At 37.0% G+C, this 288358-nt stretch overlaps 1 protein-coding gene across 5 annotated transcripts; it reads left to right on the plus strand.

Moving 5' to 3' along the window:
* Nucleotides 1-92724: 92724 nt before the first annotated feature.
* LOC119531509 (ubiquitin-protein ligase E3A) lies at nt 92725-214912 on the plus strand. 5 transcript variants are annotated; one of them, XM_037832828.1, is made up of 15 exons: nt 92725-93348; nt 106739-106802; nt 108997-109116; nt 109526-109591; nt 110656-110852; nt 112366-112410; nt 169096-169403; nt 175449-176695; nt 185278-185422; nt 190449-190654; nt 191280-191444; nt 193932-194087; nt 194184-194257; nt 213762-213905; nt 214780-214912. In XM_037832828.1, coding segments are annotated over exons 6-15 (2568 nt in total). In that variant the 5' UTR covers nt 92725-93348; nt 106739-106802; nt 108997-109116; nt 109526-109591; nt 110656-110852; nt 112366-112408; the 3' UTR covers nt 214901-214912. The 5 variants fall into 5 exon arrangements, with proteins under 5 accessions (XP_037688756.1, XP_037688758.1, XP_037688757.1 ...); XM_037832830.1 differs by lacking the exon at nt 110656-110852; XM_037832829.1 differs by lacking the exon at nt 109526-109591.
* Nucleotides 214913-288358: the final 73446 nt, after the last annotated feature.

Here is a 288358-nt window from a genome sequence, read left to right on the forward strand (position 1 = left end):
AACCCAATAATGCCTCTGCCCCATGATTTTCACTAAATTACCTCTCCTCCCAGTCAAGTAAAATGATAAGGGAGCTGCTTCCAGAGAAGATGGCAGAGTAGGGAGCTACAGGACCCACCCCTCCTACAAAACATCTAGTGGACAAGAAGAAACTGTCTAAACCAATGGTTCTGGGGCTCCAGAGGCCAGAAGAGCACTATACAGCATCCAGGAAGGAGCACAATGTGGGTACTGAGAAGCTTCAGCAAAAGCTGTGAGGAAATCAATCCAATAGCAGAGGCAACCACCCAATCACACTCCCTCAAAGCTTACCACAGATAAAGACCATGGCTAGTGCTGACTGCCGACTCACAAGTGAGGCTACATCAAGATCCATTCCCTGGCTGGCTGCTGAAGATGGAGAGGGATGTGGAAGCCCCTTCTTAAAGAACAGCGGTCATGGTCAAGCACTGCTCATGGCTTTTGATTGGTGAATTCAGATCACTGGGTCCCTGCTCTGAGCTGCTGTTTCAGACTGCCCTGTACAAGAATGGCCCATGACCATGCTTAAATCCCACCTCCAAGAAGGGCAGAGGCAGTAGCAGTTTAAAGACACAGAACTTCCTTACCTGCAGGGAACAATTTGCTGAAGGGCACCATCTACTGGATGACCCAGAAAAGCACATCTTCAAGGAGTCATCAAAAAGACTTCTAGCATCTTTCCTGACCCTCACCCCAGGGTTTCTTGGAGCTTGTTTGTGTCCCTTCATGGGCTCCTGACCCTGTTTTGGCTGGGAAATACTGATTTGGGAAAGTCCTTCCCAGGGTGTTCCTTTTCCCAGAATTTATCCTCCAGACAAAAGCAGTGAGAAGCAATAAGATATAGAGACAAAACAAAAACAAACATAGCAAATCAAGATTCCCAGAAAAGAAACAGAGGAAAGAAATCTTTCTCCTGGGGGTGAAACAATTGCACAAATAATGCAATATTAAAAGTTGTACCACATATCCATGGCAAGAATCAGATGATGAAGAGCTGAAAAAAGTCTGATCAAACAGGCAATTCTAAATGTGTACAATAAGTTCAACCATGTGTCAAAGAAGAGTCTTAGTACAAAGCCATTCAACAATAGAACAATAGGTAAGAGAAACTGTTTTAGTTTGCTAATGCTGCAGAATGCAAAACACCAGAGATGGATAGGCTTTTATAAAATGGGGGTTTATTTCACTACACAGTTACAGTCTTAAGGCCACAAAACGTCCAAGGTAACACATCAGTAATCGGGTACCTTCACTGGAGATGGCCAATGGTGTCCGGAAAACCTCTCTTAGCTGGGAAGGCACATGGCTGGCGTCTGCTCCAAAGTTCTGGTTTCAAAATGGCTTTCTCCCAGGACATTCCTCTCTAGCAAGCTTGCTCTTCTTCAAAACGTCACTCACAGCTGCACTCCGTTACAGTTTCTTTGAGTCAGCATGTTTTATATAGCTCCACTGATCAAGGCCCACCCTGAATGGGTGGGGTCACACCTCCATAGGAGTATCCCACCGAAGTCACCACCCACAGCTGGGTGGGGCACATTCCAAGCAAATCTAACCAGCACCAAAACGTCTGTCCCACAAGACCACAAAGATAATGGCATTTGGGGGACACAATACATTCAAACCGGCACAGAAACTGACCTTCAGAATAAACTCATCAAGATAACCAGATGTCTAGATATCAGCAAAAAAAATTGCAAGCCATACTAAGAAACAAGAAGATATGGTCCAGTCAAAGGAACAAATTAACACTTCAGAGGAGAAATGGAGTTTAGAACAACTAATCAAAGATGTTCAAACAAAACTCCTAAATCAATTCAAAGATATGAAGGAAAATGTAGCCAAAGACATAAAGGATATTAAGAAGACATTACGTGTGTATAAAGAAGAATTTGAAAGCATAAAAAGAAACATAACAAAGTATGGGAATGAAAGGCACAACAGAAAAAATTACAAATACACTAGGGGCATAGAAAAGCAGATTTGAAGAATCAGAAGAAACAACCAGCAAGCTAGAAGACAGGAAACATGAAACCTTACAGTCAGAGGAACTGTTAGAAAAAAGTATAGAAAAAATTGAGCAGAGTATCAGGGATTTAAGTGACAACATGAAGTGCACAAACATATACATCATGACTGCCCTAGAAAGAGAGGAAAAAAGAAAAGGGGCAGAAAGAATATTTGAAGAAATAATGGCTGAAAATTTCCCAACTCTTATGGATGACATAAATATACATGTCCCAGAAGTACAATGACCTTCAAACAATAAATATGAAGAGAGCTCCTCAGAGACAAATGCTAGTCAGAATGTCAAATGCCAAAGATGAAGAGAGTCCTAAAAGCAGCAAGAAAAAATGATTTGTCACATACAGGGAATCCTCAATAAGACTAAGTCCCAATTTCTCATCAGAAACCATGGAGACAAGAGGGCTATTATATGATATATTTAAGGTACTGAAAGAAAAAGTTCTAGAGAAGAATTCTTTATCTGGCAAAACTATCCTTCAAAGATGAGGATGGAGAGTTTAAAATGTTCAAAGATAAACATAAACTGAGAGGGTTCATCAACAAGAGATCTACCCTACAAAAAATACTAAAGAGAATTCCACAGGCTGAAAGGAAAAGACAAGAGAGAGAGGCTTGGGGGAGAAGGTAGAAATGAAATTTATCAGTAAGGGTAACTTTACAACAGTAACACTGAATGTTAATGGATTAAACTCCCCAATCAAAAGACACAGATTAGCATAATGGATAACTAAATGTGATCCATATATATGCTGTGTATAAGAGACTTACCTTAGACCCAAAGGAACAAATAGGTTGAAAGTGAAAGGTTGGGAAACATTCCATCAAACAGTAACCAAAAAAGAGCTGGGGTAGCTATACTAATATTGGACAAAATAGATTTTAAATGCAAAATTGTCATAAGAAATAAAGAATGATACTATATATTAATAAAGGGACAATTCACCAAGAAGAAAAAACAATCAAAAAAATTTTGCAGCTAACTAAACATGGTGCTGCAAAATGCATGAGGCAAACACTTGCAAAACTGAAGGAAGCAATAGATGTTTCCACAATAATTACGGGAGACTTCAATACATCACTCTCTTTAATAGATAAGCTATCTAGACAGAGAATCAATAAAGAAAGAGAGAGCTTGAATAATACAATAAAGAAACTAGACCTAAAAGGTAAACACAGAACATTGCACCCCAAAACAACAGGATACAAATTCTTCTCAAGTACACATGGATCATTCTTCAGGATAGAGAAGTATTGGGTCAGAAAACAAGTTTCAATAAATTTTAAATGATTGAAATTATAAAAAGCATTTTCTCTGACCATAATGGAATAAAGTTGGAAATAAAAAACAGGCAGAGAACTGGAAAATTCACAAATATATTGAAGTTGAACAACACACTCTTAAACAATCAGTGGGTCAAAGAAAAAATTGCAAGAGAAGTCAGTAAATATCTCAGAGCTCCCTACTCAATCATCTTCCCCAAAATTTCCCTAGTAACATCATTGTGCATAAAAGCCAGATGTGTTGGTTTCCTGAAGCTAACTGTTGCTGCAACAAGGCTGTCCTTCTAGTACTTGCAGAGAGGTGCCAAGTTGTTCCTTGAGGTTTTTGTGTTTCCTTAATGGGCCCAGTTGCAGCAGTTCTTCGCTGTCAGGCTAGAAAATCAAAGTTGGAGGACCCACAGTTCCTGATTTTAAAACATATTACAAAGCTATAAAGAACAAAACAGCATGGCCCCCACAAAGATGACAAAGTAGGGAGTTCTCAGATTCAATTTGTTTGGAGGTTTCAGAGATCAGAAACACATCATACACCTGCCAGGGATAAGTGGAAGGAAGAGACTGATAAATCATGGTAAAGATCTGTGATTAGATCTCTCCATGCTGTGGATGTTTGTGTCCATTCCCCACTGGTGTGGCAGGCTGCCTCAGGAGCCACTCCCTGGCTGGAAATAGAAGCCCTCTCTTCTAGGAACAGGGGGAGGGGCTTGGCAAGGCACCAGTTGTGGCTTTTGATTAGCTGGGTACCAGCTCCAAGCAGAGCTAAATTTACAACTCAACCAGGACAGATAGAACCCAGCAGGTTCTGTTTCAACCCTGCTCTCAGAAGGGGAGGAAGCAGGATGGATAGACAGACAGGGACTTCTCAGGATGGTGGAGATCAGCTGCTAAAGGATGGCTCTTCCTCAAGAAAGATGAGAGACAGGGCCAGGCACTGACTCCAGCTCTTGACTGATGAATTCAGGGTGCTGGACTCCAACTCTGAGAACAGCTACATTTATAAATAGGTCATTATAGAAAGCAGATGCTAGTCTCTGATTCAAGTCTGCCCCTAATGGGGGAAGAAGCAGAGCTAACAGAGACACAATGACTTCTCAGTGCAGTGGGGAGAAGTTTGTTGAGGTGCAGCTCTTCCCCAAGAAAAGGGGGAGAGGTGGCAGGGCCAGACACTGACTCTGGCTTTTGATCAGAAAATTCAGAATGCTGTACTCCAGCTCTGAGAGAACAGCTACAGTCTGGATCAGCCTAGAGCAGAAAGTAACTAGTAACCTTTGTTTTGACCCTGCCCACATCAGGAGCGGAAGTGGACCAGATGGAGAGACACAGTAAGCTCTTGGGGTAGTGGGGCATGTTGCTAAAGGGAGGCTCTTACCCAAGAAAAAGTGGGGGAAAGTCTCACTGTAATTGGCAGCTGTTGTTTAGAGAACTCAGATCCAAGGGTCTGGGATCCAAGCAACTAAGTTTCAACCTGCAACAGAAAAAAAGTGGCTAGCAACCTCTGTCACAACCACACACCCAGCAGAGGCATATTTGTCTGAGAATTAAAGGCACAGAACTACCTTAGGACTTTAGGAAATGATTGGCTGAAAAGAGTCATCTAATGGTCAGGACAGGAGAGTATAGAATCAGGAGATATCATAGAGAAGATTGGCATCCATCCTGGTCTCCACAGGACACTGTGGTACTGATCTACACCCCCAATGTGGGTCCTGTACCTCTTTTGACTGGGAAAAATTAATTTGGGTAGGCCCTCTCCAGGGAAACTCTCCTCCAAGAATCAGCTCTCCAGGTAAAAGTAGCTAGAGATAATGAAAGGAGTGTTAAAAACATATAGAGGCAAATAAGAAAACAATGGAACAGATAAACATCCCCTGAGGAAGAAGAGGGAAAAAGAAGCTTTTTCCTGGGGGTGAAGCAATTGCACAAATAGTACAATCTCAAAAATCAAACTATATATGCAGGCAAGAATCAGATAAATAAAAGCTGAAAAATTTCTGGTCAGTTAAACATGAGCCATTTGAACAAAGTGTCAAAGAAGAGTTACAGCACAAAGCCAGTCAACAAGAAAACTACAGGTGAGAGAAAATGACCTCCAGAATAAACCAATCAAGAAAATCAGATGCCCAGAAACCAGCAAAAAATCAAAAGCCACACAAAGAAACATGAAAACATGTCCCAGTAAAAGGGATAAACTAAAACTTCAGATTAGATACAGGACTTGAAACAACTGATTAATGATGTTTAACCAAATTTCTTAAATCAATTCAAACAGATGAAGAAAAATGTGGCAAAAGAGATAAAGGATATAAAGAAGACACTGGGTGATCATAAAGAGGAATATCAAAACATGAAAAAAAGAACAGAACTTATGGGAATGAAAGATACAATAGAAAAGTTTTAAAATACACCAGAGGAATGCAACCCCAGATTTGAAGAGGCAGAAAAAAGTATTAGTGAACTAGAAGCTAGACATCCTAAGTCTTATGCACAAAAGAACAGATAAGGAAAAGAAAGAAATTTGAGCATGGTTTTACAGAATTGAATGACAGCAAAAAGCACACCATAAACATGCATGGATGACCCAAGAAGAGAAAATGGGCAGAAAGAATGTTTTAGGAAATAATGGTTGAAAAATTCCCAACTCTTATGAAAGACATCAGTATACAGTTCCAAGAGGTGGAACATACTCCAAATAGAATACGTATGAATAGACTTACCCAAAGAAATTTTCTAATCAGACTGTCAAATGCCAAAGAAAAAGAAAATTCTGAAAGCAGCAAGAAAAAAGCTATCTATCATATACAAGGGAAGCTTGATAAGACTAAGTGATGATTTCTCTTCAGAAACCATGGAGGTGAGAAGGCAGTTGTATGATCTATTTAAGGTACTGAAAGAGAAAAACTGCCACCTAAGATTTATTTACTGTCCTTCAAAAATGAGGGAGAGAGGATGGGCAAGATGGGGGCATAGAGATGTGTGGAATTTAGTTAGTCTCCTGAATCAACTAATAAACAAACAGGAGCAAATAGTAAATGATCTGGAGCAACTGCTGGGGGACAACCATGACTGTCCACACATTGAACACCAACCTGGATTGGGTGAAATGGCTGAGATCACAGCATAAAATCTGTAAGTAAAAACTGTGGACCCACACCAGAAGCCCCTCCCTGCATGGCAGGCTGAACTGCAGGACCTCACTGTGGGAGAAAGCAGCATTTTTGGAGGAAGCAAATGTAGCTCAAACCAGCTCCATCTGGCGGTATTAAGGAACAAATGTGGACTACTGAATACAAGCTACAAACACAGACAAACCCCAGTGAAGAGGAGATGGGACTGATGGAAAAAAACTAGTTAAGAGAAAAAGGAAAAATACAGAGGTTTTTAGAGACTGACCTTAGAGTCAGAAAACATCTGTATCCTAGGAAAGGGAGCCCAGAAGACCAGGTGCTTTATCTGACTGATGGGCAAAACTGGGGGGCCATGGCCTGGACATTCTTTCACTTTTTCTCTCTCTCAACCTGAGTAGCTCAGTGGAGAAAGCCCCAGCCATTTTAGTTCACAGCACTCTGACCCAAACACAGGTGGAGTTAACAGAGTCAGAGAGCCAAAGGAGTTATTCAAATGCAGAAGATAACTACCTAGGAGGTGTATCTTCCCTAAGAGGAAGGAGGTAGGGCCTAGCTCTAAGGCAGAACTCAGACCCCAGGGCCCGGGAGAAAACAGTCAAAACAGAAACAAACTAAGCTAAAAATTAAAGGGGCCACCAGTGGGGAGTGACAGGCTGACAGGTGCCAACTGCTGGACACATTAGGAAAAGAACAATGGCCAGAGGCCTCACAGGAAAGTCTGGCAATCTTCTAAGACACACCCTCAGGGAGCCCCACTCTGAAACCTGAACCTGGTCTGGTCTGGGAAAATCTGATTGGGGTAACCAAGGAAACCAGATGCCTAGAAAACAGGAAACTAAAAATTACAATAGGAAAAATGAAGATGTGGCCCAGTCAAAAGAACAAACTTGCACCTCAATTAAGATAGATTTGAAATATTGTTTCACTTTAATGAAACAAGCAATTAAAGATTTTCAAAGAAATATGTTAAATCATATAAAAAACCAAGTCAATGAGTTCAGGGAAGTTATGGCAAAAGAGAATAAGGGTATAAAGAAAACACTGGGCAAACATAAGGTAGAAATTGAAAGTTTGAAAAAACTACTGGCAGAATCAATGGAAATGAAAGGCACAACAAATGAGATGAAAAACACAATGGAGACATACAACAGCAGAGTTCTAGAGGCAGAAAAAAAAACACTCAGAAATTGGAGAACATACACCCAAATCCTACACATAAAAGAACAGATAGGAAAAAGAATGGAAAAATATGAGCAACATCTCAGGGAATTGGATGACAACATAAAGCACATGAGTGTACGTGTCATGGGTGTCCCACAAGGAGAAGAGGAGGGAAAAGGGGCAGAAGCAATAATAAAGGAAATAATCAAATTCCCTTTCTCTTATGAAAGACATAAAATTACAGATTGATGAAGTGCAGCAGACCCCAAAAAGAATAGATCTGAATAGACCTATGCCAGGACACAATAATCAGTTCATCAAACATCAGAGACAAAGAGAGAATGCTGAAAGCAGCAAGAGAAAAGTGATCCATCACATACAAAGGAAGCTTGATAAGACTGTTTGCATATTTCTCAGTAGAAACCATGGAGGCAAGAAGGAAGTGGTGTGATATATTTAAGATATTGTAAAAGAAAAACCACCAACCAAGAATCCTATATCTGACAAAATTGTCCTTCAAATATGAGTGAGAGTTTAAAATATTCTCTGACAAACAGACAATGACAGAGTTTGTGAACAAGATACCTGCTCTACAGGAAATACTAAAGGGAGCACCATGGACAGATAAGGAAAGAAAGGAGTGAGAGGTTTGGAACACAATTTGGGGTGATGACAGCACAGCAATTTAAGTACACTGAGCAAAGATGACTGTGAGTATGGTTGAAAGAGGAAAGTTAGGAACATGAGGGACATCAGAAGGAAGGAGGAAAGATAAAAGCTGGGAGTGTATAACTCAGTGAAACCTAAAGTGCTCAACAATTGTGATAAAGTGCAAAAACTTTTTACATGAGAGAAAACAAATGAATGTCAACCTTGCAAGCTATGAAAAATGGGTACTATAGGGGAAAAAATACAATCAATGCAAACTAGAGACTAGTTAACAGAAACATTGTATTGTGCTTCCTTTAATGTAACAAAGGCAATATGCCAAAGCTAATTGCCTAAGAGGGTGATATAAGGTATGGGACTCTTGGCATTGGTGATGTCTGACTCTTTTATTGTACTTTAGTTTAATTCTATCTTTCCTTTTGTTGCTTTTTAGCTGTCACATTTTTCTTTCTTTTTCTTCTTTTTTCTCTCTACCTTCTTTGACTCTTCCTCATTCTTTGTAAAAGAAATGTAGATGTCCTTATATAGACAGTGGTAATGGTGAGTGCATAAATACCTGATTATACAGGGAACCATCAATTATTTAGTTAGAATGGAATGCATAGTGGGTTAACAAAACTGTCTTAAAAATAAACAAAAAAATGGGTAGATGTAGAAATTAGAAATCTCTTTCATGATGAAGATATTAGAAATCTCTTTCATGAACTAGAACAAATGTATGACACTATGATTATAATTTAATAATAGAGTGATACATATGGAAAAATATACCTATTGAAAACTATGTACTACAGTTAGTATTTTAACATTTGTTCATCAACAGTAACAAAGGTACTATACCAATACTATGAGTCAGTAATGGAGGAGGGCATGGTTAGGGGTATGGGAGGATTTGAGTTTTCTTTTTTGTTTTTAATTCTTTTCTGGAATAATGAATGTACAGCTGTATAATGGTATCATGGGTAATTGATTATGCACTTTGGATAACTGTATGGTATGTGAATAATCTTTAAAAAATAAAAAAATGAGGGCAAGTTTAAAATACTCAGAGATAAGCAGAAACTGGAAACTGAGAGAGTTAACAAGAGACCTTCACAACAAGAAATACTAAAGTGAGTGTGCTACAGACTGATAGGAAAAGGCAGGAGAAAGGTTTGGAGGACAGTGTAGAAATCAAGACTATCAAAAGAGTAACTAAGAGGGTAAAAAGAGAGACATAAATAAGGTATGACATATATAAGCCAAAGGATAAAAAGGATGAAGGAAGTACTGTTTTTATAGTAATAACATTAATTGTTAATGGATTAAACTCACCAGTCAAAAGACATAGACTGGCAGAGTGGATAAAAAATATATGATCAATCTTTATGCTGCCTACAAGAGATTCACTTTAGACCCAAGGACACACATAGGTTGAAAGTGAAAAGTTGGTAAAAGGCATTTTACACTAACAGTAACCAGAAAACAGCAGGGGTAGTTAAACTAATATTAGTATAGAGTTTAAATGCAAAACTGTTAAAAGAGACAAAGAAGGACACTATGTGTTAATAAAAGGGGCAATCCACCAAGAAGAAATAGCAATCATAAATATTTATGCAGCTAACCAAAATATTATTTGTGCCCAAAATATATGCGGCAAACACTGGCAACACTGAAGGGGGAACAGACCTCTCTACAATAATATTTGGCGACTACAATATACTACTCTCATTAATAGAGAATCAATATGAAAAGAGAGAACTTGAATAGTATGGTAAATGAACTAGACCTAATAGTTACTTACAGAATATTGCACTCCACAATAGCAGGGTATACATTCTTTTCAAGTGCTGATTGATCATTCTCAAAGATATATCACATTTTGGGTCACAAAACAGGTCTGAATAAATTTAAAAAGCATTTTCTCTGATCATAAGGGGTTGAAGTTCGAAATCAATAACAGGCAGAAGACTGGAAAATTCACAACTATATAGAGTATAACAACACACTCTCAATCAGTGGGTCAAAGAAGAAATTACAGAAGAAATCAGTAAATATCTGGAGATGAATGAAAATGAGAGCACACCATATCAAAATTATGGGTGAGAGGGTGGGACAAGATGGCAGAGTGGTGAGATGTGGAATTTAGTTACTTCTCTAGGGAAACTGGTAAATGGCCAGGAACTGAGTGGAACAGCCATTTTGGGGAATTCTGTGACCAGTCATGCATTGTACATCAGTCTGGAACAGGTGAAATGCCAGAGATCATAGCAAAGACCTGTAAGTTTCCCCAGCCAGGGGCCTCATGCCCCTCTGCATGGGCATGGCAGACTGCATTGGAGCTGGTTCCCTGATGGAAAAAGAAACAATCTGTGTTGGGAGCAAGGAGGGGTCTCAACCTGGCCCCAAATGCATAAGGAATTAACAAATTCAGAGTGCTGAATAAAAGCTGCAAGCACAGATAAACCAAGAGAAGGTACAGAAGGAAGCCATCCAGTAGAGAGGAGGCAGGGTTAACAACAGCAAAAACAAAAGAAAAAAAACAGAGACTTTTGGAGTTGGAGGTGTTCAGAATACTGGAAAAGGGCTGGTCTCCAAGAAAAATGGGTACATGGAAATGGGCACCAACTTGGGCTCTTGTTTGCAAACATGGGGTGCTGAGGTCCACCTCTGAAAATGGTTTTATTTTCTTTCTCTCCTTCTGTGTATCTTTTTACTTTTCAATAGCACATCAGAGCTTCTGCTTCAGCACTGCCCTGGGCGAGGGTGGAATTAAAGTTGTCTGAGAGTAACTATTCAGGTGAAAGAGATAATAGCCTAAAAGTGTATCCATAGTCTATACTGGGACTAACAAAATTGGGGTATTGGGAAAGCCTTGGAAAGGGATTTTTTTTAAAATAACTATTCTAAGTACCCATTACAGAAAGCCTCAGATATTTGCAATTGCCTGCTGGACCCAGGCAAGGGTGGAGCTAAGGTAGGTCTGAGAGACAAAGCAATGAGTCTATTAGGGGAGACAATTCCCTAAAGGGCATAATTTCCACAAGAAAAGGATGGGGCCCAGCTCAAGTGGCAGCCCTCCTTCAAAGAACTCAGACCCCAGGGGCTGGAAAACAGAAACCAACTTGAGTTACCCACACCCCTGGCAGGGACAGAATCTGTGGAGAATTAAAGGCACCTGTGGCACCTCTTTACACTGGTGGGGAGTGAGGGCTGACTAATGCCACCTGATGGACAGAGTAGGAAAATCAGAGTCTAGAGGGTTCATAGGAGGGTCTGACAACCCATTGAGTCTAATTGTCAGGGAAACTTCATACAATCCTCCTGAGACCTGGGCCTGTCTAGACTGGGAAAATCTGATTGGAGTTGATATCTGGGAAGACCTTCTCACAAAAAGGTTACATAGAGGCAGGGCAAGAAACAGAAAAACAAGAGGAGAAAAATTCTGATCAACTAAACAGAATTTGTGTTAGAAGTCTAGAAGAATTTGAACAGAACATCAAAGGACAGATAGAGAACAAAGCCAACCAACAAGAAAACCCTAGGTAAAAGAGTGAAAATGAGCTCCAGAATAAACTAATCAAGAAAATCAGATGCCTGGACAGGTAATAATAATGAGCCATAGCAGGAAACACAAAAATATGGACCATCCAAAGGAACAAATTAACACTTCAACTGAGATACAGAAATGAAACAACTAATTAAATATGTTCAAAAACATACTAAATCAGTTCAAAAATCAAATCAATGAGCTGAGGGAAGATATGGCAAAAGAGATGAAGGATATAAAGAAGACATTGGAAAACATAATGAAGAAGTCAAAGTTTGAAAAATAAAATGGCAGAATTTATGGGAATGAAAGGCAAAATAGGAGAGATGAAAAACACAATGGAGACACACGACAGAAGATTTGAAGAGACTCAAGAAAGGATCAGTGAACTGGAAGACATACCATTTAAAATCATACACACAAAAGAACCGAGAGGGAAAAGAATGGAAAAATATGAGCAGGGTCTTAGGGAGCTGAAGAACAATATGAAGCACATGAATATACATGTTGTGGGTATCCCAAAAGGAGGAGAGAAAGCAAAGGTGGCAGAAAGAATAATAGAAGAAAGAAACACTGAAAATTTCCCAGTTCTTATAAAACACATAAAATTATAGATCCAAGAAGTACAGCATACCCCAAACAGAACAGGCCCAAGTAGACATACTCCAAGACACTTACTGATCAGATTGCCAAATGTCAAAGACAAAAAGAAAATTCTGAAAGCAGCAAGGGAAAAGCAATACATCACATACAGGGGAAGCTTGATAAGATTATGTACAGATTTCTCCAAAGAAACCATGGAGGCAAGAAGGCAGTGGTATGATATATTTAAGTTACTGAAAGAGAAAAGCTGCCAGCCAAGAATTCTATATTCAGCAAAACTGCCTCTAAAGAATGAGGGGGTGTTTAAAATATTTTCAAATAGACCCTGAGAGAGTTTGTGAATAAGAGACCTGTACAACAAAAAATACTAAAGGGAATGATATAGGCTGATAGGAAAAGACAGGAGAGAGAGGTTTGGAGAAGAGTGTAGAAATGAAGACTATTAGGAAGGATAAAAGCAGAGAGAAAAAATGTGATATGACATAAAATCCAAAAAACAAAATGGTAGAAGAAAGTACTGCCTTTACAGAAATAACACTAAATGTTAATGGATTAAACTCCTCAATAAAAAGACATAGACTAGCAGAATGGATTAAAAAACAGGACCTGTCTATATATTGTTTAAAAGAAACTCACTTTAAACACAGGACAAAAATAGGCTGAAAGTGAAAGGGTGGGAAAAGATATTTCACGCAAACAACCAGAAAAAAGTGGGAGTAACTATATTAATATCAGACAAATTAGAATTCAAATGTAAAACAAAAGAGGCAAAGAAGGACACCATATATTAAATAAAGGATCAATTCATCAAGAAAACATAACAATCATAAATATTTATGCACCAAGCCAGAGTGCCACAAAATACATGAGGCAAACACTGACAACACTGAAGGGAGAAGTAGATACCTCTACAATAATAGTTGGAGACTTCAATACACCACTCTCATCAATGGATAGAACACCTAGACAGAGGATCAATAAGGAAATAGAGATGTTTAATCGTATGATAAAAGAACTAGACTTGACAGACATTTATATATCACCAAACCCCACAACAGCAGGATACATATTTTCTCAAGTGCTCATGGATCATTCTCTCGGATAGACCACATGTTGGATCACAAAGCAAGTCTCAACCAATTTAAAAATATTGATTTTATACAAAACAGTTTCTCAGATCATAATGGAATGAAGTTAGAAACCAATAAAAGGCAGAAGGTCAGAAAACTCACAAATCTATGGAGGTTGAACAACACATTCTTAGACAACCAGATGGTGAAAGAAGAAATTACAAGAGAAATAAGTAAACACCTCACAGCAATGACAATGAAAAAACAACATATCAAAACTTATGGGATGCAGCAAAGGCAGTGCTGAGAGTAAAATTCATTGCCCTAAATGTCTATTTTAAAAGAGAGGAGAGAGGAAAAATTGAGGAATTAACTGTTCAGCTGGAGGAACTAGAGAAAGAACAGAAAACTAACACCAAAGCAAACAGGAAGAGAGAAATAACAAAGATTAGAGCTGAGATAGATGAAATTGAGAACAGGAAAATCATAGAGAGAGTCAACAAAACCAGAAGTTGATTCTTTGAGAAAATCAATACAATTGATGGAACTTTAGCTAAACTAACAAAAAAAAGAGAGCAGATGCAAGTAAATACTATCAAAAATGGGAAATGGGGCATAACTACTGACCCTGCAGAAATAAAGGAGATAATGGGAAGATACTATGAGCAATTATATGATAATAAACTAGACAACTGAAATGAAATGGACAATTCCTAGAAAAGTAATAACAATGAATATTGACTGAAGAAGGAATAGACAACCTCAAAAAATCAATCACAAGTAAAAAGATTGAGTCATTGAAAAGCTCTGAAAAAAGAAATGCCTAGGACCAGATGGCTTAACATGTGAATTCTACTAAGCATTCAAGAAAGAATTAGTACTAATCATGCTCAAACTCTTGAAAAAAATTAAAGAGGAGGGAAAGCTACCTAACTCATTCTATAAAGCCAACATCACCCTATTACCAAAATTAGATGAAGTTAATACAAAAGAAAAGAAATTTATAGACCAATCTCTTTAGTGAATATACATGCAAAAATCCTCAACAAAATAATTGTAAATTAAATCCAGCAGCACATTAAAAAAATTATACACAACCACGTGGGATTTATTCCAGGTATGCAAGTCTGGTTCAAACAAGAAAATCAATTAATTTAATACACCACATCAACAAATCAAAGAAGAAGTACATGATCACCTTGATTGATGCAAAAAAATGTATTTGACAAAATTCAACAACTTTCCTTGATGAAAACGCTTCAGAGGATAGGAATAGAAGGGAACTTTCTCACTATGATAATGCCAATAATGTCATAATCCATGGGGAAAGATTGAAAGCTTTCCTCTATTATCAGGAATAAGACAGGGATGCCTACTGTCATCGTTGTTATTCAACATTGTTCTGGAAGTTCTAGCTAGAACAATTAGGCAAGAGAAAGAAATAAAAGGCATCCAAATTCAAGAGGAAGGAGTAAAACTTTCACTGTTTGCAGATGACAGGATCCTATATGTAGAAATCCAGAAAAATCTACAGCAAAGCTACTGGAGCTAATCAATGAATATAGCAAAGTGGCAGGCTACAAGATCAACATGCAGAAATCAGTAATATTCCTAGACATGAGTAATGAGCAACAGGAGGAGGAAATCAAGGAAAAACTTCCATTTACAGTAGCAACCAAAAGAATCAAGTTTTTAAGAATAAACTTAACCAAGGCCACAGAAGACCTATACACAGAAAACTACAAGAATCTGTCAAAAGAAATCAAACAGAACCTTAAAAAATGGAAGAACATACCATATTTACAGATTGGAAGACTAAATATAGTTAAGATATCAGTTCTACCTAAACTGATTTATAGATTCAATGCAATACCAATTAAAATACCAAAAACTTACTTTGAAGAAATAGAGAAACTAATAACCAAATTTATTTGGAAAGGCTGGGTGCCCCAAATAGCCAAAAATATCTTGAGAAAGAGGAATGAAGAGGGAGGTTTCAAACTACCTGACTTTAAACATACTACAAAGCTACAGTGGACAAAACAGCATGGTACTGTCACAAAGATAGTTATACCTCAATGGAATCAATTGAGAGTTCAGAAATAGACCCTTGCATCTACACACAATTGATATTTGATAAAGCAGTCAAGCCAATGCAACTAGGACATAGCAGCCTCTTTAATAAATGGTGTTTGGAGAAATGGATATCAATATCCAAAAGAACGGAAGAGGACCCCAGTCTCACACCTTATACAAAAGTGAACTCGAAATGGATCAAAGATCTAAACATTAGCAATAAGACCATAAGACTTTTAGAAGAAAATGTAGGGGAATATCATATAGATCTTGTGATAGGAGGTGGTTTCCTGGTCCTTACACCTAAAGCACAAGCAATCAAAGAAGAAATAGATAAATTTTAGCTCCTCAAAATTAAACACTTTTGTACATCAAAGGACTTTGTCAGAAAAGTAAAAGGCAGCCTACACAATGGGAGACAATATTTGGAAACCTTATATCAGATAAGGGTTTAATATCCAGAATATATAAAGAGATCCTACAACTCAACAACAGAAAGAAAGGCAACCCAATTTAAAAATGGGTAAAAGACATGGATTGACACTTTTCTGAAAAGGAAATAAAAATGGCTCAAAAACATATGAAAGGATGTTCAACTTCATTGGCTAATAGGGAAAAGCAAATTGAAACCACAAGATGTCATCTCACACCTACTAGAATGGCCATTATCAAAATATAAAACAGAAAATTACAAGTGCTGGAGAGGATGTGGAGAAAGAGGCACACTTATTCACTATTGGTGGGAATGTAGAATGTTGCAGCCACTCTGGAAGGCAGTTGTGGAGGTTCCTCAGTAAGCTAAGTATAGAATTGCTATATGATTCAGCAATTCCATTACTGAAGGCTAAGACATGAATGTAAACCCATATTTATAGCAGCATTATTCATGATTGCCAAGAGATGGAAACAGCCCAAATGTCCATCAATGGATGAGTGGATAAAAAAACTGTGATATATACACATGATGGAATATTATGCAGCTGGAAGACAAAACAAAGTATGGAACAGATAACAATGTGGATGAACCTTGAGGAAATTATGTTGAGCAAAGTTAGCCTGAAGCAAAAGGACAAATACTGTATTATTTCACTAATATGAACTAACATTAATGAGCAAACTTTGAGAGTTCAAGCTGAGAACACAGGTTATTAGGTGATAGAGAGTAGAGATCAGGCATTTGATGCTGAAGGAGTTTGGAATGTTCAACAGAATTGATTATATAGATCCAGAAATGGATAGTACAGTACTATGTGATGGTAGAACAATATTGTAAGTACACTGAACAAAGATGTCTGTGAATAAAGGTGAAAGAGGAGGGCTACTGGCATGTATGACACCAGAAGGAAAGATAGACCATAAAGACTGAAACTGGATAACTTAGTGAAACCTAGAGTGGTCAATGATGGTGACTAAATGCACAAATTTAAAAATGTTTTTACATGTGGGAGAACAAATGAATGTCAACCCTGCAAGGTGTTGAAAGAGGGATAGTATTAGGGGAAAATATAAGCAATGCAAACTGGAGTCTATTGTTAACAGTTACATTATAATTTGCTATCATTAAATGTAACAAAGGCAATATACCAAAGCTAAGTATCTATAAGAGGGGGATATAAGGAAGGGATATGGGATTCTTGGTGGTGGTAGTCTTGTCTGACCTTATTATTGAATAATATTGTATTTCATTTTTTCTTTTATCTTTTTTATTATTCTTTTTTTAAAAAAAATTTTTGGAGTAATGAATATGTTCAACTACTGACTGTGGTGATGAATGCACAATTATATGATAATAACGTGAACAATTGATTGTACACTGTGGATGATTGTATGGTATGTGAATATATCCCTATAAATTTGCAGAGAAAGTGTAAACACAGGGATACATATGCTGGAGAAAACATGGAGAGAAGGATGTACCTATTTACTGTTGGTGGGGAAATAGAATGGTGTAGCCTATCTTTAGGACAGTGTGGTGGGTCCACAAGAAGCTAAGCATGTGGGTGCCATAAGGTCCTGCAACTTCAATATGGGGTATATACTTGGAAGATCAGAGAGCAGGGACATGAGTGGACATTTGCATACTGCTGTTTATGGCAGCAGTATTCACAATTTCTAAGGGATGGAGGTAACCTAAGTGTACATTTACTAATGAACAGAATGTTAAACTGGTGTATGCATACAATGGAATATTGAGCAGCTGCAAGAAGGAATGAAGCTGTGAGACACACAACTAGGTAAATGGATCTTGAGGAGAGCATTTTGAGTGATGTGTGTCCGAAACGAAAGAAAAACATTATAATGCCTTATTAGTATGGGCTAACTAAAATGCATAAACTCTGAGAATTGAATCTGAGAGCACAGGTTATCAGGGGAAGGCTTATTGTAATGGTCTCTAGATTGTAAGCTCTTACAGCAGTCATATCAATTCCTGTGTTGTAATGGTTTTCTCCAAATTCTGAGATGCTGAGCTCTTTGTTTATAACCTGGTCAGTCTCTGGAAATTTGGGTATCTGAGTGTATGATACTTGAAACTCAGAGCTAGAGCTTGGAAACTGTGAATGGCTGTATTACTTTATGCAGCAACTGTTTTAAAAATGCTGAAAAAGAGTGCAGACTTCAGTTAGAGATATGAATGAAGCAGATCTGGTTAGAACTAAGGCAAATAAAGCCAAAGGGTAAAGGACATTATTGAACTGTGTTTCAAAATTTCAACCTTTGTGTGAGACCAAGAGAAGAGATGTTTATTTGGTGCAGAATCTATATATTCTGCAGCACACTAAAGAATTTAACTTGTATGGTCAGTTTATTCAAAAACCATAATTACATGGAACTTTGGATAGGAAGTGAGATCTGGTAGGTCTGTATAGGCTAGTGCAAAATCTCAATATATACCAAAGTAATTTGGGCATAGAATAAAAATATATTTGCAGGACTCCCCTGAAGAATTGGGGAAAAATGCAGAAATGTTGGATTTTCCCACCTGGGTTATTACCAATATTCTCACAAACATTGAGGACTAAATTTAGTCATCCAAGCCCTTGATCTTGGGACTTTCCCTTATGAAGCTTGTTACTGAAAAGAAGAGGCTAAGCCTATTTATAATTGTGCCTAAAAGTCTCCCCCAGAGAACCTCACTAAATGAAAAATAGGGTGGGATGAGGGGATGGGATGCTTTGGGTTTCCATTTTTACTATTATTTTTATTCTTTTTGGAGTATGTGTTCAAAAATTGATTGGGATGATGAATGCACAACAATATTATGGTATAGTGAAAGTTGATTGTACTCTGTGGATGATTGTATGGTATGTGACTATATCTCAATAAAAATGAATTTAAAAGAAAAAAACTATGGGAAGCAGCAAAGGCAGTGCTGAGAGGGAAATTTACAGCCCTAAATGTCTACACTAAAAAAGAAGAAAGAGACAAAATCAAAGACCTAACTGCATACCTGGTGGAACCAGAAAAGAACAGCAAAATTACCCCAAATAAACAGAAGGAAAGAAATAACAAAGATTAGAGCAGAAATAAATGAAATTGAGAATAAAAAAATAGAGTAAAAAACAAAAAAAAACAAAAACAAAACAGGTATGGTTCTTTGAGAAAATCAATAAAATTGACAAGCCCTTAGCTAGATTTACAAATAAAAAAAGAGAGAAGATGCAAATAAATAAAATCAGAAGTGAGATGGGGGGCATTACAACTGACCCCACCAAAAGAAAAAGGATTATATGAGGATGTTATGAGCAACTGTATGCCAATGAACTAGACAACTTAGATGCAACTGACAACTTCCCAGAAAAACACGAACAACCTACACTGACTCTGGAAGAAATAGAAGACCTCAACAAACCAATCACAAGGAAACAGATTGAAATGGTCATCAAAAACCTCCTAACAAATAAAAGCCCAGAACCAGATGCCTTCACAGGTAAATTCTACCAAGTATTCCAAGAAGAATTAATAGCAACCCTGCTCAAACTCTTCCAAAAACTTGAAGAGGAGGGAACACTAACTAACTCTTTTTATGAAGTTAACATCACACTAATAGCAAAGCCAGACAAAAATGCTACAAGAAAAGAAAATTACAGACCAATTTCTCTAATAAATATATATGCAAAACTCCTCAGCAAAATTCATGCAAATCAAATCCAACAGCACATTAGAATATTATGCAAGAGTGGTTCAACATAAGAAAATTAAAACCACATGATCATCTCGATTGATAGAAAAGACATTTGACCAAATCCAGCATCTTTTCTTGATAAAAGCACTTCAAAAGGTAGGAATAGAAGGAAATTTTCTTAACATGATAAAAGGTATATATGAAAAGCACACAGCTAACATCATTCTCTATGGAGAAAGACTGAAAGATTTCCCTCCAAGATGGGAAACAAAACAAGGATGCCCACTGTCACCACTATTATTCAACATTATGCTGGAAGTTCTGGCTAGAGCAATTAGGCAAGAAAAAGAAATAAAAGGCATCTGAATCAGAAAAGAAGAAGTAAAACTTTCACTGCTTGTAGATGACATGATCCTATATTTACGAAGTCCCAAAAAATCTACCACAAAGCTACCGGAGCTAATAAACAAGTTTAGTAAAATGGCAGAATACAAGAACAACAGGCAAAATTCAGTAGTGTTTCTATACACTAGTAATGAGAAATCTGAGTAGGAAATCCATTTGAGTAGCAATTAAAAGAATCAAATATCTAGTAATAAATTTAACCAAGGATGTAAAGGACATATACACAGAAAACTACAAAACATTGCTGAAAGAAATCAAGGAAGACCTAAATAGACGGAAGTGCACACCATGTTCATAGATTGGAAGACTAAATATATTTAAGAAATCAATTCTACCCAAATTTATTTACAGATTCAATGCAATGCCAATCAAAATTCCAACAGCTTACTTTGCAGAAATGGAAAAACCAATCATTAAATTTATTTGGAAGCACAGAGTCCTCCAAATAGCCAAAAACATCTTGAGAAGAAAAACAAAGTTGAAGGACTCACACTTTCTTCTTTAAAGCATATTACAAAGACTCACTTCTTCCTGACTTCAAAGCATATTACAAAGCTACAGTGGCCAAAACAGTATGGTATTGGAATAAAGATAGATATACTGACCAATGTAATGGAATTGAGTGTTCAGAAATAGACCCTCACCTTTGACAAGGCAGCCAAGTCAACTCACCTGTGACAGAACAGTCTATTCAACAAATGGTGCCAGGAGAACTGAATATCCATATCCACAAGAATTAAAAGAAGACCCTTAGCTCATACCTTATAAAAATTAACTCAAAATGTATCAAAGACCTAAACATTAGAGGTAGGACCATAAAACTCCTAGAAAAAAGTGTATGGAAGCATCTTAAAAATCTTGCGGTAAGAGGTGGTTTCTTAGATCTTCCACCCAAAGCACAAGCAATGAAAGAACACATGGATAAAACGGATCTCCTCAAAAGTGAATATTTTTGTGCTTCAAAGGACTTTGTCAAGAAAGTAAAAGGCAGCCTACACAATGGGAGAGAATATTTGGAAACCATGTATCTGAAAAGAGTTTAATATCCAGAATACATAAAGATATCCTACAACTCAACAATAAAAAGACAAAGAACCCAATTTAAAAATGGGCAAAAACTTGAATAGATATTTTTCCAAAGAGGAAATACAAATGGCTAAAGAGCACATGAAACGATGCTCAATATCACTACCTATTGGGGAAATGCAATTCATTTCCCACCTGCTAGATATCGTTTCACACCTGCTAGAGTGGCCACTGTTAAAAATAAAAACAGAAAACTAAAAGTGCTGGAAAGGATGTCTAGAAATAACACTCATTCACCGCTGGTGGGAATGTAAAATGGTGCAGCTGCTGTGGAAGACAGTTCATGAGGAAGTTAAGTATAGAATTGCCATATGAACTGGCAAACCTGATACTATTTATATACCCAGAAGAACTGAAAGGAGGGACTTAGACATTTACATACCAGCATTCATAGCAGCATTGTTCATAATTGTCAAAAGATGGAAGCAACCCAAGCGTCTGTCAACCAATGAATGGATAAACAAAATGTGGTGTATACATACAATGGAATATTATTCAGCTGTAAAAAGGAATTCAATCCTGATACATGCAACATGAATGAGCCTTGAAGACATCACATTGAGTGAAATAAGCCAGACACAAAAGGATGATTTGAAGCAATTAGAATAAGCAAACTCATAGAGTCAGAAACCAGGTTACAAAGAGATGGGGCAATGATAGGGCTTAAAATGTGCAGGGTCTTGTTTGGAATGATGTAAATGTTTAGGTGATGGATGGTGGTGATGGTAGCACAACACTGTGAATGAAATTAACAGCACTGAAATATATATATCTGAATATGATTAAAAGGAGAAATGTTAGATTGTATATATGTTAACAGAATAAAATTTTTAAAAAATATCCATGTATCTACACTACATGAACCATGAACCATAAGTTAAACCATGGACTTTAACTAATATTACTATTATAAAAATGTGCTATCATCATTTGTAACAAGTGTTTCACACCAAGGGAAGGTGTTGGTGGTAGAGTGGTGTATGGGCATCCTGTATTTTATGCATGATTGTTCTGTAAACCCTCTAATAAAGAAAGAAAAAGAAGTGTCTGTTACTATAAAAGTTTAAGGAGCACTAGATTAGAACAAAGCTAGGACTTGGCTGGTGCCCAGGTCCACTGCTTCCCTCCCTACTCGTCCAGCCCCTTCTAAGGAGGCACACACCAGACTCAAGTTTTTTGGCCATAGACTGATTCCATATTTAACTTGCTGGTAAAGAGCCTGTTTATACTGGTTTAGGATTGGTTAGGCTTTTCTCAGGTCTCGGACAGGACTAAGTGTAAATTAAAACTCTCAGTTGCTGGAGCTGAAAGAAGCTATGGAAAGCAAGGATTGATCATCATCCATGAAAATTTTCTTTTCAGTGTTTCCTTCCAAGTTTGCATGTACAGTTACAGGTTTTCTATTGGGTAACAAAAAATGGAAATTTATAGGCAATTCTTATGCTGTCAGGATATACCATATTTTTTATTTTTAATTTTTCAGTTGTTTCTAAAAGAAGAACTGAAACAACTTTCTTGTAGTCCCATTTTCTTGAACCTATGATGATCAGACACTCCTTTTCTTCCTGGTTTATTCCAGCACTAAGGATTAGCATTTAAAATGACCAGGGAATAATTAAATGCTTCAAACTAAAGATCACATTGTTTCCTGTTACCTCATATTTAGCATATAAATATTAAGTATTTTATTTTGTATTTGTCATCAGGCAGTCTTTGGTAAATCAGTATTTAGGGGCTTGCTCCTTCGTGAATAACTCATGGGTTGGCTCACCTTATAAATACATGTCAGATGTATTGCAAACATTGAATAGCATATAGCAGTGTGTTTTATCCCGGCAACCTGATTGCAACTTAGAGTGACTGCAGGCATTCTTAAAGTCAAACACAAATGGGTTTGAATGTTTTTTTTTTTCTTTCCTATTACAATTGTGCTCCTGGAAACTGTAATCCTTATCAAGTGCGGAAATGAGCAGTGTTCCCAAGGGTGTTCAGGAGTAAGCTTTAAAAGCCACAAATAGCAGATACATATTTGAAATAAAATGCATGTTTATTTTCTGCCAAAAGTGTTATTCCTTAGCACCATCACTTACAATTATTTTTCCATCCAATTACAAGGCACATTGAGAGGTTGCCTTCTCCATAGACAGCAACAATGTCCATTCATTTTTTTTGCAGATAATTGTACTATTTGAAATGAAAAGAATACATTTTCTCACAGAATATTTCCTCTTTGAGTCATTTGTCATTGGATATTTGGGTGATATATTTCATATATTTCATTTTTAGTAAAATAAGATAGAAAAATTTGGTTTCTAGAGCTTCCTGTCTAATACAGTAGCCCTAGGTATATGTGGCTATTTAAATTAAAATTATTAAAAAAAATAATAATTCAGTTCCTCAGTGCCACCAGCCACATTTCAAGTTCTCAAGCCACACGTGGTCAGTGCTACCACATTAGAAAGCACTACTGGGCAGCTCTGCTCTAGAGACATGGTAGAGCTGGCCTCGGTGCTCTCCCAGGTGTCTTATCAGGAGACGGGGTACAGGTCACATATTAGAGCCTCCACCCTATGATATGTGGCCCTGGTAGCACAATAGAATCACTTGGGGAACGTTTTAGAAGAACAGATGCCCAAATTCCACCCCTAGAAATTCTGGTTTAATTGCTTTAGAATGTGGTCCAGGCATCAGCATCTTTTAGGGCTCCCCAGATCATTCTAACATGCTGTCGAATGTGGTCCAGGCATCAGCATCTTTTAGGGCTCCCCAGATCATTCTAACATGCTGCTCTAGCCATACACGAAATTTGCATATGGTGAAACCAAGTTAAATGAAATATCAAGAGCAATTGTAAAGACGAAAGACCACCAAACAGTTAAAACAAAATGAAGTTTAGAACTACTAGACAGAAAATCATAAGGATATAGAACTGAAAAATGCCATCAAACAATAGGACCTAATAGACATTTATAGAACGTCCCCAAACAACAATTGCAGAAGAGACATTGTTTTCAAGCACCCATGGAACACTCACCAAGATAAACAGTATCCTGGTTCATAAAACAAATTTCAAGAAATTTAAAAGAATTTAAATTGTACAGAGTATGTTCTCTGACCATAAAGGAATCATACTAGAAATCAGTAACAGAAAAGTAAGAGAAAAATTTCAACACATTTGGAAAATAAACAACATACTTCTAAATAATCTATGAGCCAAAGAGGAAGTTCCAAAGGCAATTTAAAAAATACATAGAGTTGAATGAAAAAAATGCAACATATTAAAATTTATGTTTGAAACAAATGCTAACAAACATAATGCTAACAAAAATTTGAAGTGCTGTGTGCTCTCTATAGAAAAGAGGAGAAATCTCAAATCAATAATCTAAGCTTCCTACTCCAGAAATTAGAAAAGAATAAATATAAGCAAACAGAAGAAAGGAAATAATAAAAAAAGCAGAAATTAGTAAAGCCAAAAATAGAAAAGCAATAGAGAAAATCAATTAAACAAAGGCTGGTTCTTTAGAATGATCAATAAAATCAATAAACCTCTAATAAGACTGGCAAAGATAAAAAGAGAGAAGGCACAAATTACCAATATCAGTAACAAGGGAGGGGATATCACTACACAACCTGCAGACATTAAAGGGATAATAAGAGAATATTATGAACAGCTCTACACACAAAAATTTGACACCTAGAAGTAATGGACCAGTTCTCAAAAACACCAACTACCAATACTCACCCAATATGCAATAGATCATCTAAATAGTTCTATAAATCTTTAAGAAGTTTAATTTGTGATTTAAAACCTTCCCAAAGAGAAATCTCAAGGCCCAGATGGTTTCACTGGCTCATTCTACCAAACATTTTAAGAATTAGCACCAATTTGACACAATCTTTTCCAGAAAGCAGAAGGGAAAAAATTTCCCAACTATGAGGTCAACATTATCCTAATAACAACACCAGAAAGACATTACCAAAGAGAAATTGTAGCCCAATCTCTGTCACTACAGTAGATGCAATATTCCTTAACAAAATGTTAGCAAATCAAATCTAGTAATGTATAAAAAGAATTATACACCATGACCAAGTGGGGTTTATTCCAGAATGCTAGGCTCTTTCAGTATTTGACAATCAATCATTGTAATATGCCACATTAATAAAATGAAGGGAGAAAAACACATAGTCATTTCAATTGATGCAGAAAAAGCATTTGACAAAATTCACACCTATTCATGATAAAAACTCTTAGCAAACTAGGGATAGAGGGAATTTTCCTCAACCTGATAAAGAGCTTCTACAAAAAACACCTACATGTAACAACATACTCAATTTCTTCCTAAGATCAGGAACAAAGCAAGGATGTCTATTTTCAGCATTTTTATTCAGACTGGAAGGTCTAGCAACACAAGTTTAAAAAAGGAAATAAAACTGTCCTTATTTGCAGACAACATAATTGTCTTATGTAGAAAATCCCAAGGAATCTACAAAAAAAAAAACACCAAAAAACAAAAACAACTTCCTAAAACCAATATGTGAGTGTAGCAAGGTTGCAGTGTTCATTATCAACACAATAAAATTAATCACATTTCTATACATGAGAAATTCACACATAGAAACAAATTTAAAACATGCCATTTATCAAAGCTCCTCACCAAATGAAATCTTATAATATAAATCTAATAAACATAATATAAATATAATCTAAAATAGTGTAAATCTAATAATAATAAACATGTATGTGATGAAAATTACAAAATGCTAAATAAAGTGCCTTCAACAGGTAAATGGTTAAACTGTGATGCATCCATACCAAGGAATACTATGCTGCAATAAAAAGGAACACACTGACAAACACAATAACTTGGATGGACCTCAAGGGAATTATGCCGAGTGAAGAAAGCCAGTCTCCAAAGATTACATAATATATGAGTCCATTTCTATAGTATCGCTGAAATGAGAGAATTGCAGAGAGGGGGAACCAAGTAGAGTTTGCCAATGACTAAGGACAAGGGGGTGTTACTATAAAAGGGTAGAAGTAGGGATCTTTGGGACAATAGAACCTTTCTGTATCTTGATTGTGTTGGTGTTTACATGAATTGCCACATGTGATACAATTGTATAGACATACACTCCCTTACCCAACCCACACATGCATGCACACAAATAAGTGCATATACCTCTGATGAAATTTTTCAAGGTTCATGGATTATACCAATGTCAATTTTTTTGGTTCTGCTATTGTACTATATTTATGCAAGATGTTACCACTGAGAGAAACTGGGCAAGGGGGGCTCTGTGTATTATTTTTTGCAACTTCTTGTGAGTATATAATTAATTCAAAATTTTAATTTTTATTTCAAAATTATTAAATTTTTGATTAATTTCATTTAATTTTATTTTAAGATTTTTATGAGAATAAATGCTGTAAATAAACATTTACATAATTCAAAAACATTTTTAAAATACCATTAAAAGAAACTGAAAAGCACATTACAAAAAGGGCAAGGTAGATCTACCCAATTTTTCTAGCTGTTTGAAGACAATGACCTATAGATTGATTGTTACCTGAGCCTTGTTTTAATTGACAGCCATACCACCTCCCTTCCCCAGCAGCTCAGTGCCTGATCATTAGCAATGCGGAAATTGAACCCTGAAACACAGATCCCAGAAGCAATTCCATTTCTCCATGCTTGATGGATGACTCGGTCCCAACTGAGCCGGGATTTTCAGGAAAGAGATGTCCCACCCCCTATTTGAACCCCTAAATAGCATAACTACCTGAAAATCATGTGGTAGCTATAGTTTGCCATCTAGCTTATAGTCTAAAAGTGAAACCCCACCCACACCCTCAGAAAGAACAAGGAGCAAGCTTCCTCCCCTGGTCAGTCTTGCAGGTGCACACCTGCAGAGGTGTCCTTCCTGCTATGGAGCCATTCTCTGAGCATTTACCTAAGGACGGGGACACTACCATTTGTCTCAGCCTTTGTGGGCTCCAAGGAGCTTTCCTTCTCCTTGGAGAGACAGACAATCCCATCCCTTAAAGAAAACAGAACTAATTATACACCATGGTAAGCTCAAGAAGGAAATATTAGGTCCATCGTAGAAAACAGTGGGAAAGAGGTACTCAGAATCTCCCAAAAGAAAGCAAAGTGTTACATGTAATCAGGTGTTACAATGGGGTAAAAATCGGCGATCAAATAACTGAGTATTTCTTGTTAGAATTAAAGGAACTTCTTAACCCATGGACTTCTCAGGGGCTTCAAACAAAGTGATGTGCATTGTGAATGTCCAAATGCTGCCAAAGCCAAAGACATGCTTACCGGACTGCAAGACTTTGTCCCCAGAGCAATCCATGAGGCTGGATGTTGCCAGATGACACTTGGGGAAGACTAGAGGCCACCCTCCTGGTCCTACCCGTTGCCGTTCCCTGGCATACGGCCGAGGGGCACTTTCCTCACAACCAGGAGCAGGTGCGAGAGTGGTCATTCCCGCTGCAGGACAGATTCAGTGGCTGTGAGCCCAATGGAAAATCTACCTTCATTGATGGAAAGATAAAGCTTTGCTTTTTTTAACAGCAGCTACATTTTATCTATGTATCATACTGAGAAACCCTGAAATGGGAAACAGATTTTTTTTTAACATGTACATTTTTATGCCCCTCCCAATCCAGATATAATTTAATGGCCCTGGATCCATCTATTTGTTAAACATCAGTTGAATCACTTTCTTTCTGAAATTTTATTGAACATCTCCTAGAAAAAAAAAAATCTGAAAAAATAGCACTCTCCCAGTAAATACCCTCTTTCTCAGCAGTGGGTCTTATGTTGATTTGTCATGGATTTCAGTGTCGATCCTAGATGTAGCAGAAGGGAAGCCTCTTGTATCCATGACCAAGTCAGGGAAGGCCACGTGAGGATAGAACACAACCCTTCCCAGGGCTGATCAAGCCTGTGGGTGTAGCGCTGACCTCTGCCTGGTCTAATTGTAAGCTACAGTTGGGCTTTGTCAGTGATGTCAAACATAAGCACAACCAAATGCTCCAGTCAATCACTGCACTTGAATGCACTTGCACTTGGTTTGCTTGAGCTATAGCAGATGGTTGCTACCTCTCTTTAACATGGAAGGGCAGTCCACCAAGGCTGAAGGCCTGTCTGTCCCAAAGTCCTGGGTGGGCCTGGCAAAGATCTGTCAGTCAGCACATTCATTTCCTTCCACCATAAAGATCCCTGCAACCTCTGTTTAGGGGATTTTTCCTTCCTTTAGTATTATGGTGCTTATTAAGACCACAAAACTGTGCTGAGCTTTGAGCCAAATTCCAAATGGTTATAGAAGTTCTTTCCCTTTTATAAATTTATCCTCTTTGAGGCCTCCATCAGCCTGGTATCACAGAACAAAGGCTACCCTTGCCAGCTGCAAAGTTTTCCCAATTATTCTGACTCCTGAAAGGGGCATCATGCTGACTCACAAGCAAGCTGTGCCTGCCCTGGTCTCCAGTTTCATCTCCCACCTGTAGAGACTGTCTGCACACCTTCCTGAATGGTTCTTGCCCAAGACATTGCCCATGATGAAACAACAATGCCCATGCCCAATGGGAGGTCTTGGGATGCTCTTGGGGTTGCCAGACAGGTGCTTGCTTCTGTGCAAAGGCAAAGAGAATGGGGTCCCCCATCCACTGTCCTGCCACCTTTAGTCATTTGGACCCCCAAAAAGTTCTCTTGGGCCAGAATCATCCAAAGTCTTTATTCAATAGTTCCATCAACTTCTGGCTTCTCACCTCTACTAAGACATCCACAAAGAGTAGTTCTGTCCATTTCTAGGCTCCCTTCCTCTAACTGCAGATACTCAAACCCACTTCATTCAGGAAGAACTCCTTCCCAATGATATAATAAAAGCTCTCACATATAGCAATAAACCCAAATACTTAGAGTACAACAGTTTGGGGCAAGTTAGAGAGACATGGGGATTAGTTTCAGTCACAAATTCTGGGCTCCAGTTCAGGTAGATAAAACTGCCCTGTTAAAAAGTAACACATTTTTATTATAAAAATAGTTTGTATCCATCTTAGAAGAAAAGTCTAAAGAAGGAAATAAACATTGCTAGGCTCCTAATAGGTTGAATAGTGTCCCCTCAAAATTCATATCCACCCAGAACCCCAAAATGTGACCTTAATTGGAAATAGGGTTTTTACATGTGTAATTTGTTAAGGATCTTCAGATGAAATCATACTGGATTTAGAATGGGCCCTGTGGGGGCTTGTAGCTATGTAGTCCAGAAAATCATGTTCTTAAACCTAACCCATTCCTGTAGGTATAAACCCATTGTAAGTAGGACCTTTTGATGGAGTGACTTCAATTAAGGTGGGGCCCAATTCAATCAGGATGGATGAGTCTTAATCCTGTTACTGGAGTCCTTTATAAGCAGAATGAAATTCAGATGGAGAGAGAGAAAGTCACCGAGGAAATGGTCAGAAGCTGAATGTCAGCAAAATCTGGAAGAGAAGATAGAGGCCTGAAGAGGCAGCCATGTGCATTGCCATGTGACAGCGGAGTCTAGGAGCAAGGATCACCAGCAACCAGCCCCAGAACGCCAGTCTTGGGGGAAAAGCATTGCCTTGATGAGGCCTTGATGTGGACTTGATTCAGACCTCTCCCGGCCTCAAAACCACGAGCTAATGAATTCCCATTATTTAAGCCAAACCATTGCCTGATATTTGCTTGAGCAGCCAAGGAAACTAAAACAGACCCTAAATCCAATAACTGGTATCCTTATAAGAAAAGGAGAAGACACAGGATGGCACATCGAAAGACAGAAGGAACACGACTATGTGAAGATGAAGGCAGAGATTGGAGTGATGCAGCCACAAGCCAAGGAACACTTGGGGACAATAGAAGCTGGAGGAAGTGAGGAAGGATTCACCCCAAGAGAACATGGCCATGCCAGCACCTTGACTATGGACTTCTAGCATTCGGAGCTGTGAGAGAATACATCTCTGCTGTCTTTAGCCACCCAGTTTGTGATACTTTGACATGGCAGCCCTAGGAAACTCAGCCAAGAATTGGTACTCTAGTGTGCCTTTCATATATGGACAAAATTAGATTCATCATTTGCTATGGAGGTGTCATTTTACCTAAGCATTGTCACATCAATCTGCGTCAATTTCCTGAGTCTACTCACATGAGCAGGGTGAAATGGACTCCCTCTTTCGCTGAGCAGCTTTTATCATCTCTACCGTAAAAATAACAGCTGAGAATGCAATTGCTCAGACATATGAGTATTTCGCAAAAACTCTGCAATCCTGTTACCCAAAGAAAATGTTTAATAAATGATAGCTATCATTGTCTAGTCACAAAATTGACATGTGATCCATGGAAGAGTTTAAAGAATAGTTATGCCTTAAAATTTGGAGAAAGTATCCAGAACTCCCTCTCCCAGCACTGACTTATTTTCTTATCCTTGGAGCACCCCCCTCCTTTGCAAATGGGACCCCTCCATACCACCTTCTCTCAAGATGACCTAGGTGTGAGGTCCTCTGATGTTCGGCCTGAGGCAGGACAGAGTGCTTAACTGGAATTTTCTTTCCTAAAGTTTCTTTGGTGCAAGGTTGCTAACTTTTGGTGACAATGACACTACCTCGAATGAGGATATCTGGACACAGTTTATGTAGCAGAGGCTACCATAGCTTGGAGAAAATCTTAGAGCAAACCTATGTCCTCTACCTTGGAGGATGGCAGCACTGCTGATCCCGTGTTACCGGTCATACATCATGAAAGTCCTTCAAGCAGTTGAAATCAAGTTCACACCCTTGAGCACACTGGCCAGTCACAAGCTGCCTCCTGATTAACCCCACCCTCATCTTTTGCCAGTATCTGACCTCCAGTCAGTGAAAATGACCTATAGTTTCTTGGACGTGCGGTACTCTCTCACACGCTCAAGGCTTTTTACATGCTGTCCCTTTTACCTGGAGTCTGCTTCCCCACCATTCCCCTCCTTGCCTACCTCTCCTTTGTAATGCCTCTCAAACACTCTCTGGTCCAAGAATCTTTCCTCTAATCTGCTTGCTCCTTTGACTCCCCTCCCCTCCTCTCTGCCCTCCATAGACTCAGCTATCATGGTGCACTGAATTCCATCTGGTGGCTTTTTATTCCATCCTGAATGTGTTCTTCATAGACATATGCTCCTAGGAGATGAGAATGCTGTCTTACACCTTTTCTATCCCCAGCACCAAAGAGTGTCCAGTATATAGTTGAGGATCAACACATATTTTTTGAATGTGTGAATGTGCAAACACAATATTTTCTTCATATTGGTGAGTAGACCTCTTTGAAGAATTATGGGTGACCTTTTCTTCATTTTTCAAAAATTTTCATAATGTCACATATTACTTTAATAATCATAAAAAAATTAAGCAAGTACTCTAATGATTTAACACATTTGCAAAGTGTTACCCTAAGCTGTTTTGACATTTGTGACATTTTCAGCACTTATGTTTCAAAATCTTTTTAAAAAAGATGATAACTAAACACTACCATGTGGAGATTCAAGCAAGCATCCATATAAATTCACCGTTTCTAATCTAAAATTTCCCTCATAGTCTTCACTGAAGATGAATAACTTTGTCTCAGAGGCTTATTTAATTTTTTAAGCACATCATTTTCTATTTACTATTAAATCCCCAAGTCATACCCTGGACAGTTATTTTAAATAAGAAATACACAAAGTTAATGATAGTGCCTTTTGTGCTAATAGAGAGATTAAACTTGACTAACAAAGAATCACAGTTTGCAGAGCAATTTGTAGCTTTCTTAGAGTTTCTTTAAAAAAATTTTGCTACATCAATGTCTTCTCCTAATGTGTTCCAGTAGAATCTTTTGCTTACTCAAGAACAGACACGCATCAGTCAAAATTATCCAGAGAAACCGATCCAACAGGAAATATGTGTGTGTATATAGACCTATCTTAAGGAATTGGTCATGTGATTATGGGGGCTGGGAAATCCCAAAGCTATAGGGCAGGCCAGCAGGTTAGAAATTCCAGTAAGAGTTGATGTTGCAGTCTTACATCTGACATCCATAGGGAAGAACAGCCAGCTGGAACCTCAAAGAGGACTAGACAGTGTAGTCTAGAGGATTCCTCTGGAATCCTGAGTTCTTTGCCCTTAAGGCTTCCAACTGATCAGATGATCCCTCCCACCCACCCACCCCCCATTATCCAGCGTAATCTTCTTTACTCAAAGACACTATCACATCTGCAAAATAGCTCCACATCCACATCTAGACTAGTGTTTGTCTGAACAACTGGACCATAGCCTAGTCAAGCTGACACACAAAATTAACCATCACAAGACACTGGGATTACTTTCAAGAAGATTCTGATGAAAAAGAGCACCAGTTGCTCTGTTCCACAGAAGCAGCCACTGACAGATCTGTTTTCCACAGCAAGACTGTCAGACAAGATCACCTTAACAGGCGATCAGGAAACCATCCCTCTAAGGGCAGTGATGCTTTCAAGGCTGTCTTCTTTCCTCGATGACTTGACTTCCTTCTCTAAGGTCTCTCTAGTCCCAAGCCTATGAGTCAGTGTCATTGATGTACAAAAAAAGGTATGCTCTGTGCTGACCCAACCTTCACCAGCTATAGAAGCTGTGTCATTGGTTGAGTGGGTGCTATTAGTTCGGGTTTTCTCTCAGTTCCATTACTGGTATTAACAGTTGAATCTTAATAAATCACTAATCTTTTGATCTGTATTTTAAAATTTTTAAGTGGCCATGTTGCCAAACTTCTTCCCCATCTAGATGAATGTAAAATCCATCAACAAAATATATCACAGTGGGGAAAGAAGCACTCAGAGAACATGATCAGGGGGAGAGGCTTCCTGCAGACCACTGAAACACTTCCCTTGCCAAGCCTAGAACTGTTGTCTCACCTTAGAGAGAACAATAACAGCCTCCTATATCCCCACACCCCCACTCCTGCTCCCAGCATTCTCTCCCAGTTCCTTCCCTGCACCATGATTTGCAATGCTCTTGGAGAAGACCAGAAGTGTTTCATGCTCTCAGTAAGAGTAAAGAGGAAGACTGGCTAAGGTCCGGGTTTATTCCTTGAGTGCTGCTGTCAGGAACGTGTCAAAGTGCTGACCTCACCTGCTACTACCTAAAATACATGGGGTGGGGAGGGAGTTGAGGAGACAAGGGGAGCTCTGATCTGATTCCACACTAGGGTCAAATACAGTCAAAATGAAACCCCCACATGATGCAAAACCTCCCAAGAATTAGCTGACAATCTAAATTATTTGAAGTAATACTCAATGTGATGCATTTCAAAAACCCAAAAATAATTTGGACAATACTTTGGGCTTCATTGGCTTCCTCAAGACTTCTATTATTAGCCCTAACCTCAACTTTTATTTTATAATATAATTTTTTACTTTTCTTCCCCTCCTCAGGGGAAGCAAATGTTTAAAACACATTATACCTGCTTCTTGACACCCATGCCCCATTCTCTTTCTCAAAATTTTCCACTAGGACATGCAAAGCAACCCACCTGCCCAGGGCTGAGTTCTCATGACCCTCCTCCCCTGTCCCCCACTCCTATCCTGCCTGAGCTCCTCTCCCCTGTGCACACACCCCTCTCCTTTGTGAGCCCACATCCAGACTTCCTTCCACCAGGAGATGCAGTCAGAGAGCCCCAGGTCCGGCCCCCTGCTCACCCCCATCCTTCTGAACTCCAGTGACTTCCTCTGAGGAGTGAACTTACACCCCATGCTCCTGGAATTGTGTTTGCAAAGGGCCTGACCCATAGGATAAATATTGAAATCAATAAATATTGATTTCTCATTCTTATGGCTGTGAAATATGGCTTGGCATTTAACAAACCCTCATTGATTCAACTTTTATTGGCTGAATTTGGAGTTATTTGGACAGGATTTGACATTTATTTGTTCACTATCTCTGGGGATATGGAAGGATATGGTAAATGAATAGTACCAGCTCCTGTTTTATTTTTCTGCTTTTTTAATGCATTTTTTATTGTGAACTTTAACATGTATGCATAACAATGATAACTTTCAAAGTATGATTTAACAAGTAGTTAGAGAACAAATTTCAAAGAATATCATGGGTCACAGTTCCACAACTTCAGCTATTTCCATTACTGTAAAATATAACATGCAGACAGAAAGATGTTAACTTTCAATGTACAGCTCAATAAGCAGTTATGGAGCTAATTTCAAAAATTGTTATGATTTACAGTTCCACAGTTTCAGTTCTTTCCTTATAAAGGGTATATACAGAAAGGAGAAGATGTTCAAAGCACAATTCAAAGAATAGCTATAGAGCAAATTTCAAGGAATGTTATAGATTGCAGTTCCACCATACCATTTACCTCCTTCCAGCTATTCCAACACTCAGCATATAAACTTTCAGTATTCATAGACCTTTGTTAAATCTTATCTTACTTGTTGCTACCCCTTCCTCTCGCTTAATCTCCTTCTCCATCTTCAGGGGTGTCTGGGCAATGACCACTCTAACTTGTTCATATTGAAAGGGGGTGTCGACAGCATGGGGTAGGGGGCTGCATTTGATTGTTGTTCTTAAAGTGGCTGCTGCCCTGGGGTTATTCTGCTTCTTGTATTTTTAAATTTAATTTTTTAAAAATTTGGTTACAAAACACTAAGGGCATCTGCAAAGAGAATAACACAGAGGATAATACAGCAAACACATATAAATCCAGAATCCAAAATTTTAAACTTAACGTTTTGTCATGTTGGTTTCAAATCTTTTTATCTACAAAATAAAAATGTCACTAATTTACTTGAAGCATGAACTGTCCCATTCCCTGTCCTTTCTCCCCGATGGTGGTGCATATCCATCCCAGGCAAATGTTTATACCTTTACTATACATGCATGCATATATAGTATGTAGCATTATTTTGTGGATTAAATACTAATATAAATAGTTATACTGTGAATGCCCTTTTGTGACTCTTCAATTAGCATTTTTGCAGATTTATCCACCTTCCCACATGAACACCTAATTTATTCATTTTTAACTGTTGCCTCTTATCTCATTATGCAGATATACCACCATTCCCATTGGCATACATTTAACTGGCTACTGCACACAAGGCTGCCGAGACCTCTGTGACTGCCAAGCAGATTTTTCAGGATGAAATGCTCATTTAAATAGAGCACATATTTGTGTCAGCCAAGGCCAGTACTACTAGGCCAATAGAATTAACCAATTTCTATTTAAGCAACTTCATAATGAAAGGCCCAGAGTAAATGGTGGTAAGGCCACCCAACTGATTCCAACATTATTATTTGAACTTGAAATAATTAGCACAGGTTTTCTTTTTCACTCTGTATGGAGGGAAAGTTACATAAAAAGTTACATAAGCTGTTACATAAGTCCTCTGTACCAGGGTAGGGACTACACACAAGTGTGGTTCATTCCCTATGTCCCTGTCTCGCTTGCAACCCCAGCATCCACTTGCAAAGTGGGGACAATCCCAGGGCTCATCTCCCAGGCTGCTGCAGGTGTTAAAATGGTTAATATACATAAAGTGCCCAGAACAGCTGGGGCACATGTTGGCACCATATAGAGTTTATCTATGATTTTATATGAAAAGTCTGGCACATAAATAAGTACTTTGTTAGTCAAGCTCAAGTTTCAAGGTGGGTTTGATATTAGTAACACTATTTCTTTAGAAAGTATTTATAATTCAGGTTTTGTTAGAGCCCTCCCCTCAATGCCCAGCAGAGTACCATGTAAAAGAGTGGTATGGAATAGTGGGGGTTTGAATAATAACCCACAGTTTATTACCAATGTGAGCTCACTGAGTACTGTCTGCACAATCTGGGGCTGGGCTAACAGAGTGGAAGAACAGGACATGATCTCTGTGCTTGCCAGCCTGGGCGTCCCATGATCTCAGTCTGGTCCATGTACCCTTCAGTTTCACTGTCAGTCAAGCTCAAAATGTTGACATGGTCTCTGATACACTCTCTCCTTTGTGTCCAATACCTGATAAGTCATCAAATCCTGGCAGTTCTTTCATCAGTGTGCTCTTGGCATCTCCTCTCTTTAGCCTCACAGTTCCCTCCCTAATCCAGAACCACACCATTTTGTTTCAATAATATTCCCTGAGCAGTCCCAACTCCACATTCTCTTTTTAAGCTGCAGTAATTATTGTCGCTTCCCTCACACCAATTTTCCCCTCAAAAATCTTGGCTTCTTAACTTCCACTACTGACACGTAGGTTCCTCTGCTTATACTAAGCCCCACCCTTATCTGATCCAACTACTTAGCCTTCCTTATTTCTACTCCCCAAACATGAACCCTCTGTTTCTACTCCCCAAATGTGCACCTAACATGCACCCTTTGCTCTAATCAGCCTAGCCTCTTCCCATTAACCACTGCTTGGATATAACCCTCCATCTAGACCCAGAGCCAACTGTGCTCCTATCTGGGGAAATAAAAGGACCCCTATTTCTATACCCAGGAGTGTACCCTCGAGTCAGCTCTGCTGTCCTTCCAAATCTCATCTTTCATGCCAGACCCATTTTCTGACCTCATCTCCTGCCTCCAACACTAAGCCACTGCTTTATACTTCAATTCTAACAACCACATCCTTCTCTAATCCTTTCCCAATATTTCAGTTTTATCTTATTCACACTCAATTCCCAAGTCTAGCCCTCAAGAGCTTGGAGCTTTGCTATTGAGGCAACCCCAGAGGGAGGTCCCAGCCCTGCTCCAGGGGGCTTCTAGAATCCTGGACCTCTGTCCTCAACAAGCTGACAACACCCCTGACTACCTGCCCAGCTTCCTGGACCTATCTGTTCTCTCACCCCTGGCCGTGTTCTTTCTGGTATTCTCAAGGCTGCTCTCTTTACCTAGGATGATTTTCCCTTGGCTTCATCCATAACCCAATTGCATCCACTCTTCAAGGCTCAACTCAAGTCATACCTCTCCATGATGCCTATCCTGTCTACTCCAGTCTCCAGACATTCACTCCTTCTCAAAATCACACTCTTTTTAGTCTGTACACTTCATTTATTCAATCTAAAAGCCAACATTCATTATGCATGTACTTGAGATGAGTCACTGGGTAAGCTGCTCAGAAAAAGATCAAAACTGGCCAATAACATCCTCTGCATTGAGAAAGCATTGTCCTGCAGGACAGAATGTGGTCAGAATAGGGTATGAGATGGGTTAAGGGCAGTCTGTGTGTCAGGCAAGTGTTCATACTATGAGTCTTTATCTGAACCAGGATCAGAATCTGGACCTAAAGAATCTGCTCCACCATGCCACAACTCCACCACAGCCCCTTCACTACAAATCTTAAAATTCCTTCTGTCCACCCCAAAATCTAAACTCTTCCCTTTTTATGGCTTCTTCCAATGGTCAAAACCCACCCTCCCTCCTCATCTCCTACACTTCCCCCATTGAACTGCATACATGAGCATTAGGTGACTCTGGACCTTTGCAAATGCCCAGAACAAAATTCCTACTCACCCATCATGATCCACACTAAATATCCCTTTCTTCCTCAAATACTCTAGGAAGAACTAGTTTTCTCTTTCATGTCCCCAACATGACACTTCCCCATTGTACTGCTACTTACCTAAGGAAATATTTCTCTCCTACTGGACTATGAGTTCTTTAGGACCAAAGACATGTCTTAGCACCCTGCTATCTGTGGTGCATATCCCAGTTCCTGGACTATAGATGGAGTTAACTAGATGGGCCGGGTCAGAGAGGAAAAGAACCTGCACATCACATATGCCCCCTCTAGTCACGGTCATTGTTTCACAAAGTATACCTAGAACTATTCAGTGAAAACCATGCTCCCATTTTCAAATAAGTATGGAAACACCACTTATCTTGGATGGTTGCAATACACAAGAATATGTTAAAGGCTCTAGAAAGTCTTATACAAAGAAAATTGCTTAAATATAAACATTTCCTGTATTTACTCTGCCATCCCACTCCTAGAGCTTAGTAACTCTAGACCACACTTTGGGCACACACTTTAAGTGCCCTGGCTTTGGATGACTGAGGACAAGCCTTGGGATCCCAAGGGTCAAACCTCAAAAAGAGGTGGCAGCCCTTGCAGTTGACCTTCCTGTGGAGGATCAAGGACAGTCTTCAAAGGCAGGCAAAGCAGGGACATAAGAGGCTGGGAGCAGGCATTTGTGCAGCTGTTCAGGCAGACACACAAGGCAGCAGTCCTAGCTGCTACCCTGTGGTTCTGGACAAGAATTTCAGGCCCCAAAAGAGCTTCCAAGTGTGGTCCCAGAAGATACCAAGGGGGTGTTAGACCTCAGAACATTGCAAGAGTCCCAGTATCAGACCTAGGGACATGAGGTCAGAGGAGGACACAATAAGGCCCCACCAAGGCATGCAAGGAGCTGGACAGGCCTGGATTTTGAGCCTGAGAAGGTACAGTGGATCCCAGCTGGGCATGCAGTCTGGATTCAGAGTCAGGAAGCCAGGCTTATTACAGTCTTCAAGTACAAACAAATGCCACAAATGGGTGGCTGGTGAACTATACCTCCTGTACTAGTAGTCATTCACCTGGATACTAAGACAAGTTGAGAGATAGAGAACTAAGAGTGAAAAAGTAGGTTGGGGGCCCTCCATGGAAGATCTCAGATTTTTTTCTGTCCACATGAGGTAAGCAGAGGAAGGGCAGGCTCTGAGCTGTGTCTGTGAAGGGTCAACTTTTAACAGTCCCCAAAAGAGGAATGGGGGGTGAAAAAAGACTATGATAACTAGATGATACTCTGGTACTGGCAATAAAAAGGAAGAGGCAAGAAGTTTAGAAATTAGAATTGGCAGAACCTGGCAACTGATTTGATGTGGAATCAAGGTTTTACACTAGGAAAATGGTAGAAGCATTATTGTGGATAGGGAGAACACTGACTTAGGCATCAGAAGAAATTGAGCTACAATCCAGCAACTTCTGCTTATACAATGTCTGTCAAAACCATGTCATGTGGACAACCCTGGTTGCAGAGGAGCCTGGGAAATGTAGATTTTTTAGTTTGGCACAACACTCCCTACTAATCAAAGTTGAAATTTTGATAGCAAGAAAGGGGAAAATTGATAGCGGGTAAGCAACAGGCAGAATATCCCATAATCATTATGCAAGTATATTTCGTTGCCAAACTAAGTATATTCTATGATTACATTTCAAGCTGTAAATTTTCAGTATCATAACACTTGTGCCTCTCAAAAGACAAGAATATTCTAACATCAGATAAAATGGATTCAAATTCCTTACATTCACCAGTCATCCCAGATCATGCTACACTTCAGATTACTTAATAGTTGGAACATAATTCTCTTCTACACTTTTTGTTTTCCTGGAGTTTCTCATTGTTTGTTGTTTTTCTTCTTGCTAAGAGAAGACTTCTAATACCTTCTAATATTTTCCTCATTCCATTTACTTCTCGGAATCAATTCATTCTTTATTTTTTGAAAACATTCCTCCTGGAGTTCATAGCTCATTAACAGCCTGGTGTGGCCTGATAACTTTTCCTCCTCCCTCCCTCCCTCTCTCCCTCTCTTCCTTCCTTCCTTCTTCCTTCCTTCCTTCTGTCCTTTCTCCCTCCCTCCCTCCCTTCCTTCCTTCCTCCATCCCTCCCCTCCTTCCTTTCCCCTTCCCTTCCTGTTTCCTTCCCTCCTCTTTTCTTTTCTTTCTTCCTTCCTTCCTTCCTTCCTTCCTTCCTTCCTTTCTTTCTTTCCTTCTTTCCTTCTTTTTCCTTATAAAGAACATCAGGGACACAGAATTGGTTTATTCATAATCCTTGGTTCATGAAAAACCAAACATATTTATTTATTTAGATAGTTACTTTTAATAATAATGATCTGCAAACCCACAGCACAAAACAAAAGCTAGAATCTTAACAAAGACAATACATATATCCATCTGGATCATCTTCCATCCAAACCTCCTTCTTCTCCCCATGTGAGGTAACAGCCAACCTGAATTCATTACATCTAAATGTATTTTTCAAAAATAAATAAATAAATAAATAAATTTCCAAACAGGCAGAGCTCTATTTCTGTACTCTCCATTTTGTTCCATTGACCTGTGTGTCTATCCCTGCACCAATACCACTGTCTTAATTACACTAGTTTTATAATTAGTACTGATACATGTTAGAAGTCTCCCTTCCCTGCAGAAATGTCTTGGCTATTTTGACCCTTTTCTCTTCCAAACAGAATTAAGTGCTATGGAAAACCAACTTGCGGTTTGATTGGAGCTATTATGAACTTATAGCTCTATTGGGGGGAGATATCCCCATTTACTTTGACATTCTTTAATATCTCCTAGAAGAGTTTTTTTTTTTTTTTATTTTCCTTTAAAGCTGTAGTAATCAGATTTACTATATAACAAACAACTACAAAATTTTAGTATTTTACAACAATAAGTATGTATTTGTAGGTACTTCAAGTTTTCTGAAACTATTACAAAAGGGATTTTCTCTTTAATTACACTTGTTAGTTGTTTGCTGTTGATGAATAGAAATGCAACTGACTTTTATTTTAATCATAGTACTTCAAATAATGTCTGTAGATTATTTTAGTCTGTTTATGTAAATGATAATATCATTTCATCTTCAAATAATAACAATTTAATTTTCTCTTTCCAATCCTTAGACTTCGAGTTACATTTTTCTTGCCTTGTTGCACCAGTAAGGCCCTCCAGTACAATATTAAATAGAAGTGGTGATAATAGACATCCTTGTCTCTTTCCTGAGTATAAATGGATTGCTCTTAATATTTCTCATATAGGATACTTCTTGTTTTATATTTTTATGAGATATTCTTTGTAAGGTTAAGAAATTTTCTTTCCAGTTTACTAGAAAGTCTTTTCAAAAATAATTATAAATGAGTGTTAAATCCAATCAAATGTGTTTTTCTTGGTATAGATTTTGATGATTATATGACTTCTCTCTTTTCATCCATTAATGTGATGAATTATATTTATTGATCTGATAATAAACCATCCTTGCATACCTGGAATAAACCCAAATTGGTCATAGTGTATTATCTTCTTTATAACTTGATAGATTTTATTTGCTCATATTTTTAAGATCATTGCATCTATATTAACAATTAAAATGAACCTATAATTTTCCTTTATTGTTCTTTTGTCAGTTATAAAACTTACTTGTAAAACTGTTTGATCCAGGTGTTTATTTTGTAAGAAAATCATTGAAAATTGTTTTTGGTTTCTTTAATAATTGCAGTACCCTTTTCTTGAGTACCCTCTTCTGTTAAGCTATAATTTTTTGAAATTTTCAAAAGTTATAGTTTTTCTAGTATTATGTTGTTATTTTTCTACAATTTAGTCAATATATTTCCAGCATTTTTACTTTACAGACATACAACAAATATACTCACAAAAAAAGAGTTTTATAGTTTTGTTCTTATGTAATTTTATGCAAAAGCAATTTTTTAGTTTATCACCTATTTATAGAACTTTCAATATATTGTGAACACCTTCTCTGGATTTCTTCAACATTTAAAATAACTCCATATTATGGAGAAAAAAATTTAATATCTAATCAGTTTGGAGAAAGGTATCATTTTTTTCAGGGGCATTCACCCTCTTTAAGGTGGGTTTACTAATTTTATTATCTTATATAAAAAGAGAAGTTCTGTTATAAATATACTGCATCTATTCCTCTATAGTTTTGTGCAGATTATAGAAACTTGCAGTTCAACTGTTTTAATTTCCTGGGCTGCTTAAAGCAGGTAACATGAAATGTGTTGGATTAAACAATGGGAATCGATTAACTTACAACTTGAGGCTTTGGAAACCTCCAAATCAAGGCAACATCAAGGTGATGCTTTCTTCCCCAAGACAGGCTGCCAGAGATCCTTGGCTCCTCTGTCACATGGCAAGGCACATGCTGGCATCTGCTGGTCTTTTCTTTCTGTTGCAAGTTTTGCTTCTGTGGCTTTCTCTTTGTCTGAATTTCATCCATTTATAAAGGACTCCAGTTACAGGATTGAGACCTAATCTGAATGAGCTGGGTCACACCTTAACTGAAGTCACCTCATCATACAATGTGTTTATATCCACAGGAATGGATTAGAATTAAGAACGTTTTTCTGGGGTACATACAGCTTCAAACCACCTCATCAACTTAATTGCTTAATTTGTTATTCCACATTATTTGATAATCAGCTTAAAATTTTGAAGCTATTTTATTAGGTGCATTGATGCTAAAACTGAAATATCAACTTGATGAGTTGAAACTTTTACCTTTACATAGGGATCTTTCCTAACTGCCATCATATGAGAAAGAATAGGATTTAAGACCATAACATTAATGGGGATGGAGAGGGTCACAAATAATGATAAAAGGTTGATGTTTCTCTGACGTCTTTTTCCATCCTTATACTTCCAATTTTTACATGTCTATATGCTTTTAACTGTGGGGTGATTTCATTTACATTTATTGATATTATTGATATATTTGGATCTGTGTAGCAATGTGATGTTCTGCCCAGATCCCGATGGATACTTTTTAATCATATTTGTTCATCCTGCATCTTTAGTATGTTTTCTGCTTTCATCAGCTGACACATGTCACTGGTTTTAAAGCACTGCTTCAGTCTGGTAGCCCAGGTTATTCGCATGCCCTCTGGAGATGCTCAGAAATAGCTCTCATTAATGACTGATGATTGTGAGAGGAACTGCTGATTGTTCATGAGGGTGTACTTTGCTTGGCTTCCTCTCCACACATGCTCTGTATTGACCACTCCTTTACCAGTTTCCCCTGGGATCATATCCTTAGTAGAACACTTGTATAAGAATCTTCATCTTGGAGTGCATTTTTGAGGAATCTGATCTAAGAAACTCCATTTTTACAATCTTAGTTTATTATTTTAGTTCTCTCCTACTGTATCTAATCATTTTTATACAATTTTATTAAGATATATTCACATACCATAAAAATCATCCAAAGTGTTCAATCAGTTGTTCACAGTATCATCATATAGTTGCACAATCATCACCACAATCAGTTTTTTGAAGTTTGTTACTCCAAGAAATAAAAATAAGAATAAAAATAAAAGTTAAAAAGAACACCCAAAGCATCTCATACTCCTTCCCCTCCTGTCTTGTTCATTTACTTTTTCTCCCCCTTTTTTCTACTCATCTGTCCAAGTACCATATAAAGGGAGTGTGGGCCACAGGGTTTTCACAACCACATAGTCCCACCAAAGAAGCCATATAGTTATACAATCATTTTCAAGAATCAAGGATACTGGTTTGCAGTTCAACAGTTTTGGATATTTCCTTCTAGCTATTCCAATACACTAAAAACTAAAAAGAGATATCTGTACAATGCAAAAGATTAACCTCCAGAATGACCTCTCGACTCCATTTGAAATCTCTCAGCCACTGAAACCTTATTTTGTTTCATTTCTCTTTCCCCTTTTGGTCAAGAAAGCTTTCTCAATCCCACTATGCCAAGTAAGTTTCATCCCCAGGAGTCATGTCCTGTGTTGCCAGGAAGATTTACAACTCTAGGAGTCATGTCCCATATAGTGGGGAGGGCAGTGAGTTTACCTGCAGTGTTGGCTTAGAGAGAGAGGCCACATCTGAGCAACTAAAGAGTTTCTCTGGGGGTCTCTCAGGCACCATGATAAGTAGGCTTAGCCTCTCCCTTGCAGTAACAAGCTTTGTAAGAGAAAGCCCCAGGATTGAGGGATTGGCTCACTACAATGGTAGTCCCCAATGCTTACAAGAATCTCAGGAATTCCCCAGGTGGGAAATTTTAATATTTCCAATTTTTCCACACTCCCTCAAGGGGGCTTTGCAAATACTTTTTATTCTCTGCCCAAATTACTCTGGGATGTATTGGGATTTCATGCTAATCTGTACTAACAACCAGATCTCACCTCCTATTCAAGGTTCCATGTAATTACAGTGTTTGAATAAACTGACCATACAAGTTATATTATATAGCATGCTACAGAAAATATAGATTTTCCACCAAATAACACATCTTTTTTCCTTTGGTCTCACATAGAAGTTGAAGTTTTAAAACACAGTCAGTATCATCTTTTTCCCAGTAGTCCGGTTTACCTTAGTCCTAACCAAGTCCATTTGTTCATATCTCTAATTAAAGTCTGATCTCTTTTTTCAGCTTCTTTAACATTGGCTCTATGGAGTAATGTTGACATTAATAGTTACCAAACTCTGGCTCTGAGTCTCAGGTGTCAAACTGATACCCGAAGTTCCAGGGCCCAACCAGATGATACACAAAGAGCTCAGCGTCTCAGAATTTTGAAATAACCATTACAACTCAGGAATAAATGTAACTGCTGTAAGAGTTTACAGTCTAGAAACCTTTACCATAAGCCTTCCCCTGATAACACATGCTCTCAGATTCAATTCTCAGAGTTTGCATATTATAGTTAGTCTATATTAGTAAGGCATTATACTATTTGTCTTTTTGATTCTAGCTTACTTCATTCAACATACTGTCCTCAAGGTCCATTCACCTAGTTGCATACCTCACAACTTCAATTTTCTTGCTGCTATTAATATTCCATTGTATGTATATACCACAGTTCACCATTCCGTTATCAGTCAATGTACCCTTAGGCCACCTCCATCCATTGTGAATCATGAATACTGCCACTATAAACACCAGTGTGCAATGTCCATTCATGTCCCTGCTCTCATTTCTTCCAAGTATATAACCGATAATGGGATTGCAGGACAATATGGCAACCAAATAGATAGCTTCCTGTGGAACCACCACACTGCCTTCCAGATGGGCTGCATGGTTCTGCTGCCCTACCAGCAGTGAATAGGTGCATCCCCCCCCCCACATTTTCTCCAGCACGTGTATCCCTCTGTTGATTTTTAAACAGTTTTATTCAGACACCATACAATCCATTCTAAGTAAACAATCACTGATTTCCAGTATAATCACATAATTATGCACTCACCACCACAATAATAGGGGAGGGGAAGGCATATGAGATGTTTTGGGTGTTCTTTTTTACTTTTATTTTTATTCTTATTTTTATTTCTTGGAGTAATGAACTGTTCAAAAAATTGATTGTGGTGATGATTGCACAATCAATGTTAGTTCATATTAGTGAGTCTGTAGAGTAACCCTTTTGTTTCTGGCTAGTTTCACTCAAAGTAATTTCTACTGTCTACCATTTTGTCTTTTGGATTTTATATGTCATATCTTATTTTTTCACTATTTTTTCTCTTACTGATAGTCTTCATTTCTACTCTCTTCTCCAAACCTCTCTCTTCTGTCTTCTTTCTGTCTGTAGTGCTCCCTTTAGTATTTCTTGTACAGTGGGTCTCTTGTTCACAAACTTGCTCAGTATCTGTCTGTCTGAAAATATTTTATTTTCTCCCTCATTTTTGAAGACAGTTTTGCCAGATATGTAATTCTTGGTTGGCAGTTATTCTCTTTCAGTATCTTAAATATATCATGCCACTGCTTTCTCACCACCATGGTTTCTATTGAGAAATTCACACATGGTCTTAACAAACTTCCTTTTTATGTGATAGATTGTTTTCTCTTGCTGCTTTCAGGATTCTCTCTTTGTCTTTGACCCCTGATAATCTGATTATTATGTCTTAGAGTAGGTCTATTTTGATCTATTCTGTTTGGGGTATGCCGTGCTTCATGGATCTGCAATTTTATTTCTTTCATAAGTACTGTATTATCATTTTTAATAACCTTTCATTTTTGTTGTTGCTGTGTTTATCCTCCTGACCCTCTAAAATAAAGAATTTTACACATTTTCATATATCTCAAACTCCTCACTCTTATAAATCTAGATTTAATTTCAGAGTCATTTGCATATATTTTCTCTTTTCCTTCTATCATTTTGTTATGACAACAATAAATTTTATGAAGATATGGGATCACCTGTTCCCTCATACATCTCCTGCAATATCTCCTGGATGTTTTCCTCCACTTGTATAAAGAGTTCATCCCTAAATGTTTTCAGTGTAGCTCTTTGTGTGATAAGTCTTCTGTTGCCTTGTATGTCTAAGAACATTTTACTGTGACTCCTAATTTGAATGACAGTTTCTTTGGATATAAAATTCTAGATTCTAAGTTATTATTCTTCAATATACTGAAAATACTACTCCATTATCTGTTTTGCTTCCAGAGTTGCTGGTGAAAAAGTTTGATGTCAATTTGATTCTTGCTCTCATTTATGATTCATTTTCTCTTTGAATCCTTATAGTTTTCTCTTTGTCTTTGATATTCTTAACTTTTGCTATAATGTATCTGAGTGTGGGTTTTTCCATCTCTTACCTCATGGGCCTCTTGAAACAGGACTTCCAACTTTATTTAATTATGGGAAATTTATCTCCATTATTTCTTCAAATTTTTATTTTCACTTCTATTTTTCTGTTTCTGGGACCCCCTAAATCTGAATATTAGTATCACCACTTCTCACCTCCATATCCTTTTTCTTGTTTCTATATATTTTTTTGCTTTTTCCTTCCAACAGATTCCTCAATCTGATCATCTAATTTGGTAGTCCATTCCTCATCTACATCCTTTCTGATATTCATTCCAATGATTGTGTTCTTTAAGTATTATTTTATAGCTAATATTCCTGCTTAGTTCTTTTTAGCCTTTTATTGGTCTTGTTTCACATTTACTCACTTTGTCCCTTATCTCTTTAAGTGTGTTTATTAAGCTAAATTAAATTTTCTGTCCTTCTCTTTCAAGATTTCTTCTGCAGAATCTATAATCCAGCATGTTATTTTTAATTTTGAAACAGTCATGCTCCTCAATCAATTTCTTATGTTTATGTAAGCTCATGTTACACTGAAGGTTTGGTTTTTCTGCCAGGTGATGTGGAAGATAACACCTCAAGTGCCCCAGTTACAAGAGTAGGAGGTAGATGAGCTCCAGGGTGGAGATCACTGGGGGCTACAAACTACAGCCACTCCCCACAGTCAGCTCTTCACCCCTTGTCCCCAGCAAGAAGTGCAATTGCTTTCCTTAGACTCTATTTTTTGTCTTATGTTTCACCTCTGTAGTTACACCCCTTGTTTCCCCAGCTGCCATTGCTTATGGACAATGTGTGATCCAAAGAACACCTGCATTGAAGATTCCTTTAAGTACCTGTTAGAAATGCAGATTCCAAGGCTCTACCTCACAGCTTTTTAATCTATACTCTCTGGGTGGGGCCCAGGAAGCTGAATGTTAAAAAACTACCCAGGAGAGTCTTATAGATGTTAACAATTTAAAATCATCACTAGTCCTCATAGTTAATTTTGCTCTTTTTAGCAGCTTCATTGAGGAAGTTGGAGGAGAACTGATAATGTATAACTGAGCAGCATAGCTGAAATGAAATTTTAATGGATTGTTGATGTCACTCATCTCTGCTATGGCTGAGTCCCTTGAGTATAAATAATCAGGGATGGGTCTTGTGCTCTTCTCTCAAGACTCAAAGGACTTCAAGGATCTTAAATCTCATTTATCCCTTAGAGACATGGATGGCTAGAACAATGAAGAAAATGAAGTTAATTTTGTGATGATTAGTAATTCTGTCCAGTGGAAGAATATAGCCAATCAAACAATCAAAGTTCATAAAACTGAACTGTAACAAGGAAGCCTGGAAGCACAAGAGTCCTTCATTCATGAACCAGAAAGAGGCAGGTTGCATTCACTTCCTAATTACACAGGCAATTTTAAAAACACGACCTATACTTAATTCAGTGACTGGGATTAATACACGCTCTTTAGAGCAGGTGAACAGAAGCTTCTTTTCCTAACTAGTCATACAGACTATCAATGTGTGTTCAATAGTAATAGGTGGCCAGAATAAAGTTGCGTGCAAGCAGAGGGCAACCTACAGGCAATGTATCTGAGCAACTTAGACCATTGTGGAAAAGTGAATGAAATCACATTACAGCGCATGCAAAGAAATCATGAGAAAGCTCTGTTTCTCTTTAATGGGACATCCTTCAAGTCTCTGTTTAAGCAGTGATTCCTCAGAGGGATCTCCCCTGGCCTCTAAATATACAAATAATATTGCCCCCACCCACTTTCATTTCTATCTCTTTTCCCACATATATATTTTTCTTGTTCTTACCACTAATTTATACTATATTTTGACTTGCTTTTTACTTTCCACCTCACCTATGAAAGTGCAGAAACTTTGTCCCTCTACTGCTGTATTTTCAGCACCAAGAATACTGCCTGAAGTATAATAGGTACTTGGCATATTGAATCTGTGAATGAATAATGGAGAAGGGCACCCTGTATTAAGTTACGTGCATGAAGAACTACTTGTGATACACATTCAACCAATTCCTCAGAACACATGGCTTTAGATGTGGGACATCATGAGTAAGTTCTGGTAGATCTTTGATGACTCACTTCAAACCAGCTCAGCCTTTAACACAAGAAGGGGAGGACCCAAACTGCCATCCCAGTCAATAGGACACTCATTGAGAATTGTTGATACAGTGCAAACACAGGTTCCCTGATTCCCTTATTGGCATAAACAGGCAAGACCACTGGCCAGGAAGGGCCACTCATGTATCAATGAATGTGCTTAACACAACCCTCTCTTTCTCTTCCCTAAGGAGACATTTATGGAAATAATTTCCTTGCATTTCTCATATTTTTACCTATTAAATATTAACAGCTTGAAATGCCAATAGGTTTAAGGCTGTATTGGGAACAAGGAGCAAGAAGAGTAATATTTGTTTCAAATAAATTTATCAAGTTTATTTCAGTGTAAGGTTGGTTTGTTCAAAATACTCATTGTCATAATTCTTTAGTATATAATTACATAATTGTGGATAATAATTTGAATAAAAATTGGAAAAAAAATTTCCTTGCATTTCTTTATTCTTTTGCCACCTAATTTGAAATTCCTAAGCACCATAGTTTCATTTTCCTTGTGTTTTGCAGTTTATGTAAAAGGAATAATAAGGCATGAATTCTTGTTGCCTGTCTTCTTTCACTCAAAATTATGTTTGTGAAGTTTGTCCTTATTGTGGCATGTATCTGTAGTTAGTTCATTTTCATTGCTATAGAATTCTGATATACTAAAATTTATTAACCTATTTTACTGTTGATGGGCATATTTTCTATTTTTTTGGATATAAAGAATAATGCTGCTAGGAAAATTCTTGAACATGTATTCTTGAACATATATTTCTATGGGTGTATCCAAAACTGGAATTGCTGAGCTATATCTTCAACTTTAGCAGATGATGTCAAACAGTTTTCCAAAATGGCTGTAAAAAATTATTTCCCCATCAGTAGTGAATGATAGTTACTGCTATTCCACATTCTCACCACTGTAATGGCAGTTGTTTTGGTTTGCTAAAGCTGACAAAATACAATATACCAGAAATGGACCAGCATTGAACAATGGGGATTTATTAGCTTACAAGTTTACAATTCTAAGGCTGTGAAAGTGTCAAACTCAAGGCATCAACAGGACAATACCTTTTCTGAAGAGCAGTTACCAGTGAACTTGGGCTCCTCTGTCACATGGTAAGGCACATGGTGAAGTCTGCTCATCCTTCTCTCCTGGGTTTCATTGCTGCCAGCTTCTGTTCTTCAGTGGCTTCCTCTGAGCTTCTCTGGAGCTTTTTCCTGTGAGCATCTCTTAATTTCATCTCTCAGCTTCTATATGTGTTTTATCCTTTTGAAAGGACTCCAGTAAGAGGATCAAGATCCACCCTGAATGAGATGGATCATATGTCAATTGAAATAACGTAATTGATAGGTCCCACCTACAATAGACCTCCAAACTGGATTAAAAGAACATGGTCTTTTCTGGGGTACATAACAGCTTCAAACTCCCCATCATACTATCCTTTCTGGTGGGTATGTAGTAACATTTCCTTGTGGTTTTAATTTGTAATTCCATAAATACCATGAAGTTGATCAACAACTTTTTGATTATCATTGACCATTTCAATATATTATTTTGAGAAGTGTCTGCTAAACTCTATTGCCCATTTTAAAAATTTCAGTTGGGTTTGACTTTTATTCATTTGTAGGAGCTATTTATATGTTCTTTGCATTAGTCCTTTGTCAAATATATGCAATATAAATATCTTCTCCCAATGTGGTTTGCATTTTGCTATCTTAATTTTCTCTCTAGAATAAAATTATTAATTTTAATGAAGTGCAATTTATGAATTTTTTCTTTATGATTTGTGCTTCTAGGTCCTAATTAAGAAATTTGAGCCTATACTATATACTAAGCTCGTGAAAATATTGTCATATATTTTCTTCTAGAAACTATGGTTTTACCTTTCACATTTAAGGCTATGATTCATTTGAATTGATTTTTGTATGTGGCATGAAGTGGGAGTGAGATTAATTTTTATTATTGATTCAGCATTAATTACTGAAAAGACCATCCATTTACATCATCAAAATGTAGTGTAGCCTATGGTGTAAGTCAGGTGCACTCATATATGAGGATCTACTTTTAAATTCTTCTATATCATTGGTTTATTTATCTATCTTTACATTAATTCCACATGGTCTTGATTACTATAGTTTGATAATACATTTGACATCAATAATGTAAATCTTCCAGATGTGGCCTCATAAACAAGGTGAGGAATAGTTTTTCTCTTTGCATTCTCTTGAAAATTTTTTATAATATTATTATAATTTCTTCCTACAGACTTAGAATTGAATGATAAAGACATTTGGGCCTGGAATTTCATTAGGGGGGTTACAACTGAGAATGAAGTTTCTTTAATAATTGTGAAATTACTCACCTCTTCCATTTCTTCTTGAGTCAGTTTTAAGAATGTGTGCATTTCATCTAAATTTCATTTCTTTATTGGCATAAAATTTCCTACAGTATTCAATTATAATCTTTTTTGTCAACAAGCTGTATAGATTTATGGCCTCATTTCTTCCTTGATAATGGTTATTTTTGCTTGTGCCTTTTCTCTTTATGTTTTCTTTGATTAGTTTCTTATGGGTATATTGGTATGCCCATTTTAATGGCCTTTTCAAACATCCTCTACAGCTTCCCTGATACTTTCTATTTTTTTTTTATTTCATTTCTGTCCTTATTTTTCCTGTAAGGAGTAAATCCTTTTACTTTTTTGAGGTTTAATTTGTTATTTTTTCCTAATGTCTTAAGATGGAGGTTTAGTCCATTAATTTTTATCCCTTCTTCTTTTCTTATGCATGCATTTAAGTCTCTGTTTCCTTTGAAGCACCTTTTAACTTTAATTCATTCATTAACCCAACATATTATCAATATTTATAAATGTTATATCATGCTTGAAAAGAATGTGGTTTTTAAACTTGTTGGGGGTAGTATTCCATATATGTCAATAAGATTAAGTTTTTTAGCTTTATTTAAATATTTTATAGTCTTATCAATTTTTGTTGCTTGTTCTATCAATTACTGAGAGAAGCATATTAAAACCTTCCCCTCTGATTGTGAGTTTGTCTATTTTTTTAGTTCTAGTTTTGTTTTTTATAATTTGAGGCTATATTATTAGATACATAAGAATTTAGAACAATTATATCTTTCAGGTGAGTTGAATTTTTTATTGTTATAATGTATACTATTTATCTCCAGATAGGCTTTTGCCTTAAGATTTATTTTTCTTTTGATTAATGTATATAAATGTTCCTCCTTAACTTTCTCCTTCTACTTTCTACTTCTCTGTATCCTTATATTTAAGATAAGAGCATAAATTGAGTTTCATTTTAGTTACTCTGACCATTTTTTCCTTATCTGAAGCATTTAGTCCATTTTCATTTAATGTTTTTACCAGTAAAATAATTTTTCTTCTCCAATTTTATTATGTACCTTTTACTTGTTCCATATTTTCTGTTTCTCTTTTCTGTTTTTCCTTGTACTATATTGAATTGGCTGTTTTCATTTCTACAATTTTCACTCTACAATTTTGGAGTTATGATATTTATTATTCTAAAAATTACCATGAAAATTATATTGCCTCCTTCCCTTATAACTTATTTTTTTAATGTTTGTCACTTTCTTGTTATGTGTAAGGACTGGGAATATTTTGACCCCATTAACCCCCTCCAAACTATAGATAACTATTGCCATGTATTTAACTTCTAAACACACTTTTAACCCACCCACCCCCCACATATTAATATTGCTTTATTCATCTTTCTTTTAGATTTGCTATTTGCATGGCATTTCATTTCTTCCTGAGAGCAACCAGTAATCCCTGGTCACCTGAATTAAATTTCAGGCTTGCAATTTTATGGAAAACCCTGGTTTACTTAAGTTTGCCCTGATTTTGAAGATTAAGTCCTTTAGGGTCTCATCCCAAAGCATGGGGGATTACCAAAGACCCCAACCTTGGTAGGCTCTGGATCCCAACTTTTGTGTTGAAACCCTACAACTTTGTTAACAGTGCTTCTCAAATTTCAGCCACTTCTGGTATCCAGAAATGCCTCCCTGACAAAAAGCAGTTCAATATACCAGGCTAACTTCTCTGGATTTATGTGTTTCCCCAATTAATTCTTAGCCTTCTGGTCCCTTCAAGTATATACTCTTTCACCATAAAAGAGTTTGGAGAGACTGTGAAAATTTTAGACATCTTTGAGGTATTTGGGGAGAGAGTAGCTAGTGGGCTGAGGGGAATGTGGCTTCCCCATTCACCTAAAGTCAAGAGACTTTTTCTTTGGACAATCATTTGGGAAGATTAATGTGTGTCCTGCCATTTCTCAGACTGAACTGGTAGATGATTCACACCTAAAAATCTTAAAAGGAAAGCTGGTTGATTAGCTGCTTTGTGGGCAATAAAGAAATGTGACTAAATTGGACAACCTGCTGTCTCCACATTTGGCAGGGCAAATTGTGCCTGAACATTCCCCAGGGATTAGAGATGAACCATGCCTGAGAAAGAGCTGGTATCTAGTTCTCCTAGATCCTGTCCAATAGGGCCACCAAGGTGTGAGGGGAACTCAACAGCAGGGCAAACTTCTAAAATCTCAGAAGCTCATGAAGTATGCATGATCAGCCATAGAATGTGCATTTGCCTATATCAAGGGAACTGAGAGGAGAGATCCTCGATGATGGGCATAAAGGGTCTCAGCACAATGCACCAAAGTGCCCTTGAGTCACCTTTAAATAGCTTCACATCCCAGGAAGCACTCATGCCACTTCATAAAAGTTTCAGTCAGGCCAGAATTTTCTGCAACTTTCACTCTTTCCCTCAGATCTCCTCTAATTTTGAGAAGTTAAAATCTGAGATTTGCATGATGGAAGGAAGAGGAGTAGAAGGAGGACCATTAGAAGTCCAAAGTGATGAAGACAGAAGAAATAAACCATTTCCCTTTCCCAATGGCCAGTCTGCAACAGATCAAAGGTGGAGGAAGAGGAGAAGTTGTCTCAGTATTAAAGTTTGAAGTTTAGGATTATTACCTGGGATCAGACCCTTTAATTACTGAATTGAGACTGGAGAACTAAGGCAATCAAGAAATATTTCCTCACCACAGAAGGAACAAAAATGTCATTGAATCTTCCATAAATTTCATCCAGGGAAAAGGGAAGTACTGCTCATACATTTAAAAATTAGGAACAAAGAAATAAAAATTCAAACAAACTCACATGCTTTTTGAATATAACAGTTACAGAAAGCAGTCTTCAGTACAAAATATTGAAGTCAGCCTTTGGAGGGAAGCAGGTGAAGGAGGATTGTAGGTTCTTATCATTCCTGTTTCCAAGTTATACTCCCACTCCACTGAATTTAAGGAGAATCAAACTGGCTCAGAAAATCACTCAAGTCATCACAAATAATCCTTATACCACTCCTGTTGGGAAAATAATTCCTCTTCCAACAACTCTATCCATGGGGTCTGAATGGCAGCTACCATTTTCTTATAATCTTACTCTCTTAGCTATAGTCAAATATTAAATATATATGTAACATTAAACCAAGATATGAGATGTGACTCAAGTCAGGACAATCAGAGAAAATTTCTGCAATTTTTCTTCTGGTGCTCAGATAAAGGATCTCTCAAAAATAAGTGTCAGTTCTGTCAGAGAGAGTGGCAGAGAGCAAGGTGCAGTGGAGAGCAGGACATGACCTGTGTTCTGAAGACCTTTAGGGAACTTGAGGGCCCACAAGGCAGGTCATGTAGACTCAAGCTTGGCCCTCTCTTCAAGCCATGGGACAATGTAGATCTGGGACCTGGGGTAACTGCCCCATCCCAACTGAATGAGATGCCATCTCCTCCTGATAACAAAGGACAAAGGCCTTCCCAGGTCTGGAAGGTGAGCAAAACCCTGGATGGTTACAGGTGGAATCGTTAGCAGGTGTAAGGTGGTTAGTCTTCATTTTACCAGAACTTGCTTGGCATTGGAAGAGAGAAATGGTAGACTAACCTGCAACATTTGTCCAATAAGAGGTGCCCACCACCTTTTGGGATGATTTACTGGCCATTTATAGAAGGCCTGTGTATATGATATGAAAAAGCTGCTCTCAACTTTCCCCCCAACCTTTTGAAAGAGAACTTTTGCTACATCTAGGCTTTCTAGATGTGATGAGGTTGCTGACCTATGGCAAAGTAGAGTTAGAAAATCACGTCTTGTAATGCTCATTTGTTAGGGAAAAAACAATCTTAGAAATGTCTTCTGGAAATGACTGAAATGGAATTTAGACTGCCTCTGGAAGCAACAGTGGGAGAGATGTCCATGCTTGTTCTTTGGGTGGAGGCCATGGAGCAGAAGCCTAAGAACAGGAAGAGAAGGTTCTATGCCAGACTGGTCATATTTAGATATTTTCATATTATAACCATTGTTCTGTGTGTGCATTTTATTACTCACTACTGTATATATAATTGACAATGCCAAGTACTTTTTGAAGTATCTCCTCTTCCTAGATGTTCTAAAGCACCTGACATATGTTAAAAGTAGCAGTAGTAGAAGAACACATTTTGTAACTATCTTTTTGTTAAAATTCATATGAAATATTGTGGGGTTTTTTGGAATGGGCAAAACACCTCTCTGAGTGGTACACATTTTTGTACACTAGTTTTGGGGAGGAGAGAGAAGGAAGTGCAAAGGGCTCTATGCCAGTGTGTTTATGATAAGACAGATTAACCACTGTCCCTATATTTGTATAGCCAAAAGTAAAGCTGGCTCTACTTTGCTGTGTATATAGTGTATTTAATGGATGCACATGGCCTAATTTGCATCTACTCTTCTAGATGTTAAGAGGTTGCCAGTGTATGACAAAAATAGCATTAGTAAATTAATACATCTTATAAATTTTGTGTTAAAATTCCTAAGAAAGATTGTCTTCTGAAATTTTGAGCAGTATATGCCCTGGGGTTGGTGGAAGAAGGATAAAAGGGAAGGGTTCTTAATACTTTCTGATTAACTGTTGTTACATGTGTGCAGTTTATTCAAGACTGTTCAGTAATATAGTGGACAAACTAAGTCCTTATTTGAAACATGCAGTTTGTCTAGATGTTTAGAAGTGCCTCACATATGTTGAAAGTAGAAGTAGTAAAATATTACTTTGCAAATATTGTTTTGCTCAAATTCATAGGAAATAGTGACTTTTGTAAATGGGATTGTTAAGCCATCTCTGTGAGCAGCATACTACTCTCTGTATACTTGTTCAGTGGTTTGGAGGAGGTGGGCAGGAAGCAATTGCCAAAGATAATATGCTAGTGTGTTCAGACAAAACTTTTCCTGTATGTTCTGTGCATTTTGTTTGGCTGTATATATAGTGTATATGATGGACAAATGAGTCCTAATTTTGCAGCATCTAGTCTGTAGCTGTTAAAGAGGTTGCCAATGTATGACAAAGTAGAGTTATTAGAATTAGCATGTTTTGTATACTTTGTGTTGAAATTTATTGGAAAACTTGTCTTCTGTAAATGACTTTTGGGTATGAATTTGTTCAACCACCTCTAAGCATTACACTTGCCTGTACTTGTCTACTGAACTGGTGGTGGAGAAAAGGAAGTCAGGAGGGTATGGTTTGAGACCAAGATGGTCATGTTTAGGTGATAACTCCGATTATAGCCATTGTTATGTGTGTACAGTTTTATTTAACAATACTATATATTCAGTGAAAAAGTAAATTCTTATTTGAAATACCTAGACTTTTTAAATGTTTAGAAGTACTTGATGTGTTTAAAAATATAAGTAGTAGGATAACACTGTAGATAGCTCTTAAAAATTGATGAGAAATAATGCCTTTGGGAATAGAGATATTAAACCACCTCTGAACATCGTGCTTGTTCATTGGTTTGAGGGAGGTGGGAGGGAAGAAATTGAAAAATGTATTTTGCTAGTGTGTGCTAGAAAATTTCTGGTCATCCATTGCCCTGTATATTATGTGCATTCATTTAACTTTGCTCTACTGTATATATTGTGTATATACTGGATAAATGAGTCCTAATTTTATAATATCTAGTCTATAGATAGTAAAGTGGTTGCCAACGTATGACAAAAGTAGAGTTAGTAAGCTAACATTTTGTACAACTTGTGCTAAAATTCCTAGAAAGGCTGTCTTCTGAAAATGACTTTTGGAAATGAAATAAAACCCCATCTAAGTGACATATGTGCCCATAATGCATCCACTGAGTTTGTGGTGGAAAGAAGGAATCTGGAGAAATGAAGGATTCTAGACCAGAATGTATCTATTTAGAAGACATTTTCAGATGTAACCATTCTTACGTGTGTGCAGTTTATTCAGCACTATTATGCATATAGTGGACAAATTTAAGTCCTTGTTTGAAACATCTATTCTTTCCAGATGTTTAGTAGTACACAAAGTATGTTAAAAGTAGAGGTAGGGTTTTAGTTACTCCTCCAGGAAAGTGGGTAGAAAGCCAGGAACTGCGTGGACTGGACACCACAGAGCAATTTGACTTTGGGCATACTTCATACAACACTCATGAAAGCGTCGAACTGCTGAGATCCGTGAAATCTGTAAGTTTTTGCGGCCAGGGGACCCGCACCCCTCCCTACCAGGCTCAGTCCCGTGAGGAGGGGCTGTCAGCACTGGGAAGGAGAAGGGAGAACTGCAGTGGCAGCCCTTATCAGAAACTCATTCTACTGATCCAAACTCCAACCATAGATAGACTGAGACCAAACACCAGAGAATCTGAGAGCAGCCAGCCCAGCAGAGAGGAGACAGGCATAGCAAAAAACAGCAAAGAAAAACTCCAAAATAAAAGTGGAGGATTTTTGGAGTTCTGGTGAACACAGAAAGGGGAAGGGCAGAGCTCAGGCCCTGAGGCTCATATGCAAATCCTGAAGAAAAACTGATCTCTCTGCCCCCTGGATCTTTCCTTAATGGCCCTAATTGCTTTGTCTCTTAGCATTTCAATAACCCATTAGATCTGCGAGGAGGGCTTTTCTTTTCTTACCTTTTTTTGTTTCTGTTTCTAAAACAATTACTCTAAGAAGCCCAACACAGACAGCCTCAAAGACTTGCAATTTGGGCAGGTCAAGACAAGAGCAGAACTAAGAGAGCTCTGAGACAAAAGGCAATAATCCAGTGGCTGAGAAAACTCACCAAACACCACAACTTCCCTAGAAAAGGGGGGTATCCACTCACAGCCATCATCCTGGTGGACAGGAAACACTTCTGCCTATTGCCAGCCCCATAGCCCAGAGCTGCCCCAGACAACCCAGTGTGACAGAAGTGCTTCAAATAACATGCACACACCACAAAACTGGGCATGGACATTACCCTTCCCTGCACCCTCAGCTGGTTGTCCCAGAGTTGGGAAGGTGGAGCAGTGTGAATTAACAAAGCCCCATTCAGCCATCATTTCAGCAGACTGGGAGCCTCCCTACACAGCCCAGCAGCCCAGAACCGCCCTGGGGGGATGTCACTCACCTGTGACATAGCACAGTCACCCCTCAACAGAGGACCAGGGGGTGCATGGCCTGGAAGAGGGACCCACTCGCAAGTCTCAGGAGCCATACGCCAAAACCAAGGACTTGTGGGCCAGTGGCAGAGACAAACTGTGGCAGGACTGAACTGAAGGATTAGACTATTGCAGCAGCTTTAAAACTCCAGGAACACCAGGGAGATTTGATTGTTACAGCCACCCCACCTCCCTGACTGCCCAGACACACACCCCTTATACAGGATGGGCAACACCAACTACACACACAAGCTTGGTATACCAATTGGACCCCACAAGACTCACTCCCCCACTCACCACAAAGGCAAAGCAGGGGAGAACTGGCTTGTGGAGAATAGGTGGCTTGTGGACACCACCTGCTGGTTAGTTAGGGAAAGTGTACTCCACGAAGCTGTAGATCTGATAAATTAGAGATAAGGACTTCAATTGGTCTACAAATCCTAAAAGAACCCTATCAAGTTCAGCAAATGCCAAGAGGCCAAAAACAACAGAAAATTATAAAGCATATGAAAAAACCAGACAATATGGATAACCCAAGCCAAAGCACCCAAATCAAAAGATCAGAAGAAACAAAGTACATAGAGCAACTAATCAAAGAACTAAAGATGAACAATGAGACCACAGTACGGGATACAAAGGATATCAAGAAGACCCTAGAAGAGCATAAAGAAGACATTCAAGACTAAATAAAAAAATAGATGATATTATGGAAATTAAAGAAACTGTTGACCAAATTAAAAAGATTCTGGGTACTCATAGTACAAGACTAGGGGAAGCTGAACAATGAATCAGTGACCTGGAAGATGACAGAATGGAAAATGAAAGCACAAAAGAAAGAATGGGGAAAAATTTTTAAAAAAATCAAAATGGGCCTCAGGAATATGATAGATGATATGAAACGTCCGAATATAAGACTCATTGGTGTTCCAGAAGGGGAAGAAAAGGGTAAAGGTCTAGGAGGAGTATCCAAAGAAATTGTTGGGGAAAACTTCCCAAATCTTCTAAACACCATAAATACACAAATCATAAATGCCCAGTGAACTCCAAATAGAATAAATCCAAATAAACCCACTCCGAGACATATTCTGATCACATTGTCAAACACAGAAGAGAAGGAGCAAGTTCTGAAAGCAGCAAGAGAAAAGCAATTCACCACAATCAAAGGAAACAGCATAAGACTAAGTAGTGACTACTCAGCAGCCACCATGGAAGCGAGAAGGCAGTGGCACGATATATTTAAAATTCTGAGTGAGAAAAATTTCCAGCCAAGAATACTTTATCCAGCAAAGCTCTCCTTCAAATTTGAGGGAGAGCTTAAATCTTTCACAGACAAACAAATGCTGAGAGAATTTGCTAACAAGAGACCTGCCCTACTGGAGATACTCAAGGGAGCCCTACAGACAGAGAAACAAAGAAAGGAGAGAGACACATGGAGAAAGGTTCAGTACTAAAGAGATTCAGTATGGGTACATTAAACAATATTAATAGAGGGGGAAAATATATATGACAAACATAAACCAAAGGATAAGATGGCTGATTCAAGAAATGCCTTCATGGTTATAACATTGAATGTAAATGGATTAAACTCCTAAATTAAAAGATATAGATTCGCAGAATGGATTAAAAAAAAAATGAACCATCAATATATTGCATACAAGAGACTCATCTTAGACACAGGGACACAAAGAAATTGAAAGTGAAAGGATGGAAAAAAATATGTCATGCAAGCTACAGCCAAAAGAAAGCAGGTGTAGCAATATTAATCTCAGATAAAATAGACTTTAAATGCAGGGATATTTTGAGAGACAAAGAAGGCCACTACATACTAATAAAAGAGGCAATTCAACAAGAAGAAAGGACAATCATAAATGTTTATGCACCCAATCAAGATGCCACAAAATACATGAGAGAAACACTGGCAAAACTAAAGGAAGCAATTAATGTTTCCACAATAATTGTGGGAGACTTCAACACATCACTCTCTCCTATAGATAGATCAACCAGACAGAAGACCAATAAGGAAACTGAAAACCTAAACAATCTGATAAACGAATTAGATTTAACAGACATATATAAAACATTACATCCCAAATCACCAGGATACACATTCTTCTCTAGTGCTCATGGAACTTTCTCCAGAATAGATCATATGCTGGGACATAAAACAAGGCTCAATAAATTTAAAAAGATTGAAATTATTCAAAGCACATTCTCCGACCACAATGGAATACAATTAGAAGTCAATAACCATCAGAGACTTAGAAAATTCACAAATCCCTGGAGGTTAAACAACAGACTCCTAAACAATCAGTGGGTTAAAGAAGAAATAGCAAGAGAAATTGCTAAATATATAGAGACGAATGAAAATGAGAACACAACATACCAAAACCTATGGGATGCAACAAAAGCAGTACTGAGGGGGAAATTTATAGCACTAAATGCATACATTAAAAAGAAAGAAAGAGCTAAAATCAAAGAACTAATGGAACAACTGAAGAAAGCTATAAAATGAACAGCAAGCTAATCCTAAAGCAAGTAGAAACAAAGAAATAACAAGGATTAAAGTAGAAATAAATGACAGAGAGAACAAAAGAACAATAGAGAGAATAAATAAAGCCAAAGTTTACTTTTTCAGAAGATTAAGATTGACAACCCTTAGCTAGAAAGAGAGAAGACCCAAGTAAACAAAATAATAAATGAGAGGGGGGACACTACTGTGGATCCAAAAGAAATTAAAAAATCATAAGAGGATAATACGAACAACTGTATACCAACAAACTAGACAATTTAGAGGAAATGGATAATTTCCTGGACACACATGAACAAACTAGACTGACCTGAGAAGAAACAGAAGACCTCAACAAACCAGTCACAAGCAAAGAAATCCAATCACTCATCAAAAAGCTTCCTACAAATAAATGCCCAGGGCCAAATGGCTTCATAAGGGAATTCTATCAAACTTTCTAAAAAGAACTGACACCATACTTACTCAAAGTCTTGCAAAAAAATTGAAGAAAACAGAACACTACCTAACTCATTTTATGAAACCAACAACATTCTTATACCAAAACCAGATAAAGATGCTACAAGAAAGGAAAACTACAGGCCAATCTCCATAATGAATATAGATGCAAACATTCTCAACAAAATACTTGCAAATTGAATCCAAAGACACTTAAAAAACCATACACCATGACCAAGTGGTGTTCATTCTAGGCATGCAAAGGTGGTTCAACATAAGCAAATCAATCAGTATAACACAACACATTAAAAAATCAAGAGGTAAAATCAAATGACCATGTCAATAGATGCTGAAAAAAACATTCAAAAACTTCAGCATCCTTTTTTTTTTTTTTTGATAAAAACACTTGAAAAAGTAGGAATTGAAGGAAACTTCCTCAATATGGTAAAGGGTATATATGAAAAATCCACACCTAGCTTAGTACTTGATGGTGATACTGAAAACTTCCCTCTAAGAACAGGAATGAAACAAGGATGCCCACTTTCACCACTATTATTCAACATTGTGCTAGAAGTGCTAGCCAGAGGAATCTGGGAAGACAAAGAAATAAAAGCCATCAAAATTGGAAAGGAGGAAGTAAAACTCTCATTATTTGCAGATGATATGATCATATGTTTGGAAAACCCTGAGAAATTGATGACACAGCTGCTTGATATAATAAACAAATTCAGCAAAGAGGCAGGATACAAGATTAACCCACATAGGTCAGTAAAGTTCTTATTCACTAGGAATGATCTAATTGGAAGAGATACTCAAGAAAAAGATTCCATTCACAATAGCAACTAAAAAACCCAAGTACCTATGAACAAACATAACCAAGAATGTAAAAGATTAGGTGAGAGGAAGGGGTGGCACCAAACAAAAGATTTAACAAAGGTCCATGAATACTGAAACTTTAAACATATAAATATATATATTTAGATGCTGGGGTGTTGGAATAGCTGAAAGAAAGTAAATGACATGATGGAACTGTAATGTATAACATCCTTTGAAATTTGCTCTATAGCTATTCATTGAATTCTGCTTTGAAAGTCCTCACCTTTCTGTATATAACCTATATTTCATAATAAGGAAAGAATTGAAACTGTGGAACTGTAACCCATAACAATTTTTTAATTACCTACATAACTGCTTGTTGAGCTGTACATGAAAAGTTAACACCTTTCTGTATGTTATATTTTACAATAATGGAAATAGTTGAAGTTATGAAAATGTGATCCATGATATTATTTGAAATTTGTTCTCTAACTGCTTGTTAAAGTGTACTTTGAAAGTTATTACTGTTATGTATATATGTTAAAGTTCACAATAAAAAAAAAGCATTAAAAAAGATTGCATTGAATCCATAGATTAATGTGGGGAGAACTGTTATCTTAACAAGACTAAAACGTTCAATCCATGACCATGGTATATCTTTCCTTTTGTTTAATTCTTACTTAATTTCTCTTAGCAATAGCTTATAGCTTCCAGTGTATGTCATGCACTTTTGTTAAATTTATCCATAAATATTTGATTCTATGTGAATGACATTGTCTTCTTAATGTAATTATCAGATTATTCTAGTATATACAAATACAAGTGATTTTTGTATATTGATCTTCTCACCTATTAATTCTACTGGGTCTTTTGTTGATTCCTTAAAATTTTCTACGTATAAGATATATTAACTGCAAACAAAGACAGCTTTACTTCATCCTTTTCAATCTGAATGCACTTTATTTCTTTTTCTTGCTTAATTTTCCTGGCTAGAACCTCCAGGACAATGCTGACTAGAAGTGATCTTGAATAGAAGTGACACACACACACACATACACACACATATATGGTGTTCTCACCTTATTCCTGATCCTAGGGGGAAAGCATTCAGTCTTCAGCATTAGGTATGATGTTACCTATTGGATTTTCACATATGCCCTAAATTGCCATAATTTCCTAGTTTGTTGAGAGGTTTTTGAGTGGGCTATTTTTTCCATGGATGAGGTTAGAGTTTTTCGAATGCTTTTTCAGTGTCTATTGAGATGATAATGTGGCTTATATCCTTAATTCTATTAATATGGTGCATTACATTGATTATTTTAATTTTCAGGCACTAAATCAATCTAGCATTCCTGGAATAAATACCACTTGGTCATGTTTTTAATCTTTTTTTTTAATGGTGGCTATATTCAGTTTGTTAACTTTTACGTCTGTCTCCATGTTAGATATTGGTCTGTAGATTTATTTCCTTGTGATGTCTTTTTCTGGCTTGGTACCAGGGTAATACTGCTCTATTTTCTGAAGTAATTTGTACAGTATTGGCATTATTTCTTTTAAAAATCTTTGATAGAGTTCACCATTGAAGATACTGGAACCTGGGCTTTTCTTTGTGGGAAGACTTTAAATTATTTTTTAATTTATTTAATTTATATAGGTCTATTCCAATTTTCTGACATTTGATAATGTCTGGACACAGTCTTAGTTTTCGCAATTGGAAAGATGCTACTGGCCTCTAGTTGATAGTGATAAGGGATGCTGCTAAATATCCCACAGTACACCAATTAGTCCCCAACAACAAAGAATTATCTGGCCTGAGATGTCAGTAGTACAAAATTTGGGAAAGCTTGCTTTAGCTAAAGGCTTACCAATTTTGTTGATATTTTCAAATAATCAACTTTTGGATCCTTTGATTTTGTCTACTATTTTATGGTTTTCAATTCCAATGATGTCCACTGTTTTTAATCATTTTGTTCCTGTATATTTACTTTGGGTTCTGTGCTGGTTTGGAATTCTTATGTACCCCAGAAAACACCATGTTCTTTTAATCCATTCTTGTGGGTACAGGCCTATTGTTGGGTAGCACCTTTTAATTAGGTAGTTTTCATGGAGATGTGATGCTGCCCATTCAAAATGGGTCTTAATCCTTTACTGGAGTCCTTTAAGAGAACTCATGGAGAGAGGAAGCTTAGAAAGAAAATGCCTCAGGAGAAGCAAGAAGGACCCAGAGAAATGGAGAGAGCCATTTTTAAACCAGGGCTCAGGAGAGAAGGACCAGCAGATGTTACCATGTACCTTCCCATGTGACAGAGGAACCCCAGATGCCAGTAGCCTTTCCTCATAGAAGATATTTTCCTACTGATGCCTTAATTTGGACATTTTCATGGCCTTAGAACTGTAAATTTGTAACCTAATAAAACCCTACTGAGTAAGCCAACTTATTTCTGGTATATTGCATCCTGGCAGCTTTAGCAAACTGAAACAGTTTCATTTTGCTATACTTTCTCTACCTTCTCAAGATACAAGCATAGATTATTGATTTTGGTTCTTCTATACTATTAAGAATTTCAACATATAAATTTCCCCCTATGAACTACTTTCATTGCGTCTCATAAATTTAGATATGGGTGTTTCTGCTTTCATTTAATTCAGATAATTTTGTTTTTTTCTTTGAACTTTGGTTTATTTAGAAGTGTGTTTTTTAATTTCCAAATATTGGAGGACTTCCCATATTTCTTTTTGTTGATATTTCTAATTTAATTCCACTGAGATCAGATAGCATATGTTGAGAAATTACAGTTCTTTTAAATTTATTGAAACTTTTTTGGCCTAGCATATGAGCTAACATATAGACGTTCTATGTGCAATTGGAAAGCATGTATATTTTGCTATTGTTCATTGGAGTACTCTATGTTAGTTAGGTCAAGTTGGATGATAGTGCAGCCCAAGTATTCTATACACTTATTGATTTTCTGTCCAGCTGTTCTATCAATTACTGAGAAAGATGGATTAAATCTCCATCTATAATTATTGAATTGCCTACTTCGTTTTTCAATTATGCCTGCTCATGTACTTTTCAGCTTTGTTATTAGGTGCATATACACTTATAGTTGTTAAATCTTCTTGATGTATTTATCCTTTTATTATTATGAAATATTCTTTTTCCCCTAGTAATTCTTATCTTGAAATCTATTTTGTCTGATATTGATATAGTCCCTCCAGCTCTTATGGTTATTATTTACAGGGCAATCATAGTTTTTTTTCTATGAAATCAGATTATTAAGTCCTGCTTCTTGAGGTTGATTGTTTAAAAAGGGATGAGCAGGAGCTGGTCTGTGTGAAGAGATGGACAAATGTGTCCACAACCTCTGAACCAAATGTCAACATTGGCTTACAAAATATTGTTTACTCTTGCATGAGTGCTTGGGTCCTTAGTCCAGATAGTCCTGTTCCATTCACAGAATAACAACCCTCAGATCATCTCAGGAAGATAAAATTTTGCTGCCCTGATATTAATTTTATACAGCACATTTTTGCCTCCAAAGCAATCTGAATAATGCTGACCAAAGGGACCACAATCCTAGAATGCTAATTTTCCTGATATAGTAAAAATATTTAGAGACTCCTTAGCTTTGAGGGCTACCATTTTGATGCAAATGTTGGAAATGTAAGTTTATATACCTCATATTTTTGGTTCTTTCTTATTTTTACTGAGTGCATTATATACAAAAAGATGCATAAAGTGCTCATGCATTAAATGCTCAGCTTAATGAATGCTTACATATTTATACACCAGTATAAAAATCACCCAGATGAGGTATGGAGTATTGCCAACCAGATAGTTCCCAAATGCCTCTTCTGAGTCAGTATTTTTCCCTAGAGATAACTATTATTCTCACTTTCATCAGCATTAATTAGTTTTTCTTGTTCTTGGACTGTATAATTGATTACATATACCATTCTTTTGTGTCTTTGTTCATTATAACATCATTAAGAATCATACAAATTCCTGCATGTGCTAGTAACTTATTCTTTTCTATTGGTGTGTATCATGCTGTTATGTAAATACCACACAACTTATTTACTCATTCTACTGTCATTTAAGCTGTTTGGGGATCTTTTAATAAAAGCTGCTATGAACACTCTGTGTATGTCTTTGGGTGGACGAAAGCAATCATTTCTCTTAGCCTATACCTAGAAGTGGAATTACTTAGTCATTGTGTATATGCATATGCTTAGCTTCAGTAGATACTGCCAAAATAATATCCAAAGTGGTTGAACAAATTTACATTCCCTTCAGCAAATATGAGTGTTTTAGTACCTCTACATCCTTGCCAAAATTTTGTATTGTTAGTCTTTATAAATTTTAGCCGTTTTGTAGGTGTGGTGGCATCTCATTGTGGTTTTAATTTGCATTTCCTTGAATGGAAATTTGTTCAAGTTTGGCATGGCTATTCCAGGTTCCATAGCTCTTCAATTGTAAATTTAAACATCAACTTGTCCATTTCCACAAAAAACTGCTGGGATTTTTTATTACCACTGCATTGAATCTATACATCTACTTACGGATAATTGACATCTTAAAAGAATGGAGTTAACTATTCTATAAAGATGGTATAACAATCCATTTATTTAGGTCTTTAATTTCTCCCATTAATGTTTTGCAATTTTCCATGTTCAGGACTTGCATATCTTTTATTACATGTATTACTAGGTATTCAAGATTTTTTCAATGTTATTATAAATGTCATTTTAAAATTTCATTTTTCTAGTTTCTGTTAGTAAATTTAGAAAAAAACACTGATTCTTTTGTTTACTTGGTGTGCCAAGTTGTATATACTATGTCCCCCAGAAAAAGCCATATTCTTTGATGCAGTCTTGTGGGGGCAGACATATTAGTGTTGATTAAGTTGGAGCCTTTGGAATAGGTTGTTTTCATGGAGATGTGACCCACCCAATTGTGGGTGATAACTCTGATTAGATAATTTCCACGGAGGCATGACCCCACCCATTCAGTGTGGGCCTTGATTAGTTCACTGGAGTCCTATAAATCTGTTCTGGTTTGCTAATGCTGCCCATTATGAAAAATAACAGAAATGGATTGGCTTTTATAAAGGGGGTTTATTTTGTTACAAAGTTACAGTCTTAAGGCCATAAAAGTGTACAAGCTATGGTGTCAACAAGTATACCTTCATTGAAGGAAGGCCAATGACATCCAGAATATGTCTGTTAGCTGGGAAGGCATGTGGCTGGCATCTGCTGATTCCAGGTTGTGTTCCAGCTACTCTCTTAGCTACTGTGCATTCTTCAAAAGTTTCCCTCTTGGCTATAGCTTTTCTCCAAAATGTTACTCACAGCTGCTCTGAGTTGCTTTGCTGTGAACTCCTTTACATGACTCTATTACTCCTGAATCGGTGGGGTAATACCTCCATGGAAATTATCCAATCAAATGTTGCACTTACAGTTGATTGAGTCACATCTCCATGGAAACACTCAATCAAAGAATTCCGGCCTAATCACACTAACATGCCTGCCCCACAAGATTGCATTAAAGAACATGGTGTTTGGGGGGACATAACACATCCAAACTAGCACACTTGGTATGCAGCAATCTTCATAAATTCCTTAATAATTCTAAAAATTGGCTTGTAGATTCATTTGGATTCTAATATAGTAGAGCTTATAATTTTTCATCTGTGAATAATGATATTTTTACTTCTTTCTAATTGGTATGCTTTCAATCTCTTTGTCTTGCCTTATTACACTGAGTAGGACCTCCAGTAAATGTTGAATAGAAGTAGTGAGAGTGGACATCCTTGTCTTATTCCTAGTCTTGAGGGAATGCTCTCAGGCTGTTACTATATAGTATAATGTTAACTCTAGCTTTTTTATAGGTGTTCTTTATCACATTGAGGAAGCTACCTTCTATTGTTAGTTTACAGAGAGTTTCTATCACGAATGAATGTCAACATTGTTAAATGCTTCTTTTTTGCATCTGTTGTGATATGTTTTTTTCTCTTCTATCAATGTAGTGAATTACATTGATTTTCAAACACTAAATCAACCTTGCATTCTGGGAGTAAACCTCTTTTGATCATGATGTATTATCATGTTTATATGGTAATAACCAGATTCTATTGGCAGCTATTATGTTAATAATTTTTTTTCTGTCTTCATGAGGAATACTGTCCAGACTTTTCTTGGAATATCCTTGTATGGTTCTGGTATCATGGTTATGCTGGCCTCATAAAATCAGTTGGAAAATTTTCCTTCCTTTTCTATTTTCTGAAAGAATTTGTGTAAATTTGGATTATTTCTTCCTTAAATATTTAGTGAATTTTCTTTGTGGGAAGGTTTTTAATTATGGATTCAACTTCTTTAACAGATAAAAGACTATTTAGATTTTCTATTTCTTCTTGTATCCATTATAACAAGCAAACTCTTGGAGCTAAAATCTGGAGTATAGGTAAGCAGGAGATAGAAAGAGGGTAGAGAATGGGTAGCTGTTGCTTAATTTGTGCAGAATTTGTAATCAGGTTGATTGTAAATGCTTGGAAATGGTTAGAGGTGATGGCAGCACATTAGTATATGAGTAAGAGTGATGAATTATGGATGTGATCATGGTTATAGGGGAAGTTCAGGGTGTATCTATCAATAGAAGGAAAGCTAGAAGCTAAAACATGAGATCATATAACAGAGAACCCTGTTGTGGATGATGATTATGGTTAATTTTACAAATATAAGAAAGTTCTTCCATGAACTAGAACAAATATATATATACATACACACACAAATATATATATATTTACTTGTAGTACCAAATAGTCAACTCAAAATTTCTCATTTTAACTACTTTCAAGTATACAATTCATTAGCATTAATTCTATTCACAATATTGTGTTACCATCACTAACATCCATTACCTTAATTTTTCATCAACTCAAACAGAAACTCTGCACCCATAAAGCAATAACTACCCCTTTTCCACACTTTCCACTCCCCCCCCTTCTTGCTACCACAGCTGCTGGTAACCTGTAATCTACTATCTATGTCTCTATGAAGTTTGCTTATAGGTATTCCATATAAATCAGATCATACATCATAAAAATCAAGAAGCAAAAAAAAAAAAAAAAAAAAAATGGCAGGTGTTGAAGAGAATATGGAGAAATAGAAACAATTATACTCCAGATTTTAGCTCAATTATTCACTGCTGGTGGGAGATGGAGAATGGTGCAGTCACTGTGGAAGACTGGTAGTTTCTCAGGAAGCTAAGTGTAGAATTGCCATATGATCTGGCAATCTCACTAATAGGTATATACTCAGAAGGGTTGAAGGCAGGGATGTGAACAGATATTTGCACATTGATGTTAAAAGTGGCACTATTCACAATTGCCAAAAGATGAAAACAACCCAAGTGTCCATCAACTGACGGATAAACAAAATGTGGTATATAGGTGCAATGGAATATTATTCAACTGTAATAAGGAATGAACTCCTGATGCATGTAACAACATGGATGAAACTTGAGGACACTATGTTGCACAAAATAAGCCAGACACAACAGGTCAAATATTTTGTGGTCTCAGTAATGTGAACTAATCATAACAAGCAAACTCTTGGAGCAGATTCTGTTGGCACCCCTCCCACATCCTCCTGTTCTTACCGATATAGTGCATGCCATGTCTACCTGAAATTGCTACCATATGAATTTCTTTGTTTAAGGTTTTCTCTGGCCAGCAGATGTCATGCCCCTATAATAGTAGGACAGCAGTATGAGGAGTCACTTGGGTAGTCAGTGTATAAAATCCTCCTTCCCATCTATAGTAACTGTGAGGTGAGTATTCTACACTGGATCCAAGAATTCCCCAGCAGAATTAAGCTCGAGTTGCCCACAGTAACAACTTTATTGATAATGCACCCTTTATTGCCTGACTTCCTTTCCCTAACTTCCCTGCTCTACTAACAATGTTTCCTGTGATCACCTCCCAAATAAACTATTTGCACTCAAATCACTGTCTTGGGTGTGCTTCTGGGGGAACTCCAAACCAAGGCAATTTCATCCATTTATCCATCCATTCATAAACAATTAATGAGCATTTATTATGTTCCAGATGCTGAGTGAAGTCCTTTGCAATGCATTGTCCCTTTAATCATCACAATATCATCTTCTTTATAGATGCAGAAAATGAGCTTTAAAAAAGTTAAGCAGCTGGCCCAGCACCACATAATTAGGATAGTGGTATTTAAGTCCACATCTAACTTGATTTATAGTTTCCTTGAAGTTGGAGTAAATCCTAACAAAGATATCTATTTTTCCTATACAAATTACAGAAGTCACACAATTATCTTAAAACATTAATCCCACAACAGTTTCAGCACTCACCACATGTCAGGTACTGAACCAATCTTTATAAAGACATTAATACATATAAAAGCCCTCAACTGAGTAAAAAAAGTTAGTAATCAAGCAAATTACAGCTATAATACAATGTTATGTATGATGAAATAGGAAAAAAAGCACAGTCTGTTATGAAAGTATGCAGGAGGGGCAACTAGCCCAAACTCAGGAGGCTAGGATTGGCTACTTGGAGCTGACACCTGATCTGAGTCTTGAAGAGCAAAATTTGGCAGAAGAGAGAGGTGGGGTGGGCAGTCCAGGCAGAGAGACACTTGTGGGCAAAACTATAGATGGCCCTTTCAGGGAAGTGATGGATATTCAACAGCTATGAGGCTGGGAGGGAGTAGTGGAAGACCAGGCTGGCTGAGATTCCTTGAGGCCAAGTTTTGAACTGAACTAGGGACAGGAACATCCTGCTGACATAACAATTTGAAAATATTTTTATGGTATACTATTACAAAACAATGAATATAAAGGTTGATTGAGTAATCAAGAAAACATTTCAATGAAGCATAGTTTCAAAAATCAAAAATATTTGTATTTTGGGAAAGTAGTATGCTACAACAACCATCAGCAGAAGACAGGCACAGGAACACACACACACACGGGAAAACAGACCTGGGTTTATATCCTAGCTCTACTAGTTTTTAGCTGTGAAAAAATGGACAAATTATTTTTTTTGCTTAATTTTCTAATCCATAAAATACAAAATGCCCAACACTGTTACAAGAATTAAATGAAATTTACTTAAGCAACTGACACCTAATTGGTGCTAAATAAATATTTACTTTCCCCTAATTAGTTAATAAAATGAAAAACATAGAGTAATTGTAGGTGGCATAACTTTCTTAAACCTCATACATTCAGTTGTTAAAAATGTACCTGTATTTCATATAACAACTTAAATTTCATCTTGTCCTCAATTTCTGTCTAAGAGTAGAAAACTTAATCTAGACCTTTTGAAGTAGATTTAATAAAGCCTAGTGATTTTTCACTCACTTCTGGAATTTCTCACCCCATTTCCTGGGTTGATGCCCAGGAAATAGAGGGGTGTCTACATTTGGAGAGCAGAGGCCTCTGCTAAGCCATGCAATGGTCCTGCCAGGGTCTTCAGTCTTTGGTTTGTCTCCACAACCACTGAGACGTCCTTGGTCTTGCAGGGTCTTGAATTGCACTGTACAACCTTGTGACTCAGTGTGGTCCACAAACCAGACCAACAACATTGGCATCACCTGCAGAATCTCAGGCCTTACCTCTGCTGAGTTAGAATCTACATTTTAACCACATTCCCAGGTGACTCATACAAATCAGTTTGGGAGCAGTAGTCTGCAACACTCATAGCATGACCATATGTTCCTTTGGGGCTGATCACTTCCTTATCCTGCCTGGGGCACTGAAAAGTCTCTCTGGGATATCACCAAGGCGGTCTTTGCCCTGAAACCTTCTCCATTCCACTGTGCCTTAAGCCATTGTGGTATGGGGCAAATCTGTGGTCTCCAGGTTCTGTCAACCCTCAAATTCCCAAATCTAAAAGGGACTCTACTATCTACCTTACCTCCCTCAAACTTAGTTCTATGACCAGGCTAGACAGCAAGGTGTAGGATGCTTAAACTCCCTCACCCCCACCCACAAGGCAGAAGCTTTTGATTTGTTTCTGGGGAAGGGAGTACATTAATTCAGCCAAGATATTTTCAATATCTTTATTGATTTATACCAGAATCAAAACTTTTGATGTTAGAAATCTAGCATTTGCTTCTCTTGCTCTCTGGTTCACCTTAGGTCAACCTTGGCTTCACTTCTCCAAGCAAATGAAGGGAGGGTCACACTGGGTTAAGGGGCATGGGAGGGTGGCAGCAGGTGGAGAGGCAATAGATAATGCTTTCCATACTATATCAGCAAAGCAAAGAGAAATTATGAACACTGAGATGTAGTTACTGGGTGACATCTTTTTTTAAAAATGTAATAATTTTCTTCCGAGTTAGCCCTAGTGAAACCTAATATCAATAGAGTGATAACATTATGGTAACCTAAATTATCTCAGAATTTTGGTTGGATATCATTCTTTTAATTTCCTATCCTCAACTATCTGTTTCTTCTTCAACAGCTACACTGCTTCTCTCTAGCAATGTATTTTTCACAGTTCTGTGGTTAGTGAAGAGATTTTTCAAGTAAACCATGTGGTCTACTTAGCAAGAAAAAAAAAAACACAAAAAGAGAACCATGTCCAAAATATTAAAGAGGAGGGAAAACTCCCTAATTCCATTCTATGAGGCCAACATCACCCTCCTACCAAAGCCAGATAAAGATACCACAAGAAAAGAAAATTACAGACAATACCTCTTATGAATATATATGATGCAAAAATTGTCAAAAAAATAATAGCAACTGAATCCAACAGCACATGGAAAGAACTATACACCATGATCATGTTGGATTTATCCCTGGTATGCAAGGGTTGTTCAACATAAGAAAATCAATTAATGTTATACACCACTTAACAGAATGAAGGAAAACAACCTTGCAACCATCTTGATTGATGCACAAAAGGCATTTGACAAAATCCAGAACACCTGCTTGATAAAAACACTTGGAACACTGGGAATAGAAGGAAACTTCCTCAACATGACAAAAAGCATAGATGAAAAACCTCAGCTAACATCCTACTTAATGGTGAAAGACCGAAAGCTTTCCCTCTGACATCAGGAACAAGACAAGGATGTCCACTGTCACCATTATTATTCAACATTGTGCTAGAAATTCTAGCCAGAGAATTAAGCAACAAAAAGAAATAAAATTCATTAAAAGTGAAAAGAAAGAAGTAAAACTTTCCCTATTGGCAGATGACATGATACTATAAACAGAAAATCCTAAAAAAAAAAATCCACAACAAAGCTCCAAGAGGGAATAAATGAATTCAGGAAAGTGGCAGGGTTTAAGATCAACACACAAACATAAGAAGTGTTTCTATAAACAAGCAATGAACACTCAGAAGAGTAAATCAATAAAAAAATTCCATTTATAATAGTGATTAAAATAATCAAATTATCTAGGAACAAATTTAACAAAGGATTTACAGGACTTGCACACAGAAAACCATAAAACATTGCTAAAAAATTTCAAAGAAGAGTTAAATAAATGGAGGGCCATTCTGTGTTCATGGATTAGAAGACAATATTGTTAAGATGTCAATCTTACCCAAAGTGATTTACAGAATCAACATGATCCCAAAATTCCCAAAAGAAAATTCAAACAACCTTCTTTGCAGAAATGGAAAAGTCAACCATCAAATTTATATGGAAGGGAGTTTTGGTTTGCTAATATTGCCATTATGCAAAATACCAGAAATGGACTGACTTTTACAAATGGGGTTTATTTGATTACAAGGTTATGGTGTGAAGGCCATGAAAATGTCCAAATGAAGGCATCAACAAAAGTATACCTTCACTGAAAGAAGGCTAATGGCATCTGGGAAACCTTTGTTAATTGGGAAGGCATGTGGCAGGTGTCTGCTCATCTCAGGTTGTGTTACAGCTCCTCTCTCAGCTTTTGTGATTTCTTCAAAGTGTCTCTCTTGGCTGCAGCACCTCTTTCTGTCTGTGAACATTTTATAGGACTCCAGTGATTCAATTAACACCCACCCTGAATGGGTGAGGTAACACCTCCAAGGAAATTATCCAATCAAAGGTCTCGCCTAAGTTGATTGAGTCACATCTCCATGGAAACACTCAATCAAAGGATTCCAACCTAATCAACACTAACACATCTGCCCCTACTAGATTGCATCAAAGAACATGGCATTTTGGGGGACATAATAGATCCAAACAGGCACATTCCACCCCCCTGGACTCCAAAATGACATGATCTTTCCAGATACAAAATACATTCATCCCATCACAATATCACAAAAACTTAAATCATTTCAGTAACAATAGGTAAGAATAGGTAAGTACAAGATCCCATCAAACTCAATCACAGGCATGGTCTTACCCTAAAGCAAAATTCCCCTCTAGCTGTGGACCTGTGAAACTTAGAACAAGTTATCTTCTGCCAATATACAAAGGAGGGACAGTTATATGAAAAACATTCCAATTGCCATAAGTAGAAACTGAAAGGAAAACAGGGTTAACAGGACCAAACAAGTCCTAAAACTCACAGGGCAAACTCCATTAGATTTCAAAATCTGAGAGTCATTTACACAATGATGTTTTATCCTTGGGGCTTGAGAGAGCAGGAGTCCAACCCTTTCCAGAGGCTTATACAGCAGCCCATTTCTCTCCAAATGTTGGGGTGAGTGCTCCAACATATTCATGCACTGGGGAGACCACCTTCTTGGCCCCATTCTCCCTAAACATTGGGGCACCACCTGGACTCTGCCTCTCTGGGGCAAAGGCTTTCCCCTCTCTGAATAGTGTGGGGTGGTGGCCAGGCTCTCCACAATCTCCTGGTAATGTGCTCCACCCTCTCTGAGCCCTGGAGTGGCAGCACCATTGAGGCAAAGGCCCACAGTCTGCCTCCATGGCAAACTCACCCTTTCCACGTGTGTGGGCCACTCTGTTCTCCCTGCCCAAGACCTCTTGACTCCAGACCTCAATCTCCATGGCTCTGTCTTTGAAGAAATTTTTCCTTTAATTTGTTCCTTCTTTATCTCCTCCAGCCCAGAACAACAGTGGTTCCATTTATATAGATTTTGCAAAAATTCTGTAGGCTTGGCATACAGTTTACAGGGGTCAAAACCATCAGACAATAGGACTTTCCACAAATGCTTTCTGGATAACCTCATCTCCAATCCTAGCTTGTACTGAAATGATCAGGTTCCATGTTTAGTTAAATCCTCATGTTGGGCTGTAGCTTCTGGGGTTCTACCCCTGGAAGCCTGGAATTTTCCAAACCATCGGTTTTCGGTTTCTTTGAACCCAAGAGTTCAGTTCTAAGTTTATCTCTCTCCACTCACATTTTACTGTAAGCTGCAAGGAGAAGCCATGCTAAATCCACAACTTTTAGTTCTGAAACCTCATCAGCCAAGTATCCCAGCTTATTGCTCTCAAATTCTTCCTTCTATTTGACACCAGGACTCAATTTTGCAAAATTCTCTGCCACTTTAAAACAAGGATTGCTTTTCTTCCAGTTCACAACAACATATTCATCATTTCTGCTCAAGGCCTCATCAAAACAACCATTAGAGTCTGTATATCCACAAATAGTCTCTTCAAAATAGTTTAGGCCTTTTCTATCAAGCTTCTCACAATTCTTCTAGAATCTTCCCCTCATCCATTTAAACAGCCATTCCAACATGTTTGGTATTTGCAAACTCAGCAGCACCCCACTCCTGGTACCAAATCTGTTCCAGTTTGCTAATGCTGCCATTATGTAAAATATCAAAGGGGGTTTATTTGGTTACAAGGTTATGTTGTGAAGGCCATGAAAATGTCCAAATGAAGGCATCAACACAAGTATACCTTCACTGAAGGAAGGCTAATGGCATCTGGGAAACCTCTGTTAGCTGGGAAGCCAAGTGGCTGGTGTCTGCTCATCCCAGGTTGTGTTCCAGCTCCTTTCTGTGGTTTCTGATGCCATTCCTCACACGGGGCACCAATTGTGGTTTCTGTCCAGCAGTAACCACGGTGATGCAATGAATTACTCGAGACAGAAGTCAAGAGAGGCGAGAGTGAGAACAACTCAAGGGAGAGTGTCCTCCCAAGCAATTCTCATCTCAGTTTTTATTGAGATTTTCAGGGCAGGGATATGTGCTGACATTCAAAGCTGTTTAGAGAGGCAGGAGGGGAGGCAGGATATTTTGACCTTAATAACACAAAGATCAACAGGCAAGTAGACAACAGATAACCCTGGCCTTGGGAGTGGAATGGACTACGTGCAAGAACATAGCATAGCAAAGCAAGACATTTTAGTTTACAATATTTTATCTACAGAATTACCACACCTCTCTCAGATCCTGTGCATTCTTCAAAGTGTCTCTCTTGGCTGCAGCACCTCCTTCTGTCTGTGAACATTTTATAGGACTCCAGTGATTCAATTAAAACCCACCGTGAATGGGTGGGGTAACACCTCCAAGGAAATTATCCAGTTAAAAGTCTCACCCATAGTTGAGTCACATCTCCATGGAAACATTCAATCAAAGGATTCCAACCTAATCAACACTAATACATCTGCCCCCACAAGATGGCATAAAAGAACATGGCATTTTGGGGGACATAATAGATCCAAACTGGCATAAAGTGTATGGGGTCCCAAATAGCCAAAGCCATCTTGAAAAAGAACAATGTTGGAGAACTCACACTTACTGATCTTAAAACTTATTACAGGAAAATCTGATTGGGGTAATCAAGGAAACCAGATGCCTAAGCAACAAAAAATTATATTTACAAAGAAAAATGAAGATATGGCCCAATCAAAGGAAACTTACACTTCAAATGAGATACAGGAGTTCAAACAACTAAATAAAGATGTTCAAACAAATCTTCTAAATCAAATCAATGAGCTGAGGGAAAATGTGGCAAAAGTGATGAAGGATATAAAGAAGACACTGGATGATCACAAAGAACAATTTGTAAGCTTGAAAAAACAAATGGCAGAACTTATGGAAATGGAAGGCAAAATAGAAGAAATGAAAATCACAATGGAGAAATACAACAGCAGATTTCAAGAAGCAGAAGAAAAGATCCATGAACTAGATGACAGGACATCAGAAATCCTACACGCAAAAGAACAGATAGGGAAAAGAATGGGAAAATATGAGCAGGGTCTCAGTGAACTGAAGGACAACCTAAAGTGCATGAATATATCTGTCATGGATGTCCCAGAAGGAGAAGAGAAGCAAAAGGGGACAGAAAGAATAATGGATGAAATATTCATTGAAAATTTCCCACCTCCTATGAAAGATATAAAATTACAGATCCAGGACACACAGTATATATCCCAAACAGAACAGACCCAAATAGACTTACTCCAAGACATTTAGTAATCAGATTGACAGATGTCAAAGACAAAGAGAATTCTGAAAGCAGAAAGAGAAAAGTGATCCATCATATACAAGGGAAGCTTGATAGGACTATATGCAGTTTTCTCACTAGAAACCATGGGGGTGAGAAAGCAGTGTATGATATATTTAAGATACTGGAAGAGAAAAACTACCAACCAAGAATTCTATTTCAAGCAAAACTGTCCTTCAAAAATGAGGGAGAGTTTAAAATATTTTCAGACAGACACTGAGAGAGTTTGTGAACAACATACCTACTCTACAAGAAATACTAAAGGGAGTACTACAGGCAGATAGGAAAATCAAGGAGAGACAGGTTTGGGGAAGAGTGTAGAAATGAAGACTAACAGTAAGGGTAAAAAGAGACAGAGGGGAAAAGAAGAACAAAATAAAATATGACATAATATCCCAAAGACAAAATGGCAGACAGTAACATTATGCTGAGTGAAATTAGCCAGAAACAAAAGGACAAGTACTAATATGAACATTGATAAGAAAATGTGCAGGTTTGAATATTTTATGTGCCTAAAAAAGCCAGGTCCTTTAATCCTATTCTGTGGGGGCAGATTTAATTGTGTTTTTGATTACGGTGGAAACTTTTGTTTGAGTGTTTCCATGGAGATGTGATTCACTCAACTGTGGGTGACAGTTTGGATTAGATTATTTCCATGGAGGTATGGCTCCACCCATTCAGGGTGGGTCTTGATTAGTTCACTGGAGTATTTAAGAGAGAAACTAAGAGCCAACACAGACTCAGATGCTTGCTGATGCTTGGAGATGACTGAAGATGCAGACAGAAGGATGTTTGGAGATGCTAAGCTAAGAGATGAAGCCCAGAGTTTGGCCCAGGAGAACCAAGCAGAAAGCTGAGAGAAGCTAAGACAGACACTGTACCAGTTTGTATATATATTAGGTCTCCCAGAAAAAGCCATATTCTTTAATGCAATCTTGTGTGGGCAGATGTATTGGTGTTGATTAGATTGTAATTCTTTGTTTCCATGGAGATATGACCCACCCAACTGTAGGTGATAACTCTGGATAATTTCCATGAAGGCATGGCCCTGCCCATTCAGCGTGGGCCTTGATTAGTTTACTAGAGCACTATATAAGCTCAGACAGAAGGAGCACTCTTGCTATAGCCAAGAGGGACACTTTGAAGAACGCACAGGAGCTGAGAGAGGAGCTGCAGCTTACAGAGCAACATTTTGTCGATGGCCTTTTAAAGCAGACTTTTGCTCCAGAGAAGCTAAGAGAGGACAAATGCCCCAAGAGCAACTAAGAGTGTCATTTTGTAGGAGCTGAAGCCTAGAGAGGAACATCCTGGGAGAAAGCCATTTTGAACGCAGAACTTTGGAGCAGATGCCAGCCACATGACTTCCCAGCTAACAGAGGTTTTCCAGACACCATTGGCCACCATCCAGTGAAGGTACCCTATTGTTGATGACTTACCTTGGACACTTTATGGCCTTAAGACTGTAACTTTGTAACCAAACCCCCTTTAAAAAAGCCAATACATTTCTGGTATTTTACTTAATGGCAGCATTAACAAACCGTAACAGGCACCAAGAGACTATTTGGAGACAAACATTTTGAAACACAACCTGGGATCAAAAGACTATCAGATGCCAGCCACGTGCCTTTCCAGCTGACAGAGGTGTTCCAGACACCATTAGCCATTCTTCAGTGAAGGTATATTCTTGTTAATGCTTTAGTTTGGACACTTTCATGGCCTTAGGACGGTAAATTTGTAACCAGATAAACCCTCTTTATAAAACAAACAAACAAAAACTTATTATAAAGTCAAAGGAATCAAAACAGTCTTGTACTGGCACAAGGACAGAATATAGAGCAACGGAACCAAATTGACAGCTCAGAAATCAACCCTCATATTTATGGCCAACTTTTGTTTTTTTAATTCAGTTTTATTGAGATACATTCACATACTATACAATCATCCATGGTGTACAATCAATGGTTCACAGTACCATCTTATAGCTGTGCATTCATCACCCCTATCTATTTTTGAACATTTTCCTTACACCACAAAGAATCAGAATAAGAATAAAAAATAAAAATAAAAAAAGAACACCCAAATCACTGCCTCCATCCCACCCTATTTTTCATTTAGGTTTTGTCCCCATTTTTCTATTCATCCATCCATACACTGGATAAAGGGAGTGCGATCCACAAGGTTTTCACAGTCACACTGTCACCCCTTGTAAGCTACATTGTTACACAACCGTCTTCAAGAGTCAAAGCTATTTGGTTGGAGTTTGGTAGTTTCAGGTATTTACTTCTAGCTATTCCAATATATTAGACTCTAAAAAGCGTTATCTATATAGTGTGTAAGAATGTCCACCAGAGTGACCTCTGGACTCCATTTGAAATCTCTCAGCCACTGAAGGTTTATTTTGTTTCATTTTGCATCCCCCTTTTGGTAAAGAATATGTTCTCAATCCAAAAATGCCAGGTCCCGATTCACCCCTGGGAGTCATATCCTGTGTTGCCAGGGAGATTTACACCCCTGGGAGTCAGGTCCCACATAGGGGGAAGGGCAGCAAGATCACCCGCAAAGGTTGGCCAACTGACTTTTAACAAGGGGGCGAAGACCACTCAATTGTGAAATAACAGTCTCTTCAACAAATGATGCTGGGAAAACTGGATCCCCATTGGCCAAAAAAATAACAAAACAAAAAAATGAATGGTGGCTCCTACCTCAGACCCTAAAAAAAAACTAATTCAAAATGGAATAAAGATCTAAATATAAGCTTCAGAATTATCAAATTCCTAGTGAAAACACAGGGAAGCAACTTACCTTGCATTATGCAATGGTTTCTTAGAATATACACCCAAAGCACAAGCAACAAAAAAAAAATATAGACAAATGGGACCTCATCCAAATTAAAAACTTTTGTGCCTCAAAGGACTTTATCGTGAAAGGAAAACAACAACCTACACAATGGGAGAAAATATTTGGAAACCACATGTTCCAGTATGTTAATGCTGCCATTATGCAAAATACCAGAAATAGATTGGCTTTTATATAGGGGATTGTTCTAGTTTGCTAATGCTGCCAGAATGCAAAACACCTGAAATGGATTGGCTTTTATAAAAGGGGGTTTATTTGGTTACAAAATTACAGACTTAAGGACATAAAGTGTCCAAGGTAATGCATCAACAATCGGGCACTTTCACCGGAGGACGGCCAATGGTGTCTGGAAAACCTCTGTTAGATGGGAAGGCAAGTGGCCGGCACCTGCTCCGGGGTTCTGCTTTCAAAATGGCTTTCTCCCAGGATGTTCCTCTCTAGGCTGCAGCTCCTCAAAAATGTCATTCTTAGTTGCTCTTGGGGCACTTTTCCTCTCTTTCCTTCTCCAGAGCAGAAGTCAGCTTTCAAAAGCTGTCTCCAAAATGTCTGTGTAAGCTGAAGCTCCGTTCTCAGTTCTAGTGCATTCTTCAAAAGGAGTGAATTCCTGTGTTTTCACTAGGAATTTGATAATTCTGAAGCTTATATTTAGATCTTTATTCCATTTTGAATTAGTTTTTTTTTAGGGTCTGAGGTAGGAGCCACCATTCATTTTTTTGTTTTGTTATTTTTTTTGGCCAATGGGGATCCAGTTTTCCCAGCATCATTTGTTGAAAAGACTGTTATTTCACAACTGAGTGAGCTGTAGCAAGCTCGCTTCTTCTGTCTGAGCTTATATAGTGCTCAAACTCATCAAGACCCACAATGAATGGGCGGGGCCACACCTCCATAGAAATTATCCAATTAGTCATCACCCATAGTTGGGTGGGGCACATTTCCATGGAAACAACCTAATCCAGTGTTCCAACTTAATCCTCACTAATATGTCTGCCCCCACAAGATTGCATCAAAGAGCACGGCTTTTTCTGGGGGACATAATATATACAAACCAGTACAGGGATTTATTTGGTTACAAATTTACAGTCTGAAGGCCATGAAAATGTCCAAATTAAGGCATCAATACAAGTATACCTTTACTGAAGGTAGGCAAACGGTGTCCAGAAAACCTCTGTTAGCTGGGAATCCATATGGCTGGCATATGCTGATCCCGGTTTGTGTTCCAGCTCCTCTCTCAGCTCCTGTGCTTTCTTCAAAAGGTTGCTCCTGGGGTGGTTTGTCCTCTCTTAGTTTCTCCAGAGCAAACACTAGGCTAGCATCCCCAAAGTGTTATCAAAAGTCTGCTTTCAACAGCTATCTCCAAAATGTCTCTCTGAGATATTCTCTAAAATGTCCCTCTCAGCTGCTCTGAGGTCCTTCTGTTTGTGAGCTCTTTAATAGGGCTCCAGTGATTAAATCAAGATCCATGCCAAATGGGCGGGGCCACACCTGCATGGAAACCATCTAAAGGTATTACCCACAGTTGCGTGGGCCACATCTCCATGGAAACAAGCCAATCCAAAGATTCCAACCTAATCAATACTGATACCTCTGCTCCCACAAGACTGCATCAAAGAACATGGCATTTTGGGGGACATAATACATCCAAACTGGCACACCACATATCCAGTAAAAGTTTAATATCCAGAATAAAAAAAAAATCCTTCAATTTAGCAACAAAAATACAAAGAACCCAATTAAAAAATGGGCAAAAGATCTGACAGACATCTTTCAAAGGAGATATACAAATGACCAGATAGTACATGAAAAGATGCTCAACAACATTAGCCCTTAGAGAAAAGCAATGCAAAACCACAATAAGATACAAGCTGACACCCACTAGAATGGCTCCTATTTAAAAAAAAAAATGGTAAATTACAAGTTTTGGAGAGGATTTGGAGAAGAGGAACACTCATTCATTGCTGATGGTGATGAAAAATAGTGAAGCCACAGGAAGATAGTTTGGCGGTTCCTCATAAAGCTACTTATGGAATTACCATATAACCCAGCAATCCCACTACTGTGTATATACTGAAAAGAACTGAAAGTAGGGACTTAACAGATATTTTCAAACCAATGTTCTTAGCAGCCTTATTCACAGTTGCCAAAACATGAAACCTAACCAGGTGTTCATCAACTGATGAATAGATAAAAAAAATGTGGTATATACATACCATGGAGTATTATTCAGCATAAGAAGAAATGAAGTCTTGCTGCATGTGACAACATGATGAACCTTGAGGACATTATGCTGAATGGAATAAGTCAGACACAGAAGGACAAATATTGTATGACCTCACTAATATGATCTAAATATAACTAGCACACTCATGTTGTTAATATCTAGAATGTCAGTCACCAGAAGATAGAATGAGGGCAGAGAATGGGAACCTGATGCCTAATTTCTGAAGAAGTTGTAAGAAGGTTGACTGTAAATGTTTGGAGGTAGATAGAGGTGATGGCAGCACATTACAGGGAATGTAACTAAAAGTGAAAATATGTGGGTGTGATTGTGGTTGAAATGGAAAGCTTAGGGTTGTGTACATCAGTAGAAAGAAGAGGATGAATAGTGAGACTGTGTAACACAGTGAACTCTCTTATGGATGATGAGTGTGGTCAACAGTACAAATGTAACAATGTTCTTCCATAAATTAGAACAAATGTATGATACAATTACAAGGGTGGCAATGGGTAGAAATACACCTAAAGCAAACTGTGGACTGTAGTGAATAATAATATATGAATAGTCTTCCATCGATTGCAAAAAAAAAAAAAACCCAAAACAAAACAGGGACATTATGCTAAGCATTAGCACAGCTTGGGGGCAGAGAGAAGCATTTGCTTTTCAAGCTCCCACATTTCCAAAGGCAGTAGGGTAGGAAAATAAGGCAGTAGTGGTAAACTGGATTCACACTGGTAGATGCTGCTGTCTCACGAGACTCTAGAGATCCATGATAACAGAACTCACTTGACTGAGGCACAATTTTGAATCACGTGCATTATAACATCTGTGGGACTGAATGAGTCATTTAGCTAAGGAAAAAGGCGAGTCTAACACGTAGCATAAGCAACTCAATGTATGAGTGCTGTTTTCTCTGTTACACACTCAAAAAGTGATTATTTTTTAAATTGCCTTTCTTGTGAAAAACAGTCCAGTAAAGAAAGCTAACTGCTAATGCCAGTAATAGATGAGAAGTCTTCCAAAGTGATGTTTTGTATAAAATTAAAGGTGGAATGTTGAATTTGGTACCAGATCAGACGTGAAATAAACAAGTTCACTTATGTGCAATAAGGAAATTAGAAATTGTAATTAGTAAGTCTTCAAGTCAGTGCAAAAACTGGAATTTGGGAGGGAATTTTCTTTATAATATAGTGATATTCACAAATTGGTGGATTCTCAAAGGTCTTGGGACATATACCTTAAGAATCCCACCAAAATATGAACTCAGGATGGGTGGACTTTGGTGCTTCACAGAGTCTGTGTGTCTAGAGCTGTGTCTGGGACACAGTAGGCTGAGAGGCAGGCAGCAGTCAGGGAACGCAGTATCTCGTTGCTCATAATAAGGAATTCATATACTGATCTAAGTACAATGGGAAGACATTGGGCAGTTTTATACAGGGGAGTGACATGACATGATTTCTGTTTTAAAAAGTTACCCTGGCTGTGAAAATGTTCACAACTCTGTGAATATACTAAAAAGCCTTTAGTTGTCCAAACTAAGTTGGTAAATTGTGTGGTATATGAATTATATCTCAATAAAGCTGTTAGAAAGTAAACAGAATGAAAAGAAAAAGGCATAGAGAGGATAGACACCTCTTAACATACCTTCTGTGGTGGTTTGGAACTGTATGTACCCCAGAAAAACAAGTTCTTAAAGTTAATCCATTCCTGTGGGTGTGAATACATTTTAAGCTGGACCTTTTGAAGAGGCTACTTCAGTTAAGATGTGACTCACCTCAGTCAGCATGCATCTTTCTATCCTCACTGGAGTCTTTATATGAAAGTCAGACAGAGAGAAAGACAGAGCCACAGCTGGAGCAGCCAGAAAGCTTAAATCAACAGAATTCAGAAGAGAAGGGAGAGACTAGATGTCATCACGTGCCTTGCTATGTGACAAGTTAAGGACCAAGTATCACCAGCAGCCAGCCTCAGAAAGGCAGTCTTTGGGGAAAAAATATTACCTTGATGATGCCTTGATTTGGACTTTCTTTTAGCCTCAAAACAGTAAGCTAATAAATTCCTATTGTATAAATCAGAGGGAAAAAAAACAAAGGGAAGAAAGCCATGAAATACATGAAATAATAATGTGTAACATTTATCATGCTTAATTCTTCATATTTTTAATTACACATATAACAATGGACATAATAATCAAGCATGTTCTCATATAGTAAATGAAAATAGTCAGGGAAATTGCTTAGCTGTGCAAATGATAAAAAGAAAACATTTATATTTTTAAACTGTAACTGTGAGATCAGGATTGCAAAAATGTGAAGGACATGATAGATACATAAAGAATCTCTATTTAAGGAGAGAGAATACAACTGCAATTTGTGGAAATATACTGTCATTTCAGTAACTCTGTGTTAATTAATGAAATACAGATGCAATAAGTGCCATGCTTAGCAGGAATTTCAGAAAAGCAGAAATATAAAAAAGTCTTGAATACCTGTATTACTATCCTTAAAAATCTTCATCTTTCTATATTACAAAGCTACTTTAATTGTAAATAAATAAATAAATAAATAAATAAATAAATAAAAAACAAAATAGGGCAAGCTAATCAGTATAAAATTGTTTGAAGCAATTTCCCATAGTAAAAGTTATTTGATAAGAGAATTTTTTATTTTGTATTCTGTGTCAGTGTCAAGCAAGAATAAAATATTGCTTAAATATGGTACAACTATATTCATGATCCTTCCCTATCTAATAGGTATTTTCTTCAGTTAAGATATCCTGAAGAAAAACACTAAGTGTAGCTGTGAATATTCTGCATCATCTTTGAAACCAAGATTTATTTTTTTCAATGCACTTCCTTAGACTCAAAAACTATTTTGTTAGAATTCCTCCTGTCAGAATTGGTATGATATGTATGAAAAATCACATTAGATGTACAGATACAGTGTGAATGATTTCAAACAATGTGAATGATGCACTTGAAAAGAAAAAATTCCTAAGGGATACTTCATTGATTTAGTGGAAATCTTTTATTCAGAAAGGCTTAGATTAGTAGGGGCAGCAGCTGGTGTTCAGTGAAAACATTCTCGTTTCCACCTACTCTACAGCTGGGTTAAGGCAGACCCAAGGAGATGAAATTGCTACGGTTGAAGCATGGTTTGATAGGAATTCCAGATTTCTGCTTGAAAGACTATTGTACGTAGTCTTGGATACAGGTGAAATTAGTGAAAATTAGTGGTTGAACAAGTAATAGTTTCAAGAAGATTTTATAGATCATCCAGTCCAAAATCTTAATTTTAGAGATCATAATACTGTGGTCCTGAAAGATTAAAAGACCTCCTAGTTAATGGATGTCACAATTTTCAGGTAAATGGTATCATGCTCTTTTTGAATGGGTAAGTTAAGATTTCTCACTGTAAATTAATTTGCCTGAATTTTCTGTCCCTATTGAATTGCACAAGCAGGCACCTCTGTACCTTGACATGTTTGAACAGTGGAACATCCAAAGATGTGCTACATTATCAAGCATCAACTCAGTAAAGAAGTCCGCTACTAGACATGCTGTTCTTAGTTCTTAACATTCTCCTTTTCTTTTACCCTTTACACTTGCAAGGGCAAATTCACTCATTCATTCAAACATTTTTTGGAGTTACCAGGTTCCAGTCACTGAGATAGGTACTTGAAACTCAAACAAAGTCAAAGACACTCTAGGCTCTCAAGGAACATAAGGGAAGAGAGAAGTGCAAGGACAAGAGAGCATATAGCAAGTGTTTGAGAGGTGATGTGATGGGGAAGGAGTAACCCAGAGGTGGGAGCAATAACCCTACTTGGGGAGATGAGAAAAGACTTCTCAGAGGAGGTACTTGAACTAGTCTAGAAGGTATAATAAAGGCCACACAAAGGGGTTCCAGACACCCTTAAGATGTTTAAGTATTGCCTGAACAATGGGTTCATGTAGAGTGGAAGAAGATGGAGCCTGAAAGGAGGCACGGGCCATATCCAATAAGCTCTGTTCTTAGAGTTCTGATATTATCCCTGGAGAGCCACTGACATATTTAAGCTTCTTAAAAGAACATTCTGTGATAAGGAGAACAGAGGAAGCAAAAAGAACCAAGGATGATATCCTGGAGAGAATCACAGGCAAAGAGCAGGGAAAGGAAGAGGATTCTGCAAAGGAGACTTGAAGAAGAGTGGTCAGAGACACAGGAAGAGGTAGGAGAATGCAGGGTGTGGAACAAAGAAAGCAGTTTCCAGGAGGAAGTGGTAAGCAGTGTGGAAGTAGTAAGCAGTGTGGAAGTCATTTATAAGCAGAACGGTGAAGCCAATTTTGCATTTGGCCATTATGCCAAATTTGACATTAACACAAGCAAAGTAGAGTAAAACGGGGGCAGATACCAGATTTCAGTAGTTGAAGAGGGACTTGGAAGGAAGTGGCAATCCAAGCACAGAAAATTCTTATAAATAAAAGGGATGGATTTAGTAGAGCAAGAGAGATTATGGACAAAAGAGGGAATGATCAAATCTTGAAGAGACAAAAGAAAAAGGAAGGAAGGAAGGAAGGAAAGAAGGAAGGGAGGGAAAGAAAGAAGGAAGGAAGGAAGGAAGGAAGGAAGGAAAGGAAAGGAAAGGAAAGAAAGGAACGAAAGATATTAACGTTAGAAAGGAAGGCTAGCTTATACTTTCAGGCAGGAGGTAAGGAGATGTCTAGATTTAGACAGGTCTCTAGGAATAAGGGTGGCGGTGTGAAGGTATGAAGTGTGTAATGCTAAATAATGATATAGATAACACTAATATTAAAATACTATGACTACTGGATTCAGGGGCAAGATGGCCGCATAGAGAGGAGTGGAAGCTAAGTAGTCTCCCTGGAACAACTACAAAAAACCAGAAACAACTAGTAAATAATCCAGAGTAACTGCGGGGGGACAAACGAGACCATCCATTCATCATACACCAACCTGAATTGGGAGGAATGCCCGAGAACACAGCATAAAATCTGTAAGTAAAACCTGCGGAACCAGGTCGGGAGACCCCCTCCCCCATAGCCCGAGCTGCGGAGCCTCGTGGTGCCACAGGGAAGCTCTCTCCCAGTAAGCGAATACAGCTCAGCTGAGCTCCAACTGGGGTTTTAAGTAGCGAGTGTGAACTGCTCACTACAGGTACACAGCCCCAAAAAACAGACAGAGGCTTTGGGTGACGACTGACCTGGGAAAGCCGGAGGGTTGCCTTGGACTGGGTCTGAAGGGGACTATCTTTTTCTTTTTTGGCTCAGTGGAGAAAGCCCCAGTCATTTTCAGTTTCCAGGGCTGTGACTCTGGGAAGGGTGGAGACACCACAAGCAGAGAGCGAGACCACTGAAATGCTAATGACCTCCACCTGGGGGCTCTGTCTTCTCTAGGAGGAAAGGGGTGGGGCCCTTTCCATTCAGAACCAGACCTCAGAGCCTGGGGGAACACGGCCATACCTCCTCACACCAGTCAAGAATTATAGGCTAACAGGCGTCACCTGCTGGGCAGAAAAGCACAGGGACCCAAGGCATCAAAGGGTGGAGCAATTTTCTAAGACACACCTGCAGGGAAACCAGATACTGAATATTTCTTCCCTCTGGGACCTGAGCCTGTTCTGGTCTGGGAAAACCCGATTTGGATAACCAAGGAAACCATGCCTAGACAACAGAAAATTACAACCTACACTAAGAAAAAAGTTATGGCCCAGTCAAAGGAACACACGTACACTTCAACTGAGATACAGGAATTTAAACAACTAATGCTAAATCAAATAAAAAAGTTTAGAGAAGATATTGCAAAAGAGATAGAGGCTGTAAAGGAAGAACTGGACATGTATACAGCAGAAATCAAAAGTTCAAAAAACCTACTAGTAGAATCTATGGAAATGAAAGGCACAACACAAGAGATGAAAGACACAATGGAAACATACAACAGCAGATCTCAAGAGGCAGAAGAAAACACTCAGGAACTGGAGAACAGAACACCTGAAAGCCTACACGCAAAGGAGCAGATGGAGAAAAGAATGAAAAAATATGAGCAACGTCTCCGGGAACTCAAGGATGAAACAAAGTACAATAATGTACGTATCATTGGTGTCCCAGAAGGAGAAGAGAAGGGAAAGGGGACAGAAGCAATAATAGAGGAAATACTTAATGAAAATTTCCCATCTCTTGTAAAAGACATAAAATTACAGATCCAAGAAGCGCAGCGTACTCCAAACACAAGAGATATGAATAGGCCTACGCCAAGACACTTAATAATCAGATTATCAAATGTCAAAGACAAAAGAGAGAATCCTGAAAGCAGCAAGAGAAAAGTAATCCATTACATACAAAGGAAGCTTAATAAGACTATGTGCGGATCTCTCAGCAGAAACCATGGAGGCAAGAAGGAAGTGGTGTGATATATTTAAGATACTGAAAGAGAAAAACCACCAACCAAGAATCCTGTATCCAGCAAAGCTGTCCTTCAAATATGAGGGAGAGCTCAAAATATTTTCTGACAGACAATGAGAGACTTTGTGAACAAGACACCTGCCCTGCAGGAAATACTAAAGGGAGCACTACACGGTGATAGAAGACAGGAGTGTGTGGTTTGGAACACAATTTGGGGAGATGGTAGCACAACAATGGAAGTACACTGAACAAAGGTAACTATGAATATGGTTGAGAGAGAAAGACGGGGAGCATATGAGACACCACAAGAAAGGAGGAAAGATAACGATTGGGACTGTGTAACTTGGTGAAATCTAGAGTATTCAACAATTGTGATAAAATGTACAAATATGTTCTTTTACGAGGGAGAACAAGCAAATGTCAACCTTGCAAGGTGTTAAAAATGGGGAGGCATTGGGGGAGGGATGCAATCAGCATAAACTAGAGACTGTAACTAATAGAATCATTGTATTATGCTTCCTTTAATGTAACAAAGGTGACATACCAAGGTGAATACAGATAAGAGGGGGGGATAGGGGAGGCATGTTAGACACTTGACATTGGTGGTATTGTCTGATTCTTTATTCTACTTTGATTTAAGGTTATTTTTCCTTTTGCTGCTTCCTAGCTGTCATTTTTTTTGTTTCCTCTTTCTTTTGCCTCTCTACCTTCTATGACTCTCCCTCCTGCCTTGTGGAAGAAATGTAGATGCTCTTGCTTAGTATGAGCAGAATGTTCAATTAGGATGAACTTAAATGTTTGGAAATGAACAGGGGTGTTGGTAGCAAGATGTGAGAATAACTAACAGCGCCGAATGGTGTGTGAATGAGGTGGAAAGGGGAAGCTCAGAGTCATATATGTCACCAGAAGGAAAGTTGGAGGTCAAAAGATGGAAATGTATAAAACTGAATCCTATGGTGGGCAATGTCCATGATCAACTGTACAAATACTAGAAATCACTTCATGAACCAGAACAAATGTATGACAATACAATTAGAAGTTAATAATAGAGGGGCATATAGGGAAGAACTATATACCTATCACAAACTATATACTACAGTTAGTAGTATTTCAACATTTTTTCATAAACAGTAACAAACGTACTATATCAATACTAGGAGTCAACAATTGAGGGGGATTGGTTAGGGATAGGGGAGGTTTAGTTTCCGTTTCTTTTTTTCTTTTTTCATCTTTCACTTTACTTCTTGTCTGGAGTAATGAAAAGTTTCTAAAAATTGAACAAAAATTAAGTGTGATGGTATGAGGGTACCCAGGGGCAAGTGATCGTACACTCTGGATCTTTGGATAATTGTATGGTATCTGAACAATCTCAATAAAAATGGGGGAAAAAATTGCAAGGAAAAAAAAAAAATACTATGACTACTATTACTGTTACTACTAAGCCACTAACATTTAATGTGCACTTAATAAGCGCCAGGCACTGTTCTACATGGGACTAATTTTCCTTCAAAAGTATTTCTTAAATATTGGGAACAAATCAGACAATGAAAACTTGGTCTAGAAAGGTATGGGATCGTTTTTTCCTCAGAGCCTCCAGAAGCAACCAACCCTACCAACACTTAGAGTTCAGATTTCTGACCTCCCAGAAGAGAGTCAACTTGCTGTTTTAAGCCACCCAGACTGCAGTTATTTGCTAAGGCAGTCCTAGGAAACTAACACAACCAAATATTTAGGGCAAGATGTTTCATTAAAAAAGAAAAACGATTAGTATTAATAAATACTTCCATGATCACTGAAGTGCTGGATTACTCTGAAAAAGTGTCCCTGGTTTTACTATAGCAGGTGTGACTTCCCCTTGGACTATGAGCTCTTAAGGACAGGGATAGGGATTATTGATCTTTTATTATCGGCACAGTTCTGGGTAAATAGTACAAGCTCAAAGTTTGTTTAAGAAATTAATGCATTATGGTAAATGTATTAAATGTCCTGAGTAACATTCTGACACTAGCGTCACACACAAGAACACATATTTAACATTAATGAACTAAAAGGGCTATGAGTAATTTCCTAGATTACAAGGAGGCCCTACTAAAATCAAAATATCTATATAAAGAACTATATAGTCATTCTGACATCTAAGCTTAGATTTATTTCCCTCAGCCTAACCTTTTCAGAACTCAGGGATTTCAGACATATTTTGATATATCAAGCTATAAAATTAAATTTCATTTATGCAAGTTCTACTTAAGAGAAAGCAGAATAGCTAAACGCATCTTCACATGTTAACTATAGTAGTAACATTTTGCTTTTAATTATTCTAAAAAGAAAGCCTTTAATGATTTTCACTCTTCTTGGCCTATGTATCAAAACAAAGATAAATATAAATCCTTAAAAGTTTATGACTCTATTTCCCTCCATTAAATACAACTGCAAGTAGTTTCCAAATGAAGATCTGTAATTGGGGTGAAGGAAAATAAAAGCAGTGAATGAATAAGGAGCTGAGTTAAAATATCATAAAATTGGACATGGCTTAAAACTGCTATTTATCAATCGTTTTGGAATAATTTAAACACCTTTACCTTGTTTTTAATAATTAGTTAAATTTTCTATTATTTTGGAGGGGGTTACATTAATTGTTCCCAGGTATATTAAAAAAGGATACCCTAATAATGCTACTTAGAAAAAAATGTATGACTGTTGCTATAAAAAACCTGAATACTGGTTGAATGGAGTCTCACATGGTATTTCTTTCCTTGACTTTCCTTAATTTTCCATATATTCTATTCTAGGTGTTTTAGAGCAGTTGTGGTTCATGCATAAAATACAGGATTCCCATATATCACCCTTTTAATAACACCTTGCATTGATGTGGAACATTTGTTACAACTAATGATAGTACATTTTAAAATTTGTACTTTTAACTATAGACCACAGTTTAACTTGGGGTTCCCTATTTGTGTAACGGAGCTCCATGGATTTAAAAATATATATTTTTTATAAATATACACACACGTGTTTGTGTATATATATGTACATACATGTACATATATATACACAGTCTAACATTTCCCCTTTTACTTATATTCAGATATGTATTTCAGTGCACTTGATTATGTCCACAATTTTGTGCTACCACTATCACTATACATTACCAAAACATTTCCATCCTTCCAAATAGGAACTTATTTTAAGGGCTTATTGGCAAAATTGAAGGCCTCTAAGAGTATTAACTGTTCGTGATATTACAGCTCTGCTATCAAGTGTTGCAAAGCCATAAATAAACTCTTCAAAAGAAAACGGGGACCCTGCTGCCAAATATGATTTTCATCTACATGGCTTTAAATGGGTTCAGTTGTCATTTGAATCAAAATTAGACTCTACCCAGCAAGTAGGGTCAATCAAGAGGCCACGTCTCTATCGACAACCTACAGAATAGCAACACTGCAACAAAAAGGCTTTTACCTTTTCTTCTTTTGTAAACTAGTGACACATCCTGTAACTGCCAGAACTAAGCAGATGACCTTGGCCTCTGAAACCTGGCCTGCACTCACGGGCCACCCTCGCAATCTTTACACGGGCAGCTCCGGGAGGAAAGAGGTTGGGAGCAAAGACCTAATACGCGGAAGTGGCTTCTGCCCGGCCTCGGGGCCGCCTCTTCTGCCTTTCGGAGTCGACTCGTCCCCGACAAAACAGGAACGAGTAAGTCCCGGCACTTTTCTCGGCTGGGTGGTCAGGGGGCTCCCCAACCCTCCTGTCCAGTCGAGAGGTTTCCGGAGTGTATCCCTTCCCCTTCTTTCTGTCGCGTCATTAACGACGGCGGCTCAGCAGAGGAACTGCCTCTACGGACCAGTACCAAGATGGCGACCGAACGCTGAGAAGTCCGGCGGAGCCGCCGGCTACCTCCCCTTCCCAGCGGTCCCTGCGCCAGCGCCGACGGCAAGCAGGTGGAGCGCGGCGCCCTCCCGCGTGTGTCCTGGCCCCGCCCCACGTCTCCGTCCCAGCGTCCCCGACCGGAGCCTTTTCCCGGCCGTGGCGCGCGCTGCCTGCCGGGATACTCAGCCAGCCCAGTCAGTCCTCCCGGCTTGCGCTGCGGCCGCGAGTTCTGTGTTTCTCCCAAGATGGTGGCGCTGGGCTCGGGGTGACTGCAGGAAACGACAGGGCCCCTACAACCCGCCCTTCGCTCGCTCGCGCATCCCGCCGCCACGTAGCCAGCTGCCTGTCTGGCGCCCGACAGCCGCCGCCGCTGCCGCCTTGTGCTTCGCTTCCGCCGATCCGGCGCTGAAGGCCCCGGGCGGCAGTGCCTCCCTCGGCTTCTCCTGCGGGCCGTCTCTGAACGTCTCGCGGCCTAGCCTCGGGCAGCCGGCCCGCAGCCCCCGGTGTGGACCGGCAGCGGCGCAGCGGCCGCTGGCGACGAGCGTGGGGTCCGCGGCGTCCCTGGCGTTCCCTTTGCCGGCCTCGGCTTCCGGAGAAGAAAGCGCGGGTCCCGCATGAGCCCCGGCGGTGGCGGCGGCAGCGAAGGGGAACGAGGCGGTGGCGGGCGGAGGCGGCGGGCGAGGGCGACGACGACCAGTGAGGCGGCTGCCGCTGCCAGGACTGCGGCCCAAGCGCGGGGGCGACGGCAGGTCAGTGTCTTGGCGGCGGCCTAGCGGGTGGGCCAGGCGGAACGGGCCGCGGCCTTCTTCCCTCTGTCCCCTTGGGCTGATCCCTCCACCCCTCGCCGGGGTAAGGGTTTGGGGGTTTGGGGGCGCGTAGTCTGGAGGAGCTGGTGCCAGAATTAGGCTCCTGGTGCCAGCGCTTGCTGCCGCCGTAACTGTCAGTCCTGGCCGAGCGCAGGACAGAGGGTTTTGTTGCCCGAGGGAACAGGAGAGAGCCCGGGGCGGGGCGTGCAGGGCAGCAAGTGTAGGCCTTGCTCTCCGGAGGCTGGCCGAGCCGGGCCGGGGTCTGGGGAGAGCTGCCCTTTTCCTGCCAAGGGGAGCGCTCTCGATCTTCTTGAGATTTCGGGCTCTCCTGGGGAAGAAATCTTTAGACGGGTGCTTGGTGGATTGGAGTTTTGGGAGGTGAACCGGTGGAAAGGGAGGACGGAGGAATTGATGTGTCAAGCCTAAGGATTGTGTTCACAGACGGCTCATGTGTTCCTCGTCGCCGAGATTCTAAAGTTGTACGCGAGTTAGTGTGTTTGTCAGAGACTGTGTTAAACACGGATTTGCAAGTGGTTGCCCTTTTTATTCTTTTTCCTTTTCAGTTGAGAGAATGGAAAGGGAATTTTCCTCATCTGGGTATAATGGTTTTTATTGGAAAAGCCAAAATCAAATATGGCAAATGCTTTAGGTCATAAAGCTTTTAAAAATAATTTTAGTATAGACATTGGTTACATTTAGGGTCCTAGAAAGAGAATTTGGTCTCTAAATTTTTAAAAACTTCTTATGGGTGTGTTAAAATAGAGACAGTACCGAATGTGATTGGAATTATAATTGTTAACTGACTAGGATGCGGTTAATAAAGTAAACTAATAGCAAATGGGATATACAGTCCAAAGTTAACCCTCAGTCGTGATGGAATATGACTATGACCCACAGTTTTCAGTCGTTCCACTGCCTGCAGTATTTGAGAGAACCAACTTATTATTCCAGACTTTTTGGGGGTGGAGAGGAGTGTGAAGTAGAAATGACCTAAAGTTTAAGAAGTACAAGTGTTAAAATGTTACATGTTAAACACACTGCAGGTACCCAATAAATTTTATTGAATGCTCTGGACAAGTGGAATGAGAAGTGTTCTCACATCTCTTGACGTTTATTTAAATTATTTTGCAAGCCATGAAATAAAACCTACAATTTAGGAGAAAAGGGGAGTTTTGTCATATGTGTAGTGGAAACAGCTTTGAAATTAGACCCCATTTTTTAAGTCTAAGGTATATATCACATTTTTAATGAGGCAAATACAATATTAATGACGCTGTTGATGAGCCCTAAGGCTGACAAGAAGCCCTTTAAATAAACACTAATAAGCATTACCCTCCCAAAAAAAAGCTTCAATGAATAGGAACTGATTATTTACAAAATTAGAATGTAAACTATGAAAGTCTTAATGTGTTAGTATTTATTAACTGTCATTAGTGTGCTATGTAGTATTTACACATTTTCTGGATATTGCCCCATCCCTGAGGAGTCTACTTTTATAGAGATAAAAAATACAGTGTTTTGATTCCTTTTCAGAGATTTTGTAAGTTATTTTTATTTTATCTTTCCTATATTGGAAACGTTTTCATGGCTTAAAAAATTATTTCTTAGGTATCCGTACTTACTAGTCAGAGGTGTGAGAACGCTTCTCATCCCTCTTGCCCAGTCTATTCAACAGAATTTGTTCTGTACCTGCAGTGTGCTAGACATGTAACATTTTAACACATTGTCTTCCCACTTGCCCAGTCCACTTACTACAGTGTCTATGACCTATAATGTTTTAACAGCTGGATTTCTTAAACTTAAGGTTATTTTTATTTCAATCTCCTTCTCCCTTCCCTTTGAAAAAATCTGGAATAATTTGCTGCTGTTTTCGATATTGCAGGCAGTGGAATGTTTCAAAACTGTGGGTCATATTTTAACTTTTCAACCCAAGCACTTGAAATGATGTTTCTAAATGTTTATTTTCTTAAGTCATTACTGGTTATATTCTCCATGTACATTTTTTATAGACCTGTAATGAACATTACATGCATATGTAGTTTTTAAAAAATCAGCTGTTTTTCATGGTGAAGCCAAACTTTCCAAAGTAACTTTTCAAGTAAACTTCTTGGGTAAAGTCTCCAACATATTTTCATAATGGTTCAGGACAGCATGGCTGGTTTTAATAGTTTTCACCCCACTCCTAATCAGAGATATCATAGTATGTATAGTTGGAAGTTAGACCCTGCTTTTAATTCTGACCTTATTCTAGCTGGCTGTCTGACCATTGGCAAGTTACTTAATCTTGGTGAGCCTCAGTTTTGTCATCTGTAAAATGGGATGGCAATAACTACCTCGGGATTATTGTGAGGATTAAAGTCTGTAAAATGCCTAACACACAGGCACCCAATAGATATCCTTAGATGCCTTCCTACTCAGTTTCTGAATGATTTCAAAGCAGCTGTATCATATTATCCTTTTTCTGTCTTTCTTACTAGTTGTGAACTCATTCTTCAAGGGCATGCACTCAAGTGTTTACCAGAGAGTGTGTAACCCAGGGTATGGATTAGTAAGTTGTCAGTAAATGATCAAGTCGCATCTATTAGGTACCTGCTGTGGCTACTGTGAGCTGAGCTAGGTGCAGTAGCTACAAAGTTTTTAATAAATATGTCCACCTTTTGGAAGCTTATTGTCTAGTGACTTTCTCCACATAATACTTTTTTTGTGTGAAATCCTGTCACATAGTAGAGCCACATTCTCCCATGTCCTTCCAATCTTAGGGCACAGATTTTTAAAACATAAAATCTTTATACAACCTTTTGGCATGTGCATTATTTCATGTCTTGGTCCCAGCACACTACCAATCTGGCACATTGTGTGTGTGTGTGTATGTATGTATTATGTATTGTATATAAGATGAATGAATAAACATATGTTATCAGTTGCTTAGAAATATTCTGATATTTTTCTGTAATGATTATCATTTCTTTCTTCTGGTTATAGATTGATAGAAATTTTCTAACTTGAGTGGGCCTATACTTGATCAACTGCTCCTCACTTTGCACATGAGGAAACTGAAGCACAAAGCTTTGAAATGGTTTTCTTAAAGTCACCCGGGTGGCAGAGTTCTTCTAGCTCAGTGCTCTTTGCCTACAGTGGCACGTGTTCTGTCTTACTTATTGGGAACAGTTACACTTGTTTTGTGGTTACCCACCCATTCTTTTGGAGATAAGTGGGTGTTTCCTATACTATTAATAGAGGACAGCCTTCACAAGATGCCACCAAGAGACCTTTTCTGAGCACAGATAGCACTAAGTATAAGGAAAGGGGCTTTTTTCCTAATAAAATAAAGGGAGTAAAATTACAGAAAATATAAACAGACAATAATTTGTGTTAATCTTTAGAAACATATCCTAATATAGTTCATTTATTTAAAATATTTACATTTATTACAAACTTTAATTGAAATTGAGGCCACAACAGTTTAAACCCATATATTCTCATTATGACAGTGAAAATAGTTAAATTATTTATTAACATTTTTTAATGAATGCCTTATTAATAAATAGCAATACATTTCTTTGCCAGCTTCATTTTTTAAAAATTCAGAAATGGTACCAATGGTGCTTTGATCTCAGTTATCTTTAACAAGTAAACATCATCATGAATAATAAGTCAAAAAGAAGATTATTAAGTATTAGTCCTATTGTGTTTACTGGTATTTGTACATGATGTTTAGCTGAAACTCAGTTATTAGTCTTTGATTGTAAGCTTGTGACAGTGAACTCTCTAAAATTATATTTAAAATTTTGAGTGCTTTGGTTCTCAATGAGTTCAGTGAACATAAGCCACCAAAAAACTACTGATGTGGAAGAAGGAGCATAAACTTCAGTGACAGAAGACCTTGGGCTTATCTTTTCTCTGTAGCTCTCTAGCTGGTCATGAGCAGTCCATTTAGCTTTCTAAAACTTTGTTCCTTGTGTCAAATGAAGGTAAATACTTTGCCCACTTCAGAGGATTATGTTTTTCAAATGTAATTGCTTTTGAAAAAGTAGATTGATATCATATAAAGTGATCTTATAACTGATTTAGTGACTTGCCCAAAAAAGTATAATACAGAGATGATTGGAATCTTGGTATATTCTCATGCTTTTCTCCATTAACATTTTGAACCTTTTTTTAGAAACATTATGGTGGGAAATATTTATTATGTAAATTTATTTTAAATTTGACAATTAAATTAGAAATAAATGATGGTTATTTTAATGGTTAGTGTTACATTGTTCAGTATTATTGATCTAAAGTCAAATTCTTTCTGTAATTTGCTCTACTTGAACTGTTGTGTTACTTTGGTAAATGGCAGGCATAAGATTGACCTGAAAGGAAAAACAGTTTTAGGGAACATAGAACCTTAATGGTTAAGATTTTCCTGAAGCTTAATTCCAAGAAATCTGAGCAGGAACCTCTTGTAAGGCATTAACTGTGGTTCATAGAAGAGAGTCATATATAAGACGTTACTACTTAAGGTCAGCAGTTGTGCTACAGATAACAGCATGGAGGTAGCGTAGGAGCCCTGAACACTTACACAGCTAGGATTAAATCTTCCTTAAATGAAACTTTTCTGGTGTCTAATGTTATGATTCTTAACAACTCAGTGTGATCTCCAAGGTGATCTTTCTCTCTTCCTTGGGGTCAATTGAGGTTAGTCTAGCACAGATCCCTTTAAGTTACAGAAACAAAACGTGAACTGTTTTTTTGACCTTTCTCTTTGTGTTATGTAAGCTTATAGCCTTTTTCTGGTTCTTAATGTATTCACATTGTATGTACTTTCATCATTTCAAGGTGTTTCTTTTCACGTTTGAGACAAGTAGTGCTGCACGCAATTTACATGTCTGTGGGCTGAATGAAAACACCATCAGTGCTCTGCTTCCACTCATGTCCTTTCATAAATGATTGCTGTCTCCTTTTATCAAAGGGATGGCTTAGCATTTTCAAACTTGTAATATTTTACCTCAGCAGACTTTCTCTTGAATGTGAGAAGGTAGTCGGAGAATTGCCCTGTGGACTCCATCTACCACGTTAACTCATTTATTTTTATATTCTTTGGGTTGCAGAATGAATTCTTAATTTTCCCCAGATTAAATATACAGAAAAGTACAGAGAATAATGTAACAAAAAACATGTGTTTACCATCCAGAATGGACAAATGTCACATGCTGTCATTTGCTTAATACTCTTTATCATCGTTTTTAAAACTGAGGTTCTTTATTTTCTTCTCAGATGATACCTTTAGCACTGGAAGTAGCACTGCAGGAGTCTTCTTGTCTCAGTACCAACAAATACACTTTCATGTCTCTTATAAGACATAAAGCATCTTGCTGTTTTGGGAAGGAAAAGGATAAAATGCCCAGCAGTGTTTTCTATATAAAGCTGTTGGTTCATAGGGAGAACTACAGGTTGTTTGAAGCTTACTAATTATCTTATTTTTTTTTTTTAAGGAATTCTATGTATTTTACCTATGTGTTTTTTGCACCAATATTGATAATGTTACCATGTGCTATAAATAAGGATGTTAAATATTTACCCTTGTAAATATTCTGAAGTTTTGGTTTGGGAATTAAAGAAAAAAAAAACTGTCTTTAGAGTGCTTACTGTATGTGACATGTATACTTACTGATAAATTCTGTTTCACACACAGATTAATTAACATTTTCTTTTATGGTTTTCTGAAGTGAGCTGACAGTGTGTCATGTCCTATATTAGTAATAGAATATATACTGTTTAAAGTAATCCAAATTCAGAATTTTCTGCATTTCAAACCTCATGTTGTATATTTCTTTAAATTTAATAGCTTTCAGTGTACTATATTTCAGAATATCTTCTATATTTCAGAATATCTTCAAAATGAAAAAGAAAGGTCTTTTTGAAATCTTTAGGATTGCTATTCAGCCTCCCACCAACCACCCCTCACCGGTAATTTGGAATTTCTAAAGAACCTTTAGAGATGACACTGACAACTACATTCAGATGAGATTCTCCCACTTGCTGGAAGCCACATAATAAAAATTTAAATAAACATAACTTGATGGGTGAAAATAACATTCTAATATTGGTGAATCATATAGGTAAATATATATGACTTACTTAGTTTCAAAAAACTTTTGAAGGATCCAAAGAGAGGGGAAGGCTGAGGTTTGCTTTAGAAGGAGATTTCACTTCTTTTCTAATGCACTGTGAATGTTATTCCAAAGTTATTCTCTTACATATGAGTGACCATACTACCTGGGTTTTCTGGCAGTTTCAGTTTTAAGTATTAGATTAAGTTATTCCCTTAAACCATGGAAAGATCCCAGGGATTCTAACATTTTCAGATTCCTAGAGAGTCTCTTGTATTTTGTGGTTGGTTGCCATTCTCCACTCCTCAGATGTTAGTGTATAAAATTAATTATTTTTGAAGGTTAGGAAATACAGAAATATAGAAAAGCAAAAAGCAAAAAAAATATTTTATAAACTTTTATTGTCAAATATAACACATACATAAAACTAAATAAACCGTTAAGTATATAATCACTAAATAATTGCAAAGCTATCTCCTCTGTCAGCTGCTTAGCCAACAGAAATAATAGCAGCACACCCGAAAGCCACCCTCATTGTGTTTTGTTTTATGGGTATGAACCATCAATGAAGCTCCTGCCCTATTCCAAAAATATATTTGTTAAATAGAAAAAGAAGTGAAAGGTTCCTTTTCTATTCCTAGCTAATTCCTAAAATTAATAGTTGTTAACATTTGTATAAATTTAGGGAAAAAATGCCTGGAAGAAAATTATCGAACAGATATAAGATATTTGTAAAGTGCAGACACCTGTAGTATATTTCCTGTTTTTAGGTCTTTAAAAGAATTGGGCCATGCATATGCTACAGTTTTTTTTAACAGCTGAGATGTAACTGAATACCATAAAATTCATCCTATTAAATTGTACATTTCAGTGGTCTTTAGTGTATTCACAGAGTTGTGTAACCATCATCACTATTTACTTTTAGAACATTTTTTTCAACCCCAAAAGAAACCTGTATCCATTATCTGAATTCCCCATTCTCCTGTCTTTCAACCCCTGACAATCACTAATCTACTTTCCGTCTCTATGTATTTGCCTTTTATAGACATTTCATATAATGGAATCATACCATATATGGCCTTTCATGTCTGGCTTCTTTCACTTAATGTTCCTGAGGTTAATCCACCTTGTAGCACGTATCGGCACTTTATTTATGGTTTTATATGGCTGAGTCATTCTATATTGTATGGATACACCACCTTTATGTGTCTGTTAATCATTGGATGGCACACTTGGATTGTTTCCACTTTCGGCTGTTGTGAATAGTGCTTTTATGAATGTATTCATAAAATACTCAAGTATTTGTTTTGAGTACCTGTTTTCAGTTCCTTTGGGTATATATCTCGGAGCAGAATTGCTGGGGCCTGTCATAATTCTATGTTTAACTTTTTGAGTTTCCCAGTGACTGAACCATTTTACGTTCTCACCAGCAGTGTATAAGGGCCCCAGTTTCTCCACATCCTCTCTAATACTTATTTTCATTTGTTTGTTTATTTGTTTTTGTTTTTTTTTATTATAGCCATCCTAGTGGGCTAGTGGGTATGAAATAGTGTTTCATTGTGTTTCCGATTTGTATTTCCCTAATGACATTGAGCATATTTCCATGTGCTTGTGGCCGTTTTTATATCTTTATATGTCTATTCAAGTCCTTTGCCCATTTAAAAAAAAAAAATTGTGTTTTTGGTTGTTGAGGTGTAAGACTTCTTTATTCTGGATGCTACACTCTCATCACATATATGACCTACAGATATTGTCTCCCGTTCTCCAGGGTGTTTTTTCATTTTGATTAAGTCTTGTGTCTCTCATTTCTTTTGTTGCTCGTGCGTTTGGTGTCACATCTAAGAATCCATTGCCAAAACCAGGGTCATGAAGATTTACCCTTATGTTATCTTCTAAGAGTTTCTTATATATACATTTGTATATTTATTTTGTATTCACTACAACTTGTTTTTTCTCTTAATGGTATTTTATTGAAAATTTTCCAGGTGAATGGCTACATGCATATCTATGTCATTCACTTAGAAAATATTTATTGACTATTTTCTGTGTGCCAGGAGTTGCTCTAGATACAGGGGAAACAGCAGTGTACAAAACCAATCAAAATCCCTGCCTTTATGGAGCATATGTTCTAGTGGGGGAAAGAGAAATTAAAAACAAGATTTGTAAAATATGTGTTACATGGTGCTAAGGAGAAAAAATAAGTAAGAGAAGTGTTTAGGGTGCAGGGATGAGTGGAACTTTCAGAATGGGTTGACAGAGAAAAGCTCACCAAGAGGTAACTTCAGTAAAGACCTGAAGGAGATGAGAGAGCTAGCTAGCTATGTGGATCCATGGGAAGACAGTTTCAGGCAAAGGGCATAGTAAGTATGGAAACCCTGAGGTGGGAGAGGGCCTGATATGTTTGAAGAGCAGGGAGGTGACCATTGTGGCTTTGGCAAAGTCAGTGATGGGAAATAGAGTCAGAAAAATAATGGGAGGGTGAAGATCATTTGGAGCCTTACTTGTCATAGAAAGGACTTTGACTTTTACGCTTGAGGGGGATGGGAAGCCATTGGGGGGTTTTGAGCAGAAGAGTGAAGTTGTCTGTGTATGTTTTGCTGCTTTGTTGAGCATATGGACTGAAAGGGGTCAGGGGCAGAATTGAGAGAAACCAGTTAGGAGGCCACTGGAATAATCTAGGTAAGAGATGATGTTGGGTTGGATGGGGTAATACCAATGAAGGTGGTGAAAAGTGGTTGAATTCTTAATATATGTTGAAACTACAGCACATAGGATTTGGTAATAGATCAGCTCTAAGTGTGAAATAAAAGGAGGAATAAAAGATGACACTAAGGTTTTTGGCCTGAGCTGCTGGGAGAAGGGAGCTGAATTTTTTTCAGTTACTGCATTAAATTATGTACCATCTCAGGTGCCCACTTAACTAAAAGACAATTTTACTGTATAAGCTAAGGCCAAAAAAAAAAAGAAAGAAAAGAAAAAAAAGGAAAAGGAAATAACAAGAAAGGAAAAGGGTGATTTATTTAAAATGTGTGGGAAATTAGACATTAAGGAATATTTGTCCTGAAGAGTGAATCTGAGATGGAAGACTGTTTTCCATCAATATTTAGAATTGAACTAGGAATTAACTCTGAGAGTTCATGGTATATTATGAAACCTTTCCCTATTGTGGAATTCAGGTTATTTTCAGTTTTTGCTGTTATAACAATGGTCTGCTATGATTTCTTTTGGTAGATTTCTACATATATGGTTGTTAGGCCATTAGCATTCATGCATTTAAAAATTAACTAGATACTGCCAAGTACCTTTATTTTGTAACGTGTGATTTCATTTATGTAAATTATAAAAATAGGCAAAACAAACTTTAGCTGTTAAAAGTCAGGATAATGGTTACCTTTGGGGTGGAGTAGTGACTGGATGGGACACAAGATAGATTTCTTGTGTTTCTGGGAATGTTCTATTTTTTAAGTTTTTCTTTCTTTCTTTTCTGTTTTTCTTTTTCTATTTTTTTTTTTTGAGGTTTACAGGCATCCGTTTTGTCTATTAATTGATTTCTATCTTGGGTGTTGGTCATATTTTCCTACTTGTTTGCATATGTAGAATTTCTTACTGGATGCTGGTATTGTAATACTACTCTGTAACGGAACTGAAGTTTTTTGTCTTTTAGACGGTTGAGTTTTGTTTTAGCAGGCAGCTGAGTATCTTGTTTGCCAGCTTCATCTCTACAGGGGGATCAAATTTAGATATTAAGGTGTGTCTAGAGAAAGTTTTACCTTAAGGCTACTAGCTGTGACTAAGCCATGACTCTTCTGGGGTCTCTACTAAATGCCCCCAGTGGAGAGAATTTAGGAGTTTCCCAGTTCTGTAAGAACACAGGGAATATTTCAGCTCCCCGGCTTCTCATTTCCCAGCCTCATGAAGTCTCTCACCTTACTCATGCAACTGCGTCAAAAGGCACCTCAAGCAGATTTCTCAGCATAACTCTCCTTTATGGCACTCTGCCTCACAAATTTCTCCCACCTCAACCTCCTGAACTCCGCTCACTTTCTTCTCATCTGAGTGGGACTGCTGTCTTCTGCTTGGGTTCCCCCGCCGGACCGCAGTTTAGGCTTCTCCAGGTAGAAATCCTAGCACTGATAGAGCTCACCTCATCTGATTCCATTCTTTCATGGATCACAGTCCTGAGTTGCCTGTTGTCCACAGTGTCTGAAAACAGCTATTTCATGTATTTTTCCAGTTTATTGTTTTTGACAAGAAGCAATGTCATATGTTTGTGGATATTCTTCTGGACTTAACTCTTTCTATGTCTAATGCCATATCATGCATTTATTTTTTAAAAGTTTTGATTGAAATATACATGCAGAAGAGTTATAGTTGTACAAAGCTTGTTGAATTTTCACACACTGAATACACATGTAGCCAGCATTCAGAGCAAGAAATAAATCAGCAGCACTTTTGAAGCACCTTGTGCTCTCTGTCACTACTGTTTTCCCCCACGAGTTACCACTATCCTGACTTATAATGCATAGATTAAATTTGCCTTTTTAAAATACTTTATATCACTAGACTCTGTACACATTTTGTTGCATCTGGCTTCTTTCACTCAACATTGTATCTGTGAGATTAATTCACTGTTGTAATAGTTGTTTATGCTTGTGGCTACATAGTATTCCATTTTATAAATATGCTGCAGTTTATCCATTCTGCTGTTGATGGACATTTTAGTTGCTTTTGGTTTGGAGTTATTAAGAATATTGCTGCCCTAAATATTCCAGTGAATTTCTCACTTCTGTTTGATGTATACTTGGGAGAGGAGTTTTTAAATCAGAGGGTGTGCAAAGGTTCCATTTTAGTAGATACATGTTAAAGTTTCTTGAAGGAATTGTATTGATGTTAATTATACTATTTAAAGTAAGTATACTATTTAAAGTAGTAGTAATTATGGTATTTAAATTAAAATATACTATTTAAATTAATTACTTTAATATTTGGTAGGTTAAGTTCCCTGGGGAAGGGAATATTATTCTTGTTAGAAATACAGCATTTTCTTGGTTATTCTTAAATATTTACTCTTTGAAATAAACTTTTGTTAAATTGGCATCGGATTAAATTTGTGTTAATTTGAGGAGAAATGATATCCTTGTTTGCTCATCCATAAATTGCATTTGTAACTATCTCAAAATCTTTTGTCAGGCCAAGAGTCCTGATTCCTTTTTGTTTTTCTTGTAGGGGTAGTGTGGTGTTAACATAGGTGTCACCATTACTTTGAGAATAAAAATACTGATATTTCTCAACATCAACCAGCTTACATCTAGAGGCCCTGACCTGACAGATGTACACAGATAGCTATAATATAAGGTAGAAAACAATAAATTCTATTATGGTATTAGAAATGCATAGTAGGATCCAAGGATTGTGGTTATTTAAGAAGAGCTTAAAGAATTCTGTCAGAGGTAGCCTTTAGAGTAAGATTTTTAACAGGGCAGGATAGATGGGTAGGTGTTGGAGAGTGAAGGTTAGTAAAGGTTTGGGGCAGCAAAACATTGAAGTACAAAATATAGATAGCCAGTGTGTGAAAGCCAGTATTCCAGTGATGGGTACCTCATGATGTCATATAGTGGGCAGTAAGGGGTGGGTGCGGGCCGTATGGCGGAAGCCTCAAATGATATGTGAGGGAGTTTGAAATTTATTCTGTGGGCATTGGGAAGCCACAGAAGCTTTTGAACATGGTGTATGGCCAGATTAGAGTTTTAAGAAGGTAGTTCTGGAAGCAAAGTCGAGGATGGACTGGCACAAGGGAAACCCAATTAAGTAATGAGAGTATGTAGTATGATAGTGTTGGTAAGTGTGGGGCAAAAAAGGAAGCAAGAGCTATCTCAAAGATAAAATGTATAGGATTTGAGTATAAATTAAAAGTGACAAGTATGGTATAAGGGAAAGAGCCTGGTCTTGAGAATTCGACAATGTGGGTTTGAATGCTAACTCTGTATTTAGTAGTTAAGTGACCCAAAGTAAGTTACCTAAGGGAAACATGTTCTCTTCTGTAAGATGTTCCTTTATGTATTCTATGAACATTTTCAAGTACTGGAAGTGTAAAAGTGAATGATACATCTGTTCTCTAGAAGTTTGGTGTAGTCTGGGGAGATAGGTTGAGCTAGCAGGTTTGGGCCACGTTGTGTGTAGTCTCACCTAATGCAGTGAATCTGACTCTCTGAGGAGTAGAACCCAAGAACCTGCACTCTTTACAGGCTACCAAGAGAGTCTGGTATAGATGAAAGTTTGAGAATCATCTCACTTAGGTCTTAACCTGGTTATTTTGTTGTTGTTTTTTTTTAATAATTATATGTAGTTTATTCATTTTCTGCTGTCAACCTGTAGAATAATGGGTGGTTTTCTTAATCTTTGGGATTTGGTTTCGTCATGTATGATAATAAAAGACTTCAATTCCTTCCTCACTAAGAAACATTGTGGTTGCATAGAAATGAGCTAAGAACTTACGTGACTATTGGAAGCATGTTTTAAGCTTCAGAATTTGTTTTTTTTTTTTTTTTTTGATGAGTTAAGTTTTGATAGACCTATTAATTGGTAGGTTTAAGAAATAATAATTGCTACTATATATTGACATCCTATTATGTGCCAAGCATTGCTCTACATATATTTGATATATTATCTCTCATACTTGTAACAATCTAAAAGAGTAGGTAGGTATTATCTCCATCTAACAGATAGAGGACTGTAAGGACTGTGGTCGGAGGACTTGCGCCCAGGGCTGTCTTCTGGGAGATAGTGCACAAATGCCCATACTTGAACATAACACAACAGAGTCTCAGAATAGAGAGGTTAATTAAAAGATAAATTGCGGTAGGTGTCTGAAGGGAATAGAGGCATGTGATCAAACAGTTTTCATATATTCTCATGGGGTTTTGACCCTTTTGGAGGGAGGGAAGGGTAAAGAAATGACAAGCAGTAAGCTCTGTGAATGAGAGTGGGAAACGTGGCTTTGACAGCCAAAAATACTCAGGCCACAAGGCCTGCCCAGCCACCCTTCCACACATCCTGACAACAGCAGGAGGATAATTTGCCTATTGATATGTTCTGAGATCTTCATAAATATTATAGAAAATGAGTTTGCTTTTATTTTATAATGAATTTTAGTCAAATATTTTAGTAAAAAATTATTAAATTTTAAAAGTTTATCCAGTTTATGTAAAAAGAATTGAGTGAAGTGTTTTATATTTTAGGTTAAAAATCTGTAAGAACCTGATTTTAGAATTCAGCAGCTCATCAGAAGTTTGGCGAAATATGGTATGTTTCTATTGTATTTTTTAGAATTCATATTGCATGTATATCTTAATGTTTTGACTTGTCTACTTGGGGACTGAATGTTAGAATAATGGCAGGTGTGTTTGGTTGGCCATCATTTTTCAAAGCATTGTGCTAGGTGCTAATAAGAGATGTACAAAATAATACAATTTTAATATATTCCCCACTCTCAAAGTACTTACGTCTAGCGGGGAAACAGAGCTGCCTAAGTAACTATGCTATCAGGTCAACTGTATGAGGGACTCAAGTTGGGTGCTGAAAGAATTTAGAAGAGATTAGTGTGCTAGGAGAGTTAAAATAATGTGCATAAGAAGATTGGGGCTTGGGGGCACAGGTTTGGCCATCAGACTCTAAGTATTAATAATGCCTTGCATTTGCCAAGGTCTTACTCCATGCCAGGCACTGTTCTGAGCACTTTAAATGTTAGCTCATTTGTCCTCATGACAGCCCTCTGAAATAGGTACCACTCTGAAATAGGTACCACTCTTATCTTAATTCTACCTATGGGGAAACTGAGACTCAGAGAGGTTAAGTAACTTGCCCAAGATTTCCCTGCTAGTAAGTCACCAAACTGGTACTTGAATCCAGGCAGTCTGGCTCTGGAGCCTGTCTTTTGCATTGCTGAGCCATGGACCTTATGAAGGAGGAGCAATAGAAGAGGGAACCAGACTCAGTAATTTTCACAATATGCATAGCTATTTAATATTAATTGGCCTTAGTCATTTAAGATAGTTTTGACTACTTATTTTTGTGTTTTCAAGTTGGAAAATTAGACTTGTATAACATTTGCATTTTCTAAATGTACAATACTATTAGCCCATGTAAACCAGGGAGGGGACTATGTCATGAAACATTGTTCATTTCAGGGGCACCATTACCTCCTACCCATATGACCTCAGGAATGAACTAGGTTCTTGTTAGAGACATGCTGTTGCCTGTAGCTATGATATAGAAATCGGTGATTTTGAGTTTGTTATTCCAGGGATTCTAAACATTTACTGGAATCCTTTCTGAGGTTACTTATATATACAGAGACCAACTCTCACCTTCATCTAGACTCAAACATTGATGTTTTGACCATTTTCTTAGACTTTTCAGATACATTGCTATTTTATAATATGTTCTGGATCCATGCTGGTAAACACCTTCTCTGCTTGTCTATGACTAGTTTGAAAGTGTTAGCTACAAAGAATTTTTCTCTTTCACTTCTCACTTTCTCATTTTTCCTTAGTTTGCTTCTCACATTTGGCATGGATATAGAGCTTAATGAGGTGATCATGACTGAAAAAACTAGTTGCATGATATAAGCTATGATCCTGGGGTATTTCAACATGTATGGTATCTCTGCCAGAACTATAATATGATTAGGATGTCTGATAAATTTGAACCATGACAATCAGGAAAGTTATGCTAGGGTCAAGTAAGGGCATCAAAAGATTCTAGGAGGGTATTTTTCATATTTGCTGTATTCTTTCAGGAAATTGAATCTTAGTTTATAGCTAAGAAAGAGTAAACATTTGTTGATGCAGTATCCAAGAGGTTTTAGCTAATGTTAAACCACCCTAGACTTCATTGTATATATTTGTGTGAATGTGTATGTTATCTACTATTCCATTAAGTATTTTCCTATAAAATAGTCCCTTTTAAGCTGTTGAGTCCCCATTTTGGGTTCAAAGTCCATATTCTAAATTTTTGTTCATTTATGTATATTTAAATCATGAAATTCTCTATAGCAAAACTATACACCAGACTGAAAAAATCTCGACCCTGAGTTTTAGTCCTAGCTCCAACATTAATTCTAAAATCTTGGGCAAGTCAGTCACTCTGAGTGAGGCTGGTTAACTTTTTGTTTTTTATTCCTACTGTAGTATCTACTCTGATTAAGTAGAACCAAAGTTGTTGTGAGAATCAAATGAGATAATGTTTATCAAAGTGCTTTGTAAACTATAATACTCCATAAAAGTACAAGAGATTATTAACATATTTTCTTAAATGAATAGATCATGTAAGGAAAATAATGCTGGAAAACAGTCCTTAAAAGCATTTTTATAATTATTCTCCAGATAAGTTTTGAATTGACACTTAATTTGAAGATTTGAAGATTACTTTTTGAACAGTGAATTGGGTTTATAATAGTAACAAAATTTTCTAACTAAAGGTTTGTTTAATTTATTAGAGTTATTAAACCTACGCTCAGATCAAGTTAGCAGCTAGACTGGTGAGACAACCTGTTTTTAATCAGTGACTCAAAGCTGTGATCACCCTGATGTCACCGAATGGCCACAGCTTGTAAAAGGTAATTTTGAACATTATTTTACAGCCTTTAAGAGGCTGTCATTGTAAAGTAATAGGCATGCTGTAAAAATGGGAAAAAAAAAATGTGTAGTTTGCGGGAGTACTGCTAAGAATAGTGGACCTAAGAGTTGACCTCCTTCATTTAATCTCCTTCCTAAAATTCTTAGTGCTTTTTTTTCCCCTTTGAAAATACCAGTAGCCACCACCAAGACCCATCTGTATGAATGAACAGTTGTGTTTCTCAAAAAATTTAAGTTTTTAAATACAAATTTTATTCTGAGTATTATTTTAAAAAGACTTGAAAAGTTTTTTAATATGCATTTTTAAATGTGCCTTTTATGTGATGAAAGTTTAACACTTCTCTAGAAGTTTTACAACTTTAATAAAACTAGTATACTTTTCTCTCCTAGAGAGTTACAGTGGAGGTAAAAGGAGTGGCTTGCAGGATGGAGAAGCTGCACCCAGTATTATTGGAAGTGAGCCACCATTTGAATTTGCTAGCTCATGCTGCAGTATTCAGAATAGTGGGCGTTTGTGATCACATTTTCTGCAATCTAAATCAAGACCTAAAATTGAGACTGTTGCAGGATTTTTTATTTTCTAATTTTACTTGCTTATTGTTACAGTTTTAAATTTTATGTTCTGATTTATTATTCTGACAAATTTTAGGTTATCCTAAGTCAGTACTTTTTTCCCTTTGATTATATGTTCTGAATTTGGCAAAATTATAAGCATGTACTGGATTTTAAAAAAATTCCAGTCACTTGGCAGTAAAGCGTTTTAAGGAGCCAAAATAAAGTTTGAGAACTGTTGCTGTTTGGTAGATATTTCATGGTTTTGAGAGTTTGACTCTTGACTTTAGGATAGTTTTTGGTAACTCTTACTTAGAATATAAATGTGCAGAAATGTACTATAAACAGGATGACTTAGAGATTTCTTTAGACATGTATTATTATTTATTACCCGATGCAAGAAAAGTGTTTCTTATTCTGTGTATATTCACTTTTCTCTTGATTAAAAATGAATATCCAATTTGTGCTAAACATGTTTAAATGACCAAGGATAGGTCTACTTTCGGATAATAATCTTTCAATCCTTTCTTGTGTCCTTTTTCTGAATTGCATTGGTTTAAATTACTTAGTTTGACTTATTGGTTTTTAGTAGCTCACTTTAATGTATGTTAATATTAAGTGATAATCTAGTGTATTTACCAATAATTTGGTGATATTTTGATACTACTGTTCACATTTCTCTTGTTTAGGGAACAGAAATCAGAAAAATAGTATGTACTTAACATTCAATGATTATTTAACCTCTGTCCCATGGCAGAATCTCAAAACTTTGCTATGGTTACAATTATGCTTCTAAGACTTGGATTTGTTTTCCTTGCCTTGTCTTATCTTTTTGCAATATTTTTTTAATTTCCTTGTCATCATGTCCTCATTTTTTCCTTCTCTTTGTGTTTCTCTTTTCCTGTTAATTTAAAAATTTTTGCTGCCTACGTGTTTGAAAGCTTTCTAATCTGCCTCTCTTCCCTTAGTGCCAGCAGGTTTATTTTTTTGTTTTACACGCCTGCTCTGCCTCCTTCCAATATGACATCTGATGCTGGAGGGTCGCACTTTCAAAAATGAGTCAGCTGGTACATGGGGTTATCATCAGTTTTTAGCTCTTCTGTCTGGGAGATACAAGTTTGGAAGCAATCTTGGGGTACTTACCCACAAGGCTGGTGGAGACCAGGTGTGTCACAGAGGTGATTTGCTTGCTCCCTGGGGTAAAGGGTGGAGTGAAATTTTTGCATTCCTGTCACTGCCAAGTCACTGCCACCTCCAGCATGCCTCAATTTTTAGTTCTTATATAATTTTGTACAAAAGTGAAATTCAAATTCACTACCAAGAAGATCTAAACTATATAGTTGAGCTGGAGTCTTTTCTTTTCTTTTTTTTTTTTAATTTATTCAGAATCTGAATAAATTCATAAACCCTGCAGTGAGAGGCAATTTTGAAAGTCTGATAAAGAAGTGAGTTTTTTAAAGCTCAGAAATGTGGAAAACTGATTTTGCCCCCCCTTGGTGGTTCTGATTTTAAGTTTTTTTTAATTGTTAAATTTGTTCAGAGTTTGAAGTCTAAAGTCAGTGATGAATTCAGAAATCAAATCCTTGTTATGCCATTTTGAAAATTTAGCTTAAAGAAAGACTATTTTACTATTTTAGGGATTTAAAAGGATTAGAAATAGGTATTAGTGTCAGCTCACCTTAAAATGCATTGATGGATGATAGGGTAATAGAAATTTATTTTTTTAAAAACATGGTAGGGATAACAAAAATTGGTTCATATCCCGAAAATGAAAATGAAAGTCTTCTTAGTATCTTGGAATTTTGACTGTTTCTACATAAGACACGAACACTCTATTCAGAAATAATAGAAATGACTATTTATAACTGAAATTACATATGCAGGGTGGTATATTTGACAGTTAGTACCTTCTGCCCACTGTCTTTTTAGGGAAGGTTAATTTCATTATTCAGCCAAGACAATTATGATCAGAATGGTAAATCTTTAAATGTCTCAAAATTTGTCAAGCCAGTTAGATTTGTGTTTGAATTGTCCAGATAGGGGTTGGTGAAGTTTTTATTAAAGGACCAGGTAATAAATGTTTTAGACTTTGTGAGCTATCACTTTCTGTCACAGCTTCCTGAACTCTTCTTTTGTAGCATAAAAGCAGCCGTTGACAATACATAAATAAATGATTATGGCTGTGTTTCAATAAAATTTTATTTCTACAAATAGATAGCTAGCCCAGGCCTCAGTTTTCTACTCCAGGCTGTGGTTTGCCAATCCCTTATCTAAAGTTTGGCAATATGGATACCAGTAAAGTCCTTATAGTATTGTGGATAAGCAAAATTTGGCTGTAGAAAGTTTGAGTTATGTGTTTTTATTATAAATATTTGATTTTGTGAATAATTATGTTTTATCATGCTGGTTTACATGTTAGTACCTTAATGAAGGTTTTAGAGTTTCCTTTTCCTTAAAAAATTTGCAGTTTTTCATCAGTTCAGCCCTTATAATAAGTGTGTTGTATGACAATCTGATCTGACTACTTTTTCTTGTATTGCAACCTTTAATTACTTTTAAAACTGTTTTAGTTAGAGCTTAAATCTTGATTTCAAATTTGTTTTCCAAAATAACATGTCTACCTTTTTTGGAGTATACAATATTGTATAATATTAACTTTCCACAATTACATTTTACAGATCACCAGGAGAACCTCAGTCTGACGACATTGAAGCTAGCCGAATGTAAGTGTAACTTGGTTGAGCCTGTGGTGTCTTTTATATTGCCCTAGATTGCTTTAATGTAACACATTTTAAAAGAATTTCTAGTTAAAAGGAATTAATACTTTAACCATCAATTAGGAGAAAAATCCTAATGCAGAGAGGAACTTACCTACTTTTTTCCCTTATCCTACTTCCAGATAGATAATTGCTTACTTCTGGATCTTTGTGCTTTTTTCCTCCACTAGCAGTTTTCAGAAGATAGGGAGATGGCAAAAGAGTTCAGTTTAACAATAATTTATTAAGTGCCTGCTATATGCAAAATTTACAGTCTACTCACAGTGACTGTATCTCACAGAAGTAAATCATCTCAATCATAGTGCTAGAAGGATACCCAGGATGTGATGGGAATGTAAAGGAGCCTGAAGGTACCTGAGGGTGCAGCAGGAATCTACTCTAGATGGCAAGGAGATAGGGGTGACCAGGGAAGGCTAAGTTAAATCCTGAAGTCCATCTGGGAGTTAGGCAGTTGGAAGCAGGCTTGTTCTAGACAGAAACATTAATAGAGTTGTGAAACAGCATGATGAGTGTAAGGAATGGTAAGCCAATGAGGATTTTTATATTTTAGACCAAAAATAAGGAAGGTATGAATTGATAGAAAGGGCTAGGTCATAGAGGGCCTTGCATGCATGCAAAGGACCTTGGCCTGTATCTTGTAGTATTTGGGAACCAGTAAATAATTTGGTAAGTAGGGGAGTAGTAACCATGTTAAACATTTTTAATAACTTTGGCAACAGAGAAACAGGATAGACGAGAAATGTGTGGTAGTAAAGTTACCAGCGCTTCAGTAGTTCATTCAATGAGGACCTTCAAAAGGACAGTAATGTAAAAGGAATTGAAGATATATTTTTCTGGAATTAAGGCAAATATTTATAAAGTAAAGTAAGTAAAACTTCAGGGATTGAGAAGTTTTAAAGTTGGAGAAGTGGTAAGTATTGAAGCAGGATTTTTGAGGCAGTAAGGGTTTGAATGAAGAATATGGAATGAAGAGGATAGGATAGAACTTGAATAAAAGGAAGGACCATCATCTTCTGAAACTGGAAAGAGGTAAATATGGATGTGTAATAGTAAATGTATTTGTAGGTGAGGAGTCAGTGTCTCTTGTGCCAGAACCATCAATTTTCCCAGTATATTAGTTTAGGTCTGTTTCGCCACTGCTTTTGAATTGTTCTACATAGAGCAGTGATCTCCTTTGAGATATTACTGGGTGCTCCTTGATAAAAGGGTTCCATTGTCAAGTAAATTGAGGAAATGCAGACTTAAACAACAGATTTCTGTACTGAAAATAATGAAAATCCATAGCAGTATACATTGTGGATCTCCAAGAAAGGGCCAAGAAATGTAGTATTTCTCAAACTTATGTGACTGTGGAACTGTTCAAGAAATGCTTTTTAATAAGTAGTCTGTAGAACACTGTTAGGGGTTGGGTAGGAGGTTTGAGAACGAGTATGAAAGTTTGGAAAGCCTTTGAGGGTCACCTGCCACTGAGTGGCCAGCTAAGGTTAGAGACTTCATGAAACTCATAATTTGAAGACTTTCCTCAAGTAATCAGAAACTGACAGATTGTAATCGGGGATTAGATACTAGCAGAGCGGATGAGACAGAACTACTGGTGCAGTGTGAGTAGGGTATAAACATTGGAGTGGTTGATGATATATACTGTTGGGGTCAAAGATTGCCTAGGTAGTGGTTTTAAAATAGTTTCTTGTATTGGGTTTTAAAAAACAAGACCAGAGACATAACTCAGTATAAGTGAATCTTTAACACTTATGTGGAGAGTATATAATGATCCATATTATTTTCTGATGATAATGATCAGAGGCTGGGGTTTAATATGCCTAAGGTAAACAAAGAAGTGATTGGTTGAAATAGAGAGGAGGTAAAGGTCCTTCAAGTTGAGAAAGTCAGGTATTTTGGGGGTAGGTTGTTGGGATAGATCATGCACACAAACATTGAAGTCAACCCTGCTGAAATAACTGAGGGTAGAGTAGAGCCTTTATTTTAGAATATAGCATAATTTATCAGAACAGTGCTTAACATGAGGAATTAGAAGAATTTGAGGGAATTTAGGGGTTTTAGGAGTCTGAAAACCCTCACATAAAAGGGTTGCAGGATAACCAACATCCTTGTTTAGTTAAAGGTAAGCAGTTGAGGGACCAGTATATAAAGCAGTTGAAGACGTGGGCAACCTATATCATAAGGAGCTTATGGAGATCTTGGTGGAATAATTAGGAGAAGGTATCAAGATTAACGAGTAGAAGAGGATATATGAAGCTTGTGTTTTCTAGTAGAACCCAAGGATGTAAGAATATGAGGCATGATTAGATACTTGTCTTTTAAGATTTCGGATGGTTAAAGAAGAAATCACAAGGGAAATTTGAAAATACTTAGAGAAAAATAAAAATGACAGTACTACATACTAAAACTTTTGGGATGCAGTGAAGGCAGTGCTCAGAGGGAAATTTATAGACATGAATGTTTATATTGAAAAAGAAGAAATATTTGAAATCAATAACGTAACTTCACATCTTGAGGAACTAGAAAAAAGAAGCAGAAGGAAGGAAATAATTAAGAAAGTGGAGATAGGAGAAAAACGAGGAATCAACTAACCAATAAGTTGGCTTTTTTTAAAAAATTTAATAAATTTGACAAAACTTTTAGCTAGACCAACAAAGCTAAAAAGAGAGAAGACACATGTAACTAAAATCAAAGATAAAAATGGTGACATGGCTACTGACGTTACAGACTTAACAGAAATTTTAAAAGACTACTATAAACAAATGCCAACAAATTAGATAATCTAGGATAAATGGAAAAGTTCTTAGACTAACTCAAATTACCTAAACTGACTCAGAAGAAATAGAAAACCTCAGTGAGACCTATAACAAGAAAGAGTCTGAAACGGTCAAAAACTTTCCACCAAAGAAAATCCCAATATCAGATGACTTCTGTTTCAAATTAATTAAGTTGGCTTTTAAATTTGGATTGGGGTAGGGGTCAGATGCAACACAATGGAAAACCAAGACCATAGTGCATGAGAAAAGGTAGTTTGTTGTAGGTCCCAGAGAGAGAGAGGTGCCGTGAAGAGTCGAAGGGAAGTGACGTTCACTCAGGTGACTAAACCAGTTGGTAGGGAGCACACAAGCAGAATAAGAAGGATTGGTGGGCTTGTGCCTTTATTGTGGTCCTGGGGTGGAGGTTAGATTTCCTGCAGGAGTCAAAGATTGGTTAGTTGAAAGCAAGCGTGCACGGAAAGGGAAAGGGACTGAGGGTTCAAAGGTGGTGGGGTTGGTTAGTGTTCTGATTTGCTAATGCTGCCATTATGCAAAATACCTGATATGGATTGGCTTCTGTAAAGGGGGTTTTATTTGGTTGCAAAGTTACGGTCCTAAGGCCATAAAAGTGTCCAAACTAAGGCATTAGTACCGTCACTGAAGAACAGCCAGTGGCATCTGGAACACCTCTGTCAGTTGGGAAGGCATGTGGCTGGTGTCTTCTTCTTTTGCTCTCAGGTTGTGTTTCAAAATGGCATTTTCCAAAATGTCTCTGGGCTTGTCTCTCTTGGCTTCTCGTGAGCAAACTCTGGGCTAGCATCTCCAAATATCTCCAAGTGCCTCTAAGCGTCAGCTCCCAAGCCTCTTTTCAGAAGTCTCTTTCAGGTGCTCTTGGGGCATTTTGTCCTCTCTTAGCTTCTCCAGAGCAAACTCTGGGCCCGCATTTCAGAAGCATCAGCAAGCGACTGGGTCTTGGCTTAGCATATCCTGGGGTGTTTTCATCTCTCTGCTCTCTGGGTGAGCTCCCTTTAAAGGATTCCAGTAAACTAATCAAGACTTACCCTGAAAAGGTGGGGTCAAATCTCCATGGAAACATTCAATCAAGAAGTCACACCCTAATCCAAAAGATTAATCAATCTGCCCCCACAAAAATTGCATTAAAGAGCATAGCTTTTTCTAGGGGACATAATATATACAAACCAGCAGAGTTAGCTTATCATTTGTGACCACCTGTTGGTTGTGGATGAGGCTTTTGGGTGTGGTAGTAGATGCAGTTGTGAGTTTGAGCTCTGAGGACTCTAGGCTCCAGGGGTGGAAAAGTATTTTTATTAAGTAGGCCAAAGGTCAGTGTTGATGCAAGCGGCTTAGCCAAAGTAAGATGGATGTTGAGGCAGCACACAAAAAGTTTTGATACTTAGACGACAGTTTCACTGGTGAATTCTGTCAAACATTTAAAGAATTAACACCAGTCCTTCTCAGAGTCTTCCAAAGAATTCAAGAGGAGGAAACACTTCCTCATTCATTCTCTGATGCCAGCATTACCCTCATAGCAAAGCCTGATAAAGACATCCCAAGAAAGAAAATTATAGCCCAATTTCCCTTATGAATATAGATGCAAATATCCTTAAGAAAATACTAGCAAACCGAACCCAACAATACGTTAAAAGATGATACACCATTACCAATAGGGATTTATCCCAGGAATGCAGGGGAGGTTCTACAGTCAAAAAATCAATCAATGTAATATATCACATAAATTGAATGAAGGAAAGAAACCACAATTATCTTAATAGATTGAGAAAAGGCATTTGTCAAATTCCATCCAGCACCCTTTCTTGATAAAAAAACCACTCAGAAAACTTGTAATAGAAGGGAACTTTCTCAATTTGATAAAGTCCATTTATGAAAAAGCTACAGCTAACCTCATACTTAATGATGAAAGACTGAAAGCTTTCCCCCTAAGGTCAGGCATAGGACGAGGATGCTTGCTTTCACTAGTGCTGTTTAGTATCGTATTACAAGTTCTTTCCAGAAAAATTAGGCAAGAAATAGAAATAAAAGGTATCCAAATTGGAAAGAAGTAGTAATAACTAGTCTCTGTTTGCAGATGACATTATCTCATATATAGATAATCCAAAGGGATCTCCAAGAAAACTATTAGAGCTAATAAACAAATTCACCAAAGTGGCAGGGTACAAGATGAATATGCAAAAAACAGTGGTGTTTCTATGCATTATCAATGAACAATCCAAAGAGGAAATTAAGAAAACAGTTCCATTCACAGTGGCATCTAAAGGATAAAATACCTAGGAATAAATTTAAGGATATGAAAGACTTGTACACTGAAAACTACAAAACACTGCTGAAAGAAATTAGAGAATAGTTAATATCTTTTAACTTCTAAATGGCAGGACATCTCATGTTCATCTATTAGAAGACTTAATATTATTGAGATGTCAGTAATACCCAAAGCAATCTATTGACTCGATGCAATCCCTATCAAAATTCCAGCAGCCTTTTTTGCAGAAATAGAAAACTGATCCTCAAATTCATATGGAACTGCAGTGGGCCGTGAATAGTCAAAACATTTTTGAAAAATAAGAGCAAAGTTGGAGGACTCACAGTTACGGATTTCAAAATATATGACAAAGCTACATAAGCAAAACAGTGTGTTACTGGTATAAAGAGAAAGATAGACCAGGAGAATTGAAAGGAATGTCCAGAAATAGTCTCACACATCTATGACCATCTGGTTTTAATAAGGGTGCCAAGTACTCAAAATGGATCAAGGGTCTAACCATAAGAGCTAAAACCATAAAACTCTTAGAAGATAACAAAGGGGAAAATAGGGGAGAAAATTACAAAGATTGGTTGAGGTATGTTTTAGTTACTCCTCCAGGAAAGTAGGTAGAAAGCCAGGAACTGTGTGGACTGGACACCACAGAGCAATCTGTCTTTGGGCATACTTCATACAACACTCATGAAAATGTCGAACTGCTGAGATCAGCGAAGTCTGTAAGTTTTTGCGGCCAGGGGACCCGCGCCCCTCCCTGCCAGGCTCAGTCCCGTGGGAGGAGGGGCTGTCAGCTCCGGGAAGGAGAAGGGAGAACTGCACTGGCAGCCCTTATCGGAAACTCACTCTACTGATCCAAACTCCAACCATAGATAGACTGAGACCAGACACCAGAGAATCTGAGAGCAGCCAGCCCAGCAGAGAGGAGACAGACATAGAAAAAAAAAAACAACATGAAAAACTCCAAAATAAAAGCAGAGGATTTTTGGAGTTCTGGTGAACACAGAAAGGGGAAGGGCGGAGATCAGGCCTTGAGGCGCATATGCAAATCCCGAAGAAAAGCTGATCTCTCTGCCCTGTGGACCTTTCCTTAATGGTCCTAATTGCTTTGTCTGTTAGCATTTCAATAACCCATTAGATCTCTGAGGTGGGCCCTTTTTTTTTTTTTTTTTTTTTTTAATCCTTTTTTCTTTTTCTAAAACAATTACTCTAAGAAGCCCAATACAGAAAGCTTCAAAGAATTGCAATTTGGGCACGTCAAGTCAAGAGCAGAACTAAGAGAGCTCTGAGACAAAAGGCAATAATCCAGTGGCTGAGAAAATTCACTAAACACCACAACTTCCCAAGAAAAGGGGGTTGTCCGCTCACAGCCACCATCCTGGTGGACAGGAAACACTCCTGCCCATCGCCAGCCCCATAGCCCAGAGCTGCCCCAGACAACCCAGTGTGACGGAAGTGCTTCAAATAACAGGCACACACCACAAAACTGGGCGTGGACATTAGCCTTCCCTGCAACCTCAGCTGATTGTCCCAGAGTTGGGAAGGTGTAGCAGTGTGAATTAACAAAGCCCCATTCAGCCATCATTTGAGCAGACTGGGAGCCTCCCTAAACAGCCCAGCAGCCCAGAACTGCCCTGGGGGGACGGCACTCACCTGTGACATAGCACAGTCATCCCTCAACAGAAGACCCGGGGTGCACAGCCTGGAAGAGGGGCCCACTTGCAAGTCTCAGGAGCCATACGCCAATACCAAGGACTAGTGGGTCAGTGGCAGAGACAAACTGTGGCAGGACTGAACTGAAGGATTAGACTATTGGAGCAGCTTTAAAACTCTAGGATCACCAGGGAGATTTGATTGTTAGGGCCACCCCCCCCTCCCCGACAGCCCAGAAACACGCCCCACATACAGAGCCGGCAACACCAACTACACACGCAAGCTTGGTACACCAATTGGGCCCCACAAGACTCACTCCCCCACTCACCAAAAAGGCTAAGCAGGGGAGAACTGGCTTGTGGAGAACAGGTGGCTCGTGGACGCCACCTGCTGGTTAGTTAGAGAAAGTGTACTCCACGAAGCTGTAGATCTGATAATTTAGAGATAAGGACTTTAATAGGTCTACAAACCCTAAAAGAACCCTATCAAGTTCAGCAAATGCCACGAGGCCAAAAACAACAGAAAATTATAAAGCATATGAAAAAACCAGACAATATGGATAACCCAAGCCCAAGCACCCAAATCAAAAGACCAGAAGAGACACAGCACCTAGAGCAGCTACTCAAAGAACTAAAGATGAACAATGAGACCATAGTACGGGATATAAAGGAAATCAAGAATACTCCAGAAGAGCATAAAGAAGACATTGCAAGACTAAATAAAAAAATGGATGATCTTATGGAAATTAAAGAAACTGTTGACCAAATTAAAAAGATTCTGGACACTCATAGTACAAGACTAGAGGAAGTTGAACAACGAATCAGTGACCTGGAAGATGACAGAATGGAAAATGAAAGCATAAAAGAAAGAATGGGAAAAAAAATTGAAAAAATCGAAATGGACCTCAGGGATGTGATAGATAATATGAAACGTCCAAATATAAGACTCATTGGTGTCCCAGAAGGGGAAGAAAAGGGTAAAGGTCTAGGAAGAATATTAAAAGAAATTGTTGGGGAAAACATCTCAAATCTTCTAAACAACATAAATACACAAATCATAAATGCTCAGCGAACTCCAAATAGAATAAATCCAAATAAACCCACGCTGAGACATATACTGATCACACTGTCAAACACAGAAGAGAAGGAGCAAGTTCTGAAAGCAGCAAGAGAAAAGCAATTCACCACATACAAAGGAAACAACATAAGACTAAGTAGTGACTACTCAGCAGCCACCATGGAGGCAAGCAGGCAGTGGCACGATATATTTAAAATTCTGAGTGAGAAAAATTTCCAGCCAAGAATACTTTATCCAGCAAAGCTCTCCTTCAAATTTGAGGGAGAGCTTAAATTTTTCACAGACAAACAAATGCTCAGAGAATTTGCTAGCAAGAGACCTGCCCTACTGGAGAAACTAAAGGGAGCCCTACAGACAGAGAAACAAAGACAGGACAGAGAGACTTGGAGAAAGGTTCAGTACTAAAGAGATTTGGTATGGGTACAATAAAGGATATTAATAGAGAGAGGGAAAAATATGGCAAACATAAACCAAAGGATAAGATGGCCGATTCAAGAAATGCCTTCACGGTTGTAACGTTGAATGTAAATGGATTAAACTCCCCAATTAAAAGATATAGATTCGCACAATGGATCAAAAAAAATGAACCATCAATATGATGCATACAAGAGACTCAGACACAGGGACACAAAGGAACTGAAAGTGAAAGGATGGAAAAAAATATTTCATGCAAGCTACAGCCAAAAGAAAGCAGGTGTAGCAATATTAATCTCAGATAAAATAGACTTCAAATGCAGGGATGTTTTGAGAGACAAAGAAGGCCACTACATACTAATAAAAGGGGCAATTCAGCAAGAAGAAATAACAATCGTAAATGTCTATGCACCCAATCAAGGTGCCACAAAATACATGAGAGAAACACTGGCAAAACTAAAGGAAGCAATTGATGTTTCCACAATAATTGTGGGAGACTTCAACACATCACTCTCTCCTATAGATAGATCAACCAGACAGAAGACCAATAAGGAAATTGAAAACCTAAACAATCTGATAAATGAATTAGATTTAACAGACATCTACAGGACATTACATCCCAAATCACCAGGATACACATACTTTTCTAGTGCTCACGGAACTTTCTCCAGAATAGATCATATGCTGGGACATAAAACAAGCCTCAATAAATTTAAAAAGATGGAAATTATTCAAAGCACATTCTCTGACCACAATGGAATACAATTAGAAGTCAATAACCATCAGAGACTTAGAAAATTCACAAATACCTGGAGGTTAAACAACACACTCCTAAACAATCAGTGGGTTAAAGAAGAAATAGCAAGAGAAATTGCTAAATATATAGAGACGAATGAAAATGAGAACACAACATACCAAAACCTATGGGATGCAGCAAAAGCAGTGCTAAGGGGGAAATTTATAGCACTAAACGCATATATTAAAAACGAAGAAAGAGCCAAAATCAAGGAACTAATGGATCAACTGAAGAAGCTAGAAAATGAACAGCAAACCAATCCTAAACCAAGTAGAAGAAAAGAAAGAACAAGGATTAAAGCAGAAATAAATGACATAGAGAACAAAAAAACAATAGAGAGGATAAATATCACCAAAAGTTGGTTCTTTGAGAAGATCAACAAGATTGACAAGCCCCTAGCTAGACTGATAAAATCAAAAAGAGAGAAGACCCATATGAACAAAATGATGAATGAAAAAGGTGCCATAACTGCAGATCCTGAAGAAATTAAAAAAATTATAAGAGGATACTATGAACAACTGTATGGCAACAAACTGGATAATGTAGAAGAAATGGACAATTTCCTGGAAACATATGAACAACCTAGACTGACCAGAGAAGAAATAGAAGACCTCAACCAACCCATCACAAGCAAAGAGATCCAATCAGTCATCAAAAATCTTCCCACAAATAAATGCCCAGGGCCAGATGGCTTCACAGGGGAATTCTACCAAACTTTCCAGAAAGAACTGACACCAATCTTACTCCAACTCTTTCAAAACATTGAAGAAAATGGAACACTACCTAACTCATTTTATGAAGCTAACATCAATCTAATACCAAAAGCAGGCAAAGATGCTACAAAAAAGAACTACCGGCCAGTCTCCCTAATGAATATAGATGCAAAAATCCTCAACAAAATACTTGCAAATCGAATCCAAAGACACATTAAAAAAATCATACACCATGACCAAGTGGGGTTCATTCCAGGCATGCAAGGATGGTTCAACATAAGAAAAGCAATCAATGTATTACAACACATTAAAAACTCGAAAGGGAAAAATCAATTGATCATCTCAATAGATGCTGAAAAAGCATTTGACAAAATCCAACATCCCTTTTTGATAAAAACACTTCAAAAAGTAGGAATTGAAGGAAACTTCCTCAACATGATAAAGAGCATATATGAAAAACCCACAGCCAGCATAGTACCCAATGGTGAGAGACTGAAAGCCTTCCCTCTAAGATCAGGAACAAAAACTCGAAAGGGAAAAATCAATTGATCATCTCAATAGATGCTGAAAAAGCATTTGACAAAATCCAACATCTCTTTTTGATAAAAACACCTCAAAAAGTAGGAATTGAAGGAAACTTCCTCAACATGATAAAGAGCATATATGAAAAACCCACAGCCAGCATAGTACCCAATGGTGAGAGACTGAAAGCCTTCCCTCTAAGATCAGGAACAAGACAAGGATGCCCGCCGTCACCACTGTTATTCAACATTGTGCTGGAAGTGCTAGCCAGGGCAATCCGGCAAGACAAAGAAATAAAAGGCATCCAAATTGGAAAAGAAGAAGTAAAACTGTCATTGTTTGCAGATGATATGATCTTATATCTAGAAAACCCTGAGAAATCGACGATACACCTACTAGAGCTAATAAACAAATTTAGCAAAGTAGCGGGATACAAGATTAATGCACATAAGTCAGTAATGTTTCTATATGCTAGAAATGAACAAACTGAAGAGACACTCAAGAAAAAGATACCATTTTCAATAGCAACTAAAAAAATCAAGTACCTAGGAATAAACTTAACCAAAGATGTAAAAGACCTATACAAAGAAAACTACATAACTCTACTAAAAGAAATAGAAGGGGACCTTAAAAGATGGAAAAATATTCCATGTTCATGGATAGGAAGGCTAAATGTCATTAAGATGTCAATTCTACCCAAACTCATCTACAGATTCAATGCAATCCCAATCAAAATTCCAACAACCTACTTTGCAGACTTGGAAAAGCTAGTTATCAAATTTATTTGGAAAGGGAAGATGCCTCGAATTGCTAAAGACACTCTAAAAAAGAAAAACGAAGTGGGAGGACTTACACTCCCTGACTTTGAAGCTTATTATAAAGCCACAGTTGCCAAAACAGCATGGTACTGGCACAAAGATAGACATATAGATCAATGGAATCGAATTGAGAATTCAGAGATAGACCCTCAGATATATGGCCGACTGATCTTTGATAAGGCCCCCAAAGTCACTGAACTGAGCCATAATGGTCTTTTCAACAAATGGGGCTGGGAGAGTTGGATATCCATATCCAAAAGAATGAAAGAGGACCCCTACCTCACCCCCTACACAAAAATTAACTCAAAATGGACCAAAGATCTCAATATAAAAGAAAGTACCATAAAACTCCTAGAAGATAAAGTAGGAAAACATCTTCAAGACCTTGTATTAGGCGGCCACTTCCTAGACTTTACACCCAAAGCACAAGCAACAAAAGAGAAAATAGATAAATGGGAACTCCTCAAGCTTAGAAGTTTCTGCACCTCAAAGGAATTTCTCAAAAAGGTAAAGAGGCAGCCAACTCAATGGGAAAAAATTTTTGGAAACCATGTATATGACAAAAAGACTGATATCTTGCATATACAAAGAAATCCTACAACTCAATGACAGTAGTACAGACAGCCCAATTATAAAATGGGCAAAAGATATGAAAAGACACTTCTCTGAAGAGGAAATACAAATGGCCAAGAAACACATGAAAAAATGTTCAGCTTCACTAGCTATTAGAGAGATGCAAATTAAGACCACAATGAAATACCATCTCACCACGATTAGAATGGCTGCCATTAAACAAACAGGAAACTACAAATGCTGGAGGGGATGTGGAGAAATTGGAACTCTTATTCATTGTTGGTGGGACTGTATAATGGTTCAGCCACTCTGGAAGTCAGTCTGGCAGTTCCTTAGAAAACTAGATATAGAGCTACCATTCGATCCAGCGATTGCACTTCTCGGTATATACCCGGAAGATCGGAAAGCAGTGACACGAACAGATATCTGCACGCCAGTGTTCATAGCAGCAGTATTCGCAATTGCCAAGAGATGGAAACAACCCAAATGTCCTTCAACAGATGAGTGGATAAATAAAATGTGGTATATACACACGATGGAATACTACGCGGCAGTAAGAAGGAACGATCTCGTGAAACATATGACAACATGGATGAACCTTGAAGACATAATGCTGAGCGAAATAAGCCAGGCACAAAAAGAGAAATATTATATGCTACCACTAATGTGAACTTTGAAAAATGTAAAACAAATGGTTTATAATGTAGAATGTAGGGGAAGTAGCAGTAGAGAGCAATTAAGGAAGGGGGAACAATAATCCAAGAAGAACAGATAAGCTATTTAACGTTCTGGGGATGCCCAGAAATGACTATGGTCTGTTAATTTCTGATGGATATAGTAGGAACAAGTTCACAGAAATGTTGCTATATTATGTAACTTTCTTGGGGTAAAGTAGGAACATGTTGGAAGTTAAGCAGTTATCGTAGGTTAGTTGTCTTTTTCTTGCTCCCTTGTTATGGTCTCTTTGAAATGTTCTTTTATTGTATGTTTGTTTTCTTTTTAACTTTTTTTTTCATACAGTTGATTTAAAAAAGAAGGGAAAGTTAAAAAAAAAAAAAGAAAAAGGAAAACAAGGAAAAAAAAAAAAAAGATGTAGTGCCCCCTTGAGGAGCCTGTGGAGAATGCAGGGGTATTTGCCTACCCCACCTCCATGGTTGCTAACATGACCACAGACATAGGGGACTGGTGGTTTGATGGGTTGAGCCCTCTACCATAAGTTTTACCCTTGGGAAGACGGTTGCTGCAAAGGAGAGGCTAGGCCTCCCTATATTTGTGCCTAAGAGTCTCCTCCTGAATGCCTCTTTGTTGCTCAGATGTGGCCCTCTCTCTCTGGCTAAGCCAACTTGAAAGGTGAAATCACTGCCCTCCCCCCTACGTGGGATCAGACACCCAGGGGAGTGAATCTCCCTGGCAACCTGGAATATGACTCCCAGGGAGGAATGTATACCCGGCATCGTGGGACGGAGAACATCTTCTTGACCAAAAGGGGTATGTGAAAGGAAATGAAATAAGCTTCAGTGGCAGAGAGATTCCAAAAGGAGCCGAGAGGTCACTCTGGTGGGCACTCTTACGCACACTTTAGACAACCCTTTTTAGGTTGTAAAGAATTGGGGTAGCTGGTGGTGGATACCTGAAACTATCAAACTACAACCCAGAACCCATGAATCTCGAAGACAGTTGTGTAAAAGTGTAGCTTATGAGGGGTGGCAGTGGGATTGGGAAAGCCATAAGGACCACACTCCACTTTGTCTAGTTTATGGATGGATGAGTGGAAAAATAGGGGAAGGAAACAAACAGACAAAGGTACCCAGTGTTCTTTTTTACTTCATTTGCTCTTTTTCACTCTAGTTCTTGTTCTTGTTATTTTTGTGTGTGTGCTAATGAAGGTGTCGGGGATTGATTTGGGTGATGAATGTACAGCTGTGTGGTGGTACTGTAAACAATCGAAAGTACGATTTGTTTTGTATGACTGCATGGTATGTGAATATATCTCAATAAAATGATGATAAAAAAAAAAAAGAAGATAACAAAGGGGCAAATCTGCATGACCTTGGATTCAGCAGATTTTTAGATGTGACACCAAAAGCATGAACAATGAAAGAACTAATGGATAAATTGAATTTCATCAAAATTAAAACTTTTGTGCATCGAAAGATATTATCACAAAAGGGAAAAGAAAGCTTACTGAATGGGGGAAAATAGTTGCATACCATGTATCTGATAAGAGCTTAATATCCAGAATATATGTGGAACACAACACAACAAAAAACAACCCAGTTAAAAAATGGGCAAAGGGCTTGACCAGACGTTTTTCCAAATAGGATGAACAAATGGCCAGCAAACATGAAAAAGTGCTCAAAATCATTGCCATGAGGTAAATACAAATCAAAGCCTTGAGTTATGATTTCATACCCACAAGGATGGGTATTATTTAAAAAATGGAAAAATAGGTGTTTCAGAGGATACAGAGAAATTGGAACCTAGTGCACTGTTTGTAGGAGTATAAAATGATATAGCTACTGTGGAAGCAAATGCAGTGGTACCTTAAAAAGTTGAAAATAAAATTACTGTGTGACCTGGCAGTTCCATTCCTGGGTATATACCCAAAGAAGGTGAAAACAGGGATTCAAATACTTGTACACCGCTATTGGTAGTAGCCTTCACAATAGCCAAAAGATGGAAACAACCTGCATTTCCATGAACAAATGAATGGGTAAATAAAATGTGGTACGTGCACACATGGAATATAATGTTACTGTTAGAAGAAATGCAATTCTCAGACATGTTGCAACATGAATGAACCTTGAAAACATTCTGCTAATTGAAATAAGCAAGGCTTATAAGTTATCTCTCTTGTATTATGTCACTTAGATATCTAGAAATGGCAAATTTGCAGAGGTTTCCAGAGTATGAGGAGAGGGAAGAATTTTTGCTTGGTGGGTTTAGAGTATTTTTAAATAAGAATTAATAAAAAATAAAAAAGTAGTTTGTCGTAGGTATTAATAATGTTTTCTACCTATGAATTAAAAAAAGATTCCAATGAGGGGTGACAATGGGATTGGGAAAGCCATAAGGACCACACTCCACTTTGTCTAGTTTATGGATGGATGAGTAGAAAAATAGGGGAAGGAAACAAACAGACAAAGGTACCCAGTGTTCTTTTTTTACTTCAATTGCTCTTTTTCACTCTAATTATTATTATTGTTATTTTTGTATGTGTGCTAATGAAGGTGTCAGGGATTGATTTGGGTGATGAATGTACCACTATGTAATGATACTGTAAACAATCGAAAGTACGATTTATTTTGTATGACTGCGTGGTATGTGAATATATCTCAATAAAATGAAGATTAAAAAAAAAAAAAAAGATTCCAGGTGAATTTCTGTTGTTATGTACTTGTTAAATTAAACAGGGTGTGATAGTGTTTGAATTGATTGGGCTATGGTATAGTAATAGGCAATTTAACCTACCGTAATGTCTGGGCAAAGGCGTCTAAGGGTCTAGCCATTATTGCCATAGCATTCTGGTGCTAAGCCTTCATGTCTGCCACCATTTCTTGAGTTTCCATACCTGTAAAAACCATAACCAAGTAACAGTGTAGCAAGCATTGCAGGTACAGTTTTTCCTACCATAATCATGCAAGACCTGATTTACAAAGTAGTTTATGAAAGTTTCTTAATTTTACTTGAGGATTAAATAGGGTGTTTCATTGTTGACAGTTACCTATTGAAGCATAATTGATGTTTTGCTATGGAGTCCACAGCATTTGCTGATAATTTGAATATATGGGACAACAGAGAAATCAAAGATGACTCCAAGTTTTAACGCATTTTGAATAGTGATTTATATACACTTAAAGAACATTACTCTTTTTAGGAATCTTTATTGTTGCCTTTTTCCTTTGGTGAAGGAAAAGTGTTAAAATTGTTAACATCTAAAGGGTACCATTTGTAGTTTGGCCTAAAAATAGAGCTAATACTATAACCAGATCTTTTTTATTCAATATGTGGATATTCTACCTGGATTTTGTTTATGTATATTAATACATAACCATGGCAGTATAGTCTTTTTCTATTTTAGTCTCTTTAATTTTTCTTAATGATTTTAAAACAATTCTCAGTAATCACAGATATCTCATGTTTGGTAATTGTGTTCCTTGCCTGATCCCTAACACTTAGACTGTATTTTTAGGTATATAACTGATACAGTAAATGAAGGAAGGGTAAATGCATCAAGTTGTTTATGGTTCAGTATTTAGCAAGGCTATTTAAATAAATACTTATTTTTCTTTAAATGTTGGAATGCCTCAGTCCTCTGACCATCTTTATCTTTTCTTTCTAGGTAAGAGCTTTTCCATTTGTACTCTGACAACTCTAATATTTTCATCTCCATCTCCAATTTATCCTCCAAGCTATAGACTCATATATTCAACAGTTGGATATAAATTTATGTCTCAAATCTCAAACCAAAATCTCAAATCTCAAATCCAAAAAAGAGTTCTTGATTTTCATCCTCTCAAATCTGCTTCTCTGTTTATCTTTTGCCATCTCAGACATAGTAACTCTCTTTTTTTCCCCTATTCAGCCAAAAACCTTGGAGGCATCCTTGTTTTTTCTCTGTCTCAGATAATCAGCAAATTGTGTTGGCTGTATCTTTATAATATCCACTATTCAACCACTTTTCTATCCTCCACTGCCACCAACTTGATTAAATCACCTTCTTTTTTTCCCCTTAAAAAAGAAATCAATTCTTAGTTGTCTTGCTGCTTCTGTTCCTGCCTACAACAGTATGGTCTCTCCATAGCAGCCAGAGTGATCTTTTCAAAATCTAGGCAAACCATGTGACTTCTGCTAAAACTGTGTGAGCCTTTCCATCTCTCTCAAAGTAAAATCTAGACATCTACATGGCCCTGGTTCCCTTTCACTTCTGAGACCTTATTTACTACCATCCGTCAACGCTGGTTTTATGTTCTGACTCCAGATTTTTTGTTTTTAAGTCTTGCGCCCATTGCCTTTGACCCTTCTATATGGCTCCCTTACGCACTTGCTTCACATCTCTGCTCACCGCCTCATCAAAGAGTGGTCACGTTTTAGCTTCTCCATACCCACTGCTCTTTGTGGTGGTTCTCTTCATGGTGCTTAATGTCATTTTCCTTGTTTCATATTGATTTCATTGTTGTCTATCTCCTTTACCTCTAGAATGGAGGTCTGATAAAGGTGTCTCGCACAAAGAGGTCATCAGTAAATACTTAATACATGAGAGAACAAAACTTGTTTTACCTGGTCATTAAATTTATGCAAAACATTTGTTTCTGCCTTTTTAATTCCCTTGGAGAAATGTAGGAAGAATTTTATGGGATTTTCTAAGATATGTATATATCCCCTTCCCCGTAGAACTTGGGTAAAAACATCTAACAATCTTGAGTACTTCCATATGACAGGCCACAGTGCTCAGTGTTGTACACGTATGCATTATGTCATTTGATGGGAGAGGTGAACCTTTTCATCACAATAAACTATGGGGATATAGCTTGGATGTCTCTGTTTTCCATGTGTTTTCTAACTTAGTGACACATATGTTTAAAAACAATTATTGACCTAATGACATCTTAAAATATTTTCTGAAATAAAAGGTAGAAATTTTTCAGTCAAACAGAGATGGTTCTCTTTTCAAGATCTCTCCTGTGGGTTTTAATAACATATTCTTGTTTTCCAAGTTGGAGCCATTGCAAGTTCTTTAGTATAATCTTTATTGAGACTCTGTAATTTGCTTTGTCCTGAGGGCAACAGTAGATGAGTAATTGGGTCATGTGCCTCAGGGACCATTTAATAAATCGGCAGTTACAATAAAGTGTTATAATAAGTACAAGAGAGTAAGTACAAGTTGCTATGAGAGTACAGAGGATACTTAATCTTTAAAGTGATATCTAAGCTCAGACCTTAAGGACAATTAGGGATAGGTGGGGATCAGCATGTTCTAGACAGAAGAGTAACTTTTCTGAGACCCAGAGTTAAAAAAGACAACATAGAAAATCCTCTGAATTGTAGGAAGTTCATTATTGCTGGAATATAGAGATAGTTGACAAAGTAGAGATGGAAGGAGATGTGAAAAATGGAAAGTAGAAAGCCAGCACCAGATTGTGTGAAGGCCTAGACACAATATGAAGGCCCTTGGTTTTCTCTCACAGATGTGGCAAGGCAGTGAAAGGTGTTGGACATGAAAATGACATGCCAGAGTCACAGTTGGTCCATTTTTTTTTAACATGTGAAGCATCATCTAAACCAATACTTTCTGTTTCTTTTAAGGCAGTTTTATTGAGATAAATTCACATGCCATACAACCCATCTAAAGTATTCACAGAGAATACTGTAGAATATTCACAGAGTTGTGCATATATCACCATAATCAATTCTAGAACATTTTCACCGTGAAGAGTGGTCATTTTATTATGCAATCCCATGTTTTACCCTCTGGCTTTCCTTCTAGTGGTACACACAGCCCTGAACTTTCCCCTTCAACCGGAATCACACCCATGTCTCACTTACTATAATGTGCTCCCATCACCTCCATCCATTTCAAAACATCTACAGTCAACCTTATTAGATATTCTGCACAATTCAAACATCGGCTTTCCATTCTTGGACCTCATTTTATCTTCAGGTGACCTGTATTCTAGATATTAACACCATGAGTTTGCAGTTTATATTTGGTTCATATTAGTGAGGTCATACAATATTTGTCCTTTTGTGTCTGACTTATTTCAGTCAATGTAATGTCTCAAGGTTCATCCATGTTGTCATATGCGTCGTGACGTCATTAATTCTTATAGCTGCATAATATTCCGTTATACAGATACACCACATTTTCTTGTCCATTCATCGGTAGATGGGCACCTGGGTTGTTATCTCTTTTGGCAATAGTAAATAATGCCACTGTGAACACTGGTGTGCAAATGTCTGGGTCCCTGCTTTCAGTTCTTCTAAGTTTATACCTAGTAGCAGCATTACCAGATCAGATGGTAGTTCTATACTTAGCTTTCTAAGGAACTGCCAAACTGCCTTTCAGAGTGGTTACACCATTCTACATTCCCACCAACCGTGAATAAGTGTTTCTGTTTCTCTCCATCCTCTTCAACACTTGGCAGCCTTCTGTTTTGTCAATAGTGGCCATTCTAGTAGGTGTGAAATGGTTTTGCATTGTAGTTTTAATTTCATTTCCCTAATAACTAGTGATGTTGAACATGTTTTCGTGTGTGTTTTTAGCCCTTTGTATATCCTCTTTGAAAAATGCCCATTTTTAATTGGGTTGTTTGTCTTTTTATCATTGAGTTGTAGACTCTCTTTATATTTCCGGGAAACAAAACCCTTGTAAGATTTGTGCTTTCCAAATATTTTCTCCCATTGAGTAGGTTGCCTTTTCACTCTCTTGACAAAGTACTTAGAAGCACAAAAGTATTCAATTTTGAGGCGGTTCCATTTATCTGTTTTTTCTTTTCTTGGTTGTACTTTGGGTGTAAGGTCTAAGAAGTGACCTCTTAGTACTTAGGTCTTGGAGATGTTTTCCTACATTATCTTCTAGGAGTTTTATGGTATTATCTCTTATACTGAAGTCTTTGATCCACTTTGAATTAATTTTTGTATAGGATGTGAGGTAGGGGTCCTTTTTCATTCTTTTGGATATGGACATCCAGTTCTCCCAACCCCATTTGTTGAGGAGACTGTTCTGTCCCAGTTTCAATGGATTTGGGGGCCTTATAAAAAACCATTTGATTGGTGTCTGTTTCCAAACTGTCTATTTCTGGGTGTCTGTTTCCAAACCCTTATTTCCAAACTGTCGATTCAATTCCATTGATCAGTATGTCTGTGTTTGTGCCAGTACCATGCTGTTTTGACCTCTGTGGCTTTATAGTAGGCTTTAAAGTCAGGAAGTGTAAGCCCTCCCACTTCATTCTTCTTTTTTAGGATGTTTTTGGCAATTCAAGGCCTTTTTCCCTTCCAAATAAATTTAACAGCTATCTTTTCCAACTCTACATAGTAGGTTGTTGTAATTTTGATTGGAATTGCATTGAATTTGTAGATCAATTTGGGTAGAATTGACTTCTTAGCAGCATTAGCCTTCCTATCCATGAGCATGGAATATCTTTCTACCTATTTAGGTCCGCTTTGATTTCTTTTAGTAGAGTTATGTAATTTTCTGTGTAGAGGTCTTTTACATCTTTGGTTAAATTTATTTCGAGATACTTGATTTTTTTAGTTGTCATTGTGAATGGAATTTTTTCTTTATTACCTCTTTAGATAGTTGTTACTAGTGTATAGAAGCATTACTGACTGAATTTGTTTATTAGGTCAAGTAGCTTTGTCATTGATTTTTCAGGATTTTCCAAGTATAAGATCATATCGGAGGTGGATCCAAGATGGTGGATTAGGAACAGAGCAAAATTCTCCTCCATGAAAAACACTTGATAAAAGACAGAAAGTGCTCCAGAGTAGCAGTTTCAGGGTTCCACCAGCTGGGGAGGGACTTCTGCATCCATAGTGACTGTGTACTTGGAGAAACCAAGAGACTGTGTTCAGAATTGTGTGAATGTTCAGACTGGAAAACTGCTGGGGAAACAGCAGGCAGCCAGAGTCATGGTGCAGCGCAGTGGGGAGAAACCGAGAGACTGTTTCTGGAGGCAGGATAGCATAAGACAGCGGCAGCTGCAGTCGAGCACAGTGGGGCGTGCCTTCCATGCCCCAGGCACCCACCTCAGTATGGGGCAAAGGTGATTGCCCTTTGCATCTACAGCTAAGAGGCCCTGAGCTGGGGGCGGGCCACTGCAGCAGGCAGATGATGGCAGAAGTGAGTAGTTTCCGTGCCCCATGCAGGCATCTTTGAAGTGGGCTGGGATATACCCCTTTGTAGCACCACAGCTGAGAGCTTCCTTAAGGGAATTCAGGATTTGGCTGGCTTGTGATAGCACACAGTCCTCCTCTGTTGAAGCTTGCAGTCTGCACAGACTAGAGGCAGTGGTGCCGCACAGAAGAGCCAGGAGCCCTACACCAATCCCAGGGACTTGTGGGCCCAAAGAAGAGAGGGATGGTGGGGAATCTGAGCTGAAGGGTTAGATGCATTCTGCAGCCCCAGGGTATTCAAGCCACAGTCCTGGGTACGGCTGGGAGTACTGGGTCTTAGAGCCCTCTTCCCTGCCAAACTGCACAGGGCATGCCCCCCACCCACAGAGCTGGTCCCCACTACACACAAAAAATTGGTACACTGGTTGGACCTCCATATGATTTGGTACCCTACTTGTTACATAGACAAAGTTGGGGAGAACTGGCTTGAGGGTACGAGGTGGTTCAGGAGTGCCATCTGCTGGTAGGTCAGGGAAAGTGCACTCCACCAAGCTGTAGCTCTGTCAAAATGTAGATAATTGTTTAAATAAGCCTGCATATCCTAAAAGAACCCCATCAATATAAGCAAATGTGAAGAGGCCAAAAACAACAGAAAATTATAAAGCATATGAAGAAATCAGAGATATGGATAACCAAAATGCCCAGATTAAAAAACCAGAGGAGACACATAACTTGGAGCAATTAATCAAAGAAGTAATCACAAACACCAGTATCATGACTCAGGATATAAAAGTCATCAAGAAGGCCCTAGAAGAGCACAAAGAAGAATTTGCAATATTAAATAAAAAAATTAGTGGATCTTATGGAAATAAATGAAAATGGTGATCAAATTAAAAAGATTCTTGAGTCACACAACACCAGAATTGAAGAAAGAGAGAAATGAATAAGCGAACTCAAAGATAATGTGTTGGAAAGTGAAAGCACAAAAGAATGAATGGCAAAAAAAAATTTGAAAAATTTGAAATGGATTTCAGGGAAATGATGGACAACATGAAGGGTGAAAATATGTGAATCATTAGTGTTCTGCAAAGGGAAGAGAAGGGTAAAGGACTAGGAAGAGTATTCAAAGACATTGTTGGGGAAAACGTCCCAACCCTTCTAAGAGATGTAATTATGCAAATCATAGATACCCAGCGAACTCCAGATAGAATAAATCCAAGTAAAACCACTCCAAGATATATTCTGATCAGATTGTCAAATGTTAAAGTGAAGGATAAAATTATGAAAGCAGCAAAAGAGAAGCAATTCGCCACATACAAAGGAAACATCATACGACTAAGTAATGACTATTCAGCGGCCACCGTGAAGGTGAGAAGGCAGTGGCATAACATACTTAAAATTTTGAAAGAGAAAAATTGCCAACAAAGAATTCTTTACCCAGCAAAGCTCTCCTTCAAATTTGAGGGAGAGCTTAAAATTTTCACAAACAAATGCTGAGAGAATTTGCTAACAAGAGACTGCCTTACGAGATATACCAAAGGGAGCCCTACTGGCTGAGAAAAAGTGGAGAGAGAAATCTGGAGTAGGGCACAGAACTAGAGTTTTAGTAAAGGCACATTAAAGGAAATAGAGGAAAAAATACATCTGACAAATAAAAACCAAATGATATGACTGATTCAAAACTGTCTTCATAGTAATAACATTGAATACGAATGGATTAAACTTCACAATCAAAAGATGTAGATTGGCAGAATGGATTAAAAAATATGAACCATCAATATGTTGCATACAAGAGACTCATCTTAGATACAGGGACACAAGTTGAAAGTGAAAGGATGGAAAAAAAAATTTCATGCAAGCGATACAGCCAAAAGAAAGCAGGAGTTGTAATATTAATCTCAGATAAAATAGACTTTAAATGCAAGATGTCATAAGAGACAAAGGTCACTATATACTAATAAAAGGGACAATTCAGCAAGAAGAAATAACAATCATAAATGTCTGTGCACCCAATCAGGGTGCCCCAAAGTACATGAGACAAACACTGGCAAAACTGAACAAAGCAATAGATGTTTCCACAGTAATTGTGGGAGATTTCAATATATCACTCTCTCCTACACATAGGTCAACCAGAGGATCAATAAGTAAACTGAAAACCTAAACAATGTGATAAATGAATTTGATTTAGCAGACATAAATAGAGGATTACAACCCAAATCACCATGGTACACATTCTTCTCTAGTGCTCATGGAAGTTTCTCCAGGATAGATCATAAGCTGGGACATAAAACAAGCCTCAGTAAATTTAAAAAGGTTGAAATTATCCAAAGCACATTCTCTGATCACAGTGGAATACAACTAGAAGTTGATAGCTTTCAGAGATCTAGAACATTCACAAATATCTGAAGGTTAAACAACACATTCCTAAACAATCAGTGGGTTGAAGAAGAAATTGCAAGAGTAATTGTTAAATATCTAGAGACAAATGAATATGAGAGCACAACGTATCAAAACTTATGGGATGCAGCAAAGGCGTTATTGAGGGGGAAATCTCTAGCTCTACATGCATTTATTAAAAAGGAAGAAAGAGCTAAAATCAAAGAACTAATGGAATAATTGAAGAAAGTAGAAAATGAACAACAAACTAATCCTAAACCAAGTAGAGGAAAAGAAATAGCAAGGATTAAAGCAGAAATAAATGATATAGAGAAGAAAAAAAAAGAGAGAATAAATAAATCTAAAAGTTGGTTCTTTGAGAAGATCAATAAGTTTGACAAGTCCTTAGTTAGACTGACAAAGTCAAAATGAGAAAAGACCCCAATAAACAAAATAATAAATGAGAGTGGGGACATTACTGCAGATCCTGAAGAAATTTTAAAAACCGTAAGAGGATACTAAGAAGAGCTGAACGCCAACAAACTGGATAATTTAGAGGAAATGGACAGTTTCCTGGAAACACATGAAGAACCTAGACTGATCAGAGAAGAAATAGAAGACCTCAACCAACCAATCACAAGCAAAGAGATCCAATCAGTCATTAAAAAGCTTCCCACAAATAAAAGCCCAGGGCCAGATGGCTTCACAGAGGAATTCTGCTGAACTTTCCAAAAAAAAACCTGACACCAATCTTAAACTCTTTCAAAAAATTGAAGGAAATGGAATACTACCTAAGTCATTTTATGAAGCTAATATCACTTTAATACCAAAATCAGGTAAAGATACTACAAAAAATGAAAACTACAGGCCAGTCACCCTCATGAATATAGATGCAAAAACTCTCAACAAAATACTTGCAAATTGAATCCAAAGACACATTTAAAAAAACATACACCATGACCAAGTGGGATTCGTTCCTGCCATGCAAGGATGATTCAACACAAAGAAAGTAAGTCAATGATTATATAACATGTTAACAAAACAAAAGGAAAAATCAAATAATCATCTTAATAGTTGCTGAAAAGACACTCAACAAAATTGAGCATCCTTTTTTGATGAAAATGCTTTGGAGGAAACTTAATGTGGTAAGTTAATATGATAAAGGACATATATGAAAAACCCACAGGCAGCATAGTACTCAATGGCGAGAGACTGAAAGCCTTCCCTCTAACATCAGGAACGAGACAAGGATGCCCGCTGTCACCACTGTTATTCAACATTGTGCTAGAAGTGCTAGCCAGAGGAATCTGGGAAGACAAAGAAATAAAAGGCATCCAGATTGGAAAGGAAGAAGTAAAACTGTCATTATTTGCCGGTGATATAATCTTATATTTGGAAAATCCTGAGAAATCTACGACACAGCTAATTAAGCTAATAAATTTAGCAAAGTAGCCGGATACAAGATTAATGCACATAAGTCAGTAATGTGCCTATATACTAGAAATGACCTAATTGAAGAGATACTCAAGATAAAGATTCCATTCTCAATAGCAACTAAAATCAAATGTCTAAGAATAAACTTAACCAAAGATGTGAGGGACCGATACATGGAAAATTACATAACTTTACTAAAAGAAATAGAAGGGGGACCTAACAAGATGGAAAAATATTCCTTATTCATGGATAGGAAGGCTAAACGTCATTAAGATGCCATTTCTACCCAAACTCATCTACATATTCAATGCAATTCCAATCAAAGTTCCAACAACCTATTTTACAGACTTGGAAAAGCTAGTTATCAAATTTATGTGGAATGAAAAGATGCCTCGAATTGCTAAAAGCATTCTAAAAAAGAAAAATGAAGTGGGAGGACATACACTTCCTGACTTTGAAGCTTTTTGTTCTCCAGAGCATTTATCTCTGCTTTAATCCTTCTTATTTCTTTTCTGCTTGGTTTAGGGTTAGTTTGCTGGTCATTCTCTAGCATCTTCAGTTCTTCAGTTAGGTCTTTGGTTATAGATCCTTCTTCCTTTTAATGTATGCATTTAGAGATACAAATTTCCCACTCAATATGCATTTGCTGCATCCCATAGGTTTTGTTATGTTGTGTTCTCGTTTTCATTTGTCTGTAGATATTTACTGATTTGTCTTGCAGTTTCTTCTTTGATCCACTGATTTTTTAGGACTGTGTTGTTTAACCTCCACATATTTGTGAATGTTCTGGTTCTTTGGTGGTTTTTGATTTCTACTTGCATTCCATTATGGTCAGAGAATGTGCTGTGAATAATTTCAATCTTTTAAAATTTGTTGAGACTTGTTCTGTTCTCCAGCATATGATCTATTCTGGAGAATGTTCATGGGTGCTAGAGAAAAATGTGTGTCCTTGTAATTTGATGGAATGCTCCCTATACATTTGTTAAGGCTAATTCATTTATCACATTGTTTAGGTTCCCAGTTTACTTACTGATCCTCTTGTCTTGTTCTATCTGTAGAAGAGGGTGGTGTATTGAAGTCTCCCACTGTTACTGTAGAAATGTCTATTGTTCTTTTCTGTTTTCTCAATGTTTATCTCATCTACTTAGGTGCTCCTTGATTGGTTGCATAAATATTTATGATTTTTATTCTTAAAGAATTGTCACTTTTATTAATATATAGTGTCCTTTTTTGTCTCTTATGATATCTTTGCATTTAAATCTATTTTGTCTGATGTTAGTATTGCTACCACAGCTTTCTGTTGTCTGCAGCTGCATGGAATATTTTTTCTATCCTTTAACTTTAAATCTCTTTGTGTCTCTGGATCTAAGATGAATCTTCTTGTAAACAACATATCAATGGATTATACTTTTTAATCCATTCTGCCAGTCTCTATCTTAATTATGAAGTTTAATCCATTCACATTCAAAGTTATCACTGTGAAGGCTGTTCTTGAACCAACCATCTAATCCATTGGTTTTTATTTGTCAGATCTGCCCCCACCTCTTGCTCTTTTTTTTTCTTCCTATAAATAGCCTGTACTAATACTCTTTAATTTTGTTTTCTTCTCCCACTTCTTAGCCTGTAGAACTCCCCTTTAATGTTTCTTGCAGGGCATGTCTCTTATTAACAAAGTCACTCAGCATTTGTTTGTCTGTGCAAATTTTAAACTCTCTCAAGTTTGAGGAGAGCTTTGCTGGATAAAGAATTCTTCTCTGACAATTTTTCTTTTTCAGAATCCTAAATTTGTCATACCACTGCCTTCTTGCCTTCATCTTGCACACTGAATAGTCAGTACTTAATCTTATGTGGTAAATTGCTTCTCCCTGTTTTCAGGACTTTCTCCTTCTATTCAGCATTTGACAGTCTGTTCAGTATACCTCTTGGAGTGGGTGGGTCTGTTTGGATTTCTTCTATTTGGAGTTCGTTGGGCTTCTTTGATTTGCATATTTATGTCCCTTAGAAGCGTTGCGATGGTTTCTCCAGCTATGTCTCAATTATTCTTTCTAGCCCTTTAATTTTCTCTTCTTCCTCTTGGACCCCAGTGATTTGTGTGCTTCATGTTGCCCATCATTTCCCTGAGATCCTTTTCAAATTTTTTCCTTTTCTTTTCACCCTTTGTTCTTTTGTGCGTATACATTCAGTTCCTCTTGCATCTAGTTTATTCTTTCTTCTGCCTCTTCTAGTCTGCTGTTATGCGTCTCTACTAGAGATACAACAGTATCTTTTATTTCCATAAGATCAGCTTTTTTTTTTTTTAATTTTTCATATTCTTTTTAACTCTTCCATTGTTACCCTGGTGTCCTTTATGACTTTGGCCAGCCCATGGAACTTGTTTTGGTGATTTGTGTGTACTTCTTTGATTAATTGCTCCAAGTTATGTGTCTCCTCTGGCTTTTTAATTTGATCATTCCAAACCACGTGGAAATCACATGAGCACCCCAGTTCTCCATGTGCACTGTTGACTGTCTGCCTTGGGGGTGCAGGGTGGGCCCTGTGCAGTTCAGCAGGCCGTCTCCTTAATGGTTCCGTGGGTCTGGTGATTCCTGGGCCTCAGAATGGATCACTCTTGGGCTGTTGGGCTGAGCATCTCACCCTTCAGCTCAAACATGCCCTGTTCTTTTCCCGCCGTGCATCCACAAGCCTCTATGGTGTGAGGGGCTCCTGATGTTTCTGTCTGGTGCCCTCACCTATCCTTGCCTATCACTTGTATATGCCATGGACTCCATAGAGGGAGTAAATGCGGTCAACTCTGGGTTGCTGTGTCCCGGGTTCCCTCAGAGGAGCTCCCGGCCGTGGTGCTGAGGAGTATTATCTCCCCAGGTAATTGCTGAGACGGATGTGCTGAAGTGGAGAATCTTAAATTCATCCTTGTTTTTGAAGAACAGTTCTTCCCATAGAGAATTCTTGGCTGAACATTTTTTTCTTTCAGCATCTTGAATATATCATTCCACTGGCCTCTTGCCTCCATGGTTTCTGATGAGAAATCAGAACCTAATCTTATCAAGTGTCCCTTGTATGTGATGACTCACATTTCTCTTGCTGCTTTCAGAATTCTCTCTTTATCTTTGGCATTTGACCTTCTGATTATTGTGTGTCTTTGGGTGGGTCTATTCAGATTTATTTGGTTTGTGGTACGTTGTGCTTCTCGGACCTGGATATCCATGGCTTTCATAAGATTGGGGACTTTCTTGGTCATTATTTCATCAAATATTCCTTCTGCCCCTTTTCTCTTCTCTTCTTCTGGAACACCGACAATACGAATATTTGCACGCTTCATGTTGTCAGTCCATTCAGAGTCCATGCTCAAATTTTCCCATTCTTTTCTTTATCTGTTCTTTTCTCTCTCGAATTTGGTTGCTCTCTCTTCTAGCTATCTGATCTTTCTTCTGCCTTTTCAAATCTGCTGTTGTCTGTGATGGTGTATTTTAAATTTCATCTAGTGTGCCTTTCATTCTCATTTGGTATTTTTCTTTGTATGCCTTCTGATTCTTCTTGATGCTCACCCTTTGTCTTCTTAATGTCCTTTATCTCTTTGACCCTTCCATTGAAGTTGTTTAGGAGATTCGTTTGAACATTTTTGATTAGTTATTCCAAATTTTGTGTTTCCTCTGAGTTTTATTTGCTCCTTTGGACCATATCTTCCTGTTCCTTAATATGTCTTATTATGTTTTGCTGATGTCTGGGCATCAGATTATCCTTGTGAGTTTACTCTGAAGGTCAGATTCTCTATCTTTTCAAAACTTGTGTGGTTGATTGGATTCATCTTCGTGTTCTTCTTTGACACTTGTTTCATCAGTATTACTCAACCAGGGCTGGGGCAGGGACTCATGAAGGAGGCGCACAGCAGCTCCACAGGGCCCCAAGGAGAAAGTCAGGTAAAGATGCCTAAAAGCCTTTGGTTCTGCTTCCCTGGGGTGTACTTTCCCGGACTGCCCAGCATATGGCCCTGCTCACTCCAAAGCCTTTGCGGTGCTTTCCCAGACACACACTTTTCCCCTCCTGCCAGCAGATGGCCCCCTTTGGCAACCTCTTCCCCTCAGCCCTCAGAAGGCTGTGATGCTCCCTGTTGACTTCAGACAGTGGTGTAGCAGCTCTGGGAGGGTTTAAACTACCAGTGGATTCAGCTGTTCAAATTTGCCAGCCAAAAGCTGGCACGGTGGTAGATCATGTCCTGCTCTGTTTTTTGGACAGTGAACCTCAGCTACACTTTCAGCCTGGAGCTACCTGCCAGCCAGAGACTGTTGAAGGGAACGCATTCTGCCCTGAGAGTGGGGCGTGGGTGTCAGGAGCCGGCGCTGAGGGCAGTTACTTCTTTTCTCTCACTGCAGCCATGCTGGTTCTTTCTCCCACACCACCACCTCCCGTGATCGCCAGAGCCCCAAACCCGTTGTTTCAGACAGTTTCTGCCTTAACCCTAGCTGTTCTTCTGGGAGAGAAGTGAGCCCAGCCTCTCCTTAATCAGCCGTTTTGTATCCACCCTAGTAAACTTTTTATACTTTCTCTTTTAAATATAAGGAAACATGTTCCTGGTTTGCTGTAGGAATGGTTTTTTGAATGTAGAGTGTCTCTTGGTGAGTCTTCTCAGTAAATAGACTGAGCCAAATGTGGCTATTCCTGTTGCGGTACTCTAAAGAAAGGTATTTGAAATCAATTTCAATTTTTAACTTTATTCATTTATATATTCCGTGAACCCAGGAAGAACTTAGGAAACGTTAATGTGAATAGTCTACCTTTCTTAATAGTTTATCAGCTATAAATATATTTCAAAGCCAAAAAGATGTCAATGGAAATAAAGAGGATGCTCTTCCCCCAAATTAGTTAAAAGCAGAACTTTTTGTTTCACTGGGTCCTTTATTAGCTTCTGACTTTATAGGTTACATCAGAAGAACGGATATTAAAAGGAAAACTTTGGCATTAGACCTGAGTTCCTATTTCTTTTTACCACATAATTATCATTGTGAACTTGGAAATGTTATCCAAACTTTTTTGAGCATTAGTTTCTTGTTTCCTGTTCCATCTCCCTCCTAGGATAATTGTAATTATTAAATTATGTGATATACCTAAATCATTTAATAAATGTTTGATTTTGCCTAGTTATCAGTTTTGTGCAAAATGTTTGTTTCTGCCTTTTTAATTCTGGAGAAATATAGGGAGAATTTTATAACATGTATCTGCCGTTCCACCCTCTCCCGGTAAAACCTGGGTTCTCACAGTTATCTTCTTAGCTTATAACACTACCATCTATCCTCTTGCCTATATGAAAAATCTGGGCTTTATCTTTAACTCTTTCCACTCAGTTACCCCCTATATAATACTTCTTTTAAGTAATTCTCACATTAGTTTCCTCCTCTTCATTCTTTGGCTGGGCTCTTTTAATAGCCATTTCCTAATTTGGTTGCCTACCTCCAGATTTGCCCACCTTGGACTCAGTTTAGAAAATGAAATTATCGTAAAGGCAGATTTGACTTAATTGGTGAGCTGCTTGAAACCCTTCAGTGACTTCTGTTCAGGTTCTTATCTAGTGTTTTATGAATGGATTATGAATCTTCTAAAATTTCTTGCAAGATGGAGCATATGTACTTTTTTATGGGGAGAATGTCATTAATTTTACCTTGCTTCCTCCTGGGTCAGGCATGTTCTGGTGTTGTATTGACACAATCCAAGATTACCTTAGCTTGAATCCCTGCTTCCTGTCACATAGTGATGTCCTCTTCTTTTTTTTTTTTTCCAGGTTCCTACTACCTCCTTCTTCCTGTGGCCTTCTCTTTATAAGGCCTCTGGTAATTCTGATTATGGTCCACCCTGCTCAGTTGGCCACACTTACCTAAATGTAACATCAGCCAGAGGTCCTGTTTACAATAGGTTCACACACACAGGGACAAGGCTTAAGATTAGGAAAATCTGTTTGTTAGTGTACATAATTCAACCTGCCACAGCCGGTATATAAGATGAAATATTCTACGAATTTATTTAGGTCTGCATTTTTACTTTGTGTTTACTATATAACAAGTACTCTAGGTATTGTGAGTATAAAGATGAATAGAACAATCCTAAAAGGGTTATTCTTATGCTAATGCTAAATGCAATCTGAACTGTTTTTATATTTCTAACAGTGAAAAAAATTTATATTTCAATTTTTTATGACAGGTACACCTTGTATATTGTTCTTGTTTGTTGGCTTATGGTACTAATGAGCTCAGGTTCTAAAATATAACTTCACTTCATTCCATTATAAGAGAACCAATAATAAACCTGAATATAGGACGTGTGTCACAGATAATAAGCCATATTACAATGTCTCATGGTAGATCTATTTCTACAAGACCTAGAACTATTTAGGATATCATTACTCATCCCAAATTTTTACATTAAATATTACTTCGGGGGTAGAGTTTTTACAAACAGAGATACTAGAAGGGAACAAAAGTTTTACTTACTTTGAGATATCATTAAGCAGTGGGTCTTAAGCTTTATAGATAGATTATCCAAGCCTTGGGCCCTTTCTGTTTCACATGTCGTCTTGGCTCTTCATTTTTTCATTTGATGCAACGTCATTCTACTTGCAGTTACAGATTTCTTTCTATCTTTGTTTTTTATGTCCTTTTATTGTTCTATAATTTGTCTACCATTAGTTTTTTTAATTATTCTTTTAACAGATTTATTGAGATACAGTTCAGATACCATACAATTCACACATTTAAAGGGTACAATGCAGTGGTTTATAATATATTTAGAGATACTTGTAATCATCAACACAGTTAATTTTAGAACATTTTCATCACTTGAAAAACAAACCCTTAGCCTTGATTCACCCCCATATCCCTATCCTCCAAACCCTTTTCTAATCAACCACTAATCTATTTTCTGTCTCTATAGATTTCCCTATTCTGGACTTTCATGTGAATGGAATCATGTATTACATTGTCCTTTGTGACTGGTTTCATTCATTTAGGATAATTTTTTCCCAAGTATCAGTAATTCATTCTGTTTTATGTCCAAATAATATTCCATTGTGTAGATATAACGGATTTTGTTTATCTGTTGATGTGTTGTGGGTTGTTACCACATACAATCTATTATGAATAATGCTGCCATAAAATTATAGTACAAGTATCTGTGTGGGCACATGTTTTCATTTCTCTTGGGTATTTACCTAGGGGTGGAATTGCCAGGTAATGGTGTCTCTATGCTTAGTTGTTTGAGAAACTGCCAGACTGTTTTCCAAAGGCAGCATGTGAGGGTCTTGATTTCTCCACATCTTCACCAACATCTTGATTCTGGGCATCCTGGTAATATGAAGTGGTATCTCATTGTTTAGGTTTGTATTTCATTGATGGCTGATGATACAGGACATCTTTTCATGTCCTTATTGAACAGTTACATATCATCCTTGGAGAAATGTTTTTCACAGCCTTTGCTCATTTTTTGGATTGTCTTTTTATTATTGAGTCATTAGATATTTTAGGTACAAGTCTCTTATCAGATATATGATTTGTAACTATTTTCTCCCAGCCCTTGGGATGACTCTTCATTTTGATGGTGTCCTTTAAAGCACAAAACTTAAATTTTTATGTAGTCATTTTTATCTTTTTTTCTTTTCATTGTGCTTTTGGTGTCATATCTAAGGATCTTTGCTGAATCCTGTCTTGACGATTTACCTCTGTGTTTTCTTCTAAGTTTTATAGTTTTAGCTCTTACACTTAAGTCTTGGCTCAGTTTTTTTATATAGTATGAGGTGTAAGGATCGATCCATTTCATTCTTTTGCATGTGGATATCCGGTTGTCCCTGTATCATTTGTTGAAAAGATTATTATTTCTTCATTGAATGCCCTTGCCACCTCCCTTGTTAAAGTTAGCTGTCCATAGATGTATGGGTTTATTTCTGGAATCTCAATTCTATTCCTCTGATCTATCTGTATCAGTATCATACCATCTTGATTGTTGCTTTTTACCTAGTTTTGAAATTGTGAAGTGTGGGTCCTCCTGATTGTTCTTTTTCAGGAAGGTTTTAACTATTCCTTTTTTTAAAAATTCAGTTTTATTGAGATATATTCATGTACTATACAGTCATCCATGGTGTACAATCAGCTGTTCAGAGTACCATAGTTGTGCCTTCATCACCACAATCAATTTTTGAACATTTTTATTACTCCAAAAAGAATGAAAATAAGAATAAAAAATAAAAGTAAAAAAGAACACCCAAATATTCCATCTGCCCTATCCCACCCTATTTTTCATTTAGTTTTTGTCCCCATTTTTCTCCTCATCCATCCATACCGTGGATAAAGGGAGTGTGAGCCACAAGGTTTTAACAGTCACATCATCATACCATGTAAGCTGCATAATTGTACAGTCATCTTCAAGAATCAAGGCTACTGGGTTGCAGTTCGACAGTTTCAGGTATTTCTTTCTAGCTATTCCAATGCACTAAAACCTATAAAGGGATATCTGTATAGCTCATAAGAATGTGCTCCAGAGTGACCACTCAACTCCATTTGAGATCTCTTCTTCCACTGAAACTTTATTTTGTTTCATTTTGCTTCCCCTTTTTGGTCAAGAAAATTTTCTCAATACCACAATGTTGGGTCCAGGCTCTTCTCTGGGAGTCATTTCCTGTGTTGCTAGGGTGATTTACACCCCTGGGAGTCAGGTCCCACATAGGGAGGAGGGCGGTGAGTTCACCTGTCGAATTGGCTTAGAAAGAGAGGCCACATCTGAGCAACAGAAGTTTTCTTGGGGAGACTTAGACACAATTAATTAAAAGTACACTTAGTGTCCCCTCTGTAGTAACAAGCTTCATAAGGGTAAGCCCCAAGGTTGAGGGCTTGGCCCACTAAATTGTCGGTCCTCAATGTTTGTGAGAATATCAGTAATAACCCAGGTGGGGATGTCCACCATTTCCACATTTTTCCCCATTTCTCAGAGGGGCCCTGCAAATATATGTTTATTCTCTGCCCAAATTACTTTGAGATGTGTCAGTATACTTATGTGTACAAACCTACCAGATCTTGCTTCCTATTCGAAGTTCCATGTAATTACGGTGTTTGAATAAAATGACCGTACAATTTAAATTATTTAGTGTGCTGCAGAAAATATATATCCTGCACCAAATAAACATCTCTTCCCTTGGTCTCACACAGAAAGTGAAGTTTTAAAATACAGTCAATACTGTCCATTACCCTTTTGCCTGATTTGCCTTAGTCCTAACCAGATCTGCTTCATTCATATTTCTGATTGAAGACTGGACTCTTTTTCAGCTTTTTGTTAACAGTTGCTGTATGAGGTAATATTGACATTCATAGCTGCTGAGCTCTAGCTCTGAGTTTCAAGTGTCACACGAATATCCAAAAGTTCCAGAGAATGACCAGGTTATACACAAAGAGCTCAGCATCTCAGAATTTGGAAATAGCCATTACAACTCAGGAATAGATGTGACTGCTGTAAGAGCTTACAGTCTAGGGACCATTTAAATAAATGGTCCCCTTATAAGCTGTGTTCTGAGATTCAGTTCTCAGAGTTTACATATTGTAGTTAGTCCATATGAGTGAGGCATTATAATGTTTGTCTTTTCATTTCTAGTGTACTTTGCTAAAATGCTGTCTACAAGATCCATTCACCTGGTTTTATCTCAGCTTCAGTCTTCCTCGCAGTTACTCAGTATTCCATTTTATGCATATATCGCAGTTCACTATTCTGTTCATCAGTTGATGTACCCTTAGGCCACTTCCACCCATTGCAGATCTTGCATACTGCCTCCATAAATAGTGGTGTGCAAGTCCCTGCTCTCAGATCTTCCAAGTATATACCCCATAATGAGGTTGTAGGACCTTATGGCACCCAAATACTTAGCTTCTTGTGGAACCACCACACTGTCCTCCAGAAAACCTACACCATTTTACTTCCCTGCCAACAGTAAATAGGTACAGTCCTTCTCCATGTTTTCTTCAGCACTTGTATCCCTGTTTATCTTTTTCCCTGCAATTTTAGAGATATATTCACATACTGTGCAATCATGCACAATGTATAATCAGTTGTTCACAGTATCATCATATAGTTGTGCATTTATCACCACAATCAGCACTTGAACATATTCACTACTACAAAAAATTTTTTTTTGAAAAAAGAATAATAGAAAAGATAATAAAAACATACCATATGATACAGTATAATAATAATGTCAGACAGCAACTCCACTACCAGGAATCCCATACCCCTCCCTTATATCCCTCTCTCATAGACATTTAGCTTTGGTATATTGCTTTTGTTACATTTAATGGAAGCAAATTGCAATGTTACTGTTAACCATAGACTCCACTTTGCTTTGATTATATTTTTTCCCCAATACCATCCATTTTTCAACACCTTGCAAGGTTGACATTCTTTTGTTACAAGCATCACTTCTCTGAACAGCTTTCTCCGGGATGTGTCTAGCAATGCCTGCTCTTCCTGGGTTAAGCCTACAGCTACATCTTTGAACTCCTGTGGTTGCACTGTTAGTAGCTAGGCTGACACCTGTCTTTCTCTGGATTTTCACTTAAAATGAGACAAGCGGTAGGTCAGCAAAGCTGGTATCCGCGGATGTGTGCTACCAGAGCACTCCTGCATCATCCCCCAACCCCTGTGACAAAGGGATGCGTGGGCCCACACTGGTCTGCATAGCGGTCACCCTGCCTTTGGGGGACCATTTACCGGTTTTAACTATTCTTGGTCCTTTGCAGTTTGATACGAAGTTTGGAATCAGCTTGTCAGTTTGTACAAAGATGTTATGTGGGGTTCCAATAGGGACTGCATTGAATCTGTTGATCAGTCTGGGAAGCATTGCCTTCTTAACAATTTTAAGGCTTTCGACCCAGGAGAATGAAATATTTTTCCATTTATTTTGATCTTTTTAAATTTTTTTCAACAGTAATTGTAATTTTTGGAGTATATGTTTTGCACTTCTTTTGTTAAATTTATTACTAAGTATTTTATTTCTGTGTTTATATATAAGGAATTCCTTCACTAATTTCATTCTTGGGTTTTTCATTGCAAATGTATAAAAATACCATTGACTTTGTATATTTATCTTGTATCCTACAATTTTGCTGAATACATTTTTTGTTCTAATAATTTTTTAATGGATTCCTTAGGATTTTCTATGTATATGATCATGTCATCTGAATAGAGACAATTTTACTTATTTTCCAATCTGGATGCCTTTTTATATCTTCTTGTCTAATTGCCATGGCTAGAACCTCCAGCACAATGTTGAATAGAAGTAGTGAGAGCAGACATTTTTGTTTTGTCCCTTATCTTATAGGGAAAGCATCCAGTGTTTGCACTATTAAGTATGATATTAGCTGTGGGGGTTTTTTTTGTAGATGCCTTTTATCAGGTTTAGGAAGTTCTCTTCTGTTCTTAGTTTAGTGAGTATTTTTGTCATGAAAGAAGAAGGTGTTGGATAGTCTCAAATGTATTTTCTGTGTGAATTTAGATGATTATGTGATTGTTTTCATTCTATTGATGATTTGTTACATTAATTTATTTCCATGTGTTGAACCAACCTCAAATCCTGGGGTGAATCCCACTTGACCATGGTATGTAACTTTTTATATGTTGCTTGATTCAGTGTGCTAGTGTTTTGTTGAGGACATTAGTTTCCCCTGGGAGTCAGGTGTGAGATGCTGATCCCTTTTTGTATAACTGATTGGTCTCTGGAATGTTGGGTATCTGTGTGATACCTGAAACTCAAAGCTAGAGCTCGGCAGATATGAATGCTAGTATTAGTGCATAGAGCTACTGTTTAAAAAACTGAAAAAGAGTCCAGACTTCAATCAGAGATGTGAATGAAGGGGATCTGGTTAGGACTAGGGCAAATCAGGCCAAAGGGTAAAGTATGATACTGGCTGTGTTTTAAAACTTCAACTTCCATGTGAGACCAAGCAAAGAGATGTTTAGTTGGTGCAGGATCTATATTTTCTGTAATACACTAAATAATTTAACGTGTACAGTCAGTTTATTCAAACACTGTAATTAATGGAAACTTGAATAGGAAGTGGGATCTGGTAGGTTTGTACAGATTAGTGTGAAATAGCAACACATCCCAAAGTAATTTGGGCTGAGAATAAAAATATATATGCAGGGCCCCCTTGAGGAGCGGTGGCGGGGGCAGGGAACGCATAAATGTTGGACATCCCCATGTGGATTGTTGCTGATGTTCTCACAAACATTGAGGACTGGCAGTTTGATGTGCCGGGGCTTCTATCTTGGAGCTTGCCCTTAGGAAACTTGTTACTGCAAAGGAGAGGCTGAACTGGCTTATAACTGTGCATAAGAGTCTCCCCCAGAGTACCTCTTTGTCGCTCAGATGTGGCCGTCTCTCTCTAGCTAAGCCTTTATTTTTGAAAGACAGCTTGTTGGTTGACCTTTTTTTTAAGCACTTAGAATATGTTATCCTCTCTTGCTGCTTATAAGGTTTTTTTCTTGTCTATGACTTTTAGCATTTTTACTATGATCTGTTTGTACATCTCTTTGCCTTCATCTTGCTGAGAGTTTGCTGAGCTTTGTAGGTGTATAATTTATTGTTTTACAATAAATTTGAAAAGTTTCCTACCATTGTTTCTTTAAATATTTATTCTGCCACTTTCTGTCCTCTCTTTCCCATACTCCCATTATATGTATGTTGTTTCAGCTGATGGTGTCCCAACATTTCTTTTTCTCTGTTCTTTATCTTGCATAATGTCTCTTCATCCATCTTCAAGTTTCCTCATTTCTTCTGTCAGTTCAGATATCCTGTTGAACCTGTCTAGTGAATGAATTTTTTATTTCAGGTATTATATGTTTTCATTCAAGAATTTCCATTTGGTTCTTTTTTAAAATTCTGTCCATTTGTAGTCTGTATTTGATTTGACGTTGTCTTCATACATTCCTTTTTTTCTTTCCTTTTCCTTCTTTTCTTTCTTTCTGTTTCTCTTTCTTTCTTTCTTTCTTTCTTTTTCTATCTTTCTTTTCTATCTCTTTCTATCTATTTCCTTCCTTCCTTCCTTCTTTTCTTTCTCTATTTAATGGTGCACCATAGAAAGTGTTACCGTGCAACAGAATTAATAATAGCAATGAAAGCTAACATTGATTGTGTACTATGTACCAAACATTGTGCTGTGCCCTTTAGAAATTTTTTCCTTGCAATTTTATTGAGATATATTCACATACCATATAGTCATCCAAAGTGTACAATCACTTGTTCACAGTGTCATCAGATAGTTGTTCATTCATTAACAATCAATTTTTAACATATTCATCACTGAAAAATAAATAAGTAAATAAAAGTAAAAAAGAACACCCAAAACAACCCATCCTACGTTACTATTTATTTACTTTTTTGTCCCCATTTTCCTACTTATCTGTGCATACATTACATAAAGGGAGTGTGAGTCACAAGGTTTTCACAGTCACATGGTCACATAAGCTATATAGTTGTACAGTCATCTTCAAGAATCAAGGCTACTGGATCGCAATTCAACAGTTTCAGTTATTTCCTTCTAGCTATTCTAATACACTAAAATCTAAAAAGGGATGTCTATATAATGCATAAGAGTAACCTCCAGAATGACCTCTTGACTCTACTTGAAACCGCTCAGCCTCTGAAACTTTACTGTGTTTCATTTGTCTTCCCCCTTTTGGTCAAGAAGTCTTTCTCAGTTCCACAATGCCAGGTCAAAACTCATCCCCAGGAGTCATATCCCAAGTTGCCAAGGAGATTTACACCCCTGGGCGTCAGGTCCCACATAGGCAGGGCAGGGGGTGGGGCGCAGCAAGTACACCTGCTGCCAAGTTGGCTTAGAGACAGAGACCACATCTAAGCAACAGAAGAGGTACTCTGGGGGTGACTCTTAGGCACAATTATAAGTAGGCTCAGCCTCTCCTTTGCAGTAATATACTTCTTAAGGGTAAGCCCCATGATCAAGGGCTTGGCCTAAAAAATCGGTAGTCCCCAATGTTGGCAAGTATATAAGGAATTCCCCAGATGGATAAATTTAATTATTTCCCCAGTTTTCTCCAGTCTCTCAAGGGGGCTTTGCATTTTTATTCTCTGCCCAAATTACTTTGGATGTTTTGCAGTTTTGTGCTAACCTGTACAAACCAACCAGATTTTACTCCCTGTTGAAAGTTACATGTAATTATGGTGTTTGAATAAACTGACCATAAAAGGTTAATTATATACTGTGCTACAGAAATGAAAGACTTTCCACAAAATAAACTTCTCTACCTTTGGTCTTACACAGAAGTTGAAGTTTTAAAACACAATCAATATCATCCTTTACCCTTTAGTCTGATTTACCATAGTCCTAACCGAGGCCATTTTGTTCTCATCTCTAATTGATCTCTGATCTCTTTGTCAGCATCTTTAACATTTTCTGTATGAGGTAATGATGACATTCATAGCTAACGAACTCTAGCTTTGAGTCTCAGGTGTCACACAGATACCCAGAGTTCCAGGGACCGAACGGTTTATATACAAGAGCCAAGCATCTCAGAATCTAGAAATAACAATTACAACTCAGGAACAGAGGTAACTGCTTTAAGAGCTTGCATTCTAGGAACCATTACAATAAGTCTTCCCCTGAAAACCTATGCTCTCAGATTCAATTCTCAGAGTTCACGCATTGTAATTACTCCATATTAGTGAGGTGTTATAATGTCTGTCTTTTTTATTTCTGGCTTATTTCATTCAACATACTGATCTCAAGGTCCATTTACCTAGTTGCATACCTCACAACTTCATCTCTTCTTGCAGCCGATCAATATTCCATTGTATGTATACATCACAGTTCACCATTCTGTTTATCAGTCAAAGTACCCTTAGGCCACCACCATCCATTGCAAATACTGCTGCCATAAACACCAGTGTGCAAATGTCCATTCGTGTCCCTGCTCTCAATTCTTCCAAGTATATACCCAATAAAGAGGTGCAGGACCTCATGGCAATCCCATACTTAGCTTCTTGTGAGATGGCCACACTGCCCTCCAGATGGGCTGCACCGTTCTACTTCCCCAGGAGCAGTGATTAGGTGCACTCTCTCTCCACATTTTCTCCAGCACTTGTATCTCTCTGATTATTTATTTTTTCTGTCTGGAGCATCTTTTTCTTTTTTTTTTTAATTAAATTCAGTGTTATTGAGATAATAGTCACATACGATACAATCATCAATGGTGTACAATCAACTGTTCATAGTACCATCATATATAAAGGTAAAAAAGAACATCCAAATCATCCCCCATCCCACCCTATTTTTCATTTAGTTTTTGTCCCCATTTTTCTACTCATCCTTCCATACACTGGATAAAGGGAGTGCGATCCACAAGGTTTTCACAATCACACTGTCACCCCTTGTAAGCTACATTGTTATACAATCATCTTAAAGAGTCCAGGCTACTGGGTTGGAGTTTGATAGTTTCAGGTACTTACTTCTAGCTATTCCAATACATTAAAATCTAAAAAGTGTTATCTGTGTAGTGTGTAAGAATGTCTACCAGAGTGACCTCTTGACTCCATTTGGAATCTATCAGCCACTGAAACTTTATTTTGTTTCATTTCACATCCCCCTTTTGGTCAAGAAGATATTCTCAATCCCATGATGTTGGGTCCAGATTCATCCCTGGGAGTCATATCTTGTGTTGCCAGGGAGATTTACACCCCTGGGAGTCAGGTCCCACATAGCGGGGAGGGCGGTGAGTTCACCTGCCAAGATGCTTAGCTAGAGAGAGAGGGCCACATCTAAGCAACAAAGAGGTACTCAGTGGGAGACTCTTAGGCATAATTTTAAGTAGGTTTAGCCTCTCCTTTGCAGTAACGAACTTCCTAAGGGCAAGCCCCAAGATAGAGGGCTTGGCATACCAGACCTCCGTGAGAACGTCAGCAACAATCCAGATGAGGAAGTCCAACACTTACACATTTTCTCCCAGCTCCTAGGGTTCCCTGCATATACATTTTTATTCTCTTCCAAAATTACTTTGTGATGTGTCACTGTTTCACACTAACCTATACAGACCTACCGGATCTCACTTCCTATTCGAAGTTCCATGTTATTATGGTGTTTGAACAAACTGACTGTATAAGTTATATTGTTTAGAAAATATAGATCCTGTACCAAATAAGCATCTCTTCCCTTGGTCTCACATAGAAGTTGACGTGTCAAACCCAGTCAGTTTTGACCTTTACCCTTTGGGCTGATTTGCCCTAGTTTTAACCAAATTTGCTTCATTAATGTCTTTAATTGAAGTCTGTGCTCTTTTTCAGCTTGTTTTTTTAAACAGTTGCTGTATGTGCTAATACTGACATTCTTATCTGCAGAGCTCTAGCTCTGAGTTTCAGGTGTCACACGGATGCCCAACGTTCCAGAGACCGATCAAGTTATACATAAGAGGATCAGCATCTAAGAGTTTGAAGACAGCCATTACAATTCAGGAATAGATTTGACTGCTGTAAGAGCTAACAATCTAGGGACCATGACAATATCCTCTGATTATTTTTTAAACATTCCATCCCAAGTAAATAATCAGTGTTTCCCAGTTTAATCCCCACAATCTATATATGGACATTTCCATTTCTTCTGCAAAAAGAGGAAGAGGAGAAAAGAGACAAAAATAAATAAATAAATAAAAGAAAAAAATGAAGAATACTAGAAGAAAGAAAATAAAGTACATTAAGAAGTTCAGACACTACCACCACTACCAAGAATCCCATACCCCTTGCTTATATCCCCCCTTATAGATATTTAGCTTTGATATATTGCCTTTGTTAAAATTAGTTGAGGCATATTAGAGTGTTCGCTTTTAACTATAGAGTCTAGTTTGCATTGATTGTATTTTTCCCCCAATACCATCCGATTCTCAACACCTTGCAAAGTTGATATTCATTGTTTCTCCCTCATGTAAAAACATTCTTATATTTGTGCATTTAATCCCCATCATTGACCACTCTATGTTTCACTAAATTATACATTCCCAGTCTTTATCTTCTGTCTCAACTTCTGGTTTCCTAAATGCCCCTAGCCTTCCTCTTTCAAGCATACTCCCACTCATCTTTGTTAAGTGTACTTACAATATTGTGCTACCATCACACAGTATCTTGTGTTTGTGGTTCTATACAGTCGATGTTGAACATTCTGTACTTCTTTAGCATCAAATGCCCTATCTCTACCATCTTTCTATTTCCTAGTAACCTTTGTTCTCAAAACTTTACCTCTCAAAGTTTGCTCTCACTGTTAGTTCATATTAGTGAGACCATACAGGATTTGTCCTTTTGTTTGTGGCTAATTTTGCTCAACATAACATCCTCAAGCTTTGTCCACATTGTTATATGCTTCACAACTTTATTCTATCTTACAACTGCCTAATTTTCCGTCGTATGTATATTCCACAGTTTGTTTATCCGCTCGTCTGTTAATAGGCTGTTTCTGTTTCTTGGCAATCATGAATAACATTGCTATTAACATTGGTGTGCAAATGTCTGTTCATGCCCTTACCTTTTTCCTCCAAATATATGCCTGTAATGGGATTGCTGGATCATAAGGGAGTTTTCTGCGTGGCTTTCTGAAGAATTGCCACACTTCCTTCCAAAGCGGTTGCACCATTCTACATTCCCACCAACAGTGAATAAGTATGCTTCTTTCTCCACAGCCTTTCCAACACTTATAGTTTTCTGTTTGTTTTTGTTTTTGTTTTATAATGGCCACTCTAGTAGGTATGAGATGATATCTCATTGAGGTTTTGATTTACATTTCCCTAATAGCCAGTGATATTGAGCATCTTTTCATGTTTTTGAGTCATTTGTATTTCCTCTTCAGAAAAGTGTCCATATCTTTTACCCATTTTTTAATAGAGTTGACTTTTTGTTGTTGTGTTGTAGGATCTCTTTAAATATTCTGGAAATAAAACTCTTACCTTATATCTGGTTTCTGATTATTATCTTCTATTGCATAGGCTGCCTGTTTGCTTTTCTGGCAAGGTCCTTTGATGCACAGAAGCGTTCAGTTTTCAAGAGATCCCATTTGTCTGTTTCTTCCTTCACTGCTCCTGCTTTGGATATAAGGTCTGGGAAACCACCTCCTATCACAAGATCTTTAAGATATTCCCTACATTTTCTTCTAAATGTTTTATGATGTTATCTCTAATGTTTAAGTCTTTTATCCATTTTGAGTTAATTTTTGTAGAAGGTGTGAGATAGGAGACCTCTTTCAGTCTTCTGGATATGGCTATCTAGTATTCTAAACACCGTTTATTGAAGAGGCTACTCTGTCCCAGTTGCGTTGGATTGACCACCTTATCAAAGATAAATTATCTGTAGATGAGAGGCTCTATTTCTGAACACTGAATTCGATTCCATTGGTCAGTATATCTATCTTTGTGGCAGTACCATGCTGTTTTGACCACTGTAGCTTTGTTATGTGCTTCAAAAGTCAGCTAGTGTGATACCTCCCATTTCATTCCTTTCTGAAGGTATTTTTGGCTATTCACAGCACCCTGCCCTTCCTAATAAATTTCGTTATTGGTTTTTCTCTTTCTGCAAAGTAAGTTCTTGGGATTTTAATTGGTATTGCCTTGAATCTATAAATTTTAAGTAGACTTGACATTTTAGCTATATTTAGTCTTCTAATCCATGAATACGGTATGTCCTTCCATTTATTTAGATCCTCTGGTTTCTTTTAGCAATTTCTTGTAATTTTCTGTGTATAAGTATTTTCTGGCCTTGGTTAAATTTATTCCTAAATATTTGATTCTTTTGGTTGCTCTTGTAAATGGATTTTTTTTCTTGAATTCCTCCTCAGATTGCTCCTTACTAGTGCATAGAAACACTACTGATTTTTGCGTATTGATCTTGTACCCTGCCACTTTGCTGTCTTCATTTATTAGTTCTAGTAGCTTTCTGTGGATTTTTCAGGATTTTCTACCTGTAGTATCTTGGCATTTGCAAATAGCGAAAGTTTTACTTCTTTGTCTCAAATTTGGATGCCTCATTTCTTTTTCTTGCCTTATCTACCTAGAACTTCCAGCACAGTGTTGAATAACAATGGTGACAGCGGGTATCCTTGTCTATTCCTGATCCTAGAGGGAAAGCTTTCAGTCTTTCTCCATTGAGCATGATGTTAGCTGTGGGTTTTTCATATATTATTTTTATCATATTGAGGAATGTCCCTTCTATTCCTATCCTTTTGAGTGTTCTTACCAAAAAAAGGATGTTGGATTTTGTCAAATGTCTTTCTGCCTTGATCGAGATGATCATGTGGTTTTTTGGCTTTTATTTATTGATGTGGTGTAGTATATTAATTTATTTTCTTGTTTTGAGCCATCCTTGCATACCTGGAATGAGTCTCACTTGATCATGGTGTATTATTCTTTTAATGTGCTGCTGCTGGATTCGATTTGCAAGTATTTTGTTGAGTATTTTTGCATCTGTGTTCGTTAATGGATTGATAATTTTCTTTTCTTGTATCTTTGTCAGGTATTAGGGTGATGTTGCCTTCATGGAACGAGTTAGGTAGCTTTCTCTCTTCAGTTTTTTTGATGAGTTTGAGCAGGATTGGGACTACTACTTTCTTGAATGATGGTAGAATTCACATGTGAAGCCATCAGATCCTGGACCTTTCTTTTTGGGGGAGGTTTTTGATGACTGATTCAATATCTACTTGTGTATCTACTTGTGATTGGTTTGTTGAAGTTGTCTGTTTGTTCTTTGGTCAACGTTGGTTACCCATCCTTTTCTAGGAAGTTGTCCATTTCATCTAAGTAGTCTAGTTTATTAGCATATAGTGGCTCATAATAGTCTCTTATTCTCCTTTATTTCTGCAGTGTCAGTGGTTATGTCCCTTTTCGCATTTCTGATATTTTTTATTTGAATCCTCCTTTTTTTTTTTTTTTTTTTTTTTTGGTAGTCTAGCTAAGTTTCCATCAATTTTATTGACTTTTCACAAAGAGCCAGCTTCTGGTTTTGTTGATTCTATTGTTTTCATGTTCTCAATTTCATTTATTTCTGCTCATATCTTTTTTTCTTTCCTTCTGTTTGCTTTGGGTTAGTTTGCTGTTCTTTAATTCCTCCTGGTGAAAAGTTAATTCCTCGATTTTTTATCTTTCTTCTTTTTAATATAGGCTTTTGGGGCAATAAATTTCCCTCCCAGCCCCGTCTTTTCTGCCTCCCATAAGTTTTGATAGGTTGTGTTTTTGTTTTCATTTGCCTCAAGATATTTGCCAATTTCTCTTGTAGTTTCTTCCTTGATCCACTAAGATTGTGTTGCTCAGCATCCATATATTTGTGAATTTTCTAGCGTTCCAACTTTATTCCATTATAATTTGAGAAGGTGTCTTATGTAATATTAATTTTAAAAAAATTAGTAAGACTTTCTTTGTGAACCAACATATGGTCAGTCCTGGAGAATTTCCCATGTGCACTTCAGAAAAATGTGTACCCTGCTTTTGTGGTTGTAGTGTTCTATAAATGTCTGTTAAGTCTAGTTCATTTATCATACTATTCAACATCTTTGTTTCCTTATTGATCCACCATCTAGATGTTCTATTTATTGATGAGAGTTGTGTATTTAAGTCTCCAACTATTATTGTAGATGTGTCTACTTCTCCCTTCAGGGTTGTCAGTGTGTGCCTCATGTATTTCGGGGCGCTCTGGCTTTGTGCATTAATATTTATGATTGTTATGTTTTCTTGATGAATTGTCCCTTTTATTAATATATAGTGTCCTTCTTTGTTTCTTTTAATTGTTTTACATTTGAAGTCTAATTTGTCTGATAGTATAGCTACGCCCACTGTTCTGGTTTACTAATACTGCTGTTATGCAAAACACCAGAAATGGATTGGCTTTTATAAAGGGGGTTTATTTGGTTACAAAGTTACAGTCTTAAGGCCATAAAGTCTTAAGGCCATAAAGTGACCAAGGTAAGCATCAACAATGCGCAGCCGGGAGGGTTGTGTTTCCAAATGCTGCTCTTGAGGCATTTTGTCTTCTCTTAGCTGTAGCTCTTCCAAAATGTCACTCTTAGTTGCTCTCTGGTCCTTATGTCTGTGAACTCCTTTATTTGACTCCAGTGATCCAATTAACACCCACCCTGAATGGGCGGGGTAACACCTCCATGGAAATTATCCTATCAAACATTTCACTGATAGTTGATTGAGTCACATCTCCATGGAAACACTCAATCAAAGGATTCCAGTCTAATCAACACTAATACATCTGCCCCCACAAGATTGCAAACCAAAGAACATTGCATTTTGGGGGACATAATACTTCAATACTGGCATACCCGCTCTTTTCTGATTATTGTTTGCATGAAATATCTTTTTCCAACCTTTCATTTTCAACCTATTTTTGTTCTTGTTTCAAAAGTGAGTCTCTTTTAGACAGCATATAGATGGGTCTTGTTTTTTAATCCATTTGCCAGTTATGTCTTTTTATTGGGTGTTTACTGCATTAACTTTTTATGTTATTACTGTAAGGTAAGTACTTTCTTCCACCATTATGTCTTTTTGATTTTGTGTGTCATATCTTATTTTCTTCTCTGTTTCCGTTTACCCTTCTTGATGGTCTTCATTACTACACTCTTCGCCAAACCTCTGTTTTTTGTTTTTTCTTGTCAGCCTGTAGCACTCCCTTTTAGTATTTCTTGTCAAGTAGGTCTCTTGTTCACAAACCCTCTCAGTGTCTGTTTACCTGAAAATATTTTAAAATTCCCCTCATTTTTGAAGGATAGTTTTGCCAGATATAGAATTAATGGTTGACAGTTTTTCAGTATCTTAAATATGTCATACCATTGCCTTCTTGCCTCCATCTTTTTTGCTGACAAATTTGCATATTGTTAAAGAGCTTGTGTTATATGTGATGGATCACTTTTCTCTTTCTGCTTTCAGAATTTTCTCCTTGTCTTTGAGATTTGGCGGTCTGTTTAGTAAGTGTTTTGCAGTAGGTCTGTTTGGGTCTGTTCTGATTGGGATATGCTGTGCTTCTTGGATGTGTAGTTTTATGTCTTTCATAAGAGATGGGAAATTTTCAGTGATTATTTCCTCCATTCTTTCTGTCTCTTTTCCTTCTCTTCTTTTCAGACATCCATAACATGTATATTCATGCACTTCATGTTTTCATTCAGTTCCCTGAGACACTGCTCATATTTTTCCATTCTTTTCCCTGTCTGTTCCTTCGTGTGTCATATTGCAGGCATCTTTACCTTCTCCTTTTTTCTGCCTCTTGAAATCTGGTGTTATAAGTCTCCATTGTGCTTTTCATCTCTTTTACCGTGCCTTTCATTCCCATAATTCTGCCAATTATTTTTTCAAGTTTTCAAGTTCCTTATATTCACCCAGTGACTTCTTTATATCCTTCATCTCTTTTGCTATGTCTTCCTTAATTCATTGACTTGATTTTCAAATCCATTTAGCATGTTTGTTTGGACATCTTTAATTAGTTGTTTCAATTCCTATATCTCTTTTGAAGCGTTAGTTTATTCTTTTGGGCCATATCATCGTTTTTCCTAGTGTGACTTAATTTATTGGTGTCTAGGCACCTGGCTTCTTTGATTAGTTTATTCTAGAGGTCATCTTCACTCTTTTACTTTGTGTTTTATTGTTGTTTGGCTTTGTTCTTTGTTATTTGGCATTCAGTTCAACTTATTCTAGACCTCTAACATAGCCTGTATTTAATGGATCAGAATTTTTTAGTTCTTGTTATTCTGGTTTTTGCACTGCCTCTCTCTCACCGACCAGTTGCCAGATTAGCTCTGCCCTGCAGTCTCCCCCTATAACCAGGTGCACACTACAGCCTGCCTCTGAAGGCCATCACATCAAGTTCTCTGTGTGTGGGTAAAACATGTCTGCTGGTTCCCATTGGTTTTCCATTTTTCACTGGCCAGCAAGCCCTGGGTTTGTTTTAGAGCACTGCTTTAACTGTTGCGTTGTCCATATTTATCAACTTAAACAGGGCTGGTTTCCCATGCAGGGGTGTAGACCAGCTCCATTGAGCCTGGGATGAGGTCTGGAGAAGTTCTGTTAAGTCCTAAAATTCTCTTGCTCTGCCCAGCAGATGGTGCTCTTTGGTGACTTAATTGTCCTCAAGTGTTTACCTTCTGGATCTGAGGTTGTGTCTGACCAGGCAAGGCTGAGTTACCTTTTGGAGTACAGCTGAGGCTGGCCAGGTGGGGCTGAATTACCTGTTATAGCTTGGCTGAGTCCAGCTGCCTGGGACTGAATTACCTCTTGGAGCCTGGCTGAGTCTGGTTGGGTGGAGCTGAATTGTATTCTGGCATCCCTGTCTGACTGGACAGGGCTGAAGCTGGGTTTCCTGCACCCTCACTTTGCTGGGTAAAGTCTGAGTCAGTTTGGTGCTATGTCCCCCATTCTCTCTGCAGAGGACTCCCCCAGCTGCCAAAGTTTTCAGCTGTGCCCCAGGCAAATACCGGGTCACCCACTACTCTGTACCCCAAGCATGGAGGAAGGGCTTTTAGACACAGTGCTGGAAACAATCTCTGCCCATGTTTTCTCCAGCCCTTCATCTCTCACTGATCTGGGCCTTGAGATGTCCTCCCCCATCCTCCTGATCTCCAAACGATGGGTCTCACTGCTGTGAGTGGTTTTTTTAGTCTTGTGTCACTGGTGGAAGGTGAGAGAAATCCTGCTACTTGTCTGTGTTGCTTCTGTGCTGTGTGAGACTGGGTGAGGGGGACAGGAGAGGATCTGCTAGCCCAAAACGGAGTTCACTACCTGATATTTCTTCTTCATCAGTTCAGCATCTGTAAGGTCCTTCTCCCATCCATACCCTCCTCCAGAGTTCCCAAGAAGTCAGGGTTTTTTTCTGAATATCTGGGGAGAGGTTTTTAGCAGCTGTTTACGTCGCCATGTTGATGACGTCACCCCCTTCCCTTACTTCTTAATTCATATTTGCCTTTAGAACATTTTTGCAATGGCTACTTTGAAGTCTTTTTCTGTTAAATCCCACATCTTGTTGTACTTGCCCAAAGGCAGTTTGTTACCTGTTGGGGTGTTTGTGTGTGTGTGTCTGTCTGTTTCCTTGCATGCCTCATAAGTTTTTGATAGAAATTTGACATTTTAATATATCAGTTCTTGGTTTTGCCACACATACCCATGCACACACACATTCTGGGGCTTGTTATTTGTTTAATGAGTGGTTGGATTATTTAGTAAAGTCTCTTCCCCCAACACACAGGGATAAAACTCTTGTTGCTCCCTAGGGAAGTGTGGCTATGTATATATAGTCACCCTGGATGAATTGGGCTCTCTTCCTCTTTCGCGCACCATACTCAGCTGTTAAACCCCACTAATTGCTGAATGTTTGCTCTTTTTTTTCTTTTCAACAATGCCATGAGTCATAAATTGCTCTATGAAGGAATCCAATCAAATTGTGTCTCCTTTGAAGGAATAGTTTCTGATTTTCCTACTTGACATTTATTTTGATCCCAGGAGGGCTCCTCCCATCTAATTCCCTGGTTTTGGCGTGCAGACTGGCCTGCTTACAGTCTAGTCTTTATCTTCATTAAATCCATGGATTGCCTTCTAAAGTCTTCCACTGCAACACTGCAAACTCCACTGTTCTTGAAAGAGCATTTCGGCTATATGTTTTACAGCCTGCTTCTAACTCCAGGCAAAAATCTCTGAGCCACAGATGTGGTCCTCTCTCTCTCTAACTTAGCCACCTTGGCAAGTAAACTCACTGCCCTCCGCCCTATGTGGGACCTGACTCACAGGGGTGTAAATCTCCCTGGCAGTGCAGGATATGACTCCTGGGGATGAATCTGGCCCCCCATCGTGGGATTGAGAATAGCTTCTTGACCAAAAGGGGGATATGAAATGAAAAGAAATGAAATAAAGTTTCAGTGGCTGAGAGATTCCAAATGGAGTTGAGAGGTCACTCTCTTGGACATTCTTATGCGCTATATAGATAACACCTCTTAGGTTTTAATGTATTGGAATAGCTAGAAGTAAGTACCTGAAACTATCAGACTCTAACCCAGTAGTCTGGATGTTTGAAGACAATTGTGTAACAGTGTAGCTTGCAAGGAGTGACAGTGTGATTGTGAAAACCTTGTGAATAGCACTCCTTTTATCTAGTGTATGAATGGATGAATAGAAAAATGGGGACAAAAACTGAATGGAAAATGGGGTGGGATGGGGAGGGTGATTTGGGTGTTTTTTACTTTTATTTTTTATATTTATTCTGATTCATTCTAGTGTAAGGAAAATGTTCAAAAATAGATTGGGGTGATGAATGCATGACTATATGATGGTACTGTGAACAGTTGATTGTACACTATGGATGATTGTATGGGGTGTCAATATATTTCAGTAAAGCTGAATTTAACTAAAAAAAATTTGCCTACCTCCCCCCCCACCCCACCCAAAAAAAAAAAATCTCTTGAGTCAGTTCTCTGGAGCTGGGATGGAGATAATGCATGCTTCTTTCTGAGCTGAGCAATTGATGGAGCGTGGGGTCAGCTGTGTGAGGTCATCTTGTCTTGCTTCTCCTGGTGGGAACCATGGGCTTCATGTACTAGGGCAAGGATGTTTGGGACTCCAGTATCCTTGGTGTGCCACACCCAGGTAGAGTCTCCATCCATGAGTAGGGTCTGGGCGGAAGAAAGGAACCCCCACCTCTCAGCCACATTTACCTGAGAATTAGCCTCAGCAATATATAGCTGGGAGGTTGTGTTAGAAATCCTGAAGTCCTGCTCTTCTTAGGAAGGTAGCCCTTGGACTGGGAGCTGAGGGAAGAGACAGTCTGTGCTTTTGGGTGCTTATACTGGGAGCTGGGGGGAGAGAGGGCGACTGTTCTTAGCTGCTTGGAGTGGGAACTGAGGGAGAGGGAGCCTTGGCTGCAGTAATACCAAGTGGAGTCTGTACCTCATTAAGCTGCCTTTCTTACCAAATTTTCCTAGATTTTCTTGAATAGATGTTTCTTCGTTAGCTTTTTGCCCTTTGGGCCATTTCCAGAGACTTTACATGGTTGCTTTTTGTAATTTTCACGAGTTTCACTGGGGTGTTTATCAGTGGATCTGCTCATGCTGTCATGCTAGAAGTTGATTCACATTTTAGTGTTCGTGTGATGTCTCAGTTACTATTTCTTTCCTGTTTTATCATTGCTGTTTTGAATTCCAGTTCCAATCTTGTTTGCACCTTGTTCCTTCACTTTCTGATAACTGCTATTTACATGCCTTAATCTTCTTAGTGTTTATATGTATTGCTCCTTTTCCAACTGCCTATTAAGTTCTGTTTATGATTTTTTTTCATCTTCTGTCTCCTGTATCAGCGGCAGCTATTGCAATAGTTCTGAGCACATGGTTTCCATTTGTGTAGGAACATTAAACATAACTTTCCTGGAATATGTCTCCTTGACTGGTAAATTAAGTTGCCACATGCAATTTTGGTCAGCTATGACACTATCCTTTGGTTGGGGGGGGGGGGGTAAAGACTAGGAATTTTCCAAAAACTAAATTAGAAGTCAGCAAGCATGGTACCCCTGCAGACACTAAAATAAACTGATTGTCCTTTTTCTGCCACTGATGGCTGAAACCATTCCCTCAGCTATTTTTGTCCCTATTATGAAAATTTCCAAACACGCAAGCAAAGTTGACACCCATATATTTACCAGCTGGATTCTACCATTAATATCTGTCGTGCTTTATCACATATCCTTATCCATCCCTCAATCCATCTTATTTCTTTTTATGCATTTCTAAGTTAATTGCTTATATTAGTACATTTCTCCCTTGAGTAAAACTATTTCTGACAATATTGCTGTCAGGTTGTCTAGAGTAAACTCTGGCCCCCTAAAAATGATTCATTCCATAGAACTTTTATTTGTAGTACTGTCTCACTAATTCAGTCACAGAAAGAATAGAAGCTTCAATATGGAAAGTAGTATCTATTTTATATGTGTCAATATTTTCAAGTGTGTACTTTAACATAACATTTTAGAGTTCCCTCACATAGGTGGTCTCTTGTGGCCTTTATTATTGGTTAGATACGAAAGACCTTTTATAAGAAAACAGTACTTTATGAGGTACTTTGTGTTTTGAGTAAATAACATCTCTGAAATATGTTTATAGTAGTCATTTATGTAGCAAATTCTTTAAATTACAAGATAAACAGTCAGTTCTATATCAGCATAAATTTAAAAATATGTTCAAATTAATGTATTTGTAAATATGCTAATTGTTCTGATTATCTGGCTTCTTTTATATTGGTCCATTAGTTCTAGGTGATTACTGTTGGAAGGAAACCTGATCACAGAATGGTCTTGGTAAATTTCTTTTTCTATGCCTTTTTATTTCCCCAGCCTCAGCTTCTTATTAAAAGAAAATAATGCAGTGCCATTTAATAATATATGGTGATATTTGAGTTATACACTATAAATCTTTATTTTGGATTATGATTATCTTTTGCTATTCAGAGGAAATTAAACATTTATTCAGCACATATTTAAGTGCTTAGTATGTCCCTAAGGTATTAATTTATCTACTTACTGCTTTAGGCACTAACAGAGTAGAAATAAGACTCAGTCTTTACCTAACTCACTAAAGAGAATTAAAGGACAGACAAACAAGGAATTGGTGGTTGGGATGAGGTCATTGATTAGATAGGGGACAAGGGATATAGAGCAGATAAGGAACATTCATGTTTTTGCTTGGGCCAAAATGTTTTCACTTTTTAATGTTGGTAGCCTTAGAGCTCTTTCAAGGGGAAAAAAAGCATTGAGCCTGTTGAATGTGAGTCATCTTGGGATAATCAAATGATAATTAGTCTAGTTTGCATTCAGAGGATCTGTCTACAGTTTATTGAGTTAGCTAGTATATAGATAGTAATAGTTGAGCCACAGAAATAGGTGGAATTGCTTAGGGATGGTGAATGGATAAAGAAAAGAGAGACTAGGAGTATAAGAAGCACAAAATACTGGTAAAAGGAACTTGTACAAATTGGTCCGAGATTTCAAATGAGAACCAATGGAGTGAAGTGTCATGAAAACCAAGGAAAGGGGATAGTTGAAGACTGCGTGCTTTACCAGAGACGTCCAGTGCATGGGGGACTAGGGTTGAGCAAGTTAAGAGAGTCTTTGCAGGACCCTAATAAGAAAAGTCAGTGGGGTGTGAGGAGATTAAAGACTGAGCCTTAGTTCCTCTGGGAGTTTGGTTATGAGTGGCAGATCAGGTATAACTAAAGGGGATCTAGACAGGAAAGGCCTTTCTTCATCTCTTTCCTTCTTTCTATTGCTTTTTCCTCCTTCCTTTCATCTTCCTTTACTTTCTCTTTTCCTTTTATTTAATATACTTGGGGAAAGGTATACATTTTATTGCATTTATTTGCTGAATAGAAAGAGATTGGATAGTGACTGGATAGAAGGGTCTCTGCAGGTCAGAGAGAAGAGGCTAAATTAAGAATTCACACTTTTGTCTATATAAATGCCTATGTGGTATTTATTTTAGACTTTGCAAGCCACAAGGTCTCTGTTAAAACAACTCAACTCTGCAGCTATAGCAAGAAAATACCATAAAATATATATAAATGAATGAACGTAGCTGTGTTCCAATGAAACTTTATTTATGGACAGTGAAATTGGAATTTCATATAATTTTCATGTATCACAAATAGTTTTTTAGGGTTTTTTTCCCCAACCATTTAAAAATGTAAAAACCATTCTTAACTTGCAGGCTATATAAAAACAGGTGGCAGGCTGGTTTGGCCCACAGGTTGTGATGTGGCAGTTCTGGCTGTAGAACATCAGTTTAGGGGTTAACTTTGGACAAGAAATCTACCAAAAAGTCATTAACAGTGTACTTTTTCGTGCATAGAGGCTTTTTATGTCTTTAAATGTAGATGGGGATACAGAATTGTATGCTGATAATTCAAGGTGTATTGATGTGAGGAAAGCTTAACGTGGCTGATTCCGAATCCATCATGGAGGTTCTGTCATGGGCTTCCCTTCAGTTCTGTCTCATCAGTGTAGCTTCTGTTACCCATAGATCAAATTGAGGAGGCCACTCTTAAATGTCTACTAGTGTTCTGACAGCTCAAGTTTTGGAGTCAAGCCTGGGTTCAGATCTATTAGTTGATGTGTAATCCATTTTGTGACCCCTGTGAGCATCAGCATAACAGGGCTTAATATAGCTAACTCATAGACTTGTGAGAATAGTGATAACAACTATAACAATAATAATAGCAGCTAACGGTTGTATAGTGCTTACCATGTACCAGGCATTGTTCTAAGAACTTTATACATACAAACTCATTTAATTTTCTCACAACCATGAGAATTCTCACATATCCTACCATTTTAAAGATGAGGAAACTGAGGCACAGAAAGGTTAAATAACTTGCTCAAGGTTGCATGGTTAGTAAGTGGCAGAGCCGGGACATGAACTTGGGCAGCTTGGCTTCACAGTGTACACTCTTAATCGATAGCATTTACTGCCTTCTTAAGTGGGAACATCTGTAAAGTGCCTACCATATTATTCCTTAACAAATTAGAGATATATTAACCTTTCAGAATCTAATGGTACCTGTTCCTCAAGAAACTTAATCTGCCTATGTGATAGCAGGTGTCATGCATAAATATGAAATTAAAATTATGGTTTTTCAGAAGGGAATTTTTACTTTTTTCAATACACATTGAAATTTTTTTCCCATAATTTTTCAGTACTACTAATTTTATGAATTAGTTATTTTGAAATGAATCACTATCTGTAAGACAATATAATAGAAATGTCGTAGACTCCAGAGTTGAAAAACTTTCTGTTTGAAACCCATTTCTCTACTTTCCTTTGTGTGATCTTGGGTATGTGACTTGAATCCTTCAAGTCTATGTCTTTCTTTTGACTGTGGATTGAAGATAATATTCAGGGTCATGGAATTTCAATGAAAGTAACCTACATCAAATTGCCTTTGTGTCTAGTATGGTATCAGTCATTCAACAAGTATTAGTTCCTACCTCACCTCTTTATACAGAATAACCTAAAATTTAGAACTTAAAGATTTAGAGTCTTAAAGAATGGAAAAACTGGGACCCAGAAAATTAAATTATTTGCTCAGGGTCATAAAATTCTACTTAGAGGTAGAACAAGCTGACACTGAATTCATGTCTTCTGATTCTCAGTCTTTTACTATTTTTGCTGTTCACCTTCCTTCTCTATGCATTATATACAGAAGTATTATGCATATGACTGTGGGGCTTGGGGGAAGTTATTTTAAGACAAAATCTGACATTCTTATTAAGAAAACTAGAATATTTTAGTATTTTGATTTTGATAATTCATCTTTAAAAATCAGGGACAATTTAGTGTATGATGGGGCCATGCAAATCATGTATATGAAGATTTAAAATTGCTAATATTTTCATATAAATAATAACAATTGTGTTTATTATGGAAAAATAAAAGCAAAAAATAAAATAATTTTAAAAATTCATTCTATCACATTTAGAGATAATGACTGTGAGACTTTGGAACAAAAATGTGTTTATCCTTCACCTGCTGCTTTGTAACTGACTCTTATCAGTTAGTAATATGTCAAGAACCCTTTTATGTTCCTTGCTAATTTAAGATTTTGGTAATTTTTAATAATTCCATGGTATGAACTGCTATCAGTTTGTTTAACTGATCCCCTCTTATTGGGCATGCCAGTTTTTTCCATGTTTCATAGAAACCGCATGTTTTTGCAAAATTGTCCAATTATTTCCTAGAAGTGGAATTGCTGATTCATAGGATATTCATATTTTTAAGACTTTTGATACATTAATAATTTCCCCCCAGAAAGAACATACTTTTTTATATCCTCACTAGGAAAAGCTGCTGCCTTTCGGGAGAGGATGGCATTAATCTCTCATTATTTGCTCAAGAGTAGCAACAAATATTATAAATCTTCTAGATTCCACATTTTCTTTAAGTATTACTTTGTCACTTGGATTCATATCTTGCCTATTGATATATCTGGAATAATCTTAATTTTCAAAAGCGAGATTATTTATAGCTACATCTAGGAAAATATCTCTTAAATTGTGCTCATGCATTTTTTAAGTGTGTTTGTAGAGTTTTTTCTCTGTTTGCATGCAGCGAATGGTAATTTGCATGGAACATTTGAGAAATAGAAGCACCAGAATGAATTGAATGTGTTTGGATTATTATTATTCTGATCGCTTAGAGGCAAAGTCTGAGTTTTGAAACATGATTGTACTTATAAGTGTGATTTTTTTTATCTTTGAGTTCCTCATGATTAACAAGATGTAACTAAGCTCCAGAGCCATGTGCCATTTAATTCTACATGTTTGTAAGATAACTGAAGGAATGTTTTGAGAAATTACGTGAATTATTTTTCTCTTGTAGTTTGGATTCTCTGTAGTTTCTATTCCCATGCTTGTGAATTTGGGACAGCTATATATTATGTTTCTTTGGTTCTAGTTACTTTGCTTCAATTATTGTAATCTCACATCATTAGAAAGTAGAAACATTGCATTTTAGAGTTTAGAGATGATAGCGATAGATAAGGTAGTCTGACTTCTTACTTGATGAAATAATCCCTTCTTTAATATTGTTGGTAGCTCTGCTGGAATAGCAGGCATGAAACATTATTCTATGTACTTTTAAGTTTACAAAGTAAGAGGAATGTAAGATTCTTGCACTAATAGAATTTTCAGTATTCCATGGATGACATGGAATTAATGAGGTTTAATGCCAAGTTTCAGGGTCAACATTATATGCTTTGGAACCACTTTTGTCTTTGCATTATAACATTAGCTTTGGATATTTTACCCATAAATTTATTTTTAAATCTCTCATTTTGGAAGATAATTGAAAAAATTAAAATTTTTCCATAGAAAAGTTGTTAACTGCAAATTAAGTATTATTTACACACTGGTAAAATAAAGTGGTGTTATATTTTTTTTAAATAACTGGATTGATATTTTAAATTAACACTAAAAGATGCTCATTTTCTTAATGCTAATTTTTAAAGTAATAAAACAGCGAAACTCAGCCAAAACCATGTGATGTTCAGCTGTTGTGCAAAACAACTTAAGTGTGTGTGCCATCAAACAACATTTTTTTTAAACCAAAAGAAAGGATATTCTATTAAAACAAAACAGTTTTGATAAGCATTTACATTCTTTATCATAGCATCTTAGGAAATATCCATCAAATATTTCACCATATTTGGGTAAATATGGGACCTCCATTTTCTATATCTCATCTAAATATGCAAGTTTATTATTTCCATGCTTGACTAACTTTTGCCCTGCTGATGATCTGGTGAGCTTTGTACCTAAGAGCTGTACTAATTGTTTGAATGTTTGGTACAGGAAGCGAGCAGCTGCAAAGCATCTAATAGAACGCTACTACCACCAGTTAACTGAGGGCTGTGGAAATGAGGTCTGCACGAATGAGTTTTGTGCTTCCTGTCCAACTTTTCTTCGTATGGATAACAATGCAGCAGCTATTAAGGCCCTCGAGCTTTATAAGATTAATGCAAAACTCTGTGATCCTCATCCCTCCAAGAAAGGAGCAAGCTCAGCTTACCTTGAGAACAACTCAAAAAGTGCCCCTAATAACTGCACTGAGATAAAAATGAACAAGAAGGAAGGACAAGGAGCTAGAGATGATTTTAAAGGTAAGCAATTCTAACTTGTAATTGAGAATGGTTGGCTGAATACCATGTTGGAGATCTATATGTGAGTTTGGTTTGCTTAATTGTGTGACATTACTAAGACATGTTAGTATAATGGGACCAATTTTTTTATTGTGATAAAGGACAGAACTAATAATTGAGTTAATGACTAATTACATTATATGGGTTTAACAATCTCTAATGAGAAACAGATTATACTCCAAAGTTCATTTGTTAATGGGTTGATTGGAGCTTTGCTTACATTTTTCACTCAGAAAAATGTCTCAGTTGTGGTTAGTCTCCCAAACTGAGCCAGAAAGTCTGTTTAAATTATAGAATAGCTGGAACCAAATAGCCGTCATGAGTTCTGGAACCCCCAGACTATGTGGTAAAAGAAAAGGAGGTGTTCTTTTTCCATTTCTTAAGGCAAGACTAACTTTTGTATTTGCTATTTGAGAAATAATTCTGCTTTTCCTTCTAGTATGTTCTTTCCATATCCTGGCCACCCCTCCTCCCAGTCATCTGGTACAGTCTTGTGGCCAAAGATGGTCATTTACCAATGGAAGTCTTCACTGAAGTCTAATTTACTTTTCTGTCCTCAAAGGTGTTTGTGTGATTCTCCCCACTTTTTGTTCATTTTTTTGTTCAAGTTTCCATAATTTAGCAGTTTGAAGTCTTCCTTATACTTTCTTTTAAAATGCTGCTGTCAACCCCTACCTTTTTTGCAAAGTTCTGTTATTTACTATAGTACTTTTTATTAAGAATTTTAAATGGCTTTTTATCTGCACTACTGTTTTTAATTATTTTTCTAGTTGCATAGATATTGAATAGTCTGTCCCCAATTCTGTTTTCTCATAAGTTTTTAAGTGCACAACTTCATAGATTATGAAAATTTTTAGTACCATACATATTTCACAAAATTTACAGGTATGTCCTACAAAAATGTCTCTTCAGTTAATGATTTTTCAGTAGAATGCCTTTTTTAATTGATACTTAAGCTTTATGAATGTTTATATTCCTAATTGTGATTTTTTTTACTAATTTATATTTATATCTGTAAAAGTCTGTTCAACATTTTAAAGAAAACACTGTGTGGAAAAACTGTTAAGTACATTTTAGATTTAATTGTATAGTGTCAGAATCACTTGCAGATGTTCTAAAGAGTGTGCATAACATGCATGAAATGGGTCCATGTCCCCAAGAGACTTATTACCACACACAGCAACTCTTTGTTAACTACTCTATGATTTGATGATCAGGAAGCAAGGTGGTTTGCATCCTAACAAGATTATTATTTATAATAGGTATGTACTGTGTTTTGGATACATTTTAGGAAATTAGGTAGGGGTTTTGGGTTGTCTTCTAAGATACCATAATTTTTTTTCAATTAAAATAATAGGAAATAGGCTCCTAGTTAGTGGCTTCACCCTTTTTAAGAAGAGATTACTGATGTTTAGCAGGAGGTGCCTATGTATTGTTAATAGAACACATCTGAGAAAGAGTTCTTCAAGAATTAGGTCCCCAAAAGAAAAAGCGCAAGTGTTGGTGCTCTAGGAGCAGGGACCACAAGTCAGGTTTGTGGTGTGATATAACTGGGTATTTTTTATGGTTCAACTTTTGGAGGTTATTCATTCAATGATTACTTATGTGGTCAATGATTTTATGTGGTCTTTTTCTTTGAAGAAAATATGTTAAAGCAGAGATAGGAATCTTATTAAAAACTTTTACATGTGCTATAGTACAACATGTATAAGGGTATATTTGGCACAGTGAAGTATGTAAACTGAGTTTTTATTTAAAAAAAAAAGGAAAAATAATTTTCATTAAAATTACCTTAGTACACTCATTTTGATAATCCAATATCAAAACTAACAAAAACCTACAGTCTCTCAAGATCTAAAGTAAACCATATAATCATTAAATTTCACCTTACTAAGACAGAGAAATATAACTTGATAATACTATATTTTTCTTGTGACTTCTGTGAGTACCAGATAATTAGGGGTAAAATAAATTGTTTTAATAGTGACATAATCAAACGAGCAAGATTTCCTCAATGACTGTATTTTAAATGAAAATACTGGAATAAAGTTGAATGAAAAATTAATATAAACTATTTCAGTCAGCTTTATTAATAAAAGAAATGAAACTATCCTTTAAACAGTAGAGAAGTAAATTTCACTTTATAAATCAACTATGTTATCCATTCTAAGAGCCAAGGAAAGAAGGAATGCTCTGAGCAGATAACTTCAAAAACTTGAAAGCTCCATGTTAATTTACCTCCTCCTCCTCCTTTTTTTTCCCCCTTTACCTAGTGGCTACCACACATGTCTGGCATATAGGAAGCACTTGAATGTTTGTGGACAGGTAAGACTGACCAATTACTAAAAAGATATGAAATTTCTAATAACCATAGGACCTAACTCTCAACTAGTAGAAAAAGATCTCTGTTCAATGTTGGGTGTTACTCCAAAGGAGTTATCTATGTGATTCTGTAGAGTTAACTATGTGATTCTAAAATTAGCCTTTTGCTTACGTATTTGATCTAGCAATGACAAGTCTTTCACTGTCATGATGAAGGGGATAGATTAAGACTATTGCTCAGTATTACTTTGCTTGACCAGAATAATCTCCATAAAGTTAATGCACGAAATATGTTATTTGTTCTGTGTCCTATCAAATAAAATGTGGATTGTTTGTTTATTCAAAATGACAAAAGTTCCCGTATTATTTAGTTTATTTGATTTTGAAGAATATTATTATTTCATAAGAGGATACTGCATTTATTGTTGCAGCTTTAAGCTGTTTAGTTGCAGTGAATTATTTATAATAGAACACTGATGTGAAATATATAGTGATGTCACTTTGTTTGGGGTGCTCCATTAGATAGGATTTTTACTGGCTTGTGCAGTACCTTATGAAAAATGGTCTCTAGATAGTAGAAATACTTGTTTTTAAAATTTGAAGGAAAATTTTATAATTTGTGGAGACGTATATATAGTCTTTGGGTAATTTGAAAATAGTGGTATTAATTAGCTTATTTTGTATAACTACTAAAAAAAAAACTACTTGGTTTTTCTACTCTTAAATATGAGTCATTTGGGTCTGGCTCCATTAATTGGGAAAGGAAATTCTCTCCTGGAAGCCCACCAGTAGATTTCCACTTAAATCACTGGCAAAGCTGTGTCACATGCTACCCCTCAAGTGCAAGTGAAGATGGGAATGTTAATATTTAGTTTTTACAGCTTCTATCTCAGAGGCAGAAAACAAGGAGAAGGAAGTTAATAGATTTGAGGTAACACACCCTGCAGTGTTTACTCGGATATATTAGAGAGATTCAGGGAAGACAACAGTTGGGGAAGATTTCATTTCACATACTGAATGATCATAGCACTTTTTTGGAGTTGAAATACTCTCAAAAGATTATTTAAGTTGACAAATCATGTAAACTAAACCTGTATGATTCAGGACCCAAAACTCTTTTGGAGTACCACCCAACATTGAACATAGGCCTTTTTCTACTAGTTGAGAGTTAGGTCTGTGGTTATTAGAAATTTTGTATCTTTTTAGTAATTGGTCAGTCTTACCTGTCCACAAACATTCGAGTGCTTCCTATATGCCAGACATGTGATAGCCACTAGATAAAGGGGAGAAAAAAAGGAGGAGGAGGTAAATAACATGGAGCTTTCAAGTTTTTAAAGTATCTGCCCAGAGCATTCCTTCTTTCCTTGGCTCTTAGAATGGATAACATAGTTGATTTATAAAGTGAAATTTACTTCTCTACTGTTTAAAGGATAGTTTCATTTCTTTTATTAATAAAGCTGACTGGCTGAAATATTTTATATTAATTTTTCATTCAATTTTATTTCAGTATTTTCATTTAAAGTACAGTCATTGAGGAAATCTTGCTCGTTTGATTATTTCACTATTAAAACAATTTATTTTACCCCTAATTATCTGGTACTCATAGAAGTCACGAGAGAAATACAGTATTATCAGGTTATATTTCTCTGTCTTAGTAAGGTGAAATTTAATGATTAAATGGTTTACTTCAGATCTTGAGAGACTATAGGTTTTTGTTAGTTTTGATATTGGATTATCAAAATGAGTGTACTAAGGTAATTTTAATGAAAATTATTTTTCCTTTTTTTTTTTTTAAAAATAAAAACTCAGTTTACATGCTGGGGAGTTTTATGATATAAGTACCAATTGTATGGTGTGCCTAAACATTGGAATTTACGACTACTTGAATTTGGGTGGTTTACATTGTTTTCCACTCTGAACATTATTCTCAGTGCTTTCAGTTAAAAAATCATACTTGTTATGAGAGCTAAGAGAAAACAAATAAATTAAGATTTGAGTAAGATGGCAATTTGGGGTTTTAAAAAAATGTTAGATATCCATTTTTTTGGTATGTTTCTGCATTTCTTGAGTAAGAAGGGTAGAAAAGGGGGTAAACAGAGTTTTTTTTTTTAATGGTTTTTCTAATTTATTCCATCCCATAACAGTCCCCTTTAGTACTTCTGTATTCCATAATCTCCATACTTCTAATTCTTTCAAAAGAAGTATATATGATTTAAATATTGTTGTGAAGAGAATGAGAGTCATAGGTTTGTCTGGTGTACAAAAAGGGATTAATTATTAAAAAAGTTCAAATGGGAAAAAATGATAATGGAGAATGTGTAATGAGAAATTGGTATTCAGTCTGGCCTTTCATTGCCCCCTGTTATTTTTGTAGTTTTGGGTATTTTTTTTTTTCTTTAGGGGAGAAAATGGGTATTAAGGGGGGGGGGGGGGGCTTCCTTGAATTGAAATACTTCAAGCTGCAAAATAACAGGGGTATAGCATCCTATCTTGGTTCTTATAAAATTTATATTAAAAGGAAAGTACCAGGAAGGGTTACACATAGTTTGAGGAATGGGCATTACTGGTAATTTCAAAGACTCTTCGAGCTAGATGGGGAAAGGTCAAAGGCTTCTATATTACTTAAGGTAAGCTAGACTGTGATATTAAATAGATCCCAAAATGAACATTATCTTAAATTCTGTGGAAGTTTATTTCTAACTCATTTAACAGTCCAAGATATTCTATTTGGCAGGGGTTCTGCTTCATGCAGTTATTCAGAGACATAACTATGGTAGTTCTGTTATATTCAACACACAGCTTTCAAAGTCATCCTGGCAGCTTCATCCCATTCATCAAAATGGGAAAAACCTTGGCCTGAAAGTAGCACCCATATACCCTTGTAAGGAAGTATGGGAAATGTGGCCTAACTGTGCCCAGGAAAAAAGGAAATAGATTTTGATGCCTATGTAGTAGTCTCTGCTTCACTTATCTGCTCCTAAATCGTCGCCTTCCCACTTGATCATTTTTCATTGTTCAGGAACTATTTCCTGCCACTCTTTAAGGCAGGCTGCAGATGGCAGTTTTAACTTAAGAGCTAAAGAGAAATGGTTTATTAATTCTCTTCAGTTGCTCACTGAATGCAGTCTTGGAACAAATTAGGAAGAACCTAAAGGAGCTAGTTTGGTATTAATATATATAGAAGTAGGAGAGGAGCCATTTCCAACAGAGAATGCTAAAGGAACTTGCCTCAAAGCCTTGCCCTCTTACTTACACTTTTAAGAAGGGAGCAGTAAAACAAGGAAGAAACTCCTCAGAATAGTAGTTTGTATTCTAAAGTGTGGCTATAAGAGGTGTATTGTGATGAATCAGAACATGATATAATGGCTCATTTACAGTTAAAGTTAGGTGTTAATATATTCCTTGATTGTTAAGAGAATTAGAACTATTGTGAGCTCTTTAGAGACTATATGTTATTGAAAGAATGTTGAAACAATGGGTGAGATTGTCATTCATTGAAAAAAACAGGTAAGCACAATATTTTATTTGCTGAATCTAAGTATAAGATACTCTTTTTTTAAGTTATAAATAGAAATGGTATTGAGTGCAAAATGTTGGCTCTTGATTTTCACTGGAACTTATTAAAACAAAATCAGTATATGCATTATGACAATAAAAGTTCTCTCATTTCCTCCAATTTTCTAGATGTGACTTACCTAACAGAAGAAACGGTATATGAAATTCTTGAATTATGTAGAGAGAGAGAGGATTATTCTCCTTTAATCCGTGTTATTGGAAGAGTTTTTTCTAGTGCTGAAGCATTGGTACAGAGCTTTCGAAAAGTCAAACATCACACAAAGGAAGAACTGAAATCTCTTCAAGGAAGAGATGAAGACAAGGATGAAGATGAAAAGGAAAAAGCTGCATGCTCTGCTGCTGCTATGGAAGAAGATTCAGAAGCATCCTCCTCAAGGATAGGTGATAGCTCACAAGGAGATAACAACTTACAAAAATTAGGTCCTGATGATGTGTCTGTGGATATTGATGCCATTAGAAGGGTGTACACCAGATTGCTCTCTAATGAAAAAATAGAAACTGCCTTTCTTAATGCACTTGTATACTTGTCACCAAATGTGGAATGTGACTTGACATATCACAATGTATACTCCCGTGATCCTAATTATCTGAATTTGTTCATTATTGTAATGGAGAATGGAAATCTTCATAGTCCGGAATATCTGGAAATGGCTTTGCCATTGTTTTGCAAAGCAATGAGCAAGCTACCCCTTGCAGCCCAAGGAAAACTGGTTAGACTATGGTCTAGGTACAGTGCAGACCAGATTCGGAGAATGATGGAAACATTTCAGCAACTCATTACCTACAAAGTCATAAGCAATGAATTTAATGGTCGAAATCTAGTGAATGATGATGATGCTATTGTTGCTGCTTCAAAGTGCTTGAAAATGGTTTACTATGCAAATGTAGTTGGAGGGGAAGTGGATACAAATCACAATGAAGAAGATGATGAAGAGCCCATCCCGGAGTCCAGTGAACTGACACTTCAGGAGTTATTGGGAGAGGAGAGAAGAAACAAGAAAGGTCCTCGAGTAGACCCACTGGAAACTGAACTTGGTGTTAAAACTCTAGATTGTCGAAAACCACTTATCCCTTTTGAAGAGTTTATTAATGAACCACTGAATGATGTTCTAGAAATGGATAAAGATTATACTTTTTTCAAGGTAGAAACAGAAAACAAATTCTCTTTTATGACATGTCCCTTTATATTGAATGCTGTCACAAAGAATTTGGGATTATATTATGACAACAGAATTCGCATGTACAGTGAACGAAGAATCACTGTTCTCTACAGTTTAGTTCAAGGACAGCAGTTGAACCCATATTTGAGACTCAAAGTCAGACGTGATCATATCATAGATGATGCTCTCGTCCGGGTAAGTTGGGCAGTTGTTTTAATTTAATGTTACATTAAAAACCTAGTGATGGGGAAATTGGAGAAATGAGGTTATGGTACAATTCAATGAATTCATTCTATAAGTGCCTGCAAAAACTAAACATGGTATTTTATCACATAGGGGCATATGGACATTTCTGTTCTTAAATAGTGTTATATTTTTGTTGCCCCGTTCATGTTTATATATGTGTTCCAAGAGTGTTGGTTTCCCTATGTAATAATCATTCCCTCTTTGAAAAAGTATAGATTTTCTTTATCTTGATGATTACCTCCAAAGGTTTCCCCATTCAGAAGAGAACAGTGTTTTGGGGGAAAGACAGAATAAAGGGGAATGTGAAGCTATCCAGTAGTAAAAAATAGAGGTGAATTCTAAACAGGAGAAGTTGTACAGTAAAACCATGCCATAAAGTAATAAGTGGTGTCCAGAAATTCATTCATGTAAACATTGTGAGATGAAGTGACTGAAGCAGGTCTCTGCATGTTGCCGGAAAGAGTTTGGGGTCCTGCTGGGCCACCCAAAATGTCCCTGTATGGCACTGGTGATGGTAGTGATAGTTTCTTTGCACTTAAATGACTCTGAGTTTTGTTGCTGGTTGGAACTTCTGGGAAAACAACAGCCATTCCAGGAATCGTGCAGTTCTTAGTGCCAGGGAGATTTGGCCTGGAGAGTACTGGGAACTTACGTACCTGCTTTCTACATTCTTACTTCTCAAGATGGAGTTGCCTCTTGTTCTTTCTTCCTTCCACAGAAGATAAGAATTTTAGTGTCCCATTTAAGAATGTGGGGCTGGCCAGAAGACAAACCAGACACCTTATACCAAAATTTACATTTATCACAGGGTGCTGCATTACAGTATTAGGTATCTCATCATTGCTAGCTCTTTTTTGTCAACTTAAAGTAAAATTGAATGTCAGCTAAAATTAAGGTATAGTCCATCTTTCTATACTAATGAAAAATAGGAACCCATGACACAAACAACAGGAAAATAGTGTATATTTATTCAGAATGTATTTTTGTTTTAGAATGGATTTGTCTAAATCTGAGAATTCGTTAAATTAAACCACTAGAAAAAGTTAAGATCAGAAATCAAAAAGGTACTGAGGTTCTGTGTCTCTGTTACTGATGTTTGAAAATTCCAAATGTATTTATTGTGTTGAAGAAAGACTGTATTATTCAGGCAACTCTGGCAGTTGCTGAGTGGAAACAGAAAGAGGCATTAACTGCCTGAAGTAATTATCATTGTTTGCTTTTTGGTGCCTTCTCATTTTACTTTTATGGTTTTGAGCCACATGAACAATTAATATACTTAATAACTGATCTTCAGGCAACCTGCAACTCATATGGTAGGTATTATATAAAAACCTGAGTGATGTTTTATGACATGTTGCTGTCTATAAGTGATCATTGTTAAAGCAGAACCATAAGTGCCCAAAATGCACACTTTAAGTTTTTATGTTTGGCTTCTTGGGTTTGGACCTCTTTAGCTGTCTTCCACAAAAGCTATGCCTTACCTTTAAGAAATAATGAAATTGCACTCTATAAGATTCATTAGGGGGTTTTTAGAAATTGCCCACCTTCCTTATCTACCTTCTGCTCAGAATTCTACCTCACCTTATTTTCTTTTTTTTTTCCGCTCAGAAAGCAAAGCTACGAACCAACCAAAGCTTAGTTACTTGCTGTATAGTTATTTTATTCTGTTTTTTTAAAATTATCTTCTAGGATTTAGAGAAAACAATCAGTTTATAAGGTCTTCTTCTAAGCAGGTGTTAAAGTAAAAATAAATGTGAGTTTTTAAATTATGCTAACAAATGATTTTTAAAGTCAGTTCTGCTAAATTATGTCAAAATTGCTAATTAGTATTTGGCCCATTATAAATCAGGACTGACCAGATAATAATATCTGTACTTGAGTATTCCTCCTCTACTACAAAAGCAGTTCACTTCAGAAATCCTGTGTTTGTTAAGCAGTGGAGATACAAAGATGAAAAGGCTCCAGAAAAGTTTCTCATTGGAGACTAAAATGCTCCAAAGCAGATTTTACTCTTAACTAACTTACTCTCTTTTTTAAATAACACAATGTGAAAAGGTTAGAAAAATAAGTGTTAGATCTTGGAAGTACAAATTGATAAACTGTCTTTTTAAAAAAAAAAAAAATTTGCAGCAGGTAATGAATATGATAAAGTCATACTTAAGTTAACAAAAAGTAGTAGATTTACAAGAAAAAATAGTTTAAGACCATCCTCTTATATAATCAGTTTTAAAACTCCCCCGATTAACTCTAAAGAGTACTGATGGGTTTTTCAACATCTTCTTTCCAGAGGAGCTACTTTGCTTTTTAAGCCTCATTCTTGCTTTTTAATCACAATTTGACAAGCAAAATAAACACCATTGACCACTTTCTTATGTCCTGCTGATTTTGAACCTCAGAGTAGAGTTGGGAAGGGAGGAGGAAGTGAGAAACTTTGTGGAAATGAGAAAATTGTGGTGAGTTCAGTATTAATCATCAACTTATAGAAGCTTAGATTTTAAGAGCTAAAAGTGGTTTTTGCATTCATGTACTTCTTAGTTTATAAGTGAAGCCCAGAAAGTTTAGTACCTACATATTTGACACTCTTAAATATTTTTTTATTGGGTCTTATTTTTCTTGTTAATTATAAAACTGACTAGCTTAGAGGAAAGAAGCATAGTAATTAAATTAATATTTGGTATTTTTTTTTTAAAGAAAAGTATTTTCATTGCTTTCTTGTACTTAAATGATTCAAACCAGACTAGCAGATTGTTTCCTAACTGAAGTTTTTAGAAGAACCATTTTTGATGACAGAAGATTTAATGTTTTATAGGATTTTATAAAAATCTTAAGATACCATTGATTTTGTACCTACTACTGCTTTATTACCATTAAGAAAGAAAAAAATGCTGCCAATTAGTTAAGATGCTGTCAATTGTAGGGTACATCCTGATTTCAGAGATACTCAAACACAAATGAAGTAAATTTTAGAATGGATAAAATACAATAAAATACACTTTTTTTTTTTTGTCCCTATCTTTCTACTCATCCATCCGTACACTGGACAAAGGGGAGTGTGTTCCACATGGCTCTCCCAATCACATTGACACCCCTCGTAAGCTACATTTTTATACAATTGTCTTCAAGATTCAAGGGTTCTGGGTTGTAGTTTGATAGTTTCAGGTATTTACTGCTAACTGTTCCAATTCATTAGAACCTAAAAAGGGTTGTCTGTATTGTATGTTAGAGTGCCCACCAGAGTGACCTCTCGGCTCCTTTTGGACTCTGTCAGCCACTGAAACTTATTTCATTTCCTTTCACATCCCCCTTTTGGTCAAGAAGATGTTCTCCATCCCACGATGCCAGGTCCAGATTCCTCCCCAGGAGTCATATTCCACGTTGCCCGGGGTATTTACACCCCTGGGTGTCAGATGCCATGTAGGGGGTAGGGCAGTGATTTCATCTGCCAAATTTTTGGCTTAGCTAGAGAGAGAGGGCCACATCTGAGCAATACCAAAGAGGCACTCAGAAGGAGACATTCAAGCACAATTATAAGCAGGCCTAGCTTCTCCTTTGCAGTTAACAGTCTTCCCAAGGGCAAGTCCTGTGATTTTTACAAATGGGTATCTCAGGAATTGCTAAGGAACGCTCCCCCCACCTTGCTTAGGATAGTGAACTCTCTCCCCTGGTACTTACATTCACTATTTCTTTGCTGTTGTTCCTTGGAAAATAGTACAGTGATAAAAATTAGCTCAGGGCTCAGTTACCATTGAAATGAAAACAATTCTAATGTGATAAGGTTTTTAACAGAATTTTACCAATAGCATTTATCCATTTGTTCTTTTAAAAGTAATTTGTCATTTTTCTTAAACAACATTCTCAAGAGAAGTGGGTATGTAAACATTTAAAAAAAAAATTTTATGGTAGGTCATTGACGGTATGAGTATAATAGGAAAAGACATTGTTGCCGTCTATTAGGTGTCCCAAATTTGTCTTCATATCTGATTGGGATCCTGGTTTAAGAAAAAAAAATTCAAGGTCCTGTTTTCTAGAGATGCAGATTTAGAGCTCTGGTATGGAACCTAGGAATCTCTACTTTTAGTAGTACCCCAAGATAATCTGTTTAATCACGCTGCAAACCAGTATTTGAGAAGACTCTTGGTATAGTTTGTATATATACATAATCATTCAGTCCACATTTATATACAATTATATGCTTAGGAAACTGCCAGATATTAAGAGGATGATAAGGACAACAGGTTTAAAATAGGGGTTGATGGTTTTGTGAGACTTGGTTCAGATTAGTCCAGGGAGATCTAGGATTTCAAGTGGAAATGTAAGATCAAAAGAGATGTCTGAGATGTAGAATTGGATAGGGAAGGCCAAATATATAAACTAGAACCATGGTAAATGTAACAGGCACTAATGAAAAACCCAACTCAAATTTCATGCTTGGTTTATGTTCCCAAAGTAATTTCTTGGAACTGGATAAGATAGCCTCTCGGCATCATGTAATAATTTAAAACTTAACGAAACTTTAGTTAACCTTATTAGTATTACATCAGAGCAAAATGAAACCCTAAGACTATGGCCTGCAAAAATTGATAGCAGAATTGGAAGTAGAACTCAGGATTCCTGGTCTCTTGGGCAGATGTGATTATGCGATTTGGCTGCTACCTGAACACCTAAACTTTACCTTTAAGATATAACAAACTTTTCTTCATGTGTTTATAAAGAACATTAAAAAAATTATCTGTATAAATGAAAAATCCTATTCTAGTCAATAGTTTAAGCATACCCACTAGCAAACTGTTAACCATTGGATCCAACAAATTGACTTAGTTTAAGCCATCCTTTCTTATAGACCCTGGGCATTCTTAAGTATTAGTTTTATCTTGAGTACTCCTACCTCTACTTAAATATCCATACCATTATGGCATTGAAAAAAGAATATGATATAAATAATAGCTCAGAATACTATAAAATTTTAAGCAATGGTGTTTTCTCTTTGATTCTTATAAAGCTGACAGTTATGGTATTTTTATATTGAGATGTCACCCAACCAAGGTGTTCTAGGAATTCTTTTTGTCAGATCAGTTTGAAAAATAAATCTCCAGAATTTCTTAACCCTGGCCAGTTTAAAGTTCAGAAATTGAAAATCGTTTTATCCAACAATTGACAAAATTAAGAGTCATAGTAAGAAGAGGAAGTCATAGACATATAAGGAAGAGGTAGATGTCATTATATCCAGTCTATTTTTGTTTATTTTTACCAGTAATTTGTCTCTTGCCAGTCTCCATATTACATTAATGTAAAATATACCCAATTTTCAGAAAACCCATATATAAAAATCCAGGTTTATATACTAAATGAATTTAGGGACACATACAAATCCTCTTTTTCAGATAGTGCATAAAGTGATAAATCTTTATACTTTAGTTCTTAAATCATTCTCTACTTGACTAAGCAATGGAGTTTTTTTTTGTTTTTAAGCAAAAGAAAAATAACTACAGCCCCATACTTAATGATAACCTTTGTCAAAATGATTATTTCTAATCATTGTGGAGAGAAAATAAAGCAAGTTAAGAGTTTGCTGCCTACGATGGAATCCCCATTCCACCACTTCCTAACTCTGACTTGTGCAAGTTATTTCACCTCTCAATATCTGTTTCCTCATCTGTAAAATGGGGTTAATAATCTTACCTACCTCATAAGGGTGTTACGAAGATTAAATGATTTAATATATGTAAAGTGCTTAGAATAGTACCCAAACACAATATTATTGTTGCTGTTGTTATTACTACAACATTTTAATTCTCTAACCTCCTGCTTATTAAGTTTTCCAGAAAAGATTTTAGAACCAAGAAAATAATAACAATAATAATAATCACAATAATAACAACAACAGCTAGTACTTTTAAGGCACTGGCTTTGTGCAGGGAATTATCTACGCTTCACATACATTAATTTGTTTATCTTATGCCCATTTTACAAATGAAGAAACAAAAGCAAAGAGAGGTCAAGTTATGCATTTATCATAATGACAGAACATAATGTTCTAAACTCTCCTTTGGCACCCAAGAGGAGGGGGTAAAAAGTAGTGTTTGGGAATGAATCGTGTAATACCTTATTAAAAATGAATGTAAATTGGCTTCAGTTTTCATATAAAAGGTCTTTAGATAGAGCTAAGACTAGAGCACAAGGCCTCTGAATCCTGTAGGAACTCTCTACTAAATTCTTTGAGGTATTGCATTCAGATGGAGTCAGCTCTTATTTATTGATGTTAATGGCTAAGAGCTATAGTATGTATAATCTAAATATCAGATAATCATAAAGTCACCTGTTTTTCACTTTGGAATAAGTTATTTAATTGATACAAGCAAGTTTGCCTTTATGTTGTAAAGGCAAATGTAAATACTAACTTGCATTCCTTTAACATCTCGCCAGTTGTGAGCTGGGAGAAGAAAGTTCGAAGTGTGTTATATGGCAATATGGGACATTAGCCAGATACTCAGAATTCGCCCTGCATAAACCACACATAAGCTAAGATGGTAATTCTAATTTTAGTCCTCAGAATTCTATATACTGTTAACTTGAAACAGGTTCTAAACTGGAACTGTTTTTTCCCAAGGTTTTTTTCAAATCTCCATTTGTTTCACTCCAAAGTTGGACTAGGCTATATCAGGTTCCTTTCTTCAAAGACAATTTTATCTTCAGTTGTTTTAAAGGTAACAATTTGATGTGCTATCTTAATAATATTGCCTGCTTTACAGAACTCTTTCTCATATATTCTTAATAAACCTTTCACAACTTTGCAATACGAAGAATAAGTAGTATCCTTTTTTGTTTTTCTTTGCAGATGAGGAAACTGAGGCTTAATTGAGTCGTTTGCTAAAGTTAAGTGACAGTTGGGACTAGTACAAAGTATTCTGACTCTTAATCTCTACAACAACATGCCTCAAAAATAAGTTATTTTAATACAATTTGGCATACAAATGATTTTGTAAATGTTAGAGACCACTGTTCAGCAAGGAGAGAGCCATTCTTTAAAGTTAAAGAAAAATGATGGCATTAATTAATTTTATTACACTTGACTCTAAATTCACAGAATCATAAAACTCAAAAGTTGGAAAATATCCAGGAGGTCATTTAGGCCATTGTTTTTCAAACTTTTTTATTGTAATCCCAGGAAGAAATACTTTACGTGGATTCCCCAGTACATGTATATATAGCAATTCACGGAACAGTAGTTGCATTTATGATGTGGAAGGCATTATTTTTTCCCCGATTGCTGGTTCAAACCACTAAATGGATTAGACTGCCCACTAATGAGTTGCACTTTTCAATTTACAAAACACTCATCTTTGGCAGCTTGAGCTGGTGGCTTAATTTATGAGATTACATATTTTATATAAACACATACTGTCCAAATGAGGTGCCATTACTAAAGGTAATTACTCTAGAACTATAATACATTTATTCCAGCAGTTTGCTTTGTTCAAACCCATTTTTAAAATTCTGTTTGGAATTATTGCAGTAACCTGCACACTTGTAAATATTCTGTTTTGGCAAATATTCATCTTTGAGGAATATATATATATTTTTTAAACACCCAAAAGGCATTTGGAGCCTATTTGGCAAATAATATAGTGTTGGATTTCCTGTTAGTAAATTTCTAATATCTAAAGTAGAACAACAAATAACTTATAGTATAAATATTTCAAAACAGTACAGTGTTAATTTTATTAATTAAAGGGAACTTCAGGTTCTCATAGTGACCTGAGGTTGATCACTATGTGTAATGATTATTCTTTAGATTAAAAAAATGTATTGGGTGAAAGATTTACAGTTGAAGAAATGTTGAATGCTAGAGTTTAATAACTTACTGAAAGGTTAAGAGTAAGGACATGAGCAAGCATATATCTCACTTGTTTCAAGAAAATTTGGGTTTAAGAAGAGGAGTTCTAATCCTTTAAAAAGTGGTAATTTATTCTGAGCACTATTATGAAAGGCCTTAAGCTGCTTTCCTATTTATGCAGTATACTTTTCTTAATTGAAGTGACTTGTAACTTAATAATTATGAAGGCTTAATTATTTGGTTTTTTTTCTAATAAATATAAAGGATTACTTGGAAACAGTTTTGAAAGTCAAATTTCTATACTCTAGTGTTTTTGCTGAAATTACTTAGTTTCAGTAGTCACTTTACTATCTTGACGTCTTTCTATGACCCCTAATGGTCCAGCCCATATTTGATATATACAAGTAACAGAAGATCTATTTCTAATTTTCTACTGTGTGCTAATTTTGTAACAAATTACTAAGGTTAGAAAACACCCCTTTTACAATTCTTTGCTTCCTGTTTTTCCATTATCTATGAGACTGAAACCCTTGTTTGCTCTTTGAGAACCATCATTGCCTTTCTTGACTTTACCAGTTTGCTTCCCATTTCCAATTAAAAACAAACGAAAGTGAGACTTTTCTATTTGCTCCCTCTCCCTACTCCTTGTTTTTATTTTGCGTCATCTTCTATTCATATTTATCTTTTCACTCACTAGCTAGAGATGATCGCTATGGAAAATCCTGCAGACTTGAAGAAACAGTTGTATGTGGAATTTGAAGGAGAACAAGGAGTTGATGAGGGAGGTGTTTCCAAAGAATTTTTTCAGCTGGTTGTGGAGGAAATCTTCAATCCAGATATTGGTAAATACTTTGGTGATGTGATGATGGTGTCGTATCATCCTTTCGAATTAAGAATTTGTTTACTTTAGTTTGACAATCTCAGTTTTGAAGAACATCAAAAGAAGTCCTGGGAATTATAGATAATGACTAAATTTGTAGATTTTACAGACTAATTTGCAGCATTTACGTTCCTATTTTAGTCACTTAACCAAACATTTTAATATAGGAAATTACCTCTTAGGTAAATTAAATTGAGAACACTTCAGAATGGTACATGAGAATTATTGCAGGGATTTGGTTGCTTTTCTTTGTAGTCTAAAACAGTCACCAAACTCGTGGTGTTTCTTAAACAAAGTTTCATAAAACAGTGGTTTGAAGAATGTTGAAAATGTCTCCCAATTGTATCAGGTTCAAATAAAGTTGAGAAACACTGGCTGGTATCAAATTAATTAGGTTTATTTGCTATAGGATTTGGGGGGGGGGGGCTTTACTATTGTAATGTTTCCCCAAACTTTTTGTGCTCCAGAACCCTTTTTTGCCCCACTTCTAATAATATCTGCATCCCAGAGAGATTTCCATTGAACACAGTTTGGGAAACACTGGTCTACATACGTTAATCTGAAAGCGAAAGATTGTGTTTCAGTTTTTAATTCTTTTTTTTATGATACAAAATAGGCAAAATAAAACAGGGACCCCGTTGCATAGTCTTCCTAACTGGATGAAGCCCCTTGCATAGTGTTCATAACTGAATGATTCTGAACTGATTCAGTTTCTGCAAAATAACCACTTAGTTACTGGGCTTGGTTACTTTTAAAGTTGAATTAATGAAAAGGTTTCCACTGGAGTTACACTAGAGTTGTGGTGAACATGGCACAGAATAATGCAGAGCATTTCTCTGAAGCTCTAAGAATCGAACTGTTACAGTCTGTTGTTTCTCAGTTTATGCCTTGAATTGGCCATTCTGTTGTAGTTCTTGGTCAGTTCATGGTCTCTTTCTCTCTCACACACAGAAGTAAACATTTTGAGTTCATGAAACAAACAATAGCCAAGGTAAGGGCAATTTATGTATATTCTAGGTAATGTTTATTAATAATCAGAAGTCTATGACTTTTGTAAACCAAACATACTGTAAACCACACGTACATAAAACCATACCTTTTTAAGAGATAATTAATTTATAAGCTTCATAAGGAAAATACAACTACAGAATTTAGGTAAGTATGCAGTTTGTCAGTTTGATTTATAATAAACCTTAGCTGTAGCTTGTGATATATCTAGAAATAATAAACATTAGCTATAAAGTGTATTTCCATGCAGAAATACTTTTAAGAAAAAAACAATTGGTAGTTTTAACTGAAAGCTGGAAGTTAGTAAGGTAAAGTAATTGCAGTGATGCCAGTACAAATAATGAAAAGGAATATTTTAGAGGGAGACACCCACGTAGTGCTTTTCTTTCAGGTCCCTAAAATATGTACCTAAAATGGAATCTCCCTGGACATCACGATTGTTGTTTTTCATGTTCAAAGATAACAGTAGTGGCCGCTGTGATTTATGGTCTGAATAATTTATATTGCTCTTGAGACCAAGGATATGTATTTGTGAGATTTCCTCGAATCTATTAACTATAATGATTTATCACCTGTTCTTGGCCATGAAAATACCACATTTTAACTATTAGTTCTTTCATGAATGTTATAACTTAGTCCTGTAAAAAAAGTTTAGATCGAAACTGAAATTCAAGTATGAATTACTTAATTTTTAAGCAATTATTTCTTGTACATTAAATTGCTTAAAATTTTACCTAAGGGTAATTTATGCTTTAGTGATCAAGGGGACATATTTATATGCTATATTATTTTACTGCTAAATTCTTTGTGATGTAAATATTTTCATTCGGTTTCACCATGACAATTCAAAAACATTTTAGTAAAATTAAAAGTTGTAAATTGAAGTAAAATATCATGTAAGTATCTTTTTACTTTAAAGGGAAGAAGGTAATGCTGTCTTAGTACCGGCATACCTGAGAGATATTGCAGATTTGGTTCCAGACCACCACAATAAAATGAGCCACGCAAACTTTTTGGTTTACCAGTGCATATAAAATTTATGTTTACACAATACTGTAATCTGTTAAGTGTACAATAGCATTGTGTCTGAAAAAACATATCTTATTTTAAGAATACTTTATTGCTAAAAAAATGCTAACTGTCATCAGAGCCTTCAGGAGTCACAATCTTTTTGCTGGTGGCAGGTCTTGCCTTGATGTTGATGTCTGCTTACTGATCAGGGTAGTGGTTGCTGAAGGCTGGAGTGGATGTGGTAGTTTCTTAAAATAAAACAGTGAAGTTTGCCGCATTGACTGTGTCTTTCATGAACAATTTCTCCATAATGTGCGAGACTGTTGGATGGCATTTTACCCACAGTAGAATTTCTTTCAAAATTGGAGTCAGTCCTTTCAAACTCTGCTGCTATTTTAAATCCTTTGTTGTCATTTCAACAGTGTTTACAACATCTTCACCAGCAGTAGATTCCAACTCAAGAAACCATTTTCTCTGGTCATGCATACAAAGCAACTTACCACCTGTTAAAGTTTTATATTGAGATTGCAGCATTCAGTCACACCTTTAGGCTCCACTTCTAATTCTAGAATAAGATCTCTTACTCTTTCTGCCACATCTGCAGTTACTTTCTCTACTGGGATCTTTAACCCCTTAAAGTCATCCATGCAGGTTGGAATCAGCTTCTTCCAATCTCTTGTTCACATTGCTATTCTGACCTCTTTCCATGAATTATGAATGTCTTTATTGGCATCTAGACTGGTGAATCCTTTCCAGAAGGTTTTCAGTTTACTTTGCCAAAGATCCATTGGAGGGATCACTAAGGCAGCTGTAGCTTTGGGAAATATATTTCTTAAATAATAAGACTTAAAAGTCAAAAATGATTCTGTGATCCATGGACTTTAGAATGGATGTTGTATTAGCAGGCGTGAAAACATTACTGTCGTGCATCTCCATCAGAGCTCTTGGGTGAGCAGGTGCATTTTCAATGAGCAGTAATATTTTGAAAGGGATCTTTATTTCTGAGCAGTAGGGCTCAAAAGTGGGCTTAAAATATTAAGTCTACTATTTTGTAAACAGGTATGCTAGGTAAATGAGCATTTGACTTCACCCTAAAGTCACAAGCTACAGTAGCCCCTAACAAGAGAGTCAGCCTGTTCTTTGAAACTTTGAAGACAGGCATTGACATCTCTCTAGCATGAAAGTCCTGGATGACATCATCTTCCAACAGAAGGCTGTTTTCATTTACAATGAAAATCTGTGTTTAGTGTAGCCACCTTCATCAGTTATCTTAACTAAATTCTTCTGGATAGCTCGTTGATGGCCTCTGCATTAGCACTTGCTGCTTCACCTTGCTCTTTTATATATTATAGAAATGGTTTCTTTCCTTAAACCTCATGAACGAAACTCAGCTAGTTTCAGACTTTTCATCTGCAGCTTCCTTACCTCTCTCAGCCTTCATAGGTTTATGATTAAGCTCTGGATTATGCTTTTGCTTAAGAGAATGTTGTGGTTGGTTTGATCTTCTATCCAGGCCACTAAAACTTTCTCCATATCAGCAATAAGGCTGTTTCACTCTCTTATCATTCATGTGTTCAGTGGAGTAGCACTTGTAATTTCCTTCAACAACTTTTCCTTTGCATTCACAACTTGGCTGACTCTTTGGCGCAGGAGGCCTAGCTTTCAGTCTGTATCGGCTTTTAGCATGCCTTCTTCACTAAGCTTAGTCATTTCTAGCTTCTGATTTAAGGTGAGAGATGTGCAACTCTTCCTTTCCTAGGACACTTAGAGGCCATTGTAAGGTTATTAATTGGCCTGATTTCAGTATTGGTGTGTTTCAAGAAATGGGGAGCCCTGAAGAACAGGGAACTACTGGTTGGTGGAGCAGTCAGAACACACAATATTCATTGACTAACTTTTCTGTCTTATATGGGCACTGTTCATGGCGCCCCAGAAGAATTACAGTGATAACATCAAAGATCACTGATGTCACAGATCACTATAACAGATATAAGAATATTGAAAAAGCTTGAAATATTGCAAATATACCAAAATGTGACACAAAGACACCAAGCAAGCACATACTTTGGAAACATGGTGCCAGTAGACTTGCTCAATGCAAGGTTGCCACAAACAAATTTGTAAGGAAAAAAAAAGCAATTATCGGCGAAGCACAGTAAAATGAATCACAAAATGAGGTATGCCTACAGTGGCCATTCAGATGTGTGAAACGAAAGATTGCCATTCTGTAATGAGTGATACAGGAAAGGTCTCCCAAGTATGCGTTTTGAATAGCAAAAACCAGAAAAAACTGAGAATAGTACAAATGCAGGCTGCTTTTGTTTTACATATTGGCTCATAATTAAAGTAGCTTTAGATTTTAGGCATAATAGCGTAATACAAGTTTAATAAGGTTATATAAATTTATATACTTGACATTATCCGACTTTGTTAGAAAAGTGCTAGAAAACTTTCATGGTACCATTGTGCAATTTTGAATAAAACTAAAGCAAAACAAACTTGTCTTTAATTCAAAACTTTTTTTAACCATACATTTGTATTGTTTTAATAAATGAAACATTTTCAAAGTGCTGTAGTCTCTTTTACTGATAATTCATTGCTTTTATATTTCACCCACTGAGTAGATAAATTATGAATGTAAATTTAGACTTTTCATATGCATAAATGGAAGAGTAGAACTTTGAATATAATATACATTTTCCTAACTTTCTGGAAAATGACATTTTGTTTCCTTGGATTCTTAAAATTATACACCAGCATTTGCTATAACTTACAGCAAAATCAGTATATATTTGAAAATTGGTTTCTCAAGTGCTACTGTGGTAGAAAAAATAATTTTATACACCTATTAATAAAAGTTTTACGTGGATAATTTTATAGTATTTACATTTGTATTACTTGAGGTACATTATCAGCTATATCTTCAACAAAATGCAAAAGTAATGTCTTTTCTAAATCATTTCTTATAGGTATGTTCACATATGATGAATCTACAAAACTGTTTTGGTTTAATCCATCTTCTTTTGAAACTGAGGGTCAGTTTACTCTGATTGGCATAGTACTGGGTCTGGCTATTTACAATAACTGTATACTGGATGTACATTTTCCCATGGTTGTCTACAGGAAGCTAATGGGGAAAAAAGGAACTTTTCGTGACTTAGGAGACTCACACCCAGTAAGTTCTTTGTCTTTTTGCATTAGATCTTTTGGATTTTATTTAAATATAAGAATATGGCTTAATTTATATAAGAATTTTAATGTTTTTGTATGGAATATTTGTTGATATTTATAGCCAGTAAGATAAAGTTGTTTTAATTCAGTTAAAGTACCATGAACACTTAAAACCTCAAAGGCAAAAATATATATTGCTGCCAGCAATCAGCTTTTGTAAAATTAATGCTGTAAAGCACTTGTGTTTAAGCATTTTCTTTGTTTTTAAATGAAATTGTGTGAGATTGCCAGGTGAAATGAAGGTTGCCCTTGCTGAGGAGCCCCGTGGCTGCAGTCAGTGTCCGTCTCTCCCCCACCCCTCCCCTGAGATGCCCCTGAGGCTCTCATTTCTTCATTGTGAAATTGCTCACATAGAGGTGTGGGGTTTCTCAGCAGAGATTGGGAGGTCATGTCAATGACTAACCAGCTTTCTTTAGTTTCTATGTTGTAAACTATTTGGGAGATAGGGATACTTATCTGTGCTTTAATTCTTACTGACAGTTTTATTTTTTCCCAAGAAGAGTGACACAAACTGTTTGTTGTATTTTGTAATTCCTTGGTAGCCTCAATTTTCCATTTCTGGTTGTTAGGTTCTATATCAGAGTTTAAGAGATTTATTGGAGTATGAAGGAAATGTGGAAGATGATATGATGATCACCTTCCAGATATCACAGACAGATCTTTTTGGTAATCCAATGATGTATGATCTAAAGGAAAATGGTGATAAAATTCCAATTACAAATGAAAACAGGAAGGTAATGTTTTTATTTCTTCATTGTTCTCATCTTTTTATTACAGAGTTTTAAAGCATGTATGCCTATAATTTTCTAGGAAGTGTCTAATAGTCCATACCAAGAACCAAGAAATCAAGTAACCAAGTTCATGTAAATGATAGCCTCATTTTTCTAAAGCTTGGATACAAACATTTTGACAATAAGCATACTCTTTGGGTGTATTTTTAAACAGTAAATTGTGTTAATATGTTACAGTAGTCTTTTAGAATTTCATAATATATCTCTCATGAATGTTTTCTTTACCTAGTGTTTTAAAAGTCAACTTTTTTCAAATAGAAAAGTAATATGTTCACTGTAGATAATCTGGAAAATACAGAAAAGGATGGCAAAAATTAACCCCTCTTTCTCCATAATTATACTGGCTTTAAATAATCACTTAATATTTCTAAGGACATATAATACACTTTTTTTTTTGAAAACTCTTCTTTTACCTAGTCCTTTTTTACCTTGAAAGTTTTAGAAATGAAATCTTCAAGGACCTCAGAGTAAGAGAAGTGAGATTTTGAACCTGACAAAAACTCGTAACTTTATTTCCTAGAGTTTTCTCTTCTTTCTACTTCGAATGGAGGGGAAGTAGCTTGAATGGAGGTGTCATTCTTATCTAAGGTCAAGCATGTAAGTGCCATTAGGATTGGATCATACCATTATACTGTCTAAAAGCTTGCACATTACCGCTCCTCTCCTGCTACTATGTTCAGGAGCATATAATGGTTTCTATAGGAAGAGTACTCCCCATGCATATGGTTTATTCCCAGAAACTTTATCACCAGATTAGAAGTAATATAGAAGACTCAGAGATGGATGTCAGATTAGAGAGTTTAAGTTAGATGAGAGTTTCTCACCCTCAGCACTGTTGATATTTGGGGCCAAATAATTCTTTGTTGTGGGGGCTGTCCCGTGCACTGTAGGATGTGAAGCAGCATCCCTGGCTTCCATCCACTAGATGCTGGTATACCCCCTGCCCACACTGTAGCAGCCATGATTGTCTCCAGACATGGCCAGTTGTCTCCTGGGGGCCAAGTCCCTCCCTTCCCAATAAGAACCCCTCCCTGCATTAAACATATTAAATGTGATTTAAATAAATCATTTACATCTAGAGTTTTGGCAGCAGCAGGAAGAGGACTGCAGGAAGAAATTAAGGGATGTTTTCCCACAACATGATTTAGTTGACTTGAACTTTAGAAGCTACAAGAATGGAACAAAGAACTGATGGGGCAGAGAAACCCCTAAAACTAGGCCTTTTTGTATAAGTAGACTTTCTTTAGTTCATTCAGAAAGGTTTTTATATTTTTAACATGACTGATTTCTTATGACATTTTATTCCCAGAAGAGCTCTTTGTCAAATCGTTTTACAAATACATACTGTGAACTTGGTATGGACCAGGCACTCTCCTAGACACTGGGAGAAAAAGCTCTCAATCTAGTTGATAATCAGATATGTAAACAGGAAGTTTCAGTGAGGGGTGTGATGAGTGAGTAACATGCTAGGAGGCAAATATAAGCTGGTACAAGACCACATATTTGGGCATCAAACCCCATTTAGAGAAAGAGGACCTGGAGTAGGAGATAGTGATGAACCCTGTGTTACTGGAGTATAAAGCGAGAAGCAGGGTATTACTCATATTAGGTAGTAGAGGTAAGCAGGGGACCCTTTTGCATATGTCTCAGAGAAGATAATAATTACATTTAATTTACAAATAATATATGTCTGATTTGTGACATAGAAAAGCTTCTGAAAATATTCTTGAAAACAATTTTGTGTTTTCTATTGGATAGAAAAGTGTTCGTTTAGGAACAGAAAGAAATAACCCAGAATGTAACAGGAAAATTAAGTTACAAGAAACTTTTAAAAAACATATTTATATGAATATATATTCCAATAAAATATTGGTACTTACTAAGGATATAAACTACATTTTTCTTTTATGATATGGTACAGTAGCTTAAATATCAAGCAAGAAAATCAGCATTTTTGCTGAACTGGATATAGAAGGCAGTTTCCCAAATATTCTATAATAGAAAACATGAGTATTCTGGTTTGCTCAAATCCTTTATATTGTACTCTCTTAAAGATGTTGACTTCTGCAAGTAGATGGGTTTGTCTAAATGTAGGAAAAGATGTACGCATGGTTTCGGTATCTCTGTTTGCATACCTAGCTGAAGGAACCTAAAAATTGTATTCTGTCCTGTTTTAATACACGATCAAAATTGAAATTCATTTGTACAACTGGTTTATGTTCATGACCTTTGCAGTTTAATACTGGCTTTTGCAGAGAGCTATGAATTGTAAAAAATATTTTGTTTGTGTCACATTTGAATTTTTAAAATACTCTTGGATTTTTTTTCTTTGGGGAAAATAATAACAAAAAGCTATGCAGCCCAGTACTTCGTTGTTTCAAATGCATAGCATATGTTATAAGAAGTTCTTGTGGTTAATGTTTTCTGCAGGAATTTGTCAGTCTCTATTCTGACTACATTCTCAATAAATCAGTAGAAAAACAGTTCAAGGCCTTTCGGAGAGGTTTTCATATGGTGACCAATGAATCTCCCTTAAAGTACTTATTCAGACCAGAGGAAATTGAATTGCTTATTTGTGGAAGCCGGGTAAGGAAGCAACTGTCTGCATAAAAAAAAAATTGGTTTATTGTTTGTAGTGGTGTGTTAGAGAAGATGTTAAGATATATTTTCTTGTCTTTGCAGAATTTAGATTTCCAAGCACTCGAAGAAACTACAGAATATGATGGTGGCTATACCAGGGACTCTGTTCTGATTAGGTGAGGTGCTTAATTCTTAAAAGGAAGATTTGATTTACCAAAGGGGAGGATAGGAAGCTTTAAGCTATAGACCTTTGTCTCTTTGTTCTCCTTCCTAAAGCAAACTCACAGATTCCCTGTCTGTAACATTAGAAATATATTTGTATTTCATCACCACTTTTTGTAGTTAGTCTTGCTATTTATTTTTATACAGTATTTTTTTGTTAGTCACATATTTTCTTCTTCATTTGGGATATAAATTGTCTATATTTCTGACAATTCTGATTAGTGTACATATTACTGTTAGAAGAAGATGAACTGTGGAAAAACTACCACCTCTGAATATCCTTCCTTTTGAATTCTGGATTCTTGAATTGTTACATAGCCACCCTGTATTGAGCACCTTTTTTATATGAAATGGTACATTCTTTTATTTAATCCTTATGGTAATATGCCAAGATAGATACTAGTATTTTTATTTTACACCTAGAGAAAGTGAGCTCCAAAATTTTCAAGAGGCAGAACTTCCAATTCTATCTACTTCCAAGCAAATGTTCTTTCTACTCTGCTCCCTACTTATCTACCATGTTATCCAAACCTGGAAGACATAGGCTTCCCTCCCCTGCTGTAGAATTTGGTGGTACAAAGATGACATTTTGGCGCCCACTGATGGGTGAGGTGAGAAGGCATGCAAACAGGCTCCTTCCTAGAGGCTGTCTCCAAAGGTTGTTGCTCTAGGACTCATGTATGTGAACATCAGAGTGAATATCAACTATATGTAGCAAAAATATTTTATTTTATGTTACTTTATGTCATGTATTTTATCCTTCATCCTGGTTTACAGATGGCTGCTAATGTTTACTCTTTCTAGTATACCTTTGGTCATTTCTAGTAGCACTGGTGAATATATTTTACTCTTAGCAACCACTATTCTGCTCTTCACTCAGGGTTTCAAAGGTGACCAAAAGAAGGGGTTGAGGTAACATTGTGATAGGAACACCCCACTTGTGAGTTAAAGAAGAATATCGCAGTGATATCTCTGTTCATTTTTTTATGGATCCATAGATAGGACTTCTAACACAGTTATTATGGAAAATAATAGTATCTTAGTGTTCTCAGAATAGCTGAAAATATCTTTGTGCTGTTCTTTATGGAGAAATTTTTTAAGGTTTTAATTTTATTTCCAGACTTTATAACAACATAATTCCTAATTGATACATGCTGTATTAGTCAGGGTTCTCTAGGGAAACAGAACCAACAGGAGATATCTGTAAATATGAGATTTTATAAAAGTATCTCATGCAACTGTGGGGATGCATGAGTCCAGATTCCGAAGGGCAGGATGCATGAGTCCAAATTCCATGGGGCAGGCAGCGAGCTGGCGACTCTGATGAAGGTGTTTGATGAACTCCCCAGGAGAGGCTGGCTAGCTGAAGAAGAAATTCCATAGGGTAAGCTGGCATTCCAGTGAGAGTCTTCAGTTAATTCCCCAGGGGAGGCTGGCTGGCTGAAGAAGTGAAAAGTTCTCTCTCTTCTCCCTTAAAAGCCTTCAACTGATTGGATTAAATACAGCTGATTGGATTATCTCATTGCGGAAGACACTCCCTTTGTTGATGTGATCAGCCACAGATGCAGTCAGTTGACTGATAATTTAATAAACCAGCCTTCTGATTTTATTCACCAGCTACAAATGTCCTTACTGTAACAGGCCATTGCTTGCTTGACCAGACACCTGGACACCATCATCTGGCCAAGTTGACAAATGAACCTAACCATCACACATACCTTAAGATCATTTGTGAATGCATAGTTTGAAAAGAAGCTATTAGTAGGTAAAATGGCAGATATATTATCTTATAACTTCCTGAGTTATTGATATTCTAAACCTTTTTAAACTAAATTGAGCTTTTTAGTTTGGTCAACAAAAATATGATTGAAATATTGATTCATTATTTAGAATCTATAAGTAGTAGGAAGTTGAAGAATTAGAACAGTGATTCACAATAATGTCAGGGAAAACATGACAATATAGATATCTTGGTATTTATTTCTTATAAAGTATTTAGAATTTGTCAAAATAAAATGGAAAAAAACATGGACCTAATACATTTCAAGTAAAAATTAAAATTATATTCTAAAACATCAAATAGAAATGTAATTTTGTTAAAATATAATTTTAATTAAATTATAAGATATACTTGTATTTTTGCCAGATATGAAAATAAGCTATTATTAAATAATAACCCTACATTTGAAACACGGACATTTATAAGTGCAGTATTTTTTTTTTTTTAAGTGAAAATGTTGAGTCATAAGAAAGTTTTTGTGCATATATTTTCCAGCAACTGGAAACTTTCTGGCTTCTTTTCTCGTTTGATTACTTAGAGATTTTCAAACGTTTTTCTTTCTTTTTCTTTTTCTTCTCTTCTCTTTTCCTGTTTTTTTTTAAACTGGCAGAGTTTCTATTTGAAAGTCTTGATCAGATTCAGATCTGATTCCCTCCCTTCCCACCCCCTGCCCCATTAGGCTACTTCATAGGTTGGTTTGTGCTTCCATTTGGAATTACTCGAAGTCTGGTGATCTCCCAGTAATTTTTGTCAGCATTGACGATCATTACGTATAACTGTTCGTTAAGGGTTGAAAAATGGTGATCTTCTCTTTCTTTGTTACTTCTTTTATTAGCTGGAATACTTCCATTAAGAAAAAACTACCCCTCATCAATTACTTGGTTACTGGAAATTACAGATCATATAGCATGTAGCAGTTTTATCAGGCACAATATATGCTTTATTCTTTCCCATTATTTGCCTGTTTTCAAATTAATGTGATTCCACTCTCCAAACATTTCTAATGTGGTAGTATAGTGTTGATATTTTTCTGTGAGGTAAAATTTGAGCACAGTGAAATGTGCAGAGCTTAAATGGACAATTTAGAGAGTTTTGACAAATTACAACCATATAGCCATACCTTAATCAAGATATAGAGTGTGTCTATAGATCAGTTTGTAGAGAATTGACATCTTAATGTTGATTCTTCCAGTCCTTGAACATGGATATCTCTACATTTAAGTTTCTTTTAATTTCTCACAGCATTGTTTTGTAGTTTTTAGTGTTGAAGTCCAGTGCATTATTGTTAGGAATTTGAATATTTCAGTTTTTGATGTTATTATAAATGGTATTTTAAATACTTTATTCTTTTGTTTCCTGCTAATATATAGAAATACCATATATAGAAATACAGTGGATGTTTTTATAAACCTTGCATCATATGACCCTTCTAAATTTATTTATATGAGCTCTAGTACTTTTAAATAGATTCCTTGGGTTTTCTGTGTAAAAAGTCATGTCGCCTGCAAATAAGGACAGTTTTTCTTTCTTCTTTCCAAATCTTTATGCCTTTTATTACTGTTTCTCATTTTATTGCACTGGCTAGAAACACCAATACAAGGGATTTTTACCTTGTTCCTGATGTTATTGAGAAGGTATACAGCATTTCATCTTTATCTCTAATGTTATTTTTAAGTTTTTGGTAGATAACCTTCATCAGACTTAGGAAGGCATCTCTGTAGTTTACTCAAAGTTATCAAAAATGTTGAATTTTGTCAAGGGTTTTTCCTGCATCTATTGAAATGATCATATTGTTATCTCCTTTGTTAATGTGATTAATGCCTGTGAATTTTCCAATGTTACATCAAGCTTCCAGTCCCAGATAAATTCACCTTAGTCAGGATCTGTTACCCTTTTGTAAATTTATCATTATATTTGTTTTGCCAACATTTTGTTAAGGATTTTTGTGTCTATGTGTATGAGTTATATTGATCTGTAATTATTTTCCTTTTCTTGTAATGTAGTTATCAAATTTGGTATAAAGATTTTGCTGCTCTCATATAATGAGTTGAAAAGTGTGCCCTCCTTGGTTTTTGGAAATATTGGCATAAGATTGATATTATCTTTTTCTTACATTTATTTCTTTTTCTTGACTTCACCAGTGAAACTATCTGGGCCTGGAGTTTTCTTAGTGGGAAATTTTTGTTTTTAAAATTTTTATCTTGAAATAATGGTTGATTCACTGGAAATTTCTTAAAATCACATATAGGTTGGCCCTGCGTACCCTCCATTCATTTTCCCACAATAGTAACATCTTGCATAAGTATTAAATTGCGTAATAGCAATATAGGGAAATTGGCACTGTGCAATCTAGAGAGTATATTCAGATTTCACCAATTTTACATGAACTCATTTGTATGTGTATATATAATTCTGAGCAATTTTGTCATATATTCGCATAGTAGCTACCGTGAAGGACAGAATTGTTTCATAACCTCACAACTTCATAGTACTATCCCTTTGTATATCTACACTTATACCCCTTCCCCAATCTGTAACTGGCAACCACTAGTCTGTTATCCATCTCTTATAATTTTATTTGAAGCACGTTATATGAATGGTATCAGAGAGTCTACAACTTTTTGAGACTGGCTGTTTTCACTGAGCATAATTCCTTTGCAGTCGTTTGAAGTTGTATGTATCACTGACCCATTGCTTTTTATTGCTGTCTAGTATACTGTGATCTGGATGTAATACAGTTGGTTTAACCATTCATCTGTCAGTGGATATTTGGGTATTTTCCGATTTTGACTACTAGGAATAGAGCTTGCTGTTAACATTTATGTAAAGATTTTTGTGTGAATGTACATCTTCATTTCTCTGGGATAAATGCCCAAGAGTGCAATTGCTAGATCATTTGGTAAGTGCATGCTTAGTTTTGTAACTAAACCAGGAAGGGTACCAGGATCTTCTTTCACAAGTCCCCAAAGCTGTACTTTCTTGTCTAAGCACCTGTCCAGCAAATCCAGCCCTTCACTGTCCTCCACAGCTCTGAGGGATCATACTGTCTTTAAGTCTCGTCCACTGACTTTGTCTGGGGTGGGCTGGAACAGTGGCCACCCTTTGAGCTGGGCCCCCAGCAATCTGAAGTAGCTAATCAAAAGCAGTGATCAACAATTGGACTGCAACATATCCCCCTCCCCCAGTGTTGTAGAACCAGGCTTTGATGTCCATCTCTGGCACCAGCAAGTTGCTCCAGGGGTCAGACCCCACTGCTCCCGAGAGTAGGGACTAGGCAGTGTTACCCACCACACAGAGGGGGCAGCTTGCTGGTGTTTACTGCAATTTACCAGCCTGTTCCTTCTGTTCTTCTCTGAATGCTGTACAATGCTCTCCTTGACTCCAGAGTTTCAAAGTCATTGATTCAGATGGTCTCTGCCTGTTTAGTAGTTGTTCTGGTGGAGGGACTGATTCCTCGAGCTTCCTACTCCACCATCTTCCCATGATTCCTCCACGCTGTTCATTCTGGAAACAGAAACTTCCTTTTAGCCAGTTTCTCTCTGGTTTTTGCCCCATGTCTTTCTTTCCCTCCTCCACAATGAACCTGAAAGAGCCATACACATTTAGTTACAATCTCTTCACACCCCCTCACCCTTGGACTTACTCAGATCACCAATTATCTGAATATTAATAAGTCTTCATAAGATCACAGTTATCCCCCATAATAAAATCCAATGAGTGTTTTTGTGTTTACCACAGTTTTTCAGTCTCTTCTTCTCACTCTTCCCTGGATACTGTACAGTGTTCTCCTGGACTCTGGAACTTCAAAATAGTTGATTCAGACAGTCCTGTCTATTTAGTAATTGTTCTGGTGGAGGACCTGATGCCTGGAGCGTGCTCCTCCACCATCTTCCCATAATTCCTTCTCGTTGTGTGTTAATTTGAATTTCCGCAATGGTAAAGAATGTCAGTTATGTTTTCATGTGTCCATTTGCCATCCACATAGCCGTTATGATGATATCTCTCATTTTTTACTGTTGAGTTTTGAATTCTTTATATGTTATTCTACTATTTTGTGGGTTATGTGGTTTACAGGTATTTTCTCCCAATCTGCAGCTAATCTTTTCATATTCTTAACAGGGTCTTTTGCATACCAGAACTTTTTTAATTTTGATGAGCTGTAATTTATTGATTTTTCTTTTTATGGATTATGCTTTTGGTATCAAGTCTAAAACTCTTCACCTAGAATTAAACCCCAAAATTTTCTATTTTTTTTTTCCTGAAAGTTTTGTAGTTTTATATTTTACATGTATGTTTGTGGGTCCATTTTGAGTTGTCTTCTATAATACATGAAGTTTGGGTCAAGGTTCATTTTTTTGACTATGAATATTCAAGGCTCCTGCACATTGTTTTAGAAAGCGTGTCTTTCCTTTAGTGAATTGCTTTTGCACGTTTGTTGCACCAGTTGGGAATGCTTGTGTGGGTCTGTTTCTGAATTCTCTATGTGATTCCATTGGTCTGTGTGTCTGTCCATCTGCCAAACACACACTATATAGTAACCATCAGATAAAGTGATTCCTTCATTTAAAATGAAAGACTTCTATTTCCTTCTCAAAATTGTTTTAGCCAATCTAGGTCCTTTGCCTTTCCATATAATTTTAGATTCACTTTGTCTAAGTCTACCAAAAACCATTGGGATTTTGATAGAAAATGTGCTAAGATCAAACTGGGGAGAAATGACAATTTTACTCTGTTGGGTTTTCGATCCATCAAAATAGTATGTCTCTCCAATTAATCAGGTCTTCTTTGATTTATTTCATCAGCATTTTGTAATTCTCAGTATGCAAATCCTATATATATTGTTTTACATTTATACCTAAGTCTTTCTCTTTTTTTGGTAGTGATTGTAATTGATATTGTGTTTTTAATTTCTATATACTTCTATATACTTGTTTTTAGTATAGAGAAAAATAATTGATTTTTGCATGTTGAGCTTGTATTCATTGACGTTGCCAAACTCATTCTAGAAGCATTTTCTTTGTAGACAATCATGTCATCTGCAAATAGGAACAATTACATTTCTTCCTTTACAATCTGTATGCCCTTTATTTCTTTGTCTCGCCTTACTGTGCTGGCTAGAACTTACAGCACAGTGTTGAATAGGAATAGTAGCAATAGACAGCAAATAGTGTAGGGGGAACAATAATCTAATAAGAACAGGTAAGTTACGGAGGGTAAACTTAATGTTATGGGAATGCTCAGGAACGACTATAGTTTGTTAATTTCGGGGGTTATGGTAGGAACAAGTTCACAGAAATGTAGTTATTTTAGGTTTTTTTTTTTACTCCTTTGTTTTGGTTTAGTTTGAAATGTTTTGTTATTGTCTGTTTCTTTTTAATTTTTTGATGAAGTTTAAAAAAAAAATGAGTGTGGGGGGAAAAAAGGTGAAAAAAAAAAAAAATAGGAGTAGTAAAGATAGAAATCCTTGCCTTGTTCCTGATCTTAGGGGAGAGTATAGTCTTTGACCTAAGCATGTAAGTTTAAATGCTTTGTAAGATCGAGAAAGTTTCCCCTCTGTACCTGGTTGCTGGAAGTTTTGCCATGAATCGGTGTTGGTTTTGGCGTATGCTTTTTCTGCATCAGTTGGTATCAGAATTTTCCTTCTTTATCCTATTAATATGGTTTTTTACATTAGTGGATTTTTGAATTGTGAACCAGCCTTGCATACCTGAATAAATCCCATTTGGGATATCGTTCTTTTCATAATTGTTGAATTCAATTTGGTAATATATTTTCGAGGATTTTTCATCTGATTTCGTGAGCAATATTGGTTTGTACTTTTTTTCTTTTTTGTTTTGTTTTGTTTGGTTTTTATACTTGCTGTCTTGGTCTGGTGTTAATATAAAGTAATACTGACCTCATAAAATGGGTTGAATATTGTTCCCTCCTTTTCCAGTTTCTGGAATAGATTGAGTAAAAGCATGGTGTTAATTCTTAAATGTTTTGTAGAATTCTCCATTGAAATTATGTAGGCCTAGAGACTTCTTTAGGGGCGCTTTTAAATTAGGAATTCAATTTCTCTAGTGATTATAGGGCTATTAAAATTACCTATTTCATATAGTGTGAATTGTGGTAGTTTGTTTTATTCAAAGACTTGGTCCATTTCTTCCAAGTTTTTAATTTATGTGTGTACAGTTGTTTTTAATATTCCCTTAATTATCCTTTTGCTGTCTGCAGGGTTTGAAATGATAGCCCATGTTTCATTCCTGGTATTAGTAATTTATGTTTTCTCTCTTTTTTTCTTTGTCAGTCTTGCTAATTATTTGTCAAATTTATTGATTTTATTGAAGAAACAACTTTTTTTTCATGATTTTTCTCTGTTTTTGTCTTGTATTCAATTTCATTCATTTCTACTCTGTATGATTTAATTTCTTTTGCATTTGTTGAGATTTGTCTTATGGCCCACATGTGGTATATGTTGGTCAGTGTTCCATGGGTTCTTGGAAAGAATGTATTCTGTGTTTTGGGTAGAGTATTCAACAAATGTCAGTTAGATAGATCCTTTTTATTTTTTTAAAGATTAGTAGATCTTTAAAAGATTTACCTCATTGGTGGAGTGATCCTTTTATCATTACAGAATTTCCTTCTTTGTCCCTATGAATTTGTTTTCCTCTGGAGCCTGCTTTCTAATATTAATTTTAATCCTCTGTGGTGCTTCATTTATTTTTTAATTAAACTTTATTTTGAGATAATTGTAGATTCACATATAGTTATAAGAAATTTTACAAAGAGAGAGACCTTGTATGCCCTTTAATTTTGTCATTTCAAGAATTTTATATAAATGGATCATTTACAGTATCATCCCATTTTGGGACTGGCTTTTTTTCACTCAGCACAGTTTTTGAGATTCATGCAAGTTGTGTGTATCATTTCTTTTTGTTGCTGGGTAGTATTTCAGTTTATTTAACAGTTTGATTAGTCCTCTGTTGCGGGACTTGTGGCTTGTTCCTGTGTGGTGATGTTACGAATAAAGCAGCCATGAACAATCATGTGCAGGTCTTTGTGTAAACACAAGTTTTCAGTTTTCTGGGATAAATGCCCAAAGTGCAAATGGTTTTTTGCAGTTGAGTTTTGGAAATCATTTATATTCTAGATACTAGTCTAATCTTCCTCCACTGAATTGCTTTACACATAAATCACAAATCACTTGAACATATTTGTGTAGGGTCTATTTCTGGGATTTTTCTGTCTCCTTCCAGCACTATCAGATTTTGCTTCGTACGTTTTGATGGTCTGTCATTTGGTACATACATATTTTAGGGTCATTATGTCTTCTTGGTAGATTGATTCTTTTATCTTGATGTGGTGTCCCTTTTTGTTTCTTGTAATGTTTTTGCTCTGAAGTCTACTTTATCTGATACTAATTTTATCCATTCCTGCTTTTTAAAATTAATTTATGTGATATGTCTTTTTTTATATCATTTTATTTTCAACCTAAGCTTTGTTATTGAGTTTGAAGTGAGTTTCTTCTAAACAACATATACTTGGATTGGGTTGTTTGTGTGTGGTGTATTTAGGCCATTTACATTTAAAGTACTTTTTTTTTAGTTAGGGCTAAAGTTTGCCATTTTATTTTTTGTTCTTTTTGTTTCCTCTGTTTTGGATTCCTTGTTTCTCTTTTCTTGAACATTTTGTAGAATGCCCTTTTGATTTATTTATAGTGTTTTGTGTGCTTGTGTCCATTGCTTTGTATATTTTTTTCTTAGTTGTTCCTCTGGGTGACTTTGAGTGAAATATTGGACACATTGCTTCCATTTAGGGTCCCTTTCCCCATTTTTAAATATGTCTTGAGTATTGAAGGTGTTACAATTTTTGTTTCACTCATCAAATATGATTTATAAAACTCATGATAGGAAGTGTGATCTATTGTATGTACCCATTTTCTTGCTATTTCCATTATTCTTCCTTCCTTCCTGATGCGCCAAGATACCTTCTTTTATTAGCACTTTTAGCCAGTCTTTAAAAGTAGGTTTACTAATCTCAGATTCTTTTAATTTTCCTAAGGAGAGGAAAAATATTTCCCCTTCATTCCTGAAAAACAGTTTACAGATGTGTGTGGAATTCAGGACTGACACCTTTTAGCACTTGCGAAAAGTTGTGCCACATCCTTCTGACCTCCATGGAAGAAATCTGTTGTCATTCAAATTGTTCTCTAAAAACATGTCATTCCTCTCTAGCTTCTTTCAAGATTTTTTTGTGTTCCATTTTCAGAATTTAATTACGATATCAGTATATCATGGCATGAATTTTTGGTTTATGGTGTTTGTGGTTCCCTCAGTTTCTTGAATCTATGGGCATGTCTTTTGCCAAACACAGGAAGTTTACAGCCATTCTTTTCCCTTTTTTTCTTTATATAATTTTTTTTTAATTAGAGAAGTTGATGGTTTACAGAAAAATCATGCAGAAAATACAGTTACCGTATATCCTTCCCATATTAACAGCTTGCATTAGTGTGGTACCTTAATTAAAATTGTTGATAGAACATTATTCATTGTACTGTTAACTATAGTCCATAGTTTAAATTAGGGTTCACTGTATTTTACATTACTATGTTTGTTTGTTTTTTTAATTTTTTTGTACTAACATATACAACCTAAAATTTCGCCCTTTGAACCACATTCAAATATATAATTCATTGTTGTTGATTACATTCATCCATTAACCAAAGTTTTCCATCACACCAAATAGAAACTCTGTATAATTTAAGCATTAATTCTCCTGTCCCTACCCCCACCCCAGCCCTGGTAAGCTGTATTTTAGTTCCTGACTATGAATTTATTTATTCTAATTATTTTATATTAGTGAGCATTTAGTACACATTCACAATATTTTGCAACAATCTCACTATCTAGTTCCAGAACATTTTCATCACCCTAAAGGAAACCCTGTACCCATGAAGCAGACACTCCCTATTCCCTCCTCTCCCCAGCCCGTGATAACCACTAATCTGCTTCTGTCTCTATGGATTTGCCTATTCTGGAATCACACAATGTATAACCTTTGTGCCTGGCTTATTTCACTTGACATGATGTCCTCAAGGTTCATTCATGTTGCTGCAAGTATCAGAATGTCATTCTGTTTATGACTGAATAATATTCCATTATATATATATAGCACATTTTGTTTATCTACTCATTGGCTGATGAACAGTTGGGTTGCTTCCATCTTTTGGCAATTGTGAATAATGCTGCTATGAACATCAGTGTGCAAATATCTGTTCTAGTCCTTGTTTCTGATTCTTTTGAGAACATAGCTAGAAGGGGGATTTCAGGGTCACATTGATAATTCTATTCTTAACTTTTCAGAGAGCCATCAAACTATCTTCCACAGCAGCTATACCATTTTACATTCCCACCAACAATAAATGAGTATTCCTGTTTCTCCACATCTTCTCCAACACTTGTTATTTTCTGTTTTTTTTTTTTTTAAGTAGCCATTTTATTGGATGTGAAATGGTATCTTATTGTGGTTTTGATTTGCGTTCCCCTAACAGCTAATGATGTTGAGCTTCTTTTCATGTGTTTTTTGGCCATTAGTCTGTTCAAGTTTTTTGCCCATTTTTTAATTGGGCTGTTTTGTCTTTTTTGTTGTTGAGTTGTAGGAGTTCTTTACATATTCTGGATGTTAAACCCTTATCAGATATGTGGTTTCCAAGTATTTTCTCCCATTGTGTAGGTTGACATTTTACTTTCATGATGAAGTCCTTATAAATAAGACTTTATAATTTTGATGAGGTTCCATTTATCTGTTTTTTTTTTTTTCTGTTGGTTCTCATACTTTGAGTGTAAAGTAGCAATCCATTGCCTAATACAAGGTCATGAAGTTGCTTCCCTATGATTTCTTCTAGGAGTTCTGGTTCTTATATTGGGTCTTTGAGCCATTTAGTTTTTGTTTATGGTGTTAGTCAGGGTCCACCTTCATTCTTTTTATGTTTGGACATCCAGTTTCTCCAGCACCCTTAAGTGGACCTGGCACCCTTGTCAAAAGTAAGTTGGCCATGGATGTGAGGGTTTATTTCTGAACTCCCAATTCAATTCCATTGGTTTATGTGTCTGTCCTTGTGCCTGAACCATACCATTTTGATTATAAGTTTTAAGATTGGGAAGTGTGAGTCCTCCAACATTGTTCTTTTTCAAGATGGCTTTGGCTCTTCAGGGCCCCTTAACCTTTCATATAAATTTAATAATTGGGTTTTCCTTTTCTGTAAGGTAGGCTGTTGGGATTTTGTTAAATCTGTAAATCGCTTTGGGTGAAATTGACAACAATATTTAGTCTTTCTATCCATGAACATAAAATGTTCTTCCATCTATTTAGGTCATCTTTGATTTCTTTTTGCACTGTTTTGTAGTTTTCTATGTGCAAGTCCTTTACATCCTTAGTTACATTCCTAGTTATTTGATTCTTTTGGTTGCTATTGTAAATGGAATTTTTTTTTCTTGATTTCCTCTTCCCATTTTTCATTACCAGTGTATAGAAACACTTGATTTTTGCATGTTGATCTTGTACTCTACTGTGGTGCCGAATTCAGTTATTAGCTTCAGTAGCTTTGTTGTGGATTTCTCAGGGTTTTCTCTCTATAGGATCGTGTTATGTGCCAATAGATACAGTTTTACTTCTTGGTTTCCTTTTTGGATGTCTTTTATTTCTTTTTCTTTGCTCTGGCTAGAACTTCCAGTACAGTGTTGAGTAACAGTGGTGACGGTAGGTGTCCTTGTCTTGTTCCTGATCTTAAAGGAAAAGCTTTCAGTCGTTCACCATTCAAGTTAGTATGATGTTAGTAGTGCGTTTCATATATACCCTTTAGCATGTTGGAGAAATTTCCTTCTATTCCTTCTTTTCTAAGTGTTATTATCAAGAAGTGGTACTGGATCTTCTCATATGTCAGTTCTATGTCAATTGATATATTGTGTGTTTTTTTCCCTTCGTTTTGATAATGTGTTATATTATATTAATTGATTTTCTCACCCTTGTGTAGCTAGGGTAAATCTCGTTTGATCATGGTGTATAGTTCTTTTAATGTGTTGTTACTAATATTTTGTATCTATATTAGGAAGAGATATTGGTCTGCAACTTTCTTTTCTTGTGGTGGCTTTATCTGGCTTTGATATTAGTGATCTTGGCCTCATAGAAAGAGTTAGGTAGTTTCCCTCCTCTTTAATATTTTGGAAGCATTTGAACAATACCGATGTTCATTCCTGGAATGTTTGGTAAAATTCCACTATGAAGCCATCTGGTCCTGTGCTTTTCTTTGTTGGAAGATTTTTGGTGACTGATTAAATCTCTACTAGTTATTGGTCTGTTGAGATCCTCTATTTCTTCTAGGGTCAGTGTAGGTTGTCTGTGTGTTTCTAGAATTTGGTTGGCATACAGTTGTTCATAGTATCCTATTATAATGCTTTTTATTTCTCCGAGGTCAGTAGTAATGTCCATCCTTTCATTTCTGATTTTAGTTATGTTCAATTATGTTCTCTCCTTTTTTTTGTTTGTCATTCTAGCTAAACTTTTGTTGATTTTATTGATCTTTTCAAGGGACCAACTTTTTTCCTGGTGTAGCATTTCAGGCTTTCCCTGATAGATTGCACTAACATGGGCACCTCAGTATGTGCCTAGCGCCAGTAACCCACGGTGGGAGTGCAGGACTGCTCCACACTGTACCTGGGTGGGGGTGCAGCATGGGTCAGCAAGGACGCCAGAGCCTTACCTACCATATTTCGAGCTGCATTTTCCAATCTGGCACGTGCCCAGTTACTGCAACCCTTTTATTGCTTTCTGGAGTTATAAGGAATATGTTTCTGCCTGTTTTTATTATTTGTTCAAAGTTTCTTGGGGTTATGGCACCCTAGAACATCATATGCCACCATCTAGGTCAACTGGAAGTTTTGAAATCTCAGCCATTATTTCTTCAAATGCTCTTTCAGCCCCCCTCTCTTTTTAATCTCCTTCTAGTGCTCTAAAGATGTGAATGTTGGATCTTTTGTTGTTGTTCTCTTAAGTCTCTCTCCATTTCTTTTTTCAGTCTGTTTTCTCTCCTGTTTAGATTCATATCCTCTTATTTCTACTCTACTAGTGAGCCTACTCAGCAATTTTTTTCTTTTATTGTATCTTTCACTAATATGGTTTCCATTTGGCTCTTTTTTATTTTAACTTCTATTTCTTTGCTGAGATTTTCTATTTCATATGTTTCAAGAGTACTTGTAATTGCTTGTCAAATCATTTTATGATGCTGTTTTAAAATCCTGGTCATCTGATTTACCTCAGTATTTTTCTCAGTTAACTTTCTTTTTCTTTCGTATGTGATTTTCCTGGTTCTTGGTATGTCACATGAATTTTGGATTGTATCCTGGATACTGGACTTTTATGTTAGGAGACTTTAGGACCTTAGGTTTAACGTGCAGATCCTGGCCTGCTTTTGTGGGCTGTGGTTCCAGTGGCAATCTAATTTTTAGTGCCTTTGTGGTGCATGTTTGGTTTCCTTCATTTATGTGATTCCACTGAAGCTCCCCACTGGTCTCTGCTTATGCTGTTCAAGGGGTGAAAAGGAGCTTCCTGAAGCTGAGTCATATGTTTTGTCTAGGTAGGGGAGCAGAATCTTGGGTCTCTGGGTCTGGAAGGAAGGAATAGTGATCCCCAGGTCAAGGGCTTGTGGTGGGATCCACCTTGCCCGTTCCCCAGTCATTTGGTATCTCTGGTAGGGGGACAGTTCATACAGGGCTTCATTTCTTCTTGGTTACTAAAATTTTCATCTTTCTATTTTTATGGTATCCTCATTGTGTTTTATTCACCCTTGTGTTCTTTTGAGTTTAATTTTCATATTTGAAATGCTTTTTTCCTTGTACTTCTAATCATTTCCTTAACATTCTTACATGTTCTCAAATCTTCCTTTTCAGTTACCTCTGTCCTGAGATTTTCTATTTCGATTTAATTGTTCTTTCATACCTTTTATTATTTTTAAAATTTCTTTTAGCTCAATTTGAAATGCATTTACAATTGTCATTTGTTTTGTTGGCATCTTTTGCATACCTTTTATTCTCTATCACAACGTCATTATGATATACACACATGATCTTGCATTCTCTCTAATAATAACTTTGTTTAGTCTTTGACTGTGATCCTTTTCTATTGTTCATTTTTAAGTGAAATGAGTTTTCCAATATCTGGAGGAGATAGAGGTGGACCCAGGATCCTTTTCTTGCTTCAGGATTATATGATTAGTTGTTTTGCAAAGTGATAAAAAATATGGACTTGAGTTTTCTCAAATCTGCCTCCCTCTCCTACATTTAGTTGAACTTTCCTTTGCTTCTGTTGTCTTTATTTTGCTCAATTTACATTTTATTCCTGATAATCAGTGCAAAGTTTATTTGGAGTTCTGATATTCAAAAATTTTAAGAGTCTCCTTCCACTCATCTGCAAATTGGATCCTGTAGAACTCACTCTAAATTTTAGCTGCTGTTCTCAATTTGGCCTGTGTTTTCCAGTGGGTTTGTGGGTTTGAGGTTCTCTTGCTCCTGGGCTGTAAGAAGGCTTCCTCACCCAGTGATTCTGATAGTAACCAAATCTTAACAGCTGTCAGGGGTTTGTTCCTATCTGTTTATATGGGGGAGTTCATGAGGGATACCTTATCATCTAGTTTTCCATAGGTATTGTCTGTAGAAGTTTGGTTTTCCTATTATTTGCTGTTTTTATGGAGGGGTTGGGAAGGTTTTTGTTTGTTTGTTTGTTTGTTTTAAACAAAAATAAACACTCCATCATCTTCCTAGGACCTCTCATCTACCTTTCACTCAATTTTAGTATTATCCTTACCTGAACCCATTATTTCACTGGGAGGTGGGAAAAAATTCTGTTGGTCATTCTGCATATATTGCTTGCTGCTCCTTTTCCTCATCAACAGGGGCTATTTGCTTACCTTGAAAAATAATTTTGACTCAAAGGCATGATAAAATGTAATTAAAGTTTTTAAGAGTAAGGAGTTATTGTAATGATTGCAATAGTGGCATTGACTCAGGCATTTTTGAAGGTTGGTTTTTTTTTTTAAATCTTTTTCAAACATTGTTATGAACTCATGGGTTTTTATACATTTAGTATGTCTCACAGTTTTAATGATATTTAGAGTGCCCCCAAGGAGCCCTATCAGACTGGCTTTTATGTCTTTTTGACATTAGCAAGTTAGATTTTGGAGTTTCTGGCTTACATTGAATATTTTCAACCCCAGGCCTGGAATAGCCATTTTTAAAAGGAATCTTGGTACTTTTTGTTAGGAAATACATTTAGGAGTCAGATTTTGGGTATAAGGTATGACTTTTGCTATTGGATTTTATTGCTTCTAGGACTTTTCAGGGACAGTGCTGGGGATTTTTCTCCTCAATATATCCTGGAAGTCACTCCATATCAATGCAGAGATATCTTCCACATTGATGCAGCATAGATTAGTCACATCATTTTCAGATTGGACAGGGACTATTTTCAACCCTTTGCTGTTAGAACTTACGGTGCATCATCTTGTGCATCTATCATTCCATATATGTATAGGTGTTTTTTAAAATAAATTATTAGAAATGAGATTGTTGCGTCAAATGGTAGAGGTATATGTAATTTTGCTAAGTGTTGCCAAATTCCCCATCATAGAAATTCTAACATTTTGCACTCCAATCAGCAATATATAAAACAGTATCTCTTTCCTACAGCTTCCCAAACTTGAATGTGTTGTTAAACTTCAGTTTTCTGCCAGGTGAGAGATGGTATTTCAGTGTAGTTATATTTTCCTCCTTGTGAATAAGGGCAGGCATCTTCTCATGTATTTAAGAGCAATTTGAATTTTTATTGTCTTGTTGATTTTGTGAAGTTGTTCTTTTCCTTCTCTTTTAGAAACTTTATGTTAGGGAGATTAACCCCATTGAACTCATTCATTTGCAAATATTTGTTCCAGTTTGTTATCTACCTTTCAACTTGCTTTGCTTTTACAGTGTTTTTTGCTTTGTGAAAGTTTTTATGTTTATGTACTTAAACAGTGATTGTTTTCCTTTATTCTATTTTGATACGTATTTAATTTTATTTTCTTCCTTTTCTGCTTTTCTTGTTTCTGGCCTCTCTGTCTCTGTTAGAAATTTGGGTCACACTGTTTCTCCTTTGATCATCTTGTAAATTAGTATTTATTTCTGAAATAACTTTGCATACTTCTTTAGTTTATTTTCTTAGCATTGTCATTTCTGTTTTGTATTTGTCCATCTCCTTTTTGTATTTTTGATTAATAGTGTTCTTTCCTGCTTACTGTTGTTTTCACTTTAATGGAATGTTATATTGCAGGTGTCCTACTTCTCATGACTTATTTCTTCTGGTATATTTTTATGTGCCAGAAAGGTTTGCTCATTTGCTGGACATTTTTTCATGATATCTTTATTAGATATTAGAATTCTATTTTTCTCATGTTTCAGTGTGTTGGATTTTTCTGGACCTGCTCTTAGTGGGAGATCCTATGCAGTGGGAAGGTATTTAGATGGCTTTGGTGGTTTCTTCTGTTGCTATAATAAAGGGCAGTCTCTTAATTCATGATTTTGTCTTATGTGGTCCATTGCCTTCTGATCCTTCAATTCTGCCTGTCTAATTAGAGCATTTTTCATCAGCCACTCCTGTTCCTTTACAGCTTGGCTACTTTCAAGGGACATCTCTGCCAGTGCCCTTCCCCTCCACACATGGTGCCTTCCTGGAACTGTAACTTCTGAATCCCAAGTTCTCTCCTTTGCACCTCCCATCCCTTGACCAGTGCCATCACCTGCCCACAGTGGTTCACTCCTCTGCAGGGTGAACTCTGGCCGGCATTGTCTGCACATCCCGCTCTTCTACATGCTCCTACCGGGCGCTGTTGGTGGGAGGCTCAGTTGCTGGCTCCACTGGCCTTGTGTGGTCATTTCCCACTTACATGTCAGTTGGAGTTTGTTGCTCTTTCACCTAGGCATATGTTATGGAGTTTTTTGTGGTTTTTTGTTTGTTTGTTTATGGGTTTTTGTTTTGTTTTTTTTTTTTCTCCTTTTTGATCTGGAGACATTGTAGGAGGTGTAAATAGAATTGAGCAGCTGCTGCTTTTAAACCCAAAGCTGCTGTTTTTCCTTTTGAATGTTATAAGTAGACAAACTCTTGTTTAATTCAAAATTTTAATGAAGCACTTGACACTTTTGGGAGGAGAGGAAGTTTGTTCAGTGAGTGTTTTCATTAAATAAACTGATCATAATTTCATTTAAGTTCTAATTCTTAAAAAGAAACCGAAGAAACAGCTTCTTAATAAGATGGCAGACTGGTCACTGGGACCACTGCTGGTCTGCTTCTTTCAGGGCCTTTCTCATCCACTCAAGGTAAAGAGCCTGTATTTCTGCCTCCTCAGATGTAGCTGATTGAGCCAGGGTCCCAAACACGTGCAGTATCAGGAGTCTGTATTACTACCCACTGAAGAGCAGCTTTTCCACTCTGGGAGTAGGCTCTGGTCTACCACAGATTTGATTTTTCTTGCCAGTTACCCAAAGAGAAATGGCCTGAGCTGTGGTCTGGTTCCTCCCCTTTTTAGCTGAGAGATGCTCCTGAGAGTTCCATATTCGGTTTCTTATTTTGTATTTTTTCTTTGTGAGTAGGAGATGTTCAGGATCTGAGGGCCAGGAATGATGCCCAAATGGCAAGAGATTAGAGATAGTCGGGAAGTCTGATAAAGCTGCTAAGCAGTGTCAGAAATTATGATGCAATAGCACCAACAAAAATACCAGTATTTTGGTAATATAAATAGTGTACTGGAATACCTAAAACATCAAAAACTGGGATTGTAATTACTTTTTTGGGAAGTATGATGTTCTCTGTGGGTTCTGAAAAGAACTCAGATAAATATTAAAATGCATTCTATAACTAACTAAAAATACTTTAAAATATTTTCTAAAGTCTTGAAATTGGTGGCTGAGAATTACGTTAGTTTTACAGACTTATAGATATCTGATTATTCAAACAAACGTAAAGATTGCTTTAATGAACTTGCATTTTGTTGGCTTGGACTCAGAATAATGTAAGTGACATTATAACATGGCTTTTTATTTCATAGGTTTTAGGAATGCCAGAGGTTAAGTCATTCTTTTAAAATAAAATAGCTATGTTTTATGGTAGTATCAGAACCATTCTCCTCCCCAAACACAACTTGATGAAACAGTTGTGTTATTTGGGTCTTTGTGTCTGTTTTATTCATCTGTATCAATTTCTTTTTCCTTCAAAGTTGAGCAGAAGTTGAATAGACAAGGAGAATAAGGAAGGAGGGATAAATAAAATATATATATACCCAAAGATATCAAGTGTTAATTTTTCAGAGTATTTCCTTTCAGTTTTTTTCAGTTCTTTTGGTTTTGGTTTTGTCTTGTGTTTGTATAACTGACTACATAATATACCACCATAGTTTACGTAATCAATTACCTAAACTTTTATGTACTTAGAATTTTTTCCTTAAGATAAATTTGCATAAAATGGTTTACTAGATCACCAGGAATAACATGTAGGGTTCCTGATATTAACTTCCAGATTGTTTTCTAATATGGTTTTAATAAAAATCATAAAGTTATATATTATTGCTGATTATAATAAATGCCAAACTGAAATTAGTATTCTCCTTTTCTCATTAGGGAGTTCTGGGAAATCGTTCATTCATTTACAGATGAGCAGAAAAGACTCTTCTTGCAGTTTACAACAGGCACAGACAGAGCACCTGTGGGAGGACTAGGAAAGTTAAAGATGATTATAGCCAAAAATGGCCCAGACACAGAAAGGTAACTGTGAAATGATGATTACATAACCAAAACCTTGCATTCCACATCAGTGTCTTTGTAGCTTCTTAGCACTTTTGCCATTTTATATAGACCTCTCCCATCACATGAAACATAATTTCAGAGTATATTTTACTATTACTGTTTGAAAAAAGTTATATTTAACTAGCCAAGTTAAAAATTAATTTGGGTCTTATATTGATTTAGAATTTTTTCAGCATTACATGGTAAAGTGCCAGATTGTGTATTCTTGGCATTTACCTATGTTTTCTCCCCTTTGTATAATAATATTTTTGGTGGGGAGGGGCCATGCATGAGCAGTAGTATGTTTAATAAGTATATAGAAGTATTTCTGTTAGTATTCTACATTATTTGATGAATAATGGTGTTATATCAATTTATTTGTAATGGTTAGCAAATCATTTACACAGTCATTTTGCTGGCAATTAAAGCATTAAAGAACACAGACTGAACTCTTGAAAAGTAGATTTGAATAGTATCTCCACCTTAGAGTAAGAACTTCTCTGTGACTTCAAATCTAAAGTACGGATACTTATACCTACTTTGTAGGTTTCTTGTGAAAATATTTATTTAAATGAACGACACATGTAAGTACCTAAAACAGTACATAGTAATAACTCAGCAGATGGTGCAAATTCAGGAGCAGCATCATTGAGTAATTTGCAAGATAAAGAAAAACTGATGCTTGGCTGCACAGCAAGAAGCAAAATATTTATCTTTATGATTTGCATTAATGTATAGCCTGCATTGCAAACCATCTCAACTGTGTATACCAGGTAAAAGTATGAGCATTTAACACGGATAGTATTTCCCATGACTTACTATTTTCCTATGTCTCTCCTTTCTTTCTATTTAGGTTACCTACATCTCATACTTGCTTTAATGTCCTTTTACTTCCGGAATACTCGAGTAAAGAAAAACTTAAAGAGAGATTGTTGAAGGCCATCACATATGCCAAAGGATTTGGCATGCTGTAAAAAAGAAAGAAAGAAAAGAAAAAAGAAAAGAAAAGAAAAGGGAAGAAAGAAAGAAAGAAAGAAAGGAGAAAAAGAGAAATTAAAAATTTTAATAAATATAACAACAAGGATGAAATTGGTGGTGATAGTGTCCCAGTACAAAAAGGCTGTAAGATAGTGAACCACAGTAGTCACTTGTGTCTGTGCCTCCCTTCTTTATTGGGGACATGTGGGCTGGAACAGCAGATTTCAGCTGCTTATATGAACAAATTTTTTTTTTTTTTTGGCGTGAAAGTGTTAGATATTCTTTCACTTGTATGTACAGAGAGGATTTTCTGAATATTTATTTTAAGGGTTAAATCACTTTTGCTTGTGTTTATTACTGCTTGAGGTTGAGCCTTTTTGAGTATTTAAAAAATACATACCAACAAAACTACTCTCCCAAGGAAGATATTGCCATCATTTGTAGCCCATGTAACCTTCAAGTATGTGCTATTTTTTTTGTCCCTGTATCTAACTCAAATCAGGAACTGTATTTTTTTAAACAATTTGCTTTTGAAACTTGAAGTCTTGGAAACAGTGTGATGCAATTGCTGCTGTTCTAGCCCCAAAGGAGTTTTCTGTGCAAAATCTTGAGAATCAATAAAGATGGAAGGGAGAACTTGGAATGTTTAACTACAGCCCTCAGAACTTTACTTTAGTAACAGCACAAAAAAATTAAAAACAACTCATGCCACACAGTATGTTGTCTTCATGTGTCTTGCAATGAACTATTTCAGTAGCCAATCCTCTTTCTTAGTATATGAAAAGACAGGGATTTTTGTTGTTGTTGTTGTTGTTGTTGTTGTTTTAAGTTTACTGGGAAAAGTGCATTTGGCCAAATGAAATGATAGTTATGCTATTGCAAGAAAATTAGGAAGTTTGTTCTTTATTATAAACAAAAAGCATGTGAAAGTGCACTTAAAATAAGTTTTTTATTAATTACTTATTACCTGGATTTTAAATAGACAATCCAAAGTCTTCCCTTCGTGTTGCCATCATCCTGTCTAATTAGCCATTTTATCAAGGCACGTCATCAGTATTGGAACATAATGGAAAGGATGGTTACTGTGCCTTGTTTTACTAAGTCATACAGTAAGCAAACCTGGGAATGAATGGATCTGTTACTCCTAAGACCTATTTACATTGTGTATCCCCAAAGATTAAATTTTACTTCAAAACTTAAGTGTTAAAGATTACTTTCAAGTACTGTGGAAAAGTACATATAGGTTTAAATTACTGGACATTCAGAAGTAAGTAGTTTCCCCTTCCCTAGTCTTCTGTGTCTGTGATGTTAATTTCTTTTATTACAATATAAAATAAAAGGATTATGTATTTTTAACTAAGGAGAGACATATTGATATATCTTTTTGCTGCCAAGCTACAGCTAATGTGCTGAGCTTGTGTCTTGATGATTGTTTTAATTAACCACTACAAATCAACCTGATGATTTGTTTGAAACTGACAGGAAAAATGCAGCTTTCATATCATTGAAGTGGGAAAAAGATGTCTTTCAGGATTATTTTAATAAATTCTTTTAGTAATCAAGAGAGAACTGTTATGTACCATGATGCTAAATAAAACAGTGACATTTTTCACCATAATTTAGTGGAAAAAGAAGACAATGCTTTCCATATTGTGATAAGGTAATATGGGTATCTTGTGGACCAGCCTTTAGAACACTGTTAAGGTATGTACACTACCTTGATGCATGGGACCCTCAGGTATCTAAAGGGCCTCCCATCCATTGTGCTTCATATGTATCATGAATGTGAGAACAGGAGAAATCAAGTTCTTTAGGGACATTTTATATAATAAATTCATGAAGAAATTTGTACTCTTAAGTTCTTCTCTCAAGTTTTATCACGATAGTACTGAAATTCTACAGTCATGTTTTGGTATGAAATGTTTTGAAATGGTAAATGAGTATATAGAAATCACATGAAATATTCTTTTTAAAAAATCAACATTTAAACCCACTCTTAAAAAATTTTTTGAGGAAACTGACGTATTCTCCCTTGCTTAGTAATAATTATCCTAGGCTTATGACCACTTCTCTGTATAATTACTGCCTTTTCATTACTGTTCACTAAAATGTCCCTGAAAGAAAGTTATCTCAAGGAAAAAAATATTAATTTTTATGATAGTGGCTACTCCCTCTACCCCAAATATTGTGTTTTAAGTGTTTTTAGCTCAAATATTCTCTTACGTATTATGGTTTCCTTTGAATCAGCCCACAGTATCAAGAAAGCTCTTGGCGAGGGAAGGGGGGGCTTCTCTGTAAATCTTCCCTGTGTTTTATGAATCATAAACAAAATTTGGCTTTCCAAATAAAATACAAACTTTCTTTTACATTTTATTATAGAAAATTTCAAACATTCAAAAGAAAAACACGGTGTACGGTCTACTTCAACAAATCAGCTGAGCATCCTGACCCTATGTACTACTTTCCTGAGGGATGGTAATTACATGATAACATCCAATTACAACTTCATCCTTAGTTTAGGATACATGCTTATATAGGGAGATGTATATAAAAAGAAACTTAAAACTGAGGCTGTAAGTTTTAAGGGTATTTGCTGATGTGATTCATTCCCCCTTCACACAAATGATTATTATCTGGAACCTCACTCCCTGCTCCTATAAGAACACAGGATTTCAGGATCCTTTTAGGGGTTTGCTCAAAAATCCCTTAAAAAATGTCAGAAGGAAAAGTTTCTTCCCAACACTCTTCTGTCTGTAGTCATGATACCCTTAAATGGTTACCTTAAAAATATTTCCAGTGTTCCACCTGTTTCTCTCTAAGGACCATCTGTCTCCTCTTCCAGCTCCTTCCCTTAGCCATAGAAGAATCCAAAGAAACAGCTTCCACTTGCTCCCTCTCTTATTTTGCCTTCTATCACACGGGATGTTTAATATATAAAGAATCACCTGAGAAGGGCAGAAGGTGTTACAGGTGCAGACTCCCAAGCCTTATTCCCACCCCACCCCCAATCCGATTTCAGTTTCAGTGGGTTGGCATTTGTCAACCATGGGCATTTGTTGATGCCAGTGTAGGGTGGATATCAATGTGAGAAACCCTACTAATTTGGACTTGTTCCACTGAAACTATCCTCAAGGAAATTGATAACCTCCTAATTGCCAAAGTCAAGAGCTTGAGTCTTTGGCCTTGACAATGCCTTGAACTTGGGCTGCTACTTCTCTGACTGCTCTGTCTTTAGTCTGAACTGGTTCCTCCTTATCAAGACCAACATTTTAAACAGCATTCCATCCATAAAGACTTCCTTGACCATCCAAATATTCCCATAACCTTAGACCTATGCTATGTATGTGCTCTGGCCACACAGCATTTCTTGTTTTTCACTAAAAGTGTCCTGAAGAATATTTTGAGGAGAAGAAACATGACAAATTAAGATGCTAGGTGTGGGTGCAAGGGTTAGGTGCCTGTAGTAGAATGCAAAACTGGAAAGGTAAGTGGGGCCTGTTATATGGAAAGCTTTGGGTGCTAGCCTTGGAGATTCAGTCAAGGGAGAAGAAATTTTTGTCCCTAGTATACTAAAATTACTTCCCAGTGACTTATATGGAGTGTTATAGGGCCAATCTCAGTAAAATCTTTACCATGTTTTAGTGCTTTGTCTATAAGACTTCTGTTTATTTTTATTTTTTGGCAAGAAGGATACCTCAGCAAAAAAAGTTTGAAAGTCATTGCATGGAATATAAGCAAATTCATGGTGAAGAATCTGGGGTTTTGTTTTAATTTTTATGCTTCTCACATGTAGTAGGTGCATGATGACTTTAAGCCATTGGCTCCATCCTACCACTCAGCCTGTCAGTCGCCCTTGAGCGATGACAAACAAGCCAACATGCAGTAGAATGTTCAGTGAAACTCCTTGTTTTTTCACTAAAGACGGCCTCTATCTCCTTGGATACCCCATTCCACCTGGGGTCAGGTAAAAGGTTTTTATTATTGAATATTTGGATATTTAGTGGCTAAGGACTTTCTCCTCAGGAGGAGACTCCTTGAAACCATTGACTGTCATCTAAGCACTTGGAAGAGCAGCAGTAGGTGAAGGAAAAAAACGGCAGGCTTTGAGAGCAAGATTCTTGTCCAATATCCCCTGCCCAGCCAGCCACCTTTTCTGCAGCCACATTCCTTCCCTCTCTCCCAGGGATGTGAGGTGGGTGGGAGGAATGGTGTCTTGGACTGCCCCGGTGTTGCCAGCCATGCATACCTATCAAAGAACATTCCCCTGCCAAGTCTGTCTTTTGCATACTAAATGAAGCCCTCACCATGATGAAAACCCATTTTCCCAGAACCTCAGATCCACAGTTAACATTTGCTCACACTCTGTAAGTCTAATTGGGTTCTGAAAGGATTTGTCTTGCAGTGCCCACTAAGTATCTTGGGTACATGATCTCATTTCATCTTCACACTTCATTTCACCATGGTTCAAGAGGATGTGCACATTGCCCAAGGTCACACAGCCAGGAAGTTGATCGTCGTCTGGACCCAGGTCCAGTTGATACTAAAGTGTAATCTTCCCATTGCTGCACATCAACCCTCAAGTCAGGACTGTAGGGTCAGCTGAACAGTAGCTAGCCATCTTGGTTTCTCCAAGAAACCAAGAAAATGGGATGGTATGTGGCTGGTAAACAGCACACACAATGCAGTTGAAGATGCAGACTTTGGAGTCAGGCTTCCTCTGGCTGCGACTACCTACTCAAAAGTTGGTATACTATCACTTACCTCATTGCTAGTTGTCAGGATTCAATATGGTTGAGATATAGATGCTAGACAACCATTCAGGGGGTGTTCCTAAGGGACTGTGAGCTGGGTCCTCCCAACATTTGCCAGTTAAGAGAAAGGAATGCACTGAGAGGTCAGAGATGTTTGTAATGAGTATTTCTTGCACAGGAGTTGACCTTCTTCTACCTCAACATGGAGAAGAGGTTGCTTCCCCTCTTTTTTATTTGAGAGAAAATTCAGCCTTTTAAAAAGTTCTATTCAGTGGTTTTCACTATATTCACTAAGTTTTGCAACCATCACTGCTATATAATTCCAAAATGTGTTGTCACCTCCAAAAAAACCTATACCCATTAACAGCCCTTATTTCCCTGGCAACCATTGATCTACTTTCTGTCTGTATTGGTTTGCCTAGTCTGAATATTTCATATAAATGAAAGTGTACACTGTGCGACCTTTTGTGTATGGCTTTTTTCATTTAGCATATTGTTTTCAAGTTCACCTATGTAGCAAGTACTTCATTTCTTTTTACAGCTGAGTAATATTTCAGTGCACTGTTATATTTTGTTTATATATTCAATTGATGGATATTTGGGGTGTTGCCAATTTTGTGCTATTATGAATAATGCTGCTGTGAACATTCAGGTACACATTTTTATGTGGAACTAAGTTTTTATTTTTTCTTCCACATAGAATTGCTGGATCATACGGTAACTACGTTTAGCCTTTCAAGGAACTGCCAAAGTTTTCCAAAGCATCTGCACCATTATATATCCCCACAAGCAGTGTGTGAGAGTTCACATTTCTCCATGTCCTCACCAATACTGGTTATTGCCCTTTTTGAATATTGACCTTTTAGTGGCTCTGAAATATTATCTCATTATAGTTTTGATTTCCATTTCCCTAGTGACTAAAGAGGTTGAGCTTTATTGGCCTTTAATATATCTTTGTGCTTATTGGCCTTTAATACATCTTTGAAGAAATTCCGTTCAGATCTTTTGCCCAATTTTTAATTGGGTTATTTGTGTTTTTTATTACAGAGTTCTTTATATTTTCAGGATACAAGCCCATTATTAGATATATGATTTGCAAATATTTTCTCCCACTCCATGAGTAGTCTTTTCACTTTCTTGATGGTGTCCTTTGAAGCAAAAAGTTTTTAATTTTGATGAAAAGACTGTTCTTTCCCCATCAAAGTTTTTTTGGGATCCTTATTGAAAACCAGTTGACTATAAATGTAAGGGTTTATTTCTGGGCTCCCAATTATAATTCATTTTCTAGCCTTTTGTTAGTACTCTACTGTTTTGCTTTCTGTAGCTTTGTATTAAGTTTTGAAATTGGGAAGTGCAATTCCTCCAATTTTGTCCTCTTTCAAGATCACTTTGGCTGCTAGGGTCCCTTGTATTTCCACATCAATTTTAGGATCAGCTAGTCAATTTCGGGGGGAAAACAGCAGCTGGGGTTTTGACAAGGATTGCATTGAATCTTTAGATCAATTTGGGGAGTAGTGTCATATAAAAATAGTTAAGTCTTGTAATCCATGAACACAGGATATTTTTACATTTATTTAATATTTCTTTAATTTCTTTCAGGATTGTTTTCTACAAATCTTGCACTTTTTAAATTTATTCCTAAATATTTTATTCTTTTTGATCCTATTGTAAATGGAATTGTTTTCCTAATTTCCTTTTTAGATTGTTCATTGCTAGGTATAGAATTACAATTGATATTTGTATATTGATATTGTATGCTGTAATCTTACTGAACTCATTTATTAGTCCTATTTGTTTTTTTATTCCTTAGGCTTTCCCATATAAGAGATCATGTCATCTGTGAATACAAATAGTTATATTTCTTCATTTCCAATCTGAATGCCTGTATTCCTTTTTCTTGCCTAATTGCCCTGGCTAGAACTTCTAATACAGTATTGAAAGAAGTTGTGAGAGTGGGCATCTTTATCTTGTTCTTAAGGAAAAATATTGTTTTTCACCATTAGATTTGATATTAGCTGTGGGGTTTTTATAGATGCCCTTAATCAGATGGTTGAGGAATCCTCCTTCTTTTCCTTGTTTGTTGAGTGTTGTTATTATGAAAGCATTTTGGATTTTGTCAAATAATTCTCTATTGAGATTATCATGGTATTTGTATATTTTTATTAATATGTATTGATGAATTTCCCCATTTATTTATAGTGCATAATCCTTTTTTGCTGCTGGATTCAGTTAGCTTGAACTTTTTTAAGGATATTTGCATCTATAGTTATAAAGGATATTGGTCTTTAGTTTTGTTTTCTTGTGACGTCTTTGTCTGGTTTTGGCATAAGAGTAATATGGGCCTCAAAGAATTGTTTGGGTGCTTCCCCTCATCTGAAACCCAGTGAGGGATGTTTCAAATGAACCATTTGGAGAGTTTAACCAGCAATCTCTACACATTAGGGGACATAAGGACTGACACCTGACTCTTCCCAGAAACGTTCCTCAGGTAAGAGATAGCTGAAGATGGCAGCTTAGTAATGGGCACATCCACCAATGATTGGCTGAAATGTCTGTTTGGGGGGCCAACATCTTTTCACCATAAGAAACTGACTATAAGCCATCTTGAAACAGACCCTGCTCGAGATGGTTCCAAGCCAGAAGCCAAGAATGCAGCATCCAGACTTCCCTCAAATGTAGAAGCTGTGTAGGATGAAGGGGAGGTCAGAAGCTACCAGCCATGCCAGAGAATCTCATTTGGGGTTCCCAGCAGGGTGATGTTCTATGAGAACACACAAAAGATTCCATGAAAGAAAGTCATTATCCCTCCTCCTTGACACCTCCTCTTCCTGAAGGCTCAGTATTATAACTGCACCAGCTGGTAAGTCAGGATTATTTTTCTAATTGCCTTCCCTCTGGAAGGGCCAGAAATAGCTCTTCAGTGGTAAAGAAAATGGAAGGAGGAAGAGAAAATCTTGTTGCCACACCCAATTCAGAGGAAGGCCTGAGCAACAGGCAGAGTTATTTTTTCAATAAAGAAAGGGTTTGGAACTTTGATGTTTCACCAATGTGGACTTTTTAATACCTGGAAAAATAAACCCTTTGTTAATTACCTGAAAGTGACCAGAAAACTACATGACCTGAAATTTTGTCCCTGGAAAAACAAATCCAGGAAACATAAAGTTCTGTTCTACTTGTGTTGCCTCATTCCATCCATGCACCCCAACACGCAACACACATACACACATGCAGAGTCCACATTATTCAGTAAATCAGTTCTACGGATAGGACACTTAGGATGATGACATTTATGAGAATAGATCTCTAGGGGTGATTTCAAAACTTGCCTCTCTCCCCATTCCAATTAAGTATGAAGTTTTTTTCCTTTCTTTAACATTAAGCTGGCAAATGTCAATTGAAAGTTTGCCATATTGCAGTCTGCTGGAGGGTTCCCATTGATTCAGAGCTCCTCTTTTCCCTCAAGGAGTCTGTTATGGGAGACAATCAATTTGGCATGACAAATATGCAAACCACTAAGGATAAAAGAATTCTGTAAAAGCACAGTTTGGGCACAGAATTCAGATTTAGCTGAAATCTTAATGGATATGTAGGTTTATGCCAGGCAGATAGGTCAAGATATGTGCAAGTGCAGGGCTCGGAGGTATCAGATGGGATTGGAAAGTAGAATGGGTCAGATCATGAAGGACCTCAGAACATCAGACTTTATACTATGAATGTCAAGACACAAAGACATAACCAGTTTTGTATTTTTTTTTTATCTATTATTTTATAATATAAACTGGAAGGGCATAAGTCCCTATGTGGTCTTTGCAATTAGGCTAGTGCCAAAATTCTAGAAAGGCAGAGCAGAGCCTGAAGGTAGACAAGACATGTTGGGACTTGCAGTGGATGACTAATATATTACACAGGAGAGAAGAGTAAAAATCAACCCTTCTATCCACACTGGTTGGATAGTGATGATGTCACATCTTCACAGAAGAGGAGCTGTTTTTTAGGGAAAATCACTCATTTGGGTCACGTCTTAGCTGAAGTGTCTGGGGGATATCCAGGTGGAGCTGTTGTATAAAGGCAACTAAAAATATAGGCCTTGAGTGAAGTCTACAGAGAAGATTAAAATGTGTGACTCTTCAGCATATAGATCATAACTGAACCCATAGGCATGAACACCATCACGGTGAAAAGGAGGAGAGAAGGGCAAGGACAGAACCCCTCGAGAATGCTAGCATTTGAAGTTATGGAAGGAAGCTTCGGTAAGGGAAGAGGAGAAGCAGTTTATTTGCGTGCCTGTATTTATCTCTGCTGCTCCTTAGACACCAAGCCCAATGAGGGCAGGGACCTTGTCCATGATTGCACCCCCAGAGCCTAGAATAGAATGTGAACATGCTTTCTTGGCCTGTCATGTGTATTCAGTGTCTTAGAATCTCCCTCCATCCTCCCTGCTGTCCTATACACCATTGACCCCCATCCTCTAATTTAGCTTTCCACAAGGGCTTTCAGGAAAAGCATATATATACTTATTGTCATCACTGTGAAAGGCATATTTTGACAACTTTGAAATGTTATCTATATTAATTCCAACATCATCCCTTCTTTCAGGACCCTTCACTGTGCCTGACACTGCTCGATTCTGCTCACTTCTCAGTGGATCCAAAAGGACACAGCCATGAGGATCCCAGCTTGCCACAACTAGACAGGGTACACTCGCACCCTGTCAAATGGAATCATCCAGTTACCTAAACTGAAGTTCAGACGTGGGTCCCAGGATGCTTTCAATGGCACACAAACCTGGTGAAAATGCCACTTGCCTTCAATTCATGTTGTTAGTAGGACCGAGATGTTTTCCGTATTTAAATTGTGTTCCACAAAATGTTCAACTTAATTTTGCAGAACCTATCACAATCTGTAATTTTCACTTGTTCACTTCATTATTGTCTAGCTCCCTTGTTAAACTGTAGTTTCATAAGAGTAGGAACATGTCTATTTTCTTCACCTCAACACATATTAGTTGAAGAAATTATGAATTTGTTGAATTCATATTTGCTGAAGAAATGTATGAGATGAATTATGATTGTAAACCCAAAGGGCCTGATTTCTAAATGGACAATCCAGAACCTCCACAGGAATGACACGTAAAAGGTCCTATAGAATTATATTGCATGTGAAGACAGGTCTTGAATGGAGATTTCTGGCATGCAGCCATTCCACACACAATTCCCCCACCAAACAGGGGCAACACAACTCCACCACTATCCTTGTGACTGAGCTGGTTTCTGAAAAGCAGCCAGAGAGAAGCAGCTTTTCTTATATTATTCCTGAGAAGGTATGGAGTAAATCAGGCATGTTTTTTAAATGACTTTTTGACGAGGGTTTCTTTGTTGCCATGCTACTACTCTCTGTCCCTTCTTCCCCACCTTCTTGTCCTCCCTTCCAGATCACACTTGTAATCATCATTGATATAAGGGATGTCTTTTTTTTTCTCATCACAAACCATCTCTGTACTTAAAAGCTTCTATTCAGCCAACCCATGAAAAGAAATTAATAAAATGACCACTGAATCCGTGTGAAATTTACATCATCTGAGACAACACTATACCCATCTTGTGGGGCAGGAGTGACTTGTCTTCAGATGGTCCTATGGCACTTACCTGATTTGGCATGGGGCACTGTACTCTTCAATTATCTAGGCAATTGCTTTATAACATGAATTCCACTCTCTAGGTTTCCTTTCACTGTCTTTCACTGGGATTAAATATTAGAAAAATACAGAGTTAAACAATTCTGGAGAGCCCCAACATTATCTCTTCAACTGTAAAGCTACTTCAATATATACAATTCCTGACCATGTACTGATAAAAAAAGATTTTAAACTGCTTATACCACATCAGAAAAGTCTGAATTCTTGACAGACCACCGGAGGGAGAAAGACTGAAGATGCTTTATTTTGTTCAAAGGGGCCACCCTATGTCTGTTAGTAAGGGATTGGGATTTTAGGATTAAAAAGTTTACCCTTCAATCTCATGTTTAAGATGAGAAAATTAATGTCCCAAGTGAAAAATACTTTGTCAAGATACACTGGCCATTGCATTTATATGAAATTTATAGAAATAAAGCTAGAAATGAGAGCCCCTGACTCCCAATCAGCATGCCTTGCTTAACTGGATGCTAGGCACTCACCTGGGTTGCGCCTGTAGGCGGTATTGGGGGGGGGGTAGGAGAGAGGGAGAGACAAAAGAGAGCTCACTCTCAGTTCTCTAGTCAACTCGTTTTCACTTGCTTGCATGTTTTTATTATAAAAAGGCCAGAAATAGAGCCAGGTTCCTGTTTCCTCCCCAAGCCTCAGAAGAAATAAACTTGCTAATGTTTCCCAAGTTATTGTTTTTTACTCTCTCTTGCAGTAAGAGCAAAACTGGCAAAAGTTTCCCAGAATCGTGTTCCTCTTAGAGATTTCTCCTTGAACACTGTTGGTCCGGAATCATCTGGTGTGGAAAGCTCAAGATGCCCCGCCGGCCCAAGGGCCCTTCCTTTGCTGCCTCAGATTCCGCTTCTGTAGAGATGCACAGCCGTGGTCTGGGCTTCATCTTCTTACTGTTAAATCCTGCCTTGATGGCCATGTTTTTATAGAAAAGGAAAGCATTTTCTCCCTGAGTTCGGGAGCAGTCTTGAGGTGAGGAGTGAGATTTTTCTTTGGTAAGTATTAAGACAAGGTCGCTGAATGGTAAACAAGTGGGAATGGGAGGGGAGCCTTAGAAAAACAAGTGTCTATCCTTCCCACCCATTTACCACCCCAGACTGTGGAGGCCATTCCTGGGTTTGGGTCTTTTCTTTTTGGAGTGCTCCTCACACCTGTCACCATAGACTGTGTATTTCAGAAGCTTGCCTTTTGCTTTCCAGACAGTGTTTGGGTCTTGGAGATCATTATGCAAGATGCCGGAAGGCTTACTGGAGAAGTTCCTCATAGCCTGTTTGCCCTCCCGTGGTGGGCTGCTGTCCACAGGCTTTGTCTGCTGTGCTTCCTGCTCTGGACTGTTAAGAGATTCTAAAGATAAAACCAGACTCGACTTGTCCTCCCTTCCAGACAAGGACTCCCTTTTCACAGTTATCCTCAAGCTCTCTTCCTTGGATTCTGCTGTTAGGCTCACCCTGGAAGCTGCCTGGGTCTCCATACTCTTAAGTAAACCACTCCTGAGAGCTGGGTGAAGTCTATCCTTATCTTGACTAAGTCTAAAGAACATCCTGTTCTTCTCCCAGTCTCTCCTGTTCTGGACTATGGCCTTCACCGCGGCCTCGCTCTCGTCCACCCAAGTGCTGGTGTAGTTGGAGAACACGTCCTTGTTGGTGAGCCGTTTGACCAGGTCCTTGTTGCCTAGCAAGCGGGCATGTGCCAGCTCTGACCGCTGGAGCTTAGAGTGGCAGCGCTTATAGAAGGCTTTCTGCTCCATCAGCCAGGCATTGGCTTCGGATTTCTTCATGGCCTCCAGAAAACTGAGTTTCTTTTTCAGCAAGTTCTCTTCTTTCCAGTTGAAGGACAGAATCGAATAGGACGTCTCTGTTTTCATGAACTTGAGGCCCTCTCCAAATGTGGAACAGTGCCAGTTTCCCTGATGGTCAAAGTGGTCTGGCAAGCTCTGACGGTTGCCCCACTGGTGGCCCTTCCATGAGATTCTCAGGTGGGTGTGGGGATTGGACATTTCTCTGCCCACTTGGACACCAGGAAGCTGGGTTCTGTCAGTGGGCCTGGGAGGGCACTTTGTGACCTGTGGGCATTGTGACCATAGGGTTCCATTCCGGAGCCCCAGCATTTGTTGTTCGGAACTCTATGTGTTGCTAAGGTGTGCAGTTTGCAACATGCTTCTCCCAGGGACAGGGGACCCAGGAGGCTTGTTCCCCAGCTGTTTACTGCAGGTCCAGCTCTTTCAATATGTCTCTGTCTGAAAGGAGCCAAATTGGCAGGGCAGGGCTGAAAGGTCTGTATGTTTACTTTTCAGTCACAGATTTGGAGGTTTCTTAAGTAATTCCCTCTGCATCTTCCTGTCAGGGTGCTTTTGTAAGAAGATAATTAACAGTTATGGGGATTCAGGGTATAATCTAATAGGGGACTTTTATGTAGGGTGGTAGAAAACAACACTGTCTATCATTTTAGTGTGTTATCCTGTCAAGGATAGGTGGGATTTGTCAGTGTGTTGAAGTTGGACCCCTTCTTTACCCTATGTGTAAACCAAACCTCCCTTGGTAAGGAAGATGAGGGAGCTATCAAGGTTCTTTGGGTTCTGTAGGGTTTGGCAAAATAGTAACTCTTAAGGAAGGAGAACAAAGGGAGGGTTTACCTCTTGTCCGACCCATGGAAGAGAAGATTTCAAGAAGGGTTGATGGGTTGGAAGTTAGTTAAAGAATACCATGTTCAGGTAAAAAAGGTTGGTGTGTACTGATCTTGAGGAGAGTTGGGGCTGGATTGGGAATAGGAGTAACTAAAGTAGTAGTTATATGAGGACTTTATTCAAAGATGAGCTCTCCCAAAAAATAAAAGAAGAAAAAGAAGGAGGAGGAGGCAGATAAGTGGAGAAGGAAGGAGAAGAAAAAGGAAGTGGAGGAGGAGGAGGAGAAATAATGAAGACCCCTCCCTGAGGACGCCTCGACTGCTGGTGGCCTGTCCCAGGATGCTGAGCTGACAGGTGCCCACACATCATGTAAAGCATGTCCTGGCTCCCCTCCTGGGTCACAGTGATTGGCCTGGGTCAGGGCAGGCCTACGCTGAGGGCCTATGAGAGGTGGCAGGCTCTTCACTGTGAGCCCTGGGAAACAGCATGCTTGCACTCAGGAGAGAGTTCTGGGAAGCAATACACTTCCATGGAACATGTCAATAGAAGCATGTGGCTACAGTTACTGTTGTCAGCCGTCCTACCCCCAAGGGGCCTAGCCCTGAGATGGCACTGTGAGGGACAGATGTGTTTTTAAATCTCATTGCTGAGCTATTTACTCACTCAACCGAGACATCTGCAGCTAATAGCATCCTAACTGCTAATACTCCTAAAAATGAGACAGGAAAATGACTGCTCTGAGTTCACATAACGTGACAGCAAGAAAGGCTGCTAGGGGTCACTTAGCCCAAAGTGATGAGGGCTCTAAAGCCCAGAGGGGAGAGGGGACTTGCCAAAGTTGCACAAGAGACTTAAAGCTAGAGCTAAGACTCAAGCCTAGGAGCCTGGATTTTCGGTCCAGTGCTCTGCTCTTTCTAGTGCACCAGGTTGTGTCTGATCAGAGCCCTGCTGGGAAGACAGCTGGCAGGAGGCAGGGCCGAGGAGGGTGCTCTGTAGTTGCAGCAGTAGGGGGGCGGCTCAGCTCCCTCCAGGGTGCTCTCATGTCCCCTTCATTCAAACTGAAAGCAGGTGGGCTTCTTCCTCTACCTTCTGCCAGGTGCTGCCTGCTGTGGAAGGACAGTGCCAGATCCCTCAGGTCTAGGGGGTCCCCAAAGAATGTACAGATCTTTCAGACCCTTCGAGCAAAACTAACTTCCTCCTCCTGCTCATGTAGCTCAATTTCAAAATATTTTTTTGTAGTTTTTAGTTTTATTTTATTTTATTTTATTTTATTGTCTGTTCAATTTGTTTTTAATTTGTCAAATTTTTACTCTATATCATTGAAGACATCCTCCCCATAAGGGGGAGGAGAAAAAGGAATGCGGGAAAGGAACCTGCTCCTGCCAGCCCTGTCAGAGCCTTGCCTGAATGGTGCTAAGTATGGGGAGAGAGGAGGCATGGCCAGTGAAGTGGTCCCAGGAAAGGGGCATCAGGGGTGCGGGGTGTGTGTGTGGGGGGGGGGGAGGTGTGGGCAGAACTCAGGAAGGTTTCGTAGGGAAGTGTTCATTCTTTGTGACTCTTTCTTTGTAATGGTTTCTGTGCCGGTTTGGATGTATTTTGTCACCCCAAACACCATGTTCTTTGATGCAATCTTGTCACAGGGGCTGAGAGAGGAGCTGGAACACTACCTGGGATCAACATATGCCAGCTACATGCCTTCCCACCTAACAGGTTTTCTGGATGCCACTGACCTCCCTTTGGTGAAGGTACACTCATGTTGATGCCTTAATTTGGACATTTTCATGGCCTTCAGATTGTACATTTGTAACTAAATAAACACGCTTTATAAAAGCCAATCCTTTTCTGGTATTTTGCATAATGGTAGCATTAGCAAACCGGAACAATTTCTAAATCACCTTTGATTTGATTTGGCTTTTGCTCTGGAAGTGGCTTTAGAGCAAGGGGTTCCTGCTCCAACTGCCAGGCAAGATAGAGAAGACCGGGGTTGGGGGAAGCCCAGTTCCCCGCCTCAGTCAGGCTGAGGACGTGGGCTGTGCCTGACGCCTAAGTGAGAGCAATGGGTGAGTGCAGGTGGAGCATGCAGGGCACAGCCAGCGGGCTCCACTCACAGTCTGCTGGACCCAGAGAACCAGCGCCCACTCTGCTCAGATCTCTCAGGCAGCTCATGCTACCTAAGGATCTGTAACTAATGGGCTTCAAATTCCAGGTAATGGATTTAAAAAGGACTTTGAGAACATAGACGTGTCACAAGTTGACAGTCACCAGTATGTAAAACTCAAGTAACTGAGCACTCCTAATCAAGCTGTGATAAATTTGTGTCCACCCTGGTCAGAGAAATATGGTTTATGACCACACTGTTTTTCTTACTCTGAGCTATGCTTTCCAGGTGTTTCAACCTGGCTGCAGTCTATAGGCCAGGTAATGGTGCATTTTTTTTGATAGGGAAAGTGGTCAAGGGCTAGTCACACCCCCACCATCTATCTTATTAGAAAATGATAAAGAAAGCCTGTGTGCCATCAAATTTTGCCATAGACATTATGAAATACACCTCTGTTAGCCAGCAGGCACAGTAGAGTTCACACAAGAGGCTCGGTTTAGCCATGCCTTCGGGTGCCTGGAACCTCTCGCCTTATGTGTAAAGTTTGTGTGAAGTGTTTCTAAGTACGATCCAGGCTCTGTTAACACAAAGACCCCATGGCCCGCATCTGCTCGTGCTTAGGGATCAAGCCACAGTGCTCTTCCTGAGACCAGGCCTTCCAGCTTCACACTATTCTGGGGAGGATGCAGATCTCGAATGCCCTGTTTCACCAAGGCAAGCCAGTTTCTAACATTTATCACGCTAATTAACAAATCATCCATTTCACCGACAACCTTCTTGTAAAATTTGCTATGAAATCAGCAAAACTTCAGGTGTGCATTAGATATACAGATCGCTGAAGCCTGAGTAATTGCCTCCGCGGTTGCATGAAACACACAGCCGGCGACCACCTAGAGGGTGGTTCCTGTGGGAGTGCTGGCAACAGCTGGGGTGCAGCTAGCCGGCGTAATACCAAGATCCTTTCATGCCTGGTGTTTTCAATAGTAACCACTTTATTAAAAATATAATTCACGTAGCATACAATTCTCCCCCTCTAAAGTGTATAATTCAGTGTTTTTTACTATATTCACAGAATTGTGCCTCCATCACCAAGGTCAAGTTTAGAGCATTTTATTACCCCAAAAACTAACCTGTATCTATCAGCAATCATTCCTTATTTCTGCCCAATCCTCCCAGCCCTAGAGAACCACTAATCTACTTTCTGTCTCCATATATTTGCCTATTCTGAAAATTTCACACAAATGGAATCATACAATATGTGGTCTTTTGTGTCTTCTTTCTTTCAAGATTTATCCTTGTTGTGTAGCATGTACTTCATTATTTTTTATTGATGATAATATTCTATTGTATGAATATGCCACATTTTATTTATTCATTCTTCAGTTGATAAGCATTTGAGTTCTACTGCCATTTCAACAATATTAAGTCTTCTGATCCATGAAAATGGGATGTCTTTCCACTTTTTAAAAAGTCATTAATTCTTTCAATATTTTGTAGTTTTCAGTGTACAAGTATTGCACTACTTTGGTTAAATATTTTCTTCTTTTGACTGTTGATTTTCTTAATTTCATTTTTCAGAATCTTCTTGCTAGTGTATAGACATGAATTGCTTTTTAGTGTATTGATCTTCTATCCCGCAACCTTACTGAACTCATTTGTTCTTTTTTCTTTATTTTTTATTTTTTTTAAACTTTATCAAAATCATTTGTTCTCATAGGTTTTTAGTGGCTTTCTTAGGATTTTCTAATTACAAGATTGGGCCAACTGAAATAGTTTTATACCTTCTTTTATAATCTGGAGGTCTTTTATTTCTTTGTCTTACCTAATTGCCCTCATTGGCATCTCCAGTACAATGTTGAATAGAAATGGCAATAGGCATTCTTGCCTTGTTCCTGATTTTAGGGTAAAGCATCCACTCTTTCACCATTAAGTATGACATTAGCTTTGGGATTCTGTAGTATTTTAAAGTAAATTGTTTGCATGAATTAGGGTGGAGTGCCATGAAATTACTTTTGGCTTCCAAATGAGCTGTGTTGAGTAGGGTTTGGTTGCCATGACAACAGTCTCCCTGGAATGTTTGAGATGGGGACCTCCTAACTTTCACATACATGCTATTGATCTGTGATTCTTTCCTCACCAAAATCAGGTGCAGTAGTCCCCTACCCTTCCTCCTTTCACACGTCTTTCAAAGCTATTGTATATATTCCTTCTTTTTAAAAAACATTGTTCTCTATTTATGAATGTAGCATTTTTTTGGAAGAAATTTTGTATAAGTCAGAAAATCATAAAGGGGAAAAGAACAATCATCCACTACCTAGACCAGGGGTTCTTCATTGTGGTGCAGATTAGAACCATCTGTGCCACACCTGCAGTGATTTTAGTTTAATTGGTCTGTGGTGGGAGCTGGCATTGATATGTGTTAAAAGTTCTACAGGTATTTCTAATTCGCATTTCAGGTTGACAAACACCAACTTAGTGATAAACACATTCTTTTGTGTAAATGGGTTTCTTGTTTATAAAATTGGAATCATACTTTAATACACTTTTGGGTCCTGCTTCTATTCACTTAGTAGCTGTATCATGCACATTTCCCACGTTATTCAATATACTTCAAAATATAGTTTTTTAGTGACTTCAGACTATTAGTGGCATGATAGTTTGCCTGTTCTACACTGTTGGTGTTTGTGTTTGTCCCTGAATATTAATTTTAACCTGTTTCTACTTGAGTACATAAGAAAGGGAAGGAAGAGAAGGAAGAATCTCATGGGAATTGGCCTAACAACTCCTGTCTTTGGAAATGATTAATGGAGATTTGCCCTTTAATTCATCTTTTTGGGGAAGTGGAAGATCCATTTAACAAACATTTACCAGACACTCCCATGTGCCAGACACTATGCAAAGTACAAAAGATTCAAAGGGAAATAAGCCATATCATCCCAAGAGCCAGAGGTGCTGAAAACCAACCTTCCACACGAAATATGTGTTCAGTGGTTCAAATATTCTTGGACAACATGCACAGAAATAATTTAATTGACCTTAGCTGTGACCATCAAAATGACATCCAAGTTAGAGGAGATAATAGGAACTTACCCCAGAACTGGGTCTGGGAACAAGTTGAGGGCTTGCCTGCAATGGAACTTAAAAGACTATGGTAAAATGGGCATCAAAAGATGAAACTTATTATTTAACAAGTATATTGGATGTAATAACCAACTTGGTAGATACATGTTTAACTTCTGTTTTTCACTTTAGCCTGTCCTATTGACCACCCTTGGGAGGAGCAACCCATTTGCCATGGGATCCTACCTACCTGTAGGTTTGAAAATCTGGCTTGGGGGAGTCAAGCCTAGCCTGCCACTTTCTGACTTTAGAAGGCTCTTCAAACTGAGCCAATCAGGTTTCCTCACCAAAGAAATTGAATTGAGACAGAAAAAAATAACAACTGGTAATTGTGCTGTAGCTAAGGGTCATGATATAATCAAGCTAGTGGTCTTGTGGGGCCATGTGAAAGCAGAGGAAATAGTTGAGAGAGAAGAGTGAGGACATGTGCTCAAATAAAAGCAAAAACAGAGGGTGATGCCTCAGTGATTAATGGCTTCCCAGGTCACTGAGACCCATGCATGCCTTCTCTCATTGGGCTTCCTAAGATTCCCTAGTATCCTGACAGTGAATTGTCCTGCAAGCCAAAAAAACAATCATTGTCCCATGTAGCTCAAATGTCTTGGTGTAGACTTCTGCTTCAAACCAAAATTGAGTATCAGGAACTGAATTTACCTTCTTCCTGAAGCAACTGAAAAAACAGTAGTCAAAATATATGAGAAAGACTGGACATCAGGCAACAAAGGACAATGATCCATGAAAGGTGAGAAAGAAACAAGGTGAGCTTTACAATTGCCCAAATTTATTGCCATAAGAGAATTTATAGTACATGGACCAGTAAGGGAGAACCCAGATGGAGGCCAGATAAGTCTTGAGTGAAAGAGGTGGAGGTGAGTGTCTGGAGAACCAAGGAGGCTAGAATTCACAGGACAGGGGACCAGAGTGAAGAGAGAACTCCAAAGAGCTACATAGGGTCTCCTTTGACTGTTCATAAGAAGAAAGCTATACCAAGGCACATGTATGTGAAGAAACTACTCATGGCTGGGGAAATAACAACCTAGAAGGATTAGAAGAATAGTACTCACTAGGGGTCCTTTTGTGACTAGTGCTAGATTAGAAAATATCAAAATTCATGAGGCTTTGGGGAGAATGCTCAGAAGGATTTTGCCTCAATTAGCACGGACCTCAGATTATACACTGCTCTGGTCATACCTAATCAGTCTTGAAAGAAAGACCCCCAAAAGGATCAAAGTATTTCCAAGTAACTTGACTGCATCCCAGGTGTGCTGGTTTGAATCTGTTATGTACCTCAGAAAAGCCATTTTCTTTTAATTCAATCTTGTGGGTGCAGCGTTATTGTGGGTAAGACTTTTAGATTAGTTTATTTCCATGGAGGTGTGACCCTGCCCATTCAGAGTGGGTCTTGATTCGTTTACTGGTGTCCTCTATGAGAGCATAAAAGGGAGAGACTCTTAGAGAGAAAATGCCCAGAGCTGATGTAGACCCAGACATTTGGAGATGCTAGCTAAAAAATGAAGCCCAGAATTAGCCCTGGAGAAGCTAAGTGAGAACCCACAGATGCTTAAGGAGAAAGCCACTGAAATCAGAAGCTGAAAGCAATGCAACCTGGGAGCAAAGGACCAGCAGATGCCATCCATGTTCCTTTCCATCTGACAGGTGTTCCAGATGCCATCGGCCCTTTCTTCGGAGAAAGTATCTGCCTCTAGATAACTTAATTTGGACATTTTCATGGCCTTAGAACTGCAAATTATAATGTAAAAACTAATAAACCCCCATCATAAAAGCCAGTCTATTTCTGATATTTTGCATAATGGCAGCTTTAGCAAACCAGAACACCAGGACAAAACTCAAGAATAGTCATAGAAGAACAAAAATATTTAGCAACCTACATGGTAATCTTCACAATCTGTCATTCAAGCAAAAATTAAGCATGCTAGAAACAGCAAAGTACAACCCCAAATAAGGAGAAAAAGCAATCAATCCAAACTGACTCAGATGAGAGTTTAGCCCTCTCACTTATTGTGATAGCCTTCTAGTCTCCCCCACCCCACAACATCCCCAGGTCCCTCTCGGTCTCTCTATCACAATAGGCTTCTGGTTTCTTTCTCTTCTCTATTTCATACAGTTTTGAATAAAATCACTCTTGCCCTGCTGGAAAAAGAAAAAAAGACCCGGAAATGATGTAGATGTTAGAATTAGCAGATAGAGAAACTAAATAGTTACTCTAATTATATTCTATGTGTTCAAAAGTTACATAGAGGCATGAAAGATATAAAAAGACTCAAATGGAACTTCTGGGGATTAGAACAAAAATGTCTTAGATGAAAAATCCACTGGATGGACATTGCAGAAGGAAAGATTATGAACTTGAAGATGTAGCAACAGAAACTATCAAAATTCATAATACAGGGGAAAAACAGCTGTGTGACAAGTTCAATCAAACCATTATAAATGTAAATGAAGAGAAAGTTGGAAGGTGCAGAAAAATACTTGAAGAAACAATAGCCAAATATTTCCAAATTTGATAAAACCTATAAACACACAGACCCAAGGAGATCAACAACTCTCAAGCACAAGAAGAAAGCTATACCAAGGCACATAGTAATCAGATTACCCAAAACCAGTGATAAAGAGAAAATCTTACAAACATCTGGAAGAAAAAAGATACATTATGAACAGGAGACAAAGATAAGTATTTTCTTTGGAAACTATGCAAGCCAGAAGACAATGGGGCAGCCTCTTTAAAGCACTGAAAGAAAAAGAAACACTCTCAACCTATAATTCTAGGCAGTCTGAACACTGCTCACTGATTTTGATCAGCTACTTCATATCACTGGGGTCCAGCTCTGAGCCATTGTTCCAATCTGCCTCAGACAAAAGGGGTAGAGAAGTCCAGAAAGTACACATCCTCAAAACTACAGAAAACATTTAAAGGACTGCATTAACTAGGCAAGTGATAAATCAAGCAAACAGCTTCAAAAAGCTATAGAAGAATCTCCAGGCTCCCTTGTTGGCCTCTCCCTCACCCCTCTGTGCAAAGTGTGCAGCTGGCTTGTACTTCCATTGTTGGTCCCTGGCCTTATATGGCTGGAAAAGACTGACCTAGGAAACTCCTCTTGGGCTCCCCCCTCCGCAGGATTTGCCCTCCAGGCAAAAGCCACTTGCCAGAGCTAAAGCAGCGTAAGAAATAATTAAGTCAAACAGCCTGGGGCAAAGGTTTACCTGCTTTAAGTCCTAAAATAGAGCAACAGGGAGGGGGAGAAAGTCTATTTCATAGGAAGTGGAGAAGGCATTAAAATTCCTGTAACAGAGGAAATCCAAAGGACATTAGCAAGCACAAGCCCAAACGCAGGGCAAAACACAGGCTCAGAAAGGAAGGGAGGACCCTACGCTTTGCATTAACCTAGGCTGGTCTTCTTTGCAAGAGGGCTGAATACTGAAGGAGAGTGCTAGCCAATGAAAAGCCAATTTTCAAGAACTGTGAAAGGTATTTTTTACATTGGTGTGTTTGGTTTTGTTAGCTCCTGGTACTCAAGAAAATCTAAGACCAACTGGATACAGAATCAAGAAACAGATCAGGGAAGAAAATCCCAGAGTTAACTTTAAAATATTAAAATGTACAGCATTTAATGAAAGATTAAAAGACAAATAAAGAAACAGGAAATCATGACTCATTCAAAGGAAGAGGCTAAGGCTCCAGAAAACATCAATGAAGAAGACCACACTGTGGATATACCAGACAAAGACTTTTATAAAAAATTATCCAGATTTATTGTTGAAGATGGCGGCTGGGTGAGACAGAGAAAGGGACACCTCCATAGAAAACACTAGATAAAAAACCAGAAAGTGACCCAGAACACTACTTCCAGAGTAGCACCAGCTGGACAAGTTCTGCTAAAGCCACAGGGAACGTGCGTTTGGTGAAACCAGGAGTCTGCATTCTGAAACGAGTGAGTGAAATGGCTGAGTCCCTCAGCCATGCTGTGGTGTGGGGAAATGGTGGGTTGGCGTTTTTTTTTTTAAAAAAAAGAAGCCCGGGAACAGCTGCAGATAAGACGGGAGCGGTCTGGACTAACGCCTCGGTGTCTGGGGTGCAGGATACCCCTTCCACACCCACTGCTGATTGTCTCAGGTCCAGGGGAGCAAAGGGGAGACCCACGACTTGCAGCCGTCTCCCCAGCAGGCGGGGCTACTACTGCCCGGCTGAACACACAGCACGGAGCTGAGCCAAGAAACCCAGCCTGACAGGGAGTCTTTCCTACAGCATCGCTCACATGACACAATATCGGCCATGGACAGTGGCCTTGAATACACCCACGGCTGACTGTCCCGGAGCTGGGAGAGCGGAGCTGTGCAGAAAGGGGGAAGTTAACACGTCCCATTAACCATCTTTGAAGCGGGCTGGGAACGCCCCTACACAGCCCAGCGGCCCAGGGCTTCCCTGGAGACTGGCACTCACTTGTGACGTGGCACGGCCCTCCCCCACTCAACAGAGGTCCTGGAAAAGCACAGCAGGGAGGGGGGAACTGCTCGGAAATCCCAGGGAACCTATGCCAATACCAAGGACTTTTGTGTCAGCGGCAGAGAACAGCCTTAAATCTCCGGGAACACCTGGGAGGTTTGATTATTAAACCTGCCCTTCCTCCCTAACCACTCAGGCACATGCCCCTCATTGAGGGCAGACAGCACCGACAACACACCCAAATTAAGTGCACCAATTGGACCCCACAAGAATCAGATCCCTACACACCACAAAGTTGGGGAGAACTGACTTGAGGGGAATAAGTGACTCATGGACATCATCTGCTGGTTAGTTAGAGAAAGTATATGTCACCAAGCTGCAATTCTAACAAATTAAAGATCAAGTAAAGCAAATGCCAAGAGGCCAAAAACAACAGGCATATGATAAAACCAGACAACATGGAGAACCCAAACCCAAACACACAAATCAAAAGATCTGAAGACACACAGTTCCTGGCAGAATTAATCAAAGAACTACAGACAGGCAATGAGAGCATGGCACGGGATATAAAAGACTTGAAGAAGAGCATGGCACAGAATATAAAAGACATAAAGAAGACCCTAGAAGAGCATAAAGAGGATATTGCAAAAGTAAATAAAAAAATAGAAGATCTTATGGTAATTAAAGAAACTGTAGGCCAAATTAAAAAGACTCTGGATACTCATAATACAAGATTAGAGGAAGTTGAACAACTCAGCCTCCTCGAGGACCACAGAACAGAAAATGAAAGAACAAAAGAAAGAATGGGGAAAAAAATTGAAAAGAATCTCAGGGATATGATAGATAAAATAAAACATCCAAATTTAAGACTCATTGGTGTCCCAGAAGGGGAAGAGAAGGGTAAAGGTCTAGAAAGAATATTCAAAGAAATTGTTGGGGAAAACTTCCCAAACCTTCTACACAATATAAATACACAAAGCATAAATGCCCAGCAAACTCCAAATAGAATAAATTCAAACAAACCCACTCCAAGACATATGCTGATCAGACTGTCAAATACTGAAGAGAAGGAGCAAGTTCTGAAAGCAGCAAGAGAAAAACAATTCACTACATACAAAGGAAACAACATAAGATTAAGTAATGACTACTCAGCAGCCACCATGGAGGCGAGAAGGCAGTGGCATGACATATTTAAAATTCTGAGAGAGAAAAATTTCCAACCAAGAATACTTTATCCAGCAAAACTCTCCTTCAAATTTGAGGGAGAGCTTAAATTTTTCACAGACAAACAAATGCTGAGAGAGTTTGCTAATAAAAGACCTGCCCTACTTCAGATACTAAAGGAAGCCCTACCAACAGAGAAACAAAGAAAGGAGAGAGAGATATAGAGACTTTTAACAGATATATATAGAATATTACATCCCAGGTCACTGGGACACACGCTCTTCACTAGTGATCACGGATCTTTCTCCAGAATGGACTGTATGCGGGGACATAAAAACAAGCCTCAATAAAATAAAAAATAAAAAAATGAATTTGTTCAAAGCACATTCTCTGACCACAATGGAATACAAATAGAAGTCAATAACCATCAGAGACTTGGAGAATTCACAAACACCTGAAGGATAAAAATGAGAGGGAGATGGAAACATTCCTGGATAATCAAAAGCTGAGGGACTTCATCACCAGTAGATCAGTCCTAAGCAGGCTGAAAGGAAGGGACACTAAACAATTGACTGAAACCACATTAAGAAATAAAGATTTCCAGTAAAGAGCACATGGTAAATATAAATACCAATATTACTGTATTGTTGATTTATAACTCCACTATTTACTTCCTACAGGATCTAAAACACATAAACTGTAATGATAAATCAGTGGTTTCAATGTAAAATATGTAATTTTTGACAAGAACTACATAAAGGTGGGGGAATGGAGGAGTATAGGAACACAGCTTACATGTCCTATTCAAGTTAGGTTGGTATCAAAGAAAAACAAGATTGTTATAGATTTAAGATGTTAAATTTAAGCCCCATGGTAAACACAAAGAAAGTATCAGTGAATATGACCAAAGAGATGAAAAGTAGAGTAGGGGTTCCAAAAAGTGGGGGAAGGGGCAATGGGGAGTTAAGAAATGAGAATAGGTTTTTGTTTGGGGTGAAGGGAAACTTCTAGAAATGGATGGTTGGAAGGTGATAGCATTGCAACATTCTAAATGTGATTAATCCTACTAATGGAATGCTAGGGAGGGATGGAATAGGAAGATTAGGCTATATATATCTTTCCACAATTGAAAAAAAAATAAGACAGTCTAAATAGATGACAATTAAATGCCAAGGATGCTCCTGGATGGGATCTGAGGTCAGAGGAGAGGAGGCTCAAAGGGACACAGATGGGACACAAGAAAAAAAAAAAAGGAAATATAGAATGTAAGCTTTATATCAATGTTGAATTACTTGAACTTCTTAGCTGTGTTTAATGAGATTGCATAAAATAATGTTTTTGTCCATGGGAAAGGTATATGTGAATTATATTGTTTGTTCAAAGATATGTGCAGCTTGCTCTCATATGTTCAGAGGACAGAGCAATAGATGATGGGTGTTAGGGAGGGAGGGAGGGAGGGAGACAGGGAGGGAGGGAAAGAGACTGTGGTGTGACAGGATCTTAAAGGTGATGGATCGGGGTATCGGGGGACGGCGGTTGGGGTATGATGGAGTTCTATGTATGGAGTTTGTACTGTTTTTGCAACTGTTCCTGTAAGAGTGAACTTATTTCAAAATAAAAATTTAGTATAAAAAAATTATCTTCAACATGTGCATGGATACAAAGGAAAATACAGAGAGAAAACCTAAAGGATACCAAGAAAACAATGAATACACAATGAGAATCTCATTAAAGAGAGAGAAATTTTAAAAGGAACCAGAGAGAACTACTAGAGTTGAAAACCACAATAACTGAAATTAAAAAAAAAAAATTCTCAAGAGGATTTCAACAGTAGGTTTGAAGCTGGCAGAAGAAATAATCAGTGAACTCAGACAAGACAATTGAAATGAGTTAGGGTGAGGAGCAGAAAGAAAAAAGAATTATAAAGAATGAAAATAACCTAAGACACCTGTGGGACAATATCAAGTGTAACAATTGTAACCACTGGAGGAATTATGGGAATCCCAGAAGGAGAAGAAAGAGAGAAAGGGGCAGAAGAAATGTTCAAAGAAGTGACTGAACTCTTTCCAAACTTATAAAAAAAAAAAGTGAAAATGCACATCCAAGAACACAATGAACACCAAACAGGATAAACACAAACACAAATATGAACAGACACATAGTACTCTGTGATGGTTGGGTTCATGTGTCAACTTGGCTAGGTGGCCTAGCTGTCTGGTCAAGCGGGCACTGGCCTGACGATTCCTGTGAGGCTATTTGAGGCTGGTTGGTTTGTCGGATCATCAGTCAATTGACTGCAGCTGACTGATGACTCATCAAGGGGCGTGCTTCCACAGTGAGAGAATGCAATTGGCTGGATTTGGTCCGGGTGATCAGTTGGAGGCTTATAAGCCGGACGGTTAGAGAAACCTTCACTACTTCTTCAGTTGCTCAGTGAAGCTTTTCCTGGGGAGCTCGTCGAAGTTGCCAGTTTGTTTCCTGAGGAGTTCGTCAAAGTTGTCGGTTCGTTTCCTGAGGAGTTCGTCAAAGTTGCCGGTTCGTTTCCTGAGGAGTTCGTCAAAGTTGTCAGTTCGTTTCCCGAGGAGTTCGTCGGACGTCTTCCTTGGAGTTGACAGCTTGTTGACGGCTCTGCAGAATTTGGACTCGTGCGCTCCCGCAGTTGCATGAGTCACTTTTACAATTTGATAATAAGAGACATCTCTCATTGATTCTGTTTCCAAGGAGAGCCCTAACTAATACATACTCCAACTATTTGAATGCAAAGGACAAGGAGAGGGTTCTGAAAGCCGCAAGTCCCAATAAGATTAAGTACCAATTTCTCATCAGAAAACATACAGGCAAGAAGGCAGTGAGCTGAAATACTTAAAGTGCTGAGAGAAAACAATTTCCAACCAAGAATTTTATATCCAGCAAGACTGTCTTTCAAAAATGAGGGAGAGATGAAGACATTCTCAAATAAACAAAAGCTGAAGGAATTTGGAACCACAAGACCTGCCCTACAGGCAATGGTAAAAGGAGTTATTCAGACAGAAAGGAAGGAACACTAAACAGTGGATTGAAACAGCAGAAATAAAGACATCCAGCAGAGACATTTGGGAAGATGGCAGATTAGGAGAGTCGGCAAAAAATGTCTCCATGAAAAACACTAGATAAAAGACAGAAAGTGCTCCAGAATACCAGTTCTAGCACTGCACCAACTGGACAGGGTCTGCTAAATCCATAGGGACTGTGCACTTGGTGAAACCAAAAGTCTGTGTTCAGAAATGAGTGAGTGAGGCTGCTAGGGAGCCAGCAGCCATGCCACAGTCAGGAGAAACTGGGGGTTGGTATATGGAGAGGGATTAGTTTAAAAATCCCAAAAGTGGCTGTGGATCTGGCAGCGAGAGCCATGCAGTCAAGAGTGGGGGGATTGCCTTCCCCACCCCAGGCACCCAACTCAGTATTTGGCTTGGACAATAGCCTTTCACACACCCACAGGTAATTGTCCCAGAGCTGGAAAGATGGAGGTCCATGAAAAAGGGGGAATTATCATGGCTGACACAGCCATCTTTGCAGTGGGCTGGGAACACCCCTGTAGGGCTCTGTGGCCCAGAGCTATGCCACACAGTCAAGTGTGGTGGAAAGCACCTTCCAAACCCTGGGCACTGGCCTTAGTACCTGGCATGGATAGTAGCCTTTCACACACCCAACAGCTAATTGTCCCAGAGCTAGGAAGGCTGATGTCCACTGAAGGGGGAATTTACCACGCCCCATACAGCCAACCTCTCAGTGGACTGGGAACACCCCTGTGAGGTGCAGCTAACCAGAGCATCCCTTAGAGACTCTGCTCACCTGTGACATTGTGCTGACTCCCACCCTGCCACAAAGGCCCTTGGTAGTGGGACCAGCACAGAAGTCCCAGGGGCCCTACACTATTCCAGGGACTTGTGGGTTCACAGCAGAGACAGACTGTAGGGAGACTGGGCCAAGGGTTTGGACTCCTGCAGCAGCTTTAAGTCTCCAGGAATGCCTGGGAGAGTCAATTCTTAAAGGCCCCCTCCATCCCTAACTGCTACCCACCCCCCCAAATTCAGGGCTGGCAGCACCAACTACACATGGAAATTTGATACACTGATTGGGCCCCCACAAGGTTCAGAACCCCCACTCACCACATAGACAAAGTTGGGGAGAACTGACTTAAGGGTAATAGGTGACTCACTGGTGCCATCTGCTGGTAACTCAGAGAAAGTGCACACCACCAAGTGTAGCTCTGACAAATTAGAGATAATTGTTTAAATAAATCTGCATATCCTAAAAGAACCCTATCAAGATAAGCAAATTCCAAGAGGCCAAAAACAACAGAAAATTTTAAAGCACATGACGAAACCAGAAGATATGGATAACCGAAACCCAAACACCCAAATCAAAAGATCAGAGGAGACACAGTACTTGGGGCAATAAATCAAAGAATTAATGACAAACAAAGATATCATGGCACAGGATATAAAGGACATGAAGAAGACCCTAGAAGAGCATAAAGAAGAATTTGCAAGAGTAAATTAAAAAAAATAGATGATCTTATGGAAATAACAGAAACTGTTGATCAAATTAAAAAGATTCTGGATACACATAGTACTAGAACAGAGGAAGCTGAGGAGAGAACCAGCAAGCTGAAAGAGGACAGAATAGACAGTAAAAGTACAAAAGAAAGAATGGGGAAAAATAAAAAAAAATCATAAATTACCTCAGGGATATGCTGGACAACATAAAGGCCACAAATATGAGATTCATTTGTGTTCCAGAAGGGGAAGAGAAGGGTAAAGGTCTAGGAAGAGTATTCAAAGAAATTGTAGGGGAAAACTTCCCATACCTTCTAAACAACATAAATACACAAATAATAGACCCACAACAAACTCCAAACAGAATAAATGCAAATAAACCAATTCCAAGACATATTCTGATCAGATTGTCAAATACTGAAGAGAAGGAGCAAGTTCTGAAAGCAGCAAGAGAAATCAACTCACCACTTACAAAGGAAACAGCATAAGACTAAATAGTGACTACTCAGCAGCCACCATGGAGGTAAGAAGGCAGTGGCATGACATATTTAAAACTTTGAGAGAGAAAATTGCCATCCAAGAATTCTTTATCCAGCAAAGCTCTCCTTCAAATTTGAGGGACAGCTTAAATTTTTCACAGGCAAACAAATGCTTGAGGGAATTTGCTAACAAGAGGCCTGCCCTACTGGAGATACTAAAGGGAGCCCTACTGACAGAGAAACAAATAAAGGAGAGAGAGGTATAGAGAAGAGATCAGACTTAAAGATATTTAGCAAGGGTACATTAAAGGAAATAAAGAGAGAGGGGGAAAAATATATCTGACAAACATAAACCAAAGGATATGATGGCTGATTCAAGAGCTGCCTTCACAGTAATAACATTGAATGTGAATGGACTAAACTCCCCAAGTAGAAGATACAGATTCGCAGGATGGATTAAAAAAAGTGAACCATCAATATGTTGTTTATAAGAGACTCATCTTTGACATAGAGACACAAAGATATTGAAAGTGAAAGGGTGGAAAAAATATTTCAGGCAAACTATAGCCAAAAGAAAGCAGGAGTAGCAATATTAATCTGAGATAAATTAGACTTTAAATGCAAGGATATTATGAGAGACAAAAAAGGTCACTACATACTAATAAAAGGGACAATTCAACAAGAAGAAAATACAATCATAAATGTTTATGCACCCAATCAAGGTGCCCCCAAATACATGAGACAGACATTGGCAAAACTAAAGGAAGCAATAGATGTTTGCACAATAACTGTGGGAGACTTCAATACATCACTCACTCCTATTGATAGATCAACCAGACATGACCAATAAGGAAATTGATAACCTAAACAATCTGATAAATGAATTTGAATTAAAAGACATGTATAGACTATTACATTCCATATCACCAGGATACACATTCTTCTCTAGTGCTCATGGAACTTTCTCCAGAATAGATAATATGCTGGGCCATAAAACAAGCCTCAATAAATTTTAAAAATTGAAATTATTCAAAGCACATTCTCTGACCACAATGGAATACAATTAGAAGTCAATAACCATCAGAGACTTAGAAAATTTGCAAATACCTGGATGTTAAACAACCCACTCCTAAACAATCAGTGGGTTAAAGTAGAAATAGCAAGAGAAATTGCTAAATATATAGAGATGAATGAAAATGAGAACACAACATATCAAGACTTTTGGGATGCAGCAAAGGCAGTATTGAGGGGGAAATTTTAGCACTAAAAGCATACATTACAAAGGAAGAAAGAGCTAAAGTCAAAGAATTAATGGAACAACTGAAGAAGCTAGAAATTGAACAGCAAACTAATCCTAAAGCAAGTAGAAGAAAAGAAATAACAAGGATTAAAGCAGAAATAAATGACATAGAGAACAACAACAACAACAAAAAACAATAGAGAGGGTAAATAACACCAAAAGTTGGTTCTTTCAGAAGATCAACAAGATTGACAAGCCCCTACCTAGACTAACAAAATGAAAAAGAAAGAAGACCAAAATATACAAAATAATGAATGAGAGAAAACATTACTGTGGATCCCAAAGAAATTAAAAAAATTATGAGGATACGATGAACAATTGTATGCAAACAAACTAGATAATGTAGAGGAAATGGACAATTTCCTGGAAACACATGAACAACCTCGACCGACCAGAGAAGAAATAGAAGGCCTCAACCAACCAATCACAAGCAACAAAATCCAGCCAGTCATCAAAAAGCTTCCCACAAATAAATGCCCAGGGCCAGATGGCTTCACAGGGGAATTCTACCAAACTTTCCAAAAAGAACTGACAACAATCTTGCTTAATCTCTTTCAAAACATTGACGAAAATGGAACACTACCTAACACATTTTATGTAATAACAAAACCAGGTAAACATGCTACAAGAAAGGAAAACCATAGACTAATCTCCCTAATGAATATAGATGCAAACATTCTTAACAAAATACTTGCAAATCAAATCCAAAGACACATTAAAAATATCATACACCATGACCAAGTGGGGGTCATTCCAGGCATGCAAGGATGGTTCAACATAAGAAAATCAATGTATTACAACACATTAACAAATCAAAAAGGAAAAATCAAATGATCATCTCAGTAGATGCTGAGAAAGCATTCAATAAAATCCAGCATCCTTCTTTGATAAAAATATTTCAAAAGGTAGGAATTGAAGGAAACTTCCTCAATATTATAAAGAGCATATATGAAAAACCCACAGCCAGCATAGTACTCAATGGCGAGAGACTGAAAGCCTTCCCTCTAAGATCAGGAATGAGACAAGGATGCCCGCTATCACCACTGTTATTCAACATTGTGCTAGAAGTGCTAGCCAGAGGAATCCAGGAAGACAAAGAAATAAAAGGTATGCAAATTGGAAAGGAAGAAGTAAAACTGTCATTATTTGCAGATGATATGATCTTATATCTGGAAAACCCTGAGAAATCAATGACACAAGTACTTGAGCTAATAAACAAATTTAGCAAAATAGCAGGATACAAAGATTATTGCACATAAGTCAGTAATTCCTATACACTAGAAATGACTGAAGTGAAGAGATCCTCAAGAAAAAGATACCATTTTCAATAGCAACTAAAAAAATAAAGTACCTAGGAATAAACTTAACCAAAGATTTAAAAGACCTATACATAGAAAACTACATAAATGTACTAAAAGAAATAGAAAAGGACCTAAAAGAAGCAAAAATATTCCTTGTTCATGGATAGGAAGGCTAAATGTCATTAAGATGTCAATTCAACCCAAACTCATCTACAGATTCAATGCAATCCCTATCAAAATTCTAACAACCTACTTTGCAGACTTGGAAAAACTAGTTATCAAATTTATCTAGGTGGGGGAGATGCCTCAAATTGCTAAAAACATTCTTAAAAAAATGAAGCAGGAGGACTTACACTTCCTGACTTTGAAGTTTTTTATAAAGCCACAGTACTTGAAACAGCATGGTAGTGGCACAAAGATAGACATATTGATCAATGGAACTGAATTGAGAATTTGGAGATAAACCCCCGGATCTATGGTCAACTGATCTTTGATAAGGCCCCCAAAACCACTGTGACCTGGGACATAACATTCTTTTCAACAAATGGGGCTGGGAGAGCTGGATATCTATATCCTAAAGAATGAAAGAGGACCCTACCTCACACCCCACACAAAAATTAATTCAAAATGTGTTACAGACCTCAACATAAGAGACAGTACCATAAAACTCCTAGAAGATAATGTAGGAAAACATCTTCAAGACCTTGTATTAGTCATTCACTTCCTACACCTTACACTCAAAGCACAAGCAACAAAAGAAAAACTAGATAAATGGGAACTCCTCAAACTTAAAAGCTTCTGTACCTCAAAGGAATTTGTCAAAAAGGTGAAGAGATAGCCAACTCGATGGGAAAAATTTTTGGAAAGCATGTATCTGACAAAAAACTGATATCTTGCATATAAAAAGAAATCCTACAACTCAATGACAACAGTACAGACAGCCCTGGGCAAATGGGCAAAAGATATGGAAAGACAGTTCTCTGGAGATAAAATACAAATGGCCAAGAAACACATGAAAAAATGTCCAGCTTCACCAGCTATTAGCGAGATGCAAATTAAGACCACAATGAGATGCCATCTCACACTGATTAGAATGGCTGCCATTAAACAAACAGGAAACTACAAATTCTGGAGGGGATGTGGAGAAATTGGAACTCTTATTCATTGTTGGTGGGACTGTATAATGGTTCAGCCACTCTGGAAGTCAGTCTGGCAGTTCCTTAGAAAACTAGATATAGGGTTACCCTTCGATCCAGTGATTGCACTTCTCAGTATATACCCGGAAGATTGGAAAGCAGTGACACGAACAGATATCTGCACGCCAATGTTCATAGCAGCATTATTCACAATTGCCAAGAGATGGAAACAACCCAAATGTCCTTCAACAGATGAGTGGATAAACAAAATGCGGTATATACACATGATGGAATACTACGCGCCTGTAAGAAGGAACGATCTCGTGAAACATATGACAACATGGATGAACCTTGAAGACATAATGCTGAGCAAAATAAGCCAAGCAGAAAAAGAGAAATGTTGAAAGTTACCACTAATGTGAACACTAAAATATGTAAAATAAATGGTTTATAATGTAGAATGTAGGGGAGCTAGTGATAGACCACAAATAGTGAAGGGGGAATGATCATCTAATAAGAACAAATAAGTTATCATGTGTATATTTAATGTTCTGGGGATTCTCAGGAATGACTGTGGTTTGTTAATTTTTGGGGGGAATGGTAGGAACAAGTTCACAGAAATGTAGTTATTTTAGGTTACTTTTTTTTTCTTATTCTTTTGCTGGGTTATAGTCTAAATATTCTCTTGAGGTAGAGGAGGAACATGTTGGAAGTAATGTAGTTATTAGAGTTTATTATGTTTTTCTTATTTATTTTGCTTTTGTTTGAAATGTTTTTTATTGTCTGTTTTTAATTTTTTTAATTTTCTGATAAAGTTAATTGAAAAAGAAAATACAATGAAAAAATACAAAAAAGATATCCGGTAAAAGTAACTGTGTAGATAACTAAAATGCCAGTAATATTTTACTGTATTTTAGGTATATAATTTTACTTTTTACTTATTACAGTTTCAAAAAGCAAATGCATGATTAGTAAAAATAAGCCTATAGTTTGAAAATTACAATGTATAAAGATATGATTTTCAACAAGTACAAAAAAGGTGGGGTTCAGAGGGCTGTAGGAACATGGCAGAAGTAACCTACTTAACTTTGCTTGATATCAAATGCAAAGGTGATTATTATAGAATTTAGTTGCTAAATTTTAGCCCCATGGTAGCCACAAAGAAAATATCTGAAAATAATATACAGAAGGATATTAGAAGGGACACAAAAATGTTATATAATACAAATAACCAAATAAATATGAAACCAGGCATAAATGGGAAGAGTTAGTAATAAAAAAGGTATAAGACTTACAAAGACCATGTAGCAAAATGGCAGAAAAAGTCCTGCATTATTTGTATTTACTTTAAGTGTAAATGGATTAAACTCTTCTCTCCAAAGGCAGAAATTGTCAAAATGGATTAAAAGCATGATCCAACTGTATGCTGCTTACTGGTGACTCACCTTAAATTCAAAGACACAAGTAGGCTAATAGTGAAAGGATGGAAACAATTTATCATGCAAATAGCAACCAAAAGAGAGTGGGGTAGCTATCCTAATATCAGATAATGTTGACTTTAAGTCAAAAAGTGTTCCATGAGACAAAGAATGTCACTATATACTAATAAAGGGATCAATTCAACAAAAGACGTAACAACTATAAATATATATGTACCTAATTACAGAGGCCCACAATATATGAAACAAATATTGACAGATTTGAAATATTGACAGATATTAATAGGAGGAGACTTAAGTATGACACTTTCCATAATAGATAGAATGTCTGGACAGAAGACCAAAAAGGGAATAGAAGACTTGAATGATAATCTAAACCAATTGGACCTAACAGACATATATAGATATGTCACCCAACAGCAGCCAACTACCCATTTTTCTCTAGTGCATCTAAATAGTAGGATCATTCTCCTACCAGGATATGCCATGGGTTAGGGCACAAAACAAGTCTCAAATTTCAAAGTATTGAAATCATACAATATATCTTCTTCAACAGTAATGGAATGAAGCTAGTAGATGAAGTGAAAAATTCACAAATATGTGGAAGTCAAACGACACACTCAAACCAATGGGTCAAAGAAGAAATCACAAGGCAAACTGGAAATATCTGAAAGTGAATGAAAATGAAAACACAACATACCAAAATGTATGGGCTGCAGCAATGGCAGTGCTGAGGGAAATACATAGCTCTAAATGTTCACATTATAAAAGAATGATCTCAAATCAGAGACATAACCTCACAACTGGAGGGTCTAGAAAAAGAACAAACTAAATCCATAGTGAGCAGAAGGGAAGAAATAACAAAAATTAGAGTGGAGATAAACAAATAGAGAATTACCAAAAAACAAAATAAAACAAAACAAAACAAAAAGCTGTAGGGAATCAATAAAACCCCAAGGTGACTCTTTGAAAAGATCAATAAAATTGACAAATACTCAGCTAGAGTGACTAAGGAAAACAGAACGGATACAAATAACTAAAACCAGAAATGAAAAGGGAGTCATTACTACCAACAGCATAGAAATAAAAAGGATTAAAAGAGGATAGTGTGAACAACTGTATACCAACAAATTAGGTAACCTAGATGAAATGGATAAATTCCTAGATATACACAAATTACCTATATAATGAGTCAAGAAGAAATAGATCTCAACAGACCAATTACAAGTAGAGATTGAATCTTAATCAGTAATCAAAAGCCTCCCAACAAAAAAAAGTGCAGGAAAGATGGCTTCACAGGTGAATTTTATCAAACATTCCAAGAAGAATTCATGCCTATATAGCTCAAATTCTTCTAAAATTAGAAGGGGAGGGAACACATAACTCATTTATGGGGCTGGCATCACTCTTATATCAAAACCAGATAAAGATACCTCAAGAATAAAAAATTACAGAATAATACCTCTTACGTGAAGAGAGATGCAAAAATTCCCCCAAATGCCTTCTTGATCAAAAGGGGGAAAAGGAAGCTAACAAAATAAGATTACAGTTGCTAACAAATTTTAAATAGAGTTGAGAGGCTATTTGGAGGTTACTCTCATACAAGCTCCAGTTAGATATCCCAAATGGCCACAGTATGCCAAGCTCTAACAAACTTTAGTCCCAAGATACCTAGATCACTATCTGAGAGTCTATAGAAGTTTCATTCACTGAATTTATCTCTCAGAAACTGAAATCCATGAGTGTTCCTATGCCAGACAAGTCCTAAAATCCAGAGGCAACAGCCTCTTTAAGAACAACAACCAGATGCAGCCCCTTTCTCCATAATGTTGATACCCCTTTTCAATATGAACAAGTTAGGGTGGCCATTACCTAAACATCCCTGAAGATTGAGAAAGGGATTTAACAAGAGGAAGGGGCAGCAACAGACAAGATTGGATTTAACAAAGGATTACAAATATTGAATCTTTATGTAAATTTTTTTAGATGCTAGGGTATTAGAATAGGGAGAAAGAAAGAACTGAATTTGTGGAACTGAACCCATAACAGTCTTTGAAATTTGCTCTATAGCTACTTACTAAATTGTACTTTGAAAGCTAACACCTTTCTGTGTAAATCTTATATTTCACAATAAGGAAATAATTGAAACTGTGGAAACGTAACCCGTAACATTCTTTGAAATTACCTATATAACTACTTCTTCAAGTGTACTTGAAATGTTGTCACCTTTCTGTATATCTGTTATATTTCACAATAAGGAAATAGCTGCAATTGTGGAACTATAATCCAGAACATTTTTGAAATTTGCTGACTACTTGTTAAATCATACTTTGAAATGATCACTGTTATGTATATATGTTAAATTTCACAAAAATGTATTTAAAAATAAATTTAAAAGGCTGATTTAAAACAGAAAAAGAGTTCCTCAACAGAATTCTAGCACCTGAATTCAACACCAGATTAAAAGAATTATACACCACGTTCAAGTAGGATTTATCTCAGCAAGCAAGGATGTTTGAACATAAGAAAATTAATGTAATACACAACAATAATAAAGGGAAAAAACCACATGATCATTTCAGTTGAACAAAAAAGGTATTTGACAAGATCTAGCACCACTTCTTGATAAAAACACTTAGAAATAATAGGAATAGAAGAAACTTCCTCAACACAATAAGAATATATGAAAACCCAACAGCTAATGTCATACTCAGTCATGAAAAACTGAAAGCTGTCCTTCTTAAATCAGGAAGAAGACATGGAAGTCCATTGTCACAAATGTTATTCAATATTGTACTAGAAGTTCTAACCAGAGCAATTAGGCAAGAAAAAGAAATAAAATGTATCCAAATTGTAAAGAAGAAGTAAAATTTCCCCTATTTGCAAAGTAGGCAGATGACATGAATGAATATATATATATATATAACAAACCTGAAAAGCCTACAACAAAGCTACTAGAGCAACTAACCAAATTTAGCAACATGGCAGGGTACAAGATCAACATACAAACATCAGTAGTATTTATATATACACTAGTAATAAACAATCAGAAGAATTTAATTAAAAAATGCCATTTACAATAGAAACCAAAGGATCAAATATCTAGGAATAAATTTAACCAAGGATATAAAGGACTTGTACATGGGAAACCACAAAATGTGACAAAACAAATAAAAGAAGACCTAAATAAGTAGAAGAGCATGCCATGCTCATGAATGGGAAGACTATATATTGTCAAGATATCTACTCATCCAAAGCAATTTACAGATTCAATGAGATCCAGATAAAAATTCCATCAGCCTTCTTCACAGAAATGGAAAAGCCAATCTTCAAATTTGTATGGAAGACTAAGGGACCCTGAATAGCCAAAAAATTTTTAAAAAGAAGCATGAAGTTGGAGGACTCATACTTCCTGGTTTTAAATTTTACTACAAAGCTATGGTGGTCAAAACATAGTACATGCACAGGACAATGAAATCAAATAGATCCTCCTATCTATGGCCAATTGATTTTTGACAAGGGATGATGATTACTCCATTGGGAAGAAATAGTCTCTTCAGCAAATTGTGCTGGGAAACCTGGATATGCATATGCAAAAGAAAAAGGTGGACCCCTAACTCACACTATATACAAAAATTAACACAAAATAGATCAAAGACCTAAATATAAAAACCAGAACTATAAAACTCCTAGAGGAAAATAGGGAAGCATCTTTAGGACCTTGTGTTGGACAATGGTTTCTTAAACTTTACACCAAAAATGAAAAACAAAGGAAAAATTAGATAAATGGAACTTCATCAATATTAAAAACTTTTGTGCACTGAAGGACTTCATCATGAAAATGAAAAACCTACAAAATGGGAAACCACTTATCTGATAAGGGTCTAACACCTGGAATTTATTTTTAAAATCCTACAACGCAACAACAAAAGGTAAATAATACAAATAAAAATGGGCAAAAGATTTTAATAGACATTTCTCCAAAGAAGATATATAAATGGCCAAAAAGCACACAAATAAATACTCATCATCATCAACCATTAAGGAAATGCAAATCAAAGCCTGAATAAGATACCACTTATGAACCTTGTTGTGGATGATGAAGGTGATTAATAGTACAAAGAATGTTGTTTCATGAACTAGAATAAATGTATGTCACTATTACAAGGTGTCACTAATAGGTTGGAATATGGGCAAAAATATACCTCATGCAAACTATGGATTATAGTTGACGGTCATATAATGTTCTTTCATCAACTGCAACAAAGGTACCAGGTGCTAGGTGTCAATTATAAAGAAGCACAAGGGTTATGAGGTTTTTCTTTTTGGAGCAATGAAAAGGTTCTAAAATTGATTGTGGCGATGAAAGCACAACTCTAATGATACTGAGAGCCACTATTTGTACACTTTGGATGGACTGTGTGGTGTGTGAATAAAACTGCTCTTAAAAAATAAGACACCATTTCACACCTACTGAAATGGCTACTATTTAAAAAACAGAAAGTGACAAGTGTTGGAGAGTATATGAAGAAATAGGAATACTTGTTAATTGTTGGTGGGATTATAAAATGTTGCAGCCACTGTGGAAAACAGTTTGGCAGTTCCTCAGACAGTTAAGTATAGAATTATCATATGACTTTGCAATCCCACTTCTAGGTATATACCCAAAAGAATTGAAAGCAGGGCCTAGAACACATTTGTGGACACTGATTTTCATAGAAGCATTATTCAAAATTGCAAAAGATCAAAGGAACTCAAGTGTCTACCAACGGATGAATGGATAAACCAAATGTGGTATGTACATACAATGGAATATTATTCAGCCATAAACAGGAATAAAGTTCAGAAACATTCATCAATATGGATGAATCTTGAAGATATCATGTTGAGTGGAATAAGCCAGACACAAAAAGGACAAATGTATAATCTCAATTATGTAAAATAATTGGAATAAGCAAAATTCATAGTAACTAGACTGCAGGTTACCAAGGGCTGAGGTTGTGGTAGGGAATGGGGGGTTAATTCTTAATTGGTGCAGAGTTTCTGTTTTGGATGATGGAAGTTTTGGTAATGGTTGTTGAATGTAATTAAAAACACTGAAGTATGTATCTGAATGAGGTTAAAAGGGGAAATTTTAGTTTGTGTATATGTTGCTGGAATAAAAATTTAGAAAAATAAAAAACATAGTAGTAAACAAAACAAAAAAAGAGCACTAATGTAAACTATGGACTAAATTAGTAGTACAATTATAATATTGTCTCAATTGTAACAAAGATACCACACCAATACAAAGTGTTTAAAATGGGGGTGGGTATATGGGAGCTCAATTTGATGCATGGTCTTCCTGAAAACCTATAACTTCTCTAATAAAACTAAATAAATAAATGAAAAACTAAAGTGGAATAAAAACTTTTTCTGACATATAGTATCAACAGGAACATTAAAGTTAATGTCAAAGATTTTCTTCAGGTGAAAGGAAAAGATACCAAGTGGAAATATTTATCCAAAGGACTAAAGAGCACTGAAAATGGTAATTACATGAGTAAATACAAAAAAATCTATCATTATTTGCCTCTCAAGCAAAAATAAGAATATATTGTTGGTTATAAATTACGTAAGTAAAATTATGACAATAGACTAAATGCCAGAAGAGAAGAAATGGAAATACACTCTTTAATGTTCTTATATTATAAGTAGTTCAATCTCACTTGATGGTAGGCTTTATAGGTTAAAGCTATATACTATAAACCCTAAAGCAGCCACTAAAATAACCAACAAAGATATAAAATGGAATCATACAAAATACTAAATACAAGAAAAGGCATAAAAAGAGGGAAAGGGGAAAAAAGAACTGATAGGACAAATAGAAAACAAATAGCAAGATTATAGACTTAAACTTAATCGTATCAATAATTATATTACTGTAAGTGGTACAGAAACACTATTAAAAGGCAGAGATTGTCAGGTTGGATTTATAAAAGCAAGACCCAACTATTTGCTACTTGCATGTATGCATTTTAAATTTAAATTTAAACACACAAATAGGTTAAGAATAAAAGAACAGAAGGAGTTATATGGTGCTAAGATTAATCAAAAGAAAGCTGAAATGACTATATTAATATCCGCAAAGTACACTTCAGAGCAAAGGATATTACCAGGGATAAAGAAGTTTATTGCATAATTATGAAGGAGTCAATGTAACAAGAAAACATAACAATCCTGTGTTTATGCACCTAATAACAGAACTTCAAAATACGCAGAGCAAAAATGGACAGAACTGCAAAGAGAAATAGACAAATCTAAAATTAAAATCAGAGATTTTAATATGCCTATTCAATCATTGATAGAAATAACCAAAATTAGTTGTTGTCAAGAAGACTTGAACAACACTATCAACCCTCTTCACTTAAATGACATTTCTCAACCCAACATCCCCAGAATACACATGCTTTTCAAATGCACATGTAACATTGACCAAAATAGCTCATGTTCTGGGACACAAAACCATTATCAACATATTTAAAAGTATTCAAGTCATACAAAGCATATTACCAGTTTACAATGGGATTAAAGTAGAAATAAATAACAGAAGAATCACTTGAAAAAATCACAGATGTTTTGCAATTAGTTACCACACTTCAAGGAATCAAATCAAAAGGGAAATTATAAAATATTTTGAACTAAATGAAAATGAAAACATAACATAAAATTTATGGATTTTCACAAAAGCAGCAATTAGAGCTATTCATAGCACTGAGCATCTATGTTAGAAAAGAAGGAAGATCTCAAATCAATGACTTCCACTTACATGTTAAGAAACTAGAAAAAGAAGAGCAAATTAAACACAAAGCATTCAGAAGAAAGGAAATCATAAAGATCAGATGATGAGTTGATGAAATACAAAACAGAAGAACTAAAGAAAATCAATGAAACCTTTTATTAAGAAAATAAAATTGATAAATCTCAATTCAGATTGGGAATAAAAGGGAGAATACACAAATTGGCAATATAAATAATGAGTGGGATATCAGATACTACAGATATTTAAGAGATTGCAAGGAAATATTGTGTAAATATTTATGCCAATGAATTCAACAACTTAGGTGAAATGGACAAATTCCTTGAAGACTAAAATAACCATACTTACTCAGGAAGAAATAGGTAACTTGAAAACCCCGGTGTTTAATAAAGTAACTGGATGTGTAGTTTAAAACCTACCCAGGAAAAAGCCCTCCAGATCCAGATGGCTTTTTTTCTAACTGCTACCCACCGTTTAAGGAAGAAATAGTAACAGTTCTACACAGAGTCTTCCAGGAAATTGAAAAGGAGGGAATACTTCCCAAATCAGCATTACTATGATAGAAAAATCAGACCAAAATATTTAAAACAAAAAGTAAAAATATAGACCAATATCCCTCATGAACATAGATGCAAAAATTGTTAACACAAGTTTATCAAATCATATTCAACAATATACGAAAAAGATAGTATGTCAAGATCCAGTGGCATTTATCCCAAGAAAGCAAGGCTAGCTTAACATTAAAAATTCAATGTGATTCACCATTTTAACAAACTAAATAAGAAAATATGCTCATTTAATAGGCAAAAAGAAAGGATTTGACAAAATCCAATATTAATTCTTGATAAAAACACTCAGCAAATTAGGAATAGAAGGGAGAAGGGAACTTCCTCATCTTGATAAAGTGCATGTTTGAAAAACCTACTGCTAACATCACACTTAATAGTGAAATACTGAATCCATTCATCCTGAGATAAGTAATAAGGCAAAAAATATCCCCTATCTCCATTTCCATTCAACCTTGTACTGGAAGCTTTAGCCATTGCAACAAAGAAAGAAAAACAAAGTAATTCAGTAAAGAATAGAAGAAATAAAACTGTCTTTTCATAAATGACAGTATCATCTACATAGAGAATATGAAGGAATTTACAAAAACACTACTAGAACTAATCAATGAATTTAGAAAGATTGCATTATGTAAGATCAATATATAAAAACAACTGCACTTCTATATACTAGCAATGAACAGTCAGAAATTGAAATAGACAATACCCTATATAATAGCACCAGAATATAAACTTTGTAGGGATAAAGCTGACAGAAGGTATGCAAGACATATATAGTGAAAATTAAAAATCATTAAATTTAAAAAGATCTAAGTATATGTAGCTATATATATACATATTATTCATGGGTTCTAAGGTTCAACATTGTTAAAATATCAATTGTCCCCAAAATGATCTATAGATTCAATATAATCCCAAATAAAATCACAGCAACATTTTTTGTAGGTATCAGCAAGTGATTCTAAAATGCTTATGGAAAGGAAATGGACTTAACAATAGTCAAAACATGTTTGAAAAAGAACAAAGTGGGAGGACTAAGACTGACTTAAAGCATTATAAATCTACAGTAACAAATAATGTATTATAGGCGCAAGCAACAAAATAAAGCAATAGCACAGAATAGAGTCCAGATATAGACCCATGCTTATATGGACAACTTATTTTAAAAAGGGTATAAAGGCAACCAGTGGAGAAAGGACAGTCTGTACAACAAATGATGGTGGAACTACTAGATAGCCACATGCTAAATAAGTAAATAAATAAAAATAAGAATTTTGATCCATAACTTGCACTACATGAAAAGTTGACTAAACAATGGATTACTCATCTAAATGTAAAACATAAAACTATAAAACTTGCAGAAGAAAACATTGGAAAAAATCCTTACAACCTTGTGTTAGGCAAAGACTTCTTAGATACAACACTAAAAGTTCATTCCATAAAAGAAAACAAATTGATAAATTGGGCTTCATCAAAATTAAGAACTTCTGCTCTTTGAAAGTCACTGTTAAAAAAATGAAAATGAGCCACAGATTAGGAGAAAATATTTGACAATCCCATTTATGATAAAGGACCTGTATCCAGATTAAAGAACGACTAAAACTCCATAATAAGAAACAAACCCACTCAAATAGTAGGCAGAAGATCTGAATACACACTTCTTTCACCAAAGAAGATATACTAATGGCAAATAAGCACATTTAAAATGCTTAACTTAATTAATCATTTGGAAAATGCACATATACTTCACAATAGGATACCTCTATATTCCTTTTAGAATGCTAAAAATAAAAAGACTGACTATAGCAAGTATAGACATGGCTGTGGAAAAACTAGATCTCTCATCTTGCTGTGAGGAACTTAACATGGTACAATGATTTGGAAAACCATAAAGATGTTTCTTAAAAAGTTTAAACATCAGTCTCACGATTCCAACATTCTACTCCTAGATATTTACCCAAGAAAAATGAAAGCATATGTCCTTACGAAGTCTTGTGTGTGAATGTTCATAGTAGCCTTATTTGTATAGCTAAAACCTGGAAGCAACCCACATGTCATCAAGAAGTGCATGGATAAACAAATTGACACCTCTATACATGAAAAGGAATGAAATCCTGATACATTAAACACTGTGGACAAACCTCAAAGTTAAGTATACAGAATGGAAAAAACTAAAAAGTTCATACTGTATTATTCCTAATGGATAAAATTTTGTGGCATGCAAACTAATCTATAGTGACAGAAGTCAAACCAGGGTTTGCTTTGTGGTAGGGTGGGAAGAAACACAGGGAGTAGAAAGAAGCATGAGAAGACTTTTGTGAGTGATGAATATGTTCACTGCTTGACTGTGGTGATGTTTCCTGGGTGAACACATGTGACAAAATGTATCAGATTGTATGCATGAAATATGTGCAGTTCATTGTATGTCAACTATACCTCAATTTTAAAAATATCTTGAGGTATATCCTAGCTTATGACATAGCTTGGTATAGTGCTCTCATGAGATCTTCAGTACTCCATTTCTCAGTTTTTTTCCATATGGAGGGTAGGATTCACCCCAGGAGAAAGAGATATTCTTCCCTACAGTTTTGGCAAAAAAAATTCCCAGTGAAGACTCTGAATGGTGTAAGTTGTATCATTTGCCCAATCCCTAAACCAACTCTGCAGTCAGATGCATCAGCCAGATCTGCAGCATTCCCATCTCCACTTTCCAAGGCTATGAAAGTAGATTGCCCACTTTTCCTCTGGAACACATCTATATGCAACAGGAAATCAGTGGCCAAAATAATTATATTTGTGGATTGTAAAGAGGCACAGAACATAGCAGAGACAATGTCATCCCTTTCACCTCACCCATTCTAGCTCAGAAGCCACAGACACACTGCCACATGGCATTAAGATTGGATTCTCCATAGATTTCATTTGTGTACCACAAGGGCACCATGAACCAGTGTTGAGTCTTGTAGGTGGACTAGACCAAGGTAATCCTTGAATCACAGCACCAGGAACTAATTTTAGTCTATTATCAGTGATTTTTTATAAGGTCACCATTGAGGTTTATCTACATTCCCATTAGAGTAGTTATTTGCACGTCAACCAAATCTAGCAAATTTTACATCCATGTAAATAATATATGAGTTCTGGGTCTTAACTGAATATCTTTTTTCCTGTAAATACTGCACCATTTAGAGAGCCTTGCAGTACATGATTAATGCTTTTTTTGGCCACTGGCAAAAGATTTTGGTGTCATTGATAGGTCATTAATTAGTATTTCCAAAGCTCAGGTTGGTCTCTGTTTCTTCTGATTCTGCCTTCTGGGACTTGGTTGATTAGATCAAGTTCAGGGTACATGTTCCATGTCTGAAAGTGAATGATAACATTGCCAATCCTGCCATGGGCCATCAATGACATCTTTCAGGATGCAGGAGAGTAGGGGAAAAAGTCGGTGGCTCACATTGTAACGTTTGTGCCTTTTTCTAAGACACCATGAAACCAAAGTCTGTGGTCCTGATGACCCTACTCTCAGAATGGCTCTGAGGAGCATCTACAAGATAGTGATGCACAAGCTTCCTATGGTCATGGGCAGTGGGGCAAGAACTATACTTGGAAAGCCTTAGGTTTAATTTTATCTCTGCTCTTCATATTGACATGGTGTGTCAGTTTGGATGTATTATATCACCCAAAATGACATGTTCTTTAAGACAGTCTTGTGGGGGCAGATGTATTAGTGTTGATTAGGTGGAATCCTTTGAGTGTTTCCATGGAGATGTGACTCAATTAACTGTGAGAACTTTGATTGGATAATTTACATGGAGGTGTTACCCCACCCATTCAGAGTGGGTCTTAATTGAATCACTGGAGTCCTATAAAAGTGTTCACAGACAGAAGGAGGTGCTGCAGCCAAGAGGGACACTTGGAAGAATGCAAAGGAGCTGAGAGTGGAACACAAACTGGGATCAGCTGATGCTGGCCACATGCCTTCCCAGCTAATAAAGGCTTTCTGGATGCCATTGGCCTTCCTTCAGTGAAGGTATACTTGTGTGGATGCCTTAATTTGGACATTTTCATGGCCTTCAGACTGTAACTTTGTAAGCAAATTAACCCCCCTTATGAAAGCCAAACCATTTTCGGTATTTAGCATAATGGCTGCATTAGCAAACTGGAACACACGGCCTTTATAAAGTTGCTTTAACTTTTCAGAGCCTTGGATATTTTATCCATAAAATCCACTTTATTCAGCAAATAAATTTTTAGGAAATATTTATTCAGCTTTATCTATAGCCACATTGTGCTAGATACTGGAGACATAAATAGGACATTGTCTTTGCCCTCAAGTTACTTAGAGTAACATTTTTTTTCCTATAGGAACTTTATTATGAACCTGGCTTCACATACAAAGTTAGATAGAATGGCAATTACATTTAACATTACCTCATTAAAAAGTTTATCACATTATAGATATGCACTATCCAAACTTCTAGATGGTAACAGATAACAGATAGCAGATATTACAACCCATCTTTCAACAGACACAGTAACACCATTACTGAAACTGGTTCCCAGACCAGTGTGTACCACCTGTTCTCACATCTAAGGGAAGAGAGGAAATAATGAAGCAGGCATTGTTGGTGCAATAATTACTGGATAGTTGTTCCTTACACTTCAATGTAGCTAAGTGATCAAACAAGTGTGTTTACGTGGGGAAATGAAAACATAAAGGGGGCATTCAATTCTGCCTCGAGGAATGGGGGTTCACATGAAGCAATGTCTCCCCTGGCTCTGAGAAAGTGGGGAAGAGTTGGAGTTGGGAAGAAGGCACTCTAGCAGAGATGCTCACTTGGCAAATGGCACAGAGAGGCCCTTGGAAAGGCAAGTGACTCATGGGCTCTGAGTATGGTGTGTGTTGGGGGAGGCAATAGGAGAAGCAGGCAGAGGCAGCTGATGAGTGACCTCCTCTTTTTCTTCAGGATCAGTATTTTATTTGGAAGCGATGAAGAATCATGAACAGTTTCAGTGGTCACCCAGGCAAGAATGTGCAGGACTGCAGAAGGGGACCTTACCATGGATTCAGGGATGAAGAACCCCTTGAAATTATAAGCAAAGTTTGTTGCACATGTGCATGAGCACTGTTTTCTTAGGGAGAGCCCAGAGCTCCATTAGATTCTATAGCAGCCTCTTGGTTAATCCTCACAGGACTGGAGGCAGGAAACCAGAGAGAACACTGATGTAATAATCCTAGGGGAGATGGTGAAGCTCAGGACTGAGTCAGTGTTGCTGGAATAGAAACATGCTTTGTAAGCTAATGTTAGACATTGAAGCAACTCATTAAGATTAGCTGTGGGGGAAGGTACATCTAAAATCTGTGTAAAGTGCAAAATGACAATATACTTTCCCCACCTCTGTGCAGAGTTTAGTGTCCAATCCTTTAAACCCTTTAATTTTCTTAAGAGCAGCAATTTGCTTCACTCAATTTTCATAAGAGAAACCATTTTCATGACTCTAACATCTTCCCAGGTGACTGAATATCCATGTTTCAGTTTTTCCAGCAGTTACAAACTTACATTACAGATTTACATTATCTGCTCCATGTTTTTCCAAATCCTCATTTTGGAAAATAATACTTAAGGAGAATTCCTGGAGGAAACACAGTCAAGTCACTTCATTATTGTCCTAGTTTTTAGACTTAGATGAAACAAGACCACCAGAGAGCTCTGTGCTTGGCCTTTTAGAAAAGTGTCATATTGACTGTGCTCTGGAGCAATGTCATTGGTCTTTGCTGATAAATGTGGCAAGAAAATGCACAAAGAAATATGACATGTCTTATGTGTGATGCCAGTTACATACTGCTTAAAGCTTATGGAGTGACCAGCAATTCAACCTACAAGAACTTATCCTGATTAACGAAAGAGACAAAATGTATTTGCATGGATGCTTATTGCACTGGTTATGATAGAAAAAAAATTGGAAACATTTCACATATTAGTTCTAGGAGTTTTCTATAGCCTTTTTTGGATTTTCTACAGAAAGAGTCATGCCATCTGCAAATAAAAACAGCCTTATTTCTTCCTTCCAAGTCTGTATGCCTTCTTTTTCATGACTTATTGCAGTAGGAAGGAATTCCAGTAAAATATGGGGGATTTTTCTGTTTTTAGTATCTTTATTTTTGAGTTAAAATATTTTTATTTTAGACAATTCTGTTTAATACTTTAGCATGCTTGTAAAAGAATTGAATGATTTTTAAAAATCAGCTATTGTTTACAGGTTTGCAAAACAAGGAAATGGAGTAGAAAAATGATACAGTGCTTCAGACAAATGTACAATTATCATTGTAAAAGCAAAATTATATTTTATTTCTAAGGGATGGTTTAGGAATTAGGTTTAGGGTTTATTCTTTGGATTGGTTTGAGGGTTATGATGGTGGTAAGAGTTAGGGTTGCATTAGAGTTAGGGTTTGGGTTCCATGTCCAGTGCTGAGATCCAAGGTCTAAGTTGAAGATCTAGGTCCAGATCCCAGTTTCTGGTCAAGTCCAAGGTACCAGAAAATCCAGATGAAGGTTTAGGACCAATGTGCATGTCCAAGGTTGTGGTCAAATATCAATGTTGGAGGTCAGATTTAGATACAGGCTTGAGGTCTCAATCTGGGGTCAAAGTCTGAGATTAAAGGACTAGGTCCAAGTTGCAGTTTTAAGGGCCAAAGTCCAATTTTAAGGTCCAAAGTCCAGGGATATTTTCAGGTCCAGGTCAAATCTAGGCCTGAGATCCAGTGCAAAGATCCAAGATCCATTTCCAAGATGGAAGTCCAAGTTCAGCTCAAGATCTAGTTCCAGGATCTGGGTTCAGATACAAGTCCATGTTCAAGGTCCGGGTCTGAGTTCATGGTTTCAGACCTGGTCCAAGGTCAGGTCCAAAGTTCATGTCCAGGTCCAAGGCCCAGGTTCATGAAAAAGGACTAGGTCAAAGGTTAGTTTCAAGACCCTGGACACAATTCAGTCCCGATGAAACTCAATGTTAAAATATAAGATCCAGATCCAAGGTTCAGGTCTAGTGCCATAATCCAGGTTTAAGTCTAAGTCCAAGGCCTAATTCTAGGATCCAAGTTCAAGGTTTAGTACTAAGGTAGAGGTCCAAGATCCAAAGTCCTCTTTCTGAATCCAAGTGAAAGATCTAAGTCCAAGGGAAAACTCTGGGTCCCAGTGCCAGGTCTAAGGTCAGGTCCAAGCAACTAGAAAAATCTAGGTCTAAGGCCCAGGTCCAAAGAACTGGACAAGCATATGTCTGAGGACCAGGTTCAAGGTTCATGTTCAGGTCCAAGGTTCATGACTAATGACTATCAAAGATGGGCAGGTCCTTAGACTTGCAACTTAGAGCTGAGCCTAGACCTGGCCTTGAACATAGACATTGGACTTGACTTCTGATCTAGCTTGAACATAGGAAATGGACCTAAGACCTAGACCTGGTCCTTGAACTTGCCATATGAATGTTGACCTCAGACATGAACCTAAAGTCCTAACCCTTGATCTTGTGGATATCAACACATTTGTAAATAGGATCTTTAAAAATTAAAGTTGGGCCAAAATTAATCCACATAGACCTTAATCCTACTGGAATCCTTATAAACATATGAAATTTGAACAGCTATATAGGGAGAGAGACAGATGTAGGATGGAGGCAGAGAATGAGTTATGGATTGCTAGCAAGTCATCACCAGAATGCTACAGAGTTTGGAGAAAGCATATCCTAAAATACTTTGATTTGGGGTTCCTTGCTTCCCAAACAAAGATAACAAACTTCTGTTGTTTAAGCCAACTTCTCTGTGGCATGTTGTTATGGAAACCCTGGCAAACTAAGGCAAATCTGAGAATTGGGCCTAGAATTTTCACCTGCATTTGACTTGTAATTTTGTCCTGGACCTGGATCATGAAACTGGGCTTGTACCAGGACTCTTCCTTGAACCTTTGATCTTCTCCCCCTTTCCCTGCATGTCTTCAACTTCTGACATCTGCCAATTCACCCGAAATTTCTCACATTCCACCCACTTCACCCCAATTCTGACAACTGGAATTTTCCAAAATTTTCGCTTCCTTTCTTCACTATTCACCCTCCTTTTTCTGACATCTACCAATTCTCAAAGTTTTCACCTAACTTCTTCCACTTACTCCCATATTTGACACCTGACACCTGTTCATGATAATCTCTTCTATTCTTCATCCATTTTCTAAAGCATGCTGATTCTCCAAGAATTTCTTCCCTTTGCCAATTCTTCAAGATTTTCCCCCACTTCTTTCCATGTCTACCACTCACCACCTTTGCCAATTTTATAAGATTTTCTCACAATTTTTTCCTCCTCCTCACCCTGGAAAGTTCTCCATGATTTTCTTCCCTGCATTACCATTTTTCTGACTTCTCATCTATGCCAACTTCCACAATTTTCTCCATTTTGAAATCATCCAGTTCTCCAAGATTTCCTTCTACTTTTCACAAATCTCTCCCTTATGGCACCTGTCAATTATCCAAGATTTTATTCTCCCTTCACACCTATCTAGCACATGCAGATTCTGTGGTATTGCTCCCATCTTCTCTTCTTGCTTCCCTTTCTTCCCAGCTTTTGACATATACCCATTCACAAAAAATTCTTGCCCTTCATCCCTCATCTTTCCACTTCTAGCATTTGCTTGTTTTAAATAGCTTTGTTAAGATCAAAACAAGGTCCCTGGGAAAGTCTCTTCTCAGAAACAAATTCTAAAAGGACAAATCCCACTTGCTTGGAATTCTGGAGGATGATAGAGGCTACAAAATGTGTCCACAAACTCTGGATCAAAGAAAAAGAAAAATAGCACCAAAAAAGGAGGAGAACTATAACTCAGACTGACCACTCCAGCCCCGTCACCATCCCTTGGTCCTGTTCAGCATATGAGCCTCACCGAAGCAGTATGACCAGGTGCTTCCTTCCATGGATGCAGACTATAGAGCCAACCACAGCAGCAAGTGGCTACATATCCAGGCATAGGGACCCAGGTCTACAGAGACTCAGTGTGGAACACTAGTGGCTGACTAGCACATGCATACAAAAAGGCCTCAGGAAATAGAAAAGACTGCAGCAGAACTGTTGGCAAGAGGTGCACACACTCAGTGCAGTCTCTGCTGGATCACCTAAATGAAAAAGGACCTCTTTGAATTGAGCCCATGTGGCTCCTTGTGACAGGATACCCTAACAGGGAAGTAACTGGAGGCGGAAAAGCCCCATAAACAAAATAGGGAAAACTGGACTGTTGCAAAACAGGATGGGCCCCAGAACTGAAAAGTGTAATAAAAATGGAGCAGTGAGTGAGGGAGAGAGGAGAATTCATGAACAAAAAGAATTAGAAGGTATAAAAAGAAACATAAGAACCATGGACACAAGGCAATGGCAGGGTGCAGACTGGTTCTGAATTGCCCTAGAGAAAGCAACAGGAAGGGAGCCAGGAGCTTCTTCTGTGGCTTCCAAAAGCTGTGCTTTCTGGAACTGTCTGGCAAATGCAGCCCTTGAACTTGTCTCCTGCAGCCCTGAAGAAGTGTAGCATCTTTAAGTCTCCTGAGTCACCTTTGTCCGGGGTGGGTAGGAACAATGGCTGCCTTCAGAGCCAGACCCTCAGCAATCTGTAGTAGCTAATAAAAAGCTGTAATCAGTGATAAGCAGTGCCCACTCCTCATCTTGGGGAAGTCTGAACAAAGATTGGAAGAAGGAAGAAGGAGCTAAAGCTGGAAAGAATGTAAAAAAGGAAAGGTGCTGCAAATTTTCTTTGATCTGGTTATTTATCTTGCATCTGAATTTCCACCTGGTGTTTGACTCTGTGTTGTACATGGGAGTATATGAACAGAAGCTGACAGTGTCAATGAGGACTAGCATTTTCACTGTGTGTAAGTAGAAAAGCTGATAACATAACCATGAAGTGAAAAGCAGAACCATGGAAACACGCAACTGTGAATATTTGTAAAACAAGCTCTATAAATTTTAGCTCTATAAATCCTTAGCTCAAAGCTTTGAATTAAAACCCATGCTAAGTGAATTTATTTTGATCAAATGAAATCAGGTAGACTGCAAATTTCCTTCAAAAATATTAAAACTACATATATTTTAGATATTATTAAATAAGCATTAACATATATTTTAAATATTATTAAATAAGCATTAATAATTAAATTATAAGTTTATGAGAAAAATATTTACATGCTTTATCATTTCTGTTATATAATACCATTGATTGCATTTTAAGGGAAAGAGATCTGTTAAGTAAAATCCAAATGTCAGAGAAGGAAGGTGTAATGTGTTGAATGGTGGCATCCTAGAAGATACACCAATATTCCTACCCCTGGAACCTGTGAATGTGACCTTATCTGGATCCAAAGGGTCTTTTCAGATGTAATTAATTTAAGGATCTTGAAATGAGATCATCCTGGACTATCTTGGTGGGACCTAAATCCAATGACAAGTGTCCTTATAAAACAGAGGATAAAAAGAAACAGGCAAAGACTGAAGACAGAGGCAAAGATTAGAATTAATGCAGCCAAAGATTGCCTGGAAGCTCCAGAAGCTGGAAGGGACAAAGAAGAATTCTATCCTAGAGCCTTTGGAGAAAGTGTGGCCCTGTTGACACATTGATTTCAAACTTCTGGGAATAAGAGAGAAGAAATTTGTTGTTTAAGTCATCCGATTTGTGTTAATTTGCTATGGAAGACCTAGGAGACTAATACAGCAGGTGACCATGTATTTTCTATAATTTATGTATTTGTATCATTGTTCATGTGTTCATTTTTACATACTGGGAATTAAGGCTTCTAGTCTTCATGAGGTATCAACTCCTTAGGTAAATCATCATCACCATCATCATCATCATGATATTAATAGCAGTTAACGTTCACTGAATGCTACCCATACAGCAGGCACTGTACCAAGTGCTTTCATATGTTAATTTACATAATCTTCACAATAACCTAAAAGAATAGGTGCTAAGAGATTAGCGGTAACTGATACACTCTATGTCGGTTGCTGAAGATTCTAAGGAAATCAAGTTTCAGGGCTGGGATTTGGACCTAGGCAGCCTGGCTCTAGGGTTTATGTTCTGAATTACTGACTGCATTATGAAAATTGAGACAAAAGCAGGTAACAGAATGCAAACTGATATGCCACAAAGAGGTTTGTATTTTCTTTTGATTAAGGATGCCAAGACAAAGTGAATTCTGTCTTGATGAAAATCAAATGGGCCACACAAGAAGATAAACAAATATACCAGCAATGAATGGTGCTGATTCTCTGGTTCTGGTCTACTCCTTCTAATGCCAAGACTATTTGGCTTATATTGTAAAAAGCCAGTTCTACGCTTCTCTTTCAAGTGTAAATGGAATTGGAACCATGCACTGAAACTTTCCAACTAAAATAATTAAAACAGAATGGTTTTATTTAATTTATTTATTTAATTTATTTAATTAAGTCAATAGGTTTTTAAAAAATGATATGTCTGCTAATGCAAAAAGAACTGAATAAAAATTTTGGGCTCATTGTGGGTTGAGGTGTTTATTGATTTTCTTCTGAAAATTCATAAATTTAAACCAATCTTAAACCTTTTCCTGATAATAGCAATCTGTATTTTCAAGCCTGGCCCTATATATGTGCTCTCAAAATTCACTTTTTTCCCCATTATTTAAAACTGAATACCCATGTTCCTGTTGTTAATGAATAATGTTTTGATATGGAACTGTGACATAAATAAAATAAGGTAGCAGTTAATTCACATTGTTGGCACACTGATACAGAAATTTAGAATGTATGAAGTTTTGCAGAAGGAATGCCAGTGTTGAAAGACTTATTACATTATTCAGTCATTGTATTAGTTAGGGTTCTCTAGGGAAACAGAACCAACAAGAGATATCTGTAAATATAAGACTGTATAAAAGTGTCTTATGCAACTGTGAAGATGCACAAGTCCAAATTCCGTAGGGCAGGCGGTGAACTGCCAACTCCAATGAAGGTGTTCTATGAATTCCTCAGGCAGTGAACTGGCAACTCCAATGAAGGTGTCTGATGAACTCCTGAGGAAATGGTTCACTGGTAAGCCAAAGAAGAAGTGAAAGTTCTCTCTCTCTCACCCTTAAAAGTCTTCAAATGTTTGGATTAAATCCAGCTGATGGAATACTCTCATTGTGGAAGACACAACCTTCATTGATGTAATGAGTCAACAGTTGCAGCCAATTAACTGATGATTTAATAAACCAGCCTTCTGGTTTATTAGCCAGCCACAAATGTCCTTGCAATAATGGTTAGGACAGTGCTTGCTTGAGAAGACACCTGGACACCATCACCTGGCCAAGTTGACACATAAACCTAACCATCACAGTCATTTTCAAAAGGTAGGGAACTTCCCAATCAAAACTAGCATGAACATTAATCCAATTATTTTAAACTGCAGACAATGAATATTGACTTCATATATAATATTTACTTTTGAAGTAGTTTTATCTTTGTATAATCTCTGTCTCTGGTGTGTTATTTTTTTCATCTTAAAAATTTTATTCATCAATCCTTATGCTACCATTGTGATTTTAAAAAATATGTATACTAAGGCAGGGGCTGATTATAAAATGTTCTCAAATCATTATACTTTGTAGCTTCTATTCATGTAATGACAATAAATTTATATACTTACTACCAATAAATGGCATACCAACAAAATACATTATAGTGTAGGTAAATGCTAAAGAATTAACAGGAAAGAATTATATTTATTTGATTGGTGTTTCTGCTTTTTTAAAAAAATATCAACTGAAATATTTTGACTGCCATAAATTAAACACATGCATATCTGTTTCAAACTTTGTTCATGATATACTTCTTTTTTTAATTCATTTTTATTGAGATATATTCACATACCATTCAGTCATACAAAGTGTACATTCAATTTTTCACAGTACCATTATATAGTTGTGCATTCATCACCAAAATTAATTTTTGAACATTTTCATTACCACACATACAAAAATAATAGGAATAAAAATTAAAGTGAAAAAGAACAATTAAAATAAAAAAGGACACTGGGTGCCTTTTTTTTTTTTTTGCCTCCATTTTTCTACTCATTCATCCATACACTGGACAAAGGGGAGTGTGGTCCATATGGCTTTCCCAATCACATTGTCACCCTTCATAAGCTACATTTTTATACAATCATCTTCAAAATTCATGGGTTCTGGGTTGTAGTTTGATAGTTTCAGGTATTTAATGCTGGCTATTCCAATTCATTAGAACCTAAAAAGGGTTGTCTATATTGTGCATAAGAGTGCCCACCAGAGTGACCTCTTGGCTCCTTTTGGAATCTCTCAGCCACTGAAACTTATTTCATTTCCTCTCACATCCCTCTTTTGGTCAAGAAGATATTCTCCATCCCATGATGCTGGGTCTAGATTCCTCCTCAGGGGTCATATTCCACATTGCCAGGGAGATTCACTCCCCTGGGTGTCTGATCCCACGTAGGGGAGAGGGCAGTGATTTCACCTTTCAAGTTGGCTTAGCCAGAGAGAGAGGGCCACATCTGAGCAACAAAGAGGCATTCAGGAGGAGGCTCTTAGGCACAACCATAGGGAGGCCTAGCCTCTCCTTTGCAGCAACCGTCTTCCCAAGGGTAAAACTTATGGTAGAGGGCTCAGCCCATCAAACCACTAGTCCCCTATGTCTGTGAACACACATGATTTACTTCTGTATTCCTTAAAGAAAGAAATAAAAGTGTTAAATTCTGTGTTTTAAAAAAAGAAAGACAAGAGAGATAATGGGGATAAAAACCAGAATAATAGGGATTGAAAATACACTGGAGGCAAACAACAGATTTGAACAGGCAGAAGAAAGAATCAGTGAACTAGAAGAAAGGTAATCAAAATCATACAGTCAGAAGAACATATAGGAAAAAAGAATAGAAAAAAATGAGCACTGTCTCAGGGACTTGAGTAACGTGATGAAGCATACAAAAATATGCATCATGAGAATCCCAGTGGTGAAGTGATGGTAAAAGGGGCAGAAAGAATATTTGAGGAAACAAGAGTCAAAAACTTCCCAACTCTTATGAAAGACATAAATATACATGTCCAAGAAGCATGACACACTCTAAACAGAAAAGAAATCTAATAGACCCACTCTGAGATATATACTAATCAGAATGTCAAATGCCAAAGATAAAAACAGAATTCTGAAACTGACAAGAGAAAGTGATATGTCACCTCTAAGGGATCCTCTATAAGACTAATTGCCAATATCTTATAAGAAACCATGGAGGTGAGAAGGTAGTGGTATGAAATATCTAAGGTACTGGAAGAGAAAAACTGCTAGCTCAAAATTCTTTATCTGGCAAAACTGTCCTTAAAAATGTGAGAGAGTTTAAAATATCCACAGATAAACAGAAGCTGAGAGAATTTGTACCAAAAGACCTGCCCTACAAAGATTACTAAAGAGAGTTATTCAGGTTAAAAGGAAAAGACAGGAGAGAGTGGTTTGGAGTAGTGTGAAGTTATGAAGATCTTCAGTAAAGGAAACTAAATGAGGAAATGCAAAATTGAATAATACTGTATCCTCAATACATAACTTTACTCCTTAATTCCTATGAGTTAGCATGCAATTGAATAAAAATAATCACATTTTTTGATAATGGACATGCAAAATATAAAGAGGTAATGTGGGACAAAACAATATAAAGAGGGGAAACAGAGGGATACAGAAGCAGAGAAGTTGTGTGTTATTGAAGTTATTTGGTATCTTCTTGAGTTATTAGGTTATACATGTAGGTTGTATAATACAAACTCAAGGTAAACACAAGAAAAGTATTTTAAATATATACAGAGAAGGAAAAAAGAAAGGGATCAGTGAGATACATAAAAAAACTATCAACTATATAAAAAGGGGACTGTAATAAAGCAAAAGAGAGACAAAAAAGGTGTAAGATATATACAAACCAAAAGACAAAATGGCTGGAGTAAGTACTGCCTGGCAGCAATGACATTGGATGTTAATGGATTAAACTCCCCAATCAAAAGGCACAAATTGGCAGAATGGATTAAAATATGAGCCATCTGTATATTGTCTACAAGAGATTCACTTCAGACACAAGGATACAAATAAGTTGAAAGTGAAAGGCTGGAAAAAGATATTCCATGCAAACAGTATCCCAAAAAAGCTGGGGTACTATAATAATATAAAAAAAAAAATAGGCTTTAAATGCAAAGCTGTTATTAAGAGACAAAGTAGCACATTATATATTAATAGAAGGGGCAATTCACCAAGAAAGAAAGAACAATCATAAGTGTTTATGCACCTAGCCACAGTGTCCCAAAATACATAAGGCAAACACTGGCAAAACTGAAGGGAGAAATAGACATTCACTACAATAACAGCTGGAGACTTAAATACACAAACTCTCATCAATAGATAGAACATCTAGACAGCAGATCAACAAGGAAACAGTGAACTTGAATAAGTAAACTGGAACTAAGTAACATATAGAGAGCATTACACTCCAAAAGATCAAGATACACATTCTTCTCAAGTGCACATGGATCATTCTCCAGGATAGACCACATGCTGGATCACAAAACAAGTCTCAATAAATTTAAAAAGATTGAAATTTTACAAAGCACCCTCTCTGTCCAAAATGGAATGAAGCATGAAATCAGTAATGGGCAGAAACTGGAAAATCCATATGTTTATGGATTATGAATTGATATAACAATCAATGGATCAAGAAAGAAATCACAAGGGAATCAGTAAATATCTTGAGATGAATGAAAATAAGTATATATCACAACTTATGGGCTACAACAAAGGCATTTCTGAGAGGGAAATTTTTAGTCATAAATGCTTATATTTAAAAAGAAGAAAGAGCTTAAATCAAAGACCTAACTTCACACCTGGAGGACCTAGAAAAAGAACAGCAAACTAAACCCAAAGCAAGTATAAGGAAAGAAACAAAAATTAGGACAGAAATATATTTAATACAGAATAAAAATACATGGAAAGCATTAACAAACCAAAAGTTGGTTCTTTGAAAAGATCATTAAAATTAACAAACCTTTAAGCTAGATTGATAAAAAAGAGAGAGAGGACACAAATAACTAAAATATGACATGAGGGGGAGGCATTACTACTGGCCTTAAAAAATAAGTGGGATCATAAGCAGATTACTATGAACAACTGTATGCCAACAAATTAGACAACCAAGATGAAATGGACAAATTCCTACAAACATGCAAACAACCTACACTGTCTCTAGAAGAAACAGAAGATCTCAATAGACTAATTACAAGTAAAGAGATTTAATCAGTCATCATAAACCTCCCCCCAAAGAAAATCCCAGGACCAGAGGGCTTCACAGGTGAATTCTACCAAACATTCCAAGAATAATTAATACCAACCCTGCTCAAACTCTTTCAAAAAACTGAAGAGGAGGGAACATTACCTAACTCATTCTGATAGGCAAAAATCACCCTCATACCAAAGCTAGATAAACACACTACCAGAAAATTACAGACAAATTTCTCTTATGAATATGGATGCAAAAGTCCACAACAAAATACTAGCACATCAAATCTGACAGCACATTAGCAGATTATACCCCATGTTCAAGTGGGATTTATCCCAGTTATGTAAGAGAGTTTCAACATAAGAAAATCAGTTAATGTAATAAGTCACATGAATAAAACAAAGGGAAATGTGATGTTCTGCATCTCAATGATGCAGAAAATGCATTTGACAAAATCCAGCATCCTTTATTGATAAAAGAATATTTTGAAATATATGACCAGAAGGAAACATCCTCAATAAGATATAGGGCATATGTGAAAAACCCACTGCTAACATCATACTTTATGGTGAAAGACTGACAGCTTTCCCTCTAAAATTTGGAAAAAGACATGGATTCCCACTCTAACCAATGTTATTCAATGTTGTAATGGAAGTTCTAAGAGGAACAATTAGGCAAGAACAAGAAATAAAAGCACTCAAATTGGAACAAAAGAAGTAAAACTTTCACAGTTTGCAGATGATATGATCATATATATTAAAAAAGTCTCCAAAAATCTACAACAAACCTACTATAGCTAATAAATGAACTCAGCAAAGTGGCACGTTACAAGATCAATACACAAAAATTGGTAGTGTTTCTATACAGTAGTAATGAGCAATCTGAAGAAGAAATTAATTTTAAAAGTCCATTTACAATAGCAACTGAAAGAATCAAATATCTAGGAATACATTCAACAATGGAGGTAAAGGACATATACATAGAAAACTATAATATTTGCTAAAAGAAATCAAAGATATAAATAAATGGAAGGGCTTTCTGCATTAATGGGTTAGAAGGCTAAATATTGTTAGTAAGTCAATTCTACCTCAAGTGACTTACAGATTTAATTTACTCCCAATGAAATTCCCATATCCTTCTTTGCAGAAATGAAAAAGTTAATCATCAAATTTATTTGTAAGGATAAGGGGCCCTGAATAGCCAAAACCATCTTGAAAGAGAAGAATGGAGGTGAAGAACTCATACTTCCTGACCTTAAAACTTATTACAAAGCTACATTGGTCAAACAGCATGGTACTGGCACAAGGATAGGTATATAAACCAATAGAACTGAATTGAAAGCTCTGAAATATACCATCACATCTATGGCAAATTGATTTTTGATAAGGCTGCCAAGTCCACTCAATTGGGACAATTCAACAAATGGTTCTGGGAGAACTGGGTAATCCATATGCACTATATATATCACACAATATGGAAAAATGAACTCAAAATGGATTAAATGGATCAAAGACATAAATATAAGGACCAGAACTATAAAACTCCTAGAAGAAAACATAGGGAAGCATTTTCAAGATCTTGTTAGGCAATGGTTTCTTAGGCTTGACACCCAAAGCACAAACAACAACAAATATAGACAAATCGTATCTCATGAGAATTTTAAAAAATTGTGCCCCAAAGAACTTTATCACGAAAGTGAAAATACAGATTACTAAATAGGAGAAAATATTTGGAAACCACATATCCAATAAGCATTTAATATCCAGAATATATAAAGAAATCCTACAGCTCAATGATAAAAAAACACAACCCAATAAAAAATGGGCAAAGGCTTGAATAGACATTTCTCCAAAGAGGATACACAAATGGCAAAAGATGCACCTGAAAAGATATATATCACTAGCTATTAGAGAAATGCAAATCAAAACCTCAATGAGATATCCACCAGGATGGCTATTATTTAAAAATACAGAAAATTACAATTGCTGGAGAGGATGTGGAGATGTAGGATCACTCCTTAATTGCTGGGAATGCAAAGTGGTGCAGTTGCAGTTTGGTACTTCCTCAGAAAGTCAAATATAGAATTAACATATGACCAGATAATTCCACTTCTAGTTATATACTCAATAGAAATAATAGCAGGGACTCAGATGTTTACATGCCTATTTCATAGTGACATTATTCACAATTTCCAAAAGACGAAAGCAACTCAAGTGTTCATCAATTGATGAATGGCTGAATAAAATATGGTATATACATAGAATGGCATATTATTCAGCCATAAAAAGAATGAAGTCCTGATACGTGCAACAATATGGATGAACCTGGAAGATATCATGTTGAATGAGATAAACCAGACACAAGTGGACAAACACTTTATGATCTCACAGATATGAAATAATTAGAATAAGAAAACTCATAAAGTCAGAATCTTTAGTAAAGATCATCAGGGGCTGGGTAGGCAGTAAGGAATGTGGAATTATTGCTTAAGTTGTATAGTTTCTATTTGGGTTGATTGCAAAGTTTTGGTAATGGATGATGGTGATATTAGTACAACATTGTGAATGTAATTAATAGTACCAAATTACATGGGAATGTAGTAAAAGGGGGGAATTTTAGGTTGTATATATGTTAACAGAGTAAAAAAATTTTTTTTAATCATAGGGGTATACAATACAGTGAACCCTATTGTAAATGATGTACAATTATAAAAATGTCCCTTTATGAATTGTAATAAATATAGGATTAATAATAGCTTGTTATATGGCAAGTTGTTAATAGCCTGTTACATGACAACTCTGTATTTTATGTATTTTGTAAATGACTTTTCTGTAAACCAACTTCTCTAATAAAAATATTTTTAACCTTTATGTGAACAATAAAATTAAAAATACATTCATCTCAAATCCACCTTCTAACTGTGATTTAGAGAAAATTATATGAATCTAAGTTACATTTGTGAAAATGAGTCCAGTCGTATATTGTTCTCATAAATTCATTATCTTGATTTACAGAAGAATAAAATAAATTGAAGTATTATTTATGGAAACAAGCAATATAATTGTGAACAAGCTAAGAATCCCAAGTTGTTCTGAAAATTCATTCTTATTGCTTGTAAAGGAAATTTGTATGAGGAGAGAAGTCTATGGGTACAAAAAATACTTTGATGACTATAAGCCTTTACACAAGCAAAAAAGCTCAGCAACACACATTCATAACAAGTGTACTTTGGATTATTTAGGTCAAGCTAAGATTAATCAAAACAGTATATTTGCAAACTATCTCAATTCATAAATTGCTGAACACAAGATACTACTTATTACAACATAGAGAAAAATCAGATGAAGCCAAGCAGTATTTTTAAAAAGAAGCAGTAAAAGAGCAATTCTCAATCTTCTCAAAAGTCATGTCTTATTGATTCTCAGGATAACTAGAGATGAACATGAAAAAAGAAGATCAGAACCCATATTTGTCTCAAATCTACCTTCTTATTGTGGATTAAACAATGATGAATCAAAGAATATTTGTGAAAACAAGTAGTATAATTGCAAATAATCTCAGCATCATACAGAATTCTGAAAAGCATATTCTTCTTACAGATTAATGAAAAACTATAGAAAATAATGTTTATGTGTACAATTAAGCAGTATAAGTAAAAATCAAACTCTATTCCTGAAGAAGGGACAGAAACACTTCTGAAGACCACACCACTGAGACAAAGGCCCACTTAATTCCAAAGACTAAGAGTTGATCAAAGGGAACACCTTCTTTTCTGGACTCTCCTACGACACTAATAAAGCTTTAGTAACAACAAGAGTGGATTAGGATGGGAGAATTTCAAATGACAGACTCATTTTGAAGAGCAGCACAAAGGGAAGCCCCAAAGCCAAGAGAAGAGACAAAAACAAGGTCATTGGATGAATTTGCAAATAATGCATTTGATAAAGGATTTGTATACAGATTATATAAAGAACTCTTAAAACTCAGCAGTAGAAAGCTGCTCAATTAAAAAATCAGAAACAGTTCTAGGAGGCAGGGCAAGATGGTAGCATAGGGAGGTGTGGAATTTTGTTTATCCTCTAGGACAGCTAGTAAATAGCCAGAAACAACAGTTTGAGGGATGTCTGTGAGTAAACATACATCATACTCCAGTCTGGAAAGGGTGGAAGGGCCAAGATCACAGCAGAGAACCCAGTCTCCCAGTCTCTGGAGGCTGGTGCCTCTACCCCACTAGCATGGCAGGCTGTTTTGGAGTCACTTTCCTCTGGGAAAAAGAAGCAGTATTTACTAGGAGCAAGGGAAGGTAGCTCAGTTGAGCTCCAATTGCAGATTTCATTAATAAATGTGGACTGCTGATTTCAAACACTGAGTGCCAATAAACCCAGAGAAAAAACAACAGGAATCCAGAGGTTTCTTCCCAGAAAAGAGTAGGCATGGCTGGTGAAAACAAACAAACAAACAAAGGTGTCTGGAGTTGGCTGAATGCAGAATATCAGAAAAGAGTGGTGCCCCAAGAAATGGGACATATAGAGCTGGTACCAACTCCAGTTCTTGACTGATGAACCAGGGGGTGGGGACCAGCTCTGAAAAGGAATTTTTGTTTACATTTTAGCATAAAGAAACCAGAAGGTTTTTCAGTTGTCAGCAGCACCCCAGGCAAAGGCAGAATTAAGGAATATCTGAAAAAAATAACTTAGATGATGGAAATAATTCCCTGAAGGACATATCTTCCCTAAGAAACAGGGGTACAGGGTCCAGTACAAAGTGGCTGCTCTCATTCAGAGAATTCAGGCCCTAGGGGAAGGAAAACAGAAAGAGTTTAACCTTGTTCTGTGCCTCAGCCTCTGTCTCAACCACATCTCTAGAAGACACAGGGTCTGCTGAGAATTAAAGACACCATGCCACTTTATGCTGCTGGGTATCTGTGGGCTGACAAGCACCACTTGCTGGACAGGATAGGAAAAGCACAGAATCATAAGGCTTCACAGGAAATACAGGCACCCTGCTGAGTTTCATCTCCAGGGAACCTTGATACAAAATTTACCCTCTTCCTGAGTACTGGGCCTGTATTGCCTGGGAAAATCTGATTGGAGTTGATTCTATCTAGGGAGACCTTTCTTAAAAATTCCACATATGTATGGAAAGAAAAAGTAAAACAGGAGCTGAAAATTCTGTTTACTTAAACAGAAGCTATGCTAGAGGTCCAGAATAAGTTGAACTGAACAACAAAGAACAGATAGACAACAAAGTCAACCAACAAGAAAACTCTAGGTAAAATAAATCAAGGAAATCAGATGCCTAGATACAAGCAAAAATCACAATTCATACCAGGAAGCATGAATATGGCTCAAAGGAACAAGTTAACACTCCAAGTGAGATATAAGAGTTGAAACAACTAATTAAAGATGTGCAAACAAATCTTCTAAATCAAATCAACAAGTTGAAGGAAAATGTGGCAAAATAGATAAGGATATAAAGAAGACACTGAGTGACCATAGAGAAGAACTCAAAAGCTTGAAAAAACGAATGGCAGAATTTATGGTAATGAAAGGCAATATAGAAGAGATGAAAAACACAATGGAGACATACAACAGCAGATTTAAAGTGGCAGAAGAAATGATTAGTGAACTAGAGGGCAGACCATCTGAAATCCTACACACAAAAGAACAGATAGGAAAAAGAATGGAAAAATATGAACAGGGCCTCATATTGAATAACATGAAATGTACAAATATATGTGTTATTGGCATCCCAAAAGGAGCAGAAAAGGGAAAATGGGCACAAAGAATAATGGAGGAATTAATCACCAAAAATTACCGAACTCTTATGGAAGACATAAAATTACAAATCAAAGAAGCACAGCACACCTCAAACAGAATAGATCCTAATAGGCCTACTCCAAGACACTTACTAATCAGATTGTGAAGTGTCAAAGAGAAAGAGAGAATTCTAAAAGCAGCAACAGAAAAGCAATCCGTCACATACAAGGGAAGCTCAATAAGACTATGTGCAGATTTCTCAGCAGAAACCATGGAAGTGAGAAGGCAGTGGTATGACATAGTTAAGATATTAAAAGAGAAAAACTGCCAACCAAGAATTCTATATCTGGCAAAACTGTCCTTCAAAAATGAGGGAAAGATTAAAATATTTTCAGACAAGCAAGCACTGAGAGAGCTTGTGAACAAGAGACCAGCTCTACAAGAAATTCTAAAGGGAACATTACATGCAGATAGGAAAAGGAGAGAGAAGTTTAGAGAAGAGTGTAGAAATGAAGATTATCAAGAAGGATAAAAGAGAGAGAGAGAAAAAAGATATGACACATAAAATCCAAAAGACAAAATGATGGATGTACTGCCTTTACAGTAATAACATCGAATTTTAATGGATTAAACTCCCCAATGAAAAGACACAGAATGGCAGAATGGATTACAAAACAGGTCCCATTTACATGTTGTCTACAAGAGACACACATTAGGAAGTTGTCCACTTAGTCTAAGTTGTCTAGTTTATTTGCATACAGTTGCTCATAGTATCTATTCATTATCTTCTTTATTACTGCGGGGTCAGTAGTTATGTCCCCTTACCCATTTGATTGTATTTATTTGCAGCCACTCTTTTTTTGTTGTTGTTAGCCTACCTAAGGGTCCATCAATTTTATTGATTTTCTCAAAGAACCAGATTCTGGTTTTGTTGATTCTCTCTATGGTTTTCCTGTTATCAATTTCATTTACTTCTGCTCTAATCTTTGTTATATCTTTCCTTTTATTTGCTTTGGGGTTATTTTGCTGTTATTTCTCTAGCTCCTTCAGGTGAATGGTTAATTCCCCAATTTTTGCTGTTTCTTCTCTTTCAATACAGGTGTTGAGGGCAATAAATTTCCCTCTCACCACTGCCTTTGCTACATTCCATAAATTTTGATATGTTGTGTTTTCATTTTCATTTGCCTCAAGATATTTACTAAATTCCCCTATAATTTCTTCCTTTACCTACTGGTTATTTAAGAGTGTGTTTTTTAGTCTCCATATATTTGTGAATTTTCTGACCACCTGCCTGTTATTGATTTCCAACTTCATTCCATTATGATCAGAGAAAGTATTTTGTATATCAATACTTTTAAATTTGAGACTTTTGTGACCCAATATGTTGTCTATCCCAGAGAATGATCCATGAGCACTTGAGAAAAATGTGTGTCCTTCTGTTGTAAGGTGTAGTGTTCTATAAATGTCAGCCAAGTCTAGTTCAATTATCATACAATTCAACATCTTTGTTTCCTTATTTTCCTCTGTCTTGATGTTCTATCCATCGATGAGAGTGGAGAATTGAAGCCTCCTCAAGGGGGCACTACATATTGTAGAGGTATTTACCTCTCCCTTTAGTGTTGTCAGTGTTTGCCACATGTTTTTTGGGGCACTCTTGCTCAGTGCATAAATATTTATGATTGTTATGTTGTCTTGGTGAATTGTCTCTTTTATTAATATATCATGTCCTTCTTTGTCTCTTCAATTATTTTACTTTTGAAGTCTACTTTGATATTAATATAGTTACTCTCACTTTCTTCTGGTTGTTTGTGTGAAATATCTTTTTACAACCTTTCACTTTTTGCCTATTTTTGTCCTTGTGTCTAAAGTGAGTTTCTCGTAGACAGCATATAGATGGGTCCTGTTTGTTAATCCATTCTGTCAGTCTATGACTTTTATTTGGGAGTTTAATCCATTAACATTTACTATTATTACTGTAAGGGCAGTACTTTCTTCTACCATTTTGTCTTTTGGATTTTGTATGTCATATCTTAATTTTCTCTTTTTCTTTTTACCTTTCCTGATAGTCTTCATTTCTACACTCTTCTCCAAACCTCTCTCTCCTATCTTTTCCTATCAGCCTGTAGCAATCCCTTTATAATTTCTTGTAGTGCAGGTTTCTTATTCACAAACTCTGTGTCTGTTTCTCTGAAAATATTTTAATCTCTCCCTCATTTTTGAAGGACCATTTTGCTGGATATAGAATTCTTGGTTGGCAGTTCTCTTTCAGTATCTTAAATATATCATAACACTGCCTTCTTGCCTCCATGGTTTCTGTGGAGAAGTCTATAGTCTTACTGAGCTTCCCTTGTATGGGAGGATGGCTTTTCTCTTGCAGCTTTCAGAATCCTGTCCTTGTCTTAAACATTGGATAACTTATCAGTAAGTGTTTTGTAGTAGGTCTATTGGGATCTACTCTGTTTGGGGTATCCTGCATTTCTTGAATTTTAATTTTATGTCTTTCAACAGAGTTGAAATTTATGTCTTTCAACAGAGTTGAAATTTTCAGGGAATGTTACTTCTATTATTTTTTCCTTCTCTTCTCCTTCTGGGACACTCATAACAGGTACACTTGTGTGCTTCGTGTTGTCATTCAGTTCCATAAGACCCTGCTCGTAGTTTTCCATTCTTTTCTCTATCTGTTCTTTTGTGTGGAGGATTTCAGATGTCCTTCTAATTCACTGATATTTCTTCTGCCTCTTCAAAGCTACTTTTGTATGTTTCCACAGTGTTTTTCATCTCTTCTATGGCTTGTTACTTTTAACTGCCTAGGCATCTGTTTTTCTTGATTATTTTATTCTGCAGCTCATTTTCACTTGTTTCCCTAGAGTTTTCTTGTTGGTTGACTTTGTTCTCTATCTGTGTTTTGGATTGTAAGCTCTTATGGCACTCACATCTACTTCTGAGTTGTAATGGTTATCTCTAAGGTCTGAGATGCTGAGTTATTTTTGTATAACCTGGTCAGTCTCTGGAACTTTGAGTAGATGTGTGTAACCTGAGACTAAGAGTTAAAGTTTTGCAGCTATAAATATCAGTATTACCTCATATAGCAACTATTGAAATATCTGAAAAAGAGTTTAGACCTCAATTAGATATGTGAATGAAGAGGATCTGGTTAGGACTATGGCAAATCAGGCTAAAGGGTAAAGGATGATATTGACTGTGTTATAAAACTTCATCTTCTCTGTAAGACAAAGGGAAGAGATGTTTATTTGTTGCAAGATCTATATTATCTCTGGCACATTAAATTTAACTTGTATGGTCAATTTATTCAAACACCACAATTACATGGATCTTTGAATAGGAAGTGAGGTCTGGTAGGTTTGAACTAGGTTAATGTTAAATCCCAATACATCCCAAAGAAATTTTGGCAGAGAATAAACATGCATTTGCAGGGCACACTGAGGAACTGGGGGAAAATGTGGAAATATTAAACTCCTCCACCTGGGTTATTATTGATGTTCTTGCAAGAATTAAGGACTACCAATTTGGTAGGTCAAGCCATCGATCTTAGGGCTTGCCGTTATGAATCTTGTTACTGCAGAAGAGAGGTTTAGCCTACTTGTAATTGTGCCTAAGAATCTGCCCCAGAGAACCTCTTGTTGCTCAGATATGGTCTCTGTCTCTCCAAGCCCACTTGGCAGGTAAGCATACTTCCCTCCCCACTGCATGGGAAATGACTCCCTGGGGTGTAAGTCTCCCTGGCAATGCAGGACATGACTCCCAGAGATGAGCCTGGACCTGGCATCATGGGATTAAGAAAATCTTTACCAAAAGTGGGAAGAAAGTGAAACAAAGTAAATTTTCAGTGGCTGAGGGACTTCAAATGGAGTTGAGAGGTCACTCTGGAGGGTAGTCTTATGCAGTATATAGACATCCTTTTTCAGTCTTTAGTGCATTGGAATAGCTAGAAAGAAATACCTAAAACTGTCAAACTGCAACCCAATAACCTTGATTCCTGAAGACAATTGTATAACCATGTAGCTTTCACAGTGTGACTTTTTGACAGCAAAACCTTGTGGCTCAATCTCCCTTTATCCAATGTATGGACAGAGGAGTAGACAAATGGGGACAAAAATTAAATGAAAAATAGGTTGGGATGGGAGATGAAATGATTTGGGTGTTTTTTATACTTTTATTTTTATTCTTATTTTTATCTCTTTTTTGAGCAACGAAAAGGTATGATCCTATCAATAGATGCAGAAAAGCTTTTGACAAATTTCAACATCTGTTAATGATCAAAACTTTCAGAAAACTAGGATAGAATGGAACTTCATTAACCTAATAAAGGATATCATAAAAAAATCTAAAGCTAGCATCATATTTAATGGTGAGAGACTAAATTCTTTCCCTCTAAGACATGGAACAAGGGCATTCCTTTCCAACCATGTACTAGACATCATACCTTGTGCAATAAAGTGAGAAAAGGTACTAAATGACAAGCAGGTTGAAAAGGAAAGAAACGAAACTCTATTCACAGATGTCATGATTTTCTGTGTAGAAAATTTCACAGAATCTACAAAAATAAATTCCTGGAACTAATAAGTGAGTTTAGTAAGGTTGCAGGACACAAGGTTAACACACACAAGTCTATTGTGTTCCTATAAACCAGCAAAGAACAATTGGAATCTGAAATTTAAAAACAACACCATCTACAATAGCACCAAAAAAAGAAGTACTTAGGTATTACAAGAAAATATGTGCAAAATACATATGCAGAAAACTACAAAAAACTGATTAAAGGAATCAAATATGAACAAAGTTGGAAGGCTCACATAACCCAATTTCAAGAGTTAATATGGAGTTACAGTAATTACAATAGCATGTTATAGGAAAAGGATAGACACATAGATTAATGAACCAGAAGATCTAGAACACATAGAAAGACCCACACAAAAAATAGTCAACTTATTTTTGACAAATGAGCAAAGAGAATTCAATGGAGAAAGGGTCGACCATTCCTCAAATCATGCTGGAGCAACTGGATGTCCATAGCAAAATTTTAAAAATTAGTTTAGATATATACTTCACTTCTATGCAAAAAACAACAAAATAAATGATGGATCTAAATGTAAAATGCAAAACAATAAAAGTTATAGAAGAATATATAGGAGAAAATATTTGTGACCTTGGGTTGGTGATGAGTTTCAAGTACAATATCAGAAGCATGGTATATTAAGGGGAAAAAGACAAGTTGTTCTTTATCAAAATTAAAAAAAATGTCTCTGTGAGGAACACTATTCAGAAAATTAACACCATGATAAAATACTACCAAACATCTTAGAATGATTAAGAGTTAAAATGACTACTATGAAATGCTAATAAGCATATGGAGCAACTAGAACTCATAAACATTGATGGTGGGAATGTAAAATGGTACAGTCATCTGGAAAATCATTTGGCAATTTGTTGCCAATTTAAATTATTCCTCCATTAATGTTTACTAATTCAACTTTTAAGTATTTATCCACAAAATACAAATGTGTAAATGTAAACTTTATACAAAGTGCTTGTATAAGAATATTCAGTGCATTTCTATCTTTAAGAGCAAAAATTTGGAGAAACCCAAATGTACATCATGAAGAAAGCAGATAAACACAAGGTGTTATGATTACACACTGAAATACTACTATTCAATAAAAATGTAATTTCCCACCAATAAAGATTAAACCACTCACCAAAAATATGGAAATATCTGGAATAAAATAATTCCCCCAGTAATAAAAGTGGAGCTGATAAGCAATAAAAATGGTAAAAACAAAACAAAACAAAACAGATAATAATAAATCTCAATAACAATATGTGGAGTGAAAAAAGCCATATTCAAAAGAAGTATACATTATTTTTTTCATTTATGTGAATTTAAGGACAAAAGAAAGGTAATCTTTGTTGATAGAAATCAGAACATTGATTGCCTTGGTGAGGGTGATTGGAAAGAACAAGGAAGCTTGATGGAATATTCTATGACTTGGCTGGGTGTTTCAAATATATACTTAAAAATTTCACATTTTAAACAGGATATTGAAGTCTAATTGACACAAAACAAGCTCAGATATTAATAGTGTATAAGTTGATAAGTTTTGACATTTATATCCACTTGTGAAATCATCACCACAACCAAGATAATGTGCATAACATCCCCAAAAGTTTTCTTGTGCTCCTTGGTCATCCCTCCCTCCATCTCTCCCTGTGTGTTCCATTCCTGTCTACATGTGTGATGTTTAGGTCCATGTGTCAACTTGGCCAGGTGATGGCACCTAGGTGTCTGGTCAAGCAAGCACTGGCCTAACCATTACTGCAAGGACAGGAGATCCCCTGGGGCGTCTCTTAGTACTGCCATGCCCTGTGATTAAAGTCAATGGAAAACTGCAACAACCCAATCCAGGCAGGACTACCAATGGCCAAGAAACTTCAGGAATGAAGGTTTGGGTCACCCCACCAGGCAAAGAACCACAGCCAGCTGAAGTGCTTGCTGAGGGTAAAGGGAACATGGAATGGGTAGTGGAAGAAGGTCGTGATAAATATGAACTACGGCCACGTGACCAGTTACAGAAACGAGGACTATGATGATATGAATATTTCCTCCTAGTTTTGCTATGAGTATATTTATATTTGTCTGTAAAGCAAATATCTTTGCTTTCTTCTCTGTCATTTCCTTATCATACGACATAAGCTGTATTGTTTATTTTGCAGTATTTAAGTTAAAGGAAATCAATTTTAAGAGTTAATGTCACCCAGGGACTTGCACCATATTCTGGAGAGATTTAGTGCATTTCCAGTTGTATGAAGGAAAGCAGAATATTATGAGGAAAAATATATGTCTGCTATTGTTCTCTTCTTAGAGATAAAGTATAAAGTAAGGTGATGTGTATAACTGCCAAGTTGACAAGGGGTGGAGTGTGACAGGTTCGTGTGTCAAACTGGCCAGGTGATTGTGTCCAGGTGTTTGGTCAAGCAAGCAATGGCCTAACCATTACTGCAAGGACATTTGTGGCTGGTTAATAAACCAGATGGCAGTCAATTGGGTGCAGCTGTGACTGATTACATCAACAAAAGGCCTGTCTTCCACAATGAGAGAATGCAGTCAGCTGGATTTAATCCAATCAGTTGAAGACTTTAAGCAAGACAGAGTACTTTTTCCTTCCTCTTTGGCTGACCAGTGAAGCTTTTCCTGAGTTCATCAAAGTCACCAGTTTGCTGCCTGAGGAGTTCATTGAACATCTTCATTGGCGTTCCCAGTCTGCTGCCTGCCCTATGGAATTTGGATTCATGCAGACCCACAGTTGTGTGAGACATTTTTATAAACCTTATATTTATAGATATCTCTTGTTGATTCTGTTTCCCTAAAGAAACCTAATACAACATGCAAACACTTATTTTGCATTTTTATATAAATAGAATTATAAAAATTGTACTCTTTTTATATGGTTTCTTTCTAGCATAAATATTTTTGGGATCCATTCACTTTGTAGTGTATATCGATAACACATTATCTTTGTTGCTGTACAAGTATTCCATTGTATGGCTATACCACAGACTGTTTATCCATTCACTTGTTGATGAATATTTGAATTGTTTTCACTTGTTTGCTGCTATGCATGCTCATGTATAAGGCTTTGTACAGACATGGACTTTCAATTATATTGTGTAAATACCCTAGATTAAAATGGCTTTATATTATGGTAGGTATATGTTTAACTTTTTAAAAAAAATGTCAAACTGCTTTTCAAAGTGGCTGCTCCATTTTACATTCTTGTCAGTAGTGTATTAGAGCTCTAATTGTTCCATAGCCTTGTCAATACCTGGTATGGTCAAAATTTCTATTTTATTCTTTCCAATAAGTGTGTAAGGGTATTTTGCATTTTTAATTTGCATTTCCATAATAAATAATGATGTTGAACCTATTTTTATGTCCTTACTTTCCATCTGTATGCCTTCTCTGTTGAAGCAAATGTTTAAATCTTTTGCTTATTTTTAATTTCTTATTATTGAGTTTTGAGAATTCTTTATGTATTCTGGATATAAGTCCATATTCAGATATATGCTTTTCAAACATTTACTTCCAGCCTCTAGCTGTCTTTTCATTTGCTTTATAATGACACTCAAAGAGTAGGTGTTTCAAATTTTGGTGAAGCTCAAGACTTCTATTTCCATGCTGATCTTGTCTAGTTGTTATTTCCAGCATTGAAAGTTTGGGGTTGAACTCCACAATTATTACTGTTGAATTGTTCATTTCTCTCTTCAGTACTATCAGTTTTGGCTTCATATATTTGGTCTCTGTTGCTCTGTGCTTGTATGTCCATAATTGTTGTGTCAGTTTAAGTGATTTCAGAGGAAAATGTAAAGAATTTTGTGCCTAAATGCATTCCTACATGGGGAGAATTCTTCCAAATATTAAGATTCTGAATTGTTTAATTCATTTTCATAATAGAGATAAATGTATAATTAAAAACATTTAAACAAATAAATGGGAAATATATAAATTTGTTAAAATATAAATACATAAATAAATACTCCCTTATATCACTTCCTGAATATACATAAAGACAGAACACTTTTAGTGTCTCCTGAAGATATCAACCAGACCCCAGAAACACACAATCTACTAGAAAATATCCAAGGAAATATATTAATGAATTCTTGGACTAGTTTGATGGGCTGTTTTTAACTTTCTATTGAAGCATAATATACATAAAGAAACGTATAAAAACTGTACAGCTTTGGTAAGTTTGCACCATTCTAACTAAAGTAATTAACACACACATCCAGAACAAACATTATTGACATTTCAGAAACCACCCTGATGTCTTGTTTCCAAAACTGTTTACCAAAGACAATAATTACCTTTCTTCTAAGATCATAGGTACATGTAAAGATATACATAGATGTGTATTATTATAGATCACAGCAAATATACAGCAGATATAAATAATTCACTTTCAAAATTTTATTAAGGGACACATATAGAACACTGTGTGTGTGCTAGTCAGGGTTCTCCAGAGAAACAGAACCAGTAGAATACACACATGAGCATATAGGTACATGTATATGCAAATGTACACACACACACACACACACACACACACACACACACACACACACACACACATGAACTGGTTTATACATTTGTAAAGGCTGACAAGTCTCAAATACATAAGGCATGCCAGCAAACTGGAAACACTTGAGCAGGCACTGATGTCTCAGTCTTGAGGCATAATTTCTATTTCTTTAGAGAAAATGTTTCTTTTACTTTTTGAATATATATACATATGACATTTAACTTGCCATCTGAACTATTTTTAAATGTACAATTCAGTGGCATTAATTATATTCACAACATTGTGCTACCATGAACACCATCCATTGCAACTTTTCCATAACCCAAAACAAAAATTGTGTACATGTTAAGCCTTAACTCCTCTTTTCCCTCTACCCCCTCACCAGCTGGTAACCTCCAATTAATTCTCCATCTCTGTGAATTTTCTTATTCTGGATTTTCATATAAGCAAAAGTATACAATAGTTGTCCTCTGTATGGCTTATTTCACTTGGGATAGTGTTTTCAGATTCATCCATGTTTTGATATATTGTATTTTCATTTTCATTGCCCTCAAGATATTTCCTAATTTTGCTTCTGATTTCCTCTTTAACTCAATGTTTGTTTAAGAGTATTTTGTCTAATTTCCATGTGTCTGTGAATTTTTCATTTCTTCCTCTGTTATTGAGCTCTAGATTCATTTCATTGTGGTTGGAGAGTCTACATTGTATGATTCCAATATGTTTTAATTTATTGACACTTGCTTTGTGACTTCAGATATGATCTATCCTGGAAAATGATCCATGTGCACTCAAGAAGAACGTGTTTTCTGTTTTCATGGA

Source organism: Choloepus didactylus, chromosome 4 (assembly GCF_015220235.1).
Source record: "Choloepus didactylus isolate mChoDid1 chromosome 4, mChoDid1.pri, whole genome shotgun sequence".
In the NCBI taxonomy this organism is placed as follows: domain Eukaryota; kingdom Metazoa; phylum Chordata; class Mammalia; order Pilosa; family Megalonychidae; genus Choloepus; species Choloepus didactylus.

What these genes read in the sequence shown, in the direction of transcription:
- LOC119531509 (XM_037832827.1), top strand. Translation starts at nt 109,097, where the DNA reads ATGGCCACAGCTTGTAAAAG. An exon ending in GACATTGAAGCTAGCCGAAT is followed by an intron (nt 112,411 to 169,095) that starts GTAAGTGTAACT and finishes TGTTTGGTACAG; the next exon opens with GAAGCGAGCAGCTGCAAAGC. An exon ending in ACTTAGGAGACTCACACCCA is followed by an intron (nt 190,655 to 191,279) that starts GTAAGTTCTTTG and finishes TCTGGTTGTTAG; the next exon opens with GTTCTATATCAGAGTTTAAG.